General features: G+C 38.0%; 2 protein-coding genes and 1 non-coding gene across 4 annotated transcripts in view; all 3 read right to left on the bottom strand.

The window, feature by feature from the left end:
- The window catches only part of LOC150087503 (MFS-type transporter SLC18B1-like), a 132,912-nt gene extending 83,938 nt beyond the window's left edge, over positions 1-48,974 (bottom strand). Inside the window, exons 1-4 of the mRNA XM_090372508.1 lie at positions 48,942-48,974; positions 39,206-39,285; positions 14,774-14,921; positions 8,193-8,261 (exon numbers count right to left, since the gene is read on the bottom strand). Coding sequence (XP_090228634.1) covers positions 8,193-8,261; positions 14,774-14,921; positions 39,206-39,285; positions 48,942-48,974 — 330 coding nt within the window. The remainder of the gene's footprint in view (positions 1-8,192; positions 8,262-14,773; positions 14,922-39,205; positions 39,286-48,941) is intronic.
- A 94,680-nt stretch (positions 48,975-143,654) lies between these two features.
- On the bottom strand, positions 143,655-266,564 carry LOC150087502 (leukotriene A-4 hydrolase). Of its 2 annotated transcripts, none has more exons than XM_090371218.1 (17): positions 265,944-266,564; positions 247,107-247,246; positions 239,941-240,052; positions 234,122-234,190; positions 232,235-232,336; positions 219,956-220,008; positions 218,267-218,339; positions 216,604-216,744; positions 204,130-204,224; positions 196,556-196,667; positions 196,168-196,312; positions 182,458-182,561; positions 174,558-174,628; positions 169,058-169,208; positions 163,117-163,199; positions 154,817-154,921; positions 143,655-143,941 (listed from the first exon to the last, which is right to left on the bottom strand). In XM_090371218.1, exons 1-17 carry the CDS (start codon positions 266,262-266,264, stop codon positions 143,827-143,829), a joined length of 1,992 nt encoding a protein of 663 aa, XP_090227344.1. In that variant the 5' UTR covers positions 266,265-266,564; the 3' UTR covers positions 143,655-143,826. The 2 variants fall into 2 exon arrangements, with proteins under 2 accessions (XP_090227344.1, XP_090227343.1); XM_090371217.1 differs by lacking the exon at positions 239,941-240,052 and adding an exon at positions 239,750-239,861 and having other exon boundaries at positions 265,944-266,563.
- Positions 266,565-281,352: 14,788 nt separating this feature from the next.
- TRNAH-GUG (transfer RNA histidin (anticodon GUG)) lies at positions 281,353-281,424 on the bottom strand. Its single transcript has one exon. It is a non-coding gene; the product is annotated as a tRNA-His (tRNA).
- Positions 281,425-288,358: the final 6,934 nt, after the last annotated feature.

The raw sequence follows: 288,358 nt of genomic DNA, 5'->3' as shown, positions 1-288,358 counted from the left end.
GGATTCATATTGTTTTCACCAAATTCTGAGCTTTCCATCAACATGATGCACCAGGAACTTTGACTTGTCAGATCAAGCAACTGTTTTCCAATTCTCGGTGATAGTGCTGGTGTTTCTGTGCCCACAGGAGGTGTGCTCTCTTGTTCTTCATTGATAACAAAGGTACGCGATGTGAACTTCGGCTGTTGCAGCCCATTCGCGACAAAGTGCGACTAGTGGTCCGTTACAATATTTTGTTCTGCACACCAAGGTTGTATTCTGACGTGATGTGTGACATTGTGGCCCATCTGTTTGTTTGCACAATTCTAGCCATCCTCCTCTGACCCTCATCAACAGGCGATTTTCTTCCACAGGAGTGCCGTTGAGAGGATGTTTTCTATTCGTTGCGCCATTCTCAATACACCCTTGAAACTGTGGTGCGTGAACATTTCAGGAGAACTGCTGTTTCAAAGATGCTTGCACCTACTACCATGCCATGTTCAAAGTCCATTAGATCAGTGCTTTTACCCATTCTTGCTATGGTTTGTACGGTTAACTGATACTAGAAAGGTTGTTCTGCTGAATTTATATCCACAACTTTGGTCATGTGGCTTGCAACATTTTGGGGCAAACCATTTGTGTGCACAGCAGGGTTGTACCTAATAAAGTGGCAGCACAGTGTATGTATATGTATTGTGTATGTATATGTATTATGTATGTATATGTATTGTTGTTGTTGTTGTTATTTGGTTTTTAGGAGCATTAGCAACTAAGGCCATATTGCTCCGGGATATGCGGTGGTCATTCCCTGACCTTTCCGCATCCTCCGTATTTGGTGGTGACGGGCTCGAACCCCGGTCTAATCAAGAAGCGTGTGCTACGCACTGCTGCTCCTTCCCACCTGGCTACGGAGGCGGCTATGTATATGTAGTATGTATGTATATGCATGTGTATGTATATGTATTTCATATAGTTAATTACTGATTAATATATAAAAAAAATATACATAATTTATATTTATGTATATTTATTACTTGCAGTATATTACTAATTATTGTTATTTAATAACTAATTATTATTATTATTAGACTTATTAAGAAATCTGAACCAAAAATTCTTTGTAAGTGTAGCTTTTAAATCTGCATTTAAAGCACTGTCTAAATTAAATTCCAATAAAATATAGCTATATTAAACAGAGTAGCAACCCACAACTGTGTTAAGCAAAGCATGTATCATATGCACAAAATTTCAATGTATTATCTTTGTTGTTATTATACAGCTCGCAATGCATAATAATGGAATGCTGTGGAGTGCAACATCTTGGCTGAATTGTTGTGACTGTCTAGTGTATGTATGGTTGTGTGGCCTTTTTTTAGATCTGCATGACTTGACTATGGGATTGCATTAATACACCCATACCATCAGGTACCCAGAGTAAATAAATTAGGTAATGTACAAATTGCAATGCATTTCAGGCACATTTTTATTATCAAATAACATGACTAGAATCTTCTATGCTGTACTCAAGAAGTGTTTATCAAAACCTTAGTGTGATGTTCATGACATGCTAAATGGCTATGAGGTGATAACTGTGTAGCAGTTCTTTTTTTTTGAGGGGGGGGGACATACACCTGAGAAAATGGATTAATGTGTTGACATGATATTTGGTACAAAGGTGCAGAAGAATATTCTAAAAAAAGTAATGAAAATCTGAAAAAGGATTGGAGTTGCTGTTCCAAATTCATCATAATGTTTCTGTTGGGGAAGGACTGAGGTGGAGGAGGCTATTGAATTGGAACAGGAAAATGCCAGCTGAAACTGGTGTCTATTTGACTTTTCCTTTGTAGATAATACCTGAAATATACTTTCATTTTTATACATATGTATATTTCTATATACATATATAGCAACTTAAATAGGATCATCAACAGTTATACCATTCATATCTAGTGGACCAACATGATCCCTCCCTTTCCTTCTAGTGTATATAAGTAAAGAATTCTTTACATTCTATGCCAGAGAATTCTACTTTCTGTAATCTGTCTTAACTTGCCTAACCCCTTTTGTGGCTTGACTGCAGACTAGTTTATACCTACTCTAGGTTTCTGTATCCTCTAATAATTTCTGTGCTTCCTACATGTTTTTCTTCTTTGCCACTAGTCTCATCAATTCATCCAATGTCCATTTAGGTTTAAAGCTTTAACATTATTTCTTAGTTGGTATAAAAAGCCTAGCAGCATCTACAATTACTTCCTTGAATGCTTCCCTTTTGAATTTGCTGTTGGTAACGTCATCCCACTAAATAGAATTTAAAAACTGTCTGAGACCATTGTAGTCACCTTTACAAAAGCAAAATCCCTTCCTGTCATCTTTGACAGAAATCACATCTTTTAGTAAATCCCACATCAATACACTGCGATTGCTACCTCCTAGTGGTTCTTTTATCTACAGATTCTTAATGCATGAAGGGTTACAGTTGACAATCAGATCAAGAGAATTGTTTTCTCTTGTTGCTTGTCTGTTGTAGGAAACAGTCATCCAATACATCCAGAAAAGTCTTGCTACTCTATGAAGGATCAACCCACAAGTTCTAAAATTCTAGTCAATATAATTCTTAATTATACTCTTCACAGTCATTTGACATATAACATGATCCCACTCTTTTTTTTTTTTTTTTTCTCAGTGTCACACCAAACTGACTGAATATTAGACTGGCCACTCACATCAACTGGGTGCACTGCCTTAGATTCTATGTGCTTCCGATCAAAGTGCATAACCTCCCCCATACTGGCTGTACTTTCTGTGCACATTGTACTCACCATATTAAAATTTCTTATGACACCATGTTTCAGATACCCCTATAATGACCATGTTTAATAATTTAACTAATACTTCAGATTCATGAAATTTGTTTACTATGTTACTAGCATTAGTGTACATGCAAATACTGATGCACCTATTTTTACTCTTTCCAACCCTTATGCATTATGCCAATGTATTTGTTGTTCTATAAGGCTTTTTAATCTCCAACACCAAGCTAATGCTGAGGATTACAAAGCTTTCCAGGATGCTGCATGTCTCAAAAGAAGCAGTGCAAGAATCACTTATACCTCTAAAGTCACTTAAATCACAAAAATCACTTACACCTATAAAGAAAAGCACATCCTTTGAAGTCTTGAAAATAGGAAGAATGCAGCATCCCCCCATGGTTCCTTAAAAACAGGAAGATGACTATAATTACACGTGCAACAGGAAGCTCCTGTCGAGTCGGATGAAAGAAAGCGCAAATGCATTTAGCAAATGCGTATCTAAAACCCAAATTTCTCCTTTGGAATTCACATAAAATAGATTTTGTATTTTGCTGTGCCCAGAGTTGCATTCAGCTGTTGCGGGAGTTGAAGTGCCATACTTTTTGATCAAATTTGTAAGAATTAGGATTATTGGTACAGATAATGCAAACATTGCTAGGCATTCTTTGTGACGAGTAAACTTTTGCTTCAACTTTCGATATATCAAAATTCGAGTGTTCCATCTGGAATTATAGCTGGGCTCTGCTAATATCAAATTTGTATTTTGTTACAAACTCAAAAAGGGTTCAAAACTAACATACAATTTTTTTCAGATATCGGTGATGCATCAGTGAGAGTCAAGGGAGGGCGAATTGCAGGGGTAGTGATGAGAGTACTGCGTGGGTAATGCTTTTTCCCACGTGAGAAGAAATGAGCATCAGCGGATGAACTTGGATGGTAGAATAATCACTTCCTCACCCTGTGGCCATCTAATCTCTTCCCCTAAACAGGATTTGAAGAACCATTTCAAATGGAAGAGTCTGTCTGAATTAGTCAGTCAATGCACTGCAAATTCCTGAGATGTATGTAACTGACCCTTGACATGGAAACATTGCTGCAGAGGAGAAACAGGCTCACCTGGCCTTATAACATTGTGCCACAGCACCAAGTGTGTTAAAGGAGTTCCCTGAAAATGCTTCTTTTGTTTGTTCAAAGCGGAACTTACACCAATCAAATTCCATGACCATAACTTGTACATAACCAGTAGTTGCTGCAGAGGAGAAACAGGCTCACCTGGCCTTATAACATTGTGCCACAGCACCAAGTGTGTTAAAGGAGTTCCCTGAAAATGCTTCTTTTGTTTGTTCAAAGCGGAACTTACACCAATCAAATTCCATGACCATAACTTGTACATAACCAGTAGTGAAATGAAAACTTTCATTCCATCTCTCTCTCTCTCTCTCTCTCTCTCTCTCTCTCTCTCTCTCTCTCTCCAGGGCCAAATTGGCAAAGCTTTCATGACATAACATTGTCCTGTGCTTGCTAAGTTTATCCTCAGCTCTCCTATTCTTAATATTATTAGTACTGATGTGTACAAAAATATCATATTTTGTGCCCTTAAAAGATGTTAACTGTTCTACATTGTCATTAACTTTGTCCCTGGCAGAAACCCTGGTGCTATCCCACCAATATCTTTTTCTTATAATATATAATTCCAATTTCCCTGACAACAGAATCACTGATCACTGAATCACTCTTCCATAGAGGATTTACAGCCAAAAGCAAGCTGAAATCTCCAGGGAACATTAATTCTATAAAATAAGTGATATAATGATCCCAGAGAAGTGATTGTTTGAAAACTACTAAGGCCAAAGGACGGCAAGGTTTCAAAGGGAGGATAGTATATATTCACTTATAATTATGAAGGCTACATATGAATGTAGAAAACAGTTGGGAATGTTAATGAGAATGTTATTAGACTCCAGGAAGATACCCTTGGACCAGAGAAGTGCTAATGTCTCCCCATGTTGGGTTTAGCATGGTAGGGAAGAACATAGAGCCTGTGATAAAAGATGTGATTCAGGACCATCTCGATAAGAATGATATCTTAAATAGGTCCCAGGATGGGTTCATTAAGGGGAAGTCATGCCTGACCGATCTGATAAATTACTATAATGTAAACAGTAAGATGCTGGTAACAATTTTGAAATTATATACCTAGACTTTAGTAAAATGTTTGATAATTTCTCTCATGGAAGGCAGATATATAAATTGGAACAAACTGAGATTATTGATAAGATCATACTAGATCATGGGTTGGCTAAAAGATAGAAGGCAGAGAGTTGTCATAAATGGTCAGTCTTCAGAGTGGACCAGGGTAAAAAGTGCGGTTCCTCTGGGTTCAGTATTGGATCCTCTCCTATTTTTAACTTTCATAAATAATATTTACAAGGATATCCAAGGGTATCCTGTGAAAGTTTTTTTTCATAATTTGAAGGTGAGAGGAGTAATTAACAATTTGATTCAGGCCACGATTCTTCAAAATGACATGGATCAGTTGCATGTATGGTTCAGAAAATGGCAACTAAAGTTTAATGCTTCTAAAGTATGCACTTGGGGAACAGAGATCCTAGAGTCATGTAAAAGCCAGGTAAAGAGGAACTAAACTGGTTAAAGACAAATAAGACTTGGGTGTTATGATTTAAATTGACATAACATTTTTGCATGCTAAGTAATTTTAGTAAGCATGCAGTATACACAAGTAGCTAGGAAAGCACATAATGATGCTTGCTGTGATTTATATGACCTTTGACAGTAGGGAGAAGGGCACCATTACCCCTGTACACAAGATGAAGTCAGACTGTATTTGGAGTATTGTAATCAGGCATGAAAACCTCACCTAAAAAAGCCACAGAACTTCAGGAGAGGGTTCAAAGGTGGGCAAACAGATTAATGACAAGTGCAACTTGATGCATACATCATGCCTGACGTAGCCCAGTGGTCAGGAGCGAGAGTGCATAGCACGCGTTCCTTGAGTGGACCGGGGTTCAAGCCCGTGACTACTAAATACGATAAATATTTGTATTGACGATTTATTGTAAACTCTACTGACTTGGTTGTCGTGCCGGAGTATAAACAGAAAAATTTATTGTATGCATCAAGTTTCTTAATCAAATTTCCCCCTAGATGCTTAGTAGTCTTCTAGTTTGACAACTAGACATCTGACTGAGTTGAAGAGTTTGATTAAAATTAATGTGGGAGGTCTGTTCTCCTACCAGAGGATGCAAATATAAAATCTCAGAGAATAACAGGGTGTGCCAGTAAATTTTTAACAACTGGCTTGCTAAATAAAATTAAAAAAAAAAAAAAAAAAAAAAAAAACAAGACCAAGAATATGTGTATATATATTTATTGTACGTTTTACTGATTTACAACAATTTGGAATACAAAAATTTCAAATAATAATAAAATTTCCATATAGGCAACTGTTTCTCACAAAATCTTTTTGTTGACTTTTGCTGAGCTCTTGTATTCGTAGCCAATCTATGGTTGCGATTCAACCACGATTTGACAAATAGAGTTGTGTCCCTCTAACTCTTTCTCCATTAAATTTATTGTCATTAAATTCGATATATGATTTATTGTTAAACTATTTCTCACCCTTGTACAAATTATGTTCATTAAACTGAAACCCCTTTCTGCTCCCACACTACTGATTGCAATAGTGTTATCTTTTTAGCTTTTTAAATACTTGCAGGGATTGAAACACTTTTTGATTCTACATTATTATCTACAAAATCCCAAAAAATCGTTCGATTCAATTTCATATTTTAAAATTTCACTTAAATGGTACAATTTTTTTTTCAACAGCTATCTATGGTACTTCGAAAAGCCAAGTAGATGGTCTAATAAATTGAAATAATTTAAAATGTTTTCATCATTATTTCTGTCTGATAAAAGAAGTAAATTCATGTGTTGAATTATATTTTATAGTAACATATTCCTAGGAAGAGCATTGAATTTATTATTTTTATTCACAAATAATAATATCTTTAAACTTATCTGATTTAATCAACTCTTCAACTTGAGATTCATGTTTTCCCGTACCAACCTTTAAATTTTCAAAAGCTCTTATTGCATGTTCGATTAATTTTTGCACTTTATGAATGTTAGCTGATCTTGACTTTGTGCAGTTGAAAGTAATGAAAATTCTTCAAGCAAGGTCTTGCAAAAAATTAATGTTAGCTAATCTCTTTGCCAGACCAGAATAAGAAGACGAACTTGAAAAATGCAAATATAACCTGGGATATGTGCACCATACAGCAGTAGCAGCTTGTAAACTACATTGTGATTCCAGTGCTCAACAAATTTTAATAATTTCAGTTTCAAGTTATTAAGCTAAAAATATTAGTTTGATTTTGATTAGATTGATGATAAATAGAATAAAATTTATCTAAAAATATTTTAAAATGATTAACTTGTTTTATTTCAGATACTGCACCATCGAGTGATAACTGCAACCACTGATTTAAACAGTGCTAAATAACAATTTTAGGAAAATTTTCTAATAACTTAGTAGCTACTGGATTTTTCATGTCATCATACACAAGCTTATCACCCAAATATTGCTAGCCATTGTGGATTGAAGTGTGTGCCACTCTGCAGTTTATAGCCATTGTCAGTTTAACAACTGGCTCGCAAAATTCTCGAAAATTAAATAATTGGCTCGCGTGAGCCAGCTCCAGCACGCCACTAACTGGATCCAATGCAATTCACCTGTGGGGAACAGGTTGCTGAAACACTGGAATAAATTTCCTCCCAATACGGTAGAGGCTGTGAGTCTGGCTAGATTCAAAGCAGAATTGGATGGTTACCTTATGGGAATAGTATGCATATTGTTTTGTTTTATTATTTTATTTTATATTATTTTTTTATATATATTTTTTGGCTGATGAAGAAAAAGTCTACTTCCTTGCATCATTTGGCCTTACTAATGATTTGAAGGTAGTGTGCAGTAAAGTTTGCTGTTGCAATAAGTTAATCTGAATGGCATTAGTTCTGGATTTTTTTTTTAATATTAAAAATACATTTTATGCAATAAATTTATTTTAATATCAAATGGATGCTAATTTATGTTACATTGTGCTCAAAATGTATTAAAATTGAAAGTCGCAACTACTATATACATATATTCTGGAAAATAAATATAATAGTATGTATTTTCTTTATATGGAAAGCAATGCAAATCAGAATTCAAAAGGAAAGCTCCTATAATGATTCATTTTTATTTAAAAATTTAAGAATATTGTTCCAGTTATGTGTGTCTTAAAAAAAGGTTTTGCACCACACACTACCATATTAAAAGCATAAATATCTTTATTTCTTGTTTGTTAAGTAAAAGTGATACAAGTAACAACAACTCACTTGATAAAGTGCACCTGAAACTGGCAATCCAATGATGTATGCAGCTGAAGAAGCAACTTCCATAGTCGCCTAAAAAATTTAAAAACTGCTAATGTTAGTTATAATAAAAAAAAAAGAAGCAAATAATCAGCAAGATGTAATCTGAATTAGCTTATAAATTTACCTTAATAGGCTTAATTTTAAAATGTTCATATTTTATTTATTACACTCAGAAAGTTTTAATATTCAGAAGTTTTAACTGTATTAAATAGAAAGCTAAAAGTAATATGAAAATATACACTACTCATCACTGAAATTGCCCCTCTTTGAAAGGAAATAGATGTATTTAGCTGAAAATTTACATGCATAATTGTGGCATATATGTAAATGATTAGGATGTCAAGATGATCAATTTAGATTGATCATCTTGACATCCTAATCATTTAATCTTGACATCCTAATCAGGTGCTGTAAAAATGCATATGCATTGGAAGATAAAAAAACATCGAATTTAAATTGTAGGATTTAAAAACTGCCTGAGACCACCAGTTACCTTTACGAAAGCAAAAACCCTTCCCCCTTATGGAGTTACATCTTTAAAATAAATCCCACATTAGTACACTGTGATCACTGGCACCTAGTGGTTCTTTTATCCACAGTTTCTTAATGCATGAATAATCGCTGCTGATAATCAGCATTAAGAGTATTACTCCCTCTAGTTGCCTCTTGCACACGCTGCTGTAGAAAATTGTCATTCAGTAAATCCACAAAAATCTTGCTAGTATGCAAATGACCAATCCAATAGTCCCAGTCAATATTTGGAAATTTAAAATCCTCATTTATATGACATTCTGATTTATTAGCCCACTCTATTTCTCCGTACAGCTGTTTGTTGTACTCATCAGAGTCATTAGGCCTATAACACACTCCTACTCTCATTTTTGCTTTCACAGTGCTTATGCCACACAAAATTGACCAACATTGCACTGACCACCCATGTCAACTGGATACATTGTCTTAGATTTTATGTTTTTCCTAACTAACAGCATAACTCCACCTCCCTTCCTATCCTGTCTGTCCTTCCTGTACACATTGTACTCCCAAATTCGAATTCTGCATTTCTTATATCTGTGTGGCATTACATCTGATACCCCAACAATATCTGCCTTTGAGGTCTTGGCCAGCACTTCAAATTCATCAAATATATATACTATACTCCTAGCATTGGTGTACATGCAAGTACACGTGCACATGTTCTTACTCTTAGTTATGCTAACACAGCCCATGTATTTACTTGTTCCATGATGAGTCCCAGCAGTTCTAGAAATCCCTAGTACCTTGCTTCCCAGCTGCTACTTGTTCTAATAGAAGCAATGAAACAATCATTTTCACCTCTGCCTGGTGCCATTGTTAATCTATTAGTCTGTGTAGCCCCTGAAGCTAGCAGTTTTCTGACCCACCTAACACTGTCTCAACAGCATCAGCAAATATTCTTGCATCTTTTCTATTTAAGTGTATCCCATCCATGTAGAAGCAGTCTATCTTAACAAGCACAGATCATAATGAGAAAAATTCTACCTCACGAGCCTTGAACAATATCTCCAGAGCCAAATTGATTGACCTGTATACTGTATACAGTACCTTGCATTTGTCAATGTTAAACTTCAATTGCCATTTCTCAGCCCAGTGTCTATTGATATCCACTCTGTTTTCTCCAACTCGGCAATTCCTTTATCCATAGTAGTAACTTGCCCTTAATACCACATTGCTCCACTTTTAACAGCAGTCTTTTATGTGCAACAGTATATCAAAATTCTAAATGAGAAGCATTCAAGGAAATAATCATAAAAGCTATTAGGCTTTTCATAACAACTAAGAAATACTGTTCAGGGCTTAGAACCTAAATGGATGTCACATGAACTAATGAGACATGTGGCAGAGAATAAAAATGGATGTGATATATATATAAATTATCATGTGATACAGAAGCCAATAGTAGACATAAACTAGTCTATAAGCAAGTCACAAAGGAGGTTAGGAAAGCTAAGGCAGAATATGAGAAGTCATAATATGAGAAGGCAAAGGATGCAAAGAATAACTGCAAGGACATCTTTAATAATGTGAACACTAGAAGGAAGTGGATGAATTACATTGCCACTTGATATCAATGGTTCAACTGCTACTTAAAAGTCAGGTTGCTTAAAAATTGATATTGAATAATATTTTGCATCTACATTCACATGTGAGGAATTCTTTAGGGATATGGATACCTAAAGTTTAAATCTAACAGAGAGCTAAATAATTTTGTAATAACTCAGAGGAAAGTGGAAGAGAAATTGTTGACATTAAACATAAGAAAAGCCATGGGGCTAGATGGGACCTATCCAGTTAAGGGAGGTAGCAGGGAAGGTAAGCAAACCCTTAGCCATAATTATGAGAGCATCTTTGGATTCAGAAGAAGTTCCCATGGACTGGAGATGTGTGAATATATCCCCAGTTCACAAAGGGGATCTAAAGGTGGCACGAGTAATCACAGACCTCTTAGCTTAACTTCTGTTCCAGAGAAAATAATGGTCACTGATTAAAATGTAATGCAGAAGCATCCAGACAAGAGTGCAGTTACACTGCAGTCACAGCAAGGCATTTGTTTGTTAAGGGGAAATCTAGTCTGACCAATTTTATTGGATACTATGATGCAGTCACAAAAGAACTGGATGCAAAAAATAATTTTGATATCATATACTTGTATTTCAAGGCCTCCGTAGCCGAGTGGTCAAGAGCAGGAGTGCAGTAGCACATGCTCTTTGAGTAGACCGGGGTTCAAGCCCCTGACTGCTGAATAAGGTCGATCTGTCAACCCGCAATGGACCAGCATGGCAGATTATGGTCCAATTCCCTCAGCATGAATTGTTGAAGAGGCTTCCATCCTGCAGTGGCTTGATAATGGCTGCACTTTACCTTTTTTACTTGGATTTCAGGAAAGATTTTTTGTTGCACATAAAAGACCGCTATACAAATTAGAGTAGTGTGGCATTAAAGGCAAGTTACTGCAATGGATAAAAGGATGGTTGAATTGGAGAAGACAGAGAGTGGATATCAAGGGACATTGCTCTTAATGGACTAATGTTATTAATGGAGTTCCCCAGGGTTCAGTGGTGTGCCCATTGTTGTTTTCTGTATTTATTAATGATACTGATGAAGATATATCAGGCTTAGTGTCTAAGTTTGCAGATGATACAAAGGTTGGCAGAGTGCTTAATCACAGGAATGACAGTATGCTACTGAAACAAGATCTAGAATAATTAGGCAGATGGGCTGAGAAATGGCAATTGAAGTTTAACATTGACAAATGAAAAGTACTTTACATTGGTAGCAGTAATCCCAGAGTAACATACCAACTGTGTGATACTACACTCAGGGTAGTGGAAAATGAAAGAGACCTGGAGGATAATTGTAGAGTCAGATATAAAGTTCTTTGGGCAGTGCAGACAGGATGCCAGGACAGCTCATGGGATTTTGTCAATGATATACAGGAATTTTGCTAGCAGGTATAAGGAGATGATTATCCCATTTTATAAAACAATGGTCAGGCCACATCTTGAGCGCTACATACAGGTCTCGAAGCTTCATTTTAGTAAGGATGTAGGGGTACACAGAAGGGTAAGTAGGTGATCTCACAAAGGGGGGATCTCACAAAGAAAGGTTTCAGTTCTGCAAATTGCAGTCTGGAGACCAGGCACTTGCAAGGTGATCTGATTGAGTGTTTAAGGCTTTTAGCAGCTTGAACAAACTCAATGCTGATGGGATTCTTCCTCTTGCTCAGACTATGCACATAAGGGGGCATAATTCAAATTGAGGTTGCAGAATAGATGTGCGGAAGTTTTCCTTCAGCCAATGGGTGGTTGATTGATGGAACAAGCTTCCATCCACTGTTATGGAAATGGATAGTTTGAATGAATTCAAGGAAGAAGTAGACAAACTATTGGAGGAGATGGATAAGTGATATGGTTTTTTTTTTTTTTTTGTGGCTGATGCTGTATAAGCTTGCTTTCTTGCATCATTTTCCACTACTAATACTAATACTAAAATATTTCTTCTGTTTCTGATCAGGTGTCAATCTGGCAAGACAGATTCGCAGCATTTTAAGGTGCTAGGTAATAACTGTGTATGTGTGTACTACTAGGTAATAACTATGTATGTGTGTACTACTAGGTAATAACTGTGTATGTATGTATGTACTACTAGGTAATAACTGTGTATGTGTGTATGAGACTGACATTCTGCTTATTAGCTGGCAGAATGTGATCCTCCTGTTTTTATTCAGTATCATCTGACCCTTTACTATTTTCTCTGGAGTAGTGAAAGTTCTATGCTATCCAGTCTGGCCAGCCACAGATTCTCAACTTTATTTAACTCGTCAGCAGGAGTATGTTTTATATCATTCCTTAAGGTGCTTTGTTTTTAAAACCTTTTATCAGCTGAAAATAATTCAAAATTGTTCACATTTTGAAGGTACCTTACTTTTCAATCCATTATTTCTATAACACAAATTTGAAAAATCTATTTTTTATAGTTAAAACGTATATTTCCAAATAATTTTTAAAAGAACACCATTGAAGAATGCGGTTTTTTTTTGTTGTTCAAACTCACCTGCTACTTTGGATTTGGCAGCATAATTTGTTGACATGGGAAGACAAAGCCATGCATTGCTATGATTAGCAGAGTGGCAATTATGCAAATGAATCTAACATGTTCTTCATTTGTTTCTTTGTTAAGTTTACACTGGCACTTTTTGTTTTCACAAGTGGAAACAAAATACCTGTTCTTCAGTATTGGTGCTCATATTGTTTACGTAAGCCTGTGCACATCAAAAATTCGAGCTGCTCATAAAACACATGAGGATAGCTCTTTTTGTCCAGAGTTGGACAGAAAGACCTTGCTAACTTTAATTCATATTTTTAATGATTACATATATTAAGTTTAATGAAAATGTGTTATTTTATTTGTTTATGGCCAAACTTGTTCATTAACAAAGCAATTAATGTTGCAGATTGAAAGGAAATGTGATAATTGAGGAATACTAATATTGTCATTTTTGTCACTCTGGTAGTCTCTTTTTTTTTTTTTTTTTTTTTTTTTGACAAAAAAATTATTACCATAGCACTCTGCAGATGTATGTACTCATCGTATTGTTAATGTGCTTGTGCCACTTGAAAATTGCAGTTTCCTCACACACTTGTCTCCAAAAACCTCTGGCATTTTTCTCACAGTCTTTTTTAGCAGTCTTGCCACATTGTACTTATATTTCGTATCACAAATTGTTCAGTCTTCATTATGCAGTTCACAAAATGGTTCACATTTCCAGCATGCAACTTAGGCTACTTTGCAACTACCAGACATATCAGAACTTGTGACTGCGTCAGAGTATTCTTGGAAATATATTCAGAATTTCCAATCACATTCCTGGTTAAACTTGCTGTATGCAGCATCTTGACAATAATGAATTCTGCTCTGAAGGAGTACAAGATCACAAGAAATCAACTTTGACATGTGACCTTCTATAATATAAGTTCACTTGCAGCACTTGCTTCTCTTATTTTTTATACTAGCTGATGTTAACAGTTTCCAACATCCCCTCAGTTTCACATTTTTTAGTTTCAACAAACCAAATTTCATTGCTTTTAAAGTTTTTTGGAGTATGTATGTAGGTATACAAATTTTTTGTGTATTGGTCCTGAGGAGTGTATATATATATATATATATATATAGACAAATATTAGATAAGTGTATAGGGAGTGGTGCTGACCTGTCAGGTGTAGCTACAATGGAAAAAATTAAAAAGTGCCTGAAAAATAAAAGCAGATTAAATAAAATTAAATGAAAATATATAAATAGTACTTAATGCCGTAGATCATGAGATTTTAACTGTGTCATCAAGGGCTGGCAGCCAAAACCAAAGGAAACACAGCAATAAGCAAGGTCTCTGTTATTGTTATGATGTATATGCAGCAGACAACAAAGTGAGCATATGTACATCATAGCCAACCCGACACAGACTAAAAAGAAAAGGAATAAAAAACCAGTATAATACTAAAATAAATAAAATAAAAAAATTTATATATTTTCATTTAATTTTATTTAAATTTTATGTAATCTGCTTTTATTTTCAGGCACTTTTTAATTTTTTCCATTGTAGCTACACCTGACAAGTCAGCACCACTACCCTTATCTAATATATTTGTCTATATTTCATTATGGTTGCTGGGCATTTCTGCTATTACTAGCAGTTTCCTGGATCCATAAACCATTACAATATATCATTATTTGTTTGTTCTTTTTAAACATTCCATTTTATCGCTACAACCTATTATTTTTATTAATTATATAACACACACAGAGATTTTTAATGGTTGTTGTTTAAAATAATGTATCTGTTCAGCGTGTACACAAATGCATTATTTGAAACAACTTTATAAATGAAATAGGCTTTTACATTTGAATTTTTAGTTTAATGAGTTAAAGGCAATGACAAGGAAAGCGATCAATCAACTGAAATATCTCATGCATCATATATATACTAAATATTTGTAACCAATACTTACAAATGCTGAACTAGCTTTAGCTTGAAAAAGATTCTGGACTATGGTATAGAGGCTCAAGTTGAAAGCTGAAGTGGCAACAGCACTTATTATACGTAGGAGTATTGAATAAGCGAAAAACATCCATTTGGTTTTAATAAATTGCAAAATCCTTTAAAATTAAAATTAAAATAGTTGTATATTCCATTATAATATTTCACAATTTAATCTTTAAATAAATCTGACAATTTTTCCAAGTTTTTGCTACAAGAGAGTGACATACTTATGCTGAATTATTAAAACAATAAGAATTTGGTTTTTTAAAAACATGACAATATAAAGATTTATTTTATCTATTGCAGTAGTAGTTTTCAAACTCTTCTGTTAGGTATCATTTTCCAGGGCCCATTTAAAAGGGGCAGGGAAGTTGATGCTCTGGGCCACAGCTACAATTTTGTAATCAGGCAAAATTTATTTTTATTATAAAAAATAAAAAATAAATAAATAAATGGAAAATAAAAAAAAAATAAAAGAAAAATAATTAAATAGAAAACAAAAATAAGTAGTAAAACCTATTCAAATATATTAATGTCATATGCAGTTATGTTTACTCACTGTATGTTAAATCCCAAAATTAAAATAACACCAAATAATCTAAGACTGCAAAATTGTGTCCAGTTGCAGGACATGAGAGTAAAATGGACCCTATCATGTTCTTAGTTTATTCAATTTTTATAGTATAGTTCCCCCAATTTCTGGTCCACCACCAATGGTGCTTAACCATTCAGTGCTATGCTCAAATATACTCAGAATAACAATCTGACTGTGTGCCATACCTGATTACACTTGTTTTGACAGTGCTACACTTTCTGACCAAGGAATGGAGACACCTGTTCTAATTTTTGAGTAAAATTGATTAAATCTTTATGAAGGGGAAGGAATCCTATTCTTAAACAAATTATAGTGTCTGGAGACTAGGCACCAGCGAGGTGATCTGATAGAGGTGTATAAAGCCTTGAATGGTTTGAGCATGCTCAATGCTGATGGGATTCTTCCTCTAGCTCAGAATAATCACCTGAGAGGGCATAAATTCAAACTGAGGAAAGACAGATGTAGGATAGACGTGCGGAAATTTGCCTTTAGCCAGCGGGTGGTTGGTTGGTGGAACAGACTTCCATCCCTTGTAGTGGAGGTTGATAGCCTAAATAAGTTTAAGGCTCAGCTGGACAGGTATTTTGAACGAAGAGAGGGGTGAAGTGGAAGTGGGTTTTTTTTTTTTTTTTTTTTTGGCTGATGCTGCATAAGCTTGCTTTCTTGCATCAAATGCCTCTACTAATGCTAACTGATAACAAATCAGCAGAAGATATCAATATTTTGAATAGTTCATCAGATATTGTCAGAACACTGTATGACAAATGAATCAGAATTCCACATGAAGTTGTATTTTCTATTTTTATTTATTAATTTCCTTTTTTAGTAAAATACTATTCTTTAATATATATTTGAAGTCCTTACTTCCTTGGCTGCCTTTGGTAAAAAAATAGTAAAAAAACAATAAACATTAATACATTTGTAAAGGAAGAAAGGAGACTTCCTTTAGATAAACATTTGTAAAGGAAGTCTCCAAAATATTTTAAAATGCAATATTAAATATCTGGCTCAGCTATGAACTTAATGAGTTCATTGAAAGTCATAATTAATACAGGTAGAGACAACTTGCAAAAGGAAACATTTGCCTTTTAAAATGGCCTATTAACCACTTGCCTGACTTATATGCATATACCATTGGTCTGAAAATTGACCTGGTATGTGGATGGTGCATTTCGATATTTTGATTTTGTTTTGAATGCAAATAAGCGTTCACCTATATTAGTGTTGTGTGATTTGCCACGAAAATGATTTTCTTTTCTGCAATTATAATTTTGCTATTGTTTGCAAGCTTATATAGCCACAAAAAAAAAAAAAAAACCTCCACCTGTAACCTCCAAGAATTTGTCTAGTTCTTCCTTGAATTTATTCAACCCACCTACTTCCACAACAACAGATGGAGGCCTGTTCCAACATTAACCACCTGCTCGCTGAAGGCAAACTTCTGCACATCTATCCTGCAACCATCCTTCCTCAACTTGAATTTATGCCCCCTCATTGTGTAGTCTCAGCAATAGTGGAAGAATGCCATTAACATTTAGCTTACTCAATCCATTCAAGGCTTTAAACACCTCAATCAGATCTCTATGCAAGTGCCTAGTTTCGAGACACTGCAATTTGCAGAACTGAAGCCTTTCTAGGTAAGAGCACTCTCTTGTTACCTTCACCAGTCTGGTTTACCTTCTCTGCACCTGATCCAGCAAATCTACACAGTTCTTAAAGTGGGGCCTCTAGACCTGTACACAGTACTCAAGATGGGGCCTCTAGATCTGTACACAGTACTCAAGATGCGGCCTAATCATTGCCTTATACAAAAGGATAATTACCTCCTTATCCATGCTAGCAAAGTTTCTGTATATCATTGACAAAACCCCCATGGGCTGTCCTGGCAGCATGTTTGCACTGCTCAGAGAATTTCGTGCACAATTACCCCCTAGATATTTTTCATTCTCCACTACCCTAAGTACAAAACAGTTGATAAGTTGCTCTGGGGGTTACTGTTACCCATATGCAGTACCTTGCATTTGTCAATGTTAACTTCGAGTGCCATTTCTGAGACCCAATTTTCCCAGATCTTGTAGTGGCTCACCCTGATGACCGTTGTTAACCATCCTGCTAACCTTTTTTTAATCATCTGCAAACTTAGACATTAAGCCTAATACATATTCATCAATATCATTAATAAATACTGAAAACAAAAATGAGCCCAGCATTGAACCCTGAGGAACTCCACTAATTACATTAGTCCACAAAGAGCAGTGCCCATTGAGCCTTAATGTCGCGTTGCTCCAGTTTGCACAGTAGTCTTTTATGTGCAACATAAAAAGCCTTCCTGACATCCAAGAATATGATGTAAAAATTATTTTTTTGCATTCAGTTCCTTGGTCACTACATCATAGTAACCTATCAGATTGGTTACTGTCTCTTAACAAATCCAAGTTTTTATTGCAGTACAATTGCATGCCTGTCCAGATGGTCTTGAATTACTTCTTTAACCAGTGATTCCATTATTTTCCCTCAAACAGACATTAAGCTAACAGGTGTGTAATTAGTCATGTTGCCTTTTGATCCAACTCTCTATGAATTAGGAAAATATTTGCACTTCTCCAGTCCATAGGAACCCGAATCCAAGGATGCTCTCATAATAACGGCTAAGGGTTTGCTTACCTACTTTGCTGCCTTCCTTAATATAATTGGATAGATTCCATCCACCTGAGGTGCCTTTTTTATGTCCATCTTCAACAATGTCTCCTCCATTTTCCTTTCAGCTGTCATAAAGTCATTAATTCCTTGTTAGAGTTTGATAAACTTCTGGCATCCCCTTCCCTAGAGAATTCCTCATGTGTGAATGTAGATACAAAATACCTATTCAATTTGTTCACAACCTGAGCAGGGTCATCAACAGTTAACCCATAGACATCAAGTGGCCCAATGTGATTCAACCTTTCCTTTCTTCTACTGTTTATCTTTGCATTCTTTGTCAGAGACATCTCATAATCTGCCTTAGCCTGCATAATCTCCTTTGTGACTTGATTACAGACTAATTTATATTTACCATAGGCTTCTGAACACCTGATAATTTATATGCATTCTATGCCCTTTTTTTCTCTGTGTCTCGGTAGTTCATCTGACATCCATTTAGGTCTAAGCCTTGAACAGTATTTCTCCGGTGATATGAAAAGCCTAGTAGCTTCTTTGATTAATTCCTGAATATTTTCCATTTAGAATTTTCTGTTAGTAATATCATCAGTTGGTCCCACTGCACAGAATTTAAAAACTGTCTGAGACCACTGAAGTCATCCTTACGAAAGCAAAAACCTTTCCCTTTACCATTGACAGTGGTTATATCTTTAATTAAATTCCACATTAGTACACTGTGATCAGTGTCAGACAGTGGGTCTTTTACCTGCAGATTCTTAATGCATGAAGAATCACTGCTGAAAACCAGATGAAGAGTATTGCTTCCTCTTGTTGCCTTTCTTGAAATTCACAAAATCTTGCTAGTATGAAAGAGACTAACTTCCAGTCAAATTCCAGTCAACATTTGAAAAATTAAAATCCCCATTATGAGACATTCTGATTTGTTGACCCACTCTATTTTTCTGTATTGCTGTTTTGTATACTCATCACAGTCATTAGGCCTATAACACATTCCTACCCTCAATTTTGTTTTCCCAGAGCTTGCATCACACCAAACTGATTCAGCGTTGAACTTATCATCCATGTCAACTGGATGGACTGTCAATATTTGACAATACTACACTAAGCTAATAGATTCCTAAATGCAATTATATGTATTATGCTATAAAGTTTTACATTATACCTTATGCTATCAAGTTCAAGATATACATTATGCTACACTAATCATAGTGTTAAATTAGTTATATCATTACTAAAAAGTAAAATTCCTTAGCTAAACACAAAAAAATATATGCCAACAAGTGATTAAAACCTTTGAGATACTTATTTATCACAATTAAAACTTTACTATTCCACTGCACTACTTGTTATGTGCTACAATACTCATGCCAAAACACTGACAGAATAGTGGTAAGATTAGTAAGTCGTAACTTCCAAAATCACTAGCAAAATTTATAAATTTAGCTATATTCAAGAAATAAAAAGCATATGACAATGTAGTAGTAGTAGTAGTAGTAGTAGTGGCATGTGATGCAAGAAAACAAGTGAATGAGCTTATGCAGCATCAGCCAAAAAAAAAAAAAAAAAATCACACCATTCCCTTCAAATGCCTGTCCAGTTCCTCCTTAAATTTAATTAAACATATAAACTTCCACAATGACAGATGGAAGTTTGTTCCAGCAATTAACCACCCGCTGGCTAAAGGCAAATTTCCACACACACATCTATTCTACATCTGTCTTTTCTTAATTTTAATTTATGCCCCCTTAGGTTCGTAATCTGAACAAGTGGAAGGATCCCATCAAAATTCAGTGTGCTCAACCCATTCATGTAAACCGGGGAAAACTTTGGCAGATTCTGGGTGAAGAAAATATCCCAACCCGACTCCGGAAAGCAATGCAAAGCCTATATAAAAACTCAAAAGTCTGTATAAAATATTTTAATGGTCAACTCTCAGACCCAATTAACACCAATAAAAGAGTCAAACAAGGATGTAGACTATCACTAAATTTATTTAATATCTACATCAATAAAATTATTAAAGAATGGAAACAAATAATTAACAACGGAATACAGTTGAACAACAGGAATGAAATCCAAACTATATTGTATGATGATCAAGTTATAATTGCAAAATCCAAAGATGAAGTACAGATAGCAGCAAATGAACTGAATAAAATAGGTAAAAAGTACGAGATGAAAATCTCCACCTCAAAAACAAAATCAATGGGATTATGTGGAAAAAACATACAAAGAGTCAAAATTGTTATTGATGACAAAATAATAGAACAAATATCTGATTTCACCTATTTGGGAAATTTAATATCAAATAAAGGAAAAGATAACCATACTAAACTACAAAAATGTAATAAAATGAATGGAACAATTAAATGCCACTTGGGAAAACGAATGACAACTGAAACAAAATTACGACTGCACAACATCACTTCAAAATCAGCCCTCTTCTACAGCTGTGAGACTTGGGTCATAAATAAGAAAGATGCACACAAACTAGAAGCAGCACAAATGAGAGTTTTAAGACCATTATTAGGCTTTACAAGACTAGACCACCAAAGAAATTTAGATATCTGCGAGAAATTAAAAGTAGATAACATAGTAAATTACATAAAACGGTATCAGAAAAAATGGATCAGCCACCTAGAAAGAATGAACCCAGACCAGATCCCAAAATTAGCATTTAACTACAAACCTACAGGCAAGAGAGATGTGGGTCGACCAAGACAACAATGACAAGATCAAGACCACTTCCAAGAGCCACAACGGAACAGGTCTTAAAAGACTAAGCTGGACCAAGTTCATGATGATGATGAAGAAATAAATTTATGCGGTTCAGTTAAGTGAAAAGAGAGTGCAAAGTGAGGTTAACCCTTTCTTTTTACTTTTGAAAAAAAAAAAAGAATTTATAGATAAAGTGGTCATTTTAACCTTTAAGCAGTACTATTTGAGAACCATGGCTCAGACTATTGTTGTTATTGATGGGAGTTTTATAAGGAGGTGTAATAGATATCCAATCCTGGTTTATATGTTTATAAGTTATCCAGCAATCCTGGAGAACATTTCTGCAAACTGAAAAGATATCATATAAGTATAAGATATCATATAAGAAAGTATAAGTAGCGGTAAGGGTATCGACGCGTTGGACAAGATTTTGCAAATCCGGCGAACACTAAGTTTTTAATTATATTTAGTCATTTTATTGACTTAATTGTTATATTAAATTATTTTCTATAAGTAGCTTATAGTACTAGTCAAGCTCCTTGGTTTATTTTGAATTTACATAGCGATTTTGAAAGTTAATACTTAGTGTCCGTAGATTTACCGTTCGTAACTTCCGCCATCGTTATACGATACAACATATATCCCGAACTAGGTAGTGTAAGGTTTAACATAAAACTAGATGGCAAAACACACAGCACTGCATTAGAAATCTGTTAGCTTAGTGTAGTATAATATTATCAATTAATCAGTAAAATTTATTAATTTTATTAAATTTCATTGTCAATTAAACTGTACTTAAAAGGAATCTTGACCCAGACTAGAGCAGCAAAGCAATGCGCACAGATCAGCCAGAGTGCTGTGGCTTGGGGGAGAACTGAAGGGGGGCAGTTCTACAATGCATCATAGTCTCAAAGAATGCGTGAAGTGTTTGCAGACTTGTCTAGAACAGGATATCATCTAGCCAAGGAGGATGTCTTTGTGTGTGCTAGGTGCAGAGACTGTAAGGAAATTAGGTGCCAACTCAGTGTTCTGATGGGCATCTATGAGAGTTTAAGGTGTAGGATAGATGCCCTCAAGTAAATTAATAAGAAGGGCCTATCAAGTTGTCAGCTGCCTAACTCAATGCCAGAGCACACTCCTGTGCATCAGGCAACACAGAGGCAATCTCTAAGGCAGAATGCGCTGGTCCCATAGGAACTAGTTATTGTTGATGACTCTATTGTCAGGAAGATGGGGAATATATTATGCAAAAAGAATAGGTGGAACAGGACCATGGTATGTCTGCCAGGGGCAAAAGTTGATGACGTCGTAGAGCAGATATCTTTTAAGGGCACACAAGGTGATATTGTTCTTCATGCAGGCATTAATGACCTTAAGAGTAAGATATCTGCAAATTTAATTAACAAGTACAGGTCAATATTGAAAAAAAGTTGCGAGCTAGGGTTGAACTTGAAAGACACAATAGGAGGGAGTATATGATGAGAGCCTTGTCAATCAATTTGGCTCTAGAAAGATTGTGCAAGGCTTATGGGGTAGAATTTTTTCAACGTGGTCTGTGCTTGATAACAGAAGAGACTGCTTCTACAGGGATGGGATACACTTAAACAGAAAGGGTGCAAGAATATTTGTTGATACTATCCAGGCAGTATTAAGTGGGTCAAAAAACTGCTAGCTTGGTGGGATTCATAGACTAAAAGATTAACAGTAGCCGCAGGCAGAGCCGAAAGCGATTCTTGCTTTGCTTCAATTGTAATGAGCAGCAGCCTAGAGAGCAAGTTGCTGGGGATTTCAAGACCTGCTGAGAGTCATCATGGAACAAGTAAATACATAGGCCTTGTTAGGATAACTTAGAGTAAGAACAGGTGCATGTATACTTGCGTGTACACCAGTGCTACATGTATAGTAAATAAATTTGATGTATTTGAAGTATTGATCAAGGAATCAAAGCCAGATATTTTTGGGATATCAAAGACATGGGTTAACACAGATAAAAGCAGTGCAGAATTGGAATTTAGGGAGTACAATGTGTACAAAAAAGATAGACAGGGTAGGAAGGAAGAAGGAGTTCTGCTGTTAGTTAAGAAACACATAAAATCTAAAGTGCATACAGTTGAAATGGGTGTACAATGCAATGTGGAGTCAGCTTGGTGTGACATACTGCGAAAGGGAAAATGAGAGTAGGAATGTGTTATAGGCCTAATGACTCTGATGAGTACAATGAACAATTGTGCAGAGAAATAGAGTGGGCCAGTAAATCAGAATGTCATGTAATGGGGAATTTTAACTTTCCAGATGTTGATTGGAACTTGTGGGTTGGTCACTTGCATGCTATCAAGATTTTTTTGTGGATTCGTGGAGGATTGTTTTCTACAGCAACATGTTTGAGGGGCAACCAGAGGGGGTAATACTCTTGATATGATTATCAGCATTGATGACTCATGTATCAGGAATTTGCTGATAAAGGAACCACTAGGTAACAGTGATCACAGTTTACTGATGTGAGATTTACTTAAAGATATAATTACCATCAAGGGTAACAGGAAGGATTATAGGTGACTACAGTAGTCTCAGGCAGTTTTTGACATTTATACAGTGGGATCAACTGATCATGTTAAAAACAGTGAATTCTAAATTGAAGGCCTTCAGGGAATTAATCTTGGAAGCTCTTAGGTGTAACATTAGCAACAGCACATCATGCAAGAAATCAAGCTTATATAACATCACTAAAAAAAAGAAAAAAAAAACACAAACACACCCTTCTCATTTCACCGATCCACTCGCTCCAAATGTTTGTCTAGTTCTGCTTTGAATCTGTTTAAGCTATCAACTTTGCAACAACAGATGGAAGTTTGTTCCAGTAATCAAACACCCGCTGGCTAAAGGCAAACGTCTGCACATCTATCCTACACCTGTCCTTCCTCAATTTGAATTAGCATTAGCATTAGCATTAGTAGAGGCATTTGATGCAAGAAAGCAAGCTTATGCAGCATCAGCCAAAAAAAAAACAAAAAAAAAAAAAAAAAAACCACTTCCACTTCACCCCCTCTGTTCGTTCAAAATACCTGTCCAGCTGAGCCTTAAACTTATTTAGGCTATCAACCTCCACCACAAGGGATGGAAGTCTGTTCCACCAACCAACCACCCGCTGGCTAAAGGCAAATTTCCGCACGTCTATCCTACATCTGTCTTTCCTCAATTTGAATTTATGCCCTCTCAGGTGATTATTCTGAGCTAGAGGAAGAATCCCACCAGCATTGAGCATGCTTAAACCATTCAAGGCTTTATACACCTCTATCAGATCACCTCGCTGGTGCCTAGTCTCCAGACACTGTAATTTGCAAAACTTAAGCCTTTCTTCGTAAGAGCACCCCTTTGTTCCATTCACTAATCTTGTTGCCCTTCTCTGTACTCGTTCCAGCAGCTCTACATCCTTCTTGAAATGAGGCCTCCAGACCTGTATACAGTACTCTAGGTGTGGCCTGACCATCGCCTTATACAATGGAATAATCACCTCCTTATCCCTGCTGGAAAAATTCCTGTATATCATTGACAATACTCCATGAGCTACTCTTGCAGCCCGTCTGCACTGCTCAGAGAACTTCATATCTGCCTGCACAACCACCCCCAAGTCCCTTTCATTCTCTACCACTGTCAGTGTTGTACCATAGAGTTGATACGTTGCTCTGGGGTTGCTGTTTCCCATATGTAGTACTTTACATTTGTCAATGTTAAACTTCATTTGCCACCTCCCAGCCTATCTCCTCAAACTTTCCAGATCCTGTTGCAGCAGCATAGTGTCAGTAGTGTCCTTGACAACCCTGCCAAACTTCGTATCGTCTGCAAACTTGGACATTAAGCTTGATATACCATCATCAATATCATTTATAAATACAGAAAACAATAATGGACCCAACACTGAGCCCTGAGGGACTCCACTAATAACATTAGTCCACGATGAGCAGTGTCCATTGATTACCACTCTCTGTCTTCTCCCCCTCAACCACCCCTTTATCCATAGCAGCAATTTGCCTCCAATGTCACACTGCTCCAATTTGTGTAGCAGTCTTGCATGTGCAACAGTATCAAAAGCCTTTCTAAGATCCAAGTATATAATATCAAAGTTATTCCCTGCATCCAGTTCTTTTGTGACTGCATCATAGTATCCAATCAAGTTGGTCAGGCAAGACTTCCCCTTAACAAAACCATGCTGTGTCTGAGCTATAACTGAAGTCTTGTCTAAATGATCCTGCAGTGCGTCTTTAACCAGTGCCTCCATTAATTTTCCTGGAACAGAAGTCAAGCTCACAGGTCTATAATTACTTGTGTCAGCCTTTGATCCTCCTTTGTGAATTGGGGTCACATTTGCACATTTCCAGTCTATGGGTACCTCCCCTGAGTCCAAGGAAGCTCTCATAATTATGGCTAAGGGTTTGCTTACTTCCTTTGCTGCCTCCTTTAATATAACTGGATAGATCCCATCCACCCCGGGTGCCTTTCTTGTGTTTATCTTCAACAGTTTCTCCTCCACTTTACTCCCAGTTATTTCAAGATTCTGTAACTTACTGCTAGAGTTGAATACACCTCTGGCATTCCCCTCGCTGAATAACTCCTCATGTGTGAATGTTGATGCAAAATATTCATTTAGTTTGTTAGCCACCTGAGCAGGATCATCAACACTTGACCCATCAATATCAAGTGGACCAATCTGATTCATCCCTTTCCTTCTAGAGTTTACATAAGTAAAGAACTCTTTGCTGTTTTTCTTTGCATCCCTTGCCAAGGATTTCTCGTAATCTGCCTTCGCCTGCCTAACCTCCTTTGTAACTTGGTTGCATATCAACTTGTATCTATCATAGGCTTCTGTGTCATGTGTTAATTTGTAAGTATCCCATGCATTTTTCTTCTCTGCCATATGCCTCATTAGTTCATCTGACATCCATTTTGGCCTAAACCTTGAACAATATTTCTTAGTTGGTATGTAAAGCCTAGTAGCTTCCAAGATAAGTTCTTTGAATGCTTCCCATTTTGAATTTGCTGTTGGTAACATCATCAGTTGGTCCCACTGTATAGAATTTAAATACTGTCTCAGTCCATCGTAGTCGCCTTTACGGAAGCAATAACCCTTCCCTTTACCCCTAATGGTAGTTACCTCTTTGAGTAAATCCCACTTCAGCACACTGTGATCACTGCCACCTAGTGGTTCATTTATCTGCAGATTCTTAATGCATGAAGAATCACTGCTGATAATCAAATCAAGAGTATTACTCCCTCTAGTTGCCTCCCGAACATGCTGATGTAGAAAACAATCATCCAATAAATCCACAAAAGCCCTGCTAGTGTGTGAGTATCCAGCCCCCAAATTCCAGTCAATATCTGGGAAATTAAAATCTCCCATTATAAGACACTCTGATTTACTGGCCCACTCTATTTCCCTGTACAGTTCCTTATTATACTCATCAGAGTCATTAGGCCTATAGCACACTCCTACTCTCAATTTTGATCTCCCAATGTTTATGTCACACCAAACTGACTCCACACTGCACTGTCCAGCGATGTCGACTGGCTTCACTTCCTTGGTTTTTATGTGTTTCTTAACTAATAGCATAACACCTCCCCCCTTCCTATCCTGTCTATCCTTTCTGTAGACGTTGTACTCCCCAAATTGCAGTTCCGCATCCCTTATATCTGTGTGACACCACGTCTCTGATATCCCAACAATATCTGCCTTCGATGTTTTGAGCAATACCTCAAATTCATCAAATTTATTTACTAAACTCCTAGCATTGGTGTACACGCAAGTATACCTGCACCTGTTTCTATTCTTAGCTACCCTAACACAACCCATGTGTTTACTTGTACCACAATGGCTCCCAGCAGTCTCTGAAATACCATGCATCTTGTTTTTCAGGCTTCTGCTCATTCTAATAGAAGCAGTGCAAGAATCTCTTTCACCTCTGCCAGTGGCTACTGTCAATCTATTGGTCTTTGTCTCCCCCCAAGCTAGCAGTTTTCCGACCCACCTAACACTGCCTCGATAGCATCAGCAAATATTCTTGCACCCTTTCTATTTAAGTGTATCCCATCCCTGTAGAAGCAATCTCTCCTGTTAACAAGTACAGTCCAGGCTGAAAAAAATTCTACCCCTTGAGCCTTGCACAATCTTTCCAGGGCCGAATTGATCGACAAGGCTCTCATCATATACTCCCTCCTATCGTGTCTGGGCAGAATTGCAGACACTTTCAAATTCAACCCTAATTCTCGGCGTTTGTTCAACAGTGACCTGTACTTGTTAAGTAATTCTGCCGGTCTCCTACTCTTAATATTATTAGTGCCAACGTGTACAACTATATCACCTTTTGTGCCCTTAAAAGATGATATTCGCTCTACAACGTCATCAACCTTTGCCCCTGGCAGACATACCCTGGTCCTGTTCCACCTATCTTTTTTACAAAGCATGTTCCCTGTTTCCCTGACAATAGAGTCACCAACAACTACTAGTTCCTTCGGGACCAGCACATTCTGCCTTGGGGGTTGTCTCTGTGTCACGCGATGCCCAAGTGCAAGCTCTGGCGTTGATGTGGGCAGCTGAGAGCTTGATGGGCCCCTCAATTTAGTTTCTTCGAGGGCATCCACCCTGTCCTTCAAGCTCTCATATAGGCCCAAAAGAACGCCGAGTTGTTGCCTGATATCGATACACTCCTTGCATCGCGCACACACAAAGACATCCCCCTTGGCAGTATCATGTTCCGTACCCGATTGCTCTGCAAACTCAAGCAAACAGTGCATTTTATAAGGCTGTGAGTCAGAGGACAACTGCCCCCCTCAGTTCTGCTCTGAGCCACAGCACTTCCATTAGCTTGAGCCTTTTGCTTTGCTGCTCTGGTCTGAGTCATGATTCTATTAATTTATTAATTAATTATGTTATGTTATTAATTATATTACGTTTGTAATCTAAGTCGTTATATGTATTTATTTAAACGTACAATTTAACTGCTAACGAAGTTCAACTAACGCTATCTAGTACGGTATATAACCTACGGTATATCTAGTACGGTATCACAATGGCGGGAAAGTTAATAACGGTAGCGGTAGTTACGAACACGTGGAAACCCTTACCGATACTTTTACAAGGCCGAGTAAAGAATAAATACACCAAATTAATCAAAAAATCACAAAATAATGTTATACTACTAAATTTAAATCAAAAGTTTTAGAAAAACAATAATTTCAAATCAATAAATAAGAAAAATCCACTTAGCGGCTTGGAACACGACTGTCACTAGTGGCCTCGTCAGCAGCTATGTGAATTTATGCCCTCTCAGGTGATTATTCTAAGCAAGAGGAAGAATCCCATCAGCATTGAGCATGCTCAAACAATTCAAGGCTTTATACACCTCAATCAAATCACCTCGCAGGGGCTTCATCTCCAGACACTGTAATTTGCAAAACTTAAGCCTTTCTTCGTAATAGCAACCTTTGTTCCATTCACTAATCTTGTTGCCCTTCTCTGTACTAGTTCCAACAGTTCTACATCCTTCTTAAAATGAGGCCTACAGACCTGTATACAGTACTCAAGGTGTGGCCTGACCATTGCCATATACAAGGGGATAATCACCTGCTTATCCCTGTTAGAAAAATTCCTGTATATCATTGACAATACACCATAAGCTACTCTTGCAGACAATCTGTACTGCTCAGAAAAACTTCATATCTGCCTTCACAATTACCCCCAGGTCCTTTTCACTCTCTACCACTTTCAGTGTAGTACCACACAGTTGATACATTACTCTGGGGTTACTGCTTCCCATATGCAGACTTTAAATTTGTCAATGTTAAACTTCAGTTGCCACCTCTCAGATGATCTGCTCAACTTTTCTAGATCCTGTTACAGCAGCGTACCATCATTAGTGTCATTATCAACCCTGCCGATCTTCGTATCATCTGCAAACTTGGATATTAAGCCTGATAGACCATCATCAATATCACTAATGAATACAGAAAACAACAATGGACCAATACTGAACCCTGGGGGACTCCACTAATAATTTTAGTCCACAAAGGGCAGTGTTCACTGATTACAACTCTCTGTCTTTTCCCACTCAATCATCCCTTTATCCATAGCATCAATTTGCCACCGATGCCACACTGCTCCAATTTGTGCAGCAGTCTTCCATGTGCAACAGTTTCAAAAGCCTTTCTAAGATCCAAATATATGATATCAAAATTATTCTTTGCATCCAGTTCCTTTGTGACTACATCATAGTACCCAATCAAATTGGTCAGACAACACTTCCCTTAACAAGCCCATGCTATGTCTGAGCTTTAACTGAAGTCTTGTCTAGATGATCCTGCAATGCTTCTTTAACAAGTGCCTCCATTAATTTCCCTGGAACAGAAGTTAAACTAAAAGGTCTGTAATTACCTGTGACTCCCTTTGATCCTCCTTTGTGGATTGGGGTCACATTTGCACTTCTTCAGTCCATGGGTACCGCCCCTGAGTCCAAGGAAACTCTTATGATTATGGCTAAGGGTTTGCTTACTTCCTTTGCTGCCTCCTTTAATATAACTGGATAGATTCCATCCACCCCAAGTGCCTTTCTCATGCTTATCTTCAACAATTTCTCCTGCACTTTACTCTCAGTTATTACAAGATTATGTAACTTACTGTGAGAGTTTAATACACCTCTAGCATTCCCCTCCCTGAATAACTCCTCATGTGTGAATGTAGATGCAAAATATTCACTGGTTTGTTAGCTACCTGAGCAGGATCATCAACAGTTGAACCATCAATATTAAGTGGACCAATCTGATTCATCCCCTTCCTTCTAGAGTTTACATAATCTATATAATATTGGTGTAAATACACCATAGAAAACACTTAAACGAAAAAACTATATTACTTATTCTCAGTGGGCACCACTGAGAATAAGTAACAACAGTCTTCTCTTTTAGTGAAGCATTACTTATTCGAGGTAGCACAATATGAAATACAGATAAAATGATGCCCTTTCACACTACAGTTTTTTCGTTTAAGAGTTTTCTATGGTGTTCATAATAACTGCACAATTAAAATAATGATGTAGATCATTATTTTAATATAACATAACACTATTTATAATTTTAATAAAGGTTGGTGTATGATTGTGCAGTTATGGATATGAATATTCCCAACCCCAGAGGCCTATTTGAAGATTTTCTATGGTGTATTTACACCATTATTATATAGGTTATTTATACTCTTAAACATATTGATGCCTCGTTGCATTGACTTTCACTCAGAGTTTACATAAGTAAAAAACCTTGCGTGTACACCAATGCTAGGAGTTTGGTAAATAAATTGGATGAATTTGAGGTATTGCTCAAAGCATCAAAGGCGGATATTGTTGGGATATCAGAGACGTGGTGTCACACAGATATAAAGAAGGCAGAATTGGAATTTGGGGAGTACAATGTCTACAGAAAGGATAGACAGGATAGGAAGGGAGGAGGAGTTATGCTATTAGTTAAGAAACACATAAAATCCAAGGAAGTGAAGCCAGTCAACATCGCTGGGCAGTGCAGTGTCGAGTCAGTTTGGTGTGACATAAGCATTGGGAGATCAAAACTGAGGGTAGGAGTGTGCTATAAGACTAATGACTCTGATGAGTATAATAAGAAGCTGTACAGGGAAATAGAGTGGGCCAGTAAATCAGAGAGTCTTATAATGGGGGATTTGAATTTCCCAGATATTGACTGGTATTTGTAGGTTGGTCACTCACACACTAGCAAGGCTTTTGTGGATTATTGGATGATTGTTTTCTACATCAGCATGTTCAGGAGGCAACTAGAGGGAGTAATACACTTGATTTGATTATCAGTAGTGATTTTTCATGCATTAAGAATCTGCAGATAAAGGAACCACTAGGTGGCAGTGATCACATTGTGTTGAAGTGGGATTTACTCAAAGAGGTAACTACCATCAGGGGTAAAGGGAAGGGTTATTGCTTTCGTAAAGGCGACTACAATGGTCTGAGACGGTATTTAAATTCTATACAGTGGGAACAACTGATGATGTTACCAACAGCAAATTCAAAATGGGAAGCATTCAAAGAACTGATCTTGGAAGCTACTAAGCTTTACATACCAACTAAGAAATATTGTTCAAGGTTTAGGCCAAAATGGATGTCAGATGAACTAATGAGACATATGGCAGAGAAAAAAAAATGCATGGGATACATATAAATTAACACGTGACACAGAAGCCAATGATAGATATAAGTTGATCTGTAACCAAGTTACAAAGGAGGTTAGGCAGGCGAAGACAGATTATGAGAAATCTTTGGCAAGGGATGCAAATAAAAACAGCAAAGAGTTCTTTACTTATGTAAACTCTAGAAGGAAGGGGATGAATCAGATTGGGCCATTTGATATCGATGTTTCAACTGTTGATGATCCTGCTCAGGTAGCTAACAAACTAAATGAATATTTTGCATTGACATTCACACATGAGGAATTATTCAGCGAGGGGAATGCCAGAGGTGTATTCAACTCTGGCAGTAAGCTAGATAATCTTGTAATAACTAAGAGTAAAGTGGAGGAGAAGTTGTTGAAGATAAACACAAGAAAGGCACCTGGGGTGGATGGGATCTATCCAGTTATATTAAAGAAGGCAGCAAAGGAAGTAAGCAAACCCTTAGCCATAATTATGACAGCTTCCTTGGACTCAGGGGAGGTACCCATAAACTGGAGATGTGCAAATGTGACCCCAATTCACAAAGGAGGATCAAAGGCTGAAACAAGTAATTATAGACCTGTGAATTTAACTTCTGTTCCAGGAAAATTAATGGAGGCACTGGTTAAAGAAGCTCAGACACAGCATGGTTTTGTTAAGGGGAGGTGTTCCCTGACCAATTTAATTGGATACTATGATGCAGATCATAGTATCTAATTGTCACAAAAGAACTGGATGCAGGGAATAACTTTGATATTATATACTTGGATCTTAGAAAGGCTTTTGATACTGTTGCACATGGAAGACTGCTGCACAAATTGGAGCAGTGTGGCATTGGAGGTAAATTGCTGCTATGGATAAAGGGGTGGTTGAGGGGGAGAAGACAGAGAGTGGTAATCAATGTACACTGTTAATCGTGGACTAATTTTATTAGTGGAGTCTCTCAGGGTTTAGTGTTGGGTCCATTATTGTTTTCTGTATTTATAAATAATAGTGATGATGGTATATCAAGCTTAATATCCAAGTTGCAGATGATACAAAGGTTGGCAGGGTTGTTAAGGACACTACTGATGCTATGCTGCAACAGGATCTGGAAAGGTTGAGCAGATGGGCTGAGAGGTGGCAAATGAAGTTTAACATTGAAAAATGTAAAGTACTACATATGGGAAACAGCAATCCTAGAGCAGTGTATGAACTCTGTGGTACTACACTGACATTGGTAGAGAATGAAAAGGACCTGGGGGTAATTGTGCAGGCAGATATGAAGTTCCCTGAGCAGTGCAGACGGGCTGCAAGGGTAGCTCATGGAGATTGTCAATGATATACAGGAATTTTTCTAGCAGGGAGAAGGAGGTGATTATTCCCTTGTATAAGGCAATGGTCAGGCCACACCTAGAGTACTGTATACAGGTCTGTAGGCCTCATTTTAAGAAGGATGCAGAACTGTTGGAACTAGTACAGATAAAGGGCAACAAGATTAGTGAATGGAACAAAGGTTGCTCTTACGAAGAAATGCTTATGTTTTGCAAATTACAGTGTCTGGAGACTAGGCACTGGAGAGGTGATCTCATAGAGGTGGATAAAGCTTTGAATGGTTTGAGCATGCTCAATGCTGATGAGATTCTTCCTGTTGCTCAGAATAATCACCTGAGAGAGCATAAATTCAAATTAAGGAAAGACAGATGTAGGATAGATGTGCGGAAATTTGCCTTTAGCCAGTAGGTAGTTGGTTGGTGGAACACACTTCCATCCCTTGTTGTGGAAGTTGATAGCCTAAATAAATTTAAGGCTCAGCTGGACAGGTATTTTGAACGAACGGAGGGGTGAAGTGGAAGGTTTTTTTTTTTTGGCTGATGCTGCATAAGATTGCTTTCTTACATCATATGCCTCTACTAATGCTAATGCTAATGCTAATGCTAACTCTTTGCTGTTTTTCTTTGCATCTTTTGCCAAATATTTCTTGTAATCTCCCTTTGCCTGCCTAACTTCCTTTGTGACTTGGTTACAGATCAGCTGATATCTATCATAGACTTCTGTGTCACTATGTTAATTTATATGCATCCCGTGCATTTTTCGGCTCTGCCACATGTCTAATTGATTCATCTGACATCCATTAAATCTTGAACAATATTTCTTAGTTGGTATGAAAAGCCTAGTAGCTTCCAAGATTAATTCTTTGAATGCTTCCAATTTTGAATATGCTGTTGGTAACATCATCAGTTGGTCCCACTGTATAAAATTTAAATACTGTCTCAGACCACCACAGGCACCTTTTAGAAAGCAAAAACCCTTCGATTTACCCCTGATGGGATTTACTCAAAGAGGTAACTCTTTGAGTAAATTCCATTTCAGCACACTGTGATCACTGCCATCTAGTGGTTCCTCTATCTGCAGATTCTTAATGCATGAAGAATCACTAGTGATAATCACATCAAGAGTATTACTCCCTCTAGTTGCCTCCCGAAAATGCTGATGTAGAAAACAATCATCCAATAAATCCACAAAAGCCTTGCTACTGTGTGGGTGACCAACCCACAAATTCCAGTCAATATCCGGGAAATTAAAATCCCTCATTATAAGACTCTCTGATTTACTGGCCCACTCTATTTCTCTGCACAACTGCTCATTATATTCATCAGATTCATTAGGCCTGCATACCAACTAAGAAATACTAAAGTGTTGGTCAAGACATCAAAGGCGGATATTGTTGGGATAGCAGAGACGTGGTGTCACACAGATATAAGGAATGCAGAACTGGAATTTGGGAATACATTGTGTACAGAAAGGATAGACAGGATAGGAAGGGAAGAGGTGTTATGCTGTTAATTAAGAAAAACATAAAATCAAAAGAAGTGCATCCAGTTGATATAGAAGAACTGTGCACTGTTGAGTCAGTTTGGTGTGACATGATCACTGTGAAAACAAAAATAAGAGTAGGAGTATGTTATAGACCTAATGACTCGAACGAGTAAAATGAACAATTGTACAGAGAAATAGAGTGGGATAGTAAATCAGAATGTCTTATAATGGGGGATTTTAACTTACCAGATGTTGACTGGAACTTGTGGGTTTGTCACTCACACACTAGTAAGACTTTTGTGGATTTATTGGATGATTGTTTTATGCAGCAGCATGTTCGAGAGGCAACCAGAGAGGGTAATACTCTTGATCTGGTTATCAGCAGTGATCATTTGTGTATTAACAATTTGCAGATAAAGGAACCACTAGGTGGCAGCAATCACAGTGTACTGATGCGGGATTTACTTAGATATAATTACCATCAGGGGTAAAAAAAGGGTTTTTGCTTCCACAAAGGTGAGTTCAGTGGTCTGAGACAGTTTCTAAATTCTGTGCAGTGGGATCAACTGACAGTGTTACCAACGGTAAATTCTAAGTGGGAAGCATTCAAGGAATTAATCGTGGATGCTACTAAAAGTTTCATATATATTAAGAAATATTGTTCAAGGTTTAGGCCTAAATGGTTATCAAATGAACTAATGAGACTCGTGACAGAGAAGAAAAATGCATGGGATGCATATAAATTATCAAGGGACTCAGAAGCCTATGGCAGATATAAGCTAGTCTGTAATCAGGTCACAAAGGAGGTTAGGAAGGCGAAGGCAGATTACGAGAAATCTTTGGCAAAAGATGCTAAGAAAAACAGCAAGGATTTCTTTACTTATATAAACTCTAAAAGGAAGGGGATGAATCTGATTGGTCACTTGATATCGATGGTTCCATTGTTGATGATCCTGCTCAGATAGCAAACAAACTGAATGAGTGTTTTGCAACGACATTCACACATGAGGAGTTATTAAGGTTTGAAAATGGCAGAAGGTTATCAAATTGTAGCAGGATGCTTAATGATTTTGTAATAACTGAGAGCAAAGTGGAGGAGAAATTGTTGAAGTTAAACATAAGAAAGGCACCTGGGGTGGATGGGACCTATCCAGTTATATTAAAGGAGGCAGCAAAGCAACTAAGCAAACCCTTAGCCATAATTATGAGAGCATCCTTGGACTCAGGGGAGGTTCCCATGGACTGGAGATGTGCAAATGTATCCCTAATTCACAAAGGGGGATCGAAGGTTGAAACGAGTAATTACAGACCAGTTAGTTTAACTTCTGTTCCTGGTAAAATAATGGAGTCACTGGTTAAAGATGCATTGCAGTATCATCTAGAGAAGACTGCAGCAATAATTCAGACACAGCATGGGTTTGTTAAGGGAAAGTCTTGTCTGACAAATTTGATAGGATATTATGATGTGGTTACAAAGGAACTTGATGCAAAAAATAAATTTGATATCATATATTTGGATTTCAGGAAAGCTTTTGTACATATTATTGTACAAATTGGAGAAGAATGGTATTAAGGGTAAGTTGCTACAATGGATAAAAGGATGGTTGAGTGGGAGAAGGCAGAGGGTGGTAATTAATGGGTGCTGCTCTTCATGGACTAATGTTATTAGTGGAGTCCTACAGGGTTCGGTGTTGGGTCCTCTGTTGTTTTGTATATTTATCAATGATATTGATGAAGGTATATCAGGCTTAGTGTCAAAGTTTGCAGATGATACAAAGGTTGGCAGTGTGCTACTGAAACAGGATCTAGATAATTTGGGCAGATTAGCTAAGAAGTGGCAATTGAAGTTTAACCTTGACAAATGCAAAGTACTGCATATGGGTAGAAGTAACCCTAGAGAAACGTACCAACTGTGTGGTACTACACTTAAGGTGGTAGAAAATGAAAAAGACCTGGGAGTAATTGTGCAGTCAGATATAAAGTTTTCTGAGCAATGCAGAGAGGCTGCCAGGGCAGGTCATGGGGTTTTGTCAAGATATATCAGAATTTTGCTAGCAGGGAAAAGGAGGTGATTATCCTTCTGTATAAGGCAATGGTCAGGCCACGTCTTGAGTTCTGCATACGAGTCTGGAGGCCTCATTTTAGGAAGGTTGTAGATTTGCTTGAGCATGTACAGAGAAGGGCAAAAAGATTGGTGAGGGGAATGAAGGGATCCTCTTACCAAGAGAGGCTTAAGTTCTGCAAATTGCAGTGGCTGGAGACTAAGCACCTGCACGGTGATCTGATTGAGATGTATAAGGCCTTGAATGGGTTGAGCACGCCGAATTCTGATGGGATCCTTCCACTTGTTCAGATTACAAACCTAAGGGGGCATAAATTCAAATTAAGAAAAGACAGATGTAGAACAGATGTGTGGAAATTTGCCTTTAGCCAGCGGGTGGTTAATTGCTGGAACAAACTGCCATCTGTCATTGTGGAAGTTGATAGGTTAAATAAATTTAAGGAGGAACTGGACAGGCATTTGGAGGGAATGTGTTGATTTTTTTTTTGGCTGATGCTACATAAGCTCATTCACTTGCTTTCTTGCATCACGTCACTACTACTACTATTACTACTACTACTACTGTTCAAGATTTAGGCCTAAATGGATGTCGGCTTAACTAATGAGGCTTGTGCCAGAGAAGAAAAATGTGATCGATGTATATAAATTAGTAGGTGACACAGACGCCTATGGCAGATATAATCTCCTCTGTAATAAATATCCTCTCATGTCTGGGCAGAATTGCAGACACTTTCAAATTTAACCCTAGCTTGCAACTTTTTTTCAACATTGACCTGTACTTGCTAAATTAATCTGCAGATATCTTACTCTTAAGGTCATTAGTGCCAATGTGTACAACGGTATCACCTTTTGTGTGTTTAAAAGATGATATCTGCTCTATAACAACATCAACTTTTTCCCCCTGGCAGACATACCCTGGTCCTGTTCCACCTATTCTTTTTGCATAATATATTCCCGATCTCCCTGAAAAAAGAGTCACCAACAATAACTAGTTCCTGTGGGACCAGCGCATTCTGCCTTGAAGATTGCTGCTGTGTTGTCTGATGCACAAGAGTGAGCTCTGGCAATGAGTTAGGCAGCTAACAGCTTGATGGGCCCTTATTAATTTACTTGAGGGCATCTACCCTACACCTCAAACTCTCATAGACATCCATCACAACACTGAGTTGGCACATACTTTTCTCACAGTCTCTGCACCTAGCACACACAAAGACATTCTCTTCGGTTAGATGATGTCCTGTTCTAGACAGGTCTGCAAATATTTCACACTTCACACATTTTTTTAGACTGTGAACCATTGGAGAATCATCCCCTTCAGTTCTCCCCTGATCTACAGCACTCTGGCTAATCTGTGAGCATTGCTTTGCTGCTCTAGTCTGTGGTCAAGATTCCGTTTAAGTACAATTTAATTGACAATGAAATTTAATAAATTTAATAAATTTTACTGATTAATTGATTATACAATACTGTAATAAGCTAACAGATTTCTAATACAGTGCTATGTGTTTCGCTATCTAGTTTTACGTTAAACCTTACACTATCTGGTTCTGGATATATGTTGTATCATATAACAATGGCGGCAAGTTACAAACGGTAAATCTACAAACAATAAGTATTAACTTTCAAAATTGCTATACTCCTACTCCATGGTTCTACGGTCCTTGTAGAACCTTGGCCTTCTCAACAATTTTTCTCCAGCTGTCTCTTTCCCTGGCCATTGTTCTCCATCGTCTCGCCCTAAGCTGTCATAGGTCATTCTCTATGTCATCAACCCACCTCCTTCTCGGTCTTCGCCTCATTCTTCTCCCTCCCAGTTGCTTTTCCATTGCTTTCCTTGGCCATCTGTTTTCCTCCATTCATATCACATGGCCTGCCCATCTAAGTCTTGAGCTCTTTATCACTCCCACTATATCTGGTTCTCCATACAGTTCCTTCAGCTCTTGGTTTGTCCTTATTTTCCACTCTTCCCCAACTTTTACAGGGCTAAAGATTTTCCTTAATATCTTTCTTTCCCACACGTTTAAAGATTTTTTGTCCTTTTTATTAAGCATCCATGTTTCACTAGTATAAGTCACGATAGGTCGAACCACTGTTTTATATATAATATTATTTTATATTATATATTTTATATTATAGAAAATAATTTAATATAACAATTAAGTCAATAAAACGGCTAAATATAATTAAAAACTTAGGGTTTGCCGGAGCTGCAAAATCTTGTCCAACATGTGGATACCCTTATATATTTATTGTGCCTCTAAAGAAAAGGTGCCTTCGTAGCCAGGTGGGCAGGAGGAGCAGTGCGTAACACACACTTCTTGATTAGGCCAGGGTTCGAGCCCGTGACCACCAAATATGGAGGATGCAGAAAGGTCAGAGAATGACCACCGCATAATCCCCAGAGCAATATGACTATTGCTAATGCTCCTAAAAACAACCAAATAATAATTAAAGAAAAGTTAATGTTTACACTGATTTTTCTGCTGGAAACAACATTATTTAAATATTTTGCAAGTTTGTGTGTTTTGAAACATGAAGCATATGGTAGTGTATAATATGACTATTCATATTTGCAGACATTATTTTAATCAGTTAAACACTAACTTTTACCAAGTGTTAAACAAGTGTTAAAACAGGTGTTAAACACTTGTTTAACACCTGTTTTAATAGTATTGTGAATGAAATTACCATAATTGTTGCTTTTAATTATGGTTTAGAATTGTTATATCTTGGTTGCAAGTTTATCAGATAATAATGTCTTTCCAATTTCTAGTTTTTTTGAAAAACAGACAGGCAACTTCTTTACTTTGGCTTTAAAATGACCAGATAATGTAAGAAAACAGATGATGCAAGAAAACAAACAGATGCCAGATGCTTATCTAGCATTTGGAATCAAAAAGAAATAATAATAATAATAATAATAATAAATAATAATAACAAAAATAAAATAAAAACAGATATTGTCCCAAACTTTATATTTTGTTTGTAGGATAGAACTGCTCTTGAAATTTTAGTTAAAAAGTTGATATTTTAAGTATAAGCCAATCATATACTGAATATTCCACTTCATTGTTTTATACCTTTTTTTTTTTAACTGAAAAAATACATTTTAATTTTTGAACTGAACATCCAGCTATAGCAATTTTCCTATCAAATTATATTAAATAGCCATTTAATGAAAGAATGATATGTTTGCCCATTTATTAATCTTTTTTTCATGGATAAAACTATCAAGTATAACATATTCAAGGTGAAAAGCCTTTAATAATGCATGGAAATAAGTTCAAAGAATACATTTATTTAGATAACCAGTGTAAAGTTTATTCTCTGTGCTGTTTTATGGATCCTCAAAACTTACCCTAGAAGTAAAGTGGCACCACCACACACAAATGCACCAGATGTAAAAAGGAACTTGCATCCAACTTTATCTGTTGTGAGCTACAGAAAGAGATATTAAAATAGTGTTAGTAAATCATACCAAACAAAGTAGCTTTTCACACACACACATATATATAGCCCTCGTTTTGCACCGGTCCAATTTGCACCGATTCGCAATAACGCTGGTCACTAACCACAAGGCCAGGAATGTTTATTTTTGAAATTTTTTTATAAATTGAAAGTTTAAATTGTCAAACAAAATTTATCAGCATTGTACTGTACTATGTATCATGCACTGTTCACGTGATCAAGGACAATCTGAGCCAATCACAGATAATACAACATCAGTTTTGCAACTGATCAGGGGGTAATAGCCACCTTTAAAGCTTATTACCTACGGTAAACATTTACAGAAATGGTAAAAGCTTTAGTCGAGTCCAACATTAACATCAGAGAATATTGAAGGTGGTTTGATGTCTTAAAAGGCATCAATCACATTAACACAGTCTGGCAAGAAGTGACTGTCAATTGTCTAAATAGAGTGTGGCGTAAACTTCTCCCAGATTTCACGCATGACTTTAGAGGATTCGAGCTACAACAGAATGTTGTAGAAAACATCAGCAGGCTGGCACAAGAGGCAGAATTAGAAGAAGTTACAGTTGAAGATGTAAGGACTCCAGTGCTGCTCGCTTGGTAACCAGACAGTAAGTGTTATCAATCTGGAGCCGATATCGAGAAGGATATATTGATTGACAGGAAGGAGTGGCAAATGATAAAATGATTGGTGGTGGGCATGATAGAGAAGCTACTGTGTAGTCATTGGTTGGCATTATAATATATATTTATTAATAAAGAACGGTGCATAATAGTTTTGTGATGAACGGTTAACAGGCAATAGTAGCAATGAATCTTTTAAAGATGGAAGAAATTTATACGGAAAATAAAATGTTGGTTGATTTTTTGACGAAAACTAAATTAATAAAAGTTTTGTTCCATTCATTTTTTTGTTCTTCATTATATTTTTTCTCATTATTAAAAAGCAGATTTTTGGAGTTTTGAGTGTTTTAACTATATTGTTGATTTAGGTTTGGTTACGCAAAAAGGACAGGTTTTTTTATTTTTTGTTATATTTTGTAGCCTGACCTTAAATGGTAGGTTAAGAAATAATAGAAGAGGTGTTCTTATATTTCGTGACATAACCTTAAATGTTAGGTTAGGAAATAATAGGAAAAGAAAGATTATATTTATATGTGTGTGTGTGTGTATGTAGTGAATAGCTATTGAGGTGTTGATTGACATTATGATAAGTGTATATCCACATGAGTACTTTAAAAATAAAAGTACAGTAATAAAAAATTAATATTTTGTTAATAAACAATTTATGCACTAGTCCACCCATGATTCTAAAGAAAAAAGGTTAGGTTACCCCCTCCACTTCGAGAGGGGGTTCAAGCTCCATGGGATTCAAGTGGAACTAACCTGACCTTTTTTCACCATTATAGAAAGCGTTCATTAGGGCATGTGTGATTAGGGCAAGCTACCATTGAGGCAAGTGACTATTAGTGCTTCTGAGTGCTACCAAACCGATGTTATTGTGTGTTGTGTTCACGCACCAATCAGCACATCATTTGCCATGCCTACCTGTCAATCAATATATTGTTCTCGACTTCTGCTCCAGACCAATAACACCTACTGTCTGTTTATCGAGCGAGCAGTGCTAGAGTGCCGTATCGTGAAACTAATTTTCTGCGCAAGTTATCCAACGTTTCTCGTGTTGGCTTTCTTCACCACACCTTGAAGCTGGAACTTAGCCAACAACAGCAGGAAGAGAAAGAAGAAGATCCTCCTCTAAAAATTATGAAGACCGGTGATTACAACCAATTCTTGCAAGTATACAGTCCCTCATTAATGAGCTCTGTGTCACTGATCACGACTGGGAGAGGAGTGCCATAGTTAAAAGGAGTGTCATATCAACCCTGACCTTTACTGTTACTTTAAAATTCTTAAAGAAAGGAGGAAGAAATCTGAGCAATCAGCACTTGCTTCTTACTTCAAAAGAGGCATCCTCCTCAACCAGTGCTTTCAACAGAAGATCCTCAACCAAGACCTTTAAAAACCAACTAAAAATTTGGCATTACACAGAATTTTTAGTTGGTTTTTCACTATCAAAATGTTTCATAATTTATTTTTTATTTATTATATGTAACTGTATTTATGAACTTTTTTAATTAAAAAAGTTCATTTCTGAACTTTAAATACTTCAGTAACGAAAAGGGTAGGTAAAATTTTTTGTTCCCGGAACCAAAAATTTTTCCTAACCTTGTGATTTCCCATTAACTCCATTATATAAAGGGTTCCATTTGCACTGATTCCATTTGTGCCTGTTCCGCCATGAACCTAACCCTGGCGTAAATCAAGGGCTACCTGTATATGGAAATCCCCATACCTTGCTTTCCAACGAGATACTAGGCATTTCAAGGAATGCTGGGAGTCATAATAAAACAAATAAATACATGGGTTGTGTTAGGGTAACTAAGAGTAAGAACAGGTGCATGTATACTTGCATGTACAACCATAGGCTGATTCAGTGTAGGGCACATAGTACACCAATCATTTAAATTCCTTTTAACTACAAAAATTTTTTATTATTATTATTATTATTATTAGCATTAGCATTAGTTGAAGCATATGATGCAAGAAAGCGAGCTTATACAGCATCAGCCAAGAAAAAAAAAAAAAAAAAAATCTTCCCATTAAGCCCATCTGGTCACTCCAAATCTTTGTCTAGTTCAGCCTTAAATTTATTTAAGCTATCAACTTCCACAACAGATGAAGTTTGTTCCAGCAATCAACTATCCACTGGCTAAAGGCAAACTTCCACACATCTATTCTACAACTGTCTTTCCTCCATTTGAATCTATGCCTGCTCAGGTTCTTAGTCTGAGCAAGCGGAAGTATCCCATCAGCATTGAGTATGCTCAAACCATTCAAGGCCTTATCGACCTCAATCAGATCACTTCGCAGGTGCTAGTCTCCAGATACTGAAGTTTCAAAAGCATACGCCTTTCTTCGTAAGCGCATCCACTTTCATTGTTAACATAGGATTTTATCTATTTGTGCATTATGGTTCTGCTAGTTTCAATTCACTACAGTTGGCAACACTAATGCGTTAGCATTACTAAAGGCACATGATGCAAGAAAGCAAGCTAATATAGCATCCGCCAAAACAAACAAAAAAAAACCAACAAATCTTCTAATTTCATATATCCACTCACTCCAAATGTTTGTCTAGTTCTGCCTTGAATCTGTTTAAGCTATCAACTTCTACTACAACAGATGGAATCAACCATCCGCTGATCAACCACCAATTCAGCAATCAACCACCCACTGGCTAAAGGCAAATTCTGCATATTTATCCTACAATTGTCTTTCTTCAATTTGAATTTATGCCCTCTGAGGCAATTATTCTGAGCAAGAGGAAGAATCCCATCAGTATTGAGCATGCTCAAACCATTCAAGGCTTTATACACCTCAATCAGATCACCTCACAGGTGCCTAGTCTCCAGACACTGTAATTTGCAAAACTTATAAATCTTTATTCATAAAAGAAACCCTTTGTTCCATTCACTAATCTTGTTGTCCTTCTATGCACTCACTCCAGCAGCTCTACATGCTTCCTAAAACGAGGCCTCCAGACCTGTATACAGTACACAAGGTGTGGCCTGACCACTACTTTATACAAGGGGATAATTACATCCTTATCCCTGCTAGAAAAAGTTTTGTATATCATTGACAAGAAACCATAAACTACTCTTGCAGAATGTCTGCATTGCTCAGAAAACTTCATATCTGCCTACACAATTACCCCCAGGTCCTTTTCATTCTCTACCACTATCAGTTGATATGTAGTACCACACAGTTGATATGTTACTCTGGGGTAATTGCTTCCCATACGCAGTACTTTACATTTGCAATGTGAAACTTCAGTTGCCACCTCTCAGCCCATCTGCTCAACTTTTCTATATACTGTTGCAGCAGGGTGTTGTCATTAGTGTCATTAACAACCCTGCCAACCTTCGTATTGTCTGCACTCTTGGACATTACGCCTGATATACCATCATCAATATCATTATTAAATACAGAAAACAACAATGGACCCAACAATGAACCCTGAGGGACTCCACTAATAACATTCATGATGAGCAGTGTCCATTGATTACCACTCTGTCTTCTCCGACTCAACCATCCCTTTATCCATAGCAGCAATTTGCCACCAATGCCAAACTGCTCCAATTTGTGCAGTAGTCTTCCACGTGCAACAGTATCAAAAGACTTTCTAAGATCCAAATATATGATATCAGAGTTATTCTCATTCAGTTCCTTTGTGCCCACATCATAGTATCCAATCAAATTGGTCAGACAAGACTTCCCCTTAACAAAACCATGCTGTGTCCGAGCTATAACTGAAGTCTTGTCTAGATGATCCTGCAGTGCCTTTTTAACCAGTGCATCCATTAAATTCCCTGGAATAGAAACTAAACTAACAGGTCTGTAATTACTTGTGTAGCCCTTTGATCCTACTTTTTAATTGGGGTCACATTTACTCATCTCCAGGCCAATTGTTCCTCCCCTGAGTCCAAGGAAGCTCTCGTAATTATAGCTAAGGGTTTGCTTCCTTCCTTTGCTGCCTCCTTTAATATAACTGTATAGATCTCATCCACCCCAGGTGCCTTTGTTATGTTCAATTTCAACAATTTTCTTCCACTTTCCTATCAGTTATTACAAAGTCATCCAGCTCACGGCCAGAGTTTACTTCACCTCTGGCATTCTCCTCCCTGAATAACTCCTCATGTGTGAATGTAGATGCAAAATACTCATTTAGTTTATTAGCTACCTGAGCAGGATCATCAACAGTTGAATCATCAATATCCAGTGGACCAATCTGATTCATCCATTTCCTACTAGAGTTTCCATAAGTAAAGAACTCTTTTCAGTTTTTTTTTGCATCCTTTGCTAAGGATTTCTCATAATCTGTCTTTGCCTGCCTAATCTCCTTTGTGACTTGGTTACAGACCAGCTTATATCTATCATAGGCTTCCATGTCACCCATTAATTTATATGTATCCCATACATTTTTCTTCTCTGCCATTATGTATCATTAGTTCATCCGACATCCATTTAGGCTTAAACCTTGAACAATATTTCTTAGTTGGTATGTAAAGCCTAGTAGCTTCCAAGATTAATTTTTTGAATGCTTCCCATTTTGAATTTGCTGTTCGTAACATTCATCAGTTGGTCAACCATTTCTCTGTACAGTTGCTTATTATACTCATCAGAGTCATTAGGCCTATAGCACACTCCTACTCTCAATAGCACACTCCTACTCTCAATAAGCATACTCCCAATGCTTATGTCACACCAAACTGGCTTGACACTGCACTGTCCAGCGATGTCGACTGGCTTCAATTCCTTGGATTTTATGTGTTTGTAACTAACAGCATAACCCTCCTCCCTTCCTATCCTGTCTATCCTTCCTGCACACATTGTACTTCCCAAATTCCAGTTCTGCATTCCTTATATCCATGTGGCATCACCTCTCTGATATCCCAACAATATCTGCCTTTGATGTTTTGAGCAATACCCCAAATTCATCAAATTTATTTACCAAACTCCTAGCATTGGTATAAATGCATCTGTTTCTATTCTTAGCTACCCTAACACAACCCATGTGTTTAATTGTATTGCAATGACTCCCAGCAGTTTCTGAAATACCCTGCATCTTGTTTTCCAGGCTGCTGCTCATTCCAATAGAAGCAGTGCAAGAATCATTTTCACCTCGGCCAGTGTCTACTGTTAATCTATTAGTCCTTGTATCCCCACAAGCAAACAGTTTTCAGACCCACCTAACACTGCCTCCATAGGTTCAGCAAATATTCTTGCACCCTTTCTATTTAAGTGTATTTAAGTGTATCTCTTCCTGTAGAAGCAGTCTCTCCTGTTAACAAGTACATACCAGGCTGAAAAAAATTCTACCCCTTGAGCCTTGCACAATCTTTCCGGGGTCGAATTGATCGACAAGGCTCTCATCATATACTCCCTCCTATCGTGTCTTATTAAGAAATATTGTTCAAGGTTTAGGTCTAAATGGTTATCAAATGAACAAATGAGACTCGTGACAGAGAAGAAAAATGCAAAAAAGTGAGGCATATAAATTATCAGGAGACACAGAAGCCTATGGCAGATATAAGCTTGTCTGTAATCAAGTCACAAAGGAGGTTAGGCAGGTGAAGGCAGATTACAAGCAATCTTTGGCAAAGGATGCTAAGAAAAACAGCAAGGATTTCTTTACTTATATAAACTCTAAAAGGAAGGGGATGAATCTGATTGGTCCACTTGATGTGGATGGTTTGACTGTTGATGATCCTGCTCAGATAGCAAACAAACTGAATGAATAATTTGCATCTACATTAACACATGAGGAGTTATTAAGGTTTGAAAATACCAGAAAGTTATCAAATTGTAGCAGGGTGCTTAATGATTTTGTAATAACTGAGAGCAAAGTGGAGGAGAAATTGTTGAATCTAAACATAAGAAAGGCACCTGGGGTGAATGGGATCTATCCAGTTATATAAAAGGAGGCAGCAAAGCAACTAAGCCAACCCTTAGCCATAATTATGAGAGCATCCTTGGACTCAGGGGAGGGTCCCACGGAATGGAGATGTGCAAATTTATCGCCAATTCACAAAGAGGGATCAAAGGGTGATAGGAGTAATTACAGACCAATTAGTTTAACTTCTGTTCCGGTTAAAATAATGGAGTCACTGTTTAAAGATGCATTGCAGGATCATCTAGACAAGACTGCAGAAATAATTCAGACACAGCATTGGTTTGTTAAGGGAAATTCTTGTCTGACAAATTTGATTGGTTATTATGATGTGGTTACAAAGGAACTGGATGCAAAAAATATTTTTGATATCATATAGTTGGATTTCAGGAAAGCTTTTGACACTGTTGTGCATGGAAGACTACTGTACAAACTGGAGCAGAATGGTACTAAGGGTAAATTGCTACAATGGATAAAAGGATGGTTGAGTGGGAGAAGACAGAGGGTGGTAATCAATGGGTGCTGCTCTTTGTGGACTAATTTTATTAGTGAAGTCCCACAGGGTTCGGTGTTGGGTCCACTGTTGTTTTGTATATTTATCAATGATATTGATGAAGGTATATCAGGCTTAATGTTGAAGTTTGCAGATGATACAAAGGCTGGTAGGGTTGTTAATGACAGTAATGGTAGTGTGCTACTGCAACAGGACCTAGAAAATATGGGCAGATGGGCTAAGAAGTGGCAACTGATGTTTAATCTTGACAAATGCAAAGTACTGTATATGGGTAGATGTAACCCTAGAGAAATGTACCAACTGTGTGGTACTACACTTAAGGTGGTAGAAAATGAAAAAGACCTGGGAGTAATTGTGCAGTCAGATATGAAATTTTCTGATCAATGCAGACAGGCTGGCAGGGCAGGTAATGGCATTTTGTCAATGATATATAGGAATTTTGCTAGAAGGGAAAAGGAGGATTGTCCCTCTGTATAAGGCTGCATACAGATCTGGAGGCCTCATTTTAGGAAGGATGTAGATTTGCTTGAGAATGTACAGAGAAAGGCAACAAGGTTGGTGAGGGGAATGAAGGGATTCTCTTACCAAGAGAGGCTTAAGTTCTGGAAATTGCAGTGGCTGGAGCTCGGGCACCTGCAAGGTGATCTGATTGAGCTGTAGAGCCTTGAATGGGTTGAGCATGCTGAAATTCTGATGGGATTCTTCCACTTGCTCCGGTTACGAACCTTAGGGGGCATAAATTCAAATTAAGGAAAGACGTAGAATAGATGTGTGGAAATTTGCCTTTAGCCAATGGGTGGTTAATTGCTGGAACAAACTTCCATCTGTAGTTGTGGAAGTTGATAGGTTAAATAAATTTAAGGAGGAACTGCACAAACATTTAGAGAGAATTGTTTTGTAAATTTTTTTTTTTTTTTTTTTTTTGGCTGATGCTGCCTAAGCTCATACACTTGTTTTCTGGCATCACATGCCACTACTATTACTACTACTACTATAAAGGAACCACTAGGTGGCAGTGATCACAGTGTGCTGAAGTGGGATTTACTCAAAGAGGTAACTAAAGTGGTCTGAGACAGTATTTAAATTCTATACGGTGGGACCAACTGATGATGTTACCAACAGCAAATTCAAAATAGGAAGCAGTCAAAGAATTTATCTTGGAAGCAACTAGGCTTTACATACCAACTAAGAAATATTGTTCAAGGTTTAGGCCTAAATGGATGTCAGATGAACTAATGAGACATGTGGCAGAGAAGAAAAATGCATGGGATACATATAAATTAATGGGTGACATGGAAGCCTATGATAGATATAAGCTGGTCTGTAACCAAGTCACAAAGGAGATTAGGCAGGCAAAGGCAGATTATGAGAAATCCTTAGCAAAGGATGCAAAGAAAAACAGAAAAGAGTTCTTTACCTATGGAAACTCTAGTAGGAAATGGATTAATCAGATTGGTCCACTGGATATTGATGATTCAACTGTTGATGATCCTGCTCAGGTAGCTAATAAACTAAATGAGTATTTTGCATCTACATTCACACATGAGGAGTTATTCAGGGAGGGGAATGCCAGATGTGAAGTAAACTCTGGCCGTGAGCTGGATGACTTTGTAATAATTGATAGGAAAGTGGAAGAAAATTGTTGAAATTGAACATAACAAAGGCACCTGGGGTGGATGGGATCTATACAGTTATATTAAAGGAGGCAGCAAAGGAAGGAAGCAAACCCTTAGCTATAATTACGAGAGCTTCCTTGGACTCAGGGGAGGAACAATTGGCCTGGAGATGAGTAAATGTGACCCCAATTCACAAAGGAGGATCACAGGGCAACACAAGTAATTATAGACCTGTTAGTTTAACTTCTGTTCCAGGAAAATTAATGAAGGCACTGGTTATATTAACTTTAGGAATAAATTTATATGTTTCTCTCCCTTTTTCTACCATATCCCAATTTTCTTGCCATTTTCCCATAATTTGTTTTAAAATTCTTATTTTCTCAAGTTTAATATCAAAATAACTATAACTTTTATTCTCATACGGACAAGATTTTACCCCCATATACATCCTTCTGATGTTACGTTTAGTCAGATACAACATCCCCGACATAAGGACTGCATAATATGCCGGGACTCTGCCAGAAAGCACTTGGAAGGCCTCTGAAAAGACGGTTCGACACGCTCTAGTTATGCTCAAAAGGGCAAATCTTTGTGCTTGCACTATATGTTTTTGTATAACTACATTAGACACTCTATGCACCCAAGCTCCAGAGACATAAGTAATGATTGGTATGAATAAACATTCGTATAATAAATTCAAAGCTCACCCTTTTATTCCCCAATCTACCCTTACAACCCTCCGGAGCTTAGCATGGAGTGTCCTTATCTTTTCTTTTAAATATTTAGCATGCTCTGTAAAAAAGAGCCTTTCGTCTATCTTTAAGCCTAAATATTTTGTAAGTTTTACATATTGAACCGCATCACCCAGAAGCCTCACAGTCAGGGCACAATTTGCACTTAATCTCCCTTTTAATAACATTTGTACAGTTTTTTCTTTAGATATTTGCAGACTGTACTTTCTGGACCATTTTTCTAACTGTACCAGAGCTTCTTCTGTTCTACTTTCTATCTGCATGCTGGTATTCCCCCCGTATCAACAGAATCAAATCATCAGCATATGCAACTTTCTTTACATTAGATGTATGTAAACCAAAATATTCATTGAATACAATATTCTATGCAAAAGGTCCAATCACCGAGCCTTGAGGACAATCTCTTTTAACTTTCCTATTTATTTTAACATATTTTGTCTTTACACACATTTCTATCAGAAAAATAACTCTTAAAAACTTTATACAATTGATGAGAACATCCTGTACTCTTAATTCTTGTCAATATTCCATCCCAACTGAGCCAGTCGAATGCACCCTTAAAATCTACAAATATCCCCAGTACATATCGATCATCACTCTCCTCCACTGTACGTATCATTTCATAAGCCGCATCTTCAGTTGACTTCCCTTTTTTGAAGCCATACTGACTCTCTGATGCCATACCCTTTTCTTGGTAACTAATCATCAGCTTTTCTATACATAGGCGTTCATATGTCTTGACTAATACCGAAAGGAGAGCAACAGGTCGATATGCACCAGACTCATTCATTAGACGATCCACATCCTTAACTAACAATTTTATTTGTGCACTCTTCCAGCTCAGAGGAAACACCCTTTCTTCTAAACACTTATTATATAAATTGATATATAATTCGGGTATCAACCTAAATGTTCTCTTAAAAACCATTACTTCAATCTTATCAAGACCCTGTGATTTTCCATCTTTTGCACAGTCTATTGCACTTGCAATTTCTGTCACTGTAAAAGGTGACTCATATTCATTACTATTTCCTAAATTTTCATCTTCCATTTGAACAATTGCATCTGATGATTTAATATCTGGAAACAGGTCCTCCAGGATTCTATTAATGGACTCTTCCCATGTTTTAGTTTCTGTATCTCCTATCCCAATTGAACAAGAGACCTCACTTATATTTTTCTTATTATTTATAACTTTAAACACCAAATTCCATGGATCTTTGGATCCTCGCTCACTCACATACTCTTTCCATTTATCCTTTTTAGTTTTGTTGACAGCATACACATAATTTCTTCTAAGGTTACAATATTGTTCTCCAATATCTCTACTCAGTTCTTGATCACCATTCCTTCTTACACTTTGGAATTGTCTTCTCTTCTCAAACAGTTCTGTTCTTAAACACGCTAATTCAGTAGTCCACCAAAAAACAGGTTGGTTAACATTCCTCATTTTCTTCATATTCCTTTTACACACACTTTGTATTATTTCAGTAATACACTCAACATACTTATTCGAATCCAAATTTATCAATCTATCAATTCAACACTATTTAAAGACTGCACATCAAATCTTGGCCACACTACACTCTTTATATTAAATCTATCTATATCATACTTATATACTCTGATTTGATTGATTTGATTTTTTGGTAGTTGTTGGGGCATCGGCTTCTGTGGCCATATTGCACCTCCCAAGGTTTTTGCAGTACTTTGATCCAAGCCCGAGGCGGGAATCGAACCCGCGACCTTTGGGTTGCCGGGCAGGTACTTTACCCACTCGGCTAGTCCGTTATATAATCTGACATTACTGCCCTCTTAATACTAAAGGTTATGCTATTATGGTCACTGGTTGTATAATTTTCTTCTACCTTCCAATTTACAATGTTCCTCAAGATAGAAGACGATGCCAAAGTGATATCAATAAAAGACTGCCCATGCACCGTTGAGTATGTCGGTCCATGCCCAGGCACATTAACTAACTCCAACCCTGAGCCAGCAAGATACTACTCTAATATTACTCCACTGTCATCGGATTCTCTACTGCCCCAAAGTGGAGAATTAGTATTAACATCAGTAGCTATTACCACATCACAAGAACCAATAACTCTACACAGTTTCTCTAAATAATCTACATATAGTTCCATGTCCATAGAAGGTGGACAATACATTGTTACCAAACACATTTTCCCAAATCCTCCCATAATCTCACAACACAAAGCATACTCATCACATAATGATATTATCTTGGTAACAACTAAATCTCCATCCTTAACCACAATTGCAACTAATGGATTAATACCTTCAGATATTATCCTATATCTTTGAGGATATCCTCTAACATGACCCTGTGTAGAGTACGGCTCCTGCAACAAAGCTATTGCTATATCATCTTTTTCTATTACCTGATGTACCTGTGCTGCCACCCGCCTTGGCTTTCTGGGCATTTAATTGTAACATTTTCATTTTATCCATAATCTATTTTCTTTTTATAGATTTCTAATGCCTTTAAATACTCAGGACAATCTCTACTCACCGCTATATGCGCTGCCCTCACATCCTTCTTTTTACAATTACAACACAATGGCTCTTTATCACGATCTTTACAATCTTTATAAGAATGACCAATTTGCCCACAGTGACCACATAGCACTTCCAGTTTACAATATTTTGCAATGTGGCCGTATAAAAGACACTTATAACATTGAGTTACTGAATATACCTCCTTAAATTTACATGCGGACCACTTTATAAAATGACAACTTTTATCACATATATATTTTCCATAACTCAGAACTTATTTGTATTACCCAATTGTTCAACTGAGAAGTCTTATTTTTATTCACAGTTAATATTTCGACACCTTCTTTAAATTTCTTTTCATTCACCTTATTTTCTTAAATCTGGGCATTTAATACTATAAATGACCCCACTTATAGATTCTCGTGATATGGGATCTTTCCTGTATTGTGGGAAATGTTATGTCGGTGAGACAAAATGTCGTTTTAAGGATCGTCTGGGGGAGCATATGACTGCGATAAAGAATGCAGACTATGGAAAATCTGCTGTGGCGGAACATTTTTGGGAGGAGCATCATCAAATCTCCCCGGACAAAGCGGTTATCATCGATCGGGTGCATAGGTTTTGGGACCGCAAGTGGCTCGAGAGCTTGTGGATTTGTTCCGCTGAGAACAATACTATTAATAGGAACAGGGGAATATGTATTCATCCCCTCTTTGAGGCAGTGATCCTTTGGACGGGATGAATGATTCTGCCTGGCACGCTCCTCAGCCATTTCCGGTTCCGTAACACATGAGGAGAATGTTGCACGTGTTTCTGAACCACGTGAGGAGTGCTGTGAGCCTGCAGGTATTTAAGGGTGTACTGCAAGGTAAAGTGTGCTGTTGAAAAAGGAGGCGGATGCCTTTGAAAGCTCTGGTTTTAACGCTTTTATCTCTGTATATTTTATTGTATTTTATTGATTTTAACGCTTTTATTATTGTATAATTTATTGTAAATTGTAAAGTTATTGTAAATAGTATTTATTGTAATTAGTTTTTTACATCATTTTATCCGAGTAATATTAAATTATTTAATTGGTTTTTTGTGTTTATTTTATTTTAATTCAACATGCTTTAACACGGTTGGTGTCAACTGCTTAATTCACAATATGAGTATTCCCAACCCCATAGGCCTATTTGAAGAAGTGAAGCCATTTCTGGGAAGAGTACCCTTTTATTGCTTTACTAATGTCATTGCCCTTCTCTACAACCATTCCACGAAATTCACATCCTTTCTAAAATGAGATTTCCAGACCCATATGCAGTACTCAAGATGTGACCTAATCATTGCCTTATACAATGGGATAATCACCTCCTTGTCCTTGCTGGTAAAGTTCCTGTATATCATTGACAGAATACCATGAGCTCTCTAAAAATTATGGCTAAAGGTTTGCAGACCTCTTTTGCTGCCTTATTCACTATAATTGGATTGATCCTATCTGCCTTAGCTGCCTCATTAACATTTAGCTTCAACAATTTCTCCTCCATTTACTCTGAGTTATCCCAAACCATTTAGCTCCCTTTAATTTAATATACGTCTGGCATCTCGATCCCTAAAATATTCCCCACATAGGAATGTAGATGCAAAATATCTAGGCCACATTTTGAGTGCTGTATGAAAGTTTGGAAGCCTCATATTTAGGAATGATGTGGATCTATTGGAACAGGTACAGAGAAAAGCAACAAGATTAGTCAGGAACAAAAAGTTTACTCTAAACAAAAGAGATTTCAGTTCTGCAAATTACAATGCCCTGAAAACTAGCCACCAGTGAAGAGATCTGTTTGAGGTGTTTATGGCTTTGAATGGATTAAGTACGCTAAATGTTGATAGCATCCTTACTTATTAGAGGAAGAAAATTAACAATGTGGGAGGTGCTTTTTTTTCTTGACTGATGCTGAATAAGCTTGAACTTCAATACTAACACTAAAACTAATTATTTAAATAATAAATCACATTATAATGAAGAGAATTTCAATAAAACTTTTGAATTTTATTTTGAAAGTTAGCTGATATTCAATATCAGTCTTTTTTTTTTTTAATTTCTTATTCTTTTTTATCTGAATTTCATCCAGTCTCTATTATACATACCAGACGTGCCCAAGTTACGGAAGACAGAAACCTTGACAAGCTGAAAACAGCAAACACTAGGGAAAACAAAGTTGGAGGTACATTTTTCTCCATAGCCTGAAAAGAATTTAAATATCATATATAAAACATAAACAAGCATTTCAAATAGCCGTGTTAAGTAATACTCAGCAAAGACTTTTAGACATACTATTTATATCAAAATCACAAAATTTAAAAGAATTTATTACAGAAGAATTTTATAATTAAAGAAACTGCAGAATAAAAAAGATAAAAACTTAATAAAAAAAGACTTATCTCTGCATAGATTAAAACCTTAGCACATTCAAATGCAATTCAGACACAGCATGGGTTTGTTAAGCGAAAGTCTCGTCTGACCAATTTGATTGGATACTATGATGTGGTCACAGAGGAACTGGATGCAAAAATAATTTTGATATCATATACTTGGATTTCAGGAAAGCTTTTGATACCATTGTAAATGATTACTGTACAAATTGGAGCAGGATGGCATTAAGGGTAAGTTGCTACAATGGATAAAAGGATGGTTGAGTGGGAGAAGACAGAGAGTGGTAATCGATGGACACTGCTATTCATGGACTAATGTTATTAGTGGAGTTCCCCAGGGTTCGGTGTTGGGCCCATTGCTGTTTTGTATATTTATCAATGACACTGATGAAGGCAAAAAAGGTAAACCGCTGCCATTATCAGTGCAGACAGGCTGCCAGAGCAGGTCATAGGGCCTTGTCAATGATATACAGGAATTTTGCTAGTAGGGACAAGGAGGTGATTATCCCTTTGTATAATAAGGCAATAGTCAGGTCACACCTTGAGTACTGCATACAGGTGTGGAGGCCTCATTTTAGGAAGGATGTGGAGTTGCTCGACAAGTACAGAGAGGGCAACAAGATTGGTGAGGGGAATGAAGGGGTGCTCTTACCAAGAAAGGCTTAAGTTCTGCAAACTGCAGTGTCTGGAGACTAGGCAGCACCTGTGAGGTGATCTGATGGAGGAGTATAAGGCCTTGAATGGTTTGAGCGGGCTCAATGCTGATAGAATTCTTCTTGCTAAGATTACGAACCTGAGGGGGCATAAATTCAAATTGAGGAAAGAGAGTTGTAGAATAGATGTGCGGAAATTTTCCTTTAGCCAGCAGATAGTTTAGTGTTGGAATAAACTGCCATCTGTTGCTGTGGACGTTGATAGTTCATAATTATTAATATTAATTAGTAATACCTATATATAAATAAACCTTAAAACTTTTAAGTTACAATAAATTTTTTTAAGTTTCAAAAGAATTAATTTTTGAAAAATACAAGTTCACCAGTTCTCTCTCTCTGCTTTCATTCACAAATTCTTTTTAACATATTATTTCAAACGTATCTTTTTTGACATATATATATAATATGTTGTATATAGAAGACAATCCAAGAAGACAATACCAAGATAGATTTATAGAAAATGCAAGGGATAATGTAAGGTTAGTAGAAGGAAAAAATGATAATAATAATAAAAAAAAAAAAAAAAATATATATATATATATATATATATATATATACAAGAAAAAGGGAAAGAAGAGAATATAAATTAAAATATATACACAAAACTTATTGCTATTTACCCACAATCTAGGTGACTTTGTCTGGGGCCAACCACCCAGACTGAAGGCAAAAAACGACAAGGCATTCTCTGTTTCTGTAATGATCAATATCTGCTAAGTTATATAAAATAATAATAGTATTTATATAAATTTAATTAATAAATTAAATTTATATAATTATAATAAAAATAATTATATAAATTTAGAGATTACGTAATTTGAATCTAAACCATAAAAGGTAGTTAAAAATTTAGAATCAAAAGGAAGATAATATAAAATAATAATGCAAGCACATATTGAACATCGTTGACCCAACAGAGAATGTAATTTATTAATTAAAATAAGAATAAGATGTAAGGCATAAAGCATATTCACCAATATGCTTTATGCCTTACAAACTCAAAATGGGAAGCATTCAAGGAACTAATCTTGGAGGCTACCAGGCTTTACATACCAACTAAGAAATATTGTTCAAGGTTTAGGCCTAAATGGTTGTCAGATGAACTAATGAGACATGTGGCAGAGAAGAAAAATGCATGGGATACATACAAATTAATGGGTGACATGGAAGCCTATGATAGATATAAGTTGGTCTGTAACCAAGTCACAAAGGAGATTAGGCAGGCAAAGGCAGACTATGAAAAATCCTTGGCAAAGGATGCAAAGAAAAACAGAAAAGAGTTCTTTACATACTTGAACTCGAAAAGGAAAGGGATGAATCAGATTGGTCCACTGGATATTGATGGTTCAACAGTTGAGGATCCTGCTCAGGTGGCTAACAATCTAAACGAGTATTTTGCATCTACATTCACGCATGAGGAGTTATTCAGGAAGGAGAATGATGTAGGTAAAGTAAACATTGGCAGTGAGCTGGATGATTTTGTAATAACTGAGAGGAAAGTGGAGGAGAGATTGTTGAGGATAAACATAAAAAAGGCACCTGGGGTGGATGGGATCTATCCAGTTATATTAAAGGAGGCAGCAAAGGAAGTATGCAAACCCCTAGCCATAATTATGAGAGCTTCTTTGGACTCAGGGGAGGTACCCATAGACTGGAGATGTGCAAATGTAACCCCAATTCACAAAGGAGGATCAAAGGCTGACACAAGTAATTATAGACCTGTTAGTTTAACTTCTGTTCCAGGTAAATTAATGGAGGCACTGGTTAAAGAAGCCCTGCAGGATCATCTAGACAAGAATTCAGTTATAGCTCAGACGCAGCATGGTTTTGTTAAGGGCAGGTCTTGCCTGACCAATTTGATTGGATACTATGATGTAGTCACAAAAGAACTGGATGCAGGGAATAACTTTGATATTATATATTTGGATCTTAGAAAGGCTTTTGATACTGTTGCACATGGAAGACTGCTGCACAAATTGGAGCAGTGTGGCATTGGAGGCAAATTGCTGCTATGGATAAGGGGATGGTTGAGTGGCAGAAGACAGAGAGTGGTAATCAATGGACACTGCTCAACGTGGACTAATGTTATTAGTGGAGTTCCTCAAGGTTCAGTGTTGGGTCCGTTGTTGTTTTCGGTGTTTATGAATGATATTGATGATGGGATATCAAGTTTAATGTCCAAGTTTGCAGATGATACAAAGGTTGGCAGGGTCGTTAAGGACAATACTGACGCTATGCTGCTGAAACAGGATCTGGAAAGGTTGAACAGATGGGCTGAGAGGTGGCAAATGAGGTTTAATATCGACAAATGTAAAGTGCTGCATATGGGAAACAGTAACCCCAGAGCAACGTATCAACTCTGCGGTACTACACTGACAGTGGTGGAGAATGAAAAGGACCTGGGGGTAATTGTGCAGGCAGATATGAAGTTCTCTGAGCAGTGCAGACGAGCTGCAAGAGTAGCTCATGGTGTCTTGTCAATGATATACAGGAATTTTTCTAGGGGATAAGGAGGTGATTATTCCCTTGTATAAGGCAATGGTAAGGCCACATCTTGAGTACTGTATACAGGTCTGGAGGCCTCATTTCAAGAAGGATGTAGAGCTGCTGGAACGGGTACAGAGAAGGGCAACAAGATTAGTAAATGGAACAAAGGGTTGCTCTTACGAAGAAAGGCTTAAGTTTTGCAAATTACAGAGTTTGGAGACTAGGCACCGGCGAGGTGATCTGATAGAGGTGTATAAGGCTTTGAATGGTTTGAGCATGCTCAATGCCAATGGGATTCTTTATCTTTCTCAGAATAATCACCTCAGAGGGCATAAATTCAAATTGAGGAAGGACGGATGTCGGATAGATGTGCGGAAATTTGCCTTTGGCCAGCGGGTGGTTGGTTGGTGGAACCGACTTCCATCACTTGTTGTTGAAGTTGATAGCCTAAACAAATTTAAAGCTCAACTGGACAGGTATTTCGAACGAACGGAGGGGTGAAATGGGAGTGGGTTTTTTTTTTTTTTTGGCTGATGCTGAATAAGCTTGCTTTCTTGCATCATATGCCTCTGCTAATGCTAATATCCCAGAAGCGATGTAGTAAAAACAATAGCTGTCATGAAAGAAATGAAAATCCCTCTAGTGAGAGTTAATGTGTATGTAGTGACCCCATGTGGTGACCTCATTATATAAATATATGTATATATATTGGTTGATTTTATTTAATTAAATGGTATTTATCTGTAAGGAATTAGGTGTATATGGACCAGGCTACCAAGTTAGCAAATGTAAACTAGCTTTAGCCTGGGAGGTCTATAAACGTTATATTAATGAAATGGTATTAAAAATAATATGATGCTAAATAATGAAAATAACAATAAAAATGATAATAAACAATGTAAATTGCAAATAACATTCCCTAACTTGGCCATCTGTCTGCTACTTCATTGGGGGCTTTGAGCAGAACGATAGCCAGACTAAAGGAATGTCTCATATCTACCTGTTTCTGTTGTCCCCATACCAGTTCTGCCAGTTATTAATTTTTAAGTGATAGTATTAAACTTAAAATTCAATGAGAAAGGATAATATGTATAGTTTAATTTTTGTAAAATTTTTAAACAGCAAACTGGGATAGGTGACACAAAGCCCAACGGGTATGTATCAGAATAAATGAGAAAGGTTCTTACTTCCTTCTTGTTCTGTGGTGGACAGAAAAGGGGGTCAATTCCCGCCTTCAGGTTGTTTTATATGTTGATAAGATTATACTGCGCAGATGCGCCTTTTGTAGATTATGGTGTGATGGTGAAATTGCTGTAGGCAATATATCCTGTGTCAATGTGAGTATTTTGAAAGCCATGAGAGGTTTATATTTGTGCTTGGGGGGGTTGCTTCTGATGTCGGAAGGAACCTTATAAACGTGCTTGTGGGGGGGGGGTTGCTTCTGATGTCGGAAGGAACCTATAAACATACTTGTGGGGGGGTTTGCTTCTGATGTTGGAAGGAACCTATATGTGTATATATGTATGTGTGTGTGTACTAAGAAGTTGATCTTCATGATAGTATCAGAGGTCAGTGTATCATCTGCAAACTTTGTCTTCAAAATTGAACTACTGGTCTGACATTGCTAGTTCTGGTGATTTGTAGTAATTCTCCTCTGATTTCTTCGGCTGTGTGTGTGTGTGTGTGTGTGTGTGTGTGTGTGTGTGTGTGTGTGTGTGTGTGTGGCGAAAGGGGATGGGGTATTATGGATTAAGGTATTGTTACTATTATTATGGGACTTGTGTTGTTGAGGCAGATGGAGAAATATTTACTAAAATGCAAATTAAACATAGCATGATCAAGTAATGATTTACAAAATTAAACACTATTAAACCACATTAAAGGAACTGTTGCAAACCATAACAAATAATGATGAAGGGGGACCAAATGCTGCCTTCATTTAAGAAAAATTAAAAATCAAATTACTAAATAAAATAAATTAAAAATACAGAATAGATAAGCAGGAGCCGTTGTATTTTTAATTTATTTATTTTATTCCATAATTTGATTTTTAATTTTAACTTGAATGAAGGTGGCAATTGGTGCCTCTTCAGCACTATTTGTTGCAGTTTGCAACCATTCCTTTAACATGGTATAATAGTATTTAACTTTGTAAATCATTATTTGGGAAAATATTGTTATTATATTTTTATGTATAGATAGGAACCAGTTATGTAACTGGTTCCTATCTATAAACATTCCCTTATTTTGGTTTATATGTTATTCCTCTTATATTTTTTACTAGATTCCTTTGTAATGTGTATGTCTATAAAACCTATCTGTGGTTAGGACTGTTATATTCTGAAATTTTCAACCATGATTTTTACTCACGTATAGAATGCTGGTTCCAATTTTGTCGTTTTCTGTGTCATATTTGTATTCTTTTACTCTTCTAAACAACTAACTTTTAGCATTAGCATTAGTAGTGGCATATTATGCAAAAAAGCAAGCTTATATAGCATCAAAAAAAAAAAAACCTCATTTCACCTATCCATTAGCTCCAAAACTGTGTCCAGTTCTTCCTTGAATTTGTTTAAGCTATTAACTTCCACAATGACAGATGGAAGTTTTGTTCCAGCAGTCAACCACTTCCTGGCTAAAGGCAAATTTCTGCATTTCTATTCTGCAGCTGTCTTCCTTCAATTTGAATTTATGCCCCCTCAAGTGCATAATCCAAGAAAGAGGAAGAATCCCATTGGCACTGAGCTTGCACAAACCATTCAAAGCCTTATACACCTCAATGTGATCACCTTGCAGGTGCCTAGTCTCCAGTTGCTGAAATTTGCAGAACTAACACCTTTCTTGGTAAAAGCAGCACTTTGTTCCCTCATCAATCTCATTGCTTTTCTCTGTACTCATTCCAGTAGCTCTACATCCTTCTTAAAATGAGGGCTGCAGACTCATATGCAGTACTCAAGATGTGGCCTGACCATTACCTTATACAAAGGGATAATCACCTCCTTATCCTTGCTAGCAAAGTTCCTGTATATCATTGACAAGACCCCACAAGGTGCTCTGGTAGCATGTCTACACTACTCCGAAAACTTCATATCTAACTGCACAATTACCCCTAGGTCTTTTTCATTTTCCACTATCTGTGTGCAGTACTGCACAGTTGGTATGAGGCCTCCAGACCTGTACACAGTACTCTAGGTGTGACCTGACCATTGCCTTGCATAATGGGATAATCACCTCCCTGTTCCTACTAGAAAAATTCCTATATATCATTGACAAGACTCCATGACCTGCCCTGGCAGCCCATCTACACTGCTCAGTGAACTTCATATGTGACAGCACAATTACCTCCCAGACCTTTATCACTTTCCAACTTCCCCGAGTGTAGTACCACACAGTTGGTACGTTTCTCTTGGGTTATTGCTACCCATATGCAGTATTTTGCATTTGTCAATTTTAAAACTTCAGTTGCCACTTCTCAGCCCATTTGCCCAACTTATTTAGATCCAGTTGGAGTAGCATACAGTCTTTACTGTTGTTAACAATCCTGCCAACTTTTGTATCATCTGCAAATTTGGCCAATAAACCTAATATACCTTCATCAATATCATTGATAAATATACAAAACAACAGTGAGCCCAACACCGAACCCTGGGGAACTCCACTAATAAAATTTGTCCATGAAGAGCAGTGTCCATTGATTACCACTCTCTGTTGTGTCCCACTCAACGATCCCTTTATCCATTGTAGCAACTTGCCCTTAATGCCATAACTTTCCAATTTGTACAGCAGTCATTCATGTGCAATAGTATCAAAAGATTTCCTGAAATCCAAGTATATGATATCAAAATTGTGGTCACCACATCATTGGATACTATGATGTGGTCACCAAGTTCCTTTGTGACCACATCATAGTATCCAATCAAATTGGTCAGACAAGACCTCCTGTTAACAAACCCATGCTGTGTCTTAACTATTACTGCAGTCTTGTCTAGATGATCCTACAATGCTTCTTTAACCAGTGACTCCATTATTTTCCCCGGAACAAGTTAAACTAACAGGTCTATAGTTACTTGTGTCATCTTTTGAACCCCCCCCCCCCCTTTGTGAATTGGTGATACATTTGCAGACCTCCAGTACATGGGGACCTCCCCCTGAGGCCAGAGATTTAAAGAGATTTATGTTTAACTTCAACAATTTCTCCTCCAGCTTTCTCTCAGTTATTACAAAATATTTAGCTCCCTATTAGGGTTTGATAAACTTCTAACCTCCACTTCTCTACAGAATTCTTCATGTGTGAAAGTAGATGATGCAAAATGCTGTTTCAGTTTAGTTGTTCCATATATGATTTATCGCAACTCCAAGCTCTAACTGGTATATGGAGTGGTATTTTTTGTCTAATGTCCTGGACTTGGGAGATGTATGGGTGAATCTTATATTTTTGACAGTACTAGTTTTAGTGAATGTTGTGTTTATTGAATGTCTTTTTTTTATTTATTCACTTATTTGGGGAAATACAAATGATAAAAATTTTTTTGTTTTTGTTATCATATTTCGGTTGTTGCCATTTTAAAATCCAAAAGGAGAACATTTACTGACAGTGCATGAAGTTGCTGCAATTTCCACAGAAAGCCATGCCTGAGAACCAAAGAATGAAGGCTTCACTGTGCATGCACAAATGTCAGCTGACATATACTCCAAAGAAACTGGATGAGAAGTAGGAAAACTATAAATTCTTGTCCCCTGTGAAATTTATAAATGAGCATACCCTCTGTTTGCTAAAAACCATATAACTAATTATCAGTCTTCCCCACCACCTCCTGACTTTTGATTGTGAGGAGAATTTCTTCAAGGAAGGCTATATAACCTCAGAGGCTCACATCTGGTGAGTATGGACTTGGCACACCCAGGGTCTTGAGCTGGATATCATCATTCTTCTTTTCCTTGGTGATTCCCTTCTATTTCTCTCTCTCTCTCTCTCTCTCAGGGTAATTCAGAAAATTTTTTTTTGGCTGGCGCAGCATAAGCCTCAGGCTTCCTTGCACCATATGGCTAATAATAATATTTACCAAGGTGCCATTTCTCCAATGTGCCAGTGCAAGTAAAGTGTAACGTGTGTTAGTTGTCTGACAGCACCAGGGGCTCCCCCATCTTCACGTTGTATTCTTTGTAAGTGACACAGAACTCTGTGGAGGCCAGAGATTTAAAAAGTGTTTGCTGTGTAGTGTTATTTAGTGGTCCCAACAGCTAAATGTTAGGCCCCCTATATGGACCCACCGTTGCCCACACTTTGCTATGAGGAGGCAGGTCAGGCACCCAGTAGATTATTTAAGTACAGTCAGTCCTTGTATAACACATGTTTACATTACACGAATTCGATCATACACGATTTATAAATAGGGGAACGATATCTTATATAACACGAACCGAATTCACTTATGTACTATTCGCCTTTGTGTTTACAAGAAATGGCAGTCGAACGCAACACGATAGGAATGAAGAGAAGATTCTGAAAACGTATTTATGTTTTTTATATCAGTGAAGGATAAACACATTTCACCATAATAACGTAAAAACCAACACAATTCCAGCTATCGGTATAATCGCAAATGGAATTAGATTGAGTTTACTACAAGTTTATAATAGATTCCACTAGCAGAAACGCAACTGGAAATTGTTTTTATTGTTTTATGGTAGTAACCCCTAGAAATGTGCTTTAGTAAAATGTGAGGTGTTAATAGCGTATCTCTGCCTTTACGGTGTTGTTTATTCAGTGCTACAGGCGTGCAGCTTTGTTAATGTGTATCAAGCGTGCCTCCTCGTTTTTTAATTGTGCTTTATTCCCTAAAAATAGTAAAATACTTAAAAGGTGTGAAAAGGAAGCATCCTGGTGACGACACTGCAGATTCAGAGAGAAAAAGAAAAGCAATATCGATAAACAGAGGCGGACTGGGTCAAAAATTCTTACCCGGGAAAATTTATAGTGGCCTCATACTATGGCTTATGGCCAAAATCACACCGGCCTCCGGCCCGCCAAGTTTTTTCCGGTAAGGCTTATGGCTAGTCCGCCTCTGTCGATAGAGAAAAATATGAAATTGTGAAATGCTTTGAGCGAAATGAAAGACCATGTGATATTGCACGTGCTACAGACCTAAATGAGGCAACGCTGGGAATTACAAAGAATGCAGAGAAAATAAAAAAAACTTTCATAGAAGGAACAACTCAAAGTGTAATTAAAATCCATTAGATTAAGACACAAAGAATTGGAAGAGATGGAATGGCTGTCATCTGTTTGGATAGAAAATCAAACAAAAAACAATTTGCTTACGATAGAAGCAAAGGCATTAGCAATATTTTATTACGTAATAGTTGTAATAAAATACTTACATATTTTATTACGATTATTTATTGTGTTTGGTAATGTTTTGGTTATAAATTGTGTTCAATCTTGGGTGGTCGGCACCTAACCCTATTTTTCCCATAGGGCCTGTTGTTTATATTGCACGATTTTGCATTGCACGAGGTTTCTAGGAACACAACTATCGTGCTATACGAGGACTGACTGTACTCTGGACAGCTCCACCACCTAATTTCCAAAGAAGGTGGCAAGGCCTTTCAGTGGCAAGGCCTATATATAAAAAAAAAAGAAAACAAAAAGGTGAACAATAGAATTTGCCCGAAAGAGATTTACATGAAAGCAGCAGAATTTAGATGTTGATTAGAATTTGGTGGCATTGTTAGGGTGTGTACTCGGTTGGTTTAGTGAGGGGGAGGGACTGTGGAGATGAGCCACACCAGGCGGAGGCAGAGAGGGGAGGAGATAGAGACCTGTCTCCTCCCTCCCCTGCCGAGGATGGGGTTTTAAAGGGAACTGGGTTAGAGTACCCAGTTCAAATTGTCAAATGGTGTGTCAGCAGCAAAGCCGCAGTATGTCTTCATCAGTGATGGTTGTCAGATCCATGTAGTGTCAAATCTGGTAGGAAGGTCAAACTGCCCATCCTGCTCTGGGAGTGGGACATGTTAGCTGGCAGTGGGGAACCCACCAGGTGAAGGGGTGGGAGAGACACATTTACTTCATTCATAATATGCATTCTCACTCTACTTACATTCTATTTTTATATTTTTTTCTTATATTTTATAATTTTATTTATTTATTTTTTTCACTCACTCATTCATCTTTTTCTCACACACCAGGGGGATGCAATGATGCATAGTGTAAATTTAAATACTAATTAAAATTAGGGTTAGTGTGTACTTAACTGTAGCATTTATGGTTTGTGTTCTTTTTCTCATACACTTACAGTCTCATTCATTCTTCTGGCTTTCATTTCATTTATTTGACTCTTGTTTTCTGCACTGCACTCTCTGGGCACCTCAACTTACTGTTATTCTTCAGTTGTGGTGCAAGTCTAGCTGCAAGCTTTTTGCAGGCCAGGGGAGAATGCAGTGATAGTGTTTGTGTTGTTAGTAAATGTTTGTTAGTACAGTCGATTATGGTTATTTGGGACACATCGGACTAGTGCATTTTGGCCACATTAAGTGGCTGCCCCAATTATCTGAAGTTTCACGTAAATAGTTAAAAATACAATGGACCTCCACTTTACAATTGGTTCACTGTACAATCAAATCACTTTACGATGGACTCACCATAGTAAAGTACCGTTCACTATACGATGTGTAGTAAGTGCCAGTCATTGTGATCACGTTTGTGAATTGAATTTTAATTCTATTAAACAGCATTCTAATTAGCAAAATAGGAGGAATATTATCCACAGGCTATAAAAGTATAGATATATTAAGCACAAATACCCCTTATTACTTTACCAATTAAAAAATTAAATGATATGTGAAAATCGGAAGAATATACATGATAATCGGAATAATTAATACATACTGTAATATGTACATACTAACTAGTTAACATTTCTGTTCACTGACATTTGTGGGTGGAGGTTAAAATTTAAAAAAGTAAAAAGATAAGCAATTAATAACAAAGAACACGGCTCACACAAATTGCTAGTAACACGATATGTGCAAGTGAGAATGGAGTAACAAGTTACAAAGCTTTAAAAATAGGAATGAAGAGAAGATTCTGAAAATTTATTTTTTTATATGATTGAAGATTTCATGGAAGTGTAAACACATTTCACCATAATAACCCACAGAATTCCAGCTGTCGGTATTATAGCAAATTTAATAAGATCGAGTTTACTATCCATTTATGATAGATTGCACTAACAGAAAAGCCCAATAAACAGGTGACTGCTAATTGTTTTTATTATTTTATAGTTGTGGCCTCCAGAAATCAGACCGAACCACGTAGTACGGTCAGAGACAATCGTAGGGTAATCTCAAGAGCTGCGGTCTCCTGCCCCGATTAAACAGCATGTTGTACATGTTGTCCTAATTAAGCGAAGTAAATCCTGCCTATTTTCTCGATTGGGGTCTGTTTTTTAAGGTTTTCTCCAAATAAATGGCTGCCCCAATTAACCGGTGGTCCAAATAACCAGAATCCACTGTATATATAAAGTAATGTACATTATTATTAACTTTGTATTCTTTCGGCTAATTACATTTGCTCTTCCTCTCATTTCCATTCACTCTCTCTTTCCCTCGTGTTAGGTCACTCTTTCTTTCACTAAACCTGCCATTTATTTGCTTTTACCATAATTCCTAATTCACTCAGTGCCCGGCCTATTCATTCTGTCTTTCACTCTCATTCATTCATTCTTCTTTCATTCTGCATTGCATCCCATTGCTACTAGCTTACTGATATTTTTCAGCTAATCTGCTACCCTGGCTGCCTATACATCTCCCTCCCCTACATGGTTACTTATTGGGTGTGGGGCTCCAGGTTCCTACACATGGCAGGGTAGTCCTAGGGGTTTTTCATGTCAGGTTTCTGTCAGGGCACAGAATACTGCTATCCTGACAGTTTTAAAGTCATTGTCTAGGCGTGGTGGGAAAAGTGGGCAATTTTAACTATTCATTATTGTTTAATTGCTGGGGGGCTGAATTGCCATTCTTTGGATAGTTCTGCACATTTCAAATACTTTCTGCGTGAAAGATGTAAAGGCTTTATAATTTTTCTCTTCTATGATGAACAGAAATGCGGCAGTGCAAAGTGTGTTAGTTAGTTGTTTGATGGCACCAGGGGTTCCCCCCATCTCTGCATGCACCAGTGCAGTGGGATAACCTTGAACAATGCAATTACCATTACACTAGCCCCCTTCCAACAATGACCCTATTTTAGAGGCTCTAACAATATGCGCACCAGAGCTCCAGGCTTCTTTAATCTGGCATTGCCTGTGAGGCACAGAAAATCACTGCAGACAGGGGGCATTCTCATGATTTTCTAAAGGAGGGGGATGAGACTAAAGCAGTGTTGTGGGGAATCATTAATTATCATGTAGCAGTAAAAAATCCACTTTAATTTGATTTTAAGGTGGGGGGAATATAGCACCTTTAGCCCCTACCTGGAACCACCCCTGACTACAAGGCACCAAAACAATTCTTCCAATACTTAAATGCATTGGAAAGGAAATGTTAAAGAGTACTTTTTGAGAATGGATCTATCAACTCAAGTATGAACTTAACTGCATTATGCTTCATTTATTTATATTTTTTTTCATCTTTAAATTTTTCTAGTCATAATGTTGTAGATAACTATAGACTGATAATTCAATATTAGATTTTCTACTAATTTCTTTCTTGCTTTCTTCCACATTAAGAGGATTTATAAACTTTATATTACAAATAACCTGTTTTCAGGCCCCAGTGGTTGAGTCAATGCTTAGTTGGAAGGTTCCCAATATACAATTTTAGAAGTGATAAAATGAGTCAAAGGAACTGCGGAGCAAGCAGTGCCGATTTGAACAGTGCACCAAAATTGAATGAAAAAGTTATTATTCTATTTTCAACAAATAAATACCGAAGAATGGATTTTATTTTTAAATAAAATTTTGAGATTACCCAGATCTGTTAATGGTAAGTGTACGGTTAATGTTTTGTAGTATTTTTAATCTGCTTATTATTATTATTATTACTTTAATATTATTTCTCCCTGATTGGGGGTTCCACCTGATCACGGGTATTGCTAACAAGTACACAGGGTAGTGGTTATTGTTATGTCTGGTGTTACTGTTGGTCAAGGAACTCTCTGACTATCCTACAGGTGTTCAGGATTGCGACTTTCTGGAGTTCCTTATAGGTGTTCGCTGGGAGACCTATTGCTGCTAGGCTGTTATGTAGGGTCTTTGGCACCATACCTGTAGCTGACACGATGAGCGGGATGGTCGTTCAGGTGGGAAGGAGCAGCAGTGCATAGCACACTCTTCTTGATTAGACCGGGGTTCGAGCCCGTCACCACCAAATACGGAGGATGCGGAAAGGTCAGAAAACGACCACCGCCCGGAGCAATATGGCCTTAGTTGCTTATGCTCCTAAAAACCAAATAATAACATAACAACAACAGCGGGATGGTCGTTACTTGTTGCATATGCCACAGCTCTTTGATCTCCTGTCTTAGGTTCGTGTATTTCCTGATTTTTTCCCCATTGGTTTTCTGCAGGTTGCCAGTGTTGGGTACTGCTATGTCAATCAGATAGGTAGCCTTTTTCTTCTTATCCACAAGGGTTATGTCCGGTCTGTTGTGCGGGATTGTCCTATCCATTATTATGGCAAGTTCCCAGTACAGCTTGTGGGTTGGGGTCTCTAGTACTGCCTGGGGATTGTACTTGTAGCAAGGTTCACTTTCTTCGATCAACTGGTATTTCCTTGCTAGCTTCTGATGTATTATCCTGGCTACCTGGTCGTGTCCATGAGTGTACTCAGTGTGGGTGGTCACTTTGCACCCCGCGGTGATGTGTTGGATCGTTTCTGATCCCAGGTGGCATCGTCGACATGTGTCATCAGACACTCCGGGCTCCTTGGTGATGTATTTTCTATAGTTCCTGGTGTTGATTAACTGGTCTTGGATGGTGAGCATGAATCCTTCAGTCTTGGGGAAGAGTACTCCACTTGTGAACCATGCATTGGAAGCAATTTTATCTATGTTATCTTGATGGGGATCATTATAGTGTCTGCCATGGAGTGTCTTCTGTGCCCATCTTTCTAGCTTTGTTTGTGCCTCCAGGTTGGGGACAGACTCCTCGCTTAGGCTGAGTGGGGTATACCACTTGTCTATCTTCCTTATGGCCTGGTGGAGTGCTGCCGTGTGTTTCTGGAAGTAATCGTTCAGGTTAACTATAGCTGTCTTCTGTTGCTCGATGAGGTCTATCAGGCCTCGTCCTCCTTATTTCCAGGCAATTGTCAGTCTCTCTCCACAGCAGATTTCGGGTGGTGTTGGCGGCTCTTGGTTATCATTGTCCTTGTCTTTCTCATGATATCCTCCAACTCGGTGTTAGTCCAATCTATGACCCCAAAGGAGTATGTTAGCACTGGGACTGCATAGGTGTTTATGGCTTTAACTGTGTTCCCTCCATTCAGCTTTGCTTTCAGCAGGCTTCTGAGTCTCTGATGGCATTTTTTGGTCAGGCAGGCCTTAATTTCTTTTGCTGTAACTGCTGAGCCTGCATCATCCCCAAGTATTTATAGGCCTCTCCCTCTGCCATGGCTTTGATCTCTTTACCAGTCTGCAGCTGGTAAAGTAGTTTCGGTTGCCTAATTTTCCCTGGTGCAATCCGTGGGTCTTGCATTTGTCCAGACCAAATTCCATCCTAATATCATTGCTGAATTCTTTGGTGATTTGGAGTAGTTGCTGAAGGTGCTTCTCGGTTCCCGCACAGAGCTTGATGTTATCCATGTACATCAGGTGGGTGAGTGTGTACAGGTTCTTCCTTCCTTCTTTGAGGTTATATCCATACTTGCTACTGTTGAGCATGATGGATAGCGGGTTAAGTGCTAGACAGTACCACATTGGGCTCAGGGCATCTCCCTGAAAGATTCCTCTCCTGATGGGGATTGGCCTGGTTGTGATGTTTTCGACCTTAATGGTGGTACCCCATTTCTCTATCATTTCTCCTAGGAAGATTTAAGGGCACAAAAGGTGATATAGTTGTACAATTTGGCACTAATGATATCAAGAGTAGGAGACCGGCAGAATTACTTAACAAGTACAGGTCACTGTTGAAAAAAAGCCGTGAATTAGAGTTGAATTTGAAAGTGTCTGCAATTCTGCCCAGACACGATAGGAGGGAGTATATGATGAGAGCCTTGTCGATCAATTCGGCCCTGGAAAGATTGTGCAAGGTTCAAGGGGTAGAATTTTTTTCAGCCTGGACTGTACTTGTTAACAGGAGAGACTGCTTCTACAGGGATGGGATACACTTAAATAGAAAGGAGGCAAGAATATTTGCTGATGCTATCGAGTCAGTGTTAGGTGGGTCGGAAACTGCTAGCTTGGGGGGAGACAAAGACTAATAGATTAACAGTAGCCACTGTCAGAGGTGAAAGTGATTCTTGCACTGCTTCTATTGGAATGAGCAGAAGCCTGAAAAACAAGATGCAGGCTATTTCAGAGACTGCTGGGAGTCATTGCGGTACAAGTAAACACATGGGTTGTGTTAGGATAACTAAGAATAGAAACAGATGCATGTATATTTGCGTGTACACCAATGCTAGGAGTTTAGTAAATAAATTTTATGAATTTGAGGTATTGCTCAAAACATCGAAGGCAGATATTGTTGGGATATCAGAGACGTGGTGTCACACAGATATAAGGGATGCGGAACTGCAATTTGGGGAGTACAACGTCTACAGAAAGGATAGACAGGATAGGAAGGGAGGAGGGGTTATGATATTAGTTAAGAAACACAAAATCCAAGGAATTGAAGCCAGTCGACATCGCTGGACAGTGCAGCGATGTCCAGCGATGTCGACATCGCTGGACAGTGCATCGCTGGACAGTGCAGTGTCGAGTCAGTTTGGTGTGACATAAACATTGGGAGATCAAAATTGAGAGTAGGAGTGTGCTATAGGCCTAATGACTCTGATGAGTATAATAAGAAACTGTACAGGGAAATAGAGTGGGCCAGTAAATCAGAGAGTCTTATAATGAGAGATTTTAATTTCCCAGATATTGACTGGAATTTCTCACACACTAGCAAGGCTTTTGTGGATTTATTGGATCATTGTTTTCTACATCAGCATGTTCGGGAGGCAACTAGAGGGAGTAATACTCTTGATTTGATTATCAGTAGTGATTCTTCATGCATTAAGAATCTGCAGATAAAGGAACCACTAGGTGGCAGTAATCACAGTGTGCTGAAGTGGGATTTACTCATAGAGGTAACTACCATCTGGGGTAAAGGGAAGGGTTATTGCTTTTGTAAAGGCGACTACGATGGGCTGAGACAGTATTTAAATTCTGTACAGTGGGACCAACTGATGATGTTACCAATAGCAAATTCAAAATGGGAAGCATTCAAAGAACTTATCTTGGAAGCTACTAGGCTTTACATACCAACTAAGAAATATTGTTCAAGGTTTAGGCCTAAATGGATGTCAGATGAAGTAATGAGACATATGGCAGAGAAGAAAAATGCATGGGATACATACAAATTAACACGTGACACAGAAGCCTATGATAAGATACAAGTTGATCTGCAACCAAGTTACAAAGGAGGTTAGGCAGGCGAAGGCATTTTACGAGACATCTTTGGCAAGGGATGCAAAGATTTCTTTACTAAAGTAAACTCTAGAAGGAAGGGGATGAATCAGATTGGTCCACTTGATATCGATGGGTCAACTGTTGATGATCCTGCTCAGGTAGCTAACAAACTAAATGAATATTTTGCATCGACATTCATACTTGAGGAGTTATTCAGCGAGGGGAATGCCAGAGGTGTATTCAACTCTGGCAGTAAGCTAGAGAATCTTGTAATAACTGAGAGTAAAGTGGAGGAGAAATTGTTGAAGATAAACACAAGAAAGGCACCTGGGATGGATGGGATCTATCCAGTTATATTAAAGGAGGCAGCAAAGGAAGTAAGCAAACCCTTAGCCATAATTATGAGAGCTTCCTTGGACTCAGGGGAGATACCCACAGACTGGAGATGTGCAAATGTGACCCCAATTCACAAAGGAGGACAAAGGCTGACACAAGTAATTATAGACCTGTGAGTTTAACTTCTGTTCCAGGAAAATTAATGGAGGCACTGGTTAAAGAAGCACTGCAGGATCATCTAGACAAGAATTCAGTTATAGCTCGGACACAACATGGTTTTGTTAAGGGGAAGTATTGCCTGACCAATTTGATTGGATACTATGATGCAGTCACAAAAGAACTGAATGCAGGGAATAGCTTTGATATTATATACTTGGATCTTAGAAAGGCTTTTGATTCTGTTGCACATGGAAGACTGCTGCAAAAAGTGGAGCAGTGTGGCATTGGAGGCAAATTGCTGCTATGGATAAAGGGGTAGTTGATGGGGAGAAGACAGAGAGTGGTAATCAATGGACACTGCTCATCGTGGACTAATGTTATTAGTGGAGTCCCTCAGGGCTCAGTGTTGGGTCCATTATTGTTTTCTGTATTTATAAATGATATTGATGATGGTATATCAAGCTTAATGTCCAAGTTTGCAGACGATACGAAGTTTGGCAGGGTTGTCAAGGACACTACTGACACTATGCTGCTGCAACAGGATCTGGAAAGTTTGAGGAGATAGGCTGGGAGGTGGCAAATGAAGTTTAACATTGACAAATGTAAAGTACTACATATGGGAAACAGCAACCCCAGAGCAATGTATCACCTCTGTGGTAATACACTGACAGTGGTCAAGAATGAAAGGGACCTGGGGGTGGTTGTGCAGGCAGATATGAAGTTCTCTGATCAGTGCAGACGGGCTACAAGAGTAGCTCATGGTGTATTGTCAATGATATATAGGAATTTTTCTAGCAGGGATAAGGAGGTGATTATTCCCTTGTATAAGGCAATGGTCAGGCCACACCTAGAGTACTGTATACAGGTCTGGAGGTCTCATTTCAAGAAAGATGTAGAGCTGCTGGAATGAGAGAAGGGCAACAAGATTAGTGAATGGAACAAAGGGGTACTCTTACGAAGAAAGGCTTAAGTTTTGCAAATTACAGTGTCTGGAGACTAGGCACCAGCGAGGTGATCTGATAGAGGTGTATAAAGCCTTGAATGGTTTGAGCATGCTCAATGCTGATGGGATTCTTCCTCTTGCTCAGAATAATCACCTGAGAGGGCATAAATTCAAATTGAGGAAAGACAGAGTAGGACAGACGTGCGGAAATTTGCCTTTAGCCAGCGGGTGGTTGGTTGGTGGAACAGACTTCCATCCCTTGTCATGGAAGTTGATAGCCTAAATAAGTTTAAGGCTCAGCTGGACAGGTATTTCGAATGAACAGAGGGGTGAAGTGGAAGTGGTTTTTTTTTGGCTGATGCTGCATAAGCTTGCCTTCTTGTATCAAATGCCTCTACTAATGCTAATGCTAAAGTTTGTCGGACTGATATTATTATTATTATTACCATCATGTCTACCTGTCTTATAACCAAGGCAATTTAATGTAACTTTAAGAAGCAGCATCCCTATACATCAGAGTTATGAGCTTCCACTGCATTCAACATCAAACTTTCAGTTTTTTTTTTTTTTTTTTCTTTTGTGGTTCCCGCGGAGGATTTAAGCCCAAATGTGGTTACCTTTCATTTACACCCTGACAGAATCTTATAGAGACTGAGGGAGGGGGATCCAGATCCAGCATAGGTCCTGAGAAAAACTATCACAGATGATACCCTGCATAATAAGGTACCTTCAAAACAAAAATAAAAATAATTATTCTGATCTGTAATAATAACAATAATATTAAACTTTCAAATTTCCTTACCTCACCAGGATAGTAAGGTGGAACAATGGCTATACACATATTGACACCAACGCTGACTAAGCAGATGGCAATTAACTTGAACGTATCCATATCCAGTCATATAAGGAACCAAAATCTGTTTTAAGTATGCAAACTTTATATAAACGAACCACGTTATTATTCTTTTCCAAACAGAATATGCACATTTTAAGAAAAAATAGCTGCTTCTCTGAGAACATACATATTATTCAATAAGATTATAACTCTCTGAAATAAAACAAAACATCAATATCTCAATTCCAATCCTTCGTTCAAAATTTTTAAATTAAATTTTAATATGTTGTAGCAATAAAATTTTACAGCCATTTACATAAAACTAGACTGAAAAAATTCCATTAATAAGATATTAATTATATATTCTGAAACTTACATAGTAAATTTGCAATTTATTAAAAACCAAAAATGGCAATAGACCAGTAAACAAATACAACCTTATAATATAGGAAAAAAAAGAAAATTCTGATGTATTTCTCAATGAAATGCTGAAAACGAAAAGGATCAAAATAATCAAGGTACTTTTTTATAGTACAGTATACAAAAGACTATATTGAAATATACAGTACATCTAACTACTAATAAAATTAAGGTTGAAAAAACTGATTCTAAGTTGTCTGTTATAAATCAATATGACATAAGAAGATTAATTAACAAGGCAAAATGGGTTAAAGTCATTGGTAATCACCAGAAGGTGTGGGGGAATTATAAGGCCTGCTCATGGTTTCATGGGACAAACAATTACATGAGATACGTTAGGGTTACTAGAAACAAAAACACATGCATATATACTTGCTTGTACACTAATGCTGCAAGTATAGTAAATAAATCTTAGGAATTTTAAGAATTAGTTAGATGACCAAATGTTGGATTGTAGACACATCATGCCACTCAGATATAGAATATGCAGAATATGAACATGGTGAGTACAATGTTTACAGAAAGAACAGGATGGGGAGTGCATGGCATCCAACAGACACCACATTTTTAAACTTTTCTTATTTTATTAACTTTCCATAACTTGTGCCCTCAATTCAACAAACACACTAGTGTGGCATCTGTGAGATACACCTTTTGTTTTAATGTTTACCTTTTTTTTTACTGAATTGAAAATGATCTATTAATTATGATCGGCTAAACTAGATTAAAAATATCAAATGAAAATAAAAGAGAAACTAATAACAATAATATAAAACGTTTTTATCAAATTTTTTAGAATTTTAGCATTAGTAGAGGCATATGATGCAAGAAAGGAAGCTTATACACATCAGCCAAAAAAAAAAAAAAAAAAATCTAATTTCACCCATCCATTCGCTCCAAATGTTTGTCTACTTTTTCCTTGAATTTATTTAAGCTATCAACTTTATTATTATTATTATTACTAGCCACATAGTGCAAGGAAGCCTGAGGCTTATGCTGCACCAGCCAAAAGAGAATTTTCAAGTTACCCTGAGAGAGAGAGAGAGAGAGAGAGAGAGAGAGAGAGAGAGAGAGAGTGTCAGAAGTAGATGGGAATCACCAAGAAAGAGAAGAATGATGATATCCAGCTAAGGACCCTGGGTGTGCCAAGCCCATACTCACCAGATGTGAGCCCCTGCTGCAACAACAGTTGGAAGTTTGTTTCAGCAATCAACCACACGCTGGCTAAAGGCAAATTTCCATACATCTATTCAACAGTCTTTCCTCAATTTGAATTGATGTCGCCTCAAGCGATTAATCTGGGCAAGAGAAAGAATCCCATCAGCATTGAGCGTGCTCAAACCATTCAACCACTCAAACCAATTTCCTCAATCAGCTCACCTCACAGTTGCCTAGTCACCAGACACTGTTATTTACAAATGTTAAGCCTTTCTTCATAAGAGCAACAATTTGTTCCATTCACTAATCTAGTTGCTCTTCCCTGTACTCGTTCCAGCAGCTCTACATCCTTTCTAAAATGAGGCCATCCAACCTGTATACAGTACTCAAGGTGTAGCCTGACCATTGCCTTATACAAGGGGATAATCACCTCATCCCTGCTAGAAAATTCCTGTATATCATTGACAAGACACCATGAACTACTCTTGCAGACCTTCTGCATTGCTCAGAAAACTTCATATCTGACTACACAATTACCCCCAGGGTCCTTTTCATTCTCTACAACCCTGAGTGTAGTACCACACAGTTGATGTGTTATTCTGGGTTATTGCTACCCATATGCAGTACTTTACATTTGTCAATGTTAAACTTCAGTTTTCCCCTCTCAGACCATCTGCTCAATGTTTTTAGATCTGGTTGCAGTAGCGTACTGTCATTAGTGTCATTAACAACCTTGCCAACCTTCATATCATCTGCAAACTTAGACATTAAGCCTGATATACCTTCATCATTATCATTATTAAAAAATACAGAAAACAATAATGGACCCAACATTAATGAACTCTAGAGGACTCCACTAATAACATTAGTCCACAAAGAACAGTTTCCATTGATGACCACTCTCTGCCATCTCCCATCCAACCATTACTTTATCCATAGTAGCATTTTGCCCTCAATGCCAAATTGCTCCAATTTGTGCAGTAGTTTTCCATGAGTAACAGTATCAAAAGCTTTTCTAGATACAAGTCTATGATATCAAAATTATTCTTTACATCCAGTTCCTTTGTGACTACATCATAGTATCCAATCAAATTGGTCAGACAACACTTCCCCTTAAAAAAACCATGCTATGTCCAAGCTATAACTGAAGTCTAGACGATCCTGCAGTGCTTCTTTAACCAGTTCCTCCATTAATTTCCCCAGAACAGAAGTTAAAGTAACAGGTCTGTAATTACTTGTGTCATCCTTTGATCCTCCTTTGTGAATTGGAGTTACATTTGCACACTGACAGTCCACGGGTGCTTCCCCTCAGTCCAAGAAAGCTTTCATAATTATGGCTAAGGGTTTGCTTACTTCCTTTGCTGCCTCCTTTAATACAGCTGGATAGATCCCATCAACCCCAGGTACCTTTTTATGTTTATCTTCAACAATTTCTCTTCCACTTTGCTCTCAGTTATTAAAAAACCATTTAACTCACTACCATAGTTTAATGCACCTCTGGTATTCCCCTCTCTGAACAACTCCTCATGCGTAAATGTAGATGCAAAATACTCATTCAGCTTGTTAGCTACCTGGGCAGGATCATCAATAGTTGAATCATTGATATCAAGTGTACCAATCTGATTCATTCCCTTCCTTCTAGAGTTTACATAAATAAAGATCTCTTTGTTGTTGTTCTTTGCATCCTTTGCCAAAGATTTCTCATAATCTGTCTTTGCCTGCCTAACCTCCTTTGTGACTTGATTACAGACCAGCTTATTTCTTCCATAGTCTTCTGTGTACCCTGTTAATTCATATGTATCTCATGAATTTTTCTTCTCTGCCACATGTCTCATTAGTTCATCTGACATCCATTAGGCCTAAACTTCGAACAATATTTCTTAGTTAGTATGAAAAGCCTAGTAGCTTCCAAGATTAATTCTTTGAATGCTTCCCATTTAGAATTTACTGTTGGTAACACCATCAGTTGGTCCCACTATATAGACTTTAAGAACAGTGTCAGACCTCCGTAGTCACCTTTACAAAAGCAAAAACTCTTCCCTTTACCCCTGATGATAGTAACCCCTTTAAGTAAATTCCACATCAGCACACTGTGATCACTGCCACCTAGTGGTTCCTTTATTTGCTGATTCTTAATGAATGAAGAATCTCTACTGATAATCAAATCAAGAACATTACTTCCTCTGGTTGCCTCCCGAACATGCTGCTGTAGAAAACAATCATCCAATAAATCCACAACAGCCTTGCTAGTGTGCGAATGACCAACCCCAACAAGTTCCAGTCAATATCTGGAAAATTAAAATTTCCCATTATAAGACAATCTGATTTACTGACTGACTCTATTTCTTTGTACAGCTGTTCATTACACTAATGAGAGTCATTAGGCTTATAGCACACTCCTACTCTCAATATCTCTTTCCCAGTGCTTATGACACATGAAGCTGACACAATACTGCACTGTCCATCCATGTCAACTGGATGCACTTTCTTATGAACTTTCTTAGATTTTATGTGTTTCTTAACTAGTAGCATAACTTCTCCTCCCTTCTTATCCTGTCTATCCTTCCTGTACACATTGTATTCCCCAAATTCCAATTCTGCATTCCTTATATCTGTGTGACACCACATGATCTCTGATAATCCAACAATATACTGCCTTTGTTTTTTTGACCAACACCTCAAATTCATCAACTTCATTTACTACACTCCTAGCATTGGTGTACACGCAAGTATACATGCCACCCTAACACAGCCCATGTATTTACTTGTTCTGCAATGAATCCCAGCAGTCTCTGAAATCCCCGGCACCTTGTTTTCCACACTGCTGCTCATTCCAATAAAACCAGTGCAAGAATTGCTTTCACATCTGCCAGTGACTATGTTAATCTATTAGTCCATGTATCCCCCCCCCCCAAGTTAGCAGTTTTCCGACCCACCTAACACTGCATTGATAGCATCAGCAAATATTCTTGCACCCTTTCTATTTAAGTGTATCTCATCCCTGTAGAAGCAGTTTTTCCTGTTAACAAGCACAGACCACGCTGTGAAAAATTCTACTCTATGGGCCTTGCACAATCTTTCCAGGGCCGAATTGATTGACAAGGCTTTCATCATATACTCCCTCCTATCGTGTCTGAGCAGAATTGCAGACACCTTCAAATTCACCCCTAACTTGTGGCTTTTTTTCAATATTGACCTGCATTTGTTAAGTGATTCCACTTAAAACAAATGCAGAGTTCTCCTACTCTTAATATCATTGGTGCCAATGTGTACAACAATATCACCTTTTGTGCCCTTAAAAGATGATATCTGCTCTACAATGTTATCAACTTTTGCCTCCCGGCAGACATACTCTGGTCCTGTTCCATCTATCATTTTTGCACAATATATTCCCTGTTTTCGTGACAGTAAAGTCACTGTCAACAACTAGTTCTTGCGGGACCAGTGCGTTTTCAAGGTCATTCATTTCCCAGACTGAAACATGAACACCTGTGTGGCCTCTGGCAGACACAACGTGAACGTCTGTATTTCTGCCAGCCTGTTTGTATTTAGCCAGTGAAACCAAAGTGCCACAGCAAGATTAGACACCTATCATTGGCACCTCTCAGACACCGTGTAGAAATGGGAATTGCCTAGAAGAAAGATAGATGCTTTTGGTCAGCTGGCATCTGTTAATGCCAAATAAAAATTGAATGTCTCATAATTCATAGTACACTCATGGACCAAAACATTATGACCATCTCTTTTTCCACAAATGGATGCAGCCCCCAGTACCTAGGAGTGATGTCACTGACCAGCACAGAATATATAGTGATGGTATAGGTTGTGCTGTTATTTCATCATTATCAAGCCCATGCAATTATGGGAAAGGGTAGAGTTTAAATGGGGGAATGATTTGCAATGCTAGGAAGGTGGGCTAGCATCTCAGCAATGCCGGCATTGTTGGCTGTTCGAGGGCTGCTTACTGAAGGTGTGGCGGGAGTGGTCCAAAGATGGACATGCAATCATCACCCAATGTATCAAAATGGGAAACCAGCACTGGTTGACAGTTAAGGTAAATGGCAGCTGGCACATGCTGTCTGAGACAACAGATGGCTCTGGATCCCTAATTAACAAAAGACTACACCAGGGTCCACAGATAAACATTTCCAAGCACACCATCCAGTGGATATATTCTTGTAGATAGGCCTATGAAATTGGAGACCTATTCATCTGCCTGTGTTGACCAAATGTCATTGACACCTCCTACAGTGTTCATAGGAGCACTGCTCCCGGACAATGGACAAAGAGACTTGCTCTGATGAATCAAGGTTGCTGTTCACCTGCTCACCATCAAATACACACCTGCTGATGGACGGGAGTGTACATGATGATGAGCAGGTGAACTGCTGCAACCAAACTGCAATGTTATTTGTCTTCATCTCATGTTGACTTCGTAAGTTCAGTGGCTCCTTGTGCCAAAATTTATACTTCTGACTTTAACTCTATTAATATATTATGTGATTTATTGTCTGGACAAGTATTATGTTGAATGAGACTGAATGATTGAATTTTCCTGGCTTGCTTTATGACCTTTTAATCTATGGTCTGACCTTAAACTTGAATCTGTACATCATCTGTGTATAATATGTATATATATAATATGTATGGCGGATTTTCCAGTTTCTGGCTACGGGCAGCTTGTTAATAAAAATGTAAAATAAAATGCAAATGCACTGTTCGATGAAAACAAGCCACTGGTAGAGGTGTGGCGTATGCTTTCATAGTCATCACTAGGTTCCATTGAACACAACATCAAACTCAGATCATTCCTCAGCATTGTTTTGGACCAAGTTTTGCTCTATATGGTGATCATGTATCCAGATGGTCCTGGATGATGGCCTTGGACATCATCTAGGATGATGTCCAAGCATTTCATATGCTCCCCTGGCCATCAAATTCCTCCAATATCAATCCCATAAAACATTTGTGGAATGTGGTAGAATGCATCATTTGCCAGTCCATGCCAGTGCCTCACTCCATTGCCAAATTCCAATATGTCCTTTTGTCCAGGATACCTGAGGACACCTTTTGCAGTCTTCTGGAGTCAATGCCATGCTGGGTGTAAGCAACTATTATGGTGAAAGGTGGCCCAACATGCTATTAGTTAAGTGGTCATAATATTTTGGCTCATGAGCATATATTGAAAAATGAAATCAGAAAATACTGCATAACCAGTTACAGAATATTGGTGGGCAAAGGTACACAGGAGAATTTGATTTCATTTACAAATTTAAAGAAATAACAGAAACATTTAAAAAAGTGGCATCTGTCAGAGGCCACACTAGCGGCAGAAGATTAAATCTGCAAATGACATAAAATCCTACCTTGTACCACCCACCAATATTCTCTAACTGGTTATACAATATTTTCTGCTTTCATTTCAATATACTGTGAGTTACAAATAACTCAACATACTATGAGTTAAATTTTTGTTTGGTATTTAGCAGATTCTAGTTGAACAAGTGTCTTTCTTCTGGGCAACTCCTGTTCCCATGTGGTGTTTGTGAGATTCCCGTGACAGGTGTCCAATTTTGCCGCAGAGCTTTGGTTTTGCTGGCAAAGCACAGACAGTTAACAAAAATACGGATGTTCACATTTCATCTTCCAGACACCACACAAGCATTCTTGTTTCAATCCGGCAGAAGTGCGACCCTGAAAATTCAAAAAAATAAGATAAGAATTTTTATTATTATTGGTTTCTCTTGTTTATTTTCATTCCATATTTTTTAATTGAGTTTCACAAGGATCATAATTAACAAACCATTATTTTAAATTGGGTAAAACTCCAAAAATAAATTTTTTATAAAACAAAAAGGGTTGTCTCACACAACCGTCTTTATTATTGAGGGCACAAATGATGGGAGATTAAAGTGGAAGACAGAAGATAGAAGATTAAAGCCTTGCATTTGTACTTCATAAAACTATTTATATTTATACTACTATCATAGGTTTTTCCTTTAAGAGTGTCTATGGTGTTTTTACACCTATATTATATAGATAATTATAACTCTTAAAAATATTATGTCTAGTTGCATTTAGTCTTAAACATTATCATGTACACCTTTTGGCATCTCTCATATTATGGGATTATTGTGGGTTGTCATGTTTGCAATACCAGGGTGCCTGCCCACCCACCGATGAAAGGCTAACAAGCCTTGAAATGGTCACCAAGGGGTGCCTGATATTCATGGAGTTTCCGAGAATAGGTAACAACGGTCTTCTCTACTGGGGAAGTATTGCCTATTCGAGGAATTTATGAGTTTTTGAGTGGTATGAGTTGAAGGAGTTACTGCCCCTTTCATTCTTCTACACCATTTCTTTCCTTCTTCCACTCCTACTATAACTTTCCCTCTACTTTTTGCTTTTCTAAGTCTAATAGGGACAAGTGGATGGTAGAGTTATTATCCCATACATATACAAAGGAGCCTTTAAACGGTGCTGTCTGGGTGGTGGTGTCCACTGAGAATAAGTAATAATAGTCTTCTCTAGTAGTGAAGCATTACTTATTCAAGGTAGTACAATACACGGTAACGCATTGTGAAGGATGAGCACAATATGAGATACAGTTGAAATGATGCCCTTTATACTACTATTGTAGTTTTTTCCTTTAAGAGTTGTCTATGGTGTTTTTACACCCATATTATACATTTAATTCATTTCATACCATTTCTACACCACTTTGGCTGCAAAGTAATATTACTTTTTAGGTATTAGATGTTTTGGTATACTGAGATTAATCAGGTATCCTGCAACCTGATACCAACCCAATTGTATATGTTTTCCCTTATAAATATACTCTATGAACCAATTTACAATGTTTTAATCCTCATCACATTTTTCCTCAAGCTATGTCTCGGATAAGTTGTGTAACCTTATTTCCAAAATGTTATTTTTTTACATACTCTAGTTACCAATAGCTAGGCGTCTCCGTAGCCAGGTGGGAAAGAGCAGCAGTGCGTAGCACACGCTTCTTGATTAGACCGGGGTTCGAGCCCATCACCACCAAATACGGAGGATGCGGAAAGGTCGAGGGAATGACCACCGCATATCCCCGGAGCAATATGGCCTTAGTTGCTAATGCTCCTAAAAACCAAATAACAAATAACTAACCAATAGCTAAAGTTCCCATTTACTTAAACAAAAAAAGAAAAAAAGTAGTCAGTTCCTGTGTCACCAGCAGCTTAGATCTGTTTAGATGCCTGATAATGGGGTCAGAAAAACCTTGAAATGTTGCTGACCTATACGCAGACTGATATGGTAACACTTTGATAAACACTTCAAATTCTCACATGGTGTAATGGTATTTTAATTTCATTTAACTTCTAGCAAAAGTATAAAAGTATTAATAATTAAACTGGTCCACATTTATGGTCCTCATGAGCAGCACACAGTAAATATTGTAATTGTTCCACATCTTGCAATAAAGATCGCAGCCAAATCCTGTCAAGACAAGAGGAATTCCGATGGTGTTTTCATGCCATGGCCGAGTTAGTTGGTCTCAAGAGCATGATTTTATCTTTTGATTTTTCATTGAGCAAAAAGCAAAATTGATCAATGAATATACACAATTATCCATGATATACTGATGCCTAATACACAGTTTTTCACTTGCTGTATTTTAAAAGGCTCATGAAAAGGATCTCATAGTAATAAACTGCACTATTCTAATAGAGCAGTCGTTGGTGTGTGTTAAGCTGCTGTAGAAAGAGGAGGAGGAGGTTCACGTGCTTGAGGTTCCTAAAGAAGGCATGTAAAACTAGAAACCCTCAGACATGTCACAAGGATGCTGGTCCATACTGATTCAGCTGCTTCAAACAGTTTTTGCAAATTTCTACTCCAAAGAGCTTGTTCAATCCCAGATGTGCTTAATTGGATTGTAATCTGGTGACTGCCATTGTAGTAGACTGAACTCACTCTCATGTTCTTGGAATCAGCACTGAACAATTAATTCTGGGCTTGTGCAATTGTCATTATCCTATTGGAAAAACCCATTCACTGATGGAATATACTGCAGCCACAAAGGGAAGAAGCAATTTCCAGATAAACTGTGGCATCAAAATGTTATTCCACTGGTATCAAGGGGACCAATGTGCACTATAAAAAGCTAGACAATTGCACTACTGCTGCACCACCACACCACTAGACTGCACTGTTGACATCTGGAAGGGCAGTTGCATGGACCAATGTGGTGTTGCCACTTTCTGGTCCCCTATAAGCATTTTCTTGCATGGTGGATATAATTGCCGTCTTTCTCTCCCTGGTTGGAAAAGACTTGAGTTTGAATTCCATCAATGACATGAAGAATTTTGATAGGCTTTTTTCACAGCATGGCTGGGTTAGCCTCCGGTGAGGATTGCATTGTTTTTCATCACAGAAACTACAATTTATGTCTAGCAAACAAAAACCATAGTTTCCATGAAATCTAGGCAAGAATACAAAGGGATAATCACCTCCTTATCCTTGCTACAAAGTTCCTGTATATCACTGACAAGACCCCATGAGCTGCTCTGAAAACTTCATATTTGACTGCACAATTATCCCTAGGTATTTTTCATTCTCCACTACCATGAGTGTAGTACCACACAGTTGATATGTTACTCTGAGGTTACTGCTACCCATATGCAGTACTTTGTATTTGTCAATGTTAAACTTCAGTTGCAACTTCTCATCCCATCTGACCAACTTTTGTAGATCATGTTGCAGCAGTTACTATCACTACTGTCATTAACAACACTTCCAACCTTGTATAATCTGAAAACTTGGACATTAAGCCTGATATACTTTCATCATAAATATAGAAAACAATAATGGGCCTAACACCAAACCCTGGGGGACTCCACTAATAACATTAGTCCACGAAGAGCGGTGTCCATTGATTACCACTCTTCGTCTTTTGCAACTCAACCATCCATTTATTCATAGCAGCAACTTGCCCTTAATGCCATACTGCTCCAATTTGTACAGCAGTCTTTTATGTATCAAACGTTTTTCTGAAATCCAAGTATATGATACCGAAATTCTTTTTGCACCCAGATCCTTTGTGACAACATCATAGTATCCAATCAAATTGGTCAGAAAAGATTTCCCTTTAACATACCCAATTATCCATGCTGTGTCTAAACTATAACTGCAGTCTTGTCTAGATGATCCTGTAATTTTTACCAGTCACTTTAACCAGTGACTCCATTATTTTCCCCATAACAGAAGTTAACCTAACAGGTCTGTAATTAATTGTATCACCCTTTGTAAATTGTGGTTACATTTGCACATCTTTGGTCTGTGGGGACCTAACTTGAATCCAAGGATGCTCTCATAATTATAGCTAAGGGTTTGCTTACTTCTTTTGCTGCCTCCTCAATATAATTGGATAGATCCCATCTACCCCAGGTGCCTTTCTTATATTTAACTTCAACAATTTCTTCTCTACTTTCCTCTGAGTTATTACAAAATCATTTAGTTCCCTTGAAGTATGATAAACGTCTGGCCTCCACTTCCTTACAGAATTCCTCATGTGTGAATGTAGATGGAAAATGCTCATTCAGTTTGTCAGCTACCTGGGCAGTATCATCAACAGTTAAACTATCAAATTTACAGACACAATACGATGCATCAGAGATTCAGATGCTTTTGCAAGTAAACACACATCTCCCCAATTTGCAGAAACAGCAAGAACCATAATCCAACAGACCAGGCAATGTATTTGTCAGTGCATTTGTGAACATCCACAGGGGAATGTTGGCATTCTTGAACGCACACTAACTGCATCTTTTTGTTTTTTGCAGACAGGAGTGGAACCCAGTTCAGTTGCAATACTTTGCCCATGAGACATGACCTTTTCTTCCATGGCTGTATAGGTTTTTGAGTTCGAGGGTATTTTTTCTCAATACAATTCAGTTTCATCCACATTGATATTTAGCACATAATAATTACCTTCCTTAATGAATGCACTGTAACTGTACTAGTACTTGATATATACTGTACCATAAATGTCATGCTAAATAAGTATGACATTCACCTTCCTTAATGATTTTACCCATTTGTGTTGGTGGCACTTGGTACATTGAATTTGGCCCTGTATACAAATTACAAGTTTACCATTTCTTCAATAACCTCATCACAGTTTTTACCAGTAATGTTTTTGCTTGCATAACAACTGCCCAGCTGTTATGCAAGCGAAACTTTAACTTACTTGAAATTCAAGTAAGTTAAAGTTCAAGTAAGTTAAAGGCCTTTAACTTACTTGAAATTCAAGCTTTCTCTGAGTAATGTCACTTTCATTGTATAAGGTAGATCCAATTCTCGATCAACCCCAGGGGCTCACATCTGGTGAGTATGGGCTTGGCACACCCAGGGTCCTGAGCTGGATATCATCATTCTTCTCTTTCTTGGTGATTCCCTTCTGCTTCTCTGTCTCTCTCTCAGGGTAACTCACAATTTTTTTTTTTTTGGCTGGTGCAGCAAAAGCCTCAGGCTTCCTTACACCATATGGCTAATAATAATAATAATAATAACTATGGGCAAAGAAAGATGGGCAAAGAAGACACTCCGTGGCAGACACTACAATTACCTCCATCAAGATCACATCAATAACATCGCTTCCAATGCATGGCTCACAAGTGGGATGCTCTTCACTGAGACTGAAGGATTCATGCTGGCCATCCAAGACCAGGTAATCAACACCAGAAACTATAGAAAATACATCACAAAGGAGCCCAGAATGTCAGATGACACATGTCGACGACGCACCTGGCCTCAGAAATGATCCAACACATCACCATGGGGTGCAAGGTGATCACCCAGACTGAGTACACTCATAGACATAACCAGATAGCCATGATAATACATCAGAAGCTAGTGAGGAAATACCAGTTGACCAAAGAAAGTGTACCATACTACAAGTACGAACCCCGGGCAGTACTAGAGTCCTGAACCCACAAGCTGTACTGGGACTGCACCATAATAGCGGCTAAGACCATCCCACACAACAGACCAGACATAACCCTTGTGGACAAGATGGAAAAGGCTACATACCTGATTGACATAGCGGTGCCCAACATTAGCAATGTCCAGAAAACCCATGAAAAAAAAATTAGGAAGTACACGAATCTGAGACACGAGGTCAAGAAATATCGACCATCCCGATCATCGTGTCAACCACTGGTATGGTGCCAAAGAACTCCAGAAAGTCGCAATCCTGAACACCTGTAGGATAGTCAGAGATTTCCTCGCCAACAGTAACACCAGACATTACAACCACCCTGTGTACTTGGTAGCAGTACCCATTATGGAGTGGAATCCCCCAATCAGGGAGAAATAATATAAGAGCAACAATAAGTCTAGTAATGTTTAACTATCCAATTTCTGAATAACTGATTTAAAATTTAATTTCAACAGCAGGATGCTTTCTACTATGTTCCTCCTTCCCTTTTATTTTTACCAAGAAACATCACTCTCAATCTATTTTCTTTTCTTAGACATGGTTAATGAATAACTTAGCTGCAAACACTAAATTTCAAAAAGGGACAGCACAGCAAACCCTGCACCTAACAATATTCACCTACTAACTGTAAGCAAATCTGCAAATGACTAGAGAGCTTAGGGACCCCTGAGGCAAAAATACGAATTATCTCCACTGTTTATCAACACACACTTGAATTGTCATTGCCTGTTGGTTGCTGTAGAGTTTTAGATGCATCGGCAACTTAGACCATACTGTGCTATATACATATATTATGTCTGTAAATTGCGTGTGTTCTGTAGTCAAATTTTTGTTTGCTAGACAAAAAAACCAGAGTTTCTGGGAGACAAAGCATGCTACTCTCACCTGAAACTGACTAACTTAGCCACACTGTGAAAAGGCCCATAAAAATTCCTAGCGTCATTTCTACCCAGTGTCAGGAGCCAGTGATTGTACCAATTGTGCTACCCACGAGGGCAAGTGACATGCATCTATTGACAAGCTTTGAGGCAACAGTATATTATCAGTGAACTGCATCTGTTCTGTGGTCAATTTGCATCTTTGCTGGATAAAAAAACCACATAATCTCATCTGAGCCCAAGTCAGCCACGTTGTGTAAAAGCCTATAAAAATTCCTTGCATTATTGAGTGGATTCGAACTCATGTCTTTTCCACTCAGTATGGGAAGGATGGTGATTACATCCACTGTACTACACTGTACTGGTTTGTGGAAGCACTCAGACTCGATCTCATAACATGCATTCCTGTGGTCACATACCCTACTGAAGGAACAGAATCAGCCAAAAATTGAAACTATTCTACCAAAAGTCATGGGACCAAGATTCCGAATGCCATTTAAGTCATATTCATTGACATTGTCATGTATAGCATAAACTTGTTTCTGCTTGTATTACAAGCTCTAAATGGAAAATTTCATAAAAGGGAATGCTAGCCAGGATCCAAGAAAAAACAGGCAGTCAACGCGTATACATGCCACTACAAATGTGTACGCATCAACAGTTCCCCTGGATTGTGAGTTCTGATCAAAGCAGTCATTACGGACAAAGATGAGTCGACATGCTATTAATTTCTCTGAATGTTCTGTTCAAAATTACAGGTATATTATGAGTTCTGGTGGGAACCATTCTAAGCATTCCTTGAACCAATGTGTCGCTGATTGTTAGAACCAACTTCATTTGTTGTGGAAGTAGGAATCGAATTGAATAAATTCAAGGTTCTTGTTAGACTTTTCCATAGCTTGAGGCTTCAGCCCTAAACACTTTATAGGTTCTTGTTATTATTGCATTTTTAGAAGCATCAGCTATTTAGGCCATATTGCTCTGTATATATTGTTTGTGAATTGCGTGTGTTCTAAGGCTGATTTTCTGTTTTGTTAGAAGAAAAACCCAAGTTTCCGGAGGGAAAAACCATACTACCCTTGCCTGAGACCGACTAACTCAGTCATGTTGTGAAAAAATCCCATAAAAATCCCTCCCATCATCAGTGGGATTTGAACTTAGGTAGGATGGTGATCCTACCAACTGTGCTAACAAGGGCATAAATTCAAAGAAGAAATAGATAAATTATTAGAGGGAATGGACAGATGATGTGGGCAGTTATTTTTTGGCTAATGCTTTATAAGCTTGCTTTCTTGCATTATTTGCAGCTACTAATACTAATACCACAATGATGTATTTCTGGACCAGTGCTATTAATGATTGCACTTGGCCTGCAGCAATGTTCAGGTGTCTATATCCATCAAGCATGGTTCATTTGAATCCTTAATTATGTGTGTGTGTGTGTGTGTGTTTGTTAGAAATGCCTCACAATGATGGTCACATGTATTAAGTGCTCCAGGGACTTTCAACAAATATCCCTCAGGAAATGACACCACTATTTTCAGCTTGGTGTTTTTCTCACGACAATGAATGTCATTATATGGCAGTGAAGATCGAGTCATTGAAGATCTTCCTGCCATATACTTTGTATGTGGTAGGAAGTCAGACACATTTTGCCAGTCGTCAATGGATCACATAGTGCTTTCGCACCATAAGGTCTGGCACTGGTGTACCAATAGGCATATAGTGATATTTCAGTGCCTCGAATACCCTAAACAGTCACTTAAGATGCCCACAGGAAAAAATCCTTTTTAAGATCAATTTCATATAAAACAGAACTGTCCACTCTAGAGGGAAAAATTGTACCTTAAATAATCAACCACAGGCAGCAAGATTAAAATGTCTCTCTTACTTGTGCGTGTGTGTGTGTGCGCGTGCGTGCGTGTGTGTGCACGTGTGTGTGTGTGTGCGTGCTTGTGCACACATAAATCTTGTCAAAACCATCATTTGAGGCTCAGTATTTTGAGTGGAGCTCTGTAAATCTTCACTGAAGGCATGTAATTTCTACTTCCATTTATACTCAGACAGGATCATGTATGTCAGAAGAGTTTACAACTGGTGATCTGACAATATTACCAATAATATTTAGTGATCGCGTGGATTTGAACCACAATCAACTCGAACTGTATAGTATGATATTTAAATATTGACCAATTAGCTACATCATACCTATTAAGTATCCATTTTGCTTTTAGCCTCTCAGTTCCTGCAGACCTCTTTAATAGCAATATCCACTATTCCGGTTTAAACTGCTTAAATAATGCAATATTCTTAATGCTGAAAAACTTGGTGTTTACAATGAGTTGTCCTGGTGTTGCAATATTTCATGCAAATAACATCACAAAAGGTTAATACGCCATTTATTTAAAAGATGAGACAATGGTAAGATAGAAGCTCAACCTTTGGAAGTGTAATGTTATTTCTAAAAAAGTTAATCTGCCCACTGATTTAAAACAAATGTGCTTGAAAGGAGCACAATGCAGAGCAACTTGTTGTGAAGGCAAAAGTTCTTCAGAACAAAATTTTGACTTTGAGGCCACATTTTCAATACCATGCTTAAGCCACTGCTTTTATGGTAGCACAGTTGTTATTATCACTGTCCTCCCAAAATGGGTTGAAAAAGGATGGGTCTAAATCCAGTCAACGTGAGAAATTTTTATGGGCTCTTTTCATTATGGTGCCGAGTCAGTTGGTCTCAGGCAAAGGTTTCATGTTGTTTTTTTTCCCAGAAACTCAAGTTTTTCATAGAGAAAAACAGAAAATCGACAAAGAATACATAGTTTCAGACAAAATATATTGGCACCTTATAGACTCAGTTGCTTTTTGGCTTAACACACATACATCTACCCTTAAACAGTTCAAATTCACATTAATTCAGCCAGAGTAGTGGGATGTGAATACATCATCGTTTGCCATTTGGAGAAAATTTGTTTATTGACCTATCAAATATTCAATTGGACAAAGTCTCAAGTGATGACTTACAGTTTTTATGAGTCACATTTCCTGGGACACTCTCTAAAATGCAGGTTCATCCCCGAAACATGTAGTGCCAACTGGGGAACCAGTGACAGATTTTGGTAATCTTCAAAACCACCAAAAACTCCTAAAAACAGCGTCATATGGCCTCCTGGGTCAATGGTAAGACAGGTGGTCAAAGGGCCCCTGCCACCTTGGGACTCCTGGAGAAATTGCATGGCTCCCATGTTTTTAGGTGCATTCCAGTAGCGTAGCTACCCTTTTTAGGGCCCGGAGGCAAAGAACATGTTTGGGCCCCTACTTAATTAATGAAAATTGCAAAAACAGGACACAGCCAAAGACACTGGGCCTCTAAAGTGGCCGGGCCCGGAGGCAATTGCCTTGCCTGCCTACATGGTAGCTACACCACTGGTGCATTCGCATATCAGTGCCCCTGTCATCATCTTGTTTATCCATCTGTCCATCCACAGGTAACAGAACGGAATTTCATAAAATTTTAAATTTAGTTGTTCACAAATTTGATTAAAATTGGACAAGTAGAAATTTGGCAATTATTATTATTTTTAAATATATATATATATTTGCAGTGAACCCAGTTAATGTTATTTCCAGAAGCCATTTTAATAGTTAACAAAACTTTAATATAGCTTATTGAACTTATATGCCTGATTGTTGTGTTTTCTGTGCAAGGGCTACTTAGGCCATATTGCGCCTCTCAAATCAATTGATTTTCTATATAAAAAACTGCTTGATCAGCAGTCAGAAATGGTCATACATTTTTATTTGTTTTAAGTAGAAAAAGAATTCAGAGAGATTTGTTTCTTTACCTATTATGCTATTCAGAGAGAGAGAGAGAGGTAGATCCGAACTGAAACTAAAAGATGTTTGTCGGGCATTGTTGAACAAGTAACATTCAAGGAGTATATGTTTTACTGTAAGTGGTTGCGAGCAGTGTGCACACTGCGAAGGATCGTTTCCCGAAAGCAGATAGAGATGTGTAACCTATACGAGTTCTGGCTAAGATTACTTCTTCTTTTCTATTTTTACGAAGGCTAGAAGTTCATAATTGTGGTTCGGGTTTTATTTGAAATAGCTTGTTATTTGTTTGCATTTTCCACAGAAGTGCCCATTATTCCATAGATGTTCTCCGTATGTTATGTCTATAATTATGATATGGGACTAGGTCATTTGTTAATTCTATGTTGAAAGGATGCTTTGCAGCCTTATCTGCACATTCATTTCCTGGAATACCACTGGGGCCGGGGATCCAAGAAAAGATAACAGTTTTCTGATGCTCATGTAGATGCATCAGCTTATGTTTTATGAGCTTTAATAAAGGATTTTTAGGTGGGGAAGTGCTTTTCAAAGCTAAAAGAGCACTCTGTGAATCAGTGTATATTATACTTTTATTTATTGACAGCAGTGAGATGTTTTTCAGAGCAAGCTTAATGGCATGGAGCTCAGCAGTGTAGCTGCTGCATTCGGTTGGAAGTGAAATTGAAACAGTTGTATTAGGGAAGACAGCAGCTGCACCCACTCAATTGTCAGACTTCGAACCATCAGAGTAGATCTTGGTAAAGTGGGGGTACTTTTGTGAGTGAGCAAAATGTAGTTATGAGATGTTAATATTTGCTATAGTACCTTTACCCCATTTCTCAAAGTATTCATCAGAAGAAAGTGTGAAGTTAGTTCACGGGGGATCCGGATCTGTTGATTCTCTGAGGATATTATCAAGGTGAATGTTCCAGCTTTCTGTTAGATTCTGCAGCCTGATACCAGTAGACCAAATTGATCTAGGTTTATTTGCATAATAGGTTTTCCACTGAGGATCATGAAACAGTAGCCAAATGGGATGAGTAGGCAGGCTTTTAATTTTAGCTGAATAGTTCATCAGCAACATCTTTCTTCTGATGTTAAGTGGAGGTTCGTGAGCCTCAATATAAAGACTTTGAACGTGATGTTCTATATGCACCGAGGGCTATTCTAAGAGAAGAGTGTTGGATGGGCACAAGATGGGCCAAGGTGCTCTCCCTAGCTGAGTCATAAACAGGTGCTCCGTAGTCTAGTCGAGATCTAATTAGATATTTATATAAGTGGAGCAGGGTGTAACGATCGGCACCCCAAGATGTACTGGAGATGACCCGGAGTATATTCATTTTCTTTGTGCAAGTGGTTCTTAGATACTTGATGTGCTCCTGGAAGTATAACTTCTTATCAAAAATTAGCCCTAGGAGGCAAATACTGTTCACAATTGGTAGAGGATGATTGGCCAAGTGCAACTCAGACTCAGGATGCATTCTGCGCTTGGTGCAGAAATGTATGGCTGTAGATTTGTGGCTTGACAGCTTGTACCCATTTTGTGCCATCCATAATTCAATGTTATTAATGGATATTTGTAGATGCCTCTCAATACAGTTCCTGTTCTGGGAATGGCATGATATGGTAAGATCATTTGCATACAGATATGAGTCAACGGTGTTTGGAATGCTGTTTGCGATGTTGTTTATTCGTATTGCAATCAGAGCGGCACTAAGAACAGAGCCTTGTGAGACTCCTTCTTCTTGTATGTATGTTTGAGATAAAACCTGCCGGTACCTAACTTGGAAAAATCTGTGCTGAAGGAAGCTTTGAATAAAATATGATAAATGGCCTCTCATATGAATAGAATGAAGATCTTTTAGGATACCGTAGCGCCATGTGGTATCAAAGGCCTTCTCTATATCGAGGCATATCATGACAAGATGTTGATTTCTGATGAGTGCATTTCTTATGTTGGATTCAGCTTTGGTCATGAGGTCTAGGGAAGATCTATTCTTCCGAAAGCCAAACTGATTATTACTGATTATGCTTTGGGATTCAAGGTACTAGGTTAGTCGATGGTGAACCAGTTTTTCTAAAGTCTTACTCAGGCAGCTGGTTAGAGAAATTGGTCTATAGTTGGTAGGAATCGAATGATCTTTTCCAGGTTTAGGTATGGCTATTACAAAGGAATGTCGCCAGGAAGTAGGGAATATATGTTCTGAGAATATCCTATTGTAAAAGTTTAGCAATGAAGATAGTGATTTCTGATTGAGGTGTTGAATCATTATATTGTAGATTCCATCAGGGCCAGGAGAGCTGTTTCTTGAGGTATATATAGATTCTTTCAGTTCAGATACTGTGAGTGGTTGGTTATAGTGTAAAAGACATGTAGCTTTGAAGTTCAGTTTCCTTTTCTCAGCTTCAGCTTTAATTTTTTGAAAAGATGGTTGATATGCAGTTGAGGAGGACAATTCACTGAACACTGTTCTTAAGGCATTGGCAATTTCCTCAGAAGATGATATCTCCTTCCCATTCCAATTAATAATAGGAGACGGCAACATATGATATTTACCATTTAGTTTCTTTATTTTTTCCCAGATTATTCGGGTATCAGTATCGTTGTTAATTGTGGAGGCAAATTTTATCCATGAGTCTTTTTTCGCCTTCCGTCGGATATAACGAGCTTTGGCTCTCAGTCTCTTGAAATTAATAAGGTTGGCAGTGGTGGGATGTTTGCGGAAGATGTTCCATGCTGCGTTTTTTTTCTCTTTTCGCTTTGTTACAATCACCATTCCACCACTGATTGTTATGCCGATGGTTTCTTATTTGAGATTGTGGGATGCCGGTTGTTGCAGCTGTTAGTATCTGCATTGTGATATGATCGGTGACAGTGTCAATAGCAGAAGACTTGATGACATCATCAAAAGATACATGACAGGTAAATTTTGTCCAGTTTGCTTTGGAAAATTTCCATTTTGTTTTTGTTTCTGTTTGTTTGGAATAGTAGTTTGAATACTACAGATCAGTGGATAGTGGTCACTGTTTAGAGGATTGTCATGTACTGCTCACTCTATAGTTGGGAAGAGGATCGGAGAGCAAATTGAGAGATCTATTGCAGTAGTTGACGCAGTAGGAAAATGGATGTAAGTCAGTAAGCCAGAATTTAATTGTGTTAGATTCTCTCTGTCAAGTAATGTTTCAATAAGTTCACCACATCCATCTGAGACCAGAGAACCCCATAATGGATGATGTCCATTAAAATCTCCTAATAAACAAATAGGAGATGGTAATTGAGAAATAAGATTTTCCAGTTGGTGGAGTGTACATGATTTGTTCGGCGGAAGATAAATTGAGACCAGTGTCAGAGTGATACCAATTACTAGACGGGTGGCAACAGCTTCCAATTGTGTTTGCAATGGAAGGCGTCTGGAGGGAACTCGTGAGTCCACCAGTATGGCTACTCCTCCTTGGGGGCTGTTAGTACCATATCGATCTTGTCTGTAGATAGTATAATTTTTGACAGAAATAGATATTTTTGTTGTTAAATTCGTTTCTTGTAAGCATATGGCAGCAGGATTGTAATGGTGAATTAGTTCGTAGATATCATCAATATTTCTGCGAAAACCTCTGCAATTCCATTGTATGATTTGTTCCATTATTGGGTTTTGTGAGAGGAAGATGAGTCTGTCTGCTTTTTGTGAGTGGCTTGTTTATATCTGTCGAGTTTTGATTTTTATTTTCTTGAAAAATTGTTGCTCCTTCCTAGGAGCAACAATTCACCATTGTTGCTCCTAGGAAGCAACTAGGTCAATCCGATATTGTTGCTCCATTGTCACCATTGTTGCTCCTAGGTCAATCCGATAGTGACAAACTTCCTAGGAGCAACAATTCACCATTGTTGCTCCTAGGAAGTTTGTCACTATCGGATTGACCTTATAGATCTTCAGGGTCTCTATTAGCCAGATATGAGGTACGGAGTCGAAGGCCTTGCGGTAATCGATGTTGGCCGTGTATAGGTTGCGGTGCTTCTTGTAGGCTTGCTCCATAATTGCAGCATCTATGGTTAATTTCTCCTTGCATCCTTTGCTCCTCTGCTTGCATCCGTTCTGCTGTTCGGCCATTAGGTTCTGACTCTCTAAGTGGTCTGATATCTTCGGTTATCAGCTGGTCAGGATCTTGTACATCGTTGGGAGGCAAGTGATTGGCCTGTATTTCGCCGAGTTTCTTGTATCTTCGTCTTTCGGCTTCAGATAGTGAGACTCCTTCAGCGAGAAACTTCGAGATTGTCTCCGAGTGCTTTATCGTTCGAGAGTTCTGCTAGATGCTTGTGTGTGCAGGTGAGCTTCACCAGATGTGAGTCCCTCAGTCGAGCTCAAGCAAGGACAGCATAGTTTTTTTTCAAGAAACTCGAGTTTTTCGTCCATCAAACATATAATCGACCACAGAACACACGCAATTTACAGACATATTACATACGGAGCAATATAGCCTTAGTCGCTGAAGCTCCTAAAAATCCTACAACAAAAACAATTTTGTTGGGATAAAAATTTGGTAATTACGTGTTTTTCCATTTTCCTCTTTAGGTTTTATTGCAAACGTGGTACATACTACGTTTTTCAATCAGTTATACACAATCCTTTGTTTTCAATCAGGCATGGCCCCGAGTGCCAAGCGATTTTCTTCCTGTGATTATAGAGTGATCTCCAAAGTGATATAGTTTGGTTTAATTTCTAGTGCAGCTGTTATTTTATTTACTTGAAGTGGTTCTATGCTTTAAAGGTCAAAAGTAAGAACCCAGAAAGGCAATCCACCTTTCTTTTCTTATTCTTCATATATATATCACCAACCAACTCTACTAACTTAAACAACCGCTTGGTCACTGGTGGCACCGCTTCTGCCTGCACATGGCGGGGCCGGTAACCTGGGGGAAAAACCAACCCTCAGGACTGAAAGGAGCAAAGATGGAAACAAATGTATTTCCACGTTTAGAGCCAAAGTGCGCTCAACAAAATGACAAATATGACACTGACTGTGACTTCTCTCTCTCGAAGAGAATGAAAAAGGACACTGACACAGGAATCACCAGCTTTCCTAATATTACACTCTCTGTCAACACAACCTGTGAGCAAGCTCTCCCCCTTCATCATTCAGAAATGCCTCGAACATGCCGCATGTTCACCAAAAATGGTGACATGTCTCCAATCTGGAGATTTGTTAATAGAGACCACCAATTCTCGACACTCTGAACTTCTATTACATCTGACATCATTGAGTGGAATTCCAGTTCAAATCACTCCACATAACACCCTCAATTCTTCAAAGGGAGTGATCACTGAATGGAATTTCTTGAATATCCCTGAAGATGAAATAGTTCAAGAACTTAAAGAACAAAAAGTCACGAAGGCAAAAAGGATCATAATCTAAAAAGATGGCAATTTAGTCCCTACCCAGAGTATAATTTTAACTTTCAGTTATCCAAATCTACCAGCTTCAGTCAAGGCAGGATATTTAAACTGTCGCATTCGGATATATCCCGAACCCCCTAAGATGTTTTAAATGCCAGAAATTCGGCCATTCCCAGACAGCATGCCATGGAGATGCAACATGTGCAAACTGTGGGTGTAAAACTCATACACAAACAGAATGCAAGGCAACAACCCCACAGTGTTCAAATTGCAAGGGAAACCATCTGGCATATTCCAAAGACTGCAACCTCTGGAAGTTAGGGAAAAAAATACAAAAGTATAAAGTTGAAAATAAAATTTCCTACCAAGAGGAAAGAAAACAAGTAAGATTAAGTGATCCAAAATGCACTTATGCCTCTGCTATTTACAGTAACCAAATAGGAACATGTCAGACAGAAGTGTCCATCCCTCCAGACACATCAATCTCAGACTGGGCTTGATCAGTCCTCTTGGTCCAGCATCCACCTCCATGGGTTAGGTAGTCGATTAATGCAGTAATACACCACTGACAGTTCCATCCCAGAGACTTCCCCATTGTCAAGCAGTGGAGAATTTGCAAAAATCAGATTCAGTTGAGGTGAAGCAATCTCGCCTCTCAACATGGACACAGATGATACCACCAAGTCAGAAGATCTGCTTGAAATACATGCAGATGATGATATGGAAGAAAGCAATGACCCTGAAGATCTACAAGATCTACAAAGACAAACTTCCTAGGAGCAACAATGGTGAATTGGAGTACCGCCATTAAGGTAGAGAACATCAGAACCAGGCCAATCCCCATTAGAAGAGGAATCTTTCAGGGAGATGCTCTGGGCCCACTGTGGTTCTGTCTAGCACTCAACCTGCTATCTAACCCCAGGGGCTCACATCTGGTGAGTATGGGCTTGGCACACCAAGGGTCCTGAGCTGGATATCATAATTCTTCTCTCTCTCTCTCTCTCTCTCTCTCTCTCTCTCTCTCTCTCTCTCTCTCTCTCTCTCTCTCTCAGGGTAACTCAATTTTTTTTTTGGCTAGTGCAGCAAAAGCCTCAGGCTTCCTTACACCATATGGCTAATAATAATAATAATAATAATAATAATAATAATAATAATCCACCATGCTTAACGGCAGTAAGTATGGATATAACCTGAAAGAAGGAAGAAAGAACCTGTACACCCTTACCCACCTGATGTACATGGATGCCAAGCTCTACGCGGCAACCGAGAAGCAACTCCAGCAACTACTCCGGATCACCGAATATTTCAGCAAGGACATCAGGATGGAATTTGGTCTAAACAAATGCAAAACCCACACACTGCACCAGGGAAAATTAGTTGGCCGAAACCACCAGCTGCTGACTGGTAAAGAGTTCGAAAGCACTTTGGATCAAAAACCTAGGGATGATGCAGGCTGAGCAGTTAGAGCACAAGGAAATCAAGAAGTGCCTGACTGACAAATATCATCAGAGACTCAGAAGCCTGCTGAAAGCAAAATTGAACGGAGGGAACACAGTTAAAGCCATAAACACTTACGCAGCTCCAGTACTAACGTACACCTTTGGGGTTATAGATTGGACTAACACCGAGCTAGAAGATATCATGCGAAAGACAAGGACAATGATGACCAAGAGCCGCCAACACCACCCAAAGTCATTATTAATGGAGAGACTAACAATAGCTCGGAAAGAGGGAGGAAGGGGCCTGATTGACCTGGTAGTGCAACAGAAAACAGCGATAGTTAACCTGAAGGATTACTTCGAGAACAACATAGCACCACTCCACCAGGTCATAAGGAAGATAGATAAGTGGTATACCTCACTCAACCTAAGCGAGGAACCCCCTCCCACCCAGACGGCACAAGAAACGAAGTTAGAAAGATGGACAAAGAAGACACTCCATGGCAGACACTACAAAGACTTCCATCAAGATCACATCGATAACATTGCTTCCAATGCATGGCTCACAAGCGGGACGCTCTTCCCCAAGACTGAAGGATTCATGCTGGCCATCCAAGACCAGGTAATCAATATGAGAAACTATAGAAAATACATCGCAAAGGAGCCCAGAATGTCAGATGACACATGTCGACGATGCCACCTGGCATCAGAAACGATCCAACACATCACGGCAGGGTGCTAGGTGATCACCCAGACTGAGTACACTCATAGACACGACCAGGTAGCCAGCATCATACATCAGAAGCTAGCGAGGAAATACCAGCTGACCAGGACAAAGAATATGGCTGCCTTTCAGTGTGCATGTGCTAATTAACGCTTTGTTAATTTCAGTATAAATTCGTGATTTTAACTTGTGCTACAGCTTGGATTTATTATTATTAGTAGTAGTATTAGCCATATGGTGCAAGGAAGCCTGAAGCATATGCTGCACCAGCCAAAAAAAAAAAAAAAAAAAAAAAAATCCTGAGAGAGAGAGAGAGAGAGAGAGAGAGAAGTAGAAAGGAATCACCAAGAAAGAGAAGAATGAGAATATCCAGCTCAGGACCCTGGGTAAGCCTAGCCCATACTCACCAGATGTGAGTCCCTGGGATTTTCTGCATAACAAGTTTCTTAAGGACGAAGAACAAAGTGGCGAGGTTTGTTTGTTGATATTATGGGTACATTCGTGTGTGTAATAGCGTTAATTATTCAACGCCAGCGATAACGTGTCTGCTCAATAAGACATACAGACGACAATGGATAACCCAAAAATTGCCACCTTGGGTTTGACTGCAGAATTGCCAAAAAAGAGAGGACCTGCTATCATTGTCTTTGACATTGACAAAGATCTAACCCCGGAACAGTTAGCCACAGAGATCATAAACAGAAATCTGAGACCGACCCCCCAGCAACTACAGGAACAGCGAACTCTGGTGCAGCCCAGGTACTCCACCAGATCTAGGGCAGGACCAAACGGAAACTGGGTTCTAGAGCTGGCCCCGACTGTCTGGCAGCAAAAGAATCAAGAGAGAATCTACATTGAATGGGGATTCCACCGATTCCGGGAGCATGTGGCAGTCCCGAAATGCTTCCGGTGTTGTAAATACGGCCACACAACCCATACGTGTACACAAACAGAATCAATCTGCGGTCACTGCTCTGGCAGGGGACATGAATATAAAACATGTCCAAACAAAGAGCAAGATCCAATCTGTACAAACTGCAAGGCAGGGAAAATGGACCATTCACATTCTATCAGAGACCCGAACTGTCCAGTTTATCTTAAAGTAAAAGGGTTATACCAGTCACGAATCGATTATGGAGAGACGCCCTAAAGAGTACAACAGATCCAAAATTGCAATAATACAGCATAACGCGCAGAAAGCTAGAGCAGTGGCCCAGCAACTTAGGGTCATAGCGGATGAGGAAGCAGCTGACGTCCTACTACTACAGGAACCATATACCCACTCAAAACGAGTGTGCGGATATCCGGCTGCATACAAATTAGTCCATGACGAGAGTGACACCCCTTGGGCTGCGGTTGTGGTCCGCAATCCCAATTATACTGTGACTAAAGTAACACAGCTTTGTGCACCCTGGGCGGCGTGTGCCCACATCTTAACGCCATTGGGCCAAATCTATGCTGTTGCCCTTTACAGCAGGCCGGGCGAGGACATTACACCCATCACCAGGTACTTGCAGGCCTTGACCGACATGCTCCCTGATCAAAGGATCATAATTGGGGCAGATGTAAACTGCCGCTCACCAGCCTGGCACAGTCTGACCCCAGACAGGAGAGGTACCAGAAATGGACAGATTTTAGAGGACTTTCTCTCGAACTCTCGGTTCACTATCCTGAACAGACCACACCAGATGCCTACATTTTGTAATACCCTGTGGGAGACGACTATTGTTGTCACGTTGTCCACGGGAAACCTTGCAGGTTACGTTGATGAGTGGATCGTCAGAGACTCGCGGACGACTTCCGACCACAGGGTGATTACCTGCCAAATCAGAAGATCATTAAACAGGCTACTGATACCTAAACAAACACTAAATCGCTTCGCCATCCGCTGGGCGAACTGGGAAAGGTTCAGAGAGGTCTTAATGCCTGCTGCGGCCCAACACGTGGAAACAACAGACCAGAATGGGGACCCAGACGAGAATCAAAAGAGGGTAACGGAAATAATACTTGCGGCGAGTGAAGCATCAATGAAGAGGAGAAATCCCAAACCGGGAGCAGTCCCGTGGTGGACTCACGAGATCCAGCAACTCAGAAGGGAGACCATGAGAAGAAGAAAATTCTTTCAACGGGCAAGACACACATGGCCTGCTGCTGAGGTACGGATACTAAAGGAGCGCTGTTGTTGTTGTTGTTATTTGGTTTTTAGGAGCATTAGCAACTAAGGCCATATTGCTCCGGGATATGCGGTGGTCATTCCCTGAATGACCTTTCCGCATCCTCCGTATTTGGTGGTGACGGGCTCGAACCCCGGTCTAATCAAGAAGCGTGTGCTACGCACTGCTGCTCCTTCCCACCTGGCTACGGAGGCGCCTAAAGGAGCGCTATAGAGAAGCAAGAAACAGATATACGGATGCGATAAACAAGAGCAAACAAAGAGCCTGGGAAAACTTGGCAGGCATAACAGGAAATAATGAGCCATGGGGGGTAGTCTATAGGATAATCACAAACAAACTCCCCAGGGGGGAATTATTTCTACCACATTGACACCACAGGGGAGCCAAACCACCACATGGCAACAGTCAATCACAAATATTCTGGGCACTATTTTCCCGGAGACTGCCATGCCTACTTCACCTGAACAGCATAGGATATGCCAAGAAAATGACATATACACCACTGACTCCCGTGAACCACCGTTCACGCTAGATGACATCAAATCCGCGGCAAATCACTTAAGAAATAATAAGTGTCCAGGCCTCGATTATCTCGAACCGGAAATTATCAAAAAAGTAACGGATCTGACCCCCGAACTCCTCCTAAATCTGTTTAATAACTGTTTGCATCAAGGTATCTTCCCAAGAAACTGGAAGACTGCGGGACTGAAGCTGATCCCAAAAACACCCACGAAGCCTCCACAACAGCCAACCACCTACAGACCGATAGCTTTGCTACCAGTGATCAGCAAACTATTTGAGAGAATGCTATATGCCCGAATTGACACACATTACAAGAGTGCTGAACTGCATTTGTCTACCCAGTTCGGCTTTAAGCCCGAGTCTTCGACAGTAGAGGCACTTAGACATCTGCTGTACGGTGTGACCAGTTCCAACAGTAAATACTACCTAATCATCTCCATAGATTTTGCCGGGGCTTTCGACACCATTTGGTGGCCAAGTGTCCTGGCAAGGCTAAGGCGGGCCAACCTTCCCTGCAATTTGTATCTCACTATCAAGTCTTACCTTACCGACAGGAGTATTAGTGTCGTGGCACCCTATGGTAGGGTAAAACACAGTGTCTGCAGGGGTTGCCCCCAGGGTTCTGTCCTCGGGCCGCTGTTGTGGAACATTGTCTTGGATGAGTTCCTGGCCATGGACCTTGGTGACGTCCAAACCCAAGCTTTTGCCAACGACTTAATCTTGAAAATTGCTGCCGACAGTAGAACCCAGTTGGAGGTAAAAGCAAACCATGCCATCAAGATACTACAGGACTGGACCACCTTACACTGCCTAAAAATCTCACCAACTAAGACATCCTCAATCTTACTGAAACGCACCCTTGACCTGCACCGGCCGCCTCAAATAAAGGTGAACAACACCACAGTGAAACTCCAAAGCCAGCTTAAGTACCTGGGGGTGATATTAGATTGTAATCTTTCCTTCAAGCAGCATCTCACACATCTAAGAACAAAGATAAGGAAGTACTCTGCACTGTTAGCACGTGTGGTCCGTCGTGACTGGGGACTTAAACGTCGCGTACTCTCCTTATATTATAAAACGACATTCCTACCAGCTATAACATATGCCTCTGCGGTTTGGTATCACAAGGCATCAACCGCCGTAAATAGACGCATAATCGACTCAATCCATAGAACTATCCTGTTAACCATTACCAGAGTCTGCAGCACCACTAGCACTGTTGCCCTACAGGTCTTGGCTGGAGCCCTTCCCCTTGACCTGGACATCATACGTACTGGAATAGCCTATTATATAAACAAAGGAATGCCTTGCACCCACCTAGACTACACAGTGGATAACAGTGCAACCCACAAGGCTGAAAAGAACAGGCTGCAGAAATACTTAAAAGAAACCTGGCAATACCGCTGGACAAACACAACAAAAGGGAATATCACCAAAAAGTTCATCCCGGACGTAGACAGAGTTTACCCCATTCTTCCAACCTGGCTGCAACCCGGACTTTACACGACCTACCTCCTTACGGGTCACGGGGCTTTCAATGCAAAGCTTACAGCATTGGGAATAGTGGAGGATCCGCGTTGTACTTGCGGGGAACAAGAAAGCTGGGTACACATTATGTTTGAGTGTGCCCAATACGAAGACCTTAGATGCAGACTAATAACTAGAGTTCACTATCCTAAATTACCATCTCTGGGAATCCTGGCCGAGCCCCCTAGACAAAAGGGCCCTTGCATACTGGTACTAGATGTGGACAAGGATCTCCTTCCAGAGGAATTGCAAAGCGAAATTTTCCACAGAAACTTGAAACAGGAACTCCCAGATGAAGAACCAACTTCTCACATAATCCCTAAATTCCAAACAAAACCCAGAGCTGGGCACACCATTAACTGGGTCTTTGAGCTATCACCCAAGGCCTGGAAGATCCTCTCCCAACAAACAAGAATTTACATCAACTGGGGCAGCCACCGCTTTAGGGAGCATGTAGCCGTCCCCAAATGTTTCAGGTGCTGCCGTTTCGGCCACACCACGCACACGTGCAGGCAAAATCTTCCCACCTGTGGCCACTGTGCCGAAATGGGGCATGAATACGCTACATGTCCCAAAAAGTCTCAACCTCCCACATGTGCCAATTGCAAGGCCCTAAAAGTGCCAGCCAACCATTCGCTCCGTGACAGCAGTTGCCCAGTTTATCTCAAAGCCAGAAGTGCTCAACAATCAAGAATAGAATATGGGGAGTAACAGACCAAACCTAAATACCCACACTGTGAAAATAGCACAACATAACGCTCAGAGGGCCAAGGCTGTTGCTGCACAACTGGTCAAAAAGGCAGATGAAGAGAACTTAGATGTGCTGCTGCTTCAGGAGCCATACACTCATAACAAGGAGGTAAAAGGCTACCCCTTAAGATTTAAAGTGGTCCAGGTTGATGGTGACACACCCTGGGCCGCGATCGTCGTTCGCAATCCCGAACTGACTGTCACCAAAATCACTGATCTGTGTACTAGCTGGGCTGTGTGCGCCCATGTAATTTCACCACTGGGGCAATTCTACTTAGTTTCGATATACTGTCGACCGGGGGAAGATATTCTTCCTGCCACCCGATATCTACAGACCATCCAGCTACAAATGCCAAATGCTAAACTCATTATAGGGGCTGATGTTAACTGCAGGTCCCCAGCCTGGCACAGCCGAACTCAAAATCACAGAGGAAATAGAAATGGCCAACGTCTTGAGGACTACTTGTCTAACAGCAACCTGGTCATGCTAAACAAACCTAACTGCCTGCCAACTTTCTCCAGTACCCTGTGGGAAGCTACAATAGATATCACCTTAGCCTCAAGCTCCATTGCTCAGCACCTTGCTTCCTGGACAGTCCGTGAGGACTGGACCACCTCTGACCACAGGGTACTAACCTTCCAACTACACCGTTCACTAGTCACACAACCAACCAACCGAACTCAACAAAGAAGATATGCCCTGAATAAGGCTGACTGGAACCTTTTTAAGGAGGAATTGACCAGTGCAGCCAGCCGCTTCAATCCTAGCGGCCTCAGCCCAGACCAGCATCAATGTGCAATTACACAGCTCGTCAGTAATGCTGCAAACAAGGCTATCAAAAAGAAGAGATTCACACCTGGTGCTGTCCCCTGGTGGTCACCTGAACTCCAGGCTCTTAGACGCGAAGTCATTTACCGACGAAAACGCTATCAACGTGTAAGAAGAACATGGCCTCCATAAGAAACAGAGGCTTTACTGCAGCAATATCGAGTGACCAGGAACCAGTATACCACAACAATAAAACAGCGCAAAAGGCGCTCATGGGAAGCCCTGGTAAGCACTGAAGGGAACGCCGATCCCTGGGGGATTGTGTACAAAGTGACCACTAACAAGCTTCCCAGAGGCGAGGTCGTATCAACCACAAAATTACCGAACGGACTGTATACCAGATCGTGGCAAGATACTATCAATAATATTTTAGACGCTACATTTCAGCAGCCTGCTGACCCACACACACCGGAACAGCTACAGCTCTGCATGGAAAATGAAACATATCACACAACTGCAATTGAAGAACCCTTCACCACAACCGAGCTCAACTTAGCTGCATCTAGAATCAGAAACAAGAAGGCTCCGGGCAGAGACATGCTCGATCCAGAAATCGTCCAGAAGGCCATTGAACTTATTCCCACTACAATACTCAACCTGTTAAACCACTGTCTCCACCAAGGATTCTTCCCCACACAATGGAGGACTGCAATCCTTAGACTTATATTGAAGAATGCAACCAAACCACATGATCTGCCACAATCTTACCGGCCCATTTCACTGCTGCCAGTCTTCAGCAAACTTCTCGAAAGGATGATCTCCCATAGAATAGAAGCCCACTACAATGACGCTGGTCTCTCCTCACCTAAGCAGTACGGTTTCCGGAAAGGACGCTCCACGATTGATGCACTGGAAACAATCATTGAAGCTGCTACCAACTGCAACTCCAAATACTTTCTACTAATCTCCTTTGACTTTGCTGGTGCCTTCGATTCCCTCTGGTGGCCCAGCGTCCTGGGCAGACTCCGAAGAGCGCATGTCCCAGAAAACTTATATAGATGCATCAAGACCTATCTCCAGGACCGGCGAGTTGTCGTGTCTGCTCCCCACTGCAGTGTCTCCAGACCAGTCTTCAGGGAATGCCCTCAGGGATCTGTCCTGGGGCCTCTCCTCTGGAATCTGGTGCTGGATGATTTCCTGAACACCAAACTCAACAATGTACAAACCCAGGCCTATGCAGATGACCTGGTCATGCTCTTTTCTGCCAATAACAGAACCCAACTAGAAGCAACTGCCAACCAGGCCATCTCCACCCTTCAAGCTTGGGCAGAGCATAACAACCTAAAGATCTCCCCAGAGAAAACCAATTCGATCCTACTAAAAGGCACCCTTGATTTGAGAAGACCACCCCAAATCAAGGTCAATGGTGTTACAGTAAAACTAAAAACAGAGCTTAAATATCTAGGTTTGATCTTAGACAAAAACCTTTCCTTCACTCCTCATCTAGACCAACTCAGGATTAAGATCAGGAAGTATGCTGCCCAAGTCTCAAGAGTTGCCCGGAAGGACTGGGGCTTAAAGAAGAGAACGCTGTCACTCTTCTATAAGGCAGTTTTCATCCCGGTTATCACCTATGCTTCTGGAGTCTGGTACAAGAAGGCCAATACCGTAGTAAACAGATCGCGCCTAGGAACTATCCAGCGCTCTCTTCTCCTTCTGTCCTCGCGTGCTTGTCGCACTGTCAGCACCCATGCGCTACAGGTCCTCACTGGATCTCTTCCACTGGACCTGGAGATTGTTCGTCATGGGTTGCTCTACCAAATAGCCAAAGGAAGAGCAGTTACTTGTGCAGGTTTCACCACTGACCCAGCAAATAATAGAAACGCTGAAAAGATGAGACTTAATGAACATCTAACAGACACCTGGCAAGAAAGATGGCAGACATCAACTAAAGGCGCTGTCACCAAAAGATTCCTCCCTGATGTCAGGGCCTTCTACCCCCTCACACCTGTCTGGTTTTCACCAGGACTCTATGCTACCTACCTCCTCACTGGACATGGCTCCTTCCAGATAAAACTACATGACTTCAGAATTTCAGACTCACCCCGCTGCCACTGTGGAGAGGATCAGACGTGGGAGCACCTTGCCCACAGCTGTGAAATCTACGAGGACTTCAGGAGGATCCTAATAACAAAACTACGCTTCAACTACCAAAATCAAGAACACCTCACCCTACAGAATGAAGAAACTTACCGAGCTCTGACTCAATTTGCAATGGACTTATTTACCAGGCAGAAAGCACTACCACCACCTTAGTATCCGAATCAATAGGTCATAACAACTATGACTGCCAATTGTTGCTATTCATCATTGAGCCATGAATGCTAATGCCTTGGACCAACTTGCACAAGACTTGACCAGCAGTGCAATCAAAGACAGGGTCCACACATACTTTGACAAATTCCTCATCATTGATTCCTGGACAAACTTTTCTCGACCAGACGTGACACATCTCATCAAGAAGAGGCCTAGCATCGATCCCTGGACTTGACCATTAATCTTGGACTCCCGGTTTTGACCACCCCCACTGTTCGTTCTGATGGACTACTGGACCAGCCTTCAGTCTGGATGCGACAAAGACTCACCAAATGGAGTCCCAGTGACGGCACCTGAACTAGACCTTACTGAACATGACCCATCCACCATAGCAGCACTCACACTGCTGGATTTCCAGCAAGTTGTCGGCTCCAACTGACTGGCCGTGCTAGCTGTACCTACCCTGAACTTGCGGGGTATATCTCTCTCTCATTTTTTTTTTTTTTTTTTTTTTTCTGGCTTTCTTCTGTTTCCTGCCATCCGTTCTTTACTCCCCCCCCCCTATTTTTCTCTTACAGAATGATTTTTTTTTTTTTTTTATTTATTATTATTATTTTTTATTTTTATTTATTTTTTTTTTTGTGGGGAGGTGGTTTTCGTCCACCCGCCACCCCACTCTTCTCTCTGGTGAGGCGTTGGGCATGCCACACTGTCATCAGGGGCCATCTTCCCTATTGGCCCCTTTCTTCTGTTTCCTACCCTCCAGTCTTTTTGCCTTCCTCCCTTACTCCTTTTCTCTTGCACAACGTTTTTTTTTTTTTTTTTTTTTTTTTCTAGTTTATATATATATATATATTTGTGTGTGGGTGTGTGTGTATATATATTTTTATATACACACACACTCATGCCCCCACAGGTCTAAATCTAAAAACATCAAAATTACTGCCCGACCTATTTGGCCCTAGAACAAGTTATCAGCGAACAACCCTACGCTCTGTTAAAATTACAACCGTTGCTCAAGAAACAGCGATCATCTCATTCTTAAATCTGGTCCTAGCCACTGAAATCCCAGGAAAGTAGGTGGCAGGACCCGCCAGAGTACTCTAGCTACAGTGGTACACCCGGTCAGCCTCCCCGTGGCATGGTGTGGTAACGTCGGGTCCCACTAGGGGCTCGGCGGCTAATAGACCGGAGGAACAAAGGGCACAACACAATATACAGCACATGACCCCCCACACACTTCAAATCTCTGGCCCCGATACAATGTACACCCGCGGAGATGGGAGAAATCCCAGGAGCCGTTAGACACTAACATACCTTATAACTTATATATCTACCGAGGGATCTTGAGTCACATCTACTAGATACACAAGAGGAATATTTAGCCTTAACTGATTTTGCTCAGGGATTATTTACCAGGCGCCAAACACTAACTGCCATATACAGAAGACCTTAAAGGAATGAGACAAAACAAACCTGCAAATAGCAGCGAGATGACACAGCCAGAGTACAAATATTGGTAACACCCGGCCGGCTTCCCTGTGGCAGGTATTGGTAACGTCGGGTCTCACTAGGGGCCCGGCGGCTAACAGGCCGGATGAACAATGGGCACAACAAACTACACAGTACATATCCCACACACTTTTAAATCTCTGGCTTGTCCGATACAGAGAACATACGCGGAGATGGGAGAAATCCCAGGTGCCGTCAGACCCCGAACATACCTAATACCTAATACCTAATATGGCCGTGACCATTAGCACAGTGGTATCGTCACCGTCCTCCCCACACCGGGTGGAAAAGGGCTGGGTTCGAATCCCGTCGATGATGCGAGGAACTTCAATGGGCTTTTTTCACTCCGTGGCTGAGTTAGTTGGTCTCAGGTGTAGATAGCAAGGTTTTTCTCCCCAGTAACTGGGGTTTTTTCGTTCAGCAAAACAGGCAAATCAACCATAGAACATACGCAATTTAGAGACACAAATACGGGTTAATGTATTTAATTACGGGTAACCCTAAAAAAATAATAAAAATAAATGGCCGTGACCATATATACAGTGAGGACGCTCGTATCATCGCTCGTGCATTTTTGGATTAAATATGTGTCTTAAGTTTAGTTTAGTGTTCAGATTGTGTTCTCCCATGAAGATAAACAACAGTGGATACCATTGGTGTCAGACTTTTAGCATTCTACCGGGTAATTAGTTAGATCTCAGCGTTATTTATCTGTTTCCTTTGTTGCCAGACCGCACTGGTCACCACGTGGCTGACAGCAGGGAAATAGAGAGCTAGACAATATAACGTGGCTGGCACGCTGATATCTGACCCTTGACTGATTTTGAAACCCTCCCCTTGTGTGGCAATACAAGCTTATTGCCCGCAGCAACAATTGTGAACGCTTTACGAGAAAATTATGCTCAAAAATGTATATTAATATGTGCATCTGATTCCTCCCCCCCCTCCTTCTTCTACAAATTAGCATTAGCAGAGGCATATGATGCAAGAAAGCAAGCTTATGCAGTATCAGCCAAAAAAAAACAAAACCCCTTCCACTTCACCCCTCCGTTCGTTCGAAATACCTGTCCAGCTGAGCCTTAAATTTATCAAAGTTATTCCCGGCATCCAATTCTTTTGTGACTACATCATAGTATCCAATCAAATTGGTCAGGCAAGACCTTCCCTTAACAAAACCAGTAGTAGGCTACATTCAGCTGCCGTTCACGAACCCCTTCACGTGAAACAACGAAATTCTCGATAATCCGAATAGGCCCGTTAACTGACCATGGATAAGTGTAAACTCTCGACCAATGTGATCTATGCCAAAACAGACTTCGGAATCGTCGTTGACACCTCTGCAAACCCCCCCCCCCAAAGAAAGTAGACCCGTCTCTGTACCTGCTTTTTTAACTTGGGTGTTCCCTACCCCCGAACGTGACAGGAGGGAACCCCCAAATTTTGCTGGCCCACTGAGAGCCGTCTAATCTAGCTACGGACTTGTAGTAGGCTACATTCAGCTGCCGTTCACGAACCCCTTCACGTGAAACAAAGAAATTCTCGATAATCCGAATTGTCTCGTTAATTCGGATCTCAGTAGACCTGGAGAGAAATGCCGACAAAACTAAAGAAGTCATGCAGCAGAGGCAAAATGACGATCCCATCATCATTGAACAGCAAGAAGGAGTGGAGGACCCCCGTTCCGGGGCTCCACAGACAGGGAAAAGGAAAAATAGGAAGGCAATGCCTAAGTTTGAGCGGGGGATGCACTCACAGACCGAACTAACGGAAACACAAGAAAACCCTATAAGTCAAAAGGATGCCAGCGAAGACAATCAACAACAGCCACCCCTGGATCCCACCTTGCCGGAGGGCACAGTATACAAAAAATCGCTGTTCCTTAAAGCTGCCCTGGAAACCCTGTTCAAGGAACAAACCAAGAGGGTAACCACTGGGGTTAGAGCACGAATAGTGAACCTATGGAATAAGTTGGATACACTCTTGGTAGAAACATACCTTGAGAGCGAGAGAGTAAACGCAAGACTCCAGGCATACATTGACTGTGGAGCAAATCAAATGCCACAGAGTGCACCCACCTACACCCAAAAGCTGAGGTACAACCACCAGTGCAACTACCAACAAAAGGGTTCCAGACAAGGAGGCAGCCCTTACTCAAGACGCCGAACTTGGTGGTCCTTCGACCGACCGAAGCGGACACCACCCAAACAAGCGAAGAGCTGAAGACCACGGTCATGAGGGAACTAAAGGAGGACCTCAAAACGGCGAAAATCAAATTGATAAGAAAGACCCGAAATGTTGGGCTCATAATAGAGACTGACTCGATGGAAGATGTCGAAGCAATAATAACAAATCCAAAAATTGCCACCCTTGGACTCTCAGCTGAACCGCCAAGGAGGAAGGGACCCTCCATCACAATATACGATGTGGACAAAGAAATATCACCCAGCCAACTGACCACGGAAATAATCACCAGAAACCTCAGAGATATTCCCCCGTAACTGCAGAACCAAAACCTAGTGCATCCCAGATACTCGACCAACTCAAGAACAGGGACAAAAAAGAACCGGGTCATTGAGCTGGCCCCAGTAGCATGGCAGGTGTTGAAAAACCATACAAGGCTATATATTGAATGGGGTTCCACCGGTTCAGGGAGCACGTAGCCGTTCCAAAATGTTTCAGGTGTTGCGAATTTGGTCACACCACACACATACATGCAACCAGACAGCATCCACCTGTGGCCACTGCTCTAGAAAAGGCCACGAATTCAAAAATTGCCCCAACAAAGACCAGGACCCAACATGCGTCAACTGCAAGTCCTTAAAACTCGAACTCTCCCACTCCATCAGGGACCCCAAGTGTCCAACATACTAACATACTTAAAAGCCAAGAGTTCATTCCAAACCAGAATCGACTATGGAGAGACATAATAAAAGATATAACACCTCCAAGAATACTGTCCTACAGCAAAACGTGCAAAGGGCCAGAGCAGTGCCAGAATAACTTCGAATTAAAGCAGACGAGATTGGCGCAGATGTCTTAATACTACAGAGCCGTATACCCATACAAAACGGGTGTGCGGCTACCCAATGACCTTTAAAATAGTCCAGACTGAGGAAGAAACCCTGTGGGCTGCAGTTGCGGCGCGCAATCTCAATTACACAGTCACCAAGATCAGCCAACTATGCACGGCTTGGGCTGCATGTGCCCACATTCTAACTCCATTTGGCCCACTCTACGCGGTGGCGCTCTACTGCAGACCGGGGTAAGACATTTCGTTCGCCACCAGGTACTTGCAGACGCTACTATACATACTTCCGAACCAGAGGATTATTGTTGGAGCGGATGTAAACTGCCGTTCTCCGGCCTGGCATAGTCTGACCCCGAACAGACGAGGAGCTGGAAATGTGCAGCTCCTGGAAGACTACCTGACAAATTCACCGTTTGTGGTTCTGAACCAATCCCACCACCTTCCTACATTTTGTAACTCTGTGAGAGGCCACGATTGATGTCATTGTGACCATTGGAAACATTGTCAGATACGTCACGGACTGGAAGGTCCAAAACTCTTGGACAACGTCCGACCACAGAGTGATAATCTATGAAATACGACGATCACTAGTCAGGACATCAGTACCCAAGCAGATGCTAAACCATCATCATCATCACCAAAGTTTCTTGCGACGACCGACTAACTAGTTAAAATAAATAAATTTATTAAAATAAAAATGATATATACATAAGATAAAAGAGAAATAAAATAAGATAAAAGCGTTAAAATACTGTACACAGATAGTTGCTTTCGAAGCAAAGTACTGTACCTCTTCATCAGCTAGTGTGTGAATGTTGTACTTCAGTACATATTGATGATTATAATAGCACAAGTGAGCTGGGCATGATCATGTATCACAAGTCTGGTGCCGGTAAAGCAGAATTACGTGCACGTGATGATCGCCAGCGCTCATCGCATTGCAATACAGTACAGTCTATAACAGTACATAGTACATGGCTATGTGTAGTGCTTCAAGCTATGAGCGCTGGCGGTAATCACGTATACAGTCGACGATTTCAATATCCCGTTGGGGATCAAGATTGTGGGCTCAACCCAATAATGTTCAGCGACTGCGGAGCGTTCAAAATTAGCGGTTCGGAGAGCCACCTCATGCTCAGAAATCCGATCTTTTAATCTTCTACCAGACTCACCTACATAACCCCCCCCCCCCACAATCCGCACACGTAATATAGTATATGGAACTGGTGTTTTCACCTTAGAAATAATAGATTGTAATTTCCTCTCTGGATATTGCACACATCGTATATAATGGTGACGCAAAATCCTAACAAGACGTTCCGATACGCTCGGATAATAGGGGATGTAGGCGGTAGAGATAAATTGATTGAAGCGAGGCGGATTAGATTTCGTAACAAATTCATGAGCCTGAAGCTCACATCTATCAAGAGGTGGATAGCCGTAATTTGAAAGCTCCGCCCTAATTTTAGAAATCTCCAAAAAAGGAAGTTTAGTAACTTCCATTTTTAGGAAGCCAATGTGTGCAGGCCAATTTACCAATTATGGCTCTGCGCACGCCCCTGGTCATTTACGTAGAACTGCTCGCACCTTATTCTCCCGCGCTTGGACGCACTCTAGTTCGACTGGTGACAGGCAGTTGGAGATTTCTAAAATTAGGGCAGAGCTTTCAAATTGCGGCTATCCACCTAATGTTCTTGATAGACGTCAGCTTCAAGCTCACAAATTTGTTACGCAATCTAACCCTCCTCGCGTCAATTAATTTATCTCTACTGCCTACATCACCTATTATCCGGACGTATCGGAATATCTTGTTAGGATTTTTCGTCTCCATCATATACGATGTGTGCAACTTCCAGGGAGGAAATTACAGTCTATTATTTCTAAGGTGAAAACACCTGTTCCTTCTTTCCTACAGAGTGGTTCCATATACCGCATTACGTGTCCGAATTGTGGGAGTATTATGTAGGTGAGTCTGGTATTAAAATATCGGGTTTCTGAGCACGAGGTGGCTCTGCGAACCGCTAATTTTGAACGCTCCACATTCGCCGAACATTATTGGGTTGGGCAGCACAATCTTGATCCCCAACGGGATATTGAAATCGTCGACTGTTCACGTGATTACCGCCAGCGCTCATGGCTTGAAGCACTACACATAGCCATCAATAATAGTACCATGAATCGTACGAGGGGAGTGCATTTACACCCTATCATAGAATGTACTGTATTGCAGTGCGATATGCGCTGGCGATCATCACGTGTACGTAATTCTGCTTTACCGGCACCAGACTCGTGATACCTAATCATGCCCAGCTGACTTGTGCTATTGTTGGAAATTTTATTATACAGTACTTCCAAAAGGGGTACGTCTGGCAACCTGTAACGTTGTATATGTGTCATTGTCTTTGAGGAAAGCTGAAGCGAAATGAATTACCACAGTTCATCCTCTTCTTCAGATTTTGAAAATGCATGCGCTTTTCATATAGCCAAGAAAACAAAAGAGAGTACGCAATGGATACACGGCATCAACTGGAAGGGAACAGAAAAAGGCGATTTCCATCATTTACTGCAGGACTTAGAAGAAGATGAAATCGTTTCAACATGTACTTACGGATGGATAAAGAAGAATTTAATTTCCTATATAATCCAATTAAGCATGACATTCAAGGGCAAAATACGCAATTTCGAAATTCAATCAGCCTTAAGGAAAAATTAGTTGTATGTTTAAGGAAACTTGAAATACTGAAAGTTTAATTTTGAATAAGGATTTATTCTGTCAAAATACGAAACAAAAATTTTTAATGAAATTTAATTACAACGAAAAACTTCTTTTCAACCCTAAAAATTGAACTTCTAAGAAATTGTTATGTATGAGTTGTTCAAATTGAAATGATCGACTTGTTCGTCCTCTCAATTTGTTATTTGGAATTTTGTTGATCTATTTTCCTCCTTTGGCCAATTTTGAGCATCCCTGTGACTGGACATTTGCGGTAAGCATGCCGAGTAGCTGGTCGAAGTGGAGGTGCTTCGGAATAGGCACAGGTGCAACGTCCTTGATGTTGTTGTTATTTGATTGCGGATATTCTTACTTGTGCGCTCAAAACAGATTATTTACTTCAAATTTAATTTTATATTAGCATTTCCTCCATTTTCCACTTGTCACGCGGTCACGCCTAACGAAATTTCTGTTTGAACAGAAAAATCTGACTCCCTGACAATGTCATTCGGCCTTGAAGCCCGACGTGTTATCTTGGGAATACAGCCAATCACTACGGTGCTCCCCACCGTTGTGATTAGCAATACACTAATTGTTAAATATAGCTCACCCCCACATTTGACGCTAGACATGTATACAAGTGAAGTCTCGTGAAGTGATAATAGTGTGTTTCTGCCGTAAGGGCACAGAGTACTACTTTTATGACGAGATTCACGTGACGTGATAATAGTGTGATTCCGCCCTAGGCGTCATCGCACCTTATGGGAAACTAGATCGACCGGTCCACATGGGCTGCCCCCAGGGCTCTGTTCTTGGCCCGCTCCTCTAGAACATAGTCCTTGATGAGTTCCTGGCCATGGACCTGGGCGAAGTCCACTCCCAGGCCTTTGCGGATGACTTAATCTTGACGGTCGCTGCAGACAGCAAGACCCAATGGAAGACAAGGCAAACCAGGCCCTGAGGATACTTCAGGAGTGGACATATATTCATCTACTGAAGATATCACCGACCAAAACTTCCTCGATTTTGCTCAAAGGAACACTAGACCTACGCAGGCCACCACAAATCAAAGTGGAAAATAAGACTATCAAACTAGTGGACCAACTAAAACACCTTGGCCTTATACCTGACTGTAAACTATCATTCAAGTACCACCTGACATAGATCAGAGCAAAGATTAAGAAATACTCTGCACTAGTGGCCAGAATCACAAGACAAGATTGGGGGTTTAACAAACGCACCTTGTCACTGTATTATAAAACAACCTTCCAACCAGCAATAACTTATGCCTCTCCAGCCTGGTTTCAAAAAGCCGTAACCGCCGTAAATCGATGGACACTGGATGCCACTCAATTGACAGTACTGCTAACCATCACACGTGCCTGCTGTACCACCAGCACTCTCGTCTTACAGGTATTAACAGGGGTCCTCCCCCTGGACTTAGAGGCTATTCGCTGCGGCATCACTCACAGCATTGCAAAAGGACAACCCTGCACCTTCCTTGGCTTTACAGTAAACACAGCTGCGAATCAGAAAGAAGAAAAAATCAGACTACAAAGGTATGGCAGGATCGATGGACTGCCACAACCAAAGGCGAAATTACAAAGAAATTTCTGCCCACCATAGACAGGGTGTATCCCCAAGTCCCCACTCTGGTTTCAACCCGGCCTCTTCACAACCTATTTGCTGACAGACCACAGAGCATTCAACGCGAAATTAGCATCTTTCAGAATCCTAGAGGACCCACGTTGCTCCTGTGAGGAGCCAGAAACCTGGTCACACATAATGTATGATTGTACCAACTATGAAGACCTACGCTGCAGACTTATGACAGCAACCCCGTACTTCCCAAGACATCTCGAGTCGCACCTACTAGATTCATTCGAAGAGTACAAGGCACTAACCAAATTCGCGCAGGAGTTGTTTACCCGGTGCAGAACACAAATTGCTGTTCACAGGGAACTACAGTACAATAATAAGGAGACAATCGTGCAAGAGCTGCTTACCCCTCCAGTGCAAAACACAACTGCTGAATATAAGAAACTTCAATAAGAAGCAACCTCGCGGACTCTTAGTACAACAACCTACCTGACAGAGACACGGAAATATGACTGACGCATGTGAGGATACCCGCATGTTGACGCCAAATCCGTACACGACGATGCATGGTGTGGGGTAAATCCCGTGACTCATCCGACCAGCACATCTCCTTCCAGTCTTCTAATGTCCAACTTGCATGCTCTTTGCACCAGTCAAGTCTTTTACGCTGATGAACCTTGGTTAGGAGGGGATGCCATAGGGGTCGTCTGCTGGTATAGCCCATACGTGCGAGCGTGCGACGCATGGTCATGTCAGATATTGTTCTGGGTTGGCTCGTGTTATATTTGGTAGTCAACTCTTCAACAGTGCTGTACTTGTTTGCCTGTACGAGCCGGACCCGGCGCTCACCTCTAACCTCAACCTTTCGCTGACCTTTCAGTCGGGTCGTTGTTTGACCATTTTGATGCCAGCCCTGGTACATTTTAACAACGGCGGGTCTCGAACACCCCACCAGTTCAGCCGTTTGTAAAATCGAGGCACCAGCTCGTCGAGCTCACACATTCATTTATCAAAGTTCGATAAATCCTTCCTTTAACCCATCACGCTCGGAATGTTACTACCTACTGAACCACTGACACCTTATCTATGCTACGTAGATCAACTAACTGCGCACTCTCGTACCTTACGTGGTCAAGGGGTTGCATTCACTTTTCCTAGGGGTGGTCATAATTCAGTGATCACTCAGTGTATTTCTTGTATTACAGGAAATCGAATATTGCATATATTCAACTTGAACACAATCGGGACCAGGAATGAACAGAAGCATGCTAGAACGAAAAGTTTTAATTTTTAAAATAAATTATTTATCTTATTCATTGAGAATAATCATGTAAAAAAAACAAAAGCATGCGAGACTAGAAACTGCAGCCAGTTATGGTGTGACTCTACTTTGCTATCCATCGGCCGGTACATAACTCCAAAGCGCATGTGTGGATCATTTTCTGTATGGATGCAGTGGCGAACCCGGGTAGGGGCTATAGCCTCCCCCCTATGATCAGAATAATATAGATTTATTTAAGCTGCATGATAATTAAAGCTTAAATAAATATAAACATCGATTATAAATTCAAATCAATAATAAACAAGATATCTTTAAATCAATAATATACAAGATATGTTTAACATTATGTTTACTTTTCATTTTAGCCTTGCTGGTAGTGCCATGGCTCAATGGCACTTAATATTCAGCTGCCACTGGCTTTATCTATTCGCACTTCGAAAAGTTTCTAAATAATCATACTGAGATGTAATGGTGGGCCAAGGGCCAAGTGAAATTCGCTGTGCCTAATAAAATTTAAGAATTTAACTTAACCAACTTAGTAACTGTAACCTATTTCAAGTCGATGCAAGAAAAACTCTTTTATTCGAGAAATTTTAAATTACTTGGTAATACAGATCACATTTTTTTTGTCATTAGCAGCCAGGCAATTTCATGAAATAAAACTTTTTTGTACAAATTAGATATTATATAAACAGAATTTCTACAAATATTTTCACTTTAACGTGCTGTAAAATGTTTGTACGAACTGTCACGAAACTTTTTATTAACTTTCACTCATTACAATCTTTACAAATCTGTGCAGAATTTAGAGGAATACTTGGGATAAAATCCCCATTAAATAAACATTTTTTCATCGCCATCAATGAATGCAGGAATTTAAGAAAAATAATAATATAGTTCAAATAAAAACTGTTTTTTTTTTCATAAAATCGAAAAATACCTTTTGTAACTATAAATTGCGATCTCGGCAGGCAACTTGAGTTCAAATTGATTTAAAAAGGCACATTTTTCACTACTTATATACCATTTAAAATACTTTTATTAAAATACGTTCCATACCTTTAGCCATAAATTAAATATAGTTTCTCAAATATTAATAATTTATGGATCTTTATTAACGTGAACGGTATGCATATTTGCCATGTTGATTAACAACGATAAATGTAGCAGACGAAAAGAAAAAGTGCCACCTGCTTTAGTTAACAAAAATAAATAAATAAAATACTTTATGTCTAATATATTATTATCAGCCATATTATTATTATTATTATTATTATTATTATTATTACTAGAAATATAGTGCAAGGAAGTCTGAGGCTTACGCTGCACCAGCCAAAAAAAAATTTCTGAGTTACCCTAAGAGAGAGAGAGAGAGAGTAGAAGGAAATTACCATGAAAGAGAATTATTATTATTATTATTATTATTATTATTATTAGCCATATAGTGCAAGGAAGCTTGAGGCTAATGCAAAAAAATTTCCGAGTTACCCTAAGAGAGAGAGAGAGAGAGAGAGAGAGAGAGAGAGAGAGGTAGTAATAGTAATAGAGGCATGTGATTGCTACATAAGCAAGCGTATCAGCTTATGTAGCATCAGCCAAAAAAAAAAAAAAAATAATAAATATTCACACAACTATTCCCTCTAAAAGTTTGTTCAGTTCCTCCTTGAATTTATTTAAGCTATCAACTTCCACAACGACAGATGGAAGTTTGTTCCAGCAATTAACCACCCGCTGGCTAAAGGCAAATTTCCGCACATCTATTCTACAATTATCTTTACTCAATTTGAATTTTTAGGTTTGTAATCCGAGCAAGTGGAAGAATCCCATCAGAATTCAGCGTGCTCAACCCATTCAAAAACTTATACACCTTAATCAGGATCTGATTGAGGTGTATAAGTTCCCAACTGCAACACCCTTGGTGTTGCAACTATGGCAAGGCAGTTGTGAAGTATAACTCCACAATATGAGAGATATAATGTTTATCCCACAGGTGCCTAGTCTCCAGATGCAGCAATTTGCAGAACCTAAGCCTCTCTCTCTTGGTAAGAGGATCCCTTCATTCCACTCACCAATCTTGTTGCCCTTCTCTGTACACGTTTAAGCAAATCTACTGTACATCCTTCCTAAAAATGAGGCTTCCAGACCTGTATGCAGTATTCAAGGCGTGATCTGATCATTGCCTTATTCAGGTTTTCAGGCACCCCTTGAATGCTGGTGTCCGGGTGCAGTGCACACCCTCGGGATGGCCAGCTCCTGCGTGCATGCACGTGTGCTGGCACTCAAACCCTAAAGAGTGGATGTCTGCTGTTATTTTCAGAAGTAATCTTGAATCTGAATTAAGATCACAGTTGGAAGTGTATTATAGGGCAGAAGAAATTCCATTAAACATCTTACTTATTCTTGATAATTCCACACGTATTGTTGATGTCTGTTTTCCAATATCAAGAATTTCCCCCCACAACAAATACAACCTCAATACTCCAACCTATGAACTTATATGTGATTAAATCATTTAAGGCTCACTATTTAAATCGCATTCTGACTGATTTAATTGACAAGATCGACCACAAACAGATGAGTGTGCAGCAATATTGGCAGGTCTATAAAATAAAATATGCTTTAAAATTTTGTGATGCTGCATGTCATGAAGTCCACATAACTATATTTAAAGTTCTTGGCATACACCGAAGAGTCGAAACATTTTGACAACTACCTAATATGATGTTGGTCTCCACGTGCAGCCAAAACTGCTCGTACCCGGCGAGGCATGGACGGTACAAGATTTCTAAATGTGTCTTGTGGTATCTGGTACCAACACATTGATATTAGCCAAGTTGCCCCACTCTATTTCAACTAGTGGAAATAGAGTGAGCCAGCAGATCGTTTAACTCCAGTAAGGTCCGTGGTTGAGACGCCGCAGATCGGAGTTGCTGTTCCAACACCAACCAGGATGCTCAATGGGATTGATGTCTGGAGGATTTGGAGGCTATGACAATACCTGAAAGTCTTCCTCATGTTCCGCGAACCAGTTTCGAACAATCCGGGAAGTATGGCATGGCGCATTATCCTGCTGAAGGACGGTGCGGTCCTTCAGCAGGATAATGAAAGGGTACACCCGTTGCCATGAAAGGGTGTACCTAGTCAGCAATGATGTTTATATAAGTGGTAGACGTTAGAGTGCCCAGCACATGGATGATTGGACCCAGGGTATCCCAGCAGAATATCACTGAAAGCATGACACTGCCTCCACCGGCTTGTTTTCGTTTCCATGGTGCATCCAGGCGCCATCACTTCCCCGGTAAACGACACACACACACGAACCCCGCCGTCCACATGGTGCAACAGGAAAATGATTCATCGGAGCAGACGACCTTCTTCCAATCACTCAAGGTCCAGTTTCGATTCTCGCGTGCCCATTGTAGGCGCTGCCCCTGCTAACCACGGTGAACCGTGGTTAGCAGGGGCACTCGGAGCGACCTGCGGTTACACAAACCCAATTTTCAGCAGGGTTCGATGTATTGTGTTGTGAGACATTACTCCCGTCACCAGCATTCCAATTACTGACGAGTTGCGCTACAGTCGCTCTTCCGTTGCCACATACTATCCGGGAGAGCCTTCGCTCACCTCGAGCATCGATGAGCCGTGGACGTCCAACCCCTTGCCGGCGGTTTGTGGGTTTTCCCTCCTCGGACCACTTTTTTGACCCAGTCGTCTGGCCATCACAATTTGGCTTTTGTCAAACTCGCTTAGGTCTGCTGCCTTTCCCATCTGAAGAACAAGAGTAACGCTGATTAATGGCGCTCAGTATCAGGTTTTTTATACCGTGTCCCGACCTGCACACGCGCTGTAGTTCACCTGCAGTTGCTTCGATTTGCATAATGACCAGCTGGTCATAATATTTTGACTCATCTGTGTAAGTTGTATGCAGATCTTAGCAACTCCTTCAAAGGCTCTGATCCGATGAATATTATGCCCAAACTAAAGACAAATGCACGAAACTCGCTAAAAAAGGTAGTGTTCACTGAAGTGAAGGCAACTCATGTCGGCGAATTAATTGGTTCGCATCATCATGAATTGTCAAACGAAGATCTGTCTGCACTGGAGCGGTATTGCAGTTAAGAGGAGGAAGGAGCAGCGAACGAAAGCCCAAAAGTTAAAGAACGGAGCCTGACAGTGAAAGGAATATCAAAAGGATAAAATCTTATAGATAAAGGCCTAAATCTATTAGGTGATGAAGACTATAGGGTCATGTTCAAATGACACAAGTTGGGACCTCTGGTACCTCTAGACGCATCTCTGAATGGTCCAGGTTACGTGCCTATCCTTACAGACCATCTGCATCTCTTCATGGTTATCATGCACCTATCCTTACAGACCATCTGCATCTCTTCATGGTTATCATAAGGCCAATGGAATTATAGACAGCGGTGCAGCAAGCATGGATGGAAATACCTATAGAACGCTTTTGTGAACTAGTGGACTCGATGCCTCACCATGTGATTGCCCTTATCTGGAAGAGAGGTGGGACTACCCGTTACTAGGTATCCCATAATTTCTGTCCTCCGTGTACAATGGTCTAAGACACTTTTTAAAATCTACTAAATGGGACCAACTTATCATGTTTCCAACTACAAATTCTAAGTTTATAGTTGTTAATATGAATTTAGAAACTTGCATCTAAAATTTGACACTGTGTTTTTTTTATCAGCGACATTGATGCTATTGGGTTTAGCTGCATCAGCTGCTTTGACCATGTTGGGATTATGTCTGTAAATTTCATGTGTTCTGTGCTCGATCTCTACGTTTGCTGGATAAAAAAACCCGGATTTTCTGGGAGAAGAAGGAAAAAAAACATTGTATCGTAGCCTAAAACCAACTAACTCAGATGCTTTTGTGAAACAGACTTATAAAAATTTCTCCCACCACTGATGGGGTTCAAATTCAGATCTTTTCAATTCTCGTGTGGAGAGGAGGGTGATTAAATAAACTCTGCTACCTGTTAGGGCTAAGACATATTGTTTATAGTTAAGAATAATGGATGGCAGATTAACTGATGAGACTAGTGGCAGAGAACACAAATGCATGGAATGATTATAAATTATCAAGGGACACAGATACATGAACACTGTGTTTATACAAGTAAAAACAAGTTCACAATCAACATGCTTATAAGTCAGTGCAAATGCATCAGATCTGCTCCCAACTACCCTACTAATTATAAGATTGGCATCATTATGTATAGCTTATATTGTGAATACCTTCACGAGTTGCCATGATGTTGCACTACTTCGAATAAGTAACTCTTCACCATAGGAAAAGACTTGTTACTTATTCTCAGCAGATGCCACCACCGTTTCGAAGCTGACTGGCTCCTCTTGGGTAGGTGGGTGGGTAGGTAGGCACCCTGGTGTTGCAATTAGCATTAGCATTAGCATTAGTAGAGGCATTTGATGCAAGAAAGCAAGCTTATGTAGCATCAGCCAAAAAAAAAAAAAAAAACACTTCCACTTCACCCCTCTGTTCGTTCAAAATACCTGTCCAGCTGAGCCTTAAACTTATTTAGGCTATCAACCTCCACCACAAGGGATGGAAGTCTGTTCCACCAACCAACTACCCGCTGGCTAAAGGCAAATTTCCGCACGTCTATCCTACATCTGTCTTTCCTCAATTTGAATTTATGCCCTCTCAGGTGATTTTTCTGAGCTAGAGGAAGAATCCCATCAGCATTGAGCATGCTTAAACCATTCAAGGCTTTATACACCTCTATCAGATCACCTCGCTGGTGCCTAGTCTCCAGACACTGTAATTTGCAAAACTTAAGCCTTTCTTCGTAAGAGCACCCCTTTGTTCCATTCACTAATCTTGTTGCCCTTCTCTGTACTCGTTCCAGCAGCTCTACATCCTTCTTGAAATGAGGCCTCCAGACCTGTATACAGTACTCTAGGTGTGGCCTGACCATCGCCTTATACAATGGAATAATCACCTCCTTATCCCTGCTGAAAAATTCCTGTATATAATTGACAATACTCCATGAGCTACTCTTGCAGCCCGTCTGCACTGCTCATAGAACTTCATATCTGCCTGCACAACCACCCCCAAGTCCCTTTCATTCTCTACCACTGTCAGTGTTGTACCACAGAGTTGATACGTTGCTCTGGGGTTGCTGTTTCCCATGTGTAGTACTTTACATTTGTCAATGTTAAACTTCATTTGCCACCTCTCAGCCCATCTGCTCAACCTTTCCAGATCCTGTTGCAGCAGCATAGTGTCAGTAGTGTCCTTGACAACCCTGCCAACCTTTGTATCGTCTGCAAACTTGGACATTAAGCCCAATATACCATCATCAATATCATTTATAAATACAGAAAACAATAATGGACCCAACACTGAGCCCTGAGGGACTCCACTAATAACATCAGTCCACGATGAGCAGTGTCCATTGATTACCACTCTCTGTCTTCTCCCCCTCAACCACCCCTTTATCCATAGCAGCAATTTGCCTCCAATGTCACACTGCTCCAATTTGTGTAGCAGTCTTCCATGTGCAACAGTATCAAAAGACTTTCTAAGATCCAAGTATATAATATCAAAGTTATTCCCTGCATCCAGTTCTTTTGTGACTGCATCATAGTATCCAATCAAGTTGGTCAGGCAAGACTTCCCCTGAACAAAACCATGCTGTGTCTGAGCTATAACTGAAGTCTTGTCTAAATGATCCTGCAGTGCTTCTTTAACCAGTGCCTCCATTAATTTTCCTGGAACAGAAGTTAAGCTCACAGGTCTATAATTACTTGTGTCAGCCTTTGATCCTCCTTTGTGAATTGGGGTCACATTTGCACATTTCCAGTCTATGGGTACCTCCCCTGAGTCCAAGGAAGCTCTCATAATTATGGCTAAGGGTTTGCTTACTTCCTTTGCTGCCTCCTTTAATATAACTGGATAGATCCCATCCACCCCGGGTGCCTTTCTTGTGTTTATCTTCAACAGTTTCTCCTCCACTTTACTCCCAGTTATTTCAAGATTCTGTAGCTTACTGCTAGAGTTGAATACACCTCTGGCATTCCCCTCGCTGAATAACTCCTCATGTGTGAATGTCGATGCAAAATATTCATTTAGTTTGTTAGCTACCTGAGCAGGATCATCAACACTTGACCCATCAATATCAAGTGGACCAATCTGATTCATCCCCTTCCTTCTAGAGTTTACATAAGTAAAGAACTCTTTGCTGTTTTTCTTTGCATCCCTTGCCAAGGATTTCTCGTAATCTGCCTTCGCCTGCCTAACCTCTTTGTGACTTGGTTGCATATCAACTTGTATCTATCATAGGCTTCTGTGTCATGTGTTAATTTGTATGTATCCCATGCATTTTTCTTCTCTGCCATATGCCTCATTAGTTCATCTGACATCCATTTTGGCCTAAACCTTGAATAATATTTCTTAGTTGGTATGTAAAGCCTAGTAGCTTCCAAGATAAGTTCTTTGAATGCTTCCCATTTTGAATTTGCTGTTGGTAACATCATCAGTTGGTCCCACTGTATAGAATTTAAATACTGTCTCAGTCCATCGTAGTCGCCTTTACGGAAGCAATAACCCTTCCCTTTACCCCTAATGGTAGTTACCTCTTTGAGTAAATCCCACTTCAGCACACTGTGATCACTGCCACCTAGTGGTTCATTTATCTGCAGATTCTTAATGCATGAAGAATCACTGCTGATAATCAAATCAAGAGTATTACTCCCTCTAGTTGCCTCCCGAACATGCTGATGTAGAAAACAATCATCCAATAAATCCACAAAGGCCCTGCTAGTGTGTGAGTAACCATTATGGCAAGGCAGTTGTGAAGTATAACCCCACAATACGAGAGATGCCTGATGGTGTGTAGTAATTTGAATTCCGTATCATTTTACATGCTTAACATGTAACAACCGTAGCGTTAACATGCTTACAATTCAGTGCAAATGCATCAGATCTGTTCGCAGCTAACTACTAAATAGTTATAAGAGTGGCATCATATCAGAATGCCTGCCCACTCCGAAACGGTGCCATCTGGGTGGTGGCATCTGCTGAGAATAAGTAGCAATAGTCTTCTACTATGGTGAAGAGTTACTTATTCGAGGAAGTGCAATATCATGGCAACTCGTTGTGAAGGTTTTCATAATATGAGATATACATTATGATTCCAATCCTAACTATTTAGTAGTTACTGCGAGCAGATCTGATGCATTTGCACTGACTTGTAAGCATGTCAACTCACTACGCAACTTGAGGCTTTTGACTAAAATTGAGGCCTAAAATGCGACGTTTACAATCAACTTACCAAAGGGAGGGGGGGGGGTTAGGTTAGATAAGATCAGAACTCTTTGGCTAGTAATCCAAAGAGAAGCTGTGAAGAATTCTTTGCTTATGTTAATAATAGAAAATAAGAAAAAATTAATCTCTGTGGTAATGTAGACATGAATGCGCAACTATTAATGATCCTCTTCTGATTATTGACAACCAAATATATACTTTACAGCAACATTTGCACATTGTTTTTTGGAAATCAGGATCAAGAAGAATACCAAAGTTATAACTGGGAGCTAAATGCTTTTGTAATACAGCCAGTCGACATGGCTGGACAGTGCAGTGTTGAGTCAGTTGGGTATGACATAAGCACTGGGAAAGCAAAATTGAGAATAAGTGTATTATAGATTCTGATGAGTATAATAAACAACTGTACAGGGAAATAGAGTGGGCCAGTAAATCAGATTTTCTTAAAATGGGGTATTTTAATATCCCAGATATTGACTGGAATTTGTGGATTGGTCACTCACACAATAGCAAGGCTTTTGTGGATTTATTGGATGATTGTTTTCTACAGCAGCTTTACTAGACAAATAGAGGGAGTAATATTCTTGATCTGATTATCAGTAGTGATTCTTCATGCATTAAGAATCTGCAGATAAAGGAACCACTGGGTGGCAGTGATCACAGTGTGCTGAAGTGGGATTTACTTAGAAGTAACTACCATCAGGGGGTAAAGGGAAGGGTTTTTGCTTTCCCAAAGGCGATTACGGAGGTCTGAGACAATATTTAAATTTATTATGGTAGGACCGACGATGACGTTACCAACAGCATTCTCAAAGTGGGAAGCTTCAAAGAATTAATCTGGGAAGCTACTAGGCTTTTCACAGCAAGAAATATTGTTCAAGGTTTAGGCCTAACCGTATGTCAGATTATTATTATTAGCTATATGATGCAAGGAAGCCTGAGGCTTATGCTGCACCAGCCAAAAAAAAAAAATCCATAGTTACCCTGAGAGAGAGAGAGAGAGAGAGAGAGAGAGAGAGAGAGAGAGAGAGAGAGAAGTAGAAGGGAATCATCAAGAAAGAGAAGAATGATGATATCCAGCTGAATGAGACATGTGCAGAGAAAAAAATGCATAAGATGCATATAAATTAACGGGTGATACGGAAACCTATCATAGATATAAGCTGGTCCTTAACCAAGTCAAAAAGGTTAGGCAGATTACGAGAAATCATTGGCAAAGGATGCAAAGAAAGACAGCAAAGAGTTCTTTACTTATGTAAACTCTAGAAGGAAGGGGATGAATCAGATTGGTCCACTTGATATCGATGGTACGACTGTTGACGATCCTGCTCAGATAGCTAACAAACTAAAGGAATATTTTGCATCTACATTCCCACGAGTTCTTCAAGGAGGGGGAATACCAGAGGTGAATTAAACTCTGTCAGTGAGCTAGATGATTTTGTAATAACTGAGAGCAAAGTGGGGGAGAAATTGTTGAAGATAAACATAAGAAAGGCACCTGGGGTGAACGGGATCTATTCAGTTTTATTAAAGGAAGCATCAAAGGAAGTAAGCAAACCCTTAGCCATAATTATGAGAGATTCCTTGGACTCGGTGGAGGTACCCATGGACTGGAGATGTGCTAATGTGACCCAAATTGAGGATCAAAGGGCGACGCAAGTAATTACAGACCTGTTAGTTTAACTTCTGTTCCAGGGAAATTAATGAAAGCACTGCAGAATCACCTAGACAAGAATTCAGTTATAGCTCGGACGCAGCATGGGTTTGTTAAGGGGAAGTCTTGTCTGACCAATATGATTGGATACTCTGATGTGGTCACAAAGGAACTGGATGCAGGTAATAAGTTTGATATCATATATTTGGACCTTAGGAAGGTTTTTGATACTGTTGCACATGGAAGACTGCTGCAAAAATTTCAGCAGTGTAGCATTGGAGGCAAATTGCTGCTCTGAATAAAGGGATGGTTGAGTGGGAGAAGACAGAGTGGCAATCAATGGACACTGCTCTTCGTGGACGAATGTTATTAGTGGAGCCCCCCAGGGTTCAGCATTGGGTCCATTATTGTTGTCCACGTTGCAAATTTGCAACAGGATCTAGAAAAGTTGAGCAGATGGGCTGAGAGGTGGCAACTGAAGTGAGTGTAATATTGACAAATGTAAAGTACTGCATATGGGAAGCAGTAACCCCAGAGTAACGTATCAACTTTGTGACACTGCACTGACAAATTATCAAATTCAAATTATTATATTAGGATCACCCATCATTTCTAATATATACCCATATATGTATTTTGTCTGTAAATTGTTTGTGTTATTGTTATTTATTTTTTTTTTTTTAGGAGCATTAGCAACTAAGGCCATATTGCTCCGGGGATATGCGGTGGTCATTCCCTGACGTTTCCACATCCTCCATATTTGGTGGTCACAGGCTCGAACCCCGGTCTAATCAAGTAGCGTGTGCTACACACTGCTGCTCCTGCCCATCTGGCTACGAAGGCACCCTTTAATTGCGTGTGTTCTCTGATTGATTTGCCTGTTTTGCTGAACGAAAAACCCCGTTTCTGGGGAAAAACCTTGCTATCTATGCCTGAGACCGACCAACTCAGCCACAGAATGAAAAAAAGCCCATTAAAGTTCTTTGTGTCATTGACGAGATTCGAACCCGAGCCTTTTCCACTCGGTGTGGGGAAAAGGTAGCACCACTGTGCTACCTGCGCAGATGATACTACACTGACTGTGGTAGAAAATGAATAGGACCTGGGGGTAATTGTGTAGGCAGATATGAAGTTTTCTGAGCAGTGCAGACGGTCTGCAAGAGTAGCTCATGGTGTCTTGTCAATGATATACAGGAATTTTTCTAGCAGTGATTATCAGCTTGTATAAGGCAATGGTGAGGCCACACTTTGAGTAATGTATACAGGTCTGGAAGCCTCATTTTAAGGATGTAGACCTGCTGGAATGACTACAGAGAAGGGCAACAAGATTAGAAATTGGAACAAAATGCCTCCATGTGCCTTTATTAATGCTAATCTAAGTGAGAGAAAAATGGAAGAGAAATTGTTGCAGATAAAAGTGAATACGGCACCCAGGACTGATAGGATCTGTCTAATTATATTAAAAGAAACAGAAAAAGAGGTAGTTTTTTTAGGACATCAGCAACTTTGACCATATTTCACCCTATATATTGGGTGATCACTGAATTATTATAGCCTACACAATACTCTGTTGAGCGATCATTTGAACAGATAACAGACACTATTTGTATAGCATAGACTCAGCTATGTCTGAAGAAATCAGTAGGATATGTAGTCATGCTGCTTGGAAGGCTCACCACAGTGTCAGATGATTGTTCTGTGTTCTTACACCTCACTTCCCATTCCAAAACATCCCACAAATGTTCAACTGGATTGAGGTCAGGCAAAATTGGAGGCCAATCAAGATGGGTGATATCCTTCAGTGTTCCTTGAACCACTCAAGCACATTCTGGGTGTGCAATAACACGCCGTATTATCGTCTTGGAAAATCCTGTTACCCCGAGAAAAAAAAATGCAACATGGCAGGGTACTCATGATCTAAGAGTTGCCAGTAGACCTCGCCAGCAAAAAATTGGTCCATATGCCCCAGTGGTTCTAGTTCTTGCCAGCAAAACATACCCTTCATTAAGCAACTACCACCTCCTGCATAGTGCACACCATGCACAATTGGTCCATGGGTTTGTGATGCTTGCACCTCATGCAAAGGTGTCCGTTGACGTGTTGCACCAGGTATTTGTTATCATCTAATCAGCACTGTTTCCAGTCCTCCAGTGTCCAAGCAGCGTGTTGTTAACACCATACCATTCGCAGTCAAAGATCAACAGTGAGGGATATCTCTTGGGTCACCTGCTGTGGAGCCCATACATCCAAGCATGAGGCATGTTGTCATTTGGGTTATTATATATTGTAATGTCAACTGTCGCAGTGACCTGCCAGAGTCTGTACAATGCACTGCACCCTTCACTCATCATGAACATCCACTTTGTGTAATTTTTTAGTTGTCAGCAGGTGGTTTGATGCTATTCTTTGTACACCTTAACCACAGTGGGCCAGGAGCAACCGACAAGACATGCCATTTCCAACACAGATGTACGAACTCCCACAAGCATGCCCTTTTAAAATCCATATCTTTACTAGTCCCATAATGGCTACTTTATCATTTTGACTTGCACTACCAGATGCAAATTACCACCACTCTAACATACATAGCTGTTCAGTTTTTTTATACTACAAGCTATATGGCATAGTCCATTATGGATGAGGAAGGTCATAATTCAGTGTTCACTGAATGTATATTGTCTGTAAATTGCATGTGTTCTGTGCAAAGCACTAGAACAAGGAGTGTTAAACCTTTAGCCATCATTATGAAAGTATTTTGGATTCAGGGGAAGTTCCTATTGGCTGAGGACATACAAATATCACCTGTACTTGCAAAGGGAGCAAAAATGGTGTGTATGGCAAGTAATCATGGAACTGTGAGCTTGACTTTTAAGGAAAATAATGGAGTCAATGCATAAAGAAGTGATGCAAGATCCCTTCAACAGGAATACTTATATGACAATCACATGGATTTCTTAAGGCAAGATCTTGTCAGATCAATCTGATTAGCTACTATGATGTATTAACAGAGGAAGTGAATGTACAAAATAATTTTGACATCATATACTAAGATTTAAGTAAAATTTTTAATATTGTCCCATATGAGAGATTCCACAAATTGGAAAGCTGCTGCTACTACACATAAAGGAATGGTTGAGTAGCAGAAGGGGGAGAGTGGTTATTGTTTTATACACTAATGTTATTAGTGGATTACCTTATGGTGCATTGGTCAATTCCATATTGTTTTCAATATTTATTAACAAACTTAAAAAATAAACATCAAGCTTATTTTCTAAGTTTGCAGATGATACAAAGGTTGGCACGGTGGTTAATCACAGGAATTAGGTATTCTACTGCAACAAGACCCAGAAAAATTAAACAGATGGACCGAGAAGTGGAAATTTGGGTTTTACAGTTCAGGCAGCTAGGACATCTCATGGAACTTTATCAATGATATATGGGAATTTTGCTAGCAGGGACAAGGTGATTATCCCAGTGTATAAAACCAATGGTTGGGCTGAAATTTGAGTACTGTATATTGGTCTAGCATCATCTTTTTCCAAACAATGTAGGTCTGTTAAAATTGGTCTGGCATCTTTTTGGAACAATATAGGTCTGTTGGAATTGGTCTGGAACATAACAAGAATACACAAAAGGTTGTTTTCATGATGAAAGACTAGAGTTCTGCAAATTCCAGCATCTGGAAGCTAGGCATCTGTGGGGAAATCTGTTTGATTTGTTTGGGCATTAAATGGGTTGAGTAAACTAAATGCTGAGGCACTCCTATTCTTTCTTGGGTGACAGCGTCACAAAAAAATATTTATTGTGGAAATAAATATTTTCTAGGGATGCTTGCCTTAATTGCAAATAACCATTGGAATACTTGCTCAACACAAGTCATATAATTAATAAATTTTATATTTTTAGAATCGGTAGAATAGTTGTGAGAAACAACAGCTTTCCTATTCTTTGTTTCCACCTTTGAATGTCATTTTTAAAAATGCTGCAGGCTTTTCATGCCACCTTTTCAATTACTTCTTATACTTGTGTGGTAAAACCTGCTATGCTCAATGAGGTTTCAGCTAAACCTGCTTTGAAGCTTACTAAATAAATTTCTAGTTATTATTCCTGAAGACCACACAAGGTCAGAGGAGTTCACAAGATATACATTTCCATATTTAGTAATCAAGTAGGCTTGAAACAATCACTAAAAGCATGTGTATGTCTGTAACCTTGCACTTGACCACTAGCTACATTAGCTTCTAGCTTATCACAGGACAAATGCAACCCAGTTCTAGGAATTAAATGTACAAATAACAGTTGTGCTTAAATGGAGTATTACTTCCACATACTGCTTGGCATATGTTAACAATAGAGACCATCCACCATTGATGAGAAGCCAGTAATCTTCAAAACAACTTAATTTTTCACAATTTAAAAAGACACTAGGAACTTGGACATAACTGTGACTGCAGTTACTTTTGAAGTTGAACATAAGCCTAAACCTTAATGCAGAGTGCTTAGCCTTGGTCTTGGGAGCAATTGATCTCTCCATGATTGAAAATCAAATGCAGTAAAGAGTATGAATTTTATTTAATCATATTCAATTGCAAAATGAAAGTAAATTAAATGCAGTGTAATTGACTAATGATGTAATAGAATTAAATACTCTTATGCCATATATGAGAATTGCTAAACACGCTGCAAATAATGCTATGGGCGTTAACTGCAACCTGCACAAAAAACTGAACTACATAACTTTGGTATTTTTACTTTTTTCATTTTACAGTTTTTTTTTTGTATTTGTAAAAGAATAAGAGAAGTTTACCTCAATATGAAGTAAATGATACTATCAAATTCATTTTTTTTTTTGTGTGTACAAGTTGCAGTTGCAAGTAGTATTATTACTCATAGTATTAATGATATATGATTGCAGGGAATACTTTAGTGCAAAATTCGAGGCACATTACTACTTTAGGTACATGATCATGGGAAAATTTTTGCTCCTTCAAGAGAAGGACACCAATAACTTGGTTCTAAAGCTTGGTCTTATGTCCAAAGACAAATACAGTTATCTACAGTCAGCCAAAGTTCTTAATATCTTTTTAAATTGTATAGCTTCACCTAAACAGGCAAATCCACAATGCATTTGAAATCTGTGACATTGCCAGGATAACTGTTTTGAAGCTCACTAGCTTCTCTTAGTGAATGAATGCTGAACTGAGTGAACAATGTATTTTGTCTAAGTGAACAGCCAAGCAATGTTTGGAAGAAAGGTTCACTTAAACAAAAAAACTACTGTTTTATGTGCATTCCCCTTAGAAATGGGCTACACTAACATCTGCAATATAAGCAGATTAAAATAAGGATTGCAGGGGATACTTTAATGCAGAAAGCAAATCAGAGATTTGAGACACATTACTTACTTCATTAGGTACTGTATCATTTAAATAGAAGTTTTCTTGGCTGTTTGCATACACAAAATACATTATTCAATCAGTCTGGCACACATTTTCTAATAGAGGCCACCCACCAACTGATAAGTAGCCCATAAGTTTTGAAACAGCTGTACTGGCAGTGTTTCAGATTTTTAAATGCATAGAGCATTCACCTGTTTAGGTGATGGCATACAATTTAAAAACATATTAATAATTTATGTGGATAACGGTAGTACCATTTTTCAGTTAGGCATAAGCCAAGTTTCAACATCAAGTTCTTGGTGTTGATCTTTTGAGTGAACAGAAAGTTGCTCTTGATTGTGTACCTAATGCAGCTTAAATTTCTGAGATCATATGAAATTTAGAAAACTGGTGCAAGGACCCAAGCCTTTTTTTGTTGAAGCTTATACAGCTTCAACAAAAAAAAAAAAAAAAAAAAACCACTTTATTTGCCAATACCTTCAAATCATTTGTCCAGTCCTTTAAATTCATTTATACACTACCCATTTTTATAGCACCAGATGGAACTTTGTTCCAACAATCAATTACTTTCTGGATAAAATCTATGTCCCACTGTGTCATCTGAGAAAGAGTAAAGTTTCCAGCAGTATTTAGTTTACTTAATCATGTCTCCTTGAAGATGAGGCACATACGTTCTATATTAAACATCACTCCTTTCGAGATTAATGGACTGGATTTATACTCAATTCTGACTCAATGAACTTCGGCGCACATTTTGTTCGGTGCCTGCAAACTTGGTGAGAGCTGTTCTGTATGAAGAATGCTATAAATATCTACTACATCCTTACATGAATAATGGGTGCAGGCTTTACAGATGACAGCCACACATACTGATTTTTCCAGTAGTTATTTTTTAACAGCATGCAACATATTTGCTCATTACAGGTCAACACTTAAAGAAGAGACAAAGCATCATTCACAAGAGGCCAAATACTTAACAGGCCTACATGGGCAGGAGAAAAATTGACATTTCATATAAGCTATGTAATATCAAGAGTACCCCAACCACTGCATGACGTGGAGTAAGCAGTATTCATCTCACTAGTCTGCCTCTTCTGAAATGACTTAAGCATTTCATATAAGAGTTTTTCAGGACAATACTGCCAAATTGTTAGACGTGTTAGTAATTATCAAGTATATTTGGTGATAGACAAGGATACTTGGTAAATGCTAAACTCTAAATTGCTAATTTGCAGATCTAAACTCAAACAAAAGACCATCTGAAAGACAATTTAAGCAACAGCAGAAGTAAACTCTCAACTATTCATGGTATTGTTGTATGAGTTTGACAACTGACAAGGCAGATATTGTTGGGATATCAGAGACATGGTGTCACACAGATATAAGGAATGCAGAACTGGAATTTGGGGAGTACAACGTCTACAGAAAGGATAGACAGGATAGGAAGGGAGGAGGGGTTATGCTATTAGTTAAAAAACACATAAAATCCAAGGAAGTGAAGCCAGTTGACATCGCTGGACAGTGCAGTGTTGAGTCAGTTTGGTGTGACATAAGCATAGGTAAATCAAAATTGAGAGTAGGAGTGTGCTATAGGCCTAATGACTCTGATGAGTATAATAAGATACTGTACAGGGAAATAGAGTGGGCCAGTAAATCAGAGAGTCTTATAATGGGGGATTTTAATTTCCCAGATATTGACTGGAATTTGTGGGTTGGTCACTCACACACTAGCAAGGCTTTTGTGGATTTATTGGATGATTGTTTTCTACACCAGCATGTTCGGGAGGCAACTAGAGGGAGTAATACTCTTGATCTGATTATCAGTAGTGATTCTTCATGCATTAGGAATCTGCAGATAAATGAACCACTGGGTGGCAGTGATCACAGTGTGCTGAAGTGGGATTTACTCAAGGAGGTAACTACCATCAGAGGTAAAGGGAAGGGTTTTTGCTTTCGTAAAGGAGACTATGCTGGTCTGAGACAGTATTTAAATTCTATACAGTGGGACCAACTGATGATGTTACCAACAGCAAATTCAAAATGGGAAGCATTCAAGGAACTAATCTTGGAAGCTACCAGGCTTTACATACCAACCAAGAAATATTGTTCAAGGTTCAGGCCTAAATGGTTGTCAGATGAACTAATGAGACATATGGCAGAGAAGAAAAATGCATGGGATACATACAAATTAATGGGTGACGTGGAAGCCTATGATAGATATAAGTTGGTCTGTAACCAAGTCACAAAGGAGATTAGGCAGGCAAAGGCAGATTATGAGAAATCCTTGGCAAAGGATGCAAAGAAAAACAGAGAAGAGTTCTTTACCTATTTAAACTCAAGAAGGAAAGGGATGAATCAGATTGGTCCACTGGATGTTGATGGTTCAACAGTTGAGGATCCAGCTCAGGTGGCTAACAATCTAAACGAGTATTTTGCATCTACATTCACACATGAGGAGTTATTCAGGAAGGGGAATGTCGTAGGTGAAGTAAACATTGGCAGTGAGCTAGATGATTTTCTAATAACTGAGAGGAAAGTGGAGGAGAAATTGTTGAGGATAAACATAAAAAAGGCACCCGGGGTGGATGGGATCTATCCAGTTATATTAAAGGAGGCAGCAAAGGAAGTAAGCAAACCCCTAGCCATAATTATGAGAGCTTCTTTGGACTCAGGGGAGGTACCCATGGACTGGAGATGTGCAAATGTAACCCCAATTCACAAAGGAGGATCAAAGGCTGACACAAGTAATTATAGACCTGTTAGTTTAACTTCGGTTCCAGGAAAATTAATGGAGGCACTGGTTAAAGAAGCACTGCAGGATCATCTGGACAAGAATTCAGTTATAGCTCAGACACAGCATGGGTTTGTTAAGGGCAGGTCTTGTCTGACCAATTTGATTGGATACTATGATGTAGTCACAAAAGAACTGGATGCAGGGAATAACTTTGATATTATATATTTGGATCTTAGAAAGGCTTTTGATACTGTTGCGCATGGAAGACTGCTGCACAAATTGGAGAAGTGTGGCATTCGAGGCAAATTGCTGCTATGGATAAAGGGATGGTTGAGTGGCAGAAGACAGAGAGTGGTAATCAATGGACACTGCTCAACGTGGACTAATGTTATTAGTGGAGTTCCTCAGGGTTCAGTGTTGGGTCCATTGTTGTTTTCTGTATTTATAAATGATATTGATGATGGTGTATCAGGCTTAATGTCCAAGTTTGCAGACGATACAAAGGTTGGCAGGGTTGTTAAGGACACTACTGATACTATGCTGCTGCAACAGGATCTGGAAAGGTTGAGCAGATGGGCTGAGAGGTGGCAAATGAAGTTTAACATTGACAAATGTAAAGTACTACATATGGGAAAAAGTAACCCCAGATCAACGTATCAACTCTGTGGTACTACGCTGACAGTGGTAGAGAATGAAAAGGACCTGGGGGTAATTGTGCAGGCAGATATGAGGTTCTCTGAGCAGTGCAGACGAGCTGCAAGAGTAGCTCATGGTGTCTTGTCAATGATATACAGGAATTTTTCTAGCAGGGACAGGGATGTGATTATTCCCTTGTATAAGGCATTGGTCAGGCCACACCTTGAGTACTGTATACAGGTCTGGAGGCCTCATTTCAAGAAGGATGTAGAGCTGCTGGAACGAGTACAGAGAAGGGCAACAAGATTAGTGAATGGAACAAAGGGTTGCTCTTACGAAGAAAGGCTTAAGTTTTGCAAATTACAGAGCCTGGAGACTAGGCATCGCCGAGGTGATCTGATAGAGGTGTACAAGGCTTTGAATGGCTTGAGCATGCTCAATGCCGATGGAATTCTTCCTCTTGCTCAGAATAATCACCTGAGAGGGCATAAATTCAAATTGAGGAAGGACGGATGTCGGATAGATGTGCGGAAATTCGCCTTTAGCCAGCGGGCAGTTGGTTTGTGGAATAGACTTCCATCGCTTGTTGTTGAAGTTGATAGCCTAAACAAATTTAAGGCTCAGCTGGACAGGTATTTCGAACGAATTGAGGGGTGAAATGGGAGTAGCTTTTTTTTTTTTTTGGCTGATGCTGAATAAGCTTGCTTTCTTGCATCATATGCCTCTACTAATGCTAATGCTAATGCTAACTGTTACTATAGCATGCTGAAGTAAGTGCATAGGGGATACTATGAACGCTGTTATTTATAAAACCTTCAATGTATTGACTTTGCTAAAAACTATGAGCTGGTTAAAAACCTTGAAATGACTATCTCAATAACAAAGCAATTCATACTTTCATCAAATAATTATAGAACATTACATACAATGCTTCTGTTTTTTTTTTTTTTTCCCCCTCTTATAAATTTCATAACTCATTAGCCAAAAAATTTAAAAAAATTATTAAAATAAAAAGCTGCAGTCCTTTCCCAGTGACAATGTGAAAAATCGGTTGTATAAAGAAAGTGCAAGCATGAAATAAAGTACATACATTATTTTTTCAGCTATATAACTACTGAAAGAATGAGGATGGACCCCAAATATGTGGCTAAGCCAACCAAACTGGATAAATGGTAGGATAAAACATTATCACCATGGTTGAACATGCCAATACTCGTACCAGCTTCAACCAGCTCACATCGGTAGTTTAAACATCAGAATCTTACACAGCAAATTGGAATTATCAGCAAGATTAAGTTGCTATCAGAATAGCAGGTATCGCAGAAACCCAGAAGGTGAATACAGGTGTTCTATAACTAAACAATTAAATTATTCTGTTGGCAAGATACAGTACAAATAACATGTAGCAATAAGAGCTAGTTTGGATGAACATTTAAATGGCTGGGAAGCATTGTACAGCAGAGTGTACAGCAAAAGGTTATAAATCCTGCTGTTAATAGAACAGGAAACTCTTTAAAATCTAATACCCTTGAGAATTGACATGTGCAGGATTTTAAAATTTCACTGGATTTTAGAGAGGTATTTCAGAGAATTACAATTAAACAATTATAACAAGGTAGTGATCATGCAGTTTTTTTAAACAGAGCTTTCAATGAATATAAAATACTAAAAAAAAGTGAACTTGTTTATGTAAATGTTTATAATAGCTAAAAGATGGTATTATTGAATAAAATGTAATAAGGCCGCCGTAGCCTAGTGGTCAGGCACGCGGGTGTATAAGTACACGTGCCTTGAATGACCGAAGTTCAAGCCCGTGACTGCTGAATATGGTGCTGTTTCTTGTTTATACTCCGGGACTGACCGTCTGGTCGTCCAGGAGTATAAACAGAAAATTTATTTATTTTATTAAATGACAATAAACAAAGCCATAGCAAATACGTACACAGTATCAGAGAGAATATCAATGAATATGCTTCAGAGACAAAATACTTTTACATTTAAGAATAAAAAAAACTAACTATTCTTCTATAGAAATAATTATAACAAGGTTATGTGCAATATTTATCAATTTATATGACATTTTGATTTTAATAATGTACTTTAGAAAAATTCAATCAATTTCTTCTATGTAATAACAAAGATCACTAGGTTTTGTTTTTGCACTGTTGCAGAGAGAAAATCAAGAGATGGCTCAGGGTCACACAAAGCCTCTTTTATGGTGTTAATACAGAATTTGGATTGGAGAAGTCCTGAAAGCTCCAAGCAGAATCCTCAGAGCACTGTGCTGGATGACATTCAGTAGTTGTAAAGTAGTGCTTCTTGCAGTCATAAAACTGGACAACCATAGTCTAGACAAATATTTCATAAATGAGTGATGTGAGCTTGGAAATTAAGCTTGCTGTCTAATATCAGTCCAAGAAATCTAATGGTGATAGTAAACAGTATTAAAGTATAGTTTATTTGCAATTCAGGATCAGAATAGAGGGCCCAACACTTGCAAAAGTGAGTAGCAGAGCATTTCTTTTCTGATAGCCAGTAACCATTCTGTAAAGTCCAGGATTCAATTTTAGTTATGGCAAGTTGGAGCTGCCGTTTGATGGTATTGATACTTTGTGACTGACAGGAAATGGTAAGGTCGTCTGCATACATATAAACAGTTTTTGGAATGTCTTTTGTCAGGCTGCTAACTAGGGTTGCAAAAAGTGTTGAACTAAGTATTGATTCCTGAGGGACTCCTCCTTCCTGAATGTGAGAAGCAGAGAGTAAGTTTTTATATTGAACCTGAAAAGAGTGCAACTGCAGGAAATTTTGAATTATTTCAGGCAAATGGTCCCTAAGTCCCATATGGTAAAGGTCCATATTGATACCATGATGCCAGGTAGTCAAATGCCTTTTCAAGATCAAGTTGACCACGACTAGATGTTGTTTCCTGACAAAGGCATTGCAGATATGAGATTCGGCCTCGATGAGCACATATAGGGTTGATCTGTTTTTCCAAAAGCCATACTGATGGCCTGGCAGGAGATTCTGTGACTCCAGAATCCAAGTGAGCCTTGATTGAATCATCCTATCGAAAGTTTTTCCCAAGCAGCTCATGAAAGATATGGGTCTATAATTTTGAAACAGGGAAGGATCTTTGCTTGGTTTTGGTAGGGTGATAATGAAAAAATTGCACCAGGAAGAATGGGCATTTTCGGAGAAAATCCGATTGTATAAAATCAGCAAGGTACACAAGTCCTTTTCAAGTAAATGCTTCACCATAATGTAATGAATACCATCTGGGACTGTGGCACTGTTGGATGATCTATTTAACGATTCTTTGAGTTCCATTAATGTAAATGAGCAGTGTGTGGAGAAGTTCATTTTATATCGTTCTGCATCTGCTTTGATGTTCCGGAAGGAGGATGTATAAGAAGCAGAGGAAGAAATTGTGGCAAATGATTCTGCTAGTGCATTAGAAACTTCCTCAGGAGCAGACATCTTTTCCTTTCCAATGAAGTATCGGAGAGGGCAGCCAAACAAATCTGCCATTTAGGACCTGTATTCTTCTCCAGATGATCCGTGTATCGGTGTCTTTTGTGATGTTTAAGGCAAAAGCAATCCATGAATCACGTTTCCCTTCCTATAATTTGTTTCTCTTTAGCTTTTGTAAGTAATTAAGTTACCGGTGGTAGAATACTTGTGGAAATTATTCCAAACACGGTTTTTCTCCTGTTTTTTGGCACAAAATCAATCTGTATTCAACCAATGATTTCGGTGAATGCGATATGGTTTGGATTTTGGAATAGAAGCTGATAAAAAAGGCTGCAGTTAGAATCTGTCTGATTGGTGATGTAAGTAGTTACATCATCAATAGGTTGTTTTTGAACATAAAGCCTATCTAAAAAGTTTAAAAAGGTTAACTGGGTGGAATAGCCATCCCAGTTAACCTTTTTAAACTTCCAAGGATTGTTGATCAGGATTTGGAGTTATTTCTGTTTGTAATGAGAAAATAATAGGAAAATGATTGCTATTAAAGGGATCGGTTAACACAGACCATGTCATGAATGGAAAGATGGGTGGTGAACAGGTGGGAGAACCAGAGTTTAGTAAATCAGATTATTGTTTAAAAATTCTTCAATCAATTTGCCCCTTGAGTCCATTGTAGTGGATCCCACAATGGATGGTGGCCATTAGTCACCAAAAAGGCAAATTGGCATTGTGAGTTGTGTAATGAGGTTGTCCAGTTCTGAATGGGGAAATGGTATTGATGGTGGAATATAAATGGAAACAAGGGTAACTGAAACACCCACTGCCACAGCTTCTAGAGTGGTTTGTAATTGGATGTGCTTGGACAGTGTGTTAGAATTAATAAGAATGGCTACTCCTCCACAGGCAGGAGACAGATCCTATCTTGTCTGTAGATGATACAATTTGAAAGTTTTGGTGAAACTTGTGGTGACAAGAATGTTTCCTATTCGTATATACCTATGGGGTTGAACTAAGCAAGTAAATCCTTTAAGTCATCGGAATGCCTAACTAGTCCTCTGAAATTCCATTGTATGATGTTGTGCCTCATTTTGACTCAGCTGCAGATGATTCATCTGACTGTTTTTTGTACGAGGAGCATTTTTTCCGTTCTCTTTTTGAGAAGATGGGGTGTCCAGTCTCCACAGTGTCATTTGCATGAAGTTCTAGTACGGGTTTCCTATAATCTGAGGGTACATCTACTTCCATATTGTTCGTGATTTTCTTGCTGTCTTTAGTAGGTTTCAATTTTTCACTCTTGTGCAAGAGTGTTGGAGCTGGAATGCTAATTGGAGTGTTGCTGACTTCACTGATTTAAGTTTGAGGTGTTTCCTTTCCAGAGTTAGTGTAATTTTAACCCAGTTAGGTAGAGATGTGCTGGGGGGGGGTATTGATACATCTGTTTGAGCTGCTGTTGAATGGGTGCTTTGAGTGTGAGATGCAAAAGCACGACTGGGCATGGTCAACATAACTTGTATATGTGGCTCAGGATATCACTTATGTTCTATTTTATATTTTTGAATTTTCTTGCCTGTTTTCCACTGCTCTATGTGGATAATGTTATTAGTGGAGTCCTCCAGGGTTGAGTGCTGGGCCCATTGTTGTTTTGGGTATTTATTAATGATACCGATGAAGGTATATTATGCTTAATGCCCAAGTTTTCAGATAATACAAAGGTTGGCAGGGTTGTTAATGATAGTAAAGACAGTATGCTACTGCAACAGGATCTAGAAAAGTAAGGTAGATAGGCTGAGAAGTGGCAACTGAAGTTTAATATCGACAAATGCAAAGTACTGCATATGGATAGAAGTAACCCCAGAATATTATACCAACTGTGGGGTACTACACTCAGGGAGGTGGAGAATGAAAAAGACCTGGGGGTGATTGTGCAGTCAGATATGAAGCTCTCTGAGCAGTGCAGACGGGCTGCCAGAGCAGGTCGGGGAGTCAATGATATACAGCAGGCCCTCGTTATAACGCGATTTGCTCTACGCTGATTCGCTATAACATGTTCTTATGTTATAACCCATATCTCACTATAATGCTCTTTTACCAGCGCACAGATTGAATTTTTGGCACGTTTAATGAAAATGTTTCATCTGATGTAGTCGATATCTTGAAAATGAATAGCAAAGTTTCCCACGCTAATTTAATTGCACTATGGTGACTTGTTACGTAGTTCTGAGATCAACGTTTTAAAAAATGATCAAGTATATTGCTTGTAATATTTGCGTTATATGCATTTATCCGAAGTCTAGTCATCAACTCGGCACAGTGTTAGACATTGTCCACAATGGACAGTTTACTCGAACATTGTATCGTAATTAATGCAACGCAGTTACATTTTCGAATATTAATAATGGCGGATAAGAATTAAAAAGGAACAATGTCTGTATGCGATACAAAGCCTACTAAGGTAAGAAAAATACTGAATTTTAAAATTAAATTATGTTTTGAAGGGAATCGATTCCGCTCAACAAGAAGTGGATGTGTGCAATAATTTAGGACTGGATGGCTCAACTGTAAGAACAATTATAAAAAATAAAGAATTAATTTTAGCAGCAGGAAATAGCTGTTCCACTGCAAGCAACTAGGCTGGCTATTATAATTGAAATGGAGATACTTCTAAATAATTTTATTGATGATAATATTCAACACACAATTTTGTTAAGTTAAATATCCTATGGCATAGACCGCGACTCATAAATACATAAGTTACTTTACGGGAATATGGTGCTCGCTTAGAACTCTGAGACGCCTCCGTAGCCAGGTGGGAAGGAGCAGCAGTGCGTAGCACACGCTTCTTGATTAGACAGGGGTTCGAGCCCGTGACTACCAAAATATTATTAAAGAAAAAGCGATTAGCCTATATGATGATCTGAAGAAAGCTCACCTTTAAAAAAAAAAAAAAAAAATGTGGAACCATTTAAAGCTAGTAAGGGCTGGTAACATAGATTTAAAATCCAGGGAGAAGTCACAAGTGCAGATCAAGAAGGAGCCAAAACTTTCAAAGAAGAACTTCTAAAAATTATTGAAGAGTGGTGTTAATCTTCTCAACAAGTTTTTAACATGGATGAAACAGGACTTTTTTGGAAACAAATGCCTAAAAGAAGTTTCATATCGAAAAAAGAAAAAAAAAAAAAAACATGGCAGGATTTAAAGCGGTGAAGGATCGATTAACTTTATTGCTGGGTGGTAAAGCTGCGGGGATTTTAAAGTAAAACCACTTTTAGTTTACTAGGAAGACAGCCAAAGTACAACCCAAAATCGACCAAAGTTACGAAAACTCAGCAGTCCAGGGCCATCGGATTAATAAATTCATGATTTTAATTGGCTTTTTAAGTTTAATTTTGATATGTAATGTAGTTACTTACCACATGGAGAATATTTATATGTACAAATTTTTAACATTAAACATTTTGACCGACATTTGTGTTGTCTTTTCGTAACCGTTTATTATTGATTAGGAAATATCCTATGGCATAGACTGCGACTCACAAATACATAAGTTACTTTATGGGAATATGGTGCTCGCTTAGAACTCTGAGGTGCCTCCGTAGCCAGGTGGAAAGGAGCAGCAGTGCGTAGCACACGCTTCTTGATTAGACCGGGGTTCGAGCCCGTGACTACCAAATACAGAGGATGCGGAAAGGTCAGCGAATGACCACCGCATATCCCCGGAGCAATGTGGCCTTAGTTGCTAATGCTCCTAAAAACCAAATAACAACAACAGCTTAGCACTCTGTTTTTCGGGAACGAATTATCAGCATTTAGTGGGGGTCACGTGAATAGGAATTTTGATAGTGGAGACAAGGAGGTGCTTACACTTTTGTATAAGGCAATGGTCAGGCCACACCTTGAGTACTGCGCACAGGTCTGGAGGCCTCATTTTAGGAAGGATGTAGAGTTTCGAGAACGAGTACAGAGAAGGGCAACAAGATTGGTGAGAAGAACAAAGGGGTTCTCTTACCAGGAGAGGCTTAAATTCTGTAAGTTGCAGCATCTGGAGACTAGGCACCTGTGATGTGATCTGATTGACGTGCATGGTTTGAGCATGCTCAATACTGATGGGATACTTCCACTTGCTGAGATTAAGAATCTGAGGGGGCATAGATTCAAATTGAGGAAAGACAGTTGTAGAATAAACGTGTGGAAGTTTGCCTTTAGTCAGCAGATAACCGAGACTTCCATCTGTTGTTGTGGAAGTTGATAGCTTAAATAAATTTAAGGCTGAACTAGACAAGCATTTGGAGTGACTGGATGGGTGAAATGGAAAGGTTTTTTTTTTTTTGGCTGATGCTGGATAAGCTTGCTTTCTTGCATCATATGCCTCAACTAATGCTAATGCTAATTTAACATGATTTAGAAAAGGCTGGATGACTTCCTTTGAAGCTGGGGCAAACAGGAGTTGAGGCTGAACAGTCTGCTTGTGTAAGCTCTTGGAACCACAAATAGGACAAATGGCAACACCTCTACATGCCTGCTGGGAATATCCATATTTCTGGAACTTACAACGAATGGGATTAGGAATCTGGGATACTGAAATTTAAAATGATGTATCTAATTGGGACGAGATTTCCATCTTTTTTTAGCCATTAAATGTTTTTCACTGATTACTTTTTGATTGCTCAGTTCTTGAACTAATTACTCTTTAGATACAGTAAGTAGGTCCCACTCGGTTATGACGCCTTTTGAGGAATTTAAGATGTTGTGCGGAGTAATAGATACTGGCAGCCCACCAAATGTCATTGTTTTGAGCAGTCACTCGGAATGTTTGGAGTTGGCTGTTTCAATAAGGTCTCCGGATTGCAAATGGTGATGGTTTGCCCACAGGCTGGGTGGAGAGGGAATGTATTATGAGAAAATTTAGCATGTCACTGCACCGAACTTCCCTTCAAAGCCTTTTCGGTTGATTACAGTCATTACCAGTGGATGTGTCTGGTCTGGAGCTTGAAGGCTCTATAGGTGGATAGTCATTTAAATTCATGGTTACTCCTTTTAGCCCTGGAGGATAACTTTTCACCCTAGGTTACCAGCCCTGCCACGGGGAGTCAGGAGCAGTGTCGCTTGGAGGCCATTTTTTCAGGGATTCATAAAGACAAATGTGATCATTACATGAGCCAGATTACTTTCTTAATTCCATATTTTAAAGAATTTTATAAAGTTTATTTTATAATTTGAATTAGTAGAATTGACAAAGTTATATATTTCTTTCCATCTCGAAGTTATATATTTCAACTTTTTTATGCACTGTGACTTTGTAACTTACTATTCACTGCATTTTTTACATTCTTCTCATACATTTTATTTTATATTAATAATCAGATTAAAATTTCCAAAATCAATAGTTATTTATGAAAGATCTGACGTAGTCCAGTGGTCAGGAGCGAGAGTGCATGTTCCTTGAGTGGACCAGAGTTCAAGCCCATGACTACTAAATACGATAAATATTTGTACTGACAATTTATTATAAACTCTACTGACTTGGTTGATGTGCGGGAGTATAAACAGATATTTATAAATAAAAAATTTTACTGAAAATTTAAAATTTTCAGAAACTAAGTTAGAATCTACAGGCCTTAATCACTTTGTACATTGCAAAATGATTAAGACCTATGATAATAGCATACTAATGAAGAAAATAAGCAAAGAAATAAATATATTACCATTATATGCAAAAAATTAAATACTGTGTAATTTTATTTTCTCCATATAAAAACAAATAACAGTGTATTTTGATTGAATGAAAAAAGTTATACAAAGAGTGCGTTTGAGGAGAATAAAAATTGTTTCACAGAAATGTGACATCCATTTATGGACAGCACAAGACAGTCAGATGAACTAGGTAATTACATCATAGCTCTAAGTCTTTGCTCACTGTATATGCCGTAACATGCATCATCGTATCTTTGTTGGCATTGAAAGTTGACAGAGCCAGTTCTCGAGTTGCATTCCAAGCATAAAGATCTCTAAAATAAAATTTCAAAAATATAGAATAATGTAGCTTTCTTTACTCACCAAAGTGCGATTTTGTTATATATTTTTTATAAGCCAATAAAGCAACTTTAAGCTTTTATAATATTTTCCACCTACCTTGCATAGACAATATCTAAGAAAGTAAAATACATAACCTCTACATTGCATATGAAATACAATACATATATATCAACACAGTGGCCAGTTTATCATGTACACCCCCACCATTCAAGGAATCAACAATTCCATCAGTGACCATGTCAAGTGGCTGTACTAGGCTATATAAAACAGGTAGTCAAATAATGAGGATTGTGTGCAATTCAGCAAGAGAATGGGCAAACAGTACAACTTAAGTGACCGAGCATGGTAGGACAGTTGATGCATATGTGCCAGTGCAAGTATAGAGGACAATGCCACCCTGCTGGGGGTGTTGTGCTCATTAGCATCTAGAGCAGCGTTTCCGAAACTTTTTTAGTCACGGAACACTTTTCATCTCGCAATATATTTACGGAACACTTTTCATCTCGCAATATATTTACGGAACACTTTTCATCTCACAAAATATTTACGGAACACTTTTCATCTCACAAAATATTTACGGAACACAAGTTTAGCAGAAGCCAAATAGCTATTTGCTAATATTTTATTGCATACGACGTGCTATGCATCAGGGGCATCTTTATTTACAACATATTGTATGTAAAGCCAAAATTCAAATAACTGTCATCATACTTTTGTTTTCATCTTTTTAGTTTGTTCCTGTTTTTTCACTTTGGATTTTTGGGGAACAAAAGGCTGCGATTGTTCATCCTCACTTTGAAGTGTGACAATATTGTGTTCATTCTCATCGACTACAGTTGCAATACTAGAAGTACTTGCTTCTCGTTTTAAAGTTACTTTTTTCAACCACAAATCCATGGTCATTTATTTTAATAATAATATTTCGAAATACTGATTTATCAAAAAAATACTGAAATTATGAAAAAAAAATTTATACAAAGAGTAAGTTTAGTTATGATATCAGTTCGCTTCCCCCTCTCCTTGAACCCATGTACTCCAGGCTGAATCACATACAAATGGCATATTAGATCACTACATTGCTACTTTTTTCATAGATGGCACTGCCTATACGCATGCTTTTCTATGCAAAGCCCGCCAAAATAAATAGTGTTATGCGGTCTATTTGATTATTAGTCTATGCCAGTATATTAATAACTGAAAAAAAAAAAAAAAAAAAAAAAAAAATAATAATAATAAATTATAATGATACAAAAAAGTGGTGTATGCTACAAATATGCAAAATTTATTTATTTTTTAAAAATTATTAATTACGAATTTTCGCGGAACACTTGTTCCATCTCATGGAAAAACTAGTGTTCTGCAGAACAGTTTGTGAAACGTTGATCTAGAATATACCAAGAATGGTGAAACAGGAAAAACATGGAGCCAATAGCAGTCCTGTGTCAAGAGATAGCTTGTTGATTTGCAAGGCTGACAGAGAGTGAAAAGAACCATGCAGTATAACTGTGATGTCAAAGGAATATATCAGAATAATGCATTGGACATTATCATGGAATAGGGGAACAAATGATTGCACTTACCAAAGAGAGGCTTAAGTTCTGAGAATTGCAGCATCTAGAGACTAGGTACTTGAGAGGTGATCTGATTGAGGTGCATAAGGTTATGAATGGTTTGAGCAAGCTCAATGCCGATGGGATTTTTCCTCTTGCTCAGATTAGCACTTGAGAGGGCATAAATTCAAACTTCCATCTACAGTTGCACAATAGATGTGCCTTTAGCCAGCAGGTGGTTGAATGCTGAAACAAACTTCCATCTGTCACTGTAGAAGTTGATAATTTAAATAAATTCAAAGAACTGAACAAACTTTTGGCACAAATGAATAGGTGAAATGGGAAGTTTTTTTTGGCTGATGATGTATAAGCTTGTTTTTTTGCATCACATGCAGAAGCATGTGATGCAAGAAAAGTGTCTGCTAATGCTAATAGAATAAAGCAGGTGCACAACCTCACAAAATTCCACTTTTTATCAGCTAAAACAAAGCAGCTGTGGGAACAGGATCATATACAGGATCTGAAGAGCGAAAAAAGGTTGCCTGGTCCAACAAATAGCAGCATGAATCAATGGACCTATCAAGACAGGTGTCAAGACTGCAGGCCGGCAGTGGAAGTGAGATGGTGTGGAGACTGTTTTAAATGCGCACATTAGGTCTCTTGATACTAGTGACCAAAGGGTGAATGCCACAGCCAACTTTAAAATTGTCACTTACCAGGTGCATCTCCTCATGTTCAGTTTATCCAAATAGTAACAAACTTTCAGCAGGATAATGTGTTATGTCACAAAGGTCATGGATTTTTCAGGAATGGTTCTAGGAGCAAGAAGGTGGTTTTACCATACTTCAATTGAATATATAATATAAGAAGAATGTGAGGACTATTACACAAGAAAAGTTCAACCTTATTTTTTTTAAGGTCAATCTGCCCTCAATAATCATTTGTAGTCTTCCCCAATAAGATTGCTCTAATGTCTTGTGTTTCCTCTTAAGAATTACTATACTTCAACCCTCAAACCTTCCTGTTTACTGTATGACCATCAAAGCAGCAGTCAGTGGTCATATAGTAGCCAGGAAGCTTAGCATATATCCATTGTATGTTATGCCTATACATTTGGTCTAGCAAACATTTCAGTTATTGGTAGATAATAGCAATGGCAAGACCATATGACAAATAAGGAAATTAAGAAAAAATGTTGGAGTACAAATACCCATAGGTAAGTGAAGCAAATAAGTAGTAAGGGCATGTAGAAAGTCTGGGAGAAGGGATGTATCAGAATGCACAATGCTTTGGACTCCATCATGGATGGGGTAGAGTATCACACAATCTTGCTGGGTACCACCGTTTGTCAGCTACAACAAATAAGGTTTGGGCACAATTTTGATTTGTTGAAGTGGTTTTAAAACAATTTTTAATTATGTTCCAAAGACTTGCATGCCAGTACTGCATCTTTACTGTGTACAGGCATAAAAGTATTCCAAACATTTGCATGCCTGTACAAAATACAGGCATGTAAGTGTTCAGAACATAAACAGTAAAATAAAACCGTACCCATAGTTGCTTCATTTTATCTGACAAAGAGTGGCAACCAGCGAGATTGTGTGCTACTCTTCTCCATCCATATGAAATATTTTAAGCACCAGTTGACTAAGGGAGCCATTAATTATAATTAACTATAAAAAGTTAATTTTATATTTATAATTAAATAAAAAAACTTTTCTGTAGCTTTCCAAAGTAGCATGCTTTTCGTGTTACATCACGATTGGATGCACCAGTGTTTATTAATTTTGTGATGTGTCTTCACTGGTTGTTACTAATGAAAAGTGACAGCTCCTGTCAATCAAACTGAATGCCATATTAACTTAAAAAAAGCATTTTTTGTTTACAGGCTTTTCGTTTTTATAGTTTGACGAACAGTCCGGAGGGATATTCTATATATATCGGAATAAAATTTAATTATAAAGAGAGTTTAGAGGGTTTTTAATTTCTGTTTCAAAATGTAGTAATCCCCTTGGGCCACAGATAATAAACTTAACATTCAAATATCATAGCATATATGACAGTAGAAAATGAACCAGTTAAAGAAGCTACAAATTTTTCTACAGTGATAAAAGCCTCCTAATAGTACTGACTGCCAAAACAGCATAACAGTACTGTATCACATACTGTGTGTCTGAAATTTGGTAGTCCCAAGTGTCAGGTAGTAGCTACTGCAGTCCAGAAGCAAATTTAAATGAAATTATTTTGCATTACTAGTCTGGAAATTTTAGTCAAATTTGCTGATAAAACTTTTCTCTTAAAAATTTCAGCTTTTTTCGGATAGCCAGTTTTGGGATTTACTGCATATATGTTAACAAATGAAGGAAGAAACTTCGAGCTCCCAATCTAAAACTGTTTTGGATAGCTCTTAGATTGATAATTGGATATGGTTTTGACTCACTTTATAGAATTTGGGCTGGAAATGATAAAAGTAGTTTTATAATTAAACAATTAAAAAAAAAAACCCACTCCCATTTCACCCCTCCATTCGTTCGAAATACCTGTCCAGCTGAGCCTTAAATTTATTTAGGCTATCAACTTCCACAACAAGGAATGGAAGTCTGTTCCACCAACCAACTACCCACTGGCTAAAGGTGACTATTCTGAGCAAAAGGAAGAATCCCATTGGCATTGAGCATGCTCAAACCATTCAAAGCTTTATACACCTCTATCAGATCATCTCGCCGGTGCCTAGTCTCCAGACACTGTAATTTGCAAAACTCAAGCCTTTCTTCATAAGAGCAACCCTTTGTTCCATTCACTAATCTTGTTGCCCTTCTCTGAACTCGTTTCAGCAGCTCTACATCCTTGAAATGAGGCCTCCAGACCTGTATACAGTACTCAAAGTGTGGCCTGACCATTGCCTTATACAAGGGAATAATCACCTCCTTATCCCTGCTAGAAAAATTCCTGTATATCATTGACAAGACACCATGAGCTACTCTTGCAGCCCATCTGCACTGCTCAGAGAACTTCATATCTGCCTGCACAATTACCCCCAGGTCCTTTTCATTCTCCACTGTCAGTGTAGTACCACAGAGTTGATACGTTGCTCTGGGGTTACTGTTTCCCATATGTAGTACTTTACATTTGTCAACGTTAAATTTAATTTGCACCTCTCAGCCCATCTGCTCAACCTTTCCAGATCCTGTTGCAGCAGCATGGCATCAGTAGTGTCCTTAACAATCCTGCCAACCTTTGTATCATCTGCAAACTTGGACATTAAGCTTGATATACCATCATCAATATCATTTATAAGTACAGAAAACAATAATGGACCCAACACTGAACCCTGAGGGACTCCACTAATAACATTAGTCCACTGATTACCACTCTCTGTCTTGTCCCCCTCAGTATCCCTTTATCCATAGCAGCAATTTGCCTCCAATGCCACATTGCTCCAATCTGTGCAGCAATCTTCCATGTGCAACAGTATCAAAAGCCTTTCTAAGATCCAAATATATAATATCAAAGTTATTCCCTGCATCCAGTTCTTTTGTGACTGCATCATAGTATCCAATCAAATTGGTCAAGCAAGACTTTCCCTTAACAAAACCATGCTGTGTCCGAGCTATAACTGAAGTCTTGTCTAGATGATACTGCAGTGCTTCTTTAACCAGTGCCTCCATTAATTTTCCTGGAACAGAAGTTAAACTCACAGGTCTATAATTACTTGTGTCAGCCTTTGATCCTCCTTTGTGAATTGGGGTCACATTTGCACATCTCCAGTCTATGGGTACCTCCCCTGAGTCCAAAGAAGCTCTCATAATTATGGCTAAGGGTTTGCTTACTTCGTTTGCTGCCTCCTTTAATATAACTGGATAGATCCCATCCACCCCGGGTGCCTTTTTTATGTTTATCCTCAACAATTTCTCCTCCACTTTCCTCTCAGTTATTACAAAATCATCTAGCTCACTGCCAGAGTTTACTTCACCTCTGGCATTCCCCTTCCCGAATAACTCCTCATGTGTGAATGTAGATGCAAAATACTTGTTTATTTTGTTAGTCACCTGAGCAGGATCCTCAACAGTTGAACCATCAATATCCAGTGGACCAATCTGATTCATCCCTTTCCTTCTAAAGTTTACATAGGTAAAGAACTCTTTTCTTTTTTTCTTTGCATCCTTTGCCAAGGATTTCTCATAATCTGCCTTTGCCTGCCTAATCTCCTTTGTGACTTGGTTACAGACCAGCTTATATCTATCATAGGCTTCCATGTCATGCATTTTTCTTCTCTGCCATATGTCTCATTAGTTCATCTGACATCCATTTAGGCCTAAACCTTGAACAATATTTCTTAGTTGGTATGTAAAGCCTAGTAGCTTCCAAGATAAGTTCTTTGAATGCTTCCCAAATGAACATATGCTCATATGTTCATTTGGGAAGCATTCAACATATTATGTTATGAACATATTATGTAGATATATATATATTATATCTGACAGAGAAGGGCATGGACAGCCAGCAGAGGGCAGTTTATAAGAGCCCAGGGGCTTGTCACGGCTGTAACTGAAGATGCATGTATAATGCCAGAAGTGCACATTTCATTATGTGATTATAATCATGTATGTTAAATTTTTGGTCATTCTATTCACTGCAATGGCGAAATCTCTAAATCTGTTGTTGGGTTTTAGGTACATCACCAACTTAGATGAGCCAACTACAGTCCAGATTGAAGAGATCTTTAGAAATTCCTCCAGTCTATGATGGAACTCAAACCCATAACTCTTCAAATGAGTGACAAGATGCAAAACTGCTATACTGTCATGTAGGATAATGGCAAAATAGCACCAATGGCAATCACTGAAGAAGTGGCAACAACATGAAAAATTTGATTGCAATCTATATATAACTTGTGATTGGAAAACAGATATTTAGTTTATAGATACATAGAAGTGCTTAATTTGTCCTTTATTTAAATTTCCTACGGACCATGCTATTCAAGTGATATTTAACATGATAGGCAATTTTCATATGCTAAGCTTATATAATAAATGCAATATATGATTTTAAAAAAAATATATATATATAGCAATTTTAAATTTAATATATTAGTCATAATGAAAACAATCCATAAATATGTTTATTTTAGGAGAAAGTTGTGCCAATTTTAGCTGTTCTTAAGTAAATTCATAGTGTTTCTTAAGTCCACATGTTGAAATGAACAGAGAAGAATGATGAAATATATAATGTGTTAAACTGCCTGAAAACAAGATCTTACAAAACAATTGCCATATTTCCGGATCACAGGATGCACTTTTCTTCTGGGAAATGTTGCCCAAAATTCCCAAGTCTTATGATCCAAAAGTATACGAAGTGCACTGATGCTTTTCTTTATCTTATGGCTAGGAAAAATGCAGCCCAAATTGTCCAGGTATTCTTCTGAAAAACTTGTTTTTTTGGTGTGCAACCAGTCCAGATCACATATAACAGAAGCAACAAAAAGAAAGTTTGCTGAATTAAACATGGAGTTAGCTGTGCCTTCCAAGAGAACAATAACCAATTGGAGCCACTGGACATCAATGCTCATTTGATAAGAATAGGATGAATGAAGCGATCAACAATTTCACAGGTTTGCAAATGGGGAAAAATTTATGGGAACTAATGAAACATGGGATAGTTACTATGAAATGTGGAATCAGCAGTGAAGATGTACTCTTTGAAGAACATGAAAGTTAAGACCACAACATCAGTGATGACAGGTTTTTGGCATTTTTACAAGTATGAGTTTATTTTGCGCTGACTTAAGCTTAGTATGTATTTGGAATTTCTGTTTCAAATATATATATATGATAAAATATAAAAACTTTGCCTTCTGAAACATCTTTTGGTCCAGTGCACATTATCTGGAAAATACTGTACTTATAATAATGGATTTACATAATCTTATTTCTTCATACATGGGATGCAGAACATTTAACAATATTTATATGCCTTCTGTGAAGTAACTGTATTATACTAAAAATATGGATAACTTTCACTCATCTGCTTTATACAAAATCAAATACAATCTTTATTCCCTATTAAATTCAACTACCTTCCTTCACTGAACCATAAATATACAAAATAAATATGTACTTTTTAAAATATATTTTTGTCTTTTAATGGTAGAAAGGATATTCCAATTATGGCTTTTTTAAAATGCATTATAAATTAAATTTTCTCATTTTAAGGTGAAGAATGATTTTCAAAAAAGCATAAAAATGTCATCAAGCAAAAATAATGTATCAATGCAATATGATTTTTGCACCATAGATGCATAAAAAAAATTCATCATTTCAACAGGGCAAATGGATAATTTTTTGTACATAGCTATAAAACAAATTGCAGTTTTAAAAGTAAAGCATCATACTATGAAGCAAAATCACAGCTTGATTCATTCATCCTTCAAATAAATAATGCTTCCCCTCTTTAGTCCATTACTCAATGAACTGTTTCAGGGATTACTGTTCCTTCATTAGCAGATACCCAGGCACCCTATGTAAGAGCCAATGACCCATATGTGATACAAAACAACAGTTACTCATACAAAGTTATGTACCTTTTGTTGCATTATATACTTTTTTATTTCATTATGCAACTTTCTATGAAATTTACTGGAAGACAATTTTCAAACACTAATCCAATATGTCTTGAATAAATCTAATGGCTGCAGAGGAACTAAGTACAATTATTTCCAAAGGAACCAAGCAAAATAAAATAAATATCATCGTACTATGTGTGTAAAGTGGGAAATACAACATGTCAAAATTCACCAATTTACTAAAAATGACATTTTCAAGAATAAGTACAAATTCCTCAAAATGACTTCCAGCTCCAAAATGAGGGACCCATCAAGTTCTCAGCTCCCATCTCAATGCTAGAGTCTACGTGCAAGCATCAAATACCACATTCGACCCTGGAGAAACTGCGCAAGACACATGAGGTAGAATTTTTCTCAGCATGATCTGTGCATGTTAACAGGAGAGACTGTTTTTATAGGAAAAGAACACACTTAAATAGAAGTGGTACAAGAATTTTTGTTATTGCTCCTGAGACACTGTTAGGTGGGTTGGAAAATTGCTAGCTTGGTGGGGGATATATAGACTAATAGTTAAACACCAGTTGCAAGTAGATATGAAATTGCTTTTTGCACTGCATCTATTGGGACATTCTGCAGCTAAGAAAACAAGGTGTGGAGAATTATAGAGCAAACTGAAGGCCCTCATGGAACAAGAAATTAAAGGGAATGTGTTAGAGTTACTAGGAATAAAAACAGGTGCACTTGCTTGTACATTAATGCTAGGATTATGGTGAATAAATTAGAATTTGAAGTAATTGTTAGGTCATCAAAGACTGACATTGTACGGATATCAGAAACATGGTGCTGCTTGGAAATAAGGGATGGGGAAGGGGTGTGATATACTGTTGGTTAAGAAGTACACAAAGTTGATGGTGTCCAATAATAGTGAGTCAGTTTGATGTGATATAAGCCCCTGAAAAACAATGAGGATAGCAATATATTGTAGTCCAAATGACTCTAATCAGTATAATGAAGACAGAGTGTGCCAGTAAACCAGAATTTCTTATAATGGATGACTTTAACTTTCCAGATATCGATTGGAGCTTGTGGGATGATCATGCAGCAGCCAGAATCTTTCTGAGTTTACTGCATGGCTGTGACTCTCCATGCATTTAGAATTTACAGATAAAAGAACTGCTAGGCAGCAACGATCAGTGTACTGATGTGAGATTTACTTAAAAGATATACCTAATGACAAGAGTGAAGGGAAGAGATTTTTTTTTTTTTTTTTTTTTTTTAAAGGTGACTACTATGGTCATATACAGTTTTAAAGTCTTTTCAGTGGGACCAACTGATGATGTTGCAAACTGCAAATTCTAAGTGGAAAGCATTCAAGGATGTAATCATAGAAGCTACCAAACTTTTCATTCCAACTAATATGTACTGTTCAAGGTTTACACCAAAATGGATGACATACGAACTAGTCAGATGAGTGAAAGAGAAGAAAAATGCAAGGGATGATTATAAATTATCGGAGAAACAAACTCATGTGCAAGTCACAAATGTGGTTAGGCAGGCTAAGGCAGATTGCAAGAAGTCTCTGGCAAAAATATTCAACAAAAATAGCAAAGAGTTCTTTGCTTGTGTTAGAAGGAAAATTAATAAACTATATTCCCTCCCCCTGGATATGAATAGTATAACTACTGATGATCCTATTCAGCTTGCTGACAAACAGAATAAATATTTTGCATCTACATCAACACAAGAAGAAAGTTTTAGGGATGGGAATACCAGAAGTATACCAAATTATAACTGGAAGCTATATGATTTTGTAATAACCAAGAATTGGAGGGAAAACTATTGAAGCTAAAGGTAAATAAGGCAGCCAAAGCAAACCTCTGGCCATAATTGTGAGAGCATCCTTGGATTAATTCAAATTTCTCTCTTATTCAAAAAGGGGACCAAAGATAAAGTAAGTAATTAGAGACCTGTAATCTTGACTTCTTTTCCAGGGGAAAATAATGACAGAAATCAAGGTAACAAGATGTGGAGAAATTAGACAGATTGACGGTGAACTGGCAATTGAAGTTTAATAATTGAAAAATGCACGGTACTACATACGGAAAGCAGTGACCCCAAAACTGGTGGTACCATACTCCGGGTAGTAGAGAAGGTGAAAGCTATTGACAGAACCCAGCGAACTCTCTGCATTGCTTAGAAAGTAGTACAAACAGGTTGCCAGGACAGCAATGATATTGGATCTTTGCCAGCAGGGGAAAAGGAGTAATTATCTCATTTTATAAGGCAAGGGTTAGGCTGAATCTGGAGTACTGCATATAGATCTGAAAGCCTCATTTCAGGAAGAATGTGATGTTTGAATGGGTACAGAGAAGAACAACAAGATTAGTCAGGGACACAAAAGGATACCCTTACTAAGAAAGACTTGGGATGCATATTTCAGGACTTAATTGGATTGAGTAAATTAAATGCTGATGGCATCCTAACTCTTGCTTGGACAATGCATATAAGTGGATATAAATTTAAACTGAAAAAGGATGATTACAGGATAGATATGACAAAATTTGCTTTCAGCCAGAGAATGACTGATTGTTGGAACAAACTCCCATTTGGTGTTGTGTAGATGGGTAGTATGAATAAATTTAATGAAGATTAGACAAATTATTAGAGGGGTTGGTATAGCTATTGCTATTTAATTAGTCATCAGTTATTATAATAAGAACTTTAGTGAATATTACCTGAAAATTGGACGAACAAATTTCATCCTTCCTTGTTCTGTGATAAATTTTACAGCTAAGGGTATAATTTCATTCCATTGAGCTCGTAGCCCAAGTCGAAGCCATCTGTAAAATAACAATTATAGAGTTTAAAAAAAAACAAAAAAAAACACACAAATGCTGTATTTTTTGTTTACAAATATTCATAGAACTTCTTCTCGTTCTGGCAGTTAAAGAGGTTGCTAAAATAAAACTTTTGAAAAAAAAAAAAAAAAAAAGTCAGAGATGACTTTATGAGCATTCATGGCATTGGGACTTCAGAACCACTGTGTTAGCAGTGAACTGCCCTGACTGATAGTGAAATCAGTGGCCTTTGAATGCCTTCTCAGCTGTAGCAGAATTTGACATTCAAACTCTGCTGCATGAGGAATTGTATTGTCAAGGAGAAAAACTATGCCATATGTTAAGCTCTGTGACTGCCTTGTCTATTTGGGTATACAACAATACCCTGCATAGCACTGATAATTGGTACCAAAACTGTTCCATGTTATGTGAAACCGTGCCGATTGGGGTATAATTATAATGGGTATTGTTGTAATCCTTTTAATTGAATGCATACCAGAGAAAGTCTATAAACAAATTATAATAAATCTATAAACAATTTGCACTTAATAGCCAATTAAAAGGATTTGAAATAAAAAAAATATTGCAAAAATTTTTTAATGAAAAGTTAACATCATGAGAGACGAGAAAAAAGCTTTAAAAAAGGCAGTTGTTTATTTAGTTATTTCAATAATGAAGTCGTCTTTTCTTTTTCTTGGCATTCATGTCTTTGTAGCATTGAATCCCATCTTGTAAAATTTGCCGTATCTTGATACTATGTTCAACATTCAGATCTCCATTCATGATCGTTTCGCAGGCCATGTCAACCCCCCCGAAAAACTTTCTCCAATCTTCTGTTGAAAATACTTTTGGTGCCACTTCAGAATTGTTTTCCTCCTCTTCATATGCAGTTTGCTCATCAATTTCAAGGAGAGTTGCACCATCTAAGTCGCATGAAAGTCAACACAGTCAGATACATTGATAGTGTCCAAAGTTTCGAATCCCAAGTCTTTTCCAATCTTCACAATGTCTTCGGCAGTTATCTGAACTTGTGATTCAAATCCAGTGAAATCATTTACCAAATGGGGCAAAACCTGCTGCCAAAAGAATGCATGTTGTTGGCAGTGATTTCTAGCCAAGATGCAGATATATATTCGATTGTCTTTAAAGGGGTAAAAAAACAAAAAGTGAAATGAAAAGTTTGAAAAGCTATCACATCATCTCAAAAACCAGATGAAATTACGAATATTGAACACTGTTGCACGTTGCAGCTGACTGCTTGGTTTGGTTTGGTTTTGGTTTTATTGGCGCATTAGCTACTAGGGCTATAATGCGCCAAGACCATGTCATTAATAAAAATTGAAACTTTCAGTGACCTAACTAGTTAGGTCACCATGTCAAAATAAATATTAACAAAAGTATAAAAGATAAATCAATGGAAAAGCACAATAAAACGTAAATTTTATATGGCAGTAAAAATGTTTATTGATTTTAAAAAGCTAAAAACAGCAGACACATGGTCATTGTCAGATAAAATCTGACTGAGTGTATAAGGCTCAGCCAGATGACTAAAAACGGTAAAGTATAAATCACGTTCATGTCTAAAACGTGGACATACGGTTAAAATGTGATTAATAGATAAAATGGTGTCGCATTGCTCGCACATAGGACAGTCATCTGCCCTCAGCAGAAAAGAATGTGTAAGATGACTGTGTCCGATGCGGAGACGAGCTAGAACAACTTCCTCCTTACGGTTCCTGCGCAGACAAGACTGCCACGGTTCAATTACAGGCTTTATACAATATAATTTATTCGCAGTCTGTCTATTCCACGAGTCCTGCCATTGGGAATGTATGTTTTGATGTATTATTTGCCTGTAGTCTGTATAAGGGACTAACAGGCAACGGTTATTATTGGGAATTGCTGATTTGGCTGCGGCGTCAGCCAAATCATTTCCCCTAATCCCAATGTGGCTCGGAATCCAGCAGAAGCGGATGTCATATTCACGATCATGGAGAACGTGAATCTTCTGCTGAATGCTAGACAGAACTGGATGGGGATTATACCTCACAGATATTACAGCCTGTAACATGCTAAGAGAGTCGGAATATAAAATGAACCGTTGGTATTGGCATTTACTAATATGATCCAAGGCTAACTCTACAGCGTGCAGCTCAGCAGTAAATATGCTGCATTCAGAGGGAATCTGCTCTGAGATAGTGCTGTCTGTGAAGACAGCAGCAGATCCCACATATGATTCTGACTTCGAACCGTCTGTGTAGACTGGCGCGAAGTCGGAATATTCAGTTCGGTGTGCTGAATGGAGCTGCAGGTAGACGCATGATGGAGTGTCCGACTTTCTCCAGTTTCTAAGCGACAAGTCGCATGCCGGGACACGAGCATGCCAGGGTGGAAAGGGTTGCTTGGATGTTTGGGCAACCTTGTCTACCTTGATATTGAGTTCGTTGAGTAGCTCTTGGACACGAATACCAAAAGGACGATTGGCTGTCTTACGGGTGTTGTACAAGTTTTCCCATCGTGGCTCAAAAACGAAGGGCCACGTAGGATGGTCTGGCAGGGATTTCAGTTTTAAAGCGTACTTTAAAGACAACTGCTTACGTCGAAACGATAACGGTGGTTCGTTTGCTTCGACGTATAAACTCTGGACAGGAGATGTTCGAAATGCTCCAGTAGCAATACGTATAGCCTGATGATGGACAGGATCCAGCCATCGAAGTACACTGTCTCTGGCTGAAGAATATACTTGGGACCCATAATCTAATTTGGATCGCACAAGTGCACGGTAAAGCCGTAAAAGGGTGCATCGGTCTGCACCCCAGGATAAGGAGGACAGCGAGCGGAGCATATTAAGGGCTCTTGTGCACTTTGTGCGGAGTTGGCGAATGTGATCCAGAAAGGTCAATTTTTTATCGAATATGAGTCCCAAGAATTTAGTGTTCGCTGCTACTGGAATAGCATTTTGTCCGAGCCTTAATTCAGGTTCAGGATGAAGATTACGCTTGCGACAAAAGTGTACGCAAACGGTCTTCTCCGGCGAGAACCTGAAGCCATTAGCAAGTGCCCAGGAATTCAGACTATTGATGGCTTTCTGCAGTTGTCTTTCAATAACCCTCATGTTGCATGACTGGCAAAAAATGCTAAAGTCATCAACATAGAGGGCACTGTTTACAGTTGGAGGAAGTTGTTCTGTGATGGAATTTATTTTGATGGCAAAAAGCGTGACACTTAATACTGATCCTTGTGGTACTCCCTCCTCTTGGTTAAAGGAGCGAGAGAGTGAGGATCCCACCCGAACTTGGAACGATCGTTTGGCGAGAAAGTTTTGAATAAAAAAGGGGAGATGCCCTCTAAGGCCTAGATTATGTAAATCTTTTAAAATGCCAAATCTCCAAGTTGTGTCATACGCTTTTTCCAAGTCAAAGAACACCGACACCAAGTGTTCGCGTTTTAGGAAAGCATCCCGGATGGATGCTTCCATTCTAATAAGATGGTCCAAAGTGGACCGGTTCCTTCGGAAGCCGCACTGAATGTTGGAGAGAAGGTCGTTTGATTCAAGATACCAAATTAAACGAGAATTAACCATTCTCTCCAGGATTTTGCACAGACAGCTAGTCAGAGCAATAGGACGATAATTGGTGGTGACTTTTGGATCCTTTCCTGGCTTAGGAAAGGCAAGAACGATAGCCTTTCGCCAGGAGTCCGGAAATTGCCCTTCAGTAAAAATTCTGTTATACAGAAGGAGCAGACAATCCATAGATTTTGATGAAAGATGTTTAATCATTTCATAATGGATGCCATCTGGTCCAACGGCACTTGCTTTGGAAAGAGCGAGGGCCCTTTTCAGTTCCAAAATAGTGAAATCCCCGTTGTAGGGATAAATACTCTTATATTTAAAGCTAAGTGCCTGTTTTTCAATTTTATATTTCAGGACCAGAAACTCTGGGGAATACGAAGATGTTGCAGAGATCTTGGAGAATGTTTCCCCAAGAGAATTAGCTATTGCAGTTGGATCTGCAATAGCGCATCCATTATAATCTAGGATTGAAGAAGGGTGGGATGTATATTTTCCCTTCATTTTCCGGATTTTATCCCAGACTACCTTAGAGTTGGTAGACTGGTTAATAGAGGTTGTAAAACGGATCCACGATTCCTTTTGACTCTGACGACGGATGTTACGTGCTTTGGCTCGTGCACGTTTGAAGGCTATAAGGTTGTTCGTGGTAGGATATCGGCGAAATATCCCCCACGCTTTGTTTTGAGCCTTTTTTGCTGTTGTGCATTGTGAATTCCACCAAGGTTTAGGAAATGGTGGAAACCGGGCTGATGTTTTTGGGACAGCATTAGCAGCTGCTTGGACAATATTTTCTGTGATGTACGTAACTGCATCATTGATAGGCTCTTGACTGACTGTACTAAGATCAAAATTTGCCTGGTGTTGGAAGGCAGTCCAGTCAGCCTGATCAATCTTCCACCGTGGTAGCCTGAAGGGAAGACATGGTCTCCCACTGTGTAGCAAGGTTATCACGGGGAAGTGATCACTACCGTATGGATTCTCCTCCACTTCCCAGGTGAGTGAAGGGAGTAGAGAAGGGGAGCAGATAGAGAGATCAATGGCAGAAAAAGTACGGGTAGGCATGTGGAAAAAGGTGTTTGTTCCAGTATTTAGAAGGGAAAGGTCATTGTCATTGAGCATGTGCTCTATGACTCGTCCCCTTCGATTGATGTTAGCACTACCCCACAGGGTGTTATGTCCATTAAAATCCCCAAGAAGTAAGAAAGGGGGAGGCAGCTGCGTTAGAAGATCATCAAGGTCTGCCTGGGAGATGTCAGTCCCAGGTGGCAAATATATAGAGCATACAGTTAATAAGAATCCCACTGAAAGGCGAATTGCAACAGCCTCTATGCTGGTTGTAATTAGCAAGGGCTGCACTGGGGTATGGTTACCCACAAGGATAGCCACTCCCCCATGTACAGAGCCGTCCGCAATTCTATCCTTTCGGAAAACTGTGATGTTGTGCATGGTGGGATCGTCATTTGCCTTGAGATATGTCTCCTGCAAGCAAAAGCAAACTGGCTCGTGCTTTTGCAGGAGGGCCTTGATGTCATCAATATTTCGCCGGAATCCACGACAATTCCATTGTAGGAATTTACCCATTATTTTGGCTTGGTGGGTCCATCAGGCGGCTTCCGAGGTGCTGAGGGCTTACTTTTATCAGTCTTGGATTTATCTTTTTTGGGGAAGAATGGACGCTGTCCCGTGTCCATTTCCTCCTCCGCAAAGAGTTCCAAGACTGACTCTTCGGTTACCTCCTTCTGCTCTACATCCATCTTTTCTTGGGTACTAGGGGGGACTTCCCCTTTCTTATTCTTTTCTTTCATAATTACCTTTGGAACTTGTGGAGCATTAGGAGGTACCGATATAGGAGTGGCAGCTGATTGGTCCTTTTGTGCAGGTTTTTGAGAGCTTAAGAGATACCGCGCGATGGGAGTGAAAGACTCCTTTGGAGGAATGGTCATGTCCGTCTGAGTTTCGACGGAACATCTCCCTGCTACCTTCTGGGCGTAGGTAGGTTTGTTGATATTCAGGGGTTTGACCGATTTCCTTGCCTCCTGGTATGATATATTTAGCTCTGCCTTCAGCCGTTGAATTTCTTTTTCTTCTTTCCACCTCTGGCATGCTCGTGAATAGGCCGGGTGTTCGCCTTCACAGTTAATACAGGTGGGTTTTGCGGCTGAACATGCTGTTGTTTCGTGGTCCTTTGCACCGCATCGAGCGCATGCAAGGACTCCACGGCAGGCCATTTGAGAATGTCCATACTTCTGGCATTTGAAACACCGTAAAGGGTTCGGAATGTATGGACGCACTGAACAGTTGATGTATCCAGCTTTAATCTCATCAGGAGGTTTAGGAGTGTTAAAAGTCAGGATAACGCTCCTGGTTTTAACAATTTTTCCATCCCTTCGCGCAGTGATTCTCTTGACGGCAATGACTCCCTGTGGTTTTAATTCGGAGCAGATTTCCTCCTCGTATACGTCGAGAAGGTCCCACTCCGAAATGACACCTCTAGATGAATTGAGTGTTCTGTGTGGTGTCACTGTTATAGGGATTCCTCCGATTGATGTTGTTCGGAGTAGGTGTTCTGATTGCCTGTCATTTTTAGTTTCAATTAAGAGGTCTCCAGAACGGAGCCTCTTAACTGACTTGGGTGAACCTGCTAACCCATCCAACCCTTTTTGGATAAAGAAGGGTGACATTTTTCCAATCGGTTTTTCACTTGTTGAGTGCATGATTAAGAACCTTGGGACTGGCCCTGATGGTAGTTCGGTTCGCTGCCTCTTATTAGCAATAATGCTATCTGGATCTTTCTCAATAGTTTCAGATAGGGACCGGGTTGGGGCCCCTGAAGAAGGTAGTTTATCAGGATTCATGTAGTTTATTAAATTGTTCAGTGCCCGGGCTCCCCACCCACCACGGAGCCCAAAGGGACGCCCACTACCCGGCATGCAATAAATGCGCTCGGGAGTGGGACGCCAGGGCTACCCAGACACTATACCCGCACCGCCGCCAGCCTGAATCCTGTCCCTCGGACCATGAGGGTAGGGGCGTGGCATTGACACGGTTGACCCTCGCAGGCGAGCCACTAGCCGATTGATCCTAGCCGGGCCTTCCAGGACCACCCGTCTTGTCGAAGCAGGGGCCAAAGTGGTGTATTGAAGCTGGGCCCCTCAACCACCAGGATCCCCCTTTCCGAATTTCCACGGGTCGCAGCGCATGGCAAACACGCCGGATTCCATTGATGTAAGCCCGGAACCTAGGCTGTGGGCGTTGGATCCCAGTGATGCTAGTCTGGAAGTCCAGCAGCGTCACTGGGAGGTCCCCTCACCACGTACAGGTGCCCACGTAGAGGGGCAGCTGACTGCCTGAGGGGAGCTATTGTCACACGCGCATATGAGACAACAAAGTTGGCATCGCAGCATATTGTACCGTACCTAGGCTACGACAATGCAGCATATACAGGGTGTCTCAAAAATATTGGAACAAACGTTTAGGGGAGGTTGGTAACATCTAAAGGAATGTGAATCACATAGGAATCCATAACCGGAAACATCACAGTAAGTTGGTACACGGCGCTGTTCATCAGTTCGTGAGATGAAAAATTTCTGCTTTACTCATTCAAGCAGTAGTCGTTGGCTGCACGAAGAGCATGCATCGATATACGAACTGTGAACTGGCAGACTTGCACCTAGTGTATGGATTAGCAGAAGGCCCACATGGTGTGCACCCCCATGCGGCACAACATCGCTTCACAATAAACGTGTGGGCGGGTATGGTCGGTGACTGCTTAGTCGGCCCATACCTGTTACCATCCCGCACGAACTCCGCTAAATATCAGATCTTTCTTGAAAAAGCCCTACCAGAGTTACTTGACGATGTTTAAGCAAATGTGAGACGCAACATTTGGTTTCAACATGACGGGGCGCCTGCCCATTATGGAAGGTGTGTTCGTGACCATTTGAACAGGCGTTTTGGGCGTCGATGGATTGGCTGTGGTGGACCCTCAAATCTATCGTGTATGAATTGCCTGTGGAGACGGAAATGGATTTGTGGCGAGACTTGTCTGCGCTGCTGCTACTGTCAAAGAAACTCCAGGTGTGTTCGACCATGTCCGCCAATCCATGCTGCGTCGGTGTCACGCATGCATCGTGTCTCATGGTGGAACCTTCGAGCATCTGTTGTAACATCACGAAATTCATCCATCCCATACTCCATTGTTAATATTATGTCAAATAAATGTTTGCCACTAATTACTGTCTTGTGTCATTTCTGCTTCTTGTGCCTCTATTACTACTTTCCCGTGACGTTTCCGGTTATGGGTTCCTATGCGATTCACATTCCTTTGGATGTTACCTACCTCCCCTAAATGTTTGTACCAATATTTTCGAGACACCCTGCATATAGAGTACGTGTCTAGGCTACTGAATGAGTTTTAATATGTACAGTAAATTTGACCTAAACTTAAATGAAAACTGTGTTATAGTGAAACCCGTGCTGTTTGTAGCCGTGCTAAGTGAGGTATTGGTGTATACTGTTTTAAATTCTGCTTTATTTGCACAACCCTTATAGTTTGAAATTTTAGTCTCTAATGCCATATTACTTTTTTTAAAGGTTTTAATTTAATAAATAAAATAAGGCTTACCTAAAGCGAATTTCTGAGTTCTTCACATCTTTTAAAGAATACACTTCTGTAAGCTTTTTCATTTTTTCCAGAGATAATGGCTCCTGAAACGATAACAGATATTTTAAATTAGTACTGTAATTTATTTATAGAAAGAAACTTTTATATTTTAGCTTTATGCATAAAAAATACTTTTTTTTCTAAGAACCTTTTAAGGCATTGCAGAGGGATGAATAATCTGGTTGATAAACATTATTAGCAATTATTTGGGAAAAAGTGGGAAATAAAATTGATCCCTAACTGTAGTAATGTTTTTAAACACTGAAAATAGATATGGGAAAGTTTACAATAAAATTACTAAAAGTTTAATCTTTTTCTTGAATGGAAATTTATTTTTTTTTAAATTGAGTCATTTTTTTAACTAAACTCAGATAAACAAGTTAGGTAATGTACTATTGCATTATATTTCAGGATTATCAAGTTATATAGCTGAGAAGTTAAGAACATTTACACTGTGCTCAAAAGTGTTTATCCAAACTTCACCATGTTATGTTCAGTGGGCAGCTATTGAATGGAATTAAAGGATTAGAACCACAGTTCCACATTTATAGCAATCCCATGGGAAAATTTACACTTAAATTACTGAAAATTTCATCTTATTCCTTGTGCGGACAATGCTCACACAAGGAATAAGATTAAATTGGATGAAATTGTGTGAAAAGTCTTCATGTGTGCTTGATGTAAGGAGTGAGATATTAAGTGCCAAGTTTATACTAACACATCATAGATATATAATGGTTATAATATTTCTTATATCTCAAACATTGCATTATTACACATCTTGTTAGTAATGGAAATTATCATTCTAATCTCCAAATTCTCATCCGACTATATACTAACACATTAATGTAGTTATGGACCTTTATGAGAGCTTGAAGAACAGTTTGGATGCCCTCAAAGGATTTAAATCGGGGCCTATCAAGCTCTCAGCTGCCCACATCAAAGCCAGAGCTTGCACTTGGTCATCATGTAACACAGTGTCAACCCCACAAGGCAGAATGCATTAGTTCCATAGGAGCTAGTTGTTGATGATTATTGTCAGGGAAACAGGAAATATATTGTGCAAAAAGGACAGGTGGAATAGACCCAGGGTATGTCTGCCAGGGACAAAGGGGATATTATCATACACATTGGCATTAATGATATTCAGAGCAAGAGATCTGCAGACTAATTTAACAAGTAGAGGGAAACGTTGAAAAAAAAATCGCGAGTAAGGGTTAAATTTGAAAATGACTGCAATTTTGCCCAGACTCGATAGAACGGAGTATATGAAGAGAGCCCTGCCAATCAATTCTATCTTGGAGAGATGTGCAAGGCTCACGGGGTAGAATTTTTCATTTAAGTGTATCCCATGCAGGGATGGGATACACTTAAATGGAAAGGGTGTAAGAATATTTGCTAATGCTATCAAGGCTATGTTAGGTAGGTCAGGAAACTGCTAGCTTGAGGGGATTTACAGACTAATAGATTAACAATAGCCACAGGCAGAGATGAAATTGATTCTTGCACTGTTTATATTGGAATGAGCAGCAGCCATGAAAGCAAGATACTGGGATTTCAAGAAGTGCTGTAAGCCATCATGAAATAAGTAAATACATGGACTGTGTTAGGATAACTAAGAGTAAGAACAGGTGCATGTATACCTGTGATAGGAGTATAGTAAATAAATTTGAAGAATTTGAAGTGCTGGTCAAGACATCAAATGTAGATACTGTGGGAATTTTGTAGATGTGGTGACTCTCAGATATAAGGGATGCAGCATTTGAATACAGGGAGTATAATGTATACAGAAAGGACAGGGCAAGGTTGGGGGGGTTATGCTCTTAGTTAAGAAGCACATAAAATCTAAGACAGTTCATCCAGTTGACATGGGTAGCCAGTGCAATGTTGAGTCAGTCTGCTGTGGCATAAGCACTGGAAAAGCAAAAATAAGAGTTGCAGTTTGTTATAGATTTAATGACTCTGATGAGTACAATGAACAGCTGTACAAAGAAATAGAGTGAGCCAGTAAATCAGAATGTCTTATAATGTGGGATTTTAACTTCCCAGACATTGACTGGAATTTGTGGGTTGGTCACTCACAGACTAGCAAGACTTTTGCGGATTTATTGGATCAGTGTTTTCTACAGCAGCAAGTTAGAGAGCCAACAAGCGGGATAATACTCTTGATCTGATTATCAGCAGTGATTATTTATGCATTAAGAATCTGCAGATAAAAGAACCACTGGGCGGCAGTGATCACAGTGTACCGATTTGAGATTTCCTTAAAGATGCAACTACCATCAAGGATAAAGGGTAGTTTTTGCTTTTGCAAAGGTGGCTACAGTGGTCTCAGACAGTCTTTAAATTCTATACAGTGGACTAACTAATGATGTTACCATCAGCAAATTCCAAATGAGAAGTGTCGAAGGAATTAATCACAGAAGCTACTAAGCTTTTCATACCAACTAAGAAATACTCTTCAATATATAGGCCTAAATGGAAGTCAAATGAACTGATAAGACTCGTGGCAGAGAAGAAACACGCATGGGATGCATAAAAATTATTGGGTGACACAGAAACCTATGGTAAATATAAACTAGTCAGAAATCACGGTCACTAGTCACAGAGGAGGTCAGGCAAGCAAAGGCAGATTAAAGAAAAACAGAAAAGGCATCTTTACTTATGTAAACACTAGAAGGATGAGGATGAATCAAATTCGTCCACTCAATATTGGTTTGACCATTGATGATCCTGCTCAGGTAGCTGAACAAACTGAATGAGTATTTTTCATCTACATTCACACGTGGAGAATTCCCTAGAGAAGTGGAGACCAGAAGTTTATCAAACTCTAACAGGGAGCTAAATGATTTTGTAGTAACTGAGAGTAATGTGGAAGAGAAATTGTTGCAGTTAAACAAAAAATCACCTGGGGGTGGGGGAGGATCTATTCAGTTATATTAAGGAAGGCAGTGAAGAAAGTAAGCAAACCTTTAGCCATAATTATGAGAGCATCCGTGGATTCAAGGCAGGTCCCTGTGCACTGGAGATGTGTGAATGTATTCCCACATCACAAAGGGGGAATCAAAGGGTGACATGAATAATAATTACAGACCTGTTAGTTTAATTTCTTTTTCACGGAAAATAAATGAGTCACTGGTAAAAGAAGTAATGCAGATTCATTTAGACAAGGCTGCAATTATACTATGGACACAACATGGGTTTGTTAAAGGGAAATCTTGTTTGACCAATTTGATTGGATAGTATGAGTGGTCACACAGGAACTGGATGCAAAAAATAATTTTGACATACTCTTGGATTTGAGGAAAGCTTTTGATACTGTTGCATATAAAAGTCTGCTAAACAAGATGGAGCAGTACAGCATTAAGGGCAAGTTATTGCTATGGATTAAGGGATGGTTGAGTGGGAGAAGACAGAGAGTGGTAATTAACAGACTCTTATTTTCGTGGACTAATGTTATTAGTGGAGTCCTCCAGGGTTTGGTGTTGGACCTATTGTTGTTTTCTTTATTTATCAAAGATACTGATGAAGGTATATTAGGCTTAATGTCCAAGTTTGCAGATGATACAAAGGTTGGCAGGGTGGTTAATAAGAGTGATGACAGTATGCTGTTGCAATAGGCTCTGAAAAAGTTGGGCAGATGGGCCAAGAAATGGCAATTCAAGTTTAACATTGATAAATGGAAAGTCTGCATATGGGTGGCAGTAATTCCAGAGTAACTTACCAACTGTGTGCTACTACACTCAGGGTAGTGGAAAATGAAAAAGACCTGGGGGTAATTGTGCAGGCAGATATGGAATTTCTCTGAGCAATGCAGACAGGCTGCCAGGACAGATCATGTGGTTCTGTCAATAATACAGGAATTTTGGTAGCAGAGATAAGGAGGTGATTATTCTATTGTATAAGGCAACAGTCAGGCAACATCTTGAGTACTGCATACAGGTCTGGAAGCCTCATTTTAGGAAGGATGTGGAGCTGCTGGAAGGAGTACAGAGAAGGGCAACAAGATTGGTGAGCATAACTTGTGTTGTTACCAAGAAAGGGTTCAGTTCTGTAAATTGCAGTGGAGACTAGGCAACTGTTAGTTGATCTTATTGAGGTGTTTAAGGTTTTGAAAGGATTGAGCAAACTCAATGCTGATGGGATTCTTCCTCTTCCTCAGACCACACACACACACACACACACACACACACACACACACACACACACACACACACACACACACACACACACACACACACACACACACACTCAAATTGAGGAAGGGCAGCCGCAGAATAGATGTGCAGAAGTTTGCCTTTAGCCAGGGCAGTTGATTTCTGGAACAAATTTCCATATATTGTTGTGGTTGTTGTTGTTGTTTGGTTTTTAGGAGCATTAGCAACTAAGATATTGCTCCAGGATATGCTGTGGTCATTCCCTGACCTTTCCGCATCCTCCACATTTGGTGGTGACGGGCTCGAACGCCGGTCTAATCAAGAGGCATGTGCCACTGCTGCTTCTTCTCACCTGGTAAGGAGGCGCCCCTGTTGTTGTGGAAGTTGGTAACTTAAATAAATTCACGGAAGAGCTAGAGACACTAACTACTGCAGAGAATGAATAGGTGAAATGGGATTTTTTTTTTTGGCTTATGCTATATAAACTTACGTACTTGCATCATATGCTACTGCTAATGCTAAAAGTGGGAGATTGGAGAGGAAGCTATGGAATCAGAATTGGACCTAAAATTTTATTAAGGACTAATAGACAATACGCTGAAAATTTGGCATTGATATGGCATGTATTTATTGAATAATGTCTGAACGATACCTTCATTTCTATATATGCACATAGAGAAATCTAGATATTATGGGGGAGGACAAAAAATGATGTATTTCTAATACTAATACTGTTTATGTAATTTTAATTAAATATTGATTGTTCAATTGCTCTAAAAAATCCAAACAAAAAGTTTCATGAAAATTTTTCCACAGGGAGTTAGAAATGGACTATGAAGCTAACAGGTGCATTATGGAATTGTGAATGATGCACCTAAAAAATTTTAAAATAAATTTGTCACAAGTATTAAAAAAAGAAATAAAATTTAATTTCTAGTAATAGCATAAGGCCTCCGTAGCCGAGTGGGCAGGAGCGGGAGTGCAGTAGCACACGCTCTTTGCGTAGACCAGGGTTCAAGCCCCTGACTGCTGAATACGGTCGATCTGCCAACCCGCACTGGACCAGCGTGGCAGATTATGGTCCATTTCCCTCAGCATGAATTGCTGAGGAGGCTTCCATCCTGCAGTGGGTTGATAATGGCTGCACTTTACTTTTTTTTTTTTTTTTTTTTAATAGCATTTGCCATATGGTTCAAGGAAACCCACAGGCTTCTGCTGCTCTGGCAAGAAAAAAAAAAAAACCCTACATAAATAAGAAAATACAAATTATATGCTTACCTCCTCACACAAGTAACTATCCAGCTGACCTCTGAATTTATTCAAACTGTCAGCCTCAACTACCTGCAAGGGCAACTTGTTCCAACAATCAATGATCTAATAATTTCTGACTAACTTAAAGAAATTTACACGTGGTTGTAAATTTCTTTAAGTTAGTCAGACTTTTCCTTCAAGGCCAAATCATCTGGCCTTGAAGGAAAAGTATATATATATATATATATATATATATAATTTTTTTTTTTTCATAAGTATTTTTTTTCATATATAATTATAAGTATTTTTTTTTCATATATATGATATTTATATATGCTATAGCATTCAATGTAAATTTTCTTAATTGATGAATCTGAATATTAATTTTTATCTTGGTGTATATAACAGATTCTAAATATTTTCAATCTTTCTTTGAAAATACCTTAAATTTCCTCTGTTTCATATTAAAAGCCTAAGAACAAAGAATAACTGACCTCATTAAGAAGCTGTGCAAGGAATTCCCGTACTTGTTTGGAAGTCATTTCTTCAATGTCAGAAGAAGAAAACTTTTCAACATCGCTGCTGTCTGCTTTAACCCATTTCTGGCACAGTGAGGTGCATCGATCAACAAGAGATGTATCATATCTAAATAAGAAAAAAAGATAAAAACAGAAAATGTAGTGTTTTTTATATACAATAAAAATTATGATAAAAACTAACATAAAGATTAAAACTAGACTTTTATTAAAGTATACAGAATGTCACATTTTTCAATGAAATGAGAAAACAGCTTTTAGAAAGCTGCCAGCTACAGTTTCCAGTCATCACACAACTTTAAAATGAGCATGTTGCTTAATCAGATTATGGAAAAGTTTTTCATCACTTAAGTAAGAGTTACACACAAGTTTTCAATTTTAGTTCCACTTGCAGGTTGTGAATTTGATTCATAATCAAGTCTTGAACATACAAACAGCTGAGACAGAAACTCATCAGACACAGATAACTTTTGAAACAGACATATTTTCTTTTAGACATTAGGCCATTTTAACTGAAAATTTTGGAATAAGGCATGTTGCAACCAAGGCAGGCTATGGTCAAGTGGTCAAATGAAGGTACAGCAGTATGCACAATTGGGTTGATTGTGATTCTAGTCCAAACGACTGCTAAATACGGTGGTATTATATTTTTTCTATATATTGATAAACTCTTCTGAACCTTAGAGCAGGTAGTGAGCAAAGCCCGTGGGCCAACTCCGGCCTGCAAATGTGCATAATCCAGGCCATGGTTGTTTTCAAAATATATTTATTATATATATTTTTGAATTAATGGAATTTCTGATGTAAATTTAGAAAATACTCTGCACAATCCTACAACAAATATCAATCCAGATATCGATTCACTGATAAAAATAAACAGTTTCAAATCTCTCATTAAATATTAAAAAAATAAAATATTGCAATTTTTGTTACTAGAATTGTATTTGTATTTGTTACCATAATTTTTTTTTTTTTTTTTTTTTATGAGAACCCCAAACACGAGAGGTATTGGAACCTATAGTACTTAGTACCGTGCTTGGGTTGGAGGTTGAAAAGACGAAAGAAGATATTTGTTGACATTGGACTTGAACTTCTGTAGATTGTAATTTTCAGGAAATACGTATGAAGGAAGGTTGTTCCAGAAAACGGCAGTTGAATGAATAAATGAGGAAGATGAAAAGTTGGTTCTGTGGGTTTGAAGCTGGACAGTAAATGGATGTTGGCTGGTGGCGGCACGTGTTCGGACTGTTTTGAAAGAGAGAGTGGGAATCATAGAAGCCAATTCAGAAGAACAGTGCCCATGGAAGTATCTGTAGAAGAGGCATGCAGCAGAAACAGTACGTCTATGAGAAAGCGAGTGGAGAGACTCTGTTAGAGATGAATCATTAATTAACCTAACTGCCCTCTTCTGAATGGAATCAAGAAGCCTGAGAGAGGTTTTGGAGGCACCACCCCAGATGTGGGAACAATATTCCATGGCAGGGCGGATTTGCGATTTATACAGAGTGAGCAGCTGTTTGGAAGAAAAGTAACGCCGAGAGCGAAAGAGAAAACCAAGTTTTTTAGATGCAGAGGAAGCAATATTTGTAATGTGCTTGTGCCAAGAGAGATTAGAAGTCAGGGTAATCCCCAAAAGAGATATATCATTTTGCCTAGAAATCGGAGTGTCACTAAAGATAAGCATAGGAGCAGAAGAATCCTTTTTGCGAGATATAAGACAAGACTGAGTTTTAGAAGGGTTGAAATCAACTAAGTTGTCTTTGCCCCACTGGAGAATTACCTGAAGATCGGCATTTAAGGAATTGGCAGCAGATTTTCGAGAACTTGAAGCTGATTGAGCAGGACAAGGTTTCTCAAAATGGAAAGTTGAATGCAATGTGCTATCATCGGCAAAACTAGGGATAGGATTTCCAGTCAATGGAAGAAGGTCATTGATATACAAAAGGAAAAGAGTGGGGGCAAGAACTGAACCTTGGGGGACACCGGCATTAGTGGAGAAGTTAGAAGACAGAGAGCCATCTACCATCACCCTCAGTGAGCGATCAGAGAGAAAACTGGATAACCAATTACTAAAAACAGTTGGCAAACCATAAGATGGAAGCTTGTTTAGAAGACCTTTATGTCAAACACGATCAAAAGCCTTTGAGATGTCAAGAGCAACTACTTGTGTTTCACCGAACCTTTCCATTGAATTAGTCCATAAATGGGTAACATAAGCCAGAATATCACCAGTGGATCAACACTGACGGAATCCATACTGGCGATCGTTGATCAGACGGAAGGTTTCTAGGTAGTTTAAGAGTTGGCGGTTAATTGATTTCTCCATTACTTTAGAAAGAGTAGAAGTAATTGCAATGGGACGATAATTGGATGGGAGGGATTTGTCACCCTTTTTAGGAACTGGCTGGATATGAGCAAATTTCCAAGCAGAAGGAAAAACACCTTTGGAATAAGAAAGTGAAAAAAGGCGGCAAAGAATAGGAGTAAGTTCAGGGGTACAGGTTTTGAGAACAAGTGGAGAAATACCATCAGGACCTGGAGCTTTCTTAGCATCAAGATTCATCAAAATCCTTCTGATATCCTTTTGACGGAAGACCACAGAACGCATTGAATGGAGCGTGTTAGGAATGGTGGGAGGTGGTTTACCAAGATCATTAATACATGAGCTGGAAGAAAAATGGGATGCTAGCAGGTCAGCTTTATCCTTGGCTGAAGTGACAACAGAACCATCTGGTTTGGACAGAGATGGGAGCAGAGATGGGCAAAAGTTGTGGCCAATAGCTTTGGCAAGAGACCAGAATGCTCGGCTACCATTAGGGCAAGAAGCAAGTTTTCTACTCTTAGCCTGTTCAAACTCTAGTTTGGACTGATTAATAACTGCTTTACAATTGTTGCGAGCTTTGGTGTAGGCAGAAAATGAAACTGAAGAATTAGAAACAAGCCAGTTACGATATGCAACATTCTTCTCTTGGACAGCCTTAGCACATTTGTTGGAGAACCAAGGTTTAGATAAAGGACGAGATTTTAAAGTGGAGTGTGGGATAAAGGATTCCATTCCTGCAAGAATAATTTCACTGACACGATCTGAGCAAACGTTGACATCAGAAGTTTTGAAACAGTAATCAGACCAAGGAAAAGAAGAAAAGAAGTCTCTCAGGTCATCCCATTTTGCATTCTTGTAATACCAAACACATGAGGTTGGGAATAGCCATGAGATAAAGGTTCCATTGGAGAAGAGACAATCACCAAGTTGTGATCTGAAGTGCCTAAAGGACCTTTCACATCGACCGTGTACTTAGAAGGGTTGTTTGTGAGAAAAAGATCAAGTGTATTGGCTGTATGATTAGGATTGTCCGGTATTCTTGTAGGTAAATGAACAATCTGTGCAAGGTCATTAGTAATTGCAAAAGCCTCAGCATCTCGACCTGCTGGGTCGGTGTAACTAGAAAACGGAAGCCAGCTGGAGTTGTGAACGTTAAAATCACCAAGGAAAATTACCTCACTGTTAGGAAAGTTGGACTGGAGAAAGTCAAGTTGCAAAGAGAGGAAGTCAAAGAGCTCCAAGTGATTAGTGGAGTTGGGAGAACGGTAGAGACAACAGATGAATTTGACACAATGAGGTAGAGAGATTTTAAACCAGAGAAGATCAAAGAGAGGAGATTCCAAATTGCCAAGTCTCTGACAGGGAATATCAGAACGGACATATGCACAAGTACCACCTTTGAGGCAAAAGGAATCATACAGCAAATAATTTGGACATCTGAGATGAGCAGTAGTTGAATCAACTGATAACTGAGATTCAGTCAGAAAAAGTACATGGGGTTTGGAAGATTGCAAGTGGAAATGGACATCGTTGAGATTCGAATTGAGACCACGTATATTTGTGAAATGAATTAGGAAGTCCTTGGGAGGTTTAGATCTTTTCGCAGATAAGCTTGCTCTATTATTTTGACAATTCATGGTGTATTCAATAGTAAGAAAAAGTGGGTGGGACATGCTGTATGAAGTAATGAAATTTTTGGATATGGCGTACATGTGGTAAGAATATACCCAGATCCTTGACATAACGTGGCCTCGACAATGCTCCCCGCATACACACTACTCAGACTCCCTCCAGTCACTATCTGGCAGAGTAGAGGTAGCAAGATTATACACTAGCTGATCCGGAAGCCTCCTAGAGAGTTACCAATAGGTTTGGTCCGGTGTACTATCTAGCGGCCGGCCTGCGAACACCGTTTTAGAGCTGTACCCTCGAAATGTAAGGAATATTGGATCTCGCCACGACATTCATCATAACCTCAAAAATCATCACTCATACTGCATGATGGAAGAGATAGGGAAGGGTTGGCCGGAACTTAGCTCTAGAGACTAAACATGGGTTCCACCACTTCAAGCCTCCAATAAGCAAAGTGGTGGTATTTCACCGGTTGATGAGAGTCATCTACCACCTAGTACTGCCTGGTAACATAGAGGGGCGGCGTTCCTCCATGTGGTGTGGGCGCCACACCTCGACCCCTGCTTACGTTGGTTCACACCTGGGTGGTCACCCACCATGTACTTGTGCATGGAGGTTATACCCAGGATTACTAACAGTCCCACCATCGTGAAGGTGCAAGCAGAGGATTTGGCTGTCATAGACCGTCCGGACTTCGCCAAAATTGGGTCCACTTGGCTGAAGTGTCACCCGAATATCAGTTCCACCATAACTGTATTTTTGTAATTTTATCTTGAATTTGTATTTCTTTTTTTTATTAATAAAATTAATTATATGTACGTGTATGTATAAATATTACGGTAAATAACATAAAACTATTTATGACAATTTTTTCGTTATACACCATTTTAATAATCCTAAAAATTGGAAAGCTAAAAAAAAAAAAAAAAATTTTGGCTCACGTGTACCTCAGACATTTTATTTGGCCCTCCATTTATAAAGGTTGCCCACCCCTGCCTTAGAGTATTAATAAAAAAGTTCATTCAAGTTTGTTAACTGCTGACAGAGGAACAAAAGCAAAACTGCAGTTGAGCTAAGGGAAAAAAAAGTGAAAAAGTGTTCCATACACACAAGGCAGACAACTTCCAAGATCAACAGAATAGTTCCTATGACTTTTTGTTTACTAAATTCGGAAATAATTAAACAAAATGTAACTGAGTAACTTACGATTCTATAAAAAGAGTTTTAGAGGCACTTCCAGCATTGACAGCAAGTGGAGTGTGTACATGCTGAAGGAGTTAACTTTGAAGGAAATTAACCTCCTATCCTTGTGAAAACAATATCTTGGTTTATGAGGATTTAATCCCATTAGACCCCGGGTGCTAATGATAAATTTGTTTTGCTATGGCAGAAATTTAATATTATTTCAAATAATTTCATTTAAGTTAAATAAATCTGATAAATAATTATGTATAAATAGGATCCATCCAACAGAAGTTTTTTTTTTTTTTTTTTTAAACTTACTCTGGTTTCACAGGAGGCATTCCAGGGGTATATAACCATCCATTCCAGTCAATATCAGCAAGGATGTCTGCCTATTCATATAAACATATATCACCATTTTAAGAATATTTAATTAATGCTTTAGTGCTATTACAATTTCTAGAAATATCATTTTGTTTCAGAAAATCAACGTAATATTGACTTTTCTACTAACAGATGTTAAAATTAATGAACACAATTTTTTAAAAAGACGGTTAGGTTTTCTTTTAATTAGACAAAATTAAGTGAAAATGGAACATCAGCATGGAGGAAATGGAGGGGAGGAGGTTAGGTTCCCACTTGCAAGATATTTTTGCACAAATATATTTTAGTATAGCATTAATATACAGGGTGATTTTTTATTCATCATACCATTTTATTCATCTGAAGAACATATATATATATATATTTTTTTTTTTAAAATATTCTTTAGAAACAAATTAACATGAAGTACATTTAGCAGTGTTGGAAAATTCATGCCACAAAATGTTCAGTCCTTTATGCTTTTCAATAATGTGTCACAATCAGAGTGTGAAGTTGTGAAGAATATGCTTCTCCAACAAAGAAAAAAATTCATCTTCAACTGTCTTTGAGATAAACCAAGAGATAAAAATCACATTGGCTTAAATCAAGTGACAATGGAAGCCATGCCAGTTCCTTGCCATATAGCAGTTAGAAAACAGTCAAAAATTTCATCCAGAAACTCCCAGGACAACCCATGCAGTTTTCATCCATGCCAATGCCATAGCCTTACAAACAGGACATAAATTGTTCCTAATGACACTGGGGTAAATATCACTTGTGATATTTTTGCTGACCAATGCTGACCCAAAAATGCCAAATGAAGAGAGTGCCCATCACAGTAACTCTTTGGTGTCAGTGGCTAGCTGAGCTGAATTTTATAATTCAGAGAAAAAATATATATATATAAAAAATTCTTGATACAACAAACTGTTTGTGTACTTTTCTGATTCATTTCCATGTGTATTGCAGCCTTTTTATGGATAAGCAAAGTCAGGCTCCATGAATGATCACATCTGGTCTTGAAGAAAAAGTATATATATATATATTTTTTTCATAAGTTATCAAAATGGTGTCAAAATATCAACACCTAATAAACAGCACCAGAAACTGAATTAATATTTTAATGAGTGAAACACCACGATTTCAGTATACAAAGGATACAGGACCATTTGTTGAAGATCTTCAGATGATTAAATGAAATAAAAAGCAAAAAACAAAAAAAACTATATAATGGATAAAAAATTGAAAATAAATAATAAATTCCTGTTTATTCTTCAGATGGCCAATACACAAGAATTGTGCCTGTATACATAATGAATTCAGGATATTTTTTTGTATCACAATTTACAGTGGGCCATACATTTTTTTGTGGGAGCACAGGGGCCCCAAACTAGCAGCCTCCTTACTTGTCAACATATATGATAGCCATATGACTAATCCAGCTAAATGTACAACTCATGAATTTTGAATTTTTTTTGTATATATATATATATTTCATTTTTTTTTTGGAGCTTTACATATTCAGCATTTCCACTATCACTCCAAATAGCCATACTATTCTGTGTTTTCATACGACCTGTACATCAAGTAAAGGTAACTTGTACAGTGCAGATTTCTGTTCCACTTTATAAAAGTATTAGTATGCAAACAAAATTTCAAAGTATGCCAAGTGAAGCATACATTGCCTCTTTCTGGCATTGCTGCTATAAACATGTGATGTTAAACTGCTTTTCTGAATATCAGTAATTTAGTTTTTCTGTACTTTAAACTTAAAGATAACAATTTTTGCCCTAATTCTAAAGTTTCCTCATCAAATAAAATCATTACCTACTGCAATAACTCAAAACACAGCAGACAAGTTTTACATTGTCTAAAATAATTTTACATAATTTTACATTATTTATAAAATAATAAAAAATAAAATAAAATGGGTAAAATAATGGAGTCACTGGTTAAAGATGCATTGCAGGATCATCTAGACAAGACTGTGGCAATAATTCACACACAGCATGGGTTTGTTAAGGGAAAGTCTTGTCTGACAAATTTGATAGGTTATTATGATGTGGTTACAAAGGAACTGGATGCGAAAAATAATTTTGATATCATATATTTGGATTTCAGAAAAGCTTTTGACACTGTTGCGCATGGAAGACTATTGCACAAATTGGAGCAGAATGGTATTAAGGGTAAGTTGCTACAATGGATAAAAGGATGGTTGAGTGGGAGAAGACAGAGGGTGGTAATCAATGGGTGCTGCTCTTCGTGGACTAATGTTATTAGTGGAGTCCCACAGGGTTCGGTGTTGGGTCCACTGTTGTTTTGTATATTTATCAATGATATTGATGAAGGTATATCAGGCTTAGTGTCGAAGTTTGCAGATGATACAAAGGTTGGCAGGGTTGTTAAAGACAGTAATGGCAGTGTGCTACTGCAACAGGATCTAGATAATTTGGGCTGATGGGCTAAGAAGTGGCAACTGAAGTTTAACCTTGACAAATGCAAAGTACTGCATATGGGTAGAAGTAACCCGAGAGAAAAGTACCAACTGTGTGGTACTACACTTAAGGTGGTAGAAAATGAAAAAGACCTGGGAGTAATTGTGCAGTCAGATATGAAGTTTTCTGAGCAATGCAGACAGGCTACCAGGGCAGGTCATGGGGTTTTGTCAATGATATATAGGAATTTTGTTAGCAGGGAAAAGGAGATGATTGTCCCTCTGTATAAGGCAATGGTCAGGCCACGCCTCGAGTACTGCATACAGGTCTGGAGGCCTCATTTTAGGAAGGATGTAGATTTACTTGAGTGTGTACAGAGAAGGGCAACAAGATTGGTGAGGGGAATGAAGTGATCCTCTTACCAAGAGAGGCTTAAGTTCTGCAAATTGCAGTGGCTGGAGACTAGGCACCTGTACGGTGATCTGATTGAGATATATAAGGCCTTGAATGGGTTGAGCACACTGAATTCTGATGGGATCCTTCCACTTGTTCAGATTACGCCTAAGGGGGCATAAATTCAAATTAAGAAAAGACAGATGTAGAATAGATGTGCGGAAATTTGCCTTTAGCCAGCGGGTGGTTAATTGCTGGAACAAACTTCCATCTGTCGTTGTGGAAGTTGATAGGTGAATAAATTTAAGGAGGAACTGGACAGGCATTTGGAGGGAATGGTGTGATTTTTTTTTTTTGGCCGATGCTGCATAAGCTCATACACTTGCTTTCTTGCATGACGTGCCACTACTACTACTACTACATATATATATAATCAATAAAACAGAAAATCAAGTTGGTTAATTCACCATTACCCACATCAATTACATCAGTATGTAATTGATGTGGGTAGTGGTGAATTACCCAGCTAATATTGATATGAATGGGTACTTCATATCAATCATTACAGTAAATGATTACAGAGGATTGTTTACTAGAAAAATATTTAAGCCTGAGGGCAAGAAAAGGTCCTGAGGTAATTTTGGGGAAGTGACAAGGGAGTATATCAATTCATTAAGGTCAGGTGGGCTTCATGATTAAACTTAAAAGTGCCAATGTATTAACAATATGTAAGGCTGCTGCTAAAAAAAAGCAGGTAACAACAGACTAGTCAATCTGACTTTAGTGGTAAGAGCAATCATGTAGATGGTGATTAAGAATGCAATATGAGTTCATCTAGATAGAAATGGCACTCAAGGAAATAGTTTTTTAAAGGGAAAATCTTGTTTAACTAGCCTGATAAACAAATATGACAGTGTCACTGAAGAGTTGGGCATAACTTTAGCAAAGAATTTTACTCAGTCCTGCATGAAAGATTGCTAAATAAGATGGAATATGCCAAATCAGCCATCAGCCAAAATAAAAAACCTCCTCTGATTTAACCCATCCTTTTGCTCCAAATGTTTATCTAATTCTGTCTTGAATTTATTTAAGCTGTCAACTTTATGGAAGTTTGCTCCAGCAATCAACCCACTGGCTAAAGGCAAACTTCCCCACATCTATTCTACAACTGTCTTTCCACAATTTGAATTTATGTCCCCTCAGGTGATCAATCTGAGCAAGACGAAGAATCCCATCAGCACTGAGCTTGCTCAAACCATTCAAGGCCTTATATACCTCAATAAAATCACTCTGAAGGTGCCTAGTCTCCAGACACAATTTGCAAAACTTAAGCCTTTCTTCATAGGAGCAACCTTTTATTCCATTCACTAATCTTGTTGCCCTTCTCTGTACTTGTTCTAGCAGCTCTACATCCTTCTTAAAATGAAGACTCCAGACCTGTAACAGTACTCAAGATGTGGCCTGACCATTGCCTTATACAAGGGGATAATCACTTCCTTATCCCTGCTAGAAAAATTCCTGTATATCATTGACAAGACACCATGAGCTACTCTTGCAGACCGCCTGCACTGCTCCACACTGACATCACATGTGAGTGAGCTATATGAGAGAGTGTTGGAGCAGAAGATAAGAGGAATGATTGAAAACTAGAATGCCGAGGAACAGCATGGCTTTAGGTGTGGCAGATCGACAGTGGATCTAATTTTCTGCATTAGGCAACTGATTGAAAAATGTTATGAACACAATAAAGAATTATGGATGGCATTTTTGGACATAAAGAAAGCATTTGATGCTGCGAATAGAGAGAAAGTGTGGGAGGTTTTGAGAAACTTGGGGATAGGGAACATCTTGTGGAGAGAATTGAGATATCTACACCAACACAGTGAGCAAAGAACAGTGGTGGGGTTAACAGAGAGCTTTGAAATAACATCATGATTGAGGAAAGGAGGCATCCTGTCACCACTACTATCCATAGCTGTCATGAATGCTGTGAAATGTAGAGTGGCGAAACAATTTGGAGAAAACCAGATGAAAGTCATGCTCTTCACAGATGACCTCTGTATATGGGGAGAGAGCAGGGAACAAGTGCAATGGCAAGTTGATATGTGGTCTAGTATGGCCAATGAATTTGGACACTGGTTTTCAGTCAGGAGAAGATTGATGTAATGGTTCTAAAGAGGAGTGGCAAGCCTGACAGATACATTACAATGGAAGGGAAAGCTAAAAATGGTTAACAACTTCAAGTATCTAGGAAGTACAATCACAAAGACTGGAGTGACAGACAAAGAAATAAGTAGCAGGATACAAGTGGGCAGGAATTTCTATGGGCGGACAAGAGAGAGAGATCTGGAACAGGAACATACCACTGAAGTGTAAGAAGGCCATATACCAGACCTATTACATACCAATTGTGACGTATGCATCTGAAACTTGGACTATGAGGAAAATGGATGAAAGCAGAATGCAGGGGGCAGAAATGAGATTTGCGAGGAGCATAAGCAGAAAGACAAGGCACGACAAAATCAGGAATGATGTGATTAGGGAGAGAATTCAGGTTGAAAAACCAAGAGGATGAACAAGAGGTGTTTGCCAAGAAGAATGTTTGATTTACAATTAACCCCTTCCGGGAACATTTTTTTCTGGAAAATGTGCCCTAACTGATCGACTTTTTTTTATTTTACTGATTAAAAGTATGCACCATGCGAATACTCTTTGTATAGTTTTTTGTGTCATTTACTAATTTTTTCGTAGAAAATACATGGGAGTAATTAACCCATTTGGGCTATCCTGAGTTATCTCAGGTACGCCAAAAAGTGCGCAAATTATACAGATTTTTTAAATAAATTAGCGCTTGAGCTAAAAGAAAGGCACAAAAAAAAAGTCTTCACTACTCATTATATAAATAAATTTAAAAAATCAAGTGGAATGCACAAGCAGTAACCTCCCGCCACAAGCTGTAATTGTGAACTAACTACATTCTGACACACGGCTGCCACAAGTGGATTGGCAAGGTAAGCGTCGCTTATGGCGGAAGTTCAAGAGGGTGCCGAAATATTTTTCGATATTGTTTTTGTGAATTATTTTTGTGGTTCAGTATTCTGCATTTAGGATGGCAAATTATATTTTGCTTACTGGTGGCACAGGAATGTACGATACTGTTCTACAATATAAGTAAAACAAAAGCCAGTCATTTGCTGCTAGGTGTAAGGAAATCCTGAAAAAACTCGGGATTTACCTGCCTAATGCAAAATTAGCCATATAAATACTAGAGAAAATATGTTTCAGTCCTAAATTTGGAGGTATTATTGTTTGCTTCGGGTATTATTGTATCCTGAGATATTTCATGTATGTTCCAAATAACTTTTAAACCTAAAAACGAGATATCTCGGGATAATCCGTGAAGGGTTAAAGGACAAAAGACCAAGAATGAGGTGGCAGGACATGATAAAGACCGATGCCATTAAGAGAGGATGAAACTGAAATGAAATCAATGATGGAAAGAAGTACATGGACAGGGCATGGTAGCGAGGCTTCTTACATCAACCTGTAGAACATCAGAATGACAGATGATGATTTATTACATAGTAGCTCTTCAAACAGAAGCACCTTCTCGGTTTTGTACAAGGTGATGAAAAGTGACATGAGGAATATTGGACCATTTATGTATCAAGACTGTCCTCAATTCCTGGACTGACTGACGATATGGACATAGGATTGTGCTGATGAACATGCCTTTCCAGTTCATCCCACAGATGTTCAATATGATTGAGATCTAAGGATTGGACTGGCAGGTAGATGTTTGAAGTCTTCCTGTCTTCCTCATGTTCTTCAAATGAGTCATTCACATAATTGTTAAAGTGGATTGCCTTGCCGTTCTGAAAGTACTTCAGTCAGATCAGGAGACCAAAAGTACACCACAATAATGGTGTCTTGTGGTTTCTTCTGTATATGTATTCTTTCCATCTGATGAGTCCTGATTATGCTTTTCAGCATAAATCAGGACTCATCAGTCTACATGACCTGCCTCCAAACCTCACACATACAATCTTTGCACCAAAGCATTCATATTTTCTAAATGGTGGCCCAAGATCAGTGGCATTCACGATGGTTTTCTTGTGCACCCTTTTGTAGGTTTTTTTTAGGTTTTTTTTTTTTTTTTGCATAGTGCAGGACATAATTTCTTGTGATTAACCTCTGAATTAAATGAAAAAGTTAACTGTTCTATCATTTCTGGTCCAAATAACCATCTACTTCAAATGCTGAGCACCCTGCCCCCTTTCATTTTCAATCACACTTATATATGTTCACATTTGTTTCATGTGCATTTTCAGCATTAGCATTAGTAGAGGCATTTGATGCAAGAAAGCAAGCTTATGCAGCATCAGCCAAAAAAAAAAAAAAAAAAAAACCACTTCACCCCTCTGTTCGTTCAAAATACCTGTCCAGCTGAGCCTTAAACTTATTTAGGCTATCAACCTCCACTACAAGGGATGGAAGTCTGTTCCACCAACCAACCACCCGCTGGCTAAAGGCAAATTTCCACACGTCTATCCTACATCTGTCTTTCCTCAATTTGAATTTATGCCCTCTCAGGTGACTATTCTGAGCTAGAGGAAGAATCCCATCAGCATTGAGCATGCTCAAACCATTCAAGGCTTTGCCTGATGTTATTATTATATTTAATACATACATAACAAGTATTAAATTGACTAATCACATACCTACTAATACTAAATAATTTTTCATATATTATAATTAAAAATGCTCATTGAACTACATCTGTAAGAGAAACAAAAAAAAAAAGAAAAAAAAAAAAAAATCCAACAGCTTGATCTGGAACACAAACCAGACTTGTTACATTAGTCTCTATAAAAAAATTATTTATGAAATATGCATTTTTCTCATAATGACTTCCAGGAGGGTCTTAACTGCATAACTTGAGAAATAAATACACATTCAAGGCAGAATTGAATGTATCAGTGATCTGCAAGGGAAAGTTTAAAACTAAGTCAGAGAAAATGGTAAATTACCTTATCTTTAAAGTAGTCTTCCATGAAAGCTTTCCATTCAGTAGTGTCTATAGACTGATACATATATTTTTTCACATAAGCCCTCATAAAAGGCTCGAATACATCTAAGAAATTAATAAAAGATAATATAATCACTTAAACAAAATTGCTGAAATAGAGATAGCAAGTAGAGATGATAAATGAACACTGATCTATTAGGAAAATAATTTTGAATTCTACAAAGTTCAAATGTTTAATATATCAACATAACGTATAATAATAATAATAATAAATATTATTCCTATTTGGTGTGCACAAACAGATAACATTCAATGTCCCCAAGATAGCCCATTCAGATTGGAAGGAGGTGATGAATTACAACGATATGAATACCTTTACTCCACTGAAAAAGGGTAATCATTTGGTGTATACCACATAAGTATTAAATGTTAGTTTTAAATAATAAACAAAAATTGCTATTTCCAAATGAATGGGAAAATCAAATATCAAGTGAACGATAAAACATTAATACAGTGTGATATACAGCCACATTTTTATATTTACATGAGATTTATATAGTTTGTGTTTGGTAAACAGGATACAGTAATTAAATTTCAAGCTTTACACAGATATATAGGACAGCAAAAATACTAATATTGAAAATAGAGTACTTTGGCTTGTGATAATGATAGCTGTTGGCTATCAATATCAGTACAGGCTTAGATGCTAGCATTTACCTGTGAAAGGTGGAGACAGAATTATGCAGATGAATTTTTTTAATTCCAGGATCCAATAAAAGGAAATATTTTAGCAGTAATTATTTTTGTAATCTACATATAATTTAAATAAGATAAGCATTAGCAAGGGCACATGATACAAGAAAGAAAACTTATATAGCATCAGCCAGAAAAAAAAAAAAAAAAAACACACACACATCCCCTTTTCATTTCATCCATCCACTACCTCCAAATGTTTGTCTAGTTCTGCCTTGAATCTATTTAAGCTATCAACGTCTACAACGACAGATGGAAGTTTGTTGCAGCAATCAACCACCTGCTGGCTAAAGGTAAACTTCCGCACATCTATCCTACAACTGTCTTATCTTAATTTGAATTTATGCCTTCTCAGGCGATTATTCTGAGCAAGAGGAAGAATCACATTCCGCATTTATCATCTCAAACCATTCAAGGCTTTATACATCTCAATCAGATCACATCGCAGGTGCCTAGTCTCCAGACACTGTAATTTGCAAAATTTAAGCCTTTCTTCGTAAGAGCAACCCTTTGTTCCATTCAGTAATCTTGTTGCCCTTCTCTGTACTCGTTCCAACAGCTCTTCATCCTTCTTAAAATGAGGCCTCCAGACCTGTATACAGTACTCTAGGTGTGGTCGGACCACTGCCTTATACAAGGGGATAATCACTTCCTTATCCCCGCTAGAAAAATTCCTATATATCATTGACAAGACACAATCAGCTACTCTTGCAGACTGTCTGCACTGTTCAGAAAACTTCCTATCTGCCTGCACAATTACCCCCAGGTCCTTTTCATTCTCTACCACTGTCAGTGTGGTACCGTGGCGACGACTGTCTTGTTCGATGCGGGTTGTGTTAATTAGTGCTCTACAAAGTGTGTTTTTTAAAGTGGTGCCAATTTATCATTTTGGATTAAATTCAAGTCGAAGTGGATCTATTTGGTTCGGTGAGTCGACTGATGTTTATTTTATGCCTAACTTCTAAGGCGTTCTCCAGTTATGAACGACTTTACATCTTCACCCTTATCGTTCATTCACGGTTCACGGCTCGTTCATAATGGCTACGCCCTATAGGTCCGGCCGTTGTTTTTAACTATCATTCTTTGCCATAGTTTTAGACCACTTATCTTTTAGAGAGTTATGGACCCTAATTAATTTCATATCAGCTGATACTGATTTTAGTGAAATTGTGTTGATTGCTGTGATTTGAGGAACATATTGTTTTGGCGCGAATAATTTCGTCCTTTCTTCTTCGGCCACTTCGTTTGAAATAACAAATCACGAGACCTCCAGGGCGATCGGCGATTGGTTCTCCTGAAGCCAGGAACTTAAGTTAGAACTTTTAATTAGGAACATTTATTTATTAATTATGATGTCAGTAGTAATTAATACTGATTGTCTATTTAGTTAATTAATATGTGGTCATTCATTTTGGAACATACTATTTACATAGCTTTTGAAGGGGACTCTCTTTTATTGTGCATTGATACATCTGACTACTGATCCTTGGGTGACGTCAGCAATCCTCTGTCGCCCAAGAATACAATATGCAATTTTTTCCCATCTCTTTCAGCACCCCCTACCGACAAGAGTTGGAAACTCTTCTTTTCAGTTAATTATTTAAATTCTTCACTAGCCATTTCTGGATTTTTGACTAAAATTCAGTAGAACCATTCACCCCCTGAACTTAAATATTTCATCCCAGCAGAGTAACATGGTTGAAAATAATGAAAATACTGAAAGTTCACAGGATGAGGTTAGCACGTCTGAGAGAGACGAATCGGAGACTTCTAATTCACTGCTTCTTAGAGTATCTGGCAAATCCTCCTCCAAGAGAAAGAAGTCCAAGGGAAGGTCCAGAGTTTGTCCTCTGTGCTCCTCTTGCTCTCCACTTCCTGCACAGATGAATAATATTTGTATATCACCTTTCATAGACCATAATTACTCAGCTTCCATCTTGGACCAAAGAATCTCTACACCAATAGCTGCCTCCATCCTCGAATCGATGGCAAACTCCACCTCAACCGCAGCCTTACCTGCAAGCTCCAAACACTCCTGTAGCTGCTGCTTCTGAGACGCGAAACTCCTCAGGTGCTCACCAAATTCCATCAGCTCTGCCACTTCAAACTGCCCCAGCAGATTTCTTGGCTACACAACTACCGTCTGCTCTGGACCAAGTGGTCTCATCTGGGATCCCACCATCCAGTATGCTTACCATTCCTGCACCACCTGTTCTGGCTGGCCTCTTTAACGAGGGAGACACCACCTCCTTCCATCAGATCATCTCAGTCTTGCACAGGAACTTGGTGGCACACCTCAACCAAGACTCCATAAGATTCACCAAAGCCACTGGAAACTATGTCCAGGAGCTTTGGACAAGCCTAGAAACAATCACAACAGCTCTTCTAATCGAGAATGAGAAGCTAAAAGCTGTCAACGAAGAAATCAAGACAAGGTCTACAATACTGGAAAAGGCCTTAGACATCTGCGCTAAGCTTCCACAGTCTTCACCCGAGCGGGAACTGGGCCTAACCACAGAACCTGAATCATCTACAGTGCCCTCTTATGCCGGTGCTGTACTTAAGAACCTTTCAACCTCTAAACTGGGTGCCTCCATCCAAGGGCATCCACCACAGACCAGTCAACAAAACCCCCAGCATATAAGAAAGAGAACCCTGATAAAACAGCAGAATCTGGTGGTTATCAGACCCATTAACTCCAAAGAATCACATACAAGTGAACAAATCAAGACCAAAATAATGACCAAAATCAAGACCAAAATAAAAAGATGATCTCAAAACTACGAAAATAAAAGCAATAAGAAAAACTAGAAATACAGGCATAGTGATCGAAACGGAAACCAAAAAAGAAGCTAACAAAATTATGACCAATGCAAAAATAATGACAATGGGTCTAAAGGCAGAGGCGCCAAAAAGTTGGGGCCCTCTATCATCATTTTTGACCTCAGTGACAACCTGACCCCGCAGCAACTCACTGAGGAACTGTACTGTAGGAACTTGCAGGAGTACTTCCCAGACTTAGAGGCAGATGCCTTAATCACACCTAAAATACTCAAAAAAAGTCAAAGGAGGAGGAGGCAAAAACTGGATTGTTCAAATCAACCCAATCGCCTGGAAGGTCCTTAACAATCAAGCAAGGGTATACATAAACTGGGGCAGCCACCGCTTTCGCGAACATGTGGCTGTGCCTAAATGCTTCAAGTGTTGTAGGTTCGGCCACACCTCACACACTTGTATCCAGACAGTGCCAACGTGCGGCCATTGTGCTGAAAAAGGCCACGAATTTAACAGCTGTCCTAACAAAACCAAAGATCCTATTTGTGTGAACTGTAAAAGTTTCAAAATCGACTCAGCACATTCCATCAGAGACAGAATATGTCCAACATATATAAAAGCCAAGGGTCAGCACCAACAACGGATCGATTATGGGGAGACACCTTAAAAAATTTAACTTCGAAGAGGTAAAAATAATGCAAATTAATGCGCAGCGGGCCTGGGCTGTGGTCGGCCAAATCAGGATTCGGGCAGAAGAGGACAACACGGATGTAATTATCCTGCAAGAGCCATACACCCATAAGAACCAGGTCAGAGGCTATCCCTTGACCTACAAAGTCATCCAGGTGGAAGGGGAAACCCCCTGGGCAGCAATAGCTGTAAGAAACCCTGACATCACAGCCACAAAGATAACACAACTTTGCACAGCCTGGGCCGTATGTGCCCACATTATTACAGCGCTTGGAAACTTTTACGTTGTTGCCCTATACTGCCGTCCAGGAGAAGATATTATCAGGGCTATAAGATACCTTCAAAGTGTACTAAATACTCTTCCTGGAGGGAGAATTATCATTGGGGCAGATGTAAACTGCAGGTCTCCCGCATGGTACAGCACAACACCAGACCATCGAGGAGCAACAAACGGCCAAAGACTGGAGAACTACCTGGGTAACTCCCCTTTCGGAATCCTCAATCAGCCAAACAACCTCCCCACTTTCAGCAGCACCCTTTGGGAAGCCACTATTGATATTTCTCTTGCTACAAGAAACACAGCCAGTTATATCTCCGACTGGAAGGTCCAAGATGATTGGACGACCTCGGACCACCGAGCCATTACATTCAGGATCACAAAAAACTGTAATAGACAACCAATTTCCAGAGTAATGCAACATAGATATGCAATAGAAAAAACAAACTGGGACACTGTTCAGGGCTGCTGGAAATGGTGGGAAAACAGCAGCAGAAACTCAGGCAAACTCAAAATCCAAACCTTCTTCAAAAAGAGATTACCACCCTATTAACACAAGACTGCAATGCCACAATTAAAAGGAAAAAACCTTCTCCGGGAGCGGTGCCCTGGTGGAATGAGGAGCTTCGAAGGATGAGAAAGGAGGTACAAGCCAAACGAAAAGCGTTCCAAAGGGCGAGAAGATCTTGGCCTGATGTGGAGGTCGAAGAACTTAAACAAGTATATCGAACAGCAAGAAATGTGTATACGGAAAGAATAAAGAAATCAAAGCAGCAATCCTGGGAGAAATTTGTCTCTTACACGGGAAATTCTGACCCCTGGGGGGTGGTGTACAAAAGCACCACAAACTCCCCAGGGGGGAAGTGAACACCGCTACAGAAACCCCGCAGGCAAACCTAACCACCACCTGGAGGGACTCAGTCTCAAACATCTTAAACGTTTTTCCTCCAAACATTAATCCAACAACAACTGAGCAGCATGAGATCTGCAGAGAAAATGAAACCTATTGGACTGGACAAGTTTAACCGCAGTTCACACAGGAAGAACTCCTAGCCGCAGCAGCTCTTATCAAAGGGAAAAAATGTCCAGGGCCTGACTTGTTCGAGCCTGAGATTGTGAAGAAGGTTGTGGAGCTTTCCCCGGAGCTATTGCTGCACCTATTCAATCTCTGCCTACACACTAGCACCTTCCCTGATGACTGGAAAGTTGCAAATATGAAACTTATCCTTAAAAATCCGACAAAACCACCACATCTATCATGTTCATACAGGCCCATAGCCCTATTGTCCGTATGCAGCAAGCTCCTAGAGAGTCTCCTCCATGTACGGATCCAAAGCCACTATGAGAAAGCAAACCTAATATCTCCAAACCAATATGGTTTCAGACCAGGGCGTTCCACGGTTGATGCTCTACAGGCACTGCTCACTGAGGCCCGCCAAGCAGACAGAAAATACTTCCTGATGATTACAATTGATTTCGCGGGAGCGTTCGACACTCTTTGGTGGCCGAGCATCCTCCGCAGACTCAGGCAAGCAAATGTACCGGACAATTTGTTCAATATCATGAAAAGCTACCTCTCAAATAGGGTAATCACAGTAAATGCACCTTATCGGAAACTCACAAGACGGATACACCGTGGCTGCCCCCAGGGCTCGGTTTTGGGGCCGACCTTATGGAACATGGTGATGGACGAATTTCTATGCCTTGACCTCGGGGAGGTTCGTTCACAAGCCTTTGCTGATGACCTCATCCTGATGGTGACTGCAAATTCCAGGGCCCAGCTTGAGACCGTGGCAAACCATGCACTCCAAATCCTCCAGGACTGGGCAAAAACACACTGCTTGACCATATCACTATCAAAAACAAACTCTCTGCTTCTTAAAGGAACTCTCTGTATTACAAGACCACCACAGATTAAAATTGGAAACAAGACCATAAAGTTGTCAGAGCAACTGAAATATCTTGGCATAGTACTAGGTAGAAAACTCTCCTTCCAAGCTCATCTCAAATACATCAGAACCAAAGTGAGAAACTATACTGTCATGGTTGCTAGGATATCCCGTCGGGACTGGGATCTCAGCAAGCGAACCCTCTCGTTGTATTACAAGGCTATCTTCATCCCTGTGATTACGTATGCAGCCGGAATTTGGTTTGGCAAGGCTACGACTGCAGTAAACAGACGAATCCTGGATTCCACTCAACACACGGTCCTGCTCTCCATCTCTCGTGCCTGCTGCACTGTGAGTACTCACGCCCTCCAGGTCCTGGTGGGGGCCCTCCCCCTCGATCTGGAGGTGGTGAGAAATGAATGTTGTATCATCTGTCTAAGGGCGTGTCTCAGACCTGCTTGGGTTTCGAGCTGAATCTTACCAACAACCAAAAATTTGAGAAGAGGAGACTTCAAGCACACATGCAGTGGTTGTGGCAGGACCGCTGGACAAATTAAACCAAGGGGGAAATCACCAGGAGATTCATCCCAGATGTTAGCAGAATCTATCCAAAATCCCCATTATGGTTTTCTCCAGGCCTGTATGCCACGTATTTGCTTACTGGTCATGGTTCAATAAAGGCAAAACTAACAACCTTTGGCCTAGAAGAGGACCCAACATGCGCCTGTGGAGGAATTGAGGACTGGGATCACCTCATGCACGAGTGTCCCCTCTACGATGACCTCCGCTGCCAGCTTATCACAAAGCTGACATATACCAAAAGGCAAAGAAAACCACTTACTGGATACTAATCAAGGATACTAATTTTATCAAGCTCTCACCAACTACGCACAGCAGCTTTTCTTGAGGAGAAGACAACTAATTGCAGCAACATGATAACCCTCTACTAAATGAACCCAGGGACCCTGATGGTACTGGAACCAGGCAGCTAAACTTGACCAGCATTACCATCATTGGTGTGAACTACTATACATTCTCCAAAATGTCACCCACCAAAGATAACTACCAAATAACTACCTTTGAATAGAGACAACCCACAAATTAAGACAATCTAAGAAAGACAAAAGGTTCTTATACTTCTGGACTTGTCTCTCACGGATGTGACCAATAAGACAATCTCCTAGATAAAGACTGACAACGCCACCGGCATGCCATTAGATGTCAACTTCTTTTCTTGGCCAACTAGCATTCCGAACCAGGTACCCTAACTTGGTTCACTTCAATACCCCCTCCCCTGGTAGGGAGAGGGAGGGGACGGGTTTCTGTCTCCTCCCCCTCCATGCTACCCCCCTTTTTTCTCCTGGTGGGGCCAGTCCCCACTGACCTTTCTGGGGTTGCCTTCCCTATCATCCCCATATTTCTATCTGTCCCCCCCCCTTCCTCAGTCTTCACCCCTACTCTAACTAAATATGCATTTTATTCTATTTTATTTTTTATTTATTTATTTATTGATTTTTTTATTATTATTTATTATTTTTAGTAATTTTTTTATTTTTTATTTATTTATTTATTTTTTTAATTTTATTTATTTATATATTTTTTAATTTTATTTATTTATTTTTTTATTATTTTATTTATTTATTATTTTTTTTTAGGCCCTTGCCACTGAAATCTTAGGAAATTAGGTGGCAGGGCCTGCCAGAGTAATTACTTCTAATGCGATCCCTCTATGCCTGACCTGCCTCCTCGGTGTTAAGTGTGGGCAACGGGGGGTCCCACCAGGGGCCCAACGGCTAAAAGGTCAAAGGAACAACACAACATAAACATGTACCTTACACTTTTTAAAATCTCTGGCCTTCACAGTGTTCTGTGTTTCACAAACAGAGTACACAACACGGAGATGGGGGAAACCCCTTCGGCCGTTAGACAATGAACACTTTAGACTTTGTCAGTGTGGTACCACAAAGATGATACGTTATTCTGGGATTACTGCTTCCCATGTGTAGTACTTTACATTTGTCAATATTAAACTTCATTTGCCACCTCTCAGCCCATCAGCTCAAATTTTCTAGATCCTGTTGCAGCAGTGTACTGTCATTAGTGTCATTAACAACCCTGCCAACCTTCGTATCGTCTGAAAACTTGGACATTAAGCCTGATATACCATCATCAGTATCATTTATAAATACAGAAAACAACAATGGACCCAACACTGAACCCTGAGGGACTGCACTAATAACATTAGTCCAAGAAGAGCAGTGTCCATTGATTACCACTCTCTGTCTTCTCCCACTCAACGATCCCTTTATCCATAGCAGCAATTTTCCTCCAATGCTACACTGCTCCAATTTGTGCAGCAGTCTTCCATGTGCAACAGTATCAAAGGCTTTTCTAAGATCCAAATATACGATATCAAAGTTATTCTTTGCATCCAGTACCTTTGTGACTACATAGTATCCAATCAAATTAGTCAGACAAAACTTCCCCCGCTTAACAAACCCATGCTGTGTCCGAGCTATAACTGAAGTTTTGTCTAGATGATCCTGCAATGCTTCTTTAACCAGTGTCTCCATTAATTTCTCTGGAACAGAAGTTAAACTAACAGGGCTGTAATTAACTGTCTCCCTTTGATCCTCCTTTGTGGATTGGGGTCACATTTCCAGTCCATGGGTACGTCCCCTGAGTCCAGGGAAGCTCTCATAATTATGGCTAAGGGTTTGCTTACTTCCTTCGTGGCCTCCTTTAATATAACTGGATAGATTCCATCCACTCCAGGTGCCTTTCTTGTGTTTATCTTCAACAATTTCTGCTTCACTTTACTCTCAGTTGTTATTGTTATTATTTGGTTTTAGGAACATTAGCAACTAAGGCCATATTGCTCCAGGGATATGCGGTGGTCACTCCCTGACCTTTCCGCATCTTCCGTATTTGGTGGTCACAGGCTCGAACCCCAGTCTAATCAAGAAGCATGTGCTACACAATACTGCCCCTGCCCACCTGGCTACGGAGGTGCCTTTATTCTCAGAGATCTCTGAGAGTAAAGATCTAAATACTTAGATCTTTACTCTCATATCTAAGTATTTAAATAGAATTTAAATACTGTCTCAGATCTCTGTAGTTGCCTTTACGAAAGTAAAAACCCTACTCTTTACCCCTGATGGTAGTTTCGTCTTTGAGAAAATCACACTTCAGCACAAAGTTATCACTTCCACCCAGTGGTTACTTTATCTGCAGATTCTTAATGCATGAAGAATCACTACTGATAATCAGATCAAGAGTATTACTCCCTCTAGTTGCCTCGCGAACATGCTGCTGTAGAAAAAAACCACCCAATAAATCAACAAAAGCCTTGCTAGTGCGTGAGTGACCAACCCACAAATTCCAGTCAATATCTGGGAAATTAAAATCTTCCATTATAAGACACTCTTATTTACTCACTCACTATTTCTTTGTAAAGTTGTTTATTATACTCATCAGAATTATTAGGCCTATAACACACTCCTACTCTTAATTTTGCTTTCCCAGTGCTTATGTATCCCAAACTGACTCAACACTGCACTGTCCAGCCATGTCGACTGGCTGTACTTCCTTGGATTTTGTGTTTTTTTTTAACTAATAGCATAACCCCTTCTCCCCTGCTATCCTGTCCATCCTTCCTGTACACATTGTATTTCCCAAATTCCATTTCTGCATTCCTTATATCTGTGTGACAAGTCTCTGACATCCCAACAATATCTGCCTTTGATGTTTTGACCTCAAATTCATCAAATTTATTTACCAAACTCCTAGCATTGGTGTACATGCAAGTATACATGCACCTGTTCCTATTCTTAGCTATCCTAACACAGCCCATATATTTACTTGTTCTGCAATGACTCCCAGCAGTCTCTGAAATCCTCTGCATCTTGTTTTCCAGGCTGCTGCTCATTCCAAAAAAAGAAGTGCAAGAATCACTTTCACCTCTGTCAGCAGCTACTGTTAAGCTATTAGTCCATGTATCCCCCCAAGCTAGCAGTTTTCCTTGCACCCTTTCTATTTAAGTGTGTCCCATCCCTAGAAGCAGTCTCTCCTGTTAACAAGCACAGACCAAGCTAAGAAAAATTCTACTCCTCGAGCCTTGCACAATCTCTCCAGGGCCGAATTGATCAACAAGGCTCTCATCATATACTCCCTCCTATTGTGTCTCGGCAGAATTGCAGACACTTTCCAATTCAACCCTAACTCATGGCTTTTTTTCAACATTGATCTGTACTTGTTAAGTAATTCCGCTGGTCTCCTACTCTTAATATCATTAGTGCCAATGTTTACAACAATATCACCTTTTGTGTCCTTAAAAGATGATATTTGCCCTACAATGTCATCAACCTTTGCCCCTGGCAGATGAATGCAAAATTATTTAGATGCTGTAAATTTTTCACATGCAGTGGGATGCAATTCTCTTAAAATTAAAAAAAAAAAAAAATTAAATGCATTTTTAAATGCAGCAGAGTACACTTGCACAGTAGCCAGCTTTGTTATATGTCACTGTATGTGAAGCTGTGACATATGAAGATGTGTGCAACATGCTTTCTGATTTTTTTGAAAAAAACAATTAATCAAGTTTTAATCTTTTCATTTCAAGCTTGATAAAATAGTTTTAGAAATACATGACATTATGAACATAGATCAAACATTCTTTGAAAACCACCTGAACATTTGTTCTTTATTTGTGCTTTATCAAAGCACAAATGTTCACGCAGTTTTAAGATTCAAAGATGAACATAATATGCCATTATAAGTTTTTGGCAAAGAGTCAAACGCCTGTGGTACCCAACTCTCCTTATTTTTCCAAAACTTGCCTGCTATGACTTTCTTCAAATTCATAAAGACATCATTTCTTTCCTTTTCAATTTTGTTTCTAGAAACAAAATTGAAAAGGAAAGAAATTTAATGTCTGGGTCATTCAAGAAATCCAGTAGGAGATATTTGACAGTATAATGAAAAAAGAATTCTATACATGCTTCCAAATGATGGCAGAATTAATGAGCTAAGTGTATTGAGTCCCAAGGGGACTCAATACACTTAGCTCATCTAATTAATCGAATCTAATCTAAATACACTAATCTAAGTGTATTAAGTCCCCTTGGGAGTTAATACACTTAGATTAGTCCAGAAAAGGAATAATCTGAAGGAAACAGAATACCAGTTAGATAAGTTAAAAGTTTAAATTGATAATTCAGCTGCAATTAAAATTTTAAATGATTCAGTCTGGTTGTTCAGATTTTTTTTTTTTTTTAAATGTATAATCTACTTTTGTTGAGTGTGTCAGTTCACATGGTACTAATGAATTCCAGTGTGCATATTTTGCAGTTGAAAAATCTGGACATGGGGGAACCCATCTCTAACTGTGGCTTCAGATGATCAACAAACTCATCATAGTGAATTTGCAGAAGACTTTTAATGCAGTATAGTATTACTTGATCTTAGATTGAATAAAAGTTTTAGGTGACAATAGTAGTTCAATGAAGGCAATTTCTAAGGTAAATACATTTAAAGTTTCGAGAGATGCAAAATATCCAACATGGTACTGTATTAATAAACTTTAAATCCTTTATAATGGTATCAACTTAACATAGTTGAGCTGTTTGAATGACAGAAATAATATGGATACAGTTCCTACACTAACCAGAAACTGCTGTAATTAAATACCCTACACACTTCTGAGAAATGTGTAGGTAAACAGGAAGGAAGTGAAATCTTTCACTTCCATCCCGTTTATCAAGGACACTCAAAAAGATTTAACTGTGTTCAAGTCTGTGGGAAAAGTGGGTTTTAATGTCCCAAAATAATCAGTGAATATTTTTCATCTTTTTTTTGGATGAAATAATACAAAAATAATGCAGGAGAAAATGATTCTAACTAATTGCAACTAGCTAATTAGAAATGTCCCTCCAATAAATTACAACAGTAACAAAAACACTAAACACCTTCATCTAAATTTGTATTTTTTCTATAGAAATGGTTGCAATGTTGGTAACTGTCAAAGAACACACCCTTGTTCAAATATTAAAAAAAAAAAAAAAAAAAAAAGAAAAGAGAAGAAAAATTTTTAAATCCCCATTGTGCATGCATGCAGCCCAAAGAGGTTATATAAATGCACAGGGTAACAGTTTTGGTCGGTCGGCTGGGGAAGGAAATATCAGGAAACATATATACTATAAACTACACACCTGCTAATTTTTAAAAACCTGAATCTGATTTATGAAAAGTGAGATTTCAAAACTATTAATATAGATCTACTTTTTTACTTGAATGTACTGGATTCGCTTATGTAACACTAAATTAATTAATGCACAAAATATTAAAAGAAATAATTAAAAGAAAACACACCAAATTAATGTAAATAGTAATAATATTAGAATCTGCTGTATTCTCTAATGACATATTTGTGATGAATCCTTAGCTCCACTACTCTAAAATTTGTGCCACTGGCTGGAATCCTGACTGTGGTCCTGGATAAGCAAACATATACGAATTCACACATTGCAAGATGAAGCTCACAAAATGTACACAGCCTATTGATAACTACAGTGCTAATAGCATTTCTGGCAAAAACAGTTATGTACAATTCCTTCGGCCAAATTTTGGAATTGTGAAATGTCTTGATAATACAAGTTATGGAAATTCACTTCACATTTTATCTAAAGATTTTCACTGCTTTGATCTCCTAATAAACAAAGTTTCCGTATGGAGGTAAAAAATAAAGTTATCAAAAGATAATTTGGAAAACTAATTTTTTCTATTCCCTGACTTGAAATTTTGTTTAGCTTAAAAGTAATGGTAAACACAAAGAGTTTTTGTTCAGCCAAATGGATCCAAATATATAGAAATAGCATCACTTTGTGGTGATGCTATTTGTATATATGTGTCTATATGCACAAGGTGTCTATGTGCTATTTGTATAAAACAATATTAGTAATTTAAGTGAATTTGGCATTAGTGCCATTTTTCTCAAATATTGGATGACTGCACACTGGATAATAGTGTCATCTGTTTTGAAGACTAAAAGTTGACCTATATCACAGGAAGAACTAAAAATTGTCCTCAAAAATGGAAACTATATGTAGAGATGAAGACAATTTTTAAAATTATTTCAATGCTTACAGTGAAATAATTTCACAATTTTTACCACTAAAACATTGTATGATGATTAAATACTGGTAAATAAATTTATTTTATTATTTTCATATTGAATTTATTGAGATTTTTAAAAATACAGTTTTCAGATAAGCAGAAGTAATTAGAGATAAGCATAAGAGGCATTCAATTACATTTCGGTTTTACTTACCTGGGCCTCCAAGTTTTTGTTCCAGGTAAAACAGAAATGTATGCCCTTTTTCATAAGGAACTGTAGAGAAAGCGTCATCAGGATCTACTCCATTAAGATCAGGTACTAGTTTTGTAAGAGGATCATCATCACCTCTTGTTTTAATCTAAATAAATTATACACAACTTTTTTTAAATATATGCCATAAAGACATAATGGAACTAGACTGCAAGACACACAAGATTATACAATTGTAGTATATGTGTAGCACCAATAATATATCATATCAAAAATTGATTTCTCACCCTAACAAGTTAGAGTTAAAATAACTACTCAGTGCATAAGTATGCCATGACAGGGCAATGAAAATATAACCATTTGTGTTAATAAAGGTAAATTGAAAACTTACTGTGTATTGTAATTCTTTCCATCCACCAATTGCTTCAAAATGGCGTAGAGGTTCCCCGTACATTCGCCCAGCAATCTTACGTTCAATAAATACAGTAAAGCCTTCATTTAACCTAAAATAAATTAATATTTTAAGACAACACAATTTAATGATTTAATAATGACAAAGTACCTAGAAATGTTCTGTTTAAAATTCTGTTATAAAGGGTAATCTTTTAAGAGGAAATAAAAACCTTTAAGAGGAATAAATCTGGCAATCTGCAGTAAGGATCAAAGAGTTTGTATAAAACTTATTCAAGTTTAACCTTAAAACATTGCAAAATTGGGCTAAGGTTAAACTTGAAATGAAGCAGGCTAGACCTTATTACCACTACTTTTTATAATCACCATGGTGAAAGAGGCCTATGCGCTCTGGATTCATATTATTGAAAGAATTATAATTCCTCAGAGCGGTTTAATTTCAGAATACACATACAAGTACGGTTAATATATAAATATAAAGAGCTTTCGGCTGAGTGGACAGCCTTCTTCAGTTAGAAAATATATTAAAATGGCAGTTGGAATGGAGATGTGCACTGCCAAGATGGTGCGTGAGGCGCGTGGCTAATTGTTTGAGGTTGAAGTTTGTGGCTGTGACGTATGGTGGTGACGTGGCCAGCGTTTGTCTATGGACAGAATTATTACATCACAGAAGCAATAATTCTGTCCATAGACAAACGCTGGCCACGTCACCACCATACGTCACAGCCACAAACTTCAACCTCAAACAATTAGCCACGCGCCATCTTGGCAGTGCACATCTCCATTCCAACTGCCATTTTAATATATTTTCTAACTAAAGAAGGCTGTCCACTCAGCCGAAAGCTCTTTATATTTATATATTAACCGTACTTGTATGTGTATTCTGAAATTAAACCGCCTTTTATATTTATATATTAACCGTACTTGTATGTGTATTCTGAAATTAAACCGCTCTGAGGAATTATAATTCTTTCAATAATAATCACCATTTAATAAAATAATGTAATATAATGACAACATAGGAAATGTAAGATATTGACAATATAGGATTTAATATAAATGTAAAAACTGAATCATTATTATACGATATACCGGGGATGGGTTGAAAAGTTCATGGCTTGAGTATGAAAGGGTAGTGGGACAGTGTTAAAAATTTCTATACTTAATGTATATTAGGTGGCAGTGATTACTGTGTACTGATGTGGGATTTACTTGAAGATGTAACTACTATCAGAGGTAAACGGAAGGATTTTTGCTTTCCTAAAGGCGACTATGGTGGTCTCAGACAGTTATTAAATTTTATACAGTGGAGCCATCTGATGATGTTACCAACAGAAAATTCTAAATGAGAAGCATTCAAGGAATTAATCTCGGAGGCGACTAGGCTTTTCATACCAACTAAGAAATACTGTTCAGGGTTTAGGCCTAAATGGATGTCAGAAGAAGTAATGAAACTCGTGGCAGAGAAGAAAAATGCATGGGTTGCATATAAATTATCAGGCAAAACAGAAGCCTAAGTGGATATAAGCTAGTCTGTAATCAAGTCACAAAGAGGTTAGGCAAGCAAAGGCAGGTTACGAGAAGTATGGCAAAGAATGTCAAGAAAAGCAGCAAAGACTTCTTTACTCATATTTAACAGTAGAAGGAATAAATCACTCTGGTCCACTTGATGTCGATGTTTTAACTGTTGATGATAATGCTCAACTTGCTGACAGGCTGAATAGGTATTGTGAATCTACATTCACACATGAGGAATTCTTTAGGGAGGGGAATGCCAGAAGTTTATCAAACTCTAATAGGAAGCCAAACAATTTTGCAATAACAGAGAGGAAAGTGAAAGAGAAATTGAAGTAAAACATAAAAAAAGCACCTGGGGCAGATGTAATCTATCCAATTATGTTAAGGGAGGCAGCAAAGGAGGTTTGATTTGGTTTTTGATTTTTTTATGGCACAAAAACAACAAAGTTATATTGTGTCATGACAGCAGCAGCAAAGAAGGTAAGCAAACCATTAGCTACAATTATGAGAGCATCCTTGGCTTCTATGTAGATACCCACAGACTGGAGATGTGCAAATTTATCTCCAATTCACAAAGGAGCATCAAAGGATAACATGAGTAATTACAGATCTGTTCGTTTAACATCAGTTCTGGGTAGATTAATGGAGCCACTTAAAGAAGCAATGCGGAATCATCTAGACAAGACTAGTTATAGCTCACACACAACATGGATTTGTTAAGGGGAAATCTTGTCTGACCAATCTGGTTGGATACCACAATGTGGTCACAAACGAACTGGATGCAAGAAATTTTGATATATTCTTGGATTTCAGGAAAGCATTTGACACTGTAGACATGAAAGATTGCTGTACAAATTGAAGCAGTATGGCATTAAGGGTAAGTTGCTGCTATGGATGCAGGATGGTTGAGTGGGAGAAGACAGAGAGTGGTAATCAATGGACACTGCTCTTCATGGACTAATGTTATTAGTGTAGTCCCGCAGGGTTCGGTGTTTGGACCATTGTTGTTTTTTGTATTTATCAGTGAATTGATGAAGGTATAACAGAATGGTACCCAAGAGGAGCTAGAAGAAAACCTAGAAGACAAAGGCAGAGATGGATAAATGAAATTCATGAGTTTGTGGGTAGTAAATGGATGGCCAGTGCTCAAAACAGAAGGAACTGGAAAGTTAGCATTAGCATTAGTAGAGGCATTTGATGCAAGAAAGCAAGCTTATGCAGCATCAGCCAAAAAAAAAAAAAAAAAAAAACCCCACTTCCACTTCACCCCTCTGTTCGTTCAAAATACCTGTCCAGCTGAGCCTTAAACTTATTTAGGCTATCAACCTCCACCACAAGGGATGGAAGTCTGTTCCACCAACCAACCACCCGCTGGCTAAAGGCAAATTTCCGCACGTCTATCCTACATCTGTCTTTCCTCAATTTGAATTTATGCCCTCTCAGGTGATTTTTCTGAGCTAGAGGAAGAATCCCATCAGCAATGAGCATGCTTAAACCATTCAAGGCTTTATACACCTCTATCAGATCACCTCGCTGGTGCCTAGTCTCCAGACACTGTAATTTGCAAAACTTAAGCCTTTCTTCGTAAGAGCACCCCTTTGTTCCATTCACTAATCTTGTTGCCCTTCTCTGTACTTGTTCCAGCAGCTCTACATCCTTCTTGAAATGAGGTCTCCAGACCTGTATACAGTACTCTAGGTGTGGCCTGACCATCGCCTTATACAATGGAATAATCACCTCCTTATCCCTGCTGGAAAAATTCCTGTATATCATTGACAATACTCCATGAGCTACTCTTGCAACCCGTCTGCACTGCTCAGAGAACTTCATATCTGCCTGCACAACCACCCCCAAGTCCCTTTCATTCTCTACCACTGTCAGTGTAGTACCACAGAGTTGATACGTTGCTCTGGGGTTGCTGTTTCCCATGTGTAGTACTTTAAATTTATCAATGTTAAACTTCATTTGCCACCTCTCAGCCCATCTGCTCAACCTTTCCAGATCCTGTTGCAGCAGCATAGTGTCAGTAGTGTCCTTGACAACCCTGCCAACCTTTGTATCGTCTGCAAACTTGGACATTAAGCCCGATATACCATCATCAATATCATTTATAAATACAGAAAACAATAATGGACCCAACACTGAGCCCTGAGGGACTCCACTAATAGCATCAGTCCACGATGAGCAGTGTCCATTGATTACCACTCTCTGTCTTCTCCCCCTCAACCACCCCTTTATCCATAGCAGCAATTTGCCTCCAATGTCACACTGCTCCAATTTGTGTAGCAGTCTTCCATGTGCAACAGTATCAAAAGCCTTTCTAAGATCCAAGTATATAATATCAAAGTTATTCCCTGCATCCAGTTCTTTTTTGACTGCATCATAGTATCCAATCAAGTTGGTCAGGCAAGACTTCCCCTTAACAAAACCATGCTGTGTCTGAGCTATAACTGAAGTCTTGTCTAAATGATCCTGCAGTGCTTCTTTAACCAGTGCCTCCATTAATTTTCCTGGAACAGAAGTTAAGCTCAGAAGTTAAGCTCACAGGTCTATAATTACTTGTGTCAGCCTTTGATCCTCCTTTGTGAATTGGGGTCACATTTGCACATTTCCAATCTATGGTTACCTCCCCTGAGTCCAAGGAAGCTCTCATAATTATGGCTAAGGGTTTGCTTACTTCCTTTGCTGCCTCCTTTAATATAACTGGATAGATCCCATCCACCCCGGGTGCCTTTCTTGTGTTTATCTTCAACAGTTTCTCCTCCACTTTACTCCCAGTTATTTCAAGATTCTGCAGCTTACTGCTAGAGTTGAATACACCTCTGGCATTCCCCTCGCTGAATAACTCCTCATGTGTGAATGTCGATGCAAAATATTCATTTAGTTTGTTAGCTACCTGAGCAGGATCATCTACACTTGACCCATCAATATCAAGTGGACCAATCTGATTCATCCCCTTCCTTCTAGAGTTTACATAAGTAAAGAACTCTTTGCTGTTTTTCTTTGCATCCCTTGCCAAGGATTTCTCGTAATCTGCCTTCGCCTGCCTAACCTCCTTTGTAACTTGGTTGCATATCAACTTGTATCTATCATAGGCTTCTGTGTCATGTGTTAATTTGTATGTATCCCATGCATTTTTCTTCTCTGCCATATGCCTCATTAGTTCATCTGACATCCATTTTGGCCTAAACCTTGAACAATATTTCTTAGTTGGTATGTAAAGCCTAGTAGCTTCCAAGATAAGTTCTTTGAATGCTTCCCATTTTGAATTTGCTGTTGGTAACATCATCAGTTGGTCCCACTGTATAGAATTTAAATACTGTCTCAGTCCATCGTAGTCGCCTTTACGGAAGCAATAACCCTTCCCTTTACCCCTAATGGTAGTTACCTCTTTGAGTAAATCCCACTTCAGCACACTGTGATCACTGCCACCTAGTGGTTCATTTATCTGCAGATTCTTAATGCATGAAGAATCACTGCTTATAATCGAATCAAGAGTATTACTCCCTCTAGTTGCCTCCCAAACATGCTGATGTAGAAAACAATCATCCAATAAATCCACAAAAGTCCTGCTAGTGTGTGAGTAACCAGCCCCCAAATTCCAGTCAATATCTGGGAAATTAAAATCCCCAATTATAAGACACTCTGATTTACTGGCCCACTCTATTTCCCTGTACAGTTCCTTATTATACTCATCAGAGTCATTAGGCCTATAGCACACTCCCACTCTCAATTTTGATCTCCCAATGTTTATGTCACACCAAACTGACTCCACACTGCACTGTCCAGCGATGTCGACTGGCTTCACTTCCTTGGTTTTTATGTGTTTCTTAACTAATAACATAACCCCTCCTCCCTTCCTATCCTGTCTGTCCTTTCTGTAGACGTTGTACTCCCCAAATTGCAGTTCTGCATCCCTTATATCTGTGTGACACCACGTCTCTGATATCCCAACAATATCTGCCTTCGATGTTTTGAGCAATACCTCAAATTCATCAAATTTATTTACTAAACTCCTAGCATTGGTGTACACGCAAGTATACCTGCACCTGTTTCTATTCTTAGCTACCCTAACACAACCCATGTGTTTACTTGTACCGTAATGGCTCCCAGCAGTCTCTGAAATACCATGCATCTTGTTTTTCAGGCTTCTGCTCATTCTAATAGAAGCAGTGCAAGAATCTCTTTCACCTCTGCCAGTGGCTACTGTCAATCTATTGGTCTTTGTCTCCCCCCAAGCTAGCAGTTTTCCGACCCACCTAACACTGCCTCGATAGCATCAGCAAATATTCTTGCACCCTTTCTATTTAAGTGTATCCCATCCCTGTTGCTGGAGAGGCCTTCATCCTGCAGTGGATTGAAAATGGCTGATGATGATGATGATGATATTAGGCTTAAAATCCAAGTTTGCAGACAATAGAAAGGTTGACAAGGGTGTTAATGGCAGTATGCTACTGCAACAGAATCTAGAAAAGTTGGTAAGATGGGCTGAGAAGTGGCAACTGAAGTTTAACATTGACGTACTGCACATGGGTAGCAGTCACACCAGAGAAATGTATGAACTGTGTGGTGTTATGCTCAGGGAAGTGGAGAATGAAAGAGACCTGGGGATAATTGTGCAGTCAGATATGAAGTTTTCTGTGGAGTGCAGACAGAGCAGGTCATGGGGTCTTGTCAATGATATACAGGAATTTTGCTAGCAGGGATAAGGAGGTGATTATCCCCTTGTATAAGGCAATGGTCAGGTCACACCTTGAGTACTGCATACAGGTCTGGAAGCCTCATTTTAGGAAGGATGTAGAGCTGCTAGAAACATCTCGGCTCAGCACCTGCAAGGTGATCTAACTGAGGTGTACAAAGCATTGAATGGATTGAGCAGGCTCCTCAATGAGCAGGAACTGGCTTCTCATCAGCTGGTAAGTGGTCTCTATTAGTGAACACATGCTAAACTCTGAATGTTTAGAATTGGGCTATGTTTTCCCTATGAAGTACAAAACTGTTAAGGGGATATTTTAATGCAGCAGCTGAAATTAAATAAAATTTGTACACTCCACCATGTTCAATTTTGATTGTGGTAATCTTCCTCTCACAGAATACCAAGGCCGAGTACTCAACTTGAAAGCTTGGGCCTATGTTTAACTTAGAGGTAATTACATAAGGTTGAGTACTTGACCTTAGTCTTAAGTGGGAGCAGAAAGAGCCTTATGATTAAAATTGAATGCAGAAAGTGTATGAATTTTGATTTCAACAATTGCATTGAAACAGTCTCCCACAGTCCTAGAGTATTACTTCACGGGGCAATTGATTGATTGATTTTGATTTTACTGGCGCAAAACGACTGTGGTTATACTGTGCCAAGAAAAGCACAGAGCAAAGTTTGCAGCCTAGCTCTAAGGGTAAAAGTTACAAAACAGTCATTATGTGTTTAAATGGAATTTTTACTTCCATACAGTGCTTGACTTTTCACTTGGATAAAATACATTATTCAGTTTGGCATGCATTTACTAATAGAGACAACCTACTGAGCTTATAAACAGCAGCCACTTTAGTTTTTAAATGCATAGTGGATTTGTCTTTTCAGATAACTATAAAATTTAAAAAGATATTAGCAACTTAGGCAGAACCATAGGTAATATTTTTCTATAAGCTGAACATATGCCTAAGATGCAAAGTTGAGTACTTAGCTTCAGTCTTTCTTGGGAGTAGAAAGATCCCCATGATTGAAATCAAACAGAGCAAAGTACAAATTTTTCTGTGCAATCTTTATTCAGCAAAAGCAGTTAAAAGGCAATAAATTCATGGCACAACTAAATTACATCAGAAATGGTAGAATATAAAATAACAATCAGAAAAGTGGTAATTTCATGAAAATAAATGTTTTTATTTACACAAATGAGTTAGTATTTCAATTAATACTACAGCTCTTTTTTAGTTGCTGATTAATTTGCCTGTTTTGAGAGCTATGCAATAAGAACAGAATGTATTAATAACTAATAATAATTCTAGTTATTATAACAGGGCAAGGTAAAAACTCACCAGAAATGTTCAAAATTTCTGTTTGTTACTAGGTTACCAGTCCAACTGTGAGATATTTCATGTGCTATTACATCTGCCAATGAATGGTCACCAGCCTAACAAATAAAATAATTTTATAAGCAAAATTTATAGTTTGTCAATAACTCTTCATGGTTATTCATATATTAATGCAAAAAATTTCTTGTGTGAAGAAATAATCAATATTTAATGATTATTGGAAAAAAGGTCTTTATTTCTGCTCACCTAAAATAGTCCTACTGTACTGAAGGAAACAAAACTACAGGCTGGCCTCAATTAATTCGTCTTGGTAGCACATTGTGCAAAACAGAAATGAGTTAATCAAATATAATAATCAATGGGAAAAATTATAATTGGTCCTTGACCTTCAGGAGTCCATAAAGAATTTTAAAAATACCTTTTAAATAACTTTTTAACTGTATACCATGTAAAAGATATAAAATAATTATGGAATTAAATGTTCATTGCATAAAACAGCGAATCTCAAACTGTGCGCCGTGGAATATTTAAAATTTTCGAGGGAAACACAGTGATACTCGATATTTGTCCCACACCGTGCAAACTACTAGCTCGAGGTAGTTCACACTTTCAACATTACTTATTAAGTTGTTTGGATCTAATTACTTAATAAATGGAACTGTTAGGTATTTCTTTTAGCCTAGGAGTGCTGTGAAAAAATTGCTGAGACACTAAGGGTGCTGTGAACCGAGAAAGTTTGGGAACCTCTGGCATAAAATTCACAACGATGGAACTATTTGTTACAGAAATATTTGAATAGCATTGGTTTTTTTTTTTTTTTTTCATCAATAGCCGACAACAATCTTTTCTGGGCCCTGGTGAAATAAAATCACAGAGAACTTCAAAAATTTCATCTAGTTCTTTTACTGTTATTTCCTTTGCATTAACATTTTCATCTGACTCATTTAAAAATTAATTTTTTTTCATTTAAAAATTAGAATTTTTAAATTAGAAATTAGAAAAAAATTAGAATTTTTAAATGCAAGTCTGCAAGTGACTTTATTAGCGGGAGACAAACAAGTAACATGTCTTCTTCTGATGGTTGATGGAACACACTGAGGCGTGCAGCGGGCAAACACTTGTTTATTGCCCATCTGATGAGCAGTAAGCTTAATGCACGATTCAAATCTTTTTCAACTATCACATAAAAAAGATCACATTAACTGGAAATTTGCACTGTATAAAGTGAAAAGTGGTATAATTTTTTCAAATAGCAGTAACTGAAAAATGCGTTAATTGAACTCGCGTCATGCAAGGTCTGGCTGTATTTCATATTAAAACCGAAGAGTTTTAATGCAGCCAGTACATGTGTTCACTGCAAGAATGACCAATCCCTTACTGACTGGCAAGTCTTGTAGGGAATACATGACAAACAAGTGAGCCTTCTCAACCTATGAGACTGACTATCATTTTTCTCCTCTTATCTCTATGCTCTCTCATTTTGTTAACCTGGGGAGAGAGAATGGATGATCTGAATTAAGCATCAGTATGTCTCAGTTCTAACACTGTAGTTATATTTTATTCATTTCATAATATTACTGAAGACATCATTTTTAATTTCAATACTGAACAAGAGTTTTATTTTCCACATTACAAGCTAAAAGAACATCCATTTATAATGATATTTTTATTTTTAAAAAGCTGTATTTCTATGTTGTTTATATTACAGGTTATTTGTTAGTGATTTTTCAGGATAGCCACAATCTTACTTTTTCCTCTTTTTTTACCTCAGTTCCTAAAACCATTCTAATGATTTTAATTATAAAGTATCATGGTTTCTGTCACTATATATCACATCATACTAAATTTGAAAAGTTGTGATACAAAAGCTTAAAAACTGTGTAGAACATATGATAATAGTTTACAACCTGTGATAGCGACACTATACTACCAGAAACCGGAAGGTTCCCCCCACTCTTCTCTGCTTAAACAAAAACAATCTAGAGAGAGAGAGAGAGAGAGAGAGAGAGAGAGAGAGAGAGAGAGAGTGGGTGGAAAAATTAGATGTGACAAAATCAAACCAAAATCCTTAAGAATATTACATTTATTTTTATTTCTTTCTTCCTATTTATTTTTTTCTCCCATATGGCTAATAATAATAATTATTGATTGAGAATTTTAACATTACTGAAATCAAAGATTTTTGGAAATAAGAAAATTACATAAAAGGAGAGATTTTATGTGAATGGGCAAAAGTAATATATTTTTAATATTTAAGGTGTTAAGATACTATCCAGTAATTCTTTCTTTACCTTCATCTCAGAGGCTAGTTTGACAACTAAACCAGAACTATAAAAAGCCAGTTTTTCTTATTAAGGTTATTTGTTGAGTTCTGTGATTAATGCATTCTTCAAAAATCATTACAAGGCAAAAATGTGCATCTCAGAAATGTTTCCATAGAAAATATTGTAATAAGGTTGGGTCATCTAATCATATTCCCCAATCCCCCCTCCACAGATATGCTTTTTCATGTTAATGTTTTATAACTACTTTGAATTAAAATAAGATAATTACATAAAAATCAATTAACATGTATTATGATTTCTTTTAGCCAGGGAGTCGTTGATTGTTGGAAAAAGTTGTCTTCACAGATAGTTGAGGCTGACAGTTTGAATAAATCCAAAGATCAACTGGATAATTACCCATGTAAGCAGGGAAGCATATAATTTGTATTTTATTTGCTTGGGTTTTTTTTTTTTTATTTAAAATTTTTTTTTTATTTTTGCCAGCGCAGCAAAAGCCTATAGCTTCCTTGCAATATATGGCAAATACTATTACTATGTATATAGTGTGCACATTAAATGCAGTAATAACCGATTGTGCAAAAATAGTTACAATTTCAACAGTAATGTTTAAAACACATAGAACTGTTACAGCATTTAAACCTCATGAATATTATAATACAAATTAAGAATACATACAGAAAAAAATAAAATCATAGTGTTATGCATGTGAATTCCACAATATATAAGGTCTGACGTAGCCCAGTGGTCAGAGCGAGAGTGCCTAGCATGCGTTCCTTGAGTGGACTGGGGTTCAAGCCCGTGACTACTAAATACGATAAATATTTGTATTGACGATTTATTGTAAACTCTACTGACTTGGTTGTCGTGCCGGAGTATAAACAGAAAATTTATTTATTTTTATAAAAACTTCACTGTCTGAACACGGGCAGATGTGAGTTTCTCTGTGGGTTTGCAGTTAATCAAGTAATTATCACAAGAAGCTACCTTGTAGTGAGCAGCATGTTTTAACATGCAGTTCTACACATTCAAAATGTGTAGTGTCTAAAAATTCTTAAAAAAAGTTCCCAGTAGTGAGCTGATGATTTTTGTCAGTTTCAAATGCATTTGTTTTTAAGAATGCAAATTGTATACACTGAAAATACTCTCAAACTCACTTAACTCAAGAGATATCTGTATTATTAAAAACTATTATCTTTAAAAAATTTCCAAGTTTCAGTATGCATTATTGAGATTGTTGTTGCCAATAATAATAATCAGTGCACACCAACGTTGGCAGGCAGTGTCAACTTTTGACTGTTAATAAAACATAAATGATGAAGCAGGAGAGCAATAGTATGGTTTATATTCCTCGCCGAGAAAAACAAAACCATCCTTTTGTTTATTTTAAGTCTAACATTTGAGTTTCAATTTCAGAATAAGAGCCAATAAAAAACTGAAATTAAAGCCCCTGAAAGGATTTTATAGTTAAAAATTCTATTCTATTAACAGATATTTACATACTAAAAATTTATTTATTTTTGTTATGCAAAAAAAAAAATAATAATAAATAAAAAATAATAAAATAAAATAAAATAAATAGCTGTTATGTATGTATGCAGGCAATCTTCAGGTCATTTATTTACCACTTCCTCAAACACAGGATGGCATTATTGTTTTTCAAACCCCAGACTGATTGTGCAAAGTTAAATCCACACAAAGGACAGTATTTCCTCTCCCCACCCTTAAAAATATAGTTTTTTTATCATAAAACTGAAGTAGTAATGTATGGTACGAAATATATATATATATATATATCCAATATTTTAAATTAAATAAAATAAAACATAAGCCAGTAGTATGGCAAAAATTAACATAAAAATAACCCAAATAAACAAACGAACGAAAAAAAGGAATAGACATAATAATAGCCTGATAACCCTTGTATAATTTCGAGTTTTAAATCCGATTAATAAAAACTATACAAATTTTAGGATAATGCCAATTATATAATAATTTGGTACCCCCCCCCCCGAGAGGTACCAGTTCCGAAAGACGTGAAATATCACCAAAAGTTTTTATTTAATTTAAAATATTGGATCTATTTCAGCTTCATATTGGAGGAATTGCATGTCGCTGCCTCTAATGAACGCCTAATTATTTATTTATTTATTCACTTTATTATAATTTAATTTATGTTAATATTTAATATAATTCAATGATAGTGTACAGTAATACCCCGAAGTTACGCGATAGGTGGGTCCGACGAAAATCGCTTAAGTCGAATTCGCGTAAGTCGGGGTACAACTTTGCATATAAATACATATAAATTTTGTTTAACTGGGACCAACGACTAACAAAAACACTAGTTTAGAAGAAAAATATTAATAAAATTGCAGTTCTTTATACATATTAATACAAAATATGTATTAAAAAAATAAATGACTTACGTAAAAAAGTTATTTCGATGTCTTCATAAAATCTAACAAATTCGTCTGACGACACAGAGACTTCTTTTTTTCATGCAGAATTTCTTCGTAGCAAGCTAGTAATTTTTTTTATTCCTTGCTTTGTAGCTATAACGCGTTCTTCGTTGTATTCTATGTTTTCTAAAATTTTTAAGCCCTTTTCAATTGAGCTGAGACCTGTCAAGTTTGCAATTGTTATGTGCTTTTCGCCGTTGCCTCATTTAGGCCTGTAGCACGTGCAATATCACATGGTCTTTCATTTCGCTCAAAGCGTTTCACAATTTCATATTTTTTCTCTATCGACAGAGGCCGACTGGCCATAAGCCTTACCGGGGAAACCCTGGTGGACCTGTGTGATTTTGGCCATAAACCATAATATGAGGCCACTATAAATTTTTGACCCAGTCCGCCTCTGTTTATCGATAATTGCTTTTCTTTTTCTCTCTGAATCTGCAGTGTCTTCACCAGTACGCTTCCTTTTCACGCCTTTTAAGTATTTTATTCATTTTTAGGGAATAAAGCACAATTACAAAATGAGGAGGCAGGCTTGATACGCATAAACAAAGCTGTGGGCATGTAGCAACTGAATAAACAACACCATAAAGGCAGAGATACACTATTAACACCTCACATTTCTAGGGGTTACTACCATAAAACAATAAAAATCCAGTTGCGTTTCTGCTAGTTATAAACTGGTTATATATCTGTTATAAACTGGTAGTAAACTCGATCTAATTGCATACCGATAGCTGGAATTGTGTTGGTTTTTACGTTATTATGGTGAAATGTGTTTCCCCTAAAACAAATACATTTTCAGAATCTTCTCTTCATTCCTATCGTGTTGCGTTCGGTTGGGGTGATTTTGCGTTCGACTGCCATTTCTTGTAAACACAAAGGCGATGGTGCATAAGCCAATTCGGTTCGTGTTATATTATAAGATATCATTACCGTATTTATAAATAGTGTATGATCGAATTCGTGTAGTGTAAACACGTGTTATACGAGGACTGACTGTATACGGCTCGACCGACGCGATCCATTTCTCTCGTGAAAACGATGTAATTTCCGACAAACGTTGAGCACGAATTCGAATGCACACATATAAATATGACAGTTGGAATACAAATTCTTGTATATGTGTGCAGCTCATGCGCATTAAAGTTGAATTTTGTTCATCTTTCGCTCTCACTCTCCGCCGTCGCACCCTATATCGATAACATATGAAAAACGACCTTGAAGATAGTGGGCAGCAGTGTTGCCAAATGAAAAAATCAAGAACCGCGTAACTCCGAGTTCGCGTAAGTCGGGGTATTACTGTATATATATATATATATATATATATATATATCCAAATTGAATAAGTTATAGTGTAATGTAAGTACCTCCATAGTTTGAAAATCGATGTAGCCCCAGGCCAACCGTACATCCAGTATACATGAAAAAATATAAAATATTAAGTTAGTTAACATAATAAGCCTTACATGGGAAACCCATTTTGCAAGAGACTTTGTCGAGGGCTAAACCCTTACAAAATAACCAACCCATGTTAGACTGAGCCATCGGTTTCTGTTATCATCTGCCTGTATGCCAAAACCAAAATTCCATAATAATGGATAATTCATCTAATTTAAAATTAGGTTATAGTAAAGACTATAAATCAGTATAAATCTAGCCGTCCAAAAAGGGAGTATGTCTAACCATAATTTGTAAGAATACAGGCTGGATGATATTTAGCCCGACCGATCGCTGCAACATTATAAGCACAACTGAGAAATTATTAATATTTGCTGAACAATGGCTAATTTAGCTAACTAAAGGCGAACGGAAAGCAGTGTAGTTAAAGCAATAGTACCTCACTCCCCCTCGAATTACTCTAATAGTTCGTGATATATGAAAAAATAAGGCAAGAGGATAGATAAAAGTGAAAAAGAAAAGGAAAAGCAATTTATCGATAATACATTGGATAAAACCGGGAGTGTAACTTCCCGACCCTAATAGTAGGGATCCTGGTTAAGTAGTAAGAGCCGGTAAAATATATCAATAGAATGTGAAAAGGAACGGAAAAAACGGAATGGCTAATTCCTAAGATAATTTACTATAAATCTAACGTCAAAATATCACGTAGTGGCGAACTTTATGTAAAGCGTTAAACAAAGGAGGTAATACCGTAGAACCAGTATAGTCCCATCAAAGAATCTACCTAACATACATTACCGTGGCCCAAGGTGGGAAAACTAAACGCCTGCGGTTAACGCACAAGACGTTTATAACTGCCGCGTATACTGCGCCACCTAAGATTTGTCCAATAATAGCCAAGTTTGGGATGAACCAAAAGTATAATAGTGCCCTATTCGGCCTCAAGCATAGCAAGCTTAAAGCCTTAGAAAAAATTAACTTGACATATCTACACCGTAACCAGCATCTAGACCACTTACTCAAGGATATCTTTAAATATCGGCTGGGTAATAAAACTGTTATCCATAACATCTATATTAATATTAAATTCAGCAACATTATATTTGACAGCATACAGTTTAAGGATATCTTAAATAAACATATTAACGATTTTCCACTCAAAAATATGAATATAGTAACTAGGTTCAGTTACAATAAACCTTTTGGGCTTACTGCTTGTAACTATAAACAGCTAGCATGCAACTTAGATAACTTCTACAAGGAGGCTATCTGCTACTGCCACTTGCCACAATACCATGATTATGTAGATATGCATCATATGCATGTAATTACAGGTGATCTCAACTTGGTTCCACACCAGGAACTGAGAACAGTACTTTCCTATGGTTTTAAATACAGACCTAATACTAGTCCTAATGCCAACTATATTACCAAACAAGTACACGCTGACCTTATGCAATTTTGCCTTAAACTTGCATATAAGTATAATTTACCACTAGAGGCCTTCTATAATTGGCTGATACTTACCAACAGTGAACTTAATCAACATATATGTAGGAAGCTTTTACATAGGAAGCAACATACCAATAGAGATAGCAAAAGATATAACATGTAGTTAATTAAGCGACAATTAAAGGATTTACAGGATATATTTATCATAACTACTATAGACAAGGCCGCCAATAATTATAGTTTCATCTGCAAAAAATTCTACGCCTCACTGTTATACAATGAACTACATAGCAGTGCTACATACGCTAGATCAAATGGTAACCTTGGTACTTTTTTTTTTTTTATGAAAACCCCAAACACGAAAGGTATCAAAACCTGTAGTACTTAGTACCGTGCATGGGTTGAAGGAGAAGTATGGGGGGGGGGGGGCCTTGCCGGAAACTTTGCTCTGGAGACTAAACATGGGTTTCGCCACTTCAAGCCTCCAATAAGCAAAGTGGTGGTATTTCACCGGTTGATGAAAGTCATCTACCACCTACTAAACTATTACCAAGAAGCTACTAGCTATACAAAAAAAGTTAAAACTTAATAACTACAACACTAACTTTCCTTTTTTGTACGGTATACCCAAGTTTCATAAATCGCCTATCAGTTTCAGATTTATAACTTCATGTAGAAATAGCTACTCAAAGGTCCCGCATAGTAAGCTAGTTGAACTGCTTAGGATTATCTTCAATACTATAGATTTCACTAGAATTATTAGTAATAATAGACCTATTTTAACCTTTATAAAGAATAATAAGCATAACATCAAACACATAAATACATATGATTTCAAAAACTTATTCACTAGCATCCCGCATGATAGTTTAAAATTAGTTTTAAATAATTATTTCACAGAATATAGCGAAATTTTACCCTGCCAACGTAATTACTGGGATAACCTACTTAATCTTTGTATTTCCAACAGCTATATTTATAATGGTAGCAATATTTTCATACAGCATACCGGCATAGCTATGGGGGCGAGTAGCTCGTGTCTCATTGCCAATCTATATCTACACCATTTTGAAAACAACTTCGATAAAAATATCAATATGTTCAGTTATATAGATGACTTAATTGTGTTCAACTATACTAACTTTCATGCAGAAGCAGTTAAACACTACCAGCAGGATTTGGTTCTAGAGGTCACTAACAAGAGTGACTCTTGTAAAGCTGCATATCTGGATATAGACATTCATATTAAGAATAATAACCTAACTACCAAGGTATTTGACAAACGCAAAGAATTCAATTTCAAAACTATAGACCTAACCAGTTGGGGTACAAATATCTCAATACGTATCCTTAAAAACATAATAGTGACACAAGGTATCAGAAGATTATATATCTGTAATAATAATAGTGATGTTATAGACGCACTGATCGATCTTAAGCATAAATTATTAGATAACGGTTTCCCACATAATTTCATTATGAAACATATGAGTACTGCTTTGTCCATAGCCCTAAAAACATACCACGATAATCTAAACCAGTTTGATACCATGGAAGCTATTAGGCATACCGTATATTGAATTATATGTACGTGGTACTGTCTTAAAGGAATTATTATCTGGTATAGTTTCTCTGTTTAAAAGGAATTATTATCTGTTTTATACATCGGTATCTATGGAGCGAGTTGTTTACTAATTAGCCTATGGGTATACATGTACATACTAGGTACTGCTGCATAAACACGCTATATATAGCTTACACCTTAGAAAAGTGGTACCTATATGTGTTTTTACAGTAGGAATTATTTGGTTATATTTTACTAAGATTTCTCTTCGACATCTGAGAATTATTGGTTTTGTTTTCTCTACTATAGAGGGCGCTATTATACTTTTGGTTCATCCCAAACTTGGCTATTATTGGACAAATCTTAGGTGGGGCAGTATACGCGGCAGTTATAAACATCTTGTGCGTTAACCGCAGGCGTTTAGTTTTCCCGCCTTGGGCCACGGTAATGTATGTTAGGTAGATTCTTTGACGGGACTATACTGGTTCTACGGTATTACCTCCTTTGTTTAACGCTTTACATAAAGTTCGCCACTACGTGATATTTTGACGTTAGATTTATAGTAAATTATCTTAGGAATTAGCCATTCCGTTTTTTCCTTTCCTTTTCGCATTCTATTGATATATTTTACCGGCTCTTACTACTTAACCAGGATCCCTACTATTAGGGTCGGGAAGTTACACTCCCGGTTTTATCCAATGTATTATCGATAAATTGCTTTTCCTTTTCTTTTTCACTTTTATCTATCCTCTTGCCTCATTTTTTCATATCTCACGAACTATTAGAGTAATTCGAGGGGGAGTGAGGTACTATTGCTTTAACTACACTGCTTTCCGTTCGCCTTTAGTTAGCTAAATTAGCCATTTTCAGCAAATATTGTTCAGCAAATATTAATAATTTCTCAGTTGTGCTTATAATGTTGCAGCGATCGGTCGGGCTAAATATCATCCAGCCTGTATTCTTACAAATTATGGTTAGACATACCCCCTTTTTGGACGGCTAGATTTATACTGATTTATAGTCTTTACTATAACCTAATTTTAAATTAGATGAATTATCCATTATTATGGAATTTTGGTTTTGGCATACAGGCAGATGATAACAGAAACCGATGGCTCAGTCTAACATGGGTTGGTTATTTTGTAAGGGTTTAGCCCTCGACAAAGTCTCTTGCAAAATGGGTTTCCCATGTAAGGCTTATTACGTTAACTAACTTAATATTTTATATTTTTTCATGTATACTGGATGTACGGTTGGCCTGGGGCTACATCGATTTTCAAACTATGGAGGTACTTACATTACACTATAACTTATTCAATTTGGACATACCTAACGTCCGATGTAATGTTCTATCGTTTGATGGCATTAATCGGTTAGTTCTATATGTAACACTTAATAATTTTATATATTTTTTACAATTTAAACTCTGTAATATTTGGATTCTATATATATATATATATATATATATATATTACTAGAGTAGAATGAAAGGTAATAGGGGTAAGCAGTGCTTTTTTTGTAAAAAAAAATAGGTGCGGTACTGATTCTTTACTATCAGGAAAAATTGAAAATTAAAAGAATATGAAAAGTACTGTGAAAAAATTTTTTTTTCTGATATTGTTACTTTAGTAGTAATGTTTTTAGAATAAGAAGAACAAATTAAGTATATTAACACAGTTTATTAAGCATAAATGTATTATTCAAGTTTATAAAAAAATAAGTAAAATGTGAGTAAAATAAGAAAAAATAATAACATAAGTAAAAATAATTTCATAATAAAGTTTTTGCAGAATATTTTTAATAAAAGTTTTGAATATTTTCAATTTTACTTTTACATGCAACAAGATATGGAAAATGTAACGTGCTAAAGAAATCTAACTTTGAATTTTTTTGAATATGGCCACTGTACAGGAAAAAGTTGGACACCACTGGAGTAGAAGGTGGACCAGAGCCCATTACACCATGGGAATACACCATGAATTGCTCACTTTACCAGCGTGACTTCTCCATATGTGAGACAGGTGGTCGGATAGGTTTTACCAGGTACCACTAAGTTGCAGAATGGTAATCCCTTCAGCTCTCTTAATTCATGCAGCAGCACTAATTGCGTAAATTGCCTGAAGGCCAGAAATGACAGTGCGCACAGAGTTAATTCACTCCTAATCCGTACGCTATATGAAAATTTTCTTCGCTCAACGGAAACTATTTTAAATATAACTTAACTTCCAAGGGGAATTCAAAATAATTAAACAGAGGTCCAACTGAGTAATTTAGAATTATAAAAATGGTTATACAGTTTTATATAGAAAATATCTTAATGGTTATACAGTAAAAAAAATGCAAATTTTAGTTAAATAATTTTAAGCTTATTTAAATAGTAGGTAAACGTGAAAAAAATTCACGGAATATTAAAATTTTCGAAGTGCACTGCATCCAAATGTCACACGTCACTGTGAATAAAGGTGCCGGTACACCATACCATTGCGTACCGTCCCAAAAAAAGCACTGGGGGTAAGCAATCTGAAGTAACAAACAATATTAATATTTTCATCCTGTATCTTCTAATGCTAGACAGAGATGGTGACATGGAGTCCTTTCTTGATCCTGTCAATCTCTTTTTTCATTAAATAAAGGGTTAGAATGGAGAATGTAATGAAAAGAAATTCCATTTTCTATGCATAATTTCTACAACTGACACAACCAAAGGTACAACATGTAGGCAGCACTATGTGAATTTAATACTAGTTAACAAGCTATACACAACTGTTGCCCATACACTATGGCTTGACGATAAATTTAATGTTACATATATATCTCATTACAATTCAGGATGTAACATAGGTTATATAAAATTATGATTTGAAAATTAAGAGGTATGGTACTGCATTAAAATAAGCAGCATGTTCTGTCAAAACTTGCAGTTCACTTCATGTAATTATTTAGGTATAACTCTTGTTTAACTGAATTATACCGATAAAAGTCTGATTATTTGTTAAACACTTGTGAATGTTCATAAGTATTTAACAACAAAAAGATATAGTATTTCAAAAACTAGACTGTTATGTGAAAAAACAAACAAACTTGTAGCTAAGCCTTTAATTTACAGCAATTTTTTTAACATACCTGCATTTTTCAAGACAATTATAAGATCACAAATGCTGCTGCTTGGAAAAGCTCAACACCAATACTAAGGCATACAAACAATGTTTGGAGCTAATATAGCAGTGCAATTAATGAAAATTTTATCTTAATGAATGACAATACTTGCTAATATAGAAACAAATGGGATATGTAGGTAACAATGAAAATTACTTACAAGTAGTGTTGGTGTGACAAAGGTAAGACATGGATTTTCCATCCCTCCAAAGGGAAAAGAAGGGGGCAAAACTAACAGATCATATATTCCCCAAACGTAGGGCCCTAACAATTCTTCAGCAGTACCCAACATCTGCTCTGTCTGAAAAAATAAATATAAGGATGCATATCATAAATTAGAAACAGGATATTTACCATATTATTCTAACAATTTTAAACTGCAATTAAAAATGAATAAATAAAGAAATAGTGATGTGGTCCATTGTATAAGGAACGTATCTCAACAGTTTCCCCTTGATCTCTCTCTCTCTCTCTCTGTGTGTGTGTGTGTGTAATGTGATAAAAGTAACATATTATAATCAACAATATCATTTCTACTTTAAATAGAATAAACAGAAGAAGCGAAATGTATTGGCTCCATAGCCACTCTGGTCTAACTGAGTTGTGTGGACATGGTGTTTTTCAGAAATATATCCATGCAGCCCTCATCAGGGTCTGATTTACTCAGCCATGTTGTGAAGGGGGGGGGGCAATATAAGTTCTTCTCATCAAAATAGGATTCAAACCCAGTCCACTTGCTATACAGGGTAAAGGGATGTCAATCATAACCAATGTACTGAACACAAGAGCTCTTATCAGGTATGTTTCTTGTACTGTCTTATAATCTATGGCTTCCTAGTCTTCCATAAACTCAAACTGAATATTGCCACACCTATCTACTTAAGTTTCTTGTATTCTAACCTTTCCATGATCTTCAAGTTTTATATCCTTTACCAGCAGGGATCTCCCAAACAATAGCTTGCCAGTGATGACCAGACTGTAGATGACATTAATCAGGCATACAGAAGAATAACAAATCGGTCAGTCACAACAAAATACAGTCCCTGCCACTTATGGTGAGACTATAGCCAGGTAGCCTTTGATTCAGAAACACGGTCAGAATATTTATTTTGCCATTACAATCATAGTCACATGACACAGCTCTACTCAAGCAAAATATTTGTCCTATTTATCAGGGCAGTACACAGATACTGAAGTGTTCACATAACACACAGAACAAACAAAACTTGTTTTAGTTTGAATGCAACCCCTCCTGAAACAGCAATTGCACATTGTATTTACAGAATATTCTTCAATAATATTAAATTGCATAAAATGGAAAATAAGTTCTTTCCTTTTAATTACTAAATAAAAATATAAAATGTGAAGTTTGAGCCATAACTTGTAGGTCAAATATAAAATAACAAGTCTGGCCAGCAAGCCCTCACATATTTGTCAATGCATTTGTCCTGGCAAAAAGAATTGGAGATACCAGCTTTATAGTTTTTCACTTCAAGATGGCTTTTCCGTTTATAGAAAAAGTAAATATCTTGAAAGCAATATCCTAGTTCAGCCCAAATATTTAACTGAACATCTTGCATATCTACTTCTCATTTACCAAATATTTTTCTATCTCAGTAATCACTCCAGAAGAGCCAATGTTCATGCTCTTTATGATTCTGTCTATTTCTTTTCTTTTTTTTTTTTTTTTGTAATCACTGGTTCCTTCAAAATTGCTATATGGTAAATAAAAATAACTTGGTAAAAAACAAGACTGGTCATTAGTAATAAATTCATAAAACCAAAATGAATTCCTGTGAATAATTTTAACCAATGTTACTCACCTCTGAAAATTCAAAAGCTGCCTTGTCAACCAATTCCTTCTCAGACCATACATGTGACCTTGGTCCTAGCTGCCTGTCAAAGAAATGAAAATAACACTGAATAATATTAGATATACAAAAGAAAATCAGATTTTTTTTCTCTTCTTCGGTCATCCCAAATTAGTTTGTTGAATTTACATGCTTTACCACTGAAGGGTTTGAGGGATCGAAAGAGAGAAGAAATATTAATATCGGTTTTAAATTTCTGCAGTTATAATTTTCACTTAATACATAATAATAAAAATTGTCATAAAGGATGTAAGTTCAGGTATGAATAAAGGGTGTCTGATTATCTCCCTCCCCGATCTTAGAAAGTGATGCTAAGGAAAGTTTCCTAACACGTGTGCATGCATGCACACATACTCACTCACACAGAGAGAGAGATGCCATTATTTCTGAAATGACAATGCTACTTCATTGCTCTTTCAGAACATGACAAACTTTCCAGAGTATTTGATGATCTGTGCGCATTACTATCAGTGGAGCTGTATAGTATTAAGTTCCAGAAATCCAGAAATGTTCAAAAATCTGGCAACAGTTTAGTCCAAATTTTGGAGTTGAGGTTCTACTGTATTTTACATAATTCATTGTGATTTACAGATGGGTAGTGAAAATCTTGAAAAAATTATGTGAGTTCTTTTTAAAAAGGTTCAAAAATAGTGATTATGAGACATCATAAAGCATGAGATATCAGTGTACTACTTATGGATCTAGTAATAATGCCTTTGGATTGAAAAAGGATGAAATATTATTAAGATAATGAAACACACCCGCATGAATATATATAATCCCACTGCTGAAACATATTTCATCCACCAGGATGGTGTTTTTCAACCTTTTAAGGTTCAAGAATATGCTTAGTAAGATTTTTTAAAGGACCCACTAACGTGTACAAGAAAATTTCTAAATTTCTGTGTAACACACAGAAATAATATACATACTATGCATATCCAATCTAATATCCAACTTATTTAAATTTAAAATGAAAATGTTTCATAAAAAAAAAAAAAAAAAAAAAAGATGAAAGCTCAAAACTATCTATAGATCACAGGTATGATAAAATAACTGCACCAAATACATTAATCTTAGATTACAAATAAAATATATATGAGCATTTAATGCCAAGAAGTGTAAAATTTCTACAACACACTAATAGAACTTTTAAAGAAAAACAGCAATAAATGTAAATATCCAGATTTCTTTCACATTATTTGCTCACATATTTAATCTAAAAGTCTTCTTAATCCATTTTTAATTACCTTATGGCTATTCCTATGATGGCAAGGTCTGGCCTCGCCATCGTAGGAATAACCATAAGGTAATTAAAACTGGATTAAGAAAACACCCAGATTTCTGTAAAAAAAAAACAAGCCACTGCTTGCAATTTGCAGGGAATATGGCTCTTCTTTACCTTCTTAAGTTGCATAAAGGGGAACAATGCTAAGACATGTCACAGAATAATTTTGTTTTAACAGAATAATTATGCTTTGAGCATTGTAAACTTTTTTATTTGTTGCTGTCATTTTATCTTTTATCTGTTAACAACTTACAAGTAATTCTGCTCTATGTTTACCAAATTTCTTATAGTTACAGTTAATAATTAAAAAAAAAAAAGAATATATTCAATAAGCTGGGAAAAATTTACCATACCTGCTTTCCAATGCTCCAACGACAACTGCAATTAGGTAACTGGGAATAGGAACCTAAAATTATTTAAATTAAATAAATACCCATACTATTCACATATTACTGCTTACAAAAATTAAATCAAAAACAAAGCTTCTATTAAAATAATGTAATGACATAGTTTTATACCATATGAATAGGCGCCTCCGTAGCCAGGTGGGAAGGAGCAGCAGTGCGTAGCACACACTTCTTGATTAGACCAGGGTTCGAGCCCGTCACCACCAAATACGGAGGATGTGGAAAGGTCAGGGAATGACCATCGCATATTCCCGGAGCAATATGGCCTTAGTTGCTAATGATCCTGAAAACCAAATAACAACAACCATATGAATAATGCATGCTCTCTCGGTTGACATCGAAGGTGTGTGGAGCTGGTATCAGCTCATGTATTAGTCTGATAAGATTCATCAAGGGTACTGAAATGTCACTTTTATATCAAATATGGAGTAATTAAGTCACAAGCACTTAATAAGCTAACTTTAAATTATTCATGTGTTTAAGATTGTTTCATTACATTATTCAGTCTATGAAAAATCACCATTTACTTGAAATTATATTTTACTTGAGCAGCTTGAAATGGAACTTAATGAAACTTGAAAACTTTTTCAAGTTCCACTGAGTCATTGTCTATTGCCATAATAAAATGCAAGAAAGAGAATAGGAGTTATTAGAATATGAAGGAGATACATACAAAGTGGAGCGTAATCCTGACTGGATGAGAGAAAACAAGAATTTGATTTGCCCATTCAGGATTAGACTCTACTGTGCACAGTAGAGTCCATATTATAATAACCCCTATTCTCTCACACACATTTCATTATGGCACCTGATGATAAAGAAATGGAACTTTGAAAATTTTAGCCCACTTCTTGACATTCGTTTATAAATGTATGCCTCTTTCTGTTCTCTTTAAGCTGATGATCCTATTTAGAATGTATTTTTGAATGGGTGAGATCTTCTTAGTGATTCATCTTTTTTTATTTCAATTCTTTTTTTTTTAATGCACAAATGATGTACACAGATATATCACAGGCAAATAATTTTAATAAAGAAGCTTTGCTGCTGATTTAGACTTAATTGACCACAGAGTAACCAGAAACTACTTGGGCTATTAATTTAACAGTGCTCCTGAAAACAAATTAACTGAAAGCATTCAAGTATCATGGAATTTATTAATTTTTTTTTTAATCAAGGTTAAAATCTGATGACATACAAACGCCACTCAATACATTTAATGTGTTTTAATTTCAGTTAGTTAATTAAAAATTAGTTTAATTTCAGTTAGCTTTCTGATGGCAGCACAGTGAGAAACACAATAATGACTCACAAAATCATGCTATAAGAGCATTTATAATTTTTGTTAGAATATATGCTTCATTATATGAAATTGAATAATATATGCTCATTTATCATGAAGTACTTACATTTCTTAAAATACAGAATGGTTCTCTAATGAAATATATAACAAGCATTTCATTACCTTTTGTTTTAAAACAATAAATAACAGTTAACATGCAAGAATTATAATTTAAATTTCACTATTTATCTAATTAGCATTAGTAAAGGCACATGATGCAAGAAAGCAAGCTTATATAGCATCAGCCAAAAAAAAAAAAAAAAACCCCCCCTCCCCCACAAATCTTCTAATTTCACCCATCCACTCGCTCCAAATGTTTGTCTAGTTCTCCCTTTAATTTATTTAAGCTATCAACTTCTACAACAGATGGAAGTTTGTTCCAGCAATCAACCACACGCTGGCTAAAGGCAAACCACAAGGCAAACTTCTGCACATCTATCCTACAACTGTCTTTCCTCAATTTGAATTTATGCACTCTCAGGCAATTATTCTGAGCAAGAGGAAGAATCCCATCAGCATTGCACATGCTCAAACCATTCAAGGCTTTATACACCTCAATCAGATCACCTTCCAGGTGCCTAGTCTCCAGACACTGTAATTTGCAAAACTTAAGCCTTTCTTTGTAAGAACAACTGTTTTTGTTCCACTAATCTTATTGCCCTTCTCTGCACTCACTCCAGCAGCTCTACATCCTTCCTAAAATGATGCTTCCAGACCTGTATGCAGTACTCAAGGTGTGGCCTGACCACTGCCTTATACAAGGGGAAAATTCACCTCATTATCCCTGCTAGAAAAATTCCTATATATCATCGACAAGACACCATGAGCTACTCTTGCAGTCTGCCTGCACTGCTCAGAAAACTTCATACCTGTCTGCACAATTACCCCCAGGTCCTTTTCATTCTCTACCACTATTAGTGCAGTACCACACAGTTGATACGTTACTCTGGGGTTACTGCTTCCCATACACAGTACTTTACATTTGTCAATGTTAAACTTCAGTTGCCACCTCTTAATCCATCTGCTCAACTTTTCTAGATCCTCTTGCAGCAGTGTACTGTCATTAGTGTCATTAACAACCATGCCAACCTTAGTATTGTCTGCAAATTTGGACATTAAGCCTGATATACCATCATCAATATCATTTATAAATACAGAAAACAACAATGGACCCAACACCGAATCTGGAGGGAGTCCACTAACAACATTAGTCTACGAAGAGCAGTGTCCATTGATTACCACTCTCTGTCTTCTCCCACTCAACCATCCCCACAGCAGCAATTTTCCTCCAATGCCACACTGCTCCAATCTGTGCAGCAGTCTTCCATGTGCAAGATTCTAAGATTAAAATATATGATATCAAAGTTATTCCCTGCATCCAGTTCCTTTGTGACCACATCATAGTATCCAATCAAATTGGTCAGACAAGACTTCTCCTTAACAAAACTATGCTCTGTCCGAGCTATAACTGAAGTTTTGTCTAGATGATGCTGCAGTGCTTCTTTAACCAGTGCCTCCATTAATTTCCCTGGAACAGAAGTTAAACTAACAGGACTGTAATTATTTGTGTCGCCCTTTGATCCTCCTTTGTGAATTGGGGTCACATTTGAACATCTCCTATCCACGGGTACCTCCCCTGAGTCCAAGGAATCTCTTATAATTATGGCTAAGGGTTTGCTTACTTCCTTTGCTGCCTCCTTTAATATAACTGGATAGATCCCATCCACCCCAGGTGCCTTTCTTATGTTTATCTTCAACAACTTTCCCTCTACTTTGCTCTCAGTTATTATAAAATCATCAGCTCACTGCCAGAGTTTAATTCACCTCTGGTATTCCCCTCCCCGAATAACTCCTCATGTGTGAATGTAGATGCAAAATACTCATTTAGTTTGTTAGCCACCTGAGCAGGATCATCAACAGTTGAACCATCAATATCCAGTGGACCAATCTGATTCATCCCTTTCCTTTTTGAGTTTACATAGGTAAAGAACTCTTTGCTGTTTTTCTTTGCATCCTTTGCCAAAGATTTCTCATAATCTGTCTCTGCTTGCCTAATCTCCTTTCTGACTTGGTTACAGACCAGCTTATATCTATCATAGGCTTCCATGTCACCCATTAATTTATATGTATCCCATGCATTTTTCTTCTCTGCTATATGTCTCATTAGTCCATCTGACATCCATTTAGGCCTAAACCTTGAACAATATTTCTTAGTTGGTTTGTAAAGCCTAGTAGGCTTGACGTAGCCCAGTGGTCAGAAGCGAGAGCGCATAGCACGCGTTCCTTGAGTGGACCGGGGTTCAAAATGACCACTAAATACGATAAATATTTGTATTGATGATTTATTGTAAACTCTACTGGCTTGGTTGTCGTGCCGGAGTATAAACAGAAAATTTATTTATTTATTTATTTATCTTCCAAGATAAATTCTTTGAATGTCTCCCATTTTGAATTTGCTGTTGGTAACATCATCAGTTGGTCCCACCGTATAGAATTTAAATACCTGTCTCAGAAGTAGTTGCCTTTACGAAAGCAAAAAACCCTTCCCTTTACCCATGATGGTAGTTACCTCTTTGAGTAAATCCCACTTCAGCACACTGTGATCAGTGCCACCTAGTGGTTCCTTTATCTGCATGAAGAATCACTACTGATAATCAGATCAAGAGTATTACTCCCTCTAGTTGCCTCCCAAATATGCTGCTGTAGAAAACAATCATCCAATAAATCCACATAAGCCTTGCTAGTGTGTGAGTGACCAATCCACATATTTCAGTCAATATATGGGAAATTCAAATCTCCCATTATAAGACTCTCTGATTTACTGGCCCACTGTATTTCCCTGTACAGTTGTTTGTTTATTATATTCATCAGAGTCATTAGGCCTATAACACACTCTTACATCACTTTTGATTTCCCAGTGCTTATGTCACTCCAAACTTACTCGACACTGCACTGTCCAGCGATGTTGACTGGCTGTACTTCCTTGGATTTTATGTGTTTCTTAACTAATAGCATAACCCCTCCTCCTCCTCCCTTCCTATCCTGTCTATTCTTCCTGTACACATTTGTACTCCCCAAATTCCATTTCTACACTCCTTATATCTGTGTGACACCACGTCTCTGATATCCCAACAATACCTGCCTTTGATGTTTTGACCAACACCTCAAATTCATCAAATTTATTTACAAAACTCCTAGCACTGGTGTATGTGCAAGTACAGGTAGTTCTCGACTTTACAAGTTAATTCATTCCTAGCGCACGCTCGTAAAGCGGGAATTTATTTCAAATAGACATAAGGTTAAAAATAAGGGTTACGTTCTCAACAATGAAATTAGTTAATGTTTAAACAATGATTGATTGATTTATCAAAAGAAATAAAAATGTAGCCTGTAAAATCAAGCAAATTATAATAATAGAGAAATTATTTTTGACTTACAAATATTAAAGAATGTTTATTTTTCATCATCATCACTGACCAAATGCACACTCGATCACTCATTATTGGCTCGGCACTCATCGGTTTGTTGTACAAGGAGTCGTCTTCAGAAATGTTTCAAGAGGCATTTGTTTCCAAGATAATCTTCTCTTTTGATTATAAATTTCATGATTGCATGCACAAGCTTTTTTTAATGGCACACACAAATTGCAACTAACACGATTTGCATGGAGTTACAAGTTTATGAAGCTTAAAAAAAAAAAGGAATGAAGAGAAGATTCTGAAAATTTATTTATGTTTTTTATACGAATGAAGATTTTAGTAAAGGGGAAAACACATTTCACTATAATAACGTAAAAATCATACAATTCCAGCTATCAGTATTTTCCCAAATGCAAAAAGATAGTTTACTACCCGTTTATAATTGCTTGCAATAACAGAAAAGCCCAATAAACTGTAAAGTGCAAATTGTTTTTATTGTTTTATGGTCGTGACCTCCAGAAATGTACTATAGAAAAATATCAGAAAGGCGTTTAAAATTGATTCTTATAATAGAACATATGATAACGATGAAAGTGTAGTGCATTTTAATGCCTTGAATTGGTAACTAATACAATTTACAAACTATGCTCACGACCTTTTATATGGCCTTAAGGTCATATAAAACCGGGTACGTGTGCATCGTTTACCTGGGGAAGTGATGGCACCTGGATGCACCATGGGATGAAAACAAGCCAGTGGCGGCAATGTCATGCGTTGGGCGATGTTCTGCTGGGATACCCTGGGTCCAGTTATCTATGTGCTGGGCACTCTGACATCTACCACCTACCTAAACACCACTGCTGACCAGGTACACTCTTTCATGACAATGGTCTTCCCTATCTAGTGATGCCGTCTTTCAGCAGGATAATGTGCTGTTCCACACTGCCCGGACTGTTTCGTGGAACACGAGGAAGATTTCCAGGTATTGCCCAGGCCTCCAAATTCCCCAGACATCAATTCCATCGAGCATCTGTAGTTTGTGTTGGAGCAGCAACTCTGATCTGTGGCATCTCAACCACGGACCTTACAGGATTTAAAGGATCTGCTGGTTACGTGTTGGTACCAGATACAAAAAGTCACATTTAGAAATCTTGCAGCATCCATACCTCACCAGGTACAAGCTGTTTTGGCTGCACGTGGAGGACCAAAGTCATATTAGGTAGGTGGCCATAATGTTTTGGCTCATTGGTGTATATATATGTATATATATTATTTTATCTTTCTATTGTGGTTTATTGTGTTTATTTTCTTAATTACGGGTGTTTTCTACTCATAGGTATTATGGTTAATACATTACTGGTCTTTAAGCTAGCCTAAACTCGGTTATCTTAAATGCCCAGGGCCTATTCATTTATTATTTTTCAACTTGTTACGTATTGCTAAAGAAATTGTCATATTAATTATAGATGAAAAACTGTAGCAATACTACTTTATGACAAAATGATAAAATATTAAACATTTTTATACATTTATTGTATTACATCTTTATACATATTTGTATTACATCACATGGTCGTCAATCCCCTACTTCATCGGGGGCTTTGAGCGGATTGACGGTCCATTCGATGTAATGCATTACTTACTTACCCGTTTCTGTTTGTATCTATCACAGCTTTGCTATTTTGTCCGATACTGAATTCTAAGTTTCTTTTAAATTCCCATTTTTGTCCCTTTCCCATTGCTATTAGTTAAATGGGTATTATTTATTATAAATTTATTATGAACCGAATTAATATCCCATAATTTCTACAGCAACTGTGATAGAATACACAAAGCCCAACGGGTGAGTTTTTTAAAAAATTACAATAACTTTACTTACTTGATGTGTATAAGTGGAGGTCGTAGTGTCGAATCAGGAAAGTTTCCCATCCTACTTGATGTGTTTCGGTGGAGGTCGTCGAGTCGAAAAAGGAATGTTTCGCACCCTTAACTTGTTTTATAGATGGCTATTTTTATGGCTTTGTCGCTTTAGCGTTTCCCTGTGTTCCGATGGTGTTTTGGCGGAAGTCCCCGAACTTCAGGCCAAGGTCTATTATGGTGGTTTTGTGGCAGGTTAAATGAATTTATTTAGTTGTGTATTTACAATATTTTTACATTTATTTTATGTCTCACCTCGGACAGTGCCGGTACCCGCTTTTCCAAGGCGTAACAGCACTTTTTTGCCTCTGGACAAACAAGTGCTGTTACGCCTTGGAAAAGCGGGTACCGGCACTGTCCGAGGTGAGACATAAAATAAATGTAAAAATATTGTAAATACACAACTAAATAAATTCATTTAACCTTCCACAAAACCACCATAATAGACCTTGGCCTGAAGTTCGGGGACTTCCGCCAAAACACCATCGGAACACAGGGAAACGCTAAAGCGACAAAGCCATAAAAATAGCCATCTATAAAACAAGTTAAGGGTGCGAAACATTCCTTTTTCGACTCGACGACCTCCACCGAAACACATCAAGTAGGATTGGAAACTTTCCTGATTCGACACTACAACCTCCACTTATACACATCAAGTAAGTAAAGTTATTGTAATTTTTTAAAAAACTCACCCGTTGGGCTTTGTGTATTCTATCACAGTTGCTGTAGAAATTATGGGATATTAATTCGGTTCATAATAAATTTATAATAAATAATACCCATTTAACTAATAGCAATGGGAAAGGGACAAAAATGGGAATTTAAAAGAAACTTAGAATTCAGTATCGGACAAAATAGCAAAGCTGTGATAGATACAAACAGAAACGGGTAAGTAAGTAATGCATTACATCGAATGGACCGTCAATCCGCTCAAAGCCCCCGATGAAGTAGGGGATTGACGACCATGTGATGTAATACAAATATGTATAAAGATGTAATACAATAAATGTATAAAAATGTTTAATATTTTATCATTTTGTCATAAAGTAGTATTGCTACAGTTTTTCATCTATAATTAATATGACAATTTCTTTAGCAATACGTAACAAGTTGAAAAATAATAAATGAATAGGCCCTGGGCATTTAAGATAACCGAGTTTAGGCTAGCTTAAAGACCAGTAATGTATTAACCATAATACCTATGAGTAGAAAACACCCGTAATTAAGAAAATAAACACAATAAACCACAATAGAAAGATAAAATAATAATATGTACTCTGTTCGTACCCGGGCATTGCTAAAACAGCTACCGGGACAACAGAAAAATCTAGAAATAATTTAAGGAAAACCACTATAAAAGTATATTAAAAGTAAAATACAACATAAATTATCATATTACTAAAGAATAATATATATATATATATATATATATATATATATACAGTAAATCCCCGCTATTTGCGGTATCTGTATTCGCGGTTTCGTGATCGCTGATTTAATATAAAATGAAACTTAAAAAAATGTGAATTTTAAAGCGCCGTAATATTTTCCGCCATAAAAAAACATGGGCGTGGCTAAAATTATCTTTCCCGGTCAAAACAGAATTCAGTGGGTGGGGGAGAGGGGTGACAAAATCGCGAGCGTGGATGTTTCTGGCTAATCCTTGTTCAGTATGTGTTATGTGCTTGTCATGGAAGGTTTGGTCGTTTGCTTTTAATTTATATGCTTATAAATTGAATAAATTTATCAATTTATAAATTGATATGCTTACATAAGTGATAAATCTACCGTTTTGCAGTGTAAAACAGACTTTTTCGAGTGTGTTAACGGAAGAAAGTGCCTTTATTGTGGACAAGTTCTTTTTTACCCGTACAAAAATATGCTACGAATAACAAGGGAAATGTGAAAATATCAAAGAAGGTGATGATTAGCGAATAAAATTGAGTTATTAGACAAAATTTCTAATGGTGAAAGTGCCTCTTCAGTGGCAAAACATTATAAAATCAACGAGTCAACGGTACAATCAATCAAAAAATCGGAAGAAAAAATCCGCCGTAGTGTCTGTGAAAATGCGCTAATTGTTTCAAAAATTTGCTCTGTAACTCATAATGTTTTAAATTAGAAAAAATGGAAAAAGCTTTAAATCTGTGGATAGAAGACCGAACTCAAAATAAAATTCCGTTAAGTTCACTCATCATTCGTGAAAAGGCAAAACTCCTTTATCAACATTTTAGCGAAACTGGTGATAGCACTGGCGGGATAAGTTTTTTTTTGCTAGCAAAGGCGCTGGTTTGAAAGATTTGTTTGAAATTTCTAATTAATATTACATTTAATATTAAATTGTTTCTTATTTTCATTTCGATGCCATATGCTTGCATTTCACTATGTACTGTCTATGTACATATAATACATACATAGACAAAATTTTAGACTAGTTTTTCTTATATATTTCATACTTTTGAACGGAACCCCTTTATTACTATGGGAGCCATAACTCAGTATTCGCGACATTTCTCAGGAACATAACCCCCGCTATTCGCGGGGGTTTACTGTATATGCAAATCAGGAAGAAATAAAAAAGTTAATGTCTATCTAGATATCATCATCATCTTTGGCCATTGTTGATCCACTGAAGGATGAAGGCCTCCTCAACACGTTTTTAGCAACTGCAGTCTTGTGTTTTCTGTTCCAGTTGTACACCATAAAATTTCACAATTTTCACAATCCACCTCATCTTTGGTCTTTTTCTTGGACATTTAAAGTCAGCAGCATCCATTCCAAAATTTGTTTGGCCAATCTATCATCAGTTCTTCTTGTTCTTGATATGTGACATACCTATTTCCATTTTAAGTGCTTTGTTCTTTCAATGATGTCACAGCTCTTGGTTCGCTGGCAAATCCATGCACTTTTTTTGGTTTCTTTTGGTTACGTTCAGAATTTGGTGCTCCATACTTCTTTGTGTGACCCTCAGTCTTTGTAAAGTTTGGCATTCAATGTCCACATTTCACAGCTATCTGATCAAAAACTTTTCATTTGACACAGAGTGGGAATTTTATATGCTGTCCAATTTCCATCATGATATTTCCATCCCTCAAAATTTTCTTGTCCAAGGTAAACATACCATTACACTTCTAGTTCATGTCTATTGGCCATGATTTTCTTTGGTCTTGTAAATTTGTTGAACATACCATGTTTTCTTGATATTCATCTTCAAACTGAACTTCTTTCTTTCGTGCTGCAGTTCTTCAATGTTTTGCGGAAATTTTTCCGAATCACTGGCGAAGAGAATGATATCTGCAAATCATAAGTGATTCAGGTAATCTACATTTATCTAGAGTCCTTTATTATCCCAATTTAACTCGCAAAAATTTCTTCTACACTGGCAGAAAATATTTTGGAGAGATTGTGTCTCCATGTCAGATGCCTTTTTCTATGTTGATCTGAACTTTATCATTGTTGACTTGTATTGATGCAGTCACCGTTTCATATATTGTTGTTTGTTATTTGGTTTTTAGGAGGATTAGCAACTAAGGCCATATTGCTCTGGATATGCGGTGGTCATTCCCTGACCTTTCCGCATCCTCCGTATTTGGTGGTGGTGGTTTCATATATTGATCGGAAAATATTGATGTAAGCTCTGTCTACACCTTGGTTGACTAGGGCATCAATAATTGTTTGTTTTGTGACTGAGCTGAATGCCTTTTAATAGTTGATGAAGGCTATACATAACGAAAGATTGTATTCAATATGTTGCTACATAACTTGCTGCACTGTTTGGATGTGATCCATTGTACTGAAGCCGCTTCTGAAACCTGCTTTTCCTTTGGGTTGTGCTGCATCAATTATTGTGCCTATTCTTCTTGAAAGCATTTTTGCGAAAACCTTGTAGACAACTGGCAATAGGCTTATTGGTCAATAGTTTTTAAATCTGCCCTGTCATCACCTTTTTTGTGCAGTTGGATGGCTTCTGCATTTTTCCACATTACAGGTATTTTGTTAAGCAGAAGGCATTTTGAAAATAGTCTAGCCAGAGCTTTACATACCAAGTGGCCACCAGCTTTCAACATTTCAACAGTGACTTTATTGGTGGCTGCTGCTGTGCACCATTTTTTATTGATTTTATAGCATCTTGTACTTCTTCTACCAAAATTTCTGGTACAGCGTCTGCATCTGTTGGATCCAGTTGTCCTTTATCCTTATCAAGATTTGAATAAAATTCTTCCATTTGTTGGATCTGTTGGATTTTTGTTTTGCTTTATTTGGCCCTTGATTTCCTTCCATTGTTCTGAAGAGATCAATGTCAAACTCGCAGTGCAGACATGTTGCCAGAGTAGGTAAGGTGGTCTTGTCAATGATATACAGGAATTTTGTGAGCAGGGATAAGGAGGTGATTATCCCCTTGTATAAGGCAATGGTCAGGCCACACCTTGAGTACTGTGTACAGGTCTGGAGGCCTCATTTTAGAAAGGATGTAGAGTTGCTAGAACAAGTACAGAGAAGGGCAACAAGACTGGTGAAGGAAACAAAGGGTTGCTCTTATGAAGAAAGGCTTAAGTTCTGCAAATTGCAGTTCTGGAGACTAGGCACCTGCGAGGCAATCTGATTGAGGTGTATAAGGCCTTGAATGGATTGAGAAGGCTCAATGCTGATGGGATTCTTCCTCTTGCTTAGATTACAAACCTGAGGGGGCATAGATTCAAACTGAGGAAAGATAGTTGTAAAATAGATGTGCAGAAATGTGCCTTTAGCCAGCGGTAGTTGATTGCTAGAACAAACTTCCATCTGTTGTTGTGGAAGTTGAGGGCTTAAATAAATTCAACGCAGAACTAGACAAACATTTGAAATGAATGGATCAGCGAAATGGGAAGGGTTTTTTTTTTTTTTTTTTTTGGCTGATACTGTATAAGCTTGTTTTCTTGCATTACGTGCCTCTAATAATCTGCCTTGTCATCACCTTTTTTGATCCTACTAATCTAATGCTAATAACTATCTAGATATAAACATTAAGATATCCAAAATGCTGCATCCAAAAAGCAGCTAAAGTTTTGAGGTGTGTTAGTATATAGTCTCTGAACCACATATATTCTACAATCAGTTTTGCCTATTTGAGGGATGAAACATCACAGCTTTTGTAAGGGAGGGAGGAAATCAAGCTTGTAACCCTTGCCCAAGATCGAATAATTTGACTAATGTACAAAACCACACACACATACACTTAACCCCCGCCAGAAGGAATCAAAATCCAGACCTTTTCTGCATGGCACACAGAAGAACACTAGTAATAGTCATTGCTAGCTATAAAACTGTAGCACAACTGAAGGAAATGCATTTAAAAGTATAAACACTCTCAGATATCTAAAATATATGTAGGAATATACTGAAAATGTTCAGTATAAGAAATATTTCTCTAAAAGATATATAAGCATATGAATCATCATCATCATCATGGTACTTAAAGGTAAAACTGATATTTCATAACAACAGTTACAACTCATAAAACAAATAAGAATTTTATCTAAAGTAATAACTAAGGTAAGAGTGGGAACTTACCTTTTGCGAGAATTTAAATGCCTTCTTTAAACCATCACCTGATGATTCTTGTTCTTCTCTAACAGCACTCATTAGTACAACCAAATCTTTTGGGGCTCTAATCTAGTATGAAAACAAGTAACATTACATATAAAACTCAAGAAATATACTTAAACATGCAGTAACTTAATCTGATTATGTAAAACAGTTGTTAGAGACCCATGATATTTCCAAGATATATTAAAATATGTTATCACATGAACATAACTTTAAAAAACAGAAACTGGAAATTTAATTTCCCATGTTTTTACAAAAGGTAAATACATTCTATAAAGGGAAAAAAATGCATATCATGCTACGTTCTCCTAGGCCACAAAGTGTAACTAAGAGTTCTCTGGGATAGGATCGGAGGAAACGTTGTTGTTGTCGAAGAGTCAGGTCAGAGAAAGCATGGAAAGTTCAATTAATTTTCTTAAAAAATTAATATAATGTATTTTTAAAACAGAATTGTGATAAATAATTCAATCAATATTTAGCTCCTAATGACCTTGTATGAAGGGCAATCAAAAAGTCTGGGGACTGACTTTGCTTCTATAAATTGCAGTCTTGGCAAATTGTAATATGCTCGGTGATTTGCTTAGATATAATAACACAAATCACCCACTTAATACCAATCAGTTTGAATTAGCACATGTTGAATAGAGGGTGTTTTACATGTTTTGTTGCATTTTAAAATGAGTGATTTTATTGAGCAACAAATTTATACCACTTTTGTTACATACAATTAAGGAAATGTGCAAGAGAATCCCATAAAATTTTAAACATTTTATGGGGTTCTGTTGCTTTTAGGCCACTGAAAACATTTTTCAGTAGCTTAAAAGCAAGGTTTAAAATGGGGGCTGCTTAAGATGATCCTTGCTTTGTCTACTCTTCAACTTCAAAAACCAATGATACTATCACCCATATTTGTGATCTGATCAGGAGTAATGATCACCATTTAACTATCTGTGAAATTGGTATTCTTTATGGGATATATCAAAGAATTTCAAAACAAGATTTGGGAATCTGATGTTTCAGCCACTACTGTGCCTCATATTTTCACTGATGATCACAGAGAAGGGAGATTTCTCTCATGTCAATATGCTGCTGCTGCTGATTCACACTTTGTTTCTTCCATGATTACTGGTAATGAATTGGCAGTGTATGGCTATGGCCTGGAAAAAAAAACAGGCCCAGTCCTCTCAATGGAAGACTGTTTTCTCCACGGCTCAAATAAAGGAAGACAAGTTTTATGCAATGTCAAGATCACACATTGTATTTTTTGACTCACAGGATACTGTTTATTGTGAATTTGTCCTACACTGTCAAACAGTGAACCAGAAATACTACAAAACATTCTGTGGTGATTGTGTTATGCTGTTCAGAGAAACTGGACAGAAAAGTGAGTTTCAGGGAATTGGTGCTTGCATCATGACAATGCCTCTGAGTTAGTACTTTCCATTCAAGAACTTCTGGCAAAGCACTCCATCACTGTGGTCCCCAGTCCCAAGCTTACAGTCACCTTGAAAAGTCATATTTGTAACAACTGAGGAAATTATTCAGGGCACAACACAAACTATTAACAATTCTAAGAGTCTATCAGGAACATTTACGGAAGTTGCAGAAGGGGTGGAATCAGAAGGAGATCAATCCAAATATCTAGAAAGCTTCACCATTTTCCAAATAGTTCAATAAGAAGAAGAAAAAACTGGTGAAAAGCTGGAGTCGATACAGAGTACAATCTGTACAGTGTGATAAACTGTATGTGACAGTGAGGGAGAGTAATGCTAGGACTAGACTTAAATTTCAGTATGGCTTACAATTTTATGCTCTATCAATTACTAATAAATAAACAATTAATGAACTTACTACAGCTGTATACGTTGTTTTCACTGAAGGCGTGTCTTGACATGGTAACATTGATCTTGCATGGATAGCCTGAAACCAATACAATAAATAAAACAAAAGCAATTCTTGAGTTCCTGTTATAGTGCATCATAATATATCCATATAGTCATCTATAAAACTGATGTTATTATACAGTGTTGAAAAAATGTTAATCCAGAAGCTTAAAGTACTGCACAAGTAAATACAAGATGGTTAATTCTTGGAAGGGACAGACAGACTCAGAAAATAAGTTTTGCTCTTAACTCATTCTGTATTGGAATTATCTACTTTAAATACCATATTTGTCGGCTTATAAGATGCTACGGCGTGGAAGACACATCTTAATTTTGGAACGGTAAATTTAAGAAAAAAAAAACTTTGGAAAACAATTTATTGTTAATACAATGGAAATTTAAAATTCAATAAAAATAAAACCCAAAACTCAATAAAGAAAGGTACAGGATTATTCAACTTCAGATTCATTACTGACTTGATCACTATCCTCAACATCATCATTATCCTCTTCACTAGTATCACTGTCACTCTCATACTGTAAATGATCTCCAGTGCCATCCATTGCATTACTTATATCACATTTTTTAAAGGACTTGACCACAATTATAGTCTTAACATCATGGCATGACTGCAGCACCCATTCACACACTTGTGCTATTGAAGGATGTTGCTTCCACATGTTATTCTTGAATGGCTTATTGATGCTGACATCTGTTGTTGTTGTTTGGTTTTTAGGAGCATTAGCAACTAAGGCCATATTGCTCCGGAATATGCAGTGGTCATTCCCTGACCTTTCCGCATCCTCCGTATATGGTGGTGACGGGCTCGAACCCCGGTCTAATCAAGAAGCGTGTGCTACGCACTGCTGCTCCTTCCCACCTGGCTACGGAGGCGCCGATGCTGACATCTAATGGCTGTAACTTCCCAGTTATAGCTGTTAGAAAAAAGTGTACTAATGTATAGTAGTTAACTATTCGTTAACTACTATATATTAAATATCAGTTTTGCACATGTGCTTTATTGCCACTTTTGGCTTCTAAGATGCAGGGCAATTTTTTAATGTATTTATAAGAAAAAAAAAAAAAAAAGTGTCTTATAAGCCGACAAATATGGTATTTCATTCGGTTTTATATTTTAAACAAATAATAATTAATTAATGTCATTTAGTATAACAAAAAAAAAATTATATATTTATATGAAATGCAATAAACCATAATTCAGAATAACATTTCTTTTAGTTTTATTCATTTCTACATTTTGAAAAAATGTTTTGCAGAAAAAGAAAAAAAGTACTAAAAGTACAGCAGACTCTCGATTTACTGGGAGTTCAAGACTCCAAATAAAAAAAAAAAAAAAAAAAAACAGAAATCATAAAATTCAAGTAATAGCAAAATAGGTATAAACAGATGTTTTGCAAGTCGTAAATAAATGACAAGAAGCAGGCATTATAAGTCATCACTGGGAGATTAGTGTGCCTATTACTTGCAACCCCCACTGTCTTCGCTAAAAAAAAAAAAAAGAAGAGCAGAAATGTTTAGTTTGTTTTAGTGCGTTGCATTGACTGTTGTGTTCTGTTGTTCTGCAAAAAGATAAATTTCGTTTCATTATTTAGGTCAGATGTTGAAATTTTTTTATAATAAATATATTTTTGTTTAGAAATTGCGAAAATGATAGGTAAACGCAAAGAGTTGCGCTTTCAGTTAAACAAAAAGTTGAAATTATTCAAAAGTTTGAAAACTGAAAATGGTGCACCCGTTAAACCTATAATGAACCATTATAATGTTGGTGACCAAAATAAAGGGAAGCTATTAGATTTAAAATGGATATCGTAAAAAATTAAGGGAAGCACCATATTGGTCACGCAAGTAGTGTGTGTGGTAAGTTTTTTTATCTATCGACATATTTTTTACGTAGGTTGCTGAACATTTTTGATACAGTAAGTCGCCAAACTACGCAACTTCGGATGTAAATTTTTTTTAATCATTTTTTTTTAAAGGATTATAAAATTTAAAACAAATCAGTAACGACGATCATGGCATGCACAAATTGCACAAGTGAGATATGGAGTAGCAAGCAAAAAAATAGGAAAAAACAGAAGATTCTTAAAATTTATTTGGTTTTTTTTATGTGACTGAGGATTTCAGTGAAGGGGGACACATTTCACCATAATATCGTAAAAAATCCACAGAATTCCAGCTATTGGTATTATCATAAATGCAATAAGATTGAGTTTACTACCTGTTTATAATTAGATGCACTAACAGAAAAGTCCAATAAACCGAAATCTGCAAATTGTTTTTATCTGGTAGTGACCTCCAGAAATGTGCTTTAGTATTAGTAATGGCCACATGGTGCAAGAAAGCCTATGGCTTATGCTGCACCAGCAAAAAAAAAAAAAAAAACCCGAATAAAACAATGATAAAAAAAAAAAATAATAAATAATAATAATTAATAAAAGGAAAGGAAATTAAACCTATAATGCGCTTCCCTCACCCGAAGGTACTATCCAGATGACCTTTGAATTTCCTCAAACTGTCAGTCTCTACTACCCATGTAGGCAACTTATTCCAGTAATTTATAACTCGCTGGCTAACATAAAACTTCCTGCAGTCCAATCTAAACATTTCCCCCCGTAACTTGAATTTATGTCCCCTAGTTCTAGCATCATTTATAATCTTGAAAATTTCATTTTATTCATTTTACTGATGCCTCTCAGAGCCTTAAACACCTCAATCAAATCTTCTCTAAGGTGTCTAGTTTCCAAACTCTGCAACATATTCGAAGTCTTTCTTCATAAGGACGCCCTTTTGCCGATCTCACCAGGTGAGTTAGCCATCTTTGCACCCTTTCAAGAAGCTAGATGTCTTTCTTAATGTGCGGTCTCCATACTTGAACACAGTATTCCAAGTATGGTCTAACAAAAGCCTTATATAATGGGATTATTACTTCCCTATCTCTACTTGCAAAAGTTAGATAGATCATCGATAGGAAACCCACCATGGGCCTTCCTTGCAACCTGTTTACAATGCTCAGAGAATTTCATGTCTGACCGTATCGTAACACCCAAGTCCCTTTCCTCCAGTACTGGGTTTAGTTGAACTCCACCAAGTGAATAAGTTATTTTGGGATTACTGTTTCCCAGGTGTAATATCTTACACTTTGTTGGATTAAAGCATAGTTGCCATTTTTCTGACCATTCCTGAAGTCTATCTAGGTCTCTCTGAAGAAGCTCAGCTTGACAGTGATCATTAACTACTCTACCAATTTTAACATCATCTGCAAATTTAGACATCACACCCTCTATCCCTTCATCGATGTCGTTTATGAAAATTAAAAACAACAGCGGTCCTAATACTGATTCTTGGGGAACCCCACTTCTTACATCAACCCAATCTGAGGAATAGTCATTTATCACAACCCTCTGCCTCCTGCCCTGAAGCCATCCTGCTATCCATCTAAGGATTTTCCCAGTGATTCCGACCTGTTCCAGCTTATAAAGCAACTGCTCATGTGGGACTTTAGTAAAATGTCAGCTTGAATGGGGTGATAAAAGTGAGTTTTCGCCTTAATCCTGTGAAGTTCTTTACAGGAAATTTATTTTAACCATTATCATGGTGCCGACTTAGAGAATTAGTGACAGTGGTACTAGTAAACCTACCAACAAAAGGAAAGTGATCGATTTGGATCAGAAAATTAAAATAATAAGGATGCATGAAAATTGTTAAACATTAACAAGTATCGCGCTGAATTCATATTTGTCAATAATAATATAGTAGCAATATGTTATTAGTCATTCCTGAGTTATGTAAGAAGTCCTGGAATGTATCTCTTATGTATGTTGGGGACGTCTATATTTTTGGTTTAACTGGGAAATCGATTATCCGGGATTTTTTTTTACCATCTATCCTGGAAAATTGAGAGTCTACTGTACTTTCTTCTTTTTCTGCAATTACTAACCACTGAAATTTCTGTAGGACTATCTTGTTAAAAAAAAGCCTGTGAAAATATAGAGCATTAAGATGTGTACAATGCCAAATAATTAATTCTATTTGCAAAAAACTAATCTTGGCTTCCGTTTGTTTCAACCAGAAGTTACGTCTGCAATATTTTCTCCGATTTTTATTATTCACATTAATCTTCAAGTATTTTTAACTGTCTCTCAAAACTCTTTTGTTTCACAAGGTATCAGGAAAGAGACACTGATAAATGTACTTGGCTCATGGCACCTTACAAGTATTACCAACAAATAAAATTGCAAAGTATGACTAGAAAATTCCAGGAATGCCTTCGTAAGTTTTAAAACTGAGCTTAATAGCATGAGCAAAAAAAAAAAAAAAAAAAAAAAAATAGAAGGAACCAGCCTTCTAAAAATTTGTTCAATCCTCCTTTAAATTTATCCACTTCTGAACAACACTAGGTGGTGAAAGTTTATTCTGATATTTGATATTCTGATTCAATTTGAAAAAATCCTTTTTTTTTTATTTAATTTATGTCCCCTTGCATACGTTGTTTCAGAAAGAGTGAAGAAGTTTCAAGAGCCTCGACATACTGCTGGATTAATGACCCCAAATGGATTCCTGAATGAGATCAGCGAAAAAAATCATGTAGAGCCAAATCAGGGATTAGTTTTCCCATTAGAAACTGCCCGCAGTGTGTGCCAATATGTTGTTGAAATGAAACATCCACTTGTCCGTTATGGTAACTTGCATCCTTTTCTATAGCACCTTTTCCCTCAAATACTCAGAATTCTAGGTAAAGTGTGTGGGGGCCAAATTCTGAGTGGTTAATACTTAATTACTTTTTTTAAAGGCTGATACAAAGTTGTTCTCACTTTAGAGTGAGAACATGAGTCAATTTTTTGGCACCATCTTCACACAGACCTTCTTCATTTCAGGCTATTGGTTAAAATTTGATGAACATTATCCATCTATAATTGATGTAATAGTCATTCTCTGAACACCATAAACAAGTTTCATAACTTTTCAACATTTTCATTAGTTTTACTGTGAATCATCAATGGCACTGTCCTTCAGAAAACTGTTTGTGCCACTTGAAAACTTGTTTCCTCAACATTGCAGACTCCTTATGAACTTCTTGGAACTTTCTAGACACACCCCACATACTGATTACGATTTCAATATTTGGTAGGCTGGCACTGGTGAAACATAACAGATGTATATATGAAATGCACAACACAAACTTGACTGAAAGCCATAAAAGCTAAAAGTTTCCCACTCTGTAAAAGATAGGAGTTTCTCAGTAAAACTGGATGACTCTGGCTGTTAGTTATCCTAGGATTTGAATATCTATAATTAAATGCATGACACATATTTATCAACATGTGATAACAAACCAATATCAGCTAGAAGAACAAACTACATAAAGGGCAACCCAACACATGCAAATAATTCATACCAATTTGTTCTTTGTACAAATTATTTGATGGTTATGGGAGTATATGTTAATGCAAAAGTACATAAATGTTCTGTTTTTATATGTGCAAACAAACAAAAACAAAATTTATAACACTAAAAATATAAATGTGATTTAAAATATAAATTTTTCATGGTTCTAAGTATGCAAGTGAGTTAATACCTGACACTGACTAAATAAGTACGGATGTTGCTTTCCAGCAGTCTGTTCTGGCTCCAACCACTGAAGAGCACTAGCAGAAGGTGGGGTTTCATAAGTAATCCTTATGGTAAATCTATATGATATATAAAAAAAAGAGTGAAAAATAAGTAAAACACTACATAACATCAAGAAGACTATTTATATATATATACCTCACAATGACTGAAGAGGTAAGGATGATATTTGCCGCTAGTCTGTTCAGGCTTCAGCCACTGAAGAGCAGTAGATGTTGGGGCAGTTGAATAAGCAATTCGAATCTGCAACCTGTACCCCAGGAAAATGATATTATTAACTAAACAATAATGAGCAGTCTGTATAACTGCTTGAAATTATGATTAAAATTAGAAAAACTGAAATTGCAAAATACATAGTTTACTGACTCCTTATATAACAGAACTTGCAAAAGATGGCATTTTTTTCAACTTTTTTTTTTTAAAATCTTAATGTGTGCTAAACACTTAAATTATAGTATACAATAATCAAAAATTACAAACTTAAAAGAGATTTAATTATAGGTTTTACCAGAAGGGCTGAGAACACTGTGGTCAACTGATATATTAAAATTACTGGAAATATTCTAATATAGATTACTGGGTGGCTGTAGAGTAGAAGGCAGAGGGGTTGTGATCAATGGATATTCTTTAGACTGGTGCAACATCAGTGGTTCTTGGGCCACTGTTGTTTCTGATTTTCATAAATGACATCAATGAGATATTCGCATCAAACACATGATTTAGACAGGAGAAAATAAGAAGGTACACTTAGAGAAGACCAGGCGATGTACCAGGTACCAAATCGACTATATTTTAATCAACAAAAGGTACAGGAATGCTGTGAAGAATTCGCATAACTATCCGGGTGCAGATGCTGATTCTGACCACAATTTGGTAGTGATGAAAATTAAGATTACATTCAAGAGAATAAGGGGTGCAAGAAAAAGAAGAAATGGAATTTGAATGTACTGAAGAGTGCACTAGCTGGAGATTTCAGAGAGGCAAATGATAGGGAGATTGGTTAGGGGGAGAGGAAATAGAAGTGAAGAAGAGATGGGAAAGGTTTAAAAAGATTGTAGTAGGAGTAGCAGAAAGCAAATTAGGTACAGCAGATCAGAAAAGGATAAGGAAAACATGGTTCACAGAAGAAATGATAGATAAAATGGCAACACCATAATTCAGAAGAGGCAAGGATTAAATATAGGAGTTTAAATAATGAACTTCAAAGGGCAACAGATGAAGCAAGAGAAAAAATGGTGGGAAGAACAATGTAGAAAACTAGAGGAAAAGAAGAGGAAGTAATCTAATGTATGAAAAAGTCAACAGCTTAACGAACAAGAAGAATAAGATCAGTGGAAAGATAAAAGAAAAGAATGGAAAAATTCTATATGACAAAGAACAAATAAACCAAAAGTCTGGCCTGTAACAGCAGAAGATGAAGAGACCTTAGGACTGAAATTATTAAGAGAAGAATTTGAAAAGGCAGTGGTCTCGTTAAAAAGAGGGAAGACAGCTGGACTAGATGATATACCAGCAGAAATTATAAAAGGACTTGGAGAAGAGGCAAAGAAAGAATTGTTCAGGATTTGTGGGAAACCTATGAATGTGGAAACTGGCCCAAAGACTTTCTAAAATCCATAATTTTCCCATTAGAAAAGAAGAATGCAACAAATTGTACCGACTATAGGACAATCAAGTTTAATTTCTCATTCCTCAAAAATATTACTAAAAATTCTCTTAAAATGCATTAAAGCAAAAACGAAGGAGTGCGAATTCATAGATCAGTTCAGATTCAGGGAAGATGTGGGAACAGAGAGGCAATAGGAATATTAAGAACACTAGCAGAAAGAAGCACAGAAATAGGAAAAGATCTGGCAATCTGTTTTGATGATCTTGAAAAGGCTTTTGACAGAGTGAACTGGGTTAAGCTGATGGAAGTACTAGGAAAGGTTGGTCTAAATAAAAGAGATATAAAACTAATTTGGGAACTTTACATGGGACAGACAGCTGTGGTTCAGATTGATGGTTGTTGTTAGGGGTAAAGGGAAGGGTTATTGCTTCCGTAAAGGCGACTACGATGGACTGAGACAGTATTTAAATTCTATACAGTGGGACCAACTGATGATGTTACCAACAGCAAATTCAAAATGGGAAGCATTCAAAGAACTTATCTTGGAAGCTACTAGGCTTTACATACCAACTAAGAAATATTGTTCAAGGTTTAGGCCAAAATGGATGTCGGATGAACTAATGAGGCATATGGCAGAGAAGAAAAATGCATGGGATACATACAAATTAACACATGACACAGAAGCCTATGATAGATACAAGTTGATATGCAACCAAGTTACAAAGGAGGTTAGGCAGGCGAAGGCAGATTACGAGAAATCCTTGGCAAGGGATGCAAAGAAAAACAGCAAAGAGTTCTTTACTTATGTAAACTCTAGAAGGAAGGGGGTGAATCAGATTGGTCCACTTGATATTGATGGGTCAAGTGTTGATGATCCTGCTCAGGTAGCTAACAAACTAAATGAATATTTTGCATTGACATTCACACATGAGGAGTTGTTATTTGGTTTTTAGGAGCATTAGCAACTAAGGCCAAATTGTTCCGGGGATATGCGGTGGTCATTCCTTGACCTTTCTGCATCCTCCGTATTTGGTGGTCACGGGCTCAAACCCCGGTCTAATCAAGAAGCGTGTGCTACGCATTGCTGCTCCTGCCCACCTGGCTACGGAGATGCCCAGATTGATGGAGAGGATTCAGAAGAAGTAGATATTGGTAGGGGTGTAAAGCAAGAATGTTCCATGTCTCCCTTAATATATATTCAGAAGCATTGATGAAAGAGTACAAAGAAGAGCAGAAAGGAGGTGTAAAAGTAGGAGGGGAGAAGATAAAGACAACAAGATTTCGAGACGACCAGGTTTTGATTGCTAATAATGAGGAATTACAGACCTCCTTGGATATCTTGAATAGCAAAGTAAAGGAGTATAATATGAAGATTAACAGCAAGAAAACCACGATAATGTTAATTTCAAAGTAGTAAAAGAACTAAGAAGAAGACAAAAAAGAACTTTATAGGACATGTTTTGAGAAGAAGAAGAATCTATGCAATGTTAAATGGAATAAGATTGGAACAGGTGGACAGATACAGATACTTAGGAAGCATAATGACAGAAAATGGGAAAATCCTGGAGGAAATAAAAACAAGAATTGCAATGGGCAAAGAGGCATTTAGTATTAGAAAAGAACTATTGAGAAAAAGTTTCAAGAAGGAATTAAGAAAGCAAATGGTGAAACATTAATATGGACTGTTGTACTTTATGGCTCAGAGACAGGGATACTGGGAAGAAAGGAGATCAAATGGTTAGATTTCGAGATGTGGGTGTGCAGGAGAATGGAAAGGGTGAACTGGGTGGACAGAGTAATGAGGAAGTTTTGAGAAAAGTAGGAGAAGAGAAAACGTTAGTAAAAGAACTAAGAAGAAGACAAAAAAGAACTTTATAGGACATGTTTTGAGAAGAGAAAGCATGCAGAGGAAAGTGATAGATGGGAAGATGTGTGGGAAGAGAGCTGTTGGGAGGAGAACTGGAATGATGGATTGGATAGGAAGAGGAAATCATGCAGGAATTAAAAAGAAAGCACAAGAATAGAGAAAAATGGTGTCAATGGAGCCCTGAGCCTGCCTGTAGGCAAAGAACTTGCAGAAGAAGAAGACATCAGTGAAGGGTTAAAACAGCATGATGTCAAAATTTTCAGACGATGTAAAGATTGGGAGAGTCGTTAATGATCAGTGCCAAGCAGCACTCATTTAGAATGACTCGAACAGGCTTCAAGGATGGTCAGAAAAGTGGCAGCTATGTATTAATGCAGCAAAATGCAAGTCTTACACTTGGAGAATAGCAATCCCAAAATAAATTATACACTTCGTGGAGTTAAAACAATACAGGAAGAAAGGGGTTTGGGAGTTATAATACAGGCAGATATGAAGTTTTCTGAGCAGCGTAAACAGGTGGCTAGGAAAGTCCATGGTGTTGTATTGATGATTTATTGAACATCATCCTGTAGAGATAAGGAGGTTGTAATCCCAATGTATAAGGCAATTGTAAGACTATGTTTGGAATACTGTGTCCAAGTATGGAGACTTATCTGAGAAAAGTCACTGGCTTCTTGAAAAGATCCAGAGACGGGTAACTTGCATATCAAGACTGGCAAAAGGGCAATCATAAAAGGGAAAACTCTGATTACGCGGGCTAAAGAGCTTGGCAACCAAGCACTTTTGAGCGGACCTGATTGAGGCTTATAAGGTTCTGAAAGGGATTAGTAAAGTGGATGAAGGCAGAAGTTCACTGTTATAAATAATTCCAGGACTAGGGGCCATAAATTCAAATTAATTAAGTAATAATCCTGTAATTTGATTGTAGAACATTTTCTTTAAGCCAAAAAGTTGTTGATTATGGGAATAGGTTGCCTCTGCAGGCAGTTGAGGCAGAGTATGAAGAAATTCAAGGGTCAACTGGATAGTTACTTACATGAAGAGGGAAGTGCATAATTTGTATATTCGTATCTACTTTTTTTTGGGGCTGGTGCAGCAAAATCTTGTGACTTCCTTGCACTGTATGGCTAATACCAATACTAATCACTCAGCTTGGAACTGAGGTCATTCGTATTTGTGAAATGATTAAGGAAGTTTTTAGAAGATTCAGAACTTTTTACAGATAAGTTTGTTCTACTAATTTTGACTACATAGTGCATTTAGTAGATAGAATAAAAGTAGAAAGCACATATGGAAGACATGAATAAATTAAAGTTTTGGACATGGCATACACATAACAAGAATATATCTGGTTCCTTGACATAAAGTAGCCTTAACAATGCCTCCTGCATACATCTCCTTGGACTCCCAGTGGTCACTTTCTGGCAGAGAAGAGGTAAAGGAGATTATACACTAGTTGATCCAGATACCTCCTGAGTTACCAACAGGTTCAGTCCTGTGGACTATGAGTGGCCAGGCTGCAAAAACCGTTTAGAGCTGTACCCTCAGAATGTATGGAATACTGTATCTTGCCACGATGTCCATCATGACCAGAAAAGCCCTCATTTATACTACAAGATAGAAGAGATAGGGGTTTGTTGGAGTTTTACTCTGAACACTAAATGTGGGTTTCACTTTCACCAGTTCCAGCCTCCAATAAGCAAAGTGGTAGTAGTACGGTAGCAGAAGATGTGTCATCTATCACCTAGTATTGGTGACACAGATGGTCAACATTCCTTTGTGTGACCGCACCTTGATCCCTGTTTACATTGGTTATGTCTAGTATAATAGTGTTTCAGACTGTGAACATGGAGGAGTTTGGAGTTACTAACAGTCCTATCATAGTGTAGGTGCAACCAGATATGGCTGTCAGATAACAAATCTGCTTACACTTTGCTATGTAGAAAGATGGTATTTGCTAAAATTGAGTCCACTTGGCTCATAAGTGGGGACTGAATTTATGAATATTGAACATTTCAGACTTCCAGGTAACAAGCCTTACTGTCGTACCTGTAAGAATGTCTGGGACAAGCCTAGGGACCTGTGTACTCAATCTTGCCACTGATCTGTACCCTTTTCACTCAGTCTACATCTTTTCTAAAATAGAATTTCCATGCTTATATGCAATATTCTTGAATACTGCATACATCAGAGTATTCGAGTATGCTATACTTGAATATTTCAAACCAACACTTCATATGAATAATTGCCTCTTGGTCTCTATTGGCAAAGTTCTTATATATTATTGACAGAACCTTATGAACTGTACTAATAGGTATTATCTACACTGGAGAATTTCATATCAGACTGTACAGCTAACCTCAAGTCCTTTTCATTATTAACTATCTTGAGTTTGGCATTACCCAAGTGGTACATTCTGATTACTTCTATCTGGATGCAAGATAATGTATTTTCTGGCATATATTTCAGCAACTTTGAAACCCATCCAGATAATTTATCTAGGCCTTGTTGAAGCAGTCCATACTAATTATCACTGATCACCTTTACAGTGGAGGTGGGGAGGGGGGACCCTCCAGTGCCGGTTGACAATCAACACTATGCCCACCTTTATCGGCATCATTAACTGCTTTGTTATTGAAGAAGTTTGGCCATAAAAAAAATAAAAGCCAAGCACTTTCTTAAGCCTATTCATTATATTACCGAAAAACAAGAATTTAAAATTAGCAACATCTTTCACATTCAATTCCCAAAGCATGTTACCGTCATGTTTGATAATACATGTATTTCCCAATGGAAGCATTTGCTTGCTTACATCTCTTGGTGGAAGATAATTCACCAACGTGATTTCTCAGTTTTAGTTTCTTATTACTCACTGACAAGTCTTTTGTCTCAATATTTCTACAGAATGATTTCAATAATGCCCAAATGTGGGTGTTTCTTAATATTTGAAAAACATGTCTAAACATAGCAGAAGAGGTTTAATTTTAAAAAAATAATTAAAATATGTGCTTTTAACATGGATTAGTCACAAATGTGTTCATAATAGAAATGAAAAAATGGTGACATCAAAAAAAAGTAAATAATTTTAAATTTTTTCATGCCAATTTTAAGGTTATAAAATGGCATACATACATTATCTCAATGTGTGTCTGTCAGAAGGAAATTTGCTTGCTTGTCAGAAGATTAAACTAAATGCTGATGGTATCTTTAATCTTTCTCAGATGGGGCATACAAAGGGGCATAAATTTAAATTGAAAAAGGATGGTTGCAGAATGTGCATTAATCTAAAGAATAACCAATTTTTGGAATAAATTCTACCTAATGTTATAGCAATGGGTAGTTTGAATAAATTTAAGGAAAGTTTGAACAAATGGAAGGAATAAGGAAATTAATTTTTTTAATGCTTATATCGCTGGTGCTGTATAAGCACTGCTTCATTTACAATATTACTATATTTAAATCATTCTATATGCTTAATTGCTTTGTAAGCTAAAGGGAATGCAATTACCTTTATTATTATTATTATTAGTGCAATAAATATTTCTACATGTATCTCTCAAATAATAATAAACAAAAAATAAACCTTTATCATAAAATAAAAAAGGCATATCTAGCATAAATTAAAAAGTTATAATAATGAAAAAATCATAATGTGTAAATATACAGTTATTTTTATTTATATTTTCTTTCAGGAGTATATATTGACAAAATATATTTTTTCATTTTGTGAAGATATTATTAAAACAATTCCTTTTCTAGAATACTGGAAAAACATTAAGTTGTATTTTAAATTACTCTATTTTTAATTAAATAATATAAAATGAATACTTCTCGCAAGTATCTTCTGGAAGTCTGATTTCAAGCTTTGAGCCAAAAGTTTTGAAAGGATCTCCAAGACTATAGTCCAGTTTTGTTCCAGTCTCCTTATCTGTGATATTGTGAATTGTAAGCTCTCTAGTGTCCAAAGTCTATTAAAAAAAAAAAAAAAGAAGAAAAAATAAGTATAAAATAAGTATGAAAAAGTATATCCATCTTATTTTAATTTTTAAATGCATGCATACGTTATATATGCATATATACAATGAAACCAAAAACAAATCAATTTTTCTTACTAAATATATCTGATTAAAGCAGTTTAAATAAAGTTATGCTGTGATAGCTTAGCCTTAGAAACAGTTTCAACCATGACACGTGTCCTAACAGAATTCTGATGGGAACGATCGTTGAAACCAGGTCAGTGGGAGCGAGTATCAAGACGGGACTCTCGTCATGTCACTGTTTAGTGTAAACTGCAAAGTCGATCATAGAAGAAGCGTCACTGCAACGTAGGATGACCAGATTAAAAATTTGATCTCAGTGTACTCATGCTTATGTTTGGGGTATTCATTCCTCGTTTAGGGGTACTTACATTACATCCAAAAACTGAACAATTTTAATAACAACCATTTTATTTCTATATTTTGTTGATTTTTACAAGTTCGTGGAATGCAAAATTAGTCAAATTTTAATAAAATTAACCGAATCATAGCCCGTGCTTTAATTCATTTGATTCAGAAAATTTTATTTCAAGAGTTATAAACACTAAAGGAAACTTTTTATAAACATTAACATCAAATGTTTTACATAATTGTTTACAATACATATTCAAATAAATCTGATTTATTTTATCAAAAAGAAAATATTTACCTAGCAATACTTTTAATTTGAGCGAATTTTCTTTAACAGTTTTTCATTTTTTAGTGCATTTGCGTAAAATTCTTTGCATGACATATTGTGATTGGTTTTCGGCAACGATTCTCCAACATTCTTATTTATATCCCTTTTCCATGTGTTAAACATTAAGCTAAATACTGCCTCGCTCATTGCATTTGAGTGAGGCAAAGCAAAAAACAAAATTAATATATATATTTTTTCTGTATGCATTTAAAATTTTATCCACACATCTGTGGTATTTTTGAGGTCTTTTGTCTCAATATTTCTACAGAATGATTTCAACAGAACATATTCTTCATACAGCAAATCGATACAGATATTGGGAATTTTAAATAAAAAAAAGTTTGTTGCCTGAGCCTTAAACCATTATAACGAAATAAAAAAGAAGTCAAGTAGAATGTAAAAGGTTACAAAGTAAGCATTTCAAGATTTTAAAGGTGCATTTCAACAACTTTATCGTCAGTTAATTCTTTCTTCCTAAATAATCATCTCAACAGGTTGTTTTATGATTTCTGCTTTTTTCAAATTCCCCATTTCAAATGCTAAAAAAGGGGTATCTTAGAAATTTTATTATAATTCCAAAAGGGGTACACCTTGCAACCTGTAACGTATATGTGTCATTCTCTTTGAGGAAAGCTGAAGTGAAATGAATTGCCACAGTTCATCCTCCCCTTCAGATTTTGAAGAAGATTTAAAAAATGCATGCGCTTTTCTTATAGCCGAGAAAACAAAAGAGAGTAAGCAATGGATACACGACATAAACTGGAAGAGAACAGAAAAAGGCGAATTCCATCATTTACTGCAGGACTTAGAAGCAGATGAAAATCGTTTCAAGGTGTACTTACGGATGAATAAAGAAGAATTTAATTTCCCATATAATCCAATTAAGGATGACATTCAAAGGAAATGTGCAATTTTGAAATTCAATCAGCGCTAAGGAAAAATTAGTTGTACGTTTAAGGAAAGTTGAAATACTGCAAGTTTAATTTTGAATAAGGATTTATTTTGTCAAAATACGAAACAAAAAACTACTTCTCAACGCTAAAAATCGAACTTGTAAGAAATTGTTATGAGTTGTGCAAATTGAAATAATCGACTTGTTCGTCCTCTCAATTTGTTAATTGTAATTCTGTTGGTCTATTTTTCTCCTTTGGCCATTTTTGATCGTCTCTGTGACTGGACATTTGCAGTGAGTATGCTCATGGTCAGCCGTGGTTAGTACCTACCGAAAGTGATCCGAGGAGAGAAAACCCATGAACGGCCGGCAAGGTGTTGGATGACCATGGTTCATTGCTGCTCAAGATGAGTGAAGGCTCTCCTGGATGGTATGTGGCAACAGAAGGGTGACTGTGGTGCAACTCACTGGTAATTGGAATGCTGGTGATGGGAGTAATGTGTCACAACACACAGTACATCGAATCCTGCTAAAAATGGGGCTGTGTAGCAGCAGGCTGCTCTCCGAGTGCCCACGCTAACCACGGTTTACCATTCATGGTTCATTGTAGGTGACACTGCCTACAACGGGCACACGAGCATCGAAACTGGGCCTTGAGTGATTGGAAGAAGGTTGTCTGGTCCGATCCGATGAATCACATTTCTTGTTGCACCATGTGGACAGTCGGGTGTGTGTGTGTGTTGTTTACCTGGGTAAGTGATGGCATCCGGATGCAGCATGGGATGAAAACAACTTGGTGGCGGCAGTGTCATGCTTTGGGCGGGCGATGTTCTGCTGGGATACCCTGGGTATAGTCATCCATGTGTTAGGCACTCTGATGTCTACGACCTACCTAAACATCACTGCTGACCAGATACACCCTTTCATGGCAATGGTCTTCCCCTCTGGAGGTGCGTCTTTCAGCAGGATAATGTGCCATGCCACACCGCCCGGAGGCGTCTCCGTAGCCAGGTGGGAAGGAGCAGCAGTGCATAGTACACGCTTCTTGATTAGACCGGGGTTCGAGCCCGTCACCACCAAATACGGAGGATGCGGAAAGGTCAGGAAACGACCACCGCACATCCCGGAGCAATATGGCCTTAGTTGCTAATGCTCCTAAAAACCAAAAAAAAAAAAGACAAACAAACAAACACCGCCCGGATTGTTTGAGACTGGTTCATGGAACATGAGGAAGACTTCCAGGTATTGCCCAGGCCTCCAAATTCCAGAGACATTAATCCCACCGAGCATCTGTGGTTTGTTTTGGAACAGCAACTCCGATCTGCAGCATCTCAACCACAGACATTACAGGAGTTAAAGAATATGCACGTTGGTACCAGATACAAGATATTTAGAAATCTTGCAGCGTCCATGCCTCTCCAGGTACGAGCTGGTTTAGCTGCACGTGGAGGACCAAAGTCATATTAGGTAGGTGGCCATAATGTTTTGGCTCATCGGTGTATAATTATTGTATTTTTTAACTGATATCAATTTTTAGTATATAAGAGCAAGAGGGTTTCATCTTATTTAAAATATCACTTCTTCCTAGTAGAATTTGCTAGTGCATATTATTCTCATTACTACTGCATGTGATAAATTAGTTCACAATGTATTTTACTTTCTTAATTAGTAACTGTTCAATATTTAATTATATTACAATAGCATTAATGATTGCTAACAGATTCACTAATGATAAATTATATAAATATACTTGATGTACTTTATTTTTCAAACTTACAAATTTTACACACACACACACACACACACACACACACACACACACACACACACACACACAAATGTTTATTTTCAGTGTATTGATTAGGGGTGCTGACCTGTCAGTTGTAATTACCATGGAAAAAATTGAGAATGCCTGCAAGGTAAAAGAGATAAATGAAATTAAATCAGATTAACATAAAAATAATAATGATGGTACCTAAAGTAGTAGGTCCTAGCATTAATGCATTAATGATTGCTAACAGATTCAGGTTTTAACCACTTCTTCATAGGGTTGGCAACCAAAACCGTAGGCGGCATTGAAATAAGCAGGGTCTCTGTTTCTGTTATGATATATACATTTTGCTCGTATACATCACAGCCGATCAGGCAGAGACCAAAAGGAAGGAATAAAATTCAACCGTAAATAAAAATAAGTATATAAATAGAGAACAGAGTTAAAAAGCTAAAATAATACCAATTAAATCTTATTAAAGGAAAAATGAATGAAAGTTTGAATTCAAAAAGACAAAATACAGTATAAAATTTAAACAGAGTAACTGTAGATTATGGAATAAAGTCAGGTTAATGCCAACTTACTGTGTGCTTGGACCAGAATCAGTGAAATTAGCTTAGTGTGGTGATTATAGAGCAACATCAGAGACCCAAAGATGAAAGCTTTGGGTTCAAGCACACAGTTAAGTTGGCATTAACCTGACTTTATTCCGTAATCTACAGTTACTCGGATCCATAACCCAGTTTAATAATTATATTTTAATACTCTTTCTTTCTTTCTTGCTTAGTCGTTCTGTTTAAATTTTATACTGTATTTTGTCTTTTTGAATTCAAACTCTCATTCATTTTTCCTTTAACAAGATTTAATTGGCATTATTTTAGCTTTTTAACTGTATTCTATATTTATATACTTATTTTTATTTACGATTGAAGTTTATTCCTTCCTTTTGGTCTCTGTCAGGTAAGCTATGATGTATACGTGTGAAATGTATACATCATAACAGAAATAGAGACCCTGCTTATTGCAGTGGCTCCTATAGTTTTGGCTGCCGACCCTATGAAGAAGTAGTTAAAGCCCTAGGACCCACTACTTTAGGTACCATCATTATTATGATTATTATTTTTATGTTAATCTAATTTAATTTCAGGTTATCTCTTTTACCTTGCAGGCATTCTCAATTTTTTCCACGGTAATTACAATTGACAGGTCAGCACCCCTACTCAATACACTGAAAATAAACATTTGTCTATATTTCATTACGGTTGCTGGGTTTCTCTACTATAACTAATAGTGCCTCGGATCCATAACCCAGTTTAATAATTATAATTTAATACTTTTTCTTTCTTGCTTAGTCGTTCAGTAATGTGATTATATCCTATTATTTTTATCAATATTATATATTGATATTATATTATATATTGATATTTTATCAATATTATATATTGATAAAAATAATATTTATGTTTCCATGATAATCCGCTGCTGATAATTCTACCAAGAATTCATTTTGATTGGAAATTTGTCTGCTCAAAACCATCATGAAGTAGTGGAGGAATGCCTTTATATTATTTTATTAAATTAGTTATTATTATTATTAATATATTAGTAATTACATGCATAGGCATAAAATAACTCCAAATGTGTCTAACAGTCAATACATTAGTTAATGATACACAAACTGGAAATGCAACTGACTTATCCAGCGTTATATGTAACAAAGAAATTCTTATGAAGATTATCAACAATTTGCTAAAGCAATCCACTTTGCCATTTTGTGAAATTCCTAACTGTTGTCTAAAGGTTGCCAGTTTTATCTGTCTTGATGTGTTAGTGTCTTTGAAGGACTTGCTGATACAAAGGTTGTTGCTGCCATTCCTAAAAAAAAAACAAAAAGGGCAAGTATGGCTGTAGTAGAGAACTTTAGACTGATTTTAATTGGATTTCCTCTGCTGAAAATCCTTCAGAAACTGATTTTACCACATCTAAACAAGTTTATTTTAATAGAGTTGAAACTTCTCATTATGGGTGTTGTTGTTATTTGGTTTTTAGGAGCATTAGCAACTAAGGCCATATTTCTCCAGGGATATGCAGTGGTCATTCCCTGACCTTTCCGCATTCTCCGTATTTGGTGGTCATGGGCTCAAACCCCGGTCTAATCAAGAAGCATGTGCTATGCCCTGCTGCTCCTGCCCACCTGGCTACGGAAGCGCCTTCATTATGGGTGTGAATGTGGATCTACAGTTGCTGAATTAGTGTCGAAGTCTACAGTTAGTGTCAAAGATCTAATAAATCTTGGGAAGAAATTAATGAATTGCATGGTTTGGTTTTTGATATTTCTGTAGCATTTTACTGTTTCCAGATATAGCAATTACCGTGTCTCTTAACCAATTATTATTTAATTAGCTGATCCTTTATATTGTTGGCCTTGTTGGCTCTCCTAGAATTGATTTTGTCAAGTCATAAATCGGCATTTTTTTTTTTTTTTTTTTAATTTGCAGAGTTAGATCATTGATTTTACTTGTTGCCATTTTAATTCCTTTCTTGATGGTTAATCCAGACTTTGCCACTTATGTAGATGCCTTATACTTGTCTTTTGCTGTCAACAATGATTAAATTGTTCTAGTATTGTGAAGGATGCCTTTAAATTTCACATCAGGGATGTTATTTCTTAATTGAACAGATCTGATCTTAAAATAAATTCTGCCAAAACCAAACATACATTTGTTTTTTTTTTGCATGAAATCTAGTCCCAGTTTCTGTTTCTATTCAGGGAATCATAATTAACAGGTGTGATGTGGTTAAGTTTTTAGGGGTGTTTCTTTATCCTGAATTTTGGGAACACATTGCTGAAATTAGGTTTGGTGCATATTGGAACTTCACATTTTAACTCATCCAAGTGTCAAACAAAGAGATCATTCGAAAGCGTTTTAAGTATATATAGTCGGATCTCTCTTTAACAAACTTCCATATAGCGAAATTTTTTGATTTCCCCCTGGTCATTTCATTACATTGAAAATATTTGTCGTATAATTAAGAAAATTTCCATATAACGAACTGATTTTGAGAGACCTGGGTATGCATTGTTTGCACCTCTGGCCTTTAGGCAATAGAGCTGATGCTGTAGAAAGCACAAATTAAGAGCTAAAAGGATTAAGAATTAATCACTTTAGCTTTTAATAGCTCTACAACAAATTTTGGAGAAAAGAAGAGAATTTAATCTACCAACATTTCTGCTCTTTATTGATTATGAAAAAGCATATGACAATGTAAACCGGGAAAAACTTTGGCAGATTCAATGTGAAGAAAATATCCCAACCCAATTCCGGAAAGAGATCCAAAGCCTATATAAAAACTCAAAAGTCTGTATAAAATATTCTAATGACCAACTATCAGACCCAATTAACACCAATAAAGGAGTGAAACAAGGATGTGGACTATCACCAAATTTATTTAATATCTACATCAATAAAATTCTTAAAGAATGGAAACAAACAATTAACAACGGAATACAGTTAAACAACAGGAATAAAATCCAAACTATATTATATAAAAGTGCAGCCATTATCAACCCACTGCAGGATGGAAGCCTCCTCAACAATTCATGCTGAGGGAAATGGACCATAATCTGCCACGCTGGTCCAGTGTGGGTTGGCAGATCGACCGTATTCAGCAGTCAGGGGCTTGAACCCCAGTCTACTCAAAGAGTGTGTGCTACTGCACTCCCGCTCCTGACCACTCGGCTACGATCAAGTGATAATTGCAAAATCCGAAGATGAACTACAGATAGCAGCAAATGAACTTAATAAAATAGGTAAAAAGTATGAGATGAAAATCTCCACCTCAAAAACAAAATCAATGGGATTATGTGGAAAAAACATACAAAGAGTCAAAATTGTTACTGATCATAAAATAACAGAACAAATATCTGACTTCACCTATTTGAGAAATTTAATATCAAATGAAGGGAAAGACATCCACACTAAACTACAAATAATAAAATGAATGGAACGATTAAACGACACTTTGGAAAACAAATGACAACTGAAACAAAATTACAACTCCACAACATCACTTCAAAACCAGCCCTCTTCTACAGCTGTGAGACTTGGGTCATAAATAAGAAATATGCACACAAACTAGAAGCAGCACAAATGAGATTTTTAAGACCATTATTAGGCTTTACAAGACTAGACCACCAAAGAAATTTAGATATCCGCGAGAAATTAAAAGTAGATAATGACATAAAACGATATCAGGAAAAATGGATCAGCCACATAGAAAGAATGAACCTAGACCGGATCCCAAAATTAGCCTTTAACTACAAACCTACAGGCAAGAGAAAGATGTTGGTCGACCAAGACAACGATGGCGACCTCCAAGAGCTACAACGGAACAGGTCGTAAAAGATCTAAGCTGGACCAAGTTCATGATGATGAGCTTTTAATAGCTAAAGGGTTTAATTCTTAAGAGATTTCCAAAATCTAGTGTTTCCTGTAAAGCATTTACTGTACCGAGAATTCGTACTGGGCAACTGCTATTTATGTGTCCACAGCCATTGGTAAAGATTAAGGAATATTTCCGACATGAACAATGTCTAAGAGGAAATCCTTGAGTGTAGTGGAAAAAGTGGAAGTGCTTAATAGTGAAGATCGGGGCGTTATAAAAAAAGAAAATTGCTTTAAAATTTGGTATCACTGCCAGTAGTGTGCCAACCATTCCGAAAACCGTGTTTCGATTCTCAAACTGCTTGAAGAAATGGGACCCAGTCGGAAGCATGCAAAATTATGCCTGTATGAAGATGCAGATGAAGTCATTTTTAAGTGGGTGAAGTTGATTTGAGATCAAAACATGCCGATATCAGTGCCATTAATAAAAGAAAAGGCTATGGAGTATGCATCTTTTCTGGAGCATAAAACTTTACAAGCTAGTTCTGGGTGGCTGGACAAAATTAAAAAGTGCTATGGCCTATGTATGTATAAAGTGCTTTAGCATCATAATACACAGCCATTTCTGAATAAACAGAAAATTTTTAAGGCGCCTTAGTCTAAAGTGCTATGGCTTACTAAAAAAGTTATTCCTGGTGAAAATGGGTTATAAACAATAGGGGTTGTAATTGAAGAAGACTGTACCCATTGGAAAGAAACAGTTTTGAAAAAAATTATGGACTACAAGCCCAAAGACATATTCAATGTTGATGAAACAACTCTATTTGTTAAATGTTTGCCGAACAGGACACTGACGTTTATAGGTGACAAATGTGTAGGTGCTAAAAATAGTAAGGAAAGAATTAGTCTTGGTTGGTGCAAATATAGGTAATAAAAAACTGAAGCTTTTGGTAATAGGCAAACATAAACAGCCACGATGTTTCAAAGGAGTAAAGTTGTTAGAGTTGGACTACAACAAAAAAACTTGGATGAAAGTGAAATTTTTGAACAGTGGATTTTAAATTTTGACAGAAAGATGATGAAAGAAAACAGAAAAATTGCTTTGATTGTTGAAAATTGCCCTGCCCACCTTCACTTGGTAATTTCGAAACTTACAAGTGTGAAGCTCGTTTTCTTCCCTCCAAATACCTCGTATAAATTGTACCCAAGGGACCAAGGCATTATCAAGAATTTGAAAATTCACTACCGAAGACGCACACTGGAAAAAATCATACTGAGAATAGAAACCAACCAACCTATAGATTCTGTTATAGATTTGCGGATGTGCATATCAGAGTTGGCAAAAGTGTAGAGTCAAGATGTGATGGAAACAACAATTAAGAATTGTTTAGCAAAATCGGGTTTTGCTAAAATGCCAATTAACAGCAATGAGAGGGATGAACTATTATGGGATATTGAGCAATCTTGGGATGAACTCCAAGCAAGAGGTTTGATCAGTGGATAAATTGTTCTTGAAGAATTTTTAGGAGTTGATAACGATGTCATAGTAGCTGAATATCCGAGTGACTCCCAACATTTTGAAGAGTATTCAGAGAACTAGTGGCAATATCAATGATGAGATGGATGAAAATGAAAGCAACGAAGACAATAAGGGCAATATTAAACTTTTGAAACATGAAATGTTGACAGCATTTGAAACTTTGTGTCAAGGCCTTCAGTGTGAAGAAAATATATTTCAGTACTTAAAGAAATGCGAACATTTTTATGAACTTTTATGTACAGTAAAATCCAGTGTATAACAAAAAATAGCCAAATATTTTATGACATAATTGTGTACTAATATACTGTGCGCATCATGTAAGTAGTAATGTCTTAATATGTGTGCATTAATAAATTAATTGTTTTAAAACATTAGAAAATTTATTCATTCCCACTTATTTCTGATTTATTTCCAATATTTTATTGTATTTCCGAGTTGAATGATACTGTTCAGTTACCTGAGTAACTGAGCAGTATCATGTTGTTGCTGATTGCCAATGTTGAGGAATAATGCTTAGATGTTTTGTAAGCCCCCCCCAAGTTCTGTAAAGGGGTTCATGCCACATAATGTCCTGTATATGTATTATTTAATTTTTTTTTTGCAATAGAATAATAATTTTAATAATAATAATAATAACTAAACAATTCTTTTGACTTCACACTATATCGGACAGATTTCTAAATATACATTGATCTAAATTACAGTACACAAACATGTTAAAATATAAAATAAACCCTTTATAGAGACAGATACACATTTTACCCAAAAACAACTTTCATTTCCTGGTAATGTGTACAGTTATGTCTTAATATTAAACCTTCAAATAGGTATCTTAGTTTTTAAGCTATTTTATAAATATGGTGTCTGCATTTAATCAATTAAGTGGAGGTTTTCCTATTGCGCAGACAATGAACACTTGAATCACAGGAAGTTTTGTGGCTTAAATATCAGAAATTTTCATTTAACATTATGATTCTGTAGTAATTTCATTTTGGTATCACTGATAATTCACAAGGAAACAAGTAAGGTCACTAAATAAGATGTGGTGCCATGCTAAATGTAAGAATAATTATAAAAACAGTAAAAAAGGAAGAAAAAATGGAAAATAATATATAATCTGAACAATTAGAAATTTTAATGTTCAAAAACACGAAACTGTTATTTATAGCTATTACACATTTTTGTACATAAAACTTTAAATGTTCATAGTTTAGTGTTAGCATATTTATAGTTTCAGTACAAATATACTGCTACAGGCATTCTATAATGAGAGAGACATATTTAATATTTGGCCCTGTCCATAAAAATATCTAGTTTTAGCACAGATACAAGGTACAAGAACAACTGCACAAGTACAAGGTACAAGAACAACTGCTATAGAAATGGGGCCATGTGACACTGGATAAAGGGATGGCTGAGTGGCAAGGTAGAGAGTGGGTAATAATGGCCACTTTACTTCAAGGACTAATGTTACAAGAAGGGTTCCCTTAAAGTTCAGTGTAGAACTTTTACTCTTTTTAATATTTATTATTGACACTGATATTGGCATATTTAATGTCTAACTTTGCTGATGATACAAAGGTGGGCAAGGCAATTACTAGATTGTAAATTAATTTCCAATGTACTTTATTTTATTTATTAACAATCACATAATATTTACATTAAGTTATGACAGTAATTAGGGAATACCATTCCAACAAGACCTGGATAAATTAAGCAGATGGGCTGAAAAAACAGCAAGTGATGTTTAACATTGACAAATGCAAGGTACATCATTTTTGTAGAAATAATCCCCGATTTACATATGGTAAAAATCAGGGATTGGGTGGTAAAAACAAAAAAAAAAAAAAAAAAAACTCAGGGTAATGGGAGAATGAAAAAGACCTAGGGATAATTGTACAGTCCAACATGAAGTTCTCTGAGCAGTGTAGACAGGCAGCTAGCTCACAGGGTTCTGTATATGATGAGGTTTCTATACAGGTTTGGAAACCTCATCTTAAAAAGGAGGTAGACCTATTGCAACAGAAGCAGAAAAAAGCAACAGGATTAGTTAAGGGCACACTTACAAAGAAACACTTCAGTCCTGGAAACTGAATGAGGTGTTTAAAGCTTTGAATGGGTTAAATAAATGAAATGCTGATGGCATTTTTACCTTTTCTCAGATGACACAAACAATGGAATAAAAATTTTAAATGGAAAAGGGGGATTTCAGGATAGATTTATGAATGTGGATAGTTTTAATAAGTGGAAAAATTGAACAAATTATTAGAAGGAATGAACAGATGATGTCAAAGTGGTTGATTTTTTTTTTGGCTAATGTCACATAAAGTGGTAATAAATGGACACTGCTCTTCATGGACTAATGTTATTAGGGGAGTCCCCCAGGGATCAGTGTTGGGTCCACTGTTGTTTTCTGTATTCATTAATGATACTGATGATGGTATATCAGGCTTAACGTCTAAGTTTGTAGACGATACGAAGGTTGGCAGGGCTGTTAAAGACACTAATGACAGTACGCTGCTGCATCAGGATCTAGAAAAGTTGAGCAGATGGGCTGAGAAGCAGCAACTGAAGTTTAATATTGACAAATGTAAAGTACTGCATATGGGAAGCAGTAACCCCAGATATCAACTGTGTGGTACTACACTGATAGTGGTTGAGAGTGAAAAGGACCTGGGGATGATTGTGCAGGCAGATATGAAGTTTTCTGAGCAGTGCAGACAGTCTGAAAGAGTAGGTCATGGTGTCTTGTCAATGATATACAGGAATTTTTCTAGCAGGGATAAGGAGATGATTATCTCCTTGTATACAGCAAGGGTCAGGCCACACCTTGAGTACTGTATACAGGTCTGGAGGCCTCATTTTAAGAAGGATGTAGAGCTGTTGGAACGAGTACAGAGAAGGGCAACAAGATTAGTGAATGGAACAAAGGGTTGCTCTTATAAAGAAAGGCTTAAGTTTTTCAAATTACAGTATCTAGAGACTAGGCACCTGTGAGGTCATCTGACTGAGGTGTACAAAGCTTTAAATGGTTTGAGCATGCTCAATGCTGATGGGATTCTTCCTCTTGCTCAGAATAATTGCCTGAGAGGGCATAAATTCAAACTGAGGAAAGACAGTTGCAGGACAGATATGCAGAAGCTGTGTGGTTGATTTGTTCCAGCAATCAATCAGCGGGTGGTTGATTGCTGGAACAAACTTCCATCTGTGACTGTAGAAGTTGATAGCTTAAATAGATTCAAGGCAAAACTAGACAAACATTTGGAGCGAGTGGATGGGTGAAATGAGAGGGGGTGTGTGTGTGTGTTTTTTTTGGCTGATGCTATATAAGCTTGCTTTCCTCCATCATGTGCTTTTGCTAATGCTGAGCTTGCTTCCTTGCATTATTTGCCACTATTAATGCCAATTTGCTTTCAGCCACCAAAGAGTAACTGACTGCTGGAATAAACTTTGGATAACTGGGATAAAGCTCTCCCACCCCTTCCTGTAAGAACATTTTGTTTTCTATTATATAACTGTATGGCACCTCCATAGCTAGGTGGGCAGGAGCAGCAGTGCGTAGCACACGCTTCTTGATTAGACTGGGATTCGAGCCCGTGACCAAATACGGAGGATGCGGAAAGGTCAGGGAATGACCCACATATCCCTGGAGCAATATGGCCTTAGTTGCCAATGCTTCTAAAAACCAAATAACAAAAACAAAACAAATAACTGTACTACTACTATGAATTAACAGTACTGCTGATGGATTTCTTCCTCTTTGCCCAGATTAATCACCTGAGGGTACAAATTCAAATTGAGGAAAGACAGTTGTAGAATAGATGTGCAGAAATTTGCCTTTAGCCAGTGGGTGGCTGATTGCTGGAACAAACTTCCATATGTCGTGGAAGTTGACAGCTTAAATAAATTAAAGGCAGAACTAGACAAACATTTAGTGAATGGATGGGTGCAATGGGAAGGTTTTTTTTTTTTGTCTGATGCTAATACTAACACTTGGAAAAACTACCAATGTAGAATGAATGAGCCCTCAAAGCAAAATTTCTGAGTGTACCACTAATCAAGGGGCATTCCAGAAAGATGGTGTGGCCTCCTGTATAGAATTCTATTGTTACAGACAGCAGGTGAGATTTTTCCCAAAATTCGACATAATCTAATGAGTTCACCATTTTAGAGATGTGTATTGGAACAGTTTTTTTTTTTTTTTTTGGGGGGGGGGGGAGAAGAGTTATCAGTGCTGCTTTTGACCCCTAAATTTTTGATTTGTAGGTTGCTGCAAAGTGAATTATATGATAAAGGAATTTTGGTGCCATTGCTAGTTGGTTGACATGTAGCAAGCTTTCTTTGGGGCAAACAGCTGCTGCAATGCTCAGCCCCTCCCAAGTGTACTAATTATATGATATTGGTGTAAATACACCACAGTTAGTTCATAAAAATAAACTACAATTGTAGTGTAAAGGGAATTGATTTCATTGTATCTCATATTGTGAATACCTTCACAACGAGTTACCATGTATTGCACTACCTCGAATAAGTCACGCTTCAATAATAGAGAAGACCATTGCTACCATAAGTATATAGTTATTTCATGACTTTCACTAATGTTGCATAATTAATGCAACATATGTGTGGCATAATGTTGCTTATTTCATGCTCATATATTATGCTTATGCATTTACATTATTATTACAAGTGCACTAATGTATGACAACACAGTGCCACTCAGGATCAAAATTTGATTTTTTTCACTATTAGGTGCAAACTACATTCAAATCTTTAACCCTAAGCATTTGAATGTAGACTGAATTGATTGATTTGAATGTTTGCATTAAGTTTTTGTATTAAAAGGGCAAATGTTTTCTATAAAACAGTTTCCTTCCTACACACACACACACACATTGAGGTTGTCACAGACATTCTCTCAGATATGCCAGACAAGCTGTATTTGCTAAAACGCTAATGGAATTGATATTCGGGTGATATTCAAGTCAAGAGGACCCAATTTTGGCGAAGTCCAGACGGTCTGGACATCCAAATCATCTGCTTGCACCTTCACGATGGTGGGACTGTTAGTAACCCTGGGTATAACCTCCATGCACGTGACCACCCAAGTGTGAACTAAAGTAATCAGAGGTCTAGGTGTGGTGCCCACACCACATGGGAGAATGCCACCCCTCTGTGTTGCCAGGGAATGCTAGGTGATAGATGACTCATCAACCGGTGCTATACCACCAGTTTGCTTATTGGAGGCTTGAAGTGGTAGAACCCATGTTTAGTCTCCACAGCTACGTTCCGGTCATCTCTTCCATCATGCAGTACGACTGATGACTTTTGAGGTTATGTTTTTGTTGTTATTTGGTTTTTAGGAGCATTAGCAACTAAGGCCATATTGCTCCAGTGCGGTGGTCATTCCTTGACCTATCCGCTTCCTCCGTATTTGGCGGTGATGGGTTCGAACCCCCGGTCTAATGAAGAAGCATGTGCTACGCACTGCTGCCCTTCCACCTGGCTACGGAGGTGCCTTTTTGAGGTTACGACGAACATCATGGTGAGATCCAATCTTCCTTACATTTCGAGGGTACAGCTCTAAAACAGTATTTGCAGGCCAACCGCTAGTTAGTACACCGGACCGAACCTATTGGTAACTCTTTAGGAAGCTTCCGGATCTTGCTACCTCTACTCCGCCACATAGTGACTGAAGGAAGTCTGAGTAGTGTGTATGAGGGTGGGGGCATTGTCGAGGCCAAATTATGTCAAGGATCTGGGTATATTCTTACCATGTGTACACCATATCTAAAAATTTCATTACTTCATACAGCATGTCCCCCACCCCCACTTTTTCCTACTATTGAATATACTATGAATTATCAAACTAACAGAGCAAGCTTATCTGCGAAAAGATCTAAACTTCCCAAACACTTCCTAGTTCATTTCACAAATATACATGGTCTCAATTCTAATCTCAACAATGTCCATTTCCACTTGCAGTTTGCCAAACCCCATGTACTTTTTCTGACAGAATCTCAATTATCAGTTGATTCAACTACTGCTCATCTCGGTTGTCCAAATTATTCGCTGTATGATTCCTTTTGCCTCAAAGGTGGTACTTGTGCATATGTCCATTCCGATATTCCCTTTCAGAGACTTGGTAATTTGGAACCGCCTCTTTTCGATCTTCTCCGTCTTAAAATCTCTCTACCTCATTGTGTCGAATTCATCTGTCGTCTCTACCCTTCTCCCAACTTCACTAATCACTTGGAGCTCTTTGACTTCCTCTCTTTGCAACTTGACTTTCTCTAGTCAAACTTTCCTAACAGTGAGGTAATTTAATGTTCACAACTCCAGCTGGCTTCCATTTTCTAGTCACACCAACCCAGCTGGTCGAGATGCTGAGGCTTTTGCAATTACTAATGACCTTGCACAGATTGTTCATTTACCTACAAGAATACTGGACAATCCTAAATATGCAGCCAACATGCTTGATCTTTTTCTCACAAACCCTTCTAAGTACACAGTCGAAGTGAGTGGTCCTTTAGGCACCTCAGATCACAACTTGGTGATTGGCTCTTCTCCAATGGGGCCTTTATCTCATGGCTAATCCCAATCTCGTATTGTTTGGCATTACAAGAATGCAACATGGGATGACCTGCGAGATTTCTTTTCTTTGGTAGGATTACTGTTTCAAAACTTCTGATGTCAACGTTTGCTCAGATCGTGTCAGTGAAATTATTCTTGTAGGAATGGAATCCTTTATTCCACACTCCACTTTAAAATCCCATCCTTTATCTAAACCTTGATCTTCCAATAAATGTTCTAAGGCTCTTCAAGAGAAGAATAGTATATCGTAATTGGCTTGTTTCCAAATCTTCAGTTTCATTTTCTGCCTACACCGAAGTCCAAACTACAGTTTGAACAGGCTAAGAGTAGAAAACTTGCTTCTTGCCCTAATGGTAGCCGAACATTCTGGTCTCTTGCCAAAGCTATTGGCCGCAACTTTTGCCCATCTCTGCTCCCACCTCTGTCAAAACCAGATGGTTCTGTTGTCACTTCAGCCAAGGATAAAGCTGACCTGCTAGCATCCCATTTTTTTTCCAACTCATGTATTAATGATCTTGGTAAAACACCTCCCTTCATTCCCAACACAAACTAGTCAATGCCTCCTGTGGTCTTCCATCAAAAGGATGTCAGAAGGATTTTGACGAATCTTGATGATAAGAAAGCTCCAGGTCCTAATGGTATTTCTCCACTTGTTCTCAAAACCTGTGCTCCTCAACTTACTCCTGTTCTTTGCCACCTTTTTTCACTTTCTTATTCCAAATGTGTTTTTCCTTCTGCTTGGAAATTTGCTCATATCCAGCCAGTTCCTAAAAAAGGGTGACAAATCCCTCCCATCCAATTATCGTCCCATTGCAAATACTTCTACTCTTTCTAAAGTAATGAAGAAATCAATTAACCGCCAACTCTTAAATTACCTAGAAACCTTTCGTCTGATCAATGATCGCCAGTATGGATTCCATCAGTGTCGAGCCACTGGTGATATTTTGGCTTATGTTACCCATTTATGGACAAATTCAATGGAAAAGTTTGGCGAAACAGAAGCAGTTGCTCTTGAAATCTAAAAGGCTTTCGATCGTGTTTGGCATAAAGATCTCCTTAACAAGCTTCCATCCTATGGTTTGCCAACTGTTTTTTGTAATTGGTTATCCAGTTTTCTCTCTGATTGCTCACTGAGGGTGATGGTAGATAGCTCTCTGTTCTCTAACTTTTCCAATAATGCTGGTGTCCCCCCAAGGTGCAGTTCTTTCCCCCACTCTTTTCCTTTTGTATATTAATGACCTTCTTCCATTGACTGGAAATCCTATTGCATTCCACTTTCCATTTTGAGACACCTAGCCCTGCTCAATCAGCTTCAACTTTTCGAATATCCGCTACCAGTTCCTTAAATGCTGATCTCCAGGTAATTCTCCAGTGGGGCAAAGACAACTTAGTTGATTTCAATACTTCTAAAAGTCAGTCCTGTCTTATATCTCACAAAAAGGATTCTTCTGCTCCTATGCTTATCTTTGGTGACACTCCATTTCTAGGCAAAATGATATATCTCTTTTGGGATTACCCTGACTTCTAATCTCTCTTGGCACAAGCACATTACAAATATTGGTTCCTCTGCATCTAAAAAACTTGATTTTCTCTTTCGCTCTCGGCATTACTTTTCTTTTCTCAACAGCTGTTCACTCTGTACAAATCGCAAATCCGCCCAGCCATGGAATATTGTTCCCACATCTGGGGCAGTGGCCCCCAAACCTCTCTCTCAGGCTTCTAGATTCCATTCAGAAGAGGGCAGTTAGGTTAATTAATGACTCCTCTCTAACAGAGTCTCTCCACTCGCTGTCTCATAGATGTACTGTTTCTGCTGTATGCCTTTTCTACAGATACTTCCATGGGCATTGTTCTTCTGAATTGGCTTCTATAATTCCAGCTCTCTCTTTCAAAACAGTCCGAACACGTGCCGCCACAAGCCAACATCCATTTACTGTTCAACTTCAAACTCAGAGAACCAACTTTTCATCTTCCTCGTTTATTCATTCAACGGCCATTTTCTGGAACAACCTTCCTTCGTACGTATTTCCTGAAAATTACAGTCTACAGAAGTTCAAGTCTAATGTCAACAAATATCTTCTTTCACCTTCTCAACCTGCAACCCAAGCATGGTACTAAGTACTACAGGATCTAATATCTCTTGTGTTTGGGGTTTTCATAAAAAAAAAAAAAAAAAAACACACACACACACACACACACACAGTTGAATTTCAGCTACTAAAACTGTCAAATGTATTTCTGATGTGCGATTTTAAATTAATTGCACTACTATGAGCAAGCTCAATGCTGATGGGATTGGAAGTGGATAGCTTAAATAAATTCAAGGAAGAACTTGAAAGACTATTCGAGGGAATGGATAGGTGACAAGGTTTTTTTTTTTTTTTTTTTTTTGTTTTGGGTGATGCTGTATAAGCTTGCTTTTTTGCATCGTTTGCCACTACTAATACTGTAGACTATTTTCAATTATCGGAATTTTATTTAAGCTTAGACACAAAGGCGGAACTAGAAAAATGTGGGCCTCTCCGAATGATCCCAAATAATCCCAATCATCGGGCCCCTAGACTCTTCGGGCCTTCGCAATGGCGGTAGTGTAGGTTCGTTACTTAGTAACGGTTGGTGCTTGTCCTACAAGGATTGCAGCCATCTTGGACTGGAGTTTAGGCAATCATAAAATCAAAAAATACAGAGAAAAATTATATATTATAATATCTAGTTATGAATATATATATAAAAACATCCGTAAATAAAAATAGAAACAAAAAATTACCAAATATTCAACATTCGATTCTTTCTTTTCGACATCAAGATCCACGTATCCATAAAGTATTTGTTTATTAAAATCCACATCTAAATCGATATGAAGATGTTTTGTAACGCATAATTCGGGTCTAGAAAACGAGTTTGGATCTCCCGGACTAAGGTTTCCACTAGGCATTTCTGCTATTGTAACAGACTTTTCTGTTCTTCCAAAATCTTCTAAAAATGTCACGTGCTCAACTCTCTGACATTCAGGAGAATCCAACTTGATTCCGAGTAGTGACAGCGACAAAACGACAAAACGAGAAATCACGCACAAATAAAAATTCATAATTGAAACGTAATGTAAAGATAATTTACTGGAAATTAAGGCCAACAAACTTCAAATACCGGGAATTAATAAGATCATTAGTTATTTTGACAAAACTACCTTTGGGTTAAACAACTAACACTAAAATATGTTATTTTTAACTTGCCACTTGTGAAAACGCTGGTCATCTTACTCGTCATACTTCTCACTTATCTGAGGAAATATGACGAGTAAGATGAGAATTATAGACATCAGTCACGCTTCTTTTCCTTCTAATTTTTCCTCAGTCATCCTAAGGTACTAGAGAATATCATACGTTCAATAAACTTCATTTTTCTAAGATTACCATTAATAAAAAAATCACTGAAAGTCCCTAGTCTCTACAAAACTGGTTTTACTGGTTCAAATAAAAACAAGACCATGAATCGATACCAATTAATGATTAAATTTTAACCTTGTGTTTATCTGTTTAATGGAAAGACACAATTAACATAAAAATTAAACCGGCTGATACAAGACAAAAAAAAAAAAATCCATTTTTGCGTGTAATTTGCACTTTAGAAGAGATGAAAATGTGTTTTGGAACACATAAAGTTGTAACTTATTATTTCGAATATAGTTTCAGTTTAGTTTAATTGTACTTTAGTATGCTTCATTAACTTCTATCTACTTTCGAATAAGAACTCTTTTTTTTTTTTCTTTTTTTTTTTTTGGCGGAAACTTTTCTTGTGTGTTCGGTATTTTTATGGACACCATCCAACGATCCTACCTATTTAAAGTAATTGATGTGAATACGCGATACAGAAATGTGCGCAAAACCGGAAGCTGAGGATATGCGAAACCGATAGTTGCCTGGTTTTTCTCAGGTCACCTAGCAAGTAACCCTTTCGTCATTCGAAAGGTTCTTTTTGTTTTTGAGATAAGTAATAAATGGAGATTTCTAATGCTGCATATAATTCTTCTATTCCATGAAAATTAGGGAAGAAGGGAGACCCAGGTGGACGCCACCACCGAGTTCCAGGGCTGTTATGACTGACCTATACTGATATTACTAGTGGTTGGGTTTATCTTCCTAGAACTACGTAAATAAAGCATCCACCTGGTTATGATAACCACTTTCCATTCCTTATTGCATTTATTATTCACAGCCATCTTTAATTAATATGCATGATATAGCTATTAGTAAAAGAGGGGTCCCAAAAATATATATAATTGAAATAGAATTCAAAAATTTTATTATAACAATAAAATTCTAATTTTTAAATACACATATCTATGCTCACATCTGGTGAGTATGGGCTTGGCACACCCAGGGTCCTGACTGGATATTATCATTCTTTTCTTTCTTTTCTTGGTGATTCCCTTCTACTTTTGACTCTCTCTCTCCGGGTAACTCGGAAATTTTTTTTTGCTTGGTGCAGCATAAGCCTCAGGCTTCCTTGCACCATATGGCTAATAATAAAGTCTTTCTTTGGCTTTATCTGTTAGCAAAATCATTAACATCTAAGTTCGCATTAAGAGTAAGTTAATGCTAGATGGGAGTAGTCCCAGGATTTTATAAAGGAGAAGGTTAAAACAATGTTCTGGGAAATCATCAAGCGTTAATAATCACGTACCAGTAAAAGAAAATCGACATTTTTTGATCATAAGTGGGGAGGATATAGCTCCTTTAACTCCTACCTGGGACTGCCCCCCCCCTCGGTGTTGGAATAAGTGTTATGTAAATAACTGCAATTTAAAATTTCTTTAAAAACAAAAAATCTGGAATTTTTAACGAAATTTTAATGTGTTTGATATGATGTAGTGAAGCCTCAAAATGAAAAATACCTAGGGCTTATGAACACGAAAGACGGTCCTGCTTGTTCCTGTAAATCGTTCCACTGAATAAAGTAAATGGAGAAACTAATTTTTGATCTCTTTTCATGCATTAAATGTAAGGAGAATAACAAACTGAGAGTAAACAAATTTTTATTAGCTTGTTTACTACGCCTAACAATTAAATATGTAAATCATTATTTTTTACTGTTGCTGGGATTAAGTATCAGTAAGCTTTGTGATTTTTTTTACTCTTGCTGTGTATCAGTAACTTTGTGATCTCTCTCAACCAGCTTTCGAAAATTAATACTGTGCATTATCAAGAAAAAAACTAATATATATATAACACCACCATATATATACAGGGTGATTCACTACCAGTGCGACAAACTTGCAGGAGGTGTAGGGGGCACAAAGACGAATCGGAATCACATAGCATTGCAGGGTCCGAAATGCCTTCGTCATGCGGTAGAGGACGTTGAACGGAAGGTCGCGTGAATAGCGATCCCGCTGGAAGTCAGCATTTGCGAACCGTTTCTGTTGAAGAAACCAAGTAGCAAAAGTCCTCCGGAGTGGATAATACGCAGGCTCCAATGATTGGATGCGTTGCAGATGGTGTGAACTCATTTGGTTTGTTGACAGTATCCTCCATACAGTGGATTGGGAAATACCCAATCGTTGGCTTATCGCTCGAGTACTCGGATTGCCTGCTGCAAGACGTAGGACATTCTCCTCATTGTCTGGCGTCTTCGTCGTTCGCTCTCGATTCATGGTACCTCTCGTGAAACAACCAGTCTCACGTAACCTTCTGTGCACCGTGCGAAAATCGTATGATGAGGAGCACGCCTGTGCGGGAAACGTTCCTGGTACAAGCGCAGAGCGGCGCGGCCGTTACAGTCCGCAGCTCCATACGCGAGGTGCATGTCGGCCAGTTCAACGTTTGAATACTCGTCCATCCTACTGCCTCGGGAACCGGTTCGCAAATGCTGACTTCCAACGGGATCGCTGTTCACGCGACCTCCAGTTCAACGTCCTCTACCGCATGACGAAGGCATTTCGGACCCTGCAATGCTATGTGATTCCGATTCGTCTTTGTGCCCCCTACACCTCCTGCAAGTTTGTCGCACTGGTAGTGAATCACCCTGTATATAATCAGGTACTAGTATATATATGTATATTCACCCCAGGGGCTCACGTCTGGCGAGTATGGGCTTGGCACACCCAGGGTCTTGAGCTGATATCATAATTCTTCTCTTTCTTGGTGATTCCCTTCTACTTCTCTCTCTCTCTCTCTCTCTCTCTCATGGTAACTCAGAATTTTTTTTTGGCTGGTGCAGCAAAAGCCTCAGGATTCCTATATATATACTTATTACCGGAAGATAAAGTAATATATCGACAATTCCATTATGAAGATTTAAATTTGGACAGTTAGTTTCTAATGTTTGATTTTGGATAGCATTTTAATTACCAGTTTCATTTTATATTTATAGTTAAGTTAATTTTTTAAAAAGTCTAATTTCTCCTTTATTGCAACAAAAAAGGAATTACACCTGCCGTGACCAGGATTCGAAACTGAGTTATTGCGGCCACAACGCAATGTCCTAACCACTAGACGATCACGGCTGTTGATAAAAGTTTTGCAGTGAATTCTGAAATATCCACTCGATCTACAGTTGATACCGGACATCCTGTTTTCTCGATTGGTCAGTTTTTATCAGGGAACATGTCAGTGATGCAGTAAGGCGTGCACCTTCTGGAACAGGAATTAAAATGAGATAATTTTGAGATAATTTGTGAAAATGAGATAATTTGTGAGAAATAATGTAGGTGGAAATAAAAAGATCACAGATATTTATGTCACGCTGAAAAAAAATCCTATAGGGGGCAAGGGCACCTTAGGCAGTAATCACAATAGACCAAATGATTAGAAGGAAAGGGGAAATTGAAAGGGCAAAATTTTATTTTCTGATACTAATACTGTTTTTGAATTGCCACTGCAAACAGTTAAAATCGGAGTGCAAAGTTCTATACCATAAAAACATATTGTTGGACCAATGTGTTTTCAAAGAACCAATAAATAGAAATTATTTCTAAAGGACTGTGGCCAACAAGTTCACATCATTTGTTACCTCTGGATTATTCTTTGTTGAGAACGTTAAGAGAAAAGATATATAGCAATAATCCACAATTGTCAAAAAAATGTTAAACAGAACATTAACGTCAGCATCCAAAATGCATATCTATTGACACATCGGCCAGGGTTGAGCAATGTGATAAACAGGTCAGATGCGTGTTTAGAAGCATAAAGGCACACATTTCCCATACAGGATGAATAAAAAGAACTTGGGTCTAATCCCGTCAATAACGAGAGAATCTTTTATGCAGGACGTACTTACACTTCTCGGGGCCCGAGGCCCTAATCTCTTGCTGGGGCCCCGTATAAAGATACCAGAGTCAAAAAAAAATTACATATATATATATATATATATATATACACTGTGCTGCCACTTTATTAGGTACACCTACTTAGTAGCGTGTTCAGCCTTCAAAATAGCCTGGATTTTTCTAGGCATGGATTGAACAATATGGTGAAAATGTTGTACAGGAATGGAGTACCATGCAGACATGAGTATGTCACGCAGTTCCTTGAGATTCGACGGAGGTGTAGGCCACCAGCGAATAGTCCTTTCCAGCTATCCCAAACCTATTCAATAGGATTGAGATCTGCAGACTGAGCGGGCCACTGCAGCAAAGAAAAGTCATTGTCATGTTCCTGGAACCATTCCATAGTGATTTGGGCGTTGTGCACCAGTGCATTGTACTGCTGGAAGTAACCATCTGACTGAGAATAAACTGTCAACATGAACGGATGCACTTGGTCAGCAACGATGTTAAGATACGATGTGGCATTCAGACATGAATCTATGGGTATCAATGGACCCAACGTATATCAAGAAAATATTCTCTACACCATAACACTGCCCCCACCACCACCTTGCACAGCAGTCGTCAGACGTGACGGGTCCATGGATTCATGTTGTTTTCCCCAAGTTCTGAGCCTTCCATCAGCATGATGCACCAGGAACTTCGACTCGTCAGACCAAGCAACTGTTTTCCAATTCTCGATAGTCCAGTGCTGGTGTTGCTGTGCCCACAGGAGGCATGCTGTCTTGTTCTTCATTGATAACAAAGGTACGCGATGTGGCCGTCGGCTGTTGTAGCCCATTCGAGACAAAGTGCGACTAGTGATATTTTGTTCTGCGCACCTAAGTTGTATTCTGACGTGATGTGCGACATTGTGGCCCGTCTGTTTGCTTGCACAATTCTAGCCTTCCTCCTCCGATCTCTCTCTCTCTCATCAACAAGCGATTTTCTTCCACAGGAGTGCCGTTGAGAGGATGTTTTCTATTCGTTGCACCATTCTCAATATATCTTTGAAACTGTGGGGCATGAAAAGTTCAGGATAACTGCCGTTTCAGAGATGCTTTATCCAGCACGTCTTACACCTACTACCATGCCACGTTCGAAGTCCGTTAGATCCCTCCTTTCCCCCATTCTTGGTACGGTTTGTACGCTTAACTGATACTAGAAAGGTTGTTCTGCTGCATTTGTATCCACAACTGTGGTCATGTGACTTGCAACGTTGTGGGACAAACCATTTGTGTGCACAGTAGGGGTGTACCTAATAAAGTGGCAGCACAGTGTATATAAATATAATCAGAAGAGACAATTATTTTTACTGATTTGTTTTGTTTTCAAATTTGATCATCTTTTTCTCGTTGCCTCTTTCGCTTACATGCTCCATATTCATATTTTAGCTGCATTATTAACTGATAAATTAAACTAAATTTCACAGTTTTCGGATCTGAACATAAATAGATTCTGAATTCTATGGGCGGTTCAATTAAAATAGGTTACGTAGAACGAACAAAATTTCCATATAACGACGGATTTCGCGTGGTTACGAATTTCTAGCATTTAGGGAATAGAGTTGCTGCTGTAGAATGCACGAATTAAGAAGTAAAGGGATTAAGAACAGGGACATTCCACAATTTAGTGGTGTACGTAACACATTTACAACCGACTCCCACATACTGCACCGAGAAATCGTGCTGGTCAACTGCTTTCTTGTGTTTAAAGCCTGTGGAAAAGATTAAGGCATATTCCCGACGCGAATAATACGTTGTCAACATGTGTTCTACACTTACACCCTATTAGAGAATTAGGAGAGATCATTTTCCTTTATTCTGGAAATTAATCTGTTTTTTTGTATAAATGAGTCATCCACACTTTCAGTAAATTTTACCTGTCTCTTTTTACGCGATAGAAACAAATAGACCAAGTAAATTTGAGATTACAGAAGCTATGCTACCCCCCCCCCCCATCTATGGTGAGGCCTAGGCTAGTGCTTCAGATGCCTGTTCACAATTATGGTCCTACTTTTATGGGCGTTTTTTACTCTGTAAGTTGAATTAGTCAGTCTCAGAAAAGGACAAGATTTTTTTCTCCCAGAAACCCTAGTTCTTCGTTCAGAGAACATGCCAGTTATGATTAATATACACTGAGTGATCACTGAATTACGAAGTAGGTCCTTTTGCCTTCAGTACGGCAGCTATCTGACGTGGCATTGATTGAACAAGATGTCGGAAGCGATCGGGAGGTATGGCCAACCAAGCTGAGTGTAATGTGACTAACAGTGCAGGTATGGAGGTGATTGGTGTATCCAGACGCCTGATATGCCTTTCCATAGTGTCCACAAGTGCTCTATGGGATTGATATCGGGGGAGTTCGGAGGCCAATCGATATGCTGGAAGCCAGAGCTGTCTTCGTCAAACCATTCAAATATGAATCTATTCAGGACGACTCGGATATGTTGTAAAGAGTACTTCGCCTTCGCAGTTTTGTGCAGACCATAATACAACAACTGACAAATATTCTGAAGGAAGAGTGGTCAAATATAGAGACAGATTTCCTCAGATACCTAATGGAATCCATGCCACAATCTTTACGGGCTGTATTAACGTTAAAAGGTAGATTTTGTAGATATTGAATAAAGGTTCTAATTTTTTGGTCACTGAGTAGTATTAGAATTAGCATTAGTAGTTAGTAGAGGCATATGAATCAAAAAAGCCACCATATGTAGCATTAACAAAAAAAAAAAAAAACCATAAATAAATAAAATAATAATAAAAAATTCATTCCAGTTCCTCCTTGAATTTACTTAAGCTATTAATTTCCACAACGACAGATGGAAGTTTGTACTTCCATCTGTTGTTGTGGAAGTTTTTATTGCTGGTTAAAGGCACACACATCTAATAACTGCCTTTCTTCAATTTGAATTTATGCCTCCTAAGGTCCCCAATTTGGGAAAGAGGAAGAGGAAGAATGTCACCAGAATTGAGCCTGTTCAATCCATTCAATGCCCTACACACCTCAATCAGATCACCTCATAGGTGACTAGTCTCCACACGCTGCAATTTGCAGCACTTAAGCCTTTTTTTAGCATTAGCATTAGTAGAGGCATAACATGCAAGAAAGCAAGCTTATGCAGCATTAGCCAAAAAAAAAAAAAAAAACACCTTCCACTTCACCCCCTCCGTTCTTTCGAAATACCTGTCCAGCTAAGCCTTAAATTTATTTAGGCTATCAACTTCCACAGCAAGGGATGGAAGTCGGTTCCAACAACCAACTACCCGCTGGCTAAAGGCAAATTTCCGAACATCTGTCTTTCCTCAATTTGAATTTATGCCCTCTCAGGTGATTATTCTGAGCAAAGGCATGCTCAAACCATTCAAGGCTTTGTACACCTCTATCAGATCACCTCGCCGGTGCCTAGTCTCCAGACACTGTAATTTGCGAAATTTAAGCCTTTCTTCGTAAGAGCAACCCTTCGTTCCGTTCACTAACCTTGTTTCCCCTTCTCGGTACTCGTTCCAGCAGCTCTACATCCTGCTTGAAATGAGGCTTCCAGACCTGTATACAGTACTCAAGGTGCGGCCTAACCATTGCCTTATACAAGGGAATAATCACCTCACTATCCCTGCTAGAAAAATTCCTGAATATCATTGATAAGACACCATGAGCTACTCTTGCAGCCAGTCTGCACTGCTCAGAGAACTTCATATCTGCCTGCACAATAACCCCCAGGTCCTTTTCATTCCCTACCACTGTCAGTGTAGTACCACAGGGTTGATACGTTACTCTGGGGTTGCTGTTTCCCATATGTAGTACTTTACATTTGTCAATGTTAAATTTCATTTGCCACCTCTCAGCCCATCTGCTCAACCTTTCCAGATATTGTTGCAGCAGCATAGCGTCAGTAGTGTCCTTAACAAGCCTGCCAACCTTTGTATCGTCTGCAAACTTGGACATTAAGCTTGATATACCATCATCAATATTGTTTATAAATACAGAAAACAATAATGGACCAAACACTGAACCATGAGGGACTCCACTAATAACATTAGTCCACGATGAGCAGTGTCCATTAATTACCACCCTCTGTCTTCTGGCACTCAACCATCCCTTTATCCATAGCAACAATTTGCTACCAATGCCACACTGCTCCAATTTGTGCAGCAGTCTTCCATGTGCAACAGTATCAAAAGCCTTTCTAAGATCCAAATATGTATATAATAGCAAAGTTATTCCCTGCATCCAATTCTTTTGTGACTATATCATAGTATCCAATCAAATTGATCAGGCAAGACCTTCCCTTAACAAAACCATGCTGTGTCTGAGATATAACTGAATTCTTGTCAAGATGATTCTGCAGTGCTTCTTTAACCAGTGCTTCCATTCATTTTCCTGGAACAGAAGTTAAATTCACAGGTCTATAATTACTTGTGTCAGCCTTTGATCCTCCTTTGTGAATTCGGGTTACATTTGCACATCTCCAGTCTGTGGGTACCTCCCCTGAGTCCAAGGAAGCTCTCATAATTATGGCTAACGTATTGTTTACTTTATTTGCTGCCTCCTTTAATATAACTCGATAGATCCCATCCACCCCAGGTGCCTTTTTTGTATTTATATTGAACAATTTCTCCTCCACTTTACTCTCAATTATTACAAGATCATCTAGCTCACTGCCAGTGTTTACTTCATCTATGGCATTCCCCCCCTCCTGAATATCTCCTCATGTGTGAATATAGATGCAAAATATTGATTTAGTTTGTTAGCTACCTGAGCAGGATCATCAACAGTTGAACCATCGATATCAAGTGGACCAATCTGATTCATCCCCTGCCTTCTAGAGTTTACATAAGTAAAGAACTCCTTGCTGTTTTTCTTTGCATCCCTTGCCAAAGATTTCTCGTAATCTGTCTTCGCCTGCCTAACCTCCTTTGTAACTTGGTTACAGACCAACTTGTATCTATCATAGGCTTCTGTGTCACATGTTAATTTATATGTATCCCATGCATTTTAATTCTCTACCATATGTCTCATTAGTTCATCTGACATCCATTTAGGCCTGAACCTTGAACAATATTTCTTAGTTGGTATGTAAAGCCTAGTAATTTCCAAGATAAGTTCCTTGAATGCTCCCCATTTTGAGTTTGCTGTTGGTAACATCATCAGTTGGTCCCACTGTATAGAATTTAAATACTGTCTCAGTCCATCGTAGTCGCCTTTACGAAAGCAATAACCCTTCCCTTTACACCTGATGGTAGTTACCTCCTTGAGTAAATCCCACTTCAGCAAAGTTTGATCACTGCCACCTAGTGGTTCATTTATCTGCAGATTCTTAATGCATGAAGAATCACTACTGATAATCAAATCAAGAGTATTGCTCCCTGTAGTTGCCTCCCGAACATGCTGATTTAGAAAAAAATCGTCCTATAAATCCACAAAAGCCTTGCTAGTGTGTGAGTGACCAACCCACAAATTCCAGTCAATATTGGGAAATTAAAATCCCCCATTATAAGACTCTCTGATTTACTGGCCCACTCTATTTCCCAGTACAGTTTCTTATTATACTCATCAGAGTCATTAGGCCTATAGCACACTCCTACTCTCAATTTTGATCTCCCAATGCTTATGTCACACCAAAACGACTCGACAATGCGCTGTCCAGCGATGTCGACTGGCTTCACTTCTTTGGATTTTATGTGTTTCTTAACTAATAGCATAAACCCTCCTCCCTTACTATCCTGCCTATCCTTTCTGTAGACGTTGTACTTCCGAAATTCCAGTTCTGCATTCCTTATATCTGTGCGACACCACGTCTCTGATATCCCAACAATATCTGCCTTTGATGTTTTGAGCAATACCTAAAATTCATCAAATTTATTTACCAAACTCCTAGCACTGGTGTACACGCAAGTATACATGCACCTGTTCCTATTCTTAGCTACCCTAACACAACCCATGTGTTTACTTGTACCCCAATGACTCACAGCAGTCTCTGAAATATCCTGCATCTTATTTTCCAAGCTGCTGCTCATTCCAATAGAAGCAGTGCAAGAATCTTTTTCACCTCTGCCAGTGGCTACTGTTAATCTATTAGTCCTTGTATCCCCCCAATCCAGCAGTTTTCCGACCCACCTAACAGTGCCTCGATAGCATCAGCAAACATTCTTGCACCCTTTTTATTTAAGTGTATCTATCCCATCCCTGTAGAAGCAGTCTCTCCTGTTAACAAGTACAGACCAGGCTTAAAAAAAATTCTACCCCCTGAGCCTTGCACAATCTTTCCTGGGCCGAATTGATCGACACTGCTCTCATCATATACTCCCTCCAATCGTGTCTTGGCAGAATTGCAGACACTTTCAAATTCAACCCCAAATTTTGGTAAGACCACCCCCTTTGTTCCCCTGACAAATCTGGTTGCCCTTATCTTGTTATCTTATCTTGTTACTCGCTCAAGGAACTTTACATTCTTCCTAAAATGAGGCCTCCAGACGCAGTACTCAAGGCGTGGCCTGACCATTACCTTAAGCAAAGGGATAATCACATCCTTTTCCCTTCCAGATTTCTGTATATCATTGAGAATACCCCATGATATGCTCTGGCAGCGCCTGTTAGCACTGCTCAGAAAATTTAATATCTGACTCTACAATCACTCCCAGGTTCCTTTTCATTTTCTACCACCTTAAGTGTAGTACCACACAGATGGTACTAGGGCTTGCAAACCGGTTTTATAAAACCGGTTGAATCGGTTTTCATATTGAGTTCTTAAAACCGAAACCGAGCTTCTAAAACCGGATTCGAATATTTTCTTAATTAGCCCTCGAATATAGTTTTTTGTTACGCACATTTTCTTTTGTTTGTTCATTTGTCTGGATCGTTTAACTGCTTTATGTTTTAAACATGTTTTTGTTTTATTTTAAGGTACGAATCTCATGGGCAAGTGGCCCAAATCTAGGAGGGGTACCTTTTATCTTCCCACCTGTATCATGGCACGATGCAGGTGTATTCATTTACGACTGAGTGAGTCGGAGCGATAGCGTTAAAGAAAATGCTCAACATTTCTCCGTTCCATCTATCTTGTTCGCCAGGCACGTTATGGAACGCGCCTTATTGATGGTTACCCACTAGAAACAGATTCGCTGAATATTGCATCAAATTTCAATCGTAGAAAGTTTTTTGCTTCTTTATTCCTATTAAATTTGCGATCAAATGTTCACCAAAAAGCAGCTTCACCAAATTTAGCTTTTATGTAATTTTGAAAATACAATAGATTTAATTGGGGAAAAAAAATTGCAAGTAAATAAATAAAAATTTTTTTTCGTGAAAATTTTGAAACTTGCCTCGTTTAGACTCTTCATTCAGTTCTTGCGGGAGTGACGCATAGTATCGTGCCTTTGTTATCTTCAATATTTTTATTTAAAATTGTCGGTGATATAAATTCCTACTAATTAATATTTATTACTCTTAATATGTCTAAGATGAAATCAAATGTATGGAATTATTTTGCTCGAAAAAGTAAAGATGAAACACAATGTTCGAAATGTCAGAAGATAATGAAGTCGTCTGGAGGATCTACATCATCTTTGATGTTGCATTTAAAGAAAATGCATCAGTTGACATTAAACAATATAACAGTGAACCTCCCGTAAAAATGGTTAGAACATTAGAAAACTTTATCGTTAAAAAATCTATGGAAGAAGAGATTTCAAAATTAGCTGCTTTAGATGGATTTTCTTTTAATTCAATTGCCAAGAGTGGGTTTATACAATCAAGCCTTCACTTTCAGAGAAATAAATACGATAAATTACCACCAGCCTCAGTGAATGGAATTAAAAATATGGTTCTGAATTATTATAAAACAGAAAGAACTCATTCATTCAGCATTTCAAAAATTCATTGGTTTTGGGTGCACGGTATTCATTGACTCTAGACGAATATACGTCTATACAAAATAAAAGGTATATGAATATAAATGTGCATTCAAAAGACAATCATTGGTCGTTAGGTCTTATTGAGATTAATGGTTCACTTGATAGCAGAAGAACTGAGCAAATTGTGAATGGACACTTGAAGGAATTTGGTTTGAACTTGGATGAGGATATTGTTGCCTGCACCACCGATGCAGCAGCAATGATGATTAAGTTTGGCAAGCAAAAATTACGCCTAATCATCAACAATGTATAGCCCATTGTATACATCTGTCAGTTATAGATGTACTTTAAGGAAAAGCAATCAATTATGGTGCCACAGTCTCTGAGTCTCCCATAGACAATGAAGAAAATGAAAATAATGAAGAAAGTAGTGATGATGAAGAAGTTGAAGAAAGACAGCAAGGCATACTTTATCAAACCGAAATTAAGCTACGCTATTATATTGTGTCAGTTATAAATGGTACTTTAAGAGATCTACAATTTTCGAATTGTCAAACCGACTTTACCGATGAGCTCATTTATTTCTTCAATCCAATGGCCAATATTGCACAAACTATTAAAAAGTCAGAAAAATTTGCAAGCTTTTTCGAAAATCGCCTACCAAAAATGACATTTTACAAAGTTTTGTTAAAGCAAAATTTAATGGGAAAGAATATAAACTTATATTAAATTGCAAGACTAGATGGGACAGCACATTCTATATGATTGAGAGATTTTTGAAATTGAAAAATTGCATTCCAAATGCTCTATGTGCAGTACTGTCAACTGAAGCTGTTTCTGACGATGACTGGAAAACACTTGAATTGCTACGTGAAACTTTGCGACCAGTTGAAATGATTCTGAAGGCTATAACCTCAGAAGATACAGACTTACTTAAAGCAGAGTCTTCAATAGAATTTCTGCTTGCTAAGCTTGATACAGCAAAAAACACATTTTCTTTAAAGTTTCACCAGAGCCTTTTGCAGCGTTACAATGCAAGACGAAATTGCCAAACTGTGGCTTTGCTGAGCTATCTACACAAGTCCAAAAAGTTTAGGAAAGAAGATTCAGGTTCAAGAACTTTTGATTTTCCAAGTAAGCAAGTTTTGAAAAAGCACGCTGAAGAGATTTATCAGAGATTATTTGCAAAACATTCCGAAGGAGTCTTAGCGTTGAATGAAGAAACTGAAAATAAACGAACTGTTCTTTTAGAAGAAAACAAAGACTCGTCTAGTTCCGATGTTGGAGATACACTCATGCGAGAGTATGATAGTGTAATAAAAAGATTAACTGAAGAGCCTTCAAAATATCCGAGTGAATTGGAAATCAGCAAAGAATTTAAAATTTTGGAGGCAACTAGCAGTAGAAGTGAAAAGCTGGAGAAAGTTTATAGAGCACTGCTGACCATTAAACCAACAAGTGTCCAATCTGAGAGAGTGTTTTCGATCACTGGTCTCTTTAACACAAAAATAAGGTCAAGTCTATCAGGAAAAATGCTTAATACACTGTGTTTTTTAAAGGATAATTTTCAGAAAAAAGCTGAGCAATAAATAGTAAAGTACTTTCCCCAAGCTGTTTTTTTCATATTATTTTTATTTATTTATTATTATTATTATTATAGGGCTTGAGATTGAATACAATTTGTAATTTTGTATAATCTCAAGCTGGTTATTTTTTTGGACCATTTTAATTTTTTAATTTTTTTTTACTATAAGAGGTGATAGATTTTATTTAAAAGATTTGATTACGAGTTGTACAATCTACCCAAAATAAAATAAATACCTGTGTTATAAGCTTTTAATTATTTTCCCTAAGTCTGAGAAAATCGGTTTTCAAACCGGTTTTAAGAGTAAACTTCGGTTAAACTCGGTTTTGAAATTTCTCGGTTTTATGCAAGCCCTAGATGGTACGTTACTCTGGGGTTACTTCCCTCCTACATATAAAAATACAAACACTAATAGTTTTTATGATATACGCTTACAGTTTCATAGTTTCGTAAAACTAGTTCCAAGCAACTGATTCAAAAATACGAGATTTTAAATATTTTTTTAAAATTCTGTGTATGCAAATATAAAAGTAATCTGACATCTGCCAAAGCAGGTTATAAACAAATTTTAGAATTCAAACGAGTAGCGCCATCTCTTAGAAGTATGACGTACTGCAAGCAATAATCGCCAATTATTATTTGAAAATCAAATTAAAATCAGATTAAAAAATGGATAAAAAAACATATATACCAAGGTTACTGAAAATTACAATGCATGTAAAAATTACTAAATAATATACTTGTTTACCCTTGATAATAATTACTATGATTTTTAATGATTGTTTACTATTCATGATAAATAAATATGTAAATATGTAATTATTTAAAAGGCTACCCCAAACTACAAAGAATGTAAAAATTACTAAATAATATTACTTGTTAATAAAATTACTTGTTTACCATTGATATAATTACTATTTATTATGGCTGTTTAATATTTATGATAAATAAATATGTAAATCATTAAATTTTAATTGAGTAGAGTAATATAATATTTACAAGAAAATAATTATTTCTTAGCTTTCACGAGCCACCTGGTGATTAAAATTCTAATCGTTATTTTATAACAAAATATAAAAAGCGTAGAATTGAACTCAAAAAATATTTATATATCTATTTCTGCTTCTCTTATTACTTTAAATCTTATCGAATAACGTGATATAGTAATTCTTTAAATGAAATGAGAACGCTATAAAAACTTCTTACCGTCAAATAAAAATCAGAACCCGAAAATTAAGATATACTTATTAACGGAAGTAAAATTATATCAACCATTCCGTTGTGAGGATTCAAATTAAATGCTTTTGGAGTCAGTACATAAAGTCAAAATTAAGATCATCACATTTTAATTTTCAGTTCCATTTTATATTCGTGGTTAAATTAATTTAAGAGTCAAATTACTCCATTATTCCAACAAAATTTATCGACCTGCCGTGACCAGGATTCGAACCTGGGTTATTGCGGCCACAACGCAATGTCCTAACCACTAGACGATCACGGCTGATGATCAACTCCTTGCAGTGAATTCTTAAATATCCACTCGATCGACAATTGATACCGGATATCCTGTTTTCTTGATTGGTCAGTTTTTATCAGGGAAAATGTAGGTGAGGCAGTGAGGCGTACACCTTCTGCTAAAAAATAAGAAAAGAAAGAGTAACTTCGAGGTTCTTGATATGGTACACAGTATTAACCTGTGTAAGTAGCTTGATGCAAATTATTTACAATTACAACTTCAGTTGATTCGATACGCTACTTTTTATACGAAATTTTTAACAAAATTTATATATTTCTACTGTTTTATTTCTTAATATCCATACAAGGCAATGGAAAGATGGATGTATATATTAAGACCCTACGACTTCTTTATTAATCTGTAGCAAAACAGCTTATTTGGGTCTTATTATGGTTTAGGAACAGCAAGAATATACAAGAACATAGAAGAAGAAGAAGAAGAAGAATATACAATATACAAGAACAGCAATAAAATGTGTCGTCAATAAAATGAGCGAATTCGAACTGCTGGTTAAAACGAGTAACGCGGACATAATACAGCTTACAGAGACGTGGTGCCACCCGGAAATTGGGGATGATGAGTTTCAGTACGGCTTGTATAATATATTTAGGAACGATAGAGTAGATAGAAGGGGTGGGGTGGGGGGTAATGCTTCTTATCAGTTGTTGTTGTTGTTGTGGCGTTTTCTGGCGCAAGAGCTACTTAGGCCATATTGCGCCCTTCTTATCAGAAGCAGCCTGAGTGCGACGATACCTTTCCGGGATTCAGACATTTCACATGCTAGTATAGAGTCTGTATGGTGTGAGATAGTTGGAAACAAAGATATAATGCGAGTAGGAGTAATATACAGAACCGGTGATTGTGAAGATTATGACAAAAGCCTCTACATGCAAATGGAATGGGCAAGTAAGCGTCAATGTCTTATTATGGGTGATTTCAATTTGCCTCTAATTGATTGGAGTAAATGGGAAGGAAACTCGACATGGGGAACAAAATTTTTAAATCAGTTATTTGTATCAACATGTCAGGGAAAGTGCAGGAGAAAAGAATATCCTAGACGTCATCATTAACCATGAATCAGATGACATAACAGGGCTGACAGTAGAGGAACCAGTAACAGGAAGTGATCACGGAGTTCTACGGTGGATGATGACGAGAGAGGTAGCAGAAGTAAAAGACAAAGGAATGGGTTTTAATTTCAGAAAAGGAAATTACGATGCATTAAGGTACTACATGGCCTATATTAACTGGGTAGATATAGCGCAGAGAATGAATACAATTGAACTGTGGTATGCTTTTAAAACATTACTCACAGATGCCTTGAATGCGTATTTACCATTAAAAAAATACTCCACGAGAAGGGTTGCAAGTTGGATGAATAGTGAAGTTGCCACATTACTTGAGCAGAAAAAGGTGGCATGGAAAGGTTACAGAGCAATAAAAAGTACTGAAGCCTATAACAGCTACAAAGTGATCTGTAAGAGAGCCACAGACAAGTTTCGACAGGCAAAGGCAGTTGATGAGAAATCACTAGCAAACAGAGCAAAGAGGGGGGATAAAGAATTCTTCACATATATAAATGCCAAGAGGAGTAGGACAAACCAGATCGGACCTTTACATAAGGGCAAGGGGATGGTATTAAATACACCAGCTGCCGTTGCAGATGAACTCAACAGTTATTATGCATCGATATTTACAAATGAAAAACGTTTTGTGGCAATGGGAAATTGTGGGAGCGAAGTTGAAAAATATGTAATTAATGATATTGAAATTTCGCAAGATTATTTAATGAGAAAACTTTCGAGCCTACAGGCCAGTAAGGCTCCTGGAGTTGATGGAATATACACTATAATCTTAAGAGAGGCAGCAAGTGAGTGCATTGAACCATTGAGGCTAATTATGCGAGCATCACTAGACTCTGGGGAGATTCCCTTGGATTGGAAAAGTGCAAATGTATCTCCCATACATAAGGGTGGCTCTAAAAGTGAAGTTGGAAATTATCGACCTGTCAGTCTGACTTCAGTAGTAGGGAAAATCATGGAGGCAATGATCAAGGGTGGAATTCAGGATCATTTGGATCGAATTGAAATTCTCAAGGATACTCAGCATGGTTTTGTAAAGGGAAAATCATGTTTAACAAATCTGGTTCGCTATTTCGAAAGGGTCACTCACGAGCTGGATTTAGGGAATAATTTCGACATTGTTTATTTAGATTTCAGCAAAGCTTTTGACTCAGTCCCACATGAGCGGTTGCTTTATAAGCTGGAACAGGTTCGAATCCCAAAATAACTTCTTCATTCGGTGGACACAAAAAGGGGCTCAGCTGAAGATTACCATAATCTATACATAACGCATGAAAGTGAATGGTTTTTTAAATTATTTACTTTAAATTCAATATTTATTATGGTGGTCTGATTTATTTTCGGAAATTATTAATATGACATATAATATTTTCTAATTAAGTAATTATTTTGTTAACTATTTTTAATGCAATATAAATATTATATCAGAAATATAAATATTTTTGATACAATACAGTATGGAGACCGCACCTAAAGAAAGGATAGATGGATAACTCGCCTGGTGAGATCGGCATAAGGGCGTCCTTATGAAGAAAGACTTGTGTGGGTCGCTCATAGATCTTATTTGATCTTATGGACACCCTTATATTGACCGCTTATATAATATAAGCCTGTTTAGCCGTTGGAGGGATCATACGCCGTACTGATGGCGTGTTTTCGAACATATTATATCGACTTCTACACTGGTGTGCAAAACTTAAGGACCAACACTATTTTTAAAGGTTATAACCACAAAATCTTTATTTAAGGTACTCTTTACTGATGAGAGTAGATTTTGCTTTTGCTCTTTCTTATTTTTTAGAAGAAGGTGCACGCCTCACTGCCTCACCAGCGTTTTGTACGCTTAACTTTGTACGGTTTGTACGCTTAACTGATACTAGAAAGGTTGTTCTCCTGCATTTATATCCACAACTGTGGTCATGTGACTTGCAACGTTGTGGGACAACACGTTGCAAGTCACAATACTGCAAGATAAAAACACTGCACAGCAGCCAATGAAGCAAACAAACTCTGAAAGAGATAATTAAAAATCCAGTACTGTTACCATGGACCAGTAATGTTACCATGTATTTCGAATGTTTGCCACGCTCTTTGCCATCAAGATCAATTCAATTAATGTATTCCTGAGACAATCAAAACATATTGTATGTTGATGAAATTGCATTTTCATACCACCCTCAAAGTTTTATTGATCAATCAATCAATCAATCAATCAATCAATCAATCAATCTCCTGTATAGGCCTCAAGCAGAGAACGTGTATTAAAATGGCTTGACCCCCCATCTGTTGGATACCTGGGCATGCTGGAATCACAGGAATAAACAAAGAGATTTGCTGCCAAGAATTCCAGTCTCACTTCTTGAGAAATCCAAATACCTGCACCGATTACAAACAAGATACAATGTATGGTGTTTGTATGAAATCCGTGCAAATGAATGTACTCCATCTGACCTTTTTTTGATACACTGTACAATGTTCGATTTTCTGAATTTAGAAGCACCTCCCAAAATAGAAAGTGATATCTGTAGATGAATCCAGTTAGAGAGAGCTGGAACCCTTTTGTGAGGTTTCAAAAGGATTGTGGACTTCAATGGAAGCTGTTTTTCGGTGGCAGTTACACTAGATCGTTTCAGATTCGTTGTAAGGAGCTGAAAAAGGAGGGAAGTCGTACAATGACAATAAACGCAAAGGAATCGATTAAATCAGACCTCCCTAACATTATCCTTCCCAACATTTCTACAAATATCAGAGCTACAAATATCAACAGACTTGTCCAAAGTGTAAGAAGTGTTTGCCATCATTTATGGAGTTTGAAAGAGGGGCTTCTGCAGCGAAAGGTCACGATACAAAGCGTTCATCTATATCTGTCACAGTAGCAGTCCCAACAGTGGAGTTGGGGGGAGGAAGTTTTACGTTTACAGATAGCTGTCCCTGTTCCAAGTGCTCCTCAAATTCTCGTCGTATATTGACATTGTTACAACAAAATCCTCGTATTTGCATTCGGCCAGTTCTGTGGAACTTGGCCTTTCATGTCCTGGCAAGATTCATTTATGTTGCAATTCACCAGAAGCCAATCCACACCTCATTTCTTTAAAAACATATTTGAACTGTCTTGGTAATTGAGCACTGAGATAGCTTTGTATTAGAAACACCCATCTATTGTCTCGTTGAGCTACCATTAGCGCCCTCAAGGGTAGCTCATTGGATATGATTACCATCCTCTCCTTACCGGGTGGGAAGACTTGAGTTCCGGTTAATTATGCCAGGGATTTTTATGGCCTTTTCACAACGTGGCTGAGTTAATCGATCTCAAGCGAGGGTAGACTGGTTTTATTAGCAATTCACACAATAGTGAAATTTTACTAATGGGTTACTTGCGAAGGCGTTACTTGCCTTTTTATATGGGTTACTTGCGAAGGCGTTGAGATCTTTTCGTAATATCATGGTAATCTGTGGAAGTTGACTGTCTGTCGACTGGGATGGTCTAACCGCGATAGTTACGCATGATCCACGTTGAAATAGGTCGTGTCACTTGTTTTGTTTGGTCAGTTACTCCACCATGGAACGTCTGGACCCTTTGGCCCCTGTGGTCAAAGGTCTTCTTTTATTTAGAGATCTTGAAGGTATAGCATAAGTGGAGGGTGGTAGTGGTATACGCCCGCATAAATTTACAGTTTGGAATGTTAATAATGCAAAGTTATTCAGCCTATAATTTGAAACATTGAACACGAGGCCCAGAGTTCCAAGTATTTCCATGCCGCAACAATTCCAGTGTGTTAAATAGAACATTGAAAGTGTTGATTTGTCTCTAGAGTTTATGGAAGGTAATTGCAGATTCGTTTTGTTTTCGTCCATTAAAGCTGCTCTTCCCAACTACAAGACGAAGGCAAAAAAGGCCCAGAAAGGAAATTGAAATTCACTTCTGTTTATTAATAATACGACTAACTCTTAGTCACTTGGGCACTCCTATTTCCCAATGATTGAAAATTGCACTCAGCTTTGGGAATCAAAAATAGACAGCATTGAAATCGCACTCAACAACTTAAGAAAACTCCCGAAGATGCACTTGGAAGCAGCGACCTGGAGCGAGGGGTGTTGGGGGTTTCAGGGAGGGATGGCAGTCATGGTGGAATAGGTGGGTATATGGGATGTGTTAGGGTAACTAGGAATAGGAATAGGTGCATGTATGCTTGCATGTATACCAATGTTAGAAGTATAGTAAATAAATTTGAAGTGTTGGTCAAGACATCACAGGCGGATATTGTTGGCATAGCAGAGACGTGGTGTCACACAGAAATAAGGAATGCAGAACTGGAATTTGGGGAATACAATGTGTACAGAAAGGATAGGCAGGATAGAAAGGGAGGAGGAGGTGTTATGCTGTTAATTAAGAAAAACATAAAATCAAAAGAAGTGCATCCAGTTGATATAGATGAACAGTGCACTGTTGTGTCAGTTTGGTGTGACATAAGCACTGCGAAAGCAAAAAATAAGAGTAGGAGTGTGTTATAGGCCTAATGACTCGAATGAATACAATGAACAATTGTACAGAGAAACAGAGTGGGCCAGTAAATCAGAATGTCTTATAATGGGGGATTGACTGGAACTTGTGGTTTGGTCACACACACACACACACACACACACACACACACACACACACACACACACACACACACACACACACACTAGTAAGACTTTTGTGGATTTATTGGATGATTGTTTTCTACAGCAGCATGTTCCAGAGGCAACCACAGCCAGTAATACCCTTGATCTGGTTATCAGCAGTGATCATTCGTGTATTAAGAATTTGCAGATAAAGGAACCACTAGGTGGCAGTGATCACAGTGTACTGAAGTGGGATTTACTTAAAAGAAGTAATTACCATCAGGGGTAAAGGAAAGGGTTTTTGCTTCCGTAAAGGTGAGTAGTGGTCTCAGACAGTTTTTAAATTCTGTACAGTGGGATAAACTGACAATGTTATCAACAGTAAATTCTAAGTGGGAAGCATTCAAGGAATCAGTCGTGGAAGCTACTAAAAGTTTCATACCTATTAAGAAATATTGTTCAAGGTTTAGGCCTAAATGGTTCTCAAATGAACTAATAAGACTCGTGACAGAGAAGAAAAATGCATGGGATGCATATAAATTATCAAGCGACTCAGAAGCCTTTGGCAGATATAAGCTAGTCTGTAATAAGGTCACAAAGGAGGTTAGGCAGGCGAAGGCAGATTACGGGAAATCCTTGGCAAAAGATGCTAAGAAAAACAGCAAGGATTTCTTTACTTATATAAACTCTAAAAGGAAGGGGATGAATCTGATTGGTCCACTTGACACCGATGGTTTCACTGTTGATGATCCTGCTCAGATAGCAAACAAACTGAATGAGTATTTTGCATCTACATTCACACGTGAGGAATTATTAAGGTTTGAAAATGGCAGAAGGTTATCAAATTGTAGCAAGATACCTAATGATTTTGTAATAACTGAGAGCCAAGTGGAGGAGAAATGTTGAAGTTAAACCTAACAAAGGCACCTGGGGTAGATGGGATCTATCCGGTTATATTAAAGGAGGTGGCAAAGCAACTAAGCATACCCTTAGCCATAATTATGAGAGCATCCTTGAACTCGGGGAAAGTCTCCACGGACTGCAGATGTGCAAATGTATCCCCAATTTCAAAGGGAGATTGAAGGGTGACACGAGTAATTACAGACCAGTTAGTTTAACTTCTTTTCCGGGTAAAATAATGGAGCCACTGGTTAAAGATGCATTGCAGGATCATCTAGACACGACTGCAGCAATAATTCAGGCACAGCATGGGTTTGTTAAGGGAAACTCTT

The sequence above is a fragment of the Mastigoproctus giganteus genome, chromosome 4, assembly GCF_048544385.1.
Source record: "Mastigoproctus giganteus isolate SK-2022 chromosome 4, ASM4854438v1, whole genome shotgun sequence".
NCBI lineage: Eukaryota > Metazoa > Arthropoda > Arachnida > Uropygi > Thelyphonidae > Mastigoproctus > Mastigoproctus giganteus.
Note: the sequence above shows the minus strand (reverse complement) of the source record. Positions and strands in the feature narration are given on the sequence as shown.

Excerpts from the sequence above, each read along its gene's own strand:
- LOC150087502 (XM_090371218.1), bottom strand. The coding sequence starts at position 266,264 with ATGAATTTTTATTTGTGCGTGATTTCTCGTTTTGTCGTTTTGTCGCTG. Across the intron at positions 234,191-239,940 it reads ACCTCTTCAGTCATTGTGAG|GCTATCCATGCAAGATCAAT; the intron begins GTATATATATAT and ends TATTGGTTTCAG. Across the intron at positions 163,200-169,057 it reads TTGCACAGCTTCTTAATGAG|GAGCCATTATCTCTGGAAAA; the intron begins GTCAGTTATTCT and ends TTATCGTTTCAG.